General features: G+C 39.0%; 2 protein-coding genes and 3 pseudogenes across 2 annotated transcripts; 1 reads left to right on the top strand and 4 right to left on the bottom strand.

The window, feature by feature from the left end:
• Nucleotides 1-83,825: 83,825 nt before the first annotated feature.
• On the bottom strand, nucleotides 83,826-105,369 carry LOC122128186 (annotated as a pseudogene).
• A 2,830-nt stretch (nucleotides 105,370-108,199) lies between these two features.
• Nucleotides 108,200-138,590, top strand: Srpx (sushi repeat containing protein X-linked). Its single transcript, XM_042702468.1, has 10 exons — nucleotides 108,200-108,287; nucleotides 109,643-109,702; nucleotides 114,209-114,400; nucleotides 116,212-116,388; nucleotides 126,351-126,477; nucleotides 131,394-131,515; nucleotides 132,230-132,409; nucleotides 134,977-135,110; nucleotides 136,682-136,803; nucleotides 138,254-138,590. Exons 1-10 carry the CDS (start codon nucleotides 108,200-108,202, stop codon nucleotides 138,429-138,431), a joined length of 1,380 nt encoding a protein of 459 aa, XP_042558402.1. The 3' UTR covers nucleotides 138,432-138,590.
• A 20,347-nt stretch (nucleotides 138,591-158,937) lies between these two features.
• Nucleotides 158,938-252,199, bottom strand: Sytl5 (synaptotagmin like 5). Its single transcript, XM_042702443.1, has 17 exons — nucleotides 251,724-252,199; nucleotides 226,095-226,304; nucleotides 213,481-213,596; nucleotides 211,644-211,749; nucleotides 206,653-206,787; nucleotides 197,726-197,867; nucleotides 193,221-193,350; nucleotides 191,183-191,289; nucleotides 186,110-186,202; nucleotides 184,178-184,243; nucleotides 180,486-180,664; nucleotides 178,301-178,400; nucleotides 176,167-176,328; nucleotides 167,260-167,368; nucleotides 166,110-166,254; nucleotides 161,261-161,469; nucleotides 158,938-159,436 (listed from the first exon to the last, which is right to left on the bottom strand). The coding sequence occupies exons 1-17, from the start codon at nucleotides 251,840-251,842 to the stop codon at nucleotides 159,294-159,296; spliced, it is 2,271 nt and encodes a 756-aa protein (XP_042558377.1). The 5' UTR covers nucleotides 251,843-252,199; the 3' UTR covers nucleotides 158,938-159,293.
• Nucleotides 173,195-173,807, bottom strand: LOC122128149 (annotated as a pseudogene).
• On the bottom strand, nucleotides 214,548-214,647 carry LOC122128196 (annotated as a pseudogene).
• Nucleotides 252,200-279,652: the final 27,453 nt, after the last annotated feature.

The following is a 279,652-nucleotide window of genomic DNA, read 5'->3' as shown; positions in this document are numbered from 1 at the left end:
TGAGTAGCTAGGATTACAGGCCTGAGCCACCGGTGCCCAGCAAGAGCTAGCCTTTATCAAAATACATAACGGATATCACTTAGAAGTTCAAGCCCCAATATGAATACACACACACACACACACAACATGAAGTAGGAACTAAGTGAAAGTAAAGCTTTCAAATGGTATTAAATTATGCCATTTATAGTGGCTTGAATTCTAAGATGACCTCAAGGATTTCACTTGTTGGTGCCACTTGCCTTGAATAATGCTTTCCCTTTGAGTTTGAGTAAAAGACAAATTGAATTTAAAATTCTTAGCCTTACACTAACGTTTAAAAGATGCTAATCCTAGGTGGCCCTGACCTAATTAGGTAACCCCTTTCAAAGAAGCTCAAGAACTCCTCCATAAAAGAAGTCAGAACACCCATGACCAACAAGGAAGTCAGAACAATTTAGAGCTGCAGAGATGACCTCTCAGAAGAAGCCAATTGGCATATTTATGGAGAGGGTCATGTACCAGGAGTTGGAGGACAGCTTCTACCATTTGAGGACCTCATTCCTACAATTTGAATTCTGCCAGCAACCAATGAGCCTGGGAGAGGAATGCATGCCTTATATTAGACCATAGCCCTGGAGGACATCTTGCTTGCAGCTTTGTGAAACCTTAATTGAGTAGTACTAGACTCCTGATGTATAAAAACAGAAGTAAAATTAACATTAAAATATAGTTTTAACCCACTAACTTTATGGTTGTTTGCTAAGCAGCAGCAATAATATCAGTTGTATTATGGGCAAGAACCTCTATATTGTGGCTTCCTTTCTTCATTAAGGCCAGCCAGGGAGAGAGGAATCCATAGAGTTTGCAAGCAAGACAGAAATTAGTTAGGGGTAACTTAATCATGGAAATGGTATCTTGTCATCTGTGGCATATTGTGTTGGTTATAATTAAGTCCTGGATCACCCACATTGAAGGTAAGGGAATAAACACATGGACAGCGACGATAAGGACAATCTTAGAGGTTACCCACTAACGCAGTCAACTGGATATTCATTCTGGATTTTCATTCAAAAGGGAAAAGACTTGTTAGGGCCAACAAAATCAAATATTTCCAAAGAAAGAATTAAAGCAGAACACTGGAAGAAGTGCATGAGCAACCTTCACTAAACTGAAAACATCTCTTCTTTACTGGAGATCTTAAAATAGCATCTACTTAATAATGTGGGTTTGTTGAGAATTAACACTAAGAGCCAATTTTACTTTATTTTATTTTAGATTTTTTTTATTGAAAAGATACTATACAGAGGGTTACAGTTACATGAGCAAGGCAATGAGTACACTTCCTATTGAGCATTGTTACCCCCTCCATTGTTTTCCCCCTACCATCCTTGCCCTCCCTACCTTCCCCGAGGTTCTTTTTTTTTTAATTGTGATTGATTACCTAATTTCCCAAACTTCACAGTATTGTGGAATAATGATGCTCATTTAAAGTCACAAGTTCATTCTAACTTTCCTGGAGCAAATTGTCTATCACAGTCTATAACATATAATGGTGTACACATATACACCATACATGTGATCAGCAGCATGGGGATATTTAGTAGTGGTTTGACCTCGCTCAACATGATTCCTTCTAGCTCCATCTATTTCCCTGCAAATGCCATTATTTTGTCATTTCTAATGGCTGCATAATATTCCATTGTGTATAGATACCACAATTTTTGGATCCATTCATCTGTGGTGGGGCATCTGGGTTGTTTCCATATCCTAGCTATTGTGAACAGTGCTACAATAAACATGGAGGTGCACGTGTCCTTGTATATTGGTTCCTGTTGTTCAGGGTAGATGCCTAGAAGTGGTATGACTGGGTCGTAAGGGAGGTCAATCTTTAGCTTTCTAAGGACCATCCAGACTGCTTTCCAAAGTTTTTGTATAAGTGTACATTCCCACCAGCAGTGTAATAGGGTTCTTCTTTCTCCACATCCCCTCCAGCATTTGTCATTGGCTGATTTGTGGATGTGGGCCATTCTGACTGGGGTAAGGTGTTATCTCAGGGTTGTCTTTATTTGCATTTCCTTCACCACCAGGGATGATGAACATTTCCTCATGTGTTTCTTTGCCATTTTTATTTCTTCATTTGAGAAGTCCCTCTTTAGTTCCCTTGCCCATTTAGTAATTGGTTTGTTAGGTTTGGGAGGGATTAGTTTCTTGAATTCCCTGTATATACAGGATGTTAACCCCTTGTCTGATATATTGCTGGTAAATATTTTTTCCCAATTAGCTGGTAGTCTTTCTAGCTTGGTTGCAATAGATTTAGCTGTGCAGAAGCTTTTTATTTTAAGGTAGTCCCATTTGTCGAGTCTCTCTCCAATTTGTTGTGACCCTGGGACTCTGTTCAGGAAGTTCCTTCCTGTGCCTATTAGTTCAAGTGTCTCTCCTACTCTGTCCTGCAGTAGTTTCAGAGATTCAGGTTTAATGTTAAGGTCTTTAATCCATTTTGAGTTGATGTTGGTGCATGGTGATAAGCTGGGGTCCACTTCTGCATGTGGCCTCCCAGTTTTCCCAGCACCAGTGGTTGAAGAGGCTGTGTTTCTTCCATTGTATGTATTTAGCTCTTTTGTCGAATATCAGCTGGCTGTAGGCCTGTGGATTTATATCTGGATCTTCTATTCTGTTCCATTGGTCTTCGGGTCTGTTTTTGTGCCAGTACCATGCTGTCTTTGTTATTATAGCTCTGTAGTAGAGTTTGAAGTTCGGCATGGATAGCCTTCCCATATTGTCTTTATCCCCTAGAATTGTTTTGGCTATTGTAGGTCTTTTGTTGTTCCATATGAATTTTTGGACTGTTTTCTGTATTTCAGTGATGTACGTCATTGGGATTTTAATAGGAATTGCATTAATTTGTATATTAATTTTGGAAGTATTACCATCTTTACTATATTAAGTAGGCCTATCCAAGAGCATGGGAGGTCTTTCCATTTCTTAGTGTCTTCTGCAATTTCTTTCTTTAACTTTTTATAGTTTTCATTAAATAGTTCTTTTACATCTTTGGTTAGGTTAATTCCTAAATATTTTATTTTTTGGGAGGTTATTGTGAATGGGGTTGCTCCCTTTATTTCCTTCTCTTCTTGGACATTGTCAGTGTATAGGAAGGCAACTGATTTTTGTGGGTTTATTTTGTATCCTGCTACTTTGCCGAAATGATTTATGATTTCTAAGAGTTTGGGGATGGAATTTTTGGGATCGTGAAGGTATAGTATCATGTCGTCTGCAAAAAGGGATAGTTTAATTTCTTCTTTCCCTATGCAGATCCCTTTAATGTCTTTTTCTTGCCTTATTGCCCTGGCCAAGGGTTCTAGGACTATGTTGAAGAGGAGTGGAGACAGTGGGCATCCTTGCCTTGTTCCTGATTTTAGGAGAATTGGTTGTAGCTTTTCCCCATTAAGTATAATATTGGCTATTGGTCTGTCATAAATGGCTTTTATTGTTTTTAGAAATGTTCCTTCTATTCCTATTTTCTCCAGAGCTTTTAGCATGAATGAATGTTGAATTTTATCAAAGGCCTTTTCTGCATCTGTGGCAATAATCATGTGATTCTTGACCTTGGCTCTGTTGATGTGTTGGATTACATTTATTGACTTACGTATGTTAAACCATCCCTGCATCTCTGGGATGAAGCCTACCTGGTCATAGTGTATGATTTTTTTTAATGTGTTTCTGGATTCTGTTAGCTAGAATCTTGTTAAGGATCTTTGCATCTGTGTTCATCAAGGAAATTGGCCTGTAATTCTCCTTTTTGGTTGGGTCTTTGCCTGGTTTGAGGATGAGTGTGATATTGGCTTTGTAGAATGAGTTTGGGATAGCTCCCTCCTTCTCTGTTTCTCTGAAGAGCTTGAGGAGTATGGATATTAGTTCTTCTTTAAAGGTCTTATAGAATTCTGCTGTGAATCCATCTGGTCCTGGGCTTTTTTTTGTTGGAAGACTTTTGATAGCTTCCTGTATCTCGTTGTAGGATATTGGCTTATTTAATTGGCTTACTTCTTCTTTGCTCAGTTTGGGCAACTTGTATTTCTCTAAAAATGCATCGATTTCTGCCAGGTTTTCTTCCTTTAGAGAGTATAACTTTTGAAAGTAGTCCGTTAGAATTGTTTGGATATCTTGGGTACGTGTTGTGATTTTTCCGTGGCATCCCTAATCCTGTTAATATGGGTTTCCTCTCTTTTTTAAATTAAGCTTGCCAACGGGCCATCAATTTTATTTTTTCAAAGAACCAGCTTTTTGTTTGGTTTATTTTGGCTATAATTTTCTGATTTTCTAATTGGTTAATCTCTGCTCTTAATTTGGTTATCTGGCTTCATCTAGTAACTTTAGGTTCCATTTTTTCTTGTTTTTCTAGCTGTTTTAATTGCAACATGAGATTATTTACTTGGTCAGTCTCCATTCTCTTGATGTGAGCACTGAGGGCAATAAATTTGCCACTCAGGACTGCTTTTGCTGTGTCCCACAAGTTTCTTTGTGAGGTGTTTTCATTTTCATTGAGTTGTAGGAAATGTTTTATTTCTTCTCTGATCTCTTCCGTTACCCAGGCATTGCTAAGGAGTGTGCTGTTCAATTTCCATGTATTAGAGAAATTTCTGTGGTATGCTTTGTTATTGAGAACTAGCTTGATTCCACTGTGGTCAGATAGGATACAGGGGATTATGTCGATCCCTTTGTATTTGCTTAAGTTCCTTGCATGAACTATGTATGATATGGTCTATTTTGGAGAAAGTTCCATGAGCTGCTGAGAAGAATGTGTACTTTTTTTTTAGGGTGAAATACTCAGTAGATGTCAGTTAATTCCGCTTGAAGTATGGCCTCACTTAATTCGGTAGCTTCTTTGCCAATCCTCTGGTTGGTAGACCTGTCCTTTGGTGAGAGTGGCGTGTTAAAGTCTCCTAGTATTATCGTATTGGGATCTATTTTATTCTGTAAGTTTGAGAGCATTTGTTTAACATAACTGGGTGCACCAATATTTGGGGCATATAAGTTGATGATGGTAATATCCTCCTCTTGGATTGTTCCCTGTATTAATATGTAGTGTCCGTCCTTGTCTTTCTGTACTGATTTTAATGAAAAGTTTATTTTGTCAGATATCAGGATAGCTACACCTGCTTTCTTACTGGGGGCATTTGATTGGTAGATCCTTTTCCAACCCTTTACTCTGAATTTGTTTGTATGTTTGGCTGAGAGGTGGGTCTCCTGGAGGCAACAGATGGATGGGTCTTGTTTTCTGATCCAGTCTGCAGTTCTTTTTCTTTTCATTGGCGAATTAAGCCCATTAATATTAAGAGATAGAGAGATGCATTGTTGTCCCTGTCATTCCGTTTTCCTAACTTTTTCTTCTTTCCTTTCCTCCTGTGCTTGCTCAGTTAGACTTTGATTAATGCCTGTCTGGGGCAGGTCCCAGTTCCTGGTTGCTTGATTCAGGTTGTGTTCCCCCTCTTAGAAATCTTTGTAATGCTGGCTTAATGTTTATGTATTCATTTAGTTTTTCTTTGCTATTAAAAATTTTCAGTTCTCCATCGAATGTGAATGCTGGCTTTGCCGAGTATATCAGTCTGGGTTGGGGGTTATTGGCTCTCAGGGCTCATATGGTGCTTTCCCAGGCCTTTCTTGCGTTCATTGTTTGTGTGGAGAGATCTGCAGTGATTCTAATTTTTTTTCCCATTTTAGTATAGCTCCTTCTTCATTTTTGCTGCATGCAAGATTGTTTCCTTATTATTCAGATCTATCATTTCTACTTTAATGTGTGTAGAAGTGTTTCTCCTGGGATCTTGCTTGTTGGGTCTATATGCTTCTGTTATGTAGGTAATATATTCTTTTTTGAGGTGGGGAAAATTTTCACCGATTATCTTGTTGAATAGGTGTTGCATTCCCTTGCTCTGAAATTCCTCACCTTCGTCCACTCCAGTTATACGAAGGTTAAATTTCTTGGCATTATCTGCTTGCTGTTGAATTTCCCTTTGGCTTAATTTGAGTGATTTTTCCATATCTGTCACTTTTTGGTCCAGTTGGTGTACTCTGTCTTCTGTATCTGACACTCTACCTTCCATTTCATTCACTCTGTTGACCGTGGCTTCTATTGTGGTTTGCATGGAGGAAATGGATTCCTTTATGGATTCGATGTTGGTTCTCAAAGTACTGAATTCACCTCTTAATGAGGTATGTATTCCTTCTAATTTGGCATTTATCTCACTTCTTACTGAGGTTTGTGCAGCTTCTATTTTTGCATGCATCTCTTGTTTGATATCCTGTATCTTTTTTGATAGTTCATCCTTGTGCTCTTTCAATTTCTGATCTATTTCTTGCTTTATTTCTTGAGTCATTGCCTCCAGCAACCCTTGGATGTAGCTTTTGTCTTCCATTCCTGCTTTGCTCCCACTGGGGCTCTCCCCTGCGTGGCTGCTGGCTATTGAGGATAGCTTGCTATCCTGTGTGGTGGTAAACCTTGTAATTTTTCGCTGTGAAAATAGAAGCCACTTGAAAATTAGGAACTTAGTGACATTGTTCACATATATTAAAAATCAAATGAGCCTGCAAATTCATGTCAAGATATTAAAAATCAGGCAGACATGGTGGTGTATGCCTGAAATGCCAGCTACTCAGGAGGAAAAAGTAAGGTCCAGGGCTGACCTGGGTAAAAGTATAAGAACCTACATATACAAAAGTTGTAGAGATGTGGCTCAAATGATAGAGAGCATACTTAAGCAAGTGGGAGGCACTGAGTCCAATCCCCAGTACTAACAAAAAACCCAAAATATTAGTATTTATGAGGACCCTCTTAGTTATAAAGAATAAAATATATAGTTCTTAAAAAGTGGCATGTTAGTTTCCCAGGGCTTCTTTAACAAAGTACTAAAATCTGGGTGACTAAAAACAACAGGTTTGTATTGTCTCAGTTTCCCAGAACTGACAACTGATGTCATATGTTAAGACGGGCTGTGCTTCCTCTGAAGGCACCAGAGAAAGATCTGTTCTAGACTTTTTCCTGGTTTCTCACAGCCACTCGTTTGTCTTCACATAACATTCTCCCTATGTGCCTCCATATTTTCTTTTATTATTATTTTTTTGTCAGTCGTGGGGCTTGAACTCTGGGCCTGGGCACTGTCCCTGAGCTCTTCAGCTCAAGGCGAGCGCTCTATCACTTGAGCCATAGCACCACTTCCAGTTTTCTGGTGGTTAATTGGAGATAAGTCTCACGGACTTTCCTGCCCAGACTGGCTTTGAACCACAATCCTCAGATGTAGCCTCTTGAGTAGCTAGGATTACAGGCGTGAGCCACTGGGCCCCAGCCTCCATATTTTCTTCTATGTATGTCTGTTTTCTGATTTCTCTTTTTTATGACCCCAGGCATACTGGATTAGAACCCACTCTAGGGGCTGGGAAGGTGGCTCAGTGGTAGAGCGCTTGCCTTGCATGCCTGAGGCCCTGGGTTCGACTCCTCAGCACCACATAAGCAAAAAGAAAAAAGCCGGAAGTGGCACTGTGGCTCAAGTGGTAGAGTGCTAACCTTGAGCTGAAGAGCTGAGGGACAGTGCCCAGGTCCAGAATTCAGACCCCACGACCGGACCCCCCCCCAAAAAAAAACCCACTCTAATCACCTGATTTTAACTAAATTACCTTTGTAAAGACCCTCTTTCTAAATAAAATTGTTATGCCAAGGTCGCAGGACCCCCGCAAGAAGACCACCGAGAGTCAGACTCCTCAGCTGTTTTATTTAAATGGGCTGCAGCTCGGGCCTCGTCCTACACTCCGACACAGTGGAGCCCAGGAGGAGAGCCCCGAGCTAAGGATTTGCAGGTTTTATAAAGGCACACAATCAACCAGGTGTTTGGATTACCACCACGTGTTGCTCTGCTAGACAGAAACAAGCAACAAGTGGTCACTGCCTCAAACTTTAACCTTTCAAAATCACTTTCTGAGTTATTTCAGCACATTTTGGGAGGGGGAATTCATTTGAGTCCATATCACTGTTTCAGTCTGAGAGCTACAGAAAATTCTAAATAAACTTAGGTTCTCTATAGTGTCTGTTATTTTAACATCTTACTATTTCCTAAAATATACTCTTGCTAAATCCTAGCTCTTTAATGAGATATCCTTAGTGGAGGAGACGCTGTGATATAGAAATGTGAATTTAATGTATCACCAGTAGCATCAGTCAAATCAGGAAATATAGGAAGATCATGCTTATTGAGATCCCACACACAAAGTGTTAAATGTTAAATGATACTAAATGTATGATCACATTTAGAGATGTAGAGTTTGGATATTGCCTCGATACAAATTTGTCCAAGCTGGGTGCCAGTGGTTCATGCCTATAATCCTAGCTACTAAAGAGACTTGAGACTTGTAAGATCATGACTGGAAGCTAGCCCTGGCAGAAAAGTCTGAGAGACTCTATCTGTAATTTACCAGCAAAAATCCAGGCTGGATGCATGATTCAGGAGGTAGAATGCCAGTCATAAGCAAGCAAGCAAGACCAAAGAATAAGACTCAGGGTTCAAGTCCAGATACTGGCACAAAAATGAACAAATTTGTGCACACAAACTTTAGGCTTCCAAAAATCCAGAGAGAATATAATTTTTTTTCCCATGAGCCTGAAAGCATGACACTGTCAAAGTATCCAAAAGGAAAAAGTTTGGCTAACTAGTTTTATAATCATTAGAATTGGCAGGGCACCAGTAGCCCATGCCTGTAATCCTAGCTACTCAAAAGGCTGAGATCTGAGGATCGCAGTTCAAAGCCAGCCTGGGAAGAAAAGTCGATGAGACTCTTATCTACAATAAACTACTCAGAAAAAGTTGGAAGTGGCACTATGGCTCAAGTGGCAGAGTGCTATCCTTGAGGATAAAGAGGCTCAGAGACAGTGCTTAGGCCAGAAAGAAAGAAAGAAAGAAAGAAGGAAAGAAAGAAAGAAAGAAAGAAAGAAAGAAAGAAAGAAAGAAAGAAAGAAAGAAAGAAAGAAAGGAAGAAAGAAAGAAAGAAAGAAAGAAAGAAAGAAAGAAAGAAAGAAAGAAAGAAAGAAAGGAAGGAAGGAAGAAAGAAAGAAAGAAAGAAAGAAAGAGAAAGAAAGAAAGAAAAGAAAGAAAGAAAGAAAAGAAAGAAAAGAAAGAAAGGACGGAAGGAAGGAAGGAAGGAAGGAGAAAGAAAGAAAAAAGAAAAAGTCACTATAAGAAGGAAATGTACTCATTACTTGAATCAAATAATTGCAATCCTTCTGTATATCTCCTTTATAATAACAATAAATTACTTAATTAAAAATTGAAAAAATGGTCTCAAGCTGGGTGCTGGTGGCTCACGGCTGTAATCCTAGCTACTCAGGAGGCTGAGATCTGAGGATCAAGGTTTAAAGCCAGCCCGTGCAGGAAAGTCCGTGAGATTCTTGTCTCCAATAAACCACCGGAAAACTGGAAGTGGCGCTGTAGCTCAAGTGGTAGAGCGCTCACCTTGAGCTGAAGAGCTGAGGGACAGCTCTCAGGCCCAGAGTTCAAGCCCCACGACCGACAAAAAAAAAAAAAATGGTCTAAAAAAAAAACCCATCAGAGTTGGCAGTAGGAGTGTGAAGTGCAAGTTCTTGTCAAAGACCTTTGCCCACAAGAGACCCAAGTGGCAATAGAATTAAAAAGGAGTCTCAGAATAATACTTTTTTAACAGTCAGACTTTATTATGATCATCAACTTCAATTAAAGAGTTTTTCTGTCCACTTTGGTTTTGTAAAGCTATCAAAATTGAAAATATTTCCAGACTTAAATTTTCCTTTTGCCAGGGCACATGGTTGAAAGGTTTTTTTAATGTGATTGCACTTCTTTTTTAAACCCCAACAATATTTTTAGACAGAATTTTAAAATGTGCTTTACTTTAAATAAATCAGCAAGTTGAAAGAGAAAATTTAGAAGTTTGAAAAATCTTCCTCTCTGGAATCAGGTAAATATTTTATTGAATGGAACACAAAGCACATTTAAACCAAGAGTCATCTACTGAATTATTTTTTAGGGACTATGCAGATAAACATGCTGGAATTGCTTCCACTCGAATCCATCTTGGCATTGTTACATTTCCCAATACTTGCCTCAGATTCCCAGAACTCTTGCTGTTTTGGATCCTCTCCTGCCCCTACCCCAGTACTGGCAATTTTGAGTCCAGACCCTCCCTCATGATAGGCCAGAGCTTTACCACCATTGAGATACATCATCAGTCCTTCCCAGCTAGTTTTTAAAAGATGCGGGAAATCTGAGTTTTACATATATTTCCCCTCCAATCTTTCTATAAACTTAAAAAGGGCTGCAATAGAACTAACAGGCTAAATTTGGGCTGCCAATTTGTAGCTTCTGTTTAAGCAAAGTGCATTATTTTTTGGCTAGAGAAATTAGTCTACAAGGGAAACATGGTGAAGAATTATTCCCTGGGTTTGTTTTCATTTATACTCATCCCTAACTTTATCTCAGATTTTCAGCAGGAAATGAGAATTAAGGTTAGAAAACAATCATTTTTAAGATAATTTAAATTGTTGTTGCTTACAAATACGGGGAGTTGGGAGAATACAGCAATAAGGTTAAGAGGCAGCAGACTAACAGGCTTTGTGTGTGCAGGTGTGTATGTGCTTGTGTGTGTGTGTGTGTGTGTGTGTGTGTGTGTGTGTGTGCGCATGTGTGGGGGGAAGGTACTGGGGATTGAACTCAAGGCTTGGATGCTGTCCATTAGTTCTTTTTTTTATTGTAAAAATAGTATACAGAGGGTTACAGTTACATGAGTAAGGTAATGAGTACACTTCCTATTGAGCATTGTTACCCCCTCCATTGTTTTCCCCCTCATTAGTTCTTTTGCTGAAGGCTAGCAACTCTACTACATGTGTACATGAGCAATAGCTCTACTTCTAGCTTTTCAATAGTTAAAAGTCTGTTATCATCAGATCTCAGCCTCCTAAGTAGCTAGGATTACAGATATCAGGCACTGGTGCCCAGCTCAACAAATTTTTGTTGTTGTTGGTCGTGGGGCTTGAACTCTAGGCCTGGGTGCTGTCCCCGAGCTCTTCAGCTCAAGGTGCTCTACCACTTGAGCCACAGCGCCACTTCCAGCCCTTCTGTTTATGTGGTGCTGAGGAATCGAACCCATGGCCTCATGCATGCAAGGAAAGCACTCTACTGCTGAGCCACCTTCCCAGGCCCTCAATAGGCTTTTGACAACCAGTACCTCCGACAGTTGTAACCCATGACTACTTTGACGCAGTGTTGCTAAATAGTACTAATTATGAAACACATCAGGAAACATTTTACTTACTAAAACTAAAGCAATAGAACTTACTTCAAATCATTCTAGTAGTTTCTATCTTCATCTGGTAGGGACAATCTGTTATTACAATAATTCCTTAGTGCAGCAGTGTCGAGAGGTAAGGATTAGTGGGAGCTCTTTAGGTCATGTAGATAACCACCTCTTAAATGCCTTTTTTGTACCAGTCTTGGGCTTGAACTTAGGACTTGGGTACTGTTCCTGAGCTTTGGTGCTCAAGACTAACATTCTACCACTTGAGCCACATCTCCACTTCCAGTTTTTATTTTTTTTATCAGTCCTGGGGCTTGAACTCAGGGCCTGGGAGCTGTCCCTGAGCCTCTTTGAGCTCAAGGCTAGCGTTCTACCACTTAAGCCACAGTGCCACTTCCAGCTTTTTCTGTCCAAGTGGTTTATTGAAAATAAGAGTCTCATGGTCTTTTCTGCCCCGCCTGGCTTTGAAACATGATCCTCTGCTCTCAGCCTCCTGAATAGCTAAGATTACAGGCATGGGCCACTGAGGCCCAGCTTCATACCTTTTTTTTTTTTTTTTTTTTTTGTCGGTTGTGGAGCTTGAACTCTGGGCCTGGGCTCTGATCCTCAACTCTTCAGCTCAAGGCAAGCCCTCTACCACTTGAGCCACAGAACCACTTCTAGTTTTCTGGTTGTTAATTGGAGATGAGAGTCTCATGGACTTCCCTTCCATGGGCTGACTGAACCATGATCCTCAGACTTTAGCCTCCTGATAGCTAGGATTACAGACTTGAGCCACCAGCCCCTGGCTTCATACATATTTTTTAAAATTAAGAGTGAGTTCTTGCTGGCACAAGATTAAATTAAACTGACTAGTATGAGAGTTATAGAGTAAGATTTTCCCCTTATTTACTTCTTTCACATGTTCCTACTTCTACTTTTTCCCACCATGTAATCATGTAACACATGGCCCTCACCAGATATCATTGTCTGGTCTTGGATTTCCATAATCTCCAATACCATAACCCCAAACAAATCTCTTTTCTTTATTAATTAGCCCGTCTCAAGTTTTCTGTTACTGTAACAGAAAATGGGCATATGATTTAAGAAGCACTGAAAGTTAACTGGGAAAAGTAGAAAATTATACTAATTTAATTCATAATAAAGTTGCTGAAAACCTATAACATGGTATGACTATTTTTGATGTTCACTGACAACTTTTTTTTTCGGGGTGGGGGCCCGGGGGCCTGAATTCTGGGCCTGGGTGCTATCCCTCAGCTCTTCAGCTCAAGGCTAGCGCTCTACCACTTGAGCCACAGCGCCACTTCCGGCTTTTTTCTTTTTGCTTATGTGGTGCTGAGGAATTGAACCCAGGGCCTCATGCATGCAAGGCAAGTGCTCTACCACTGAGCCACCTTCCCAGCCCTACTGACAACTTTTTAGTCTACTCTCTTACTCTCCAGCTCCACATCTGGATAAGCTGTTAAGAGAGCCTTGGCCACCAGCTGGAGTTTAAACCACACAAGCCTCAGCCCACATGTAGAATTTATCCAAGCTCACCTCCTACCACCATTAAAATATTATGTCCATCTTTCTTTCCCTATTTTCTCAAGCTATTTTCAGACCTACTTGGGAAGCCAGCTCTGTTCTCGCCAGTAAAGCCTTATTATGCGTATAATTAGCCTTTCCATACCTTCTCATACCTTCTGGGTGTGTCTTTGACAACATAAGTCTTTTCAACAGAAGTAAAACTGGTAGTCGGGTGTATCTATCTCACCTGTATGAGCAGCCACATCATCATCAATGTAAAAAGTTTGATGGGCTGGGAAGGTGGCTCAGTGGTAGAGCACTTGCCTTGCATGCATGAGGCCCTGGGTTCAATTCCTCAGCACCACATAAGCAAAAAGAAAAAAGCCGGAAGTGGCACTGTGGCTCAAGTGGTAGAGCTCTAGCCTTGAGCTGAAGAGCTGAGGGACAGTGCCCAGGCCCCACAACCGGACCTCCCCCCCCCAAAAAAAAGGTTGGAAGCACTCAGGAAAGTGACATATTACCTTAAAGAAGCTTATAACTTATTACCTATCAAGACTTATAACTGATTTCTCAACAAATGTGGAAGTGAGGAGATAGGGTACTTGTTTTGTGCCAGACCTGGGTATTCAACTGAAGAGCTGGGTACTGTCCTTGAGCTTTTGTGTTCAAGGCTAGTGCTCTACCATTTGAGCCACAGCTCTACCTCAGGGTTTTTGGTAGTTAATTAGACATAAAAAATCTCATGGAGTTTTCTGCCTAGGCTGGCTTTGAACCATAATTCTCAGATCTCAGCCTCCTGAGTAGCTAGGATTATAGATGTGAGCCAATGGTGCCCAGAGAAGGTAATTACTTTTTAATGTGTTGGAAAAAAATAAAATCCTGCCAAATCAAATCTATATCCAGAGGAAATTGCTTCAGAAATGTCAAGAAAGGTGGGGGAAGAGGAAGCTACTGACATCTAGTGGGAAAGGCTAGAGATGCAGCAGCACATTCTACAATACACAGTGCCACACCTAACAATTACAGTCTTCCATCCCAAAGTATTCTTATTGTTGGAGTTAAATCTTACTTTAAAGAAAGTAGATCACCACAACAAGTAGGCAAACATTTATGCCAGTACTACTGACAATCCTCAACACCGGGAAAGAACCCAAATATCTTTTAACAGTGAATGGAAAGCAAAGTTTAGTATATACATGGAATTCTTCTCAGCATTAAAAAGGAATAATGGCCTGGCGCCAGTGGCTCACACCTGTAATCTTAGCTACTCCGGAGGCTGAGATCTGAGGATTGCGATTCAAAGCCAGCCCGGGCACGAAACTCCATGAGACTCTTATCTCCATTAAACCACTCAGAAAACTGGAAGTGGTAGAGTGCTCACCTTGAGCTGAAGAGCATGAAGCAGTATTTTAGAGTGTTAGAATTGTTATATATCCTGATCTTGGTGGTAATGTCTGAAGTTATAGATGTACAGAAGTAATAGGATCATAGAACACAAAACAGGACAATTTTATTATATGTTGATTTAAATTTTTTATTATTATAAAGGCGATGCACAGAGGATTTAGAGTCTTTAGTCTTTTTGGACAATGTCACCCCTTCCCTCACACTCTCCCAGTTTTTCCCTCCCAATCACCCACCCACAAGTTGTATAGTTCATTTTCAACATAGTGTCCAATGATTACCACTGCTGCACTTGTTCACCCTTTATCCCTCCATTTCTTACTTTTTTTTTTTTTTTTTGTCAGTCGTGGGGCCTGAACTCTGGGTCTGGGCCCCATCCCTGAGCTCTTCAGCTCAAGGTTAGCGCTCTACCACTTGAGACACAGCACCACTTCCGGCTTTTTCTGCTTATGTGGTGCTGAGGAATTGAACCTCATGCATGCAAGGCAAGCATTCTTACCACTGAGCCACCTTCCCAGCTGCTATCCCTCCATTTCTGTATCCTCCTTTACCCTCCCAAAGATAGATAAATGATCAAACAAGGCAAAAATAAAATGATCCAGGCTCAAGTAGCTCATGTCTGTAATCCTAGCTACTCAGGAGGCTGAGATCTGAGGATCGCAGTTAGAAATCACCCCTGGCAGAAAAGTCCATGAGACTCTTATCTCCAATTAATCACAGAAAAAGCTGGAAGTGGCACTGTGGCTCAAGTGGTAGAGCGCTAGCCTTGAGCAAAAAGGAGCCCAGGGACAACACCCAGATCCAGAGTTCAAGCCCCAGCACCAAAAACAAAAACAAAAACAAAAAAACCCAAAAAACAAAAACACCCAAAACAGCAACAAAGAAAAAAATCCATTGTTTCTATTTCCTGGAGTTCATTTCCATAAATATTATTTTGTATGATCAGAGGCACATAGGCATGGTGCATTTGTGCCTTTGTGTTCCTCTCCTAAGAGTATCCTGCATTAATCTCACTGTGTGTGTGAATACCTAGAATATATTGATCTTTTTTTTTTTTTTTTGGTCGGCCATGCGGCCTGAACTCAAGGCTAGTACTCTACCACTTGAGCCACAGCACCACTTCCGGCTTTTTCTGCTTATGTGGTGCGAGGAATGGAACCCAGGGCCTCATGCATGCAAGGCAAGCACTCTACCACTAAGCCACCTTCCCAGCCCCTATGTTGATCTTTTTAAGTAACATAAAAATATCTCTCAAAATAACTAATTCAGTAAAGTAAATTGCATGGATCCAAAATAGTGAGATCTGACAATACAGCTTGATCTATAGATAAAATTTGGGTTTTCTTAGCATAGTGATTTGTAATGATTCTTAACCAAAAATACATGTAAAAACCAAGGAAGGTTTTTTTTTGGGGGGAGGGGGGGCCCGGTTGTGGGCCTGAACTCTGGGCCTGGGAGCTGTCCCTCAGCTCTTCAGCTCAAGGCTAGCACTCTACCACTTGAGCCACAGCGCCACTTCTGGCTTTTTTCTTTTTGCTTATGTGGTGCTGAGGAATCAAACCCAGGGCCTCATGCATGCAAGGCAAGCACTCTACCACTGAGCCACCTTCCCAGCCCCACAAGGAAGGTTTTGTTATGTAACCAAGACTCTATGTATAAATTGTTCTGACTCACTAAATCACATCTATAACAATATGTCTTCTAGTTGGGCGCCAATGGCTCACACCTGTAATCCTAGGTACTCAGGAAACTGAGATCTGAGGATCCTGGTTTAAAGCCAACCCAGGCAGGAAAATCTGTGAGACTCTTATCTCCAATAAACCAGCAGAAAACCAGAAGTGATGTTGTCGCTCAAGTGGTAGAGTGCTCTCCTTGAGCTAAATTGCTCAGGGACAGCACCCAGGTCCAGAGTTCAAGCCCCATGACTGACCAAAAAAAAAAAAAAAAAAGAATATGTCTTCTACATTAAATTCCTATGCATTTATAACATTATGATAGAAGAATCACTGATTTGAACTTCCAAATTATAGTAAACGTTCAGAGCAACACTATTTCTCTCAAGTAAGATTCTGGTATTCATTAGCAAAAATTTTCATGTTATGCTGCATTAATGTATGTTGTTTAAATGTTGGAAGACTTTCCAGTTTTGAATTTTCTAGCATGTCAAGTGTTTATTTCTTGTTCATGTCATAATCTACTGAGGATGAGTATTTGGTCATTCTCTACAGTCACTCAGGAATTTGGCATCTATCACCTTACCATTTGGCATTCTCACTGAACTTTGGCATTGTTTAGGGCTGAAAGGCACATATATTTCTTTCCACACTCTGTTAGCATTCAATGACATGATCCCAGCATACTCGAAGGGAATTTAGAAAATGTAGGCTAGTTGTGAGCCCAGGAAGACAAAGAAATTACCACAACTGAGTATTCATACTCTGTATGCTAATGAAAAGCAAATTCAAATATATTCTCAATTAATTGGGTGAAGTAGTAAGTAATATTAACGTGTGTGTGTGTGTGTGTGTGTGTGTGTGTGTGTGTGTGTGTGTGTGTGTGTATCTCGGGGTTTGGACTCAGGACCTGGATGCTGTCCCTGAGTTTTTTTGTTTGTTTCAGTTTTTGTTTTTGTGGGGTTTTTTGGTCGTGGGGCTTGAACTCTGCGCTTGGGCACTGTCCTTGAACTCTTCAGCTCAAGGCCAACGCTCTACCGCTTGAGCCACAGCGCCACTTCCGGTTTTCTGTGGTTTTATTGGAGATGAGAATCTCACAGACTTTACTGTCCGGGCTGGCTTTGAACCGAGATCCTCAGATCTCAGCCTCCTGAGTAGCTAGGATTAAAGGCGTGCGCCACTGGCACCCAGCTTCAGTTTTTGTTTTTAACAAGGCTAGCGCTCTTACACTTTAGCCTCAGCTCCACTTCTTGCTTTGTGGTGGTTAATTGGAGGTGAGAATCTCATGGATTTTCTGGCCAGGCTGGTTTTGAACCTTGACCCTCAGATCTCAGACTCCTGAATAGACAGGATTATAGGCATGAACCACTGGCACCCATCCAAGTAAAATTAATTTTTTGTCAGATGTGGGGCTTGAACTCAGGACCTGGGTTGCTGTCTGTGAGCTTTTTTGCTCAGGGCTATCACTATTCCACTTTGAGCCACAGCTCTGGTAGTTAACTGGAGATAAGATTCTCACAGACTTTCCTGCCTGGGCTGGCTTTGAACCAGAATCCCTTCTGAGTATCTAGGATTACAGGCATGAGCTCTGAGCACTGGGCTTAAAACTTTTTTGTGGGGGGGTCAGTTGTAGAGCTCGGGGCTTGAACTCAGGGTCTGGGCTCTGTCCCTAGCTTTTATGCTCAGAGCTACCACTACACCACTTTTGAGCCACAGCTGTACTTCCAGTTTGCTGGTGGCTAACTGGAGATAAAAGTCTTGTGGACTTTCTCCTAACTGGGCTGGCTTTGAACCTGATCCTCAGATCTCTGCCTTCTTAGTAGCTAAGGTTACAGGAACGAGCCACCAGCACTCAGCCAAGTAAAATTAATTTTAAGAGACAGCATAATTAACTTTCCAAAACACTATTGTGTTGTTATGGGTTTCTTTTCTCTCTCTGATTTAACCTTAAGGTCTCTTTAAGAATGGCTGTAGTCTACCCCTGCTTTTGACGTGGGCTTGGGCTGTGGATGCCTAAAATGTGCCTTTCATGTCATACTGCTATATTGTAGCCTACTGCCTAAGTATCCACCCCAGAAGCAGGATGTCTCTTCTCACTGGAAACTTTTTCTACAGGTAGATGCTTTTGTGACTCTGGTCCAAACTCTATCCTTTTTATTCATAACAAGTTAGCCATGCTCTAGGAAAGCCTTAGCTGGAAGAAGACTTTCTGGAAGGAAATCAGACACAGATGTGCACCTAGGTAAAGCACACAGCTTATAATGTAACAGTGTGTGGTCAAGAGGGGCAAGAGAGAATGGGAAGACAGGAAACCTAGAGACCATAGTCTTTATTGAGATCCAGGGCATTACTCTTTTTTTTTTTTTAATTGTGAGAATACCGTACAGAGGAATTACAATTACATGGGCAAGATAACATGTACCTTTCTTATCAAGAATTGCAGGGCATTACTCTTAAACCAAGCAGTTTTCCTGTAATGAACTCTATTGTGTGGATCTGGGGCAAGAATACAGCTACTACAGAGGCCTGCAGTGGCGGAGAGGTGGCAAGTGTGGCGTACCTGCAAAGTTCCTGTGAGGAGGCACTCAGTGTGATGAGTCAAGCAGGTTGCCTCCAGCTGTCTCATAGGGGCATAGTTACCAGGAGGTGGTTATTTAAGGTAGATATCTGGGTCAACTGCCTTGAGGAATTGGCTGAGGTGGAAAACTGGAAATTACTTCTTGGTGAAAACCCTGATTTCAGTATGAGTAAGTCCAACTTAAGTTCAAAATGGTGAATGGTGCTGATGCAACATAAAATGATAGCATTTCACTCTACCTAAGTGGTCCTAAGACTAGGAAAATAGCTGAGCGCTGATGATGGCTTCGGCCTATAATCCTAGTTACTTAGGAGGCTGAGATCTGAGGATCGAGATTCAAAGCCAGACCAGGCAAGAAATTCCCTAAGACTCTTATCTCCAATTAATCACTAAAAAATGGGGAGCTGTGGTTCAAGTGGTAGACCCCTAGTCCTGAGCAAAAAAAAAAAAAAAAAGCTCAGAGACAGTACCAAGACCTTGAGTTCAAGCCCCAGGATGGGCACAAAAACATAAGTAAACAAAAAGAATAGCAAAGTAGTAGCGCTGAAGTGAGTACCCAGCCAATTCCCTTTTGCCCATATACTAGCTTCCAATGGGATGATACAACTTGATAGGGTTTGATCTCTTATCACTCCCAAGTCCCCTGCCTGTGACCTCCAGGAACCCAGGATCTACTCTTCCTGTGTCTCTCAGGTCCGCTATAACATTGCTATAAGTCTCTTTTTGAAATCTTTTGGCCTTCAGAGGCCTTCAACTCTTTTTCTTCTCTAAAATTTATTTTTATTGTAAAGTAGATACACAGAGAGGTTACAGTACATAAGTCAGGCAGTGAGTACATTTCTTTTTGAACAGTGTCACTTCTTCCCTCATTTTCTCCCAGTTCTTCCCTTCCCGACACCCCTCCCCCGCAAGTTGTATAGTCCATTTTCAATGTAGTGTCTAGTGAGTATCACTGCTGAATTAGTTCAGCCTTTGTCCCACTATTTTTGTGCTTCCCCTTCCTCTCCCCAAAACAGATAAACTTACACACAAGACAAGAAGTACAGAAGTCAAAAACAAGGACAAAAGGAGAAAAACAAAACAAAACAAAAAACACACAGAAAGTGAAATAAAAACAGACTCTCGTTTTTATAAACATCATTTTATCTAATCATATGCACATAGCTCAACTCATTATTCCTTCAGCTAACAAAAATCATCCCCGATACTTTTTCCTTATACTTTAGTGACTGTGTTTTTTTGCCCTGTAGGTTTTGTTTGTTAGTGCTTATTCTCCAGAGTATTCGGTGAATATGCAAACAGATGTGTTTCCTCCTTTCCTGCCTCCCACACTGATAGTAATTTGGACTTGAAAAAAGAATCACACTTATTACGTACTCATTACAATATGGAAAACATCTCTATGCACAGCATATATATTGCATGTCTTAGTACATCCAGTTCGTTGGATCACATAGGTACTCCAAGAAGTCACACATGGAATAGCCTTTATTCCCTTCATCACTCGTCACAGAAATGCTTGCAAAATTGATTCTTTGTCTTGTGTGATAGTAGTAGTAATAAGATTTGTGGCGAATATGTGCAGGATGGGGTAGAAAGAGGAAGACACAGAATAGTATCCATGCTCTTCTGAAACACATATTCATCTTAATTTTCTTAGGTAGGCCTAAACATCAAACAAACAGAAAAATCAATACATTTTCCTTCTTCCTTATCTCTAAAACAGATTACATTTGCATTGATTTGAAAGCAAATTTTAGGCTGGCAGAATGACCAAGAAGAAATTAGGTCCAGGTAGAAAAGAGAATGGAAGGAAAGTTTAAAAAAAAAAAAAAAAAAAAGGAAAAAAAAGCTACTATCAAATTCTTTAAACAGCTCTCTCCAATTTTGCATACTGCTTCCACCAAATTCCAGTGGCCACAAATTGACTACATTTCTACATCAAGGTAAGTCAGAAAGTTGTGTCCTTGGGTTTTGAAGGAACACTATCTAAAATTCGAGATATAGTTTTTATTTTTTTAGTACTGGAGATTGAATCCAGGGCCTTGTACTTACAATGAGCCACCCACTCAGCCTCTTAGGACTCTATTATTAGACCAAAGTCATAGTTAAACTGACCCTTCTGTTTGAAAAAAGTTCACATCTGGATTTAGTGGTATATGCCAGTAATCTCAGGCACTTAGGAGACTGAGTCAGAAAGATCAAAAAGTTAGTCTAGCCTGGACAATATGGTAAAACCATATCTCACAAAAAAACACATTGATATTGCTTAAATTGAGCGAGCAGTATAGGCCAGAGAAGGAGGGCACTTAGATAACATTTTTCTTTATAGGATCCACTAATGACAAGTATCTAGTTGAACCCTTTGGTGAACTGTAGCATGGGATCTATGACCATCAGGTGCTACAGAAAAGCCCTACTCACTATCCTAGAGACCTTAGAAAGAACCCAGACATGAGACTTCAATGAGTGCAACTCTCTGATTTTACATGTCATTGAAAACCACTTCTTTTTAAAGAAAAATCAGGAAGGACTAGACATATTAAACTTTCTTGGCCGGTTTGGTTCGGCTCAATTATTGATCCTTAGACCTACCTCTGAAAAGGTAACACATGTTTCAACTAGCAAAATACAAGCAACCAAACCGGCTAGGAAAGTCTACTGAATGCAAACATACACACATGTGTAGATAATCTAGTGAAAATTATCCTGGGGGAGGGGGAGGAAGTGGTGCTGTGGCTTAAGTGGTAGAGCACGAGCCTTAAGCTGAAGAGCTCAGGGACAGTGCCCAAACCCAGAGTTCAAGCACCATGACTGACAAAAAAAAGGTGTGTGTGTGGGGGGGCTTAGTGGTAGAGTGATTGCTTGGCATGCGTGAAGCCCTGGGTTCAATTCCTAAGTACCACATAAACAGAATAAGCTGGCAGTGGTGCTGTGGCTCAAGTGATAGAGTGCTAGCCTTGAGCAAAAGAAGCTCAGGGACAGTGCCCCACCCCTGAGTTCAAGCCTAAGGATTGGCACAAAAAAAAACCAAAAAATTATCCCCAGGTGCACAATTGAGTCTTATAAACCACAGTCACTTTTGCTTGGATATCTTGGTTTTATTTACCAAACAAGAGGGAAGAAGCCAGTAGTGGAGCTGTGACTCAAGTGGTAGAGTACTAGCATTGAGCAAAAAAGTTCAGGGACAGCACCCAGGCCCTGAGTTCAAGCCCTAGGAGCAGCACCAAAACAAAAATTTGCAGGGTACTGGTGGCTCATGCCTATAATCCTAACTATTCAGGAGGCTGAGATCTGAGGATCATGGTTCAATGTCAGCCCTGGCAGAGAGTCTGTGAGACTCTTAGCTTCAATTAACCACCAGAAAACCAGAAGTGATACTGTGGCTCAAAGTGATAGAGTGCTAGCCTTGAGCAAAAGAGCTCAAGGACAGTGCCTAGGCCCTGAGTTCAAGCCCCACAACTGACCAAAAAAGAACCCATTTAATAATATATAGAACAAGCCGGGCACTGGTGGCTCACGCCTGTAATCCTAGCTACTCAGGAGGCTGAGATCTGAGGATCTCGGTTCAAAGCCAGCCCGGGCAGGAGAGACCGTGAGACTCCTATCTCCAATAAACCACCAGAAAACCAGAAGTGGCGCTGTAGCTCAAGTGGTAGAGCGCTTGCCTTGAGCTGAAGAGCTGAGGGACAACGCCCAGGCCCAGAGTTCAAGCCCCACGACCACAAAAAAAAAAAAATAATAATAATATACAGAACAGATTTTTAGATGAGCTTTTTTTCTGAGTGGCTTTTGTTTACTCTCTGGTTATTCAGTAGTGACTATATATCATTTCTCTAGGTCAGAAGTCTCATGTGAATGACACATATAAAATGTGAAAGTTAGTACAGAGCTAGCTGAGCTGGGATCCAGTGTAGGGCTTCTGAGCCCAGCCTCACACCCAGCAGTGCTCTGGTCTGGAGGGAAGCTTTTATCTGCTTGTTGATTTTTCTTTTTTAAGATTTAGAACAAAAATAAAAGTGATAATAAATCACGTTAACGAAGTGGATATTGTATCAGACATCTTTTTCTTTGTAGTACTGGGTTTGAACTCAGGGCCTTGTGCTTGTTGGACAAACATGCTACCACTTGAACCACATTCAAAACCTTTCTGCTTTAGGTTTTATTTTGGTTTTTTGTTCAGAGAATCTCGAATTTTTGCCCAGTCACTTTCTTTAAATGGGAAGCATTTAGCAAGAGAAACTACTTGTTTTTGGCCATTCTGGACACTAGAATGTTACCTACAACCATTAGACAGAGGCCCCTATTCCCATTATCTAGTTACTAGAACATAGGGAAGAAGCATTTCACTCAGAACTTCATGAAGGACTGGTAATCATAAATGTATATCATTTTATTATAAAATGAAAGCTTGATTACATACAACAATTATAGTCACTGAGAAGATTAGTAACAATATTTGCCCTTTTCCTCTTTTAAACCAACTACAAAAAGCAAAAAGGGCTCTGGGGTATGACTCAAAGAAACATCACTTACACAGCTCTACTTTTTTATTTTTGTTAGTCATGGGGCTTGAACTCAGGTCCTAGGCACTGTCCCTGAGCTCTTTTGCTCAAGGCTAGTGCTCTACCACTTTGAACCACGGGGCCACTTTCAATTTTCTGGTGGTTAATTGGAGATAAGAGCATTGGGACTTTCCTGCTGGGGCTGGATCTCAGCCTTCTGAGTATCTAGGATTACAGGTGTGAGTCAGCAGCATCAACCCACTTTCTGCTTTTCTAATTGAACTGATCCCTAACAAACTACTTCATACTATGATGACAAATTGATCTCCAAACCAGTAGCCTACAGAACAAGCTCAGGCTATAAGGCCAGTATGGTTGTACAAGGTAGGCATGGGATTGTTTTTCATTATTTAGAAAATATTTCATTTTATTTTATTTTTTTTTTATCTTTTGTTTTTTGGGTCCGGTCGTGGGGCCTGAACTCTGGGCCTGGGCGCTGTCCGTCAGTTCAAGGCTAGCGCTCTACCACTTGAGCCACAGCGTCACTTCTGGCCTTTTTCTTTTTGCTTATGTGGTGCTGAGGAATCGAACCCAGGGCCTCAGGTATGCAAGGCAAGCACTCTACCACTGAGCCACCTTCCTAGCCCTATTTGTTTATTTTTATTTATTTATTTTTTTGTCGGTCATGGGGCTTTGAACTCTGGGCCTGGGCACTGTCCCTCAGCTCTTCAGCTCAAGGCGAGAGCTCTACCACTTGAGCTACAGCGCCACTTCTGGTTTTCTGGTGGTTTATTGGAGATAGGAGTCTCACGGTCTCTCCTGCCCGGGCTGGCTTTGAACCGCGATCCTCAGATCCTCCTGAGTAGCTAGGATTACAGGCGTGAACCACCAGTGCCCAGCTATTTGTTTATTTTTTGCCAGTCCTGGGGCTTGAACTCAAGAGTTGGGCACTGTTCCTGAACTTCTTTTGCTCAAAGCTAGCACTCTACCACTTGAGCCACAGTGCCACTTCCAGCTTTTCCTTTTTATGTGGTACTAAGGAATCAAACCGAGGGCTTCATATCTACTAGGCATACTGTACTATTCCAGCTTCCCAGGACCGGTGGGACTCGAACCCACAATCAGCAAAAGGAGTCACCAGCATTCAGTCAAACTGGCTGGAAGCCACGTGGTATCTGTCCCCAACTAGCAGAACTGGAGAACAACCCCATTCGCTTTTCATGGAGATTTTTATAGAAAGGGGTTTCACGTAGGTGATGTTTACCAAAGCAAGCAAGCAAGATTACAGAAGCAAAACATAGCCTGAGTCACAAGAGCATAGGCAAAACATAATCTTGACTTGGTCAGCATGATCGATCCTATCAATGCTATTGACATTATTACAAAAAGTCAAAACATATCCTTGGCTTACAGAAGTCAAAACATAACCTTGGGAAGGGATAGTGTATTTTTAAATCTCAAAACATTAGAAACTCGTTCCTATGGTTGGGGGTATACTGAAATTTTCTTCATAGAAATGATTTTTATTATAAGCTCCAGACTAGTACAGCAGCTCAGTACAGCTGGTGATAAGCCTCAAGGTTGTCAGTGGCCTTCAGCAATGTTTGTGGTAAACTGTAAAGCTGCCAGTCTGGGAAGCTGGAGAGAGGGAGAGATGTTTGCTTTTTAGCAAGGATGTTTCTTTTGTTCCCATGGATAACCTTTTTTTTCCAAAGAAAGGGGAGCCCCTGCAGCACACTAGACAATAGAAGGAACTTTCTGCCAGTGAATAGTAACTCAGGGACCTTGAATATTTGGTGGGGATTATCACACAAACACTCTACAACTAAGCCAGATTCCCAGCTGAGAGAATACTTTATTAGTTTCTGTAATCAAACCCATGTAGATAAGACCTTATATATTTAATACAATATGTTTACCTCTATACAAATGGGAAAAAATTAAGTTTCATGTTTCTAGACCAATATCAAGTTTTGTACAATGCCAACTCAACATGGTAAACTGGGATACTTTTTCCAAAGTTGACAGCACAGCTGAAGTTTCCAAAAATTTAAATTATATTTATATACATTTATATTTATATAAAAAGACCAATAACAGCAGTATGTTATGTATCAATAGCAGCAAAAAGGCATTGATTTCTATGCCCTACATTGATGCTCAAAAACACATACTGGTGGAGATGATGGAATCTAGGCACTTGGTATCATGGTTGCTGAACAGGGAAAGAATTAGAGGGCTCTGAAATGCTTTGGTTTGAAAAAAATGACAAATATAACTTCTTTAGGCCTTTGGTCACATGATCTGGTTTATTTATAAAGGGAACTTGGAGCTGGGCATTGCAGCTCATGTTTATAATCCCAGCTACCCAGGAGGCAGAAATTGGGAGGATTATGGTTGAAAGTCAACCTAGGTAAAAAGTTCACAAAAGTCCATCACAAAAACCAAACTGGGTGTGGTGGTATGCTCCTGTGATCTCAGCTACAAATGCATAGCAGTGTGATACTGGCCTCTCACAAAAATGGGAGACCCTATGTCAAAAAACTAAAAAAGCAAAAAGGGCACTGGAATACGAACTCAAGGAGCAAAATGTCTGCCTAGTAAGCAGGAGGTCAGGTCCTGAGTTCACTTTTTTTTTTTTGGTAGTCCTGGGGCTCTACCTCTTTAGCCACGGTGCCACTTCTGGCCTTTTCTGTTTATGTGGTGCTGAGGAATCAAACCCAGAGCTTCATGCATGTTAGGCAAACACTCTACCACTAAGCCATATTCTCAGCCCAGGCCCTGAGTTCAAACCTAACTACCACCAAAAAAAGCATGTTCAGCCCCAGTGGCTCATGCCTGTAATCCTAGCTACTCAGGAGGCTGAGATCTGAAGATCATGGTTAGAAGCTAGCCTTGGCAGGAAAGTCTTTGAGACCCTTATCTCTAATAAACTACTAAGAAAAAAAAGCTGGAAGTGGAGCTGTGGCTCAAGTAGTAAAGCTCTAACCTCGAGCAAAAGAAACAGCACAGAAGCACTAGGTTCAAGCCCCAGGACTGGGACACACACACACACACACACACACACACACACACACACACACACACACACACACACACACGAGGGGCCTTCAAAATGGCGGGGAATCATGACCATTCAGTGAGCAGTAAATATCTCTACCCCAGTCCATACTTGGGTTCAGCAAATATCTCTTTGCATCCTTCTGCCCTGTACCAGACGTGATTGGTGTCCCATATCAAGTCTACCAGTTGCTGTGAATGTGGGGCCATGGCTCACAGCTGGGACCTCTTGAGAATATATACCTGTGGAAACTCTCATAGACAGAAGATGATGCCTTTAGCCCTGGGGGTGGACCTCAGCTGGAGGCTGAACAACAAAGGATTTCAAAGGCCATCTTCTGTTTCAGAGTGGGACGAATTAATTTTCCTGTTCTAGAACGATTCTGCATATCGACCTGCAATTATTCTATAGCTAATGTATTTTTGGTTGGTTTTACCCCCATATTCTACATTCCTTCTTTAAATCCCTTCGTCCAGAGAAAATTTCTGCAACAAATAACTTGAATGAGAAGCCCAGATTTTACTTCTAAGAATCCTGATCTAAAACATTCCCAGACATAAGCCAGGCGTGGTGGCTCACGCCTGTACTCCCAATAACCGGAAGGGTGAGGCAAGAGGAAGCTGAGTTTGAGGCCAATTTAAGCTACAAATGAGACTGACTCAGAAAACAAACAGGTGGGAAGGTGGCAGGAGGTGCACCAGCTGAGTGGTGGCGGTGGCAGCAGCCATAAATCCTCCAGGCTGCTCACAGCACTGTGGAGCTATGTCCCCAGTCTGGCTTGGATCGATGCACCCATACTGCTCCTCTCGGCTGTCCGCGCGCCGGCCCTCCTGGAGCGCGCGGCTGGCCTGGCTGGGGCGGGCCACGCACCGTCCCTCCTACCCCTCCCAGCGCTCGCGCGACGCCCCGCCCCTCCTGCCGGTCCCCAGCCTAGCCAGGACCGTTGAGTCCATCCTGCCCCTCGAGGCTGTCCGCGCGCTGCTCCTCCCCGAGTGCGTGGCCGGCCCCATTGATTGAGCCGCGCGCCGCCCCTTCCCGAGGGCATGGCCCTGCCCAGTAAGCTCGCCTACCTCCCCTCCTGGACCCTAAAGAAGCGGCCCGAGGGGGCGGCTGGCGGACAGGAGGATGGTCATCCTGAACTACTGTGCGGACCCCAACTGCACGCAGAAGAGTGCGCAGTCCGACTTGGTCTTCAGATTCCAGCTGGACCTCGCCAGATGTCAGAAGTGAGTGAGGAATTGTTGAACAGACTTAGAAGATAAAACACCTGATCAACTGGACTATGTGACAAATACTTTGAGACCTCTATGATCCGTAGAACTATCACTTTTGCAGAGGGGTCAGAAAACTTAAGAATGATTAGGTTATTGTATTTCTCGAAATTAATTGAAGCCGATACTTGTGAAGTCATTGGGAGAGTCCTTACTGGGCAGTTTTCTTCTAGATAATGCAATACCAACAGTATTTGATCTTACCAGTCATTTGAACAATCCACATAGCAGATGTAGAAAACGAAGTATTCAGTGAAGATGAAATAAGGACACTGAAAAAGAAAAAAAAATGATGAAAAACTTCTGAACAGGAACAAAACGCACAAAGAAACAACAGCAGCGCTCAGAATTCCAGTGCAGAGGAGGGTGGCCAGCAGGATGAAGACATGACCTTTAACCCTTGAAGAGAAAGAAAAATGCCTAAAGTCTCTATTTGAAATTTGGTTCTTATGAGGAAAACAAAACATTCCTTTGGATGGGCATAATGCTGATGAAATCCTAAATGATCTCTTTACTCCTGATAATTTTTTGTTTTTTGGGTCCAGTCGTGGGGCCCAAACTCTGGGCCTGGGCACTGTCCCTCAGCTCTTCAGCTCAAGGCTAGTGCTCTACCACTTGAGCCACAGTGCCACTTCTGACTTTTTTTCTTTTTGCTTATGTGGTGCTGAGAAATCGAACCCAGGGCCTCAGGCATGCAAGGCAAGCGCTCTACCACTGAGCCACTTTCCCAGCCCGTACTCCTGATCATTTTCAGGCACAGCTTGGCATGTCCAATAAATTCTGATGAGAGCCTAAGAAAGCACTTGCAGACCACAGTTGGAGACCACATTGTTCTGCTCTAAAAGACAGCAGAAACAGATGCTAGAGATCTGTAAGAACTGCATTCAGGAAGAAACCTTCAGGGAAGTCAGACTCCCACTTCTTTTCCATTATCACTGATGATGTGGACATAGCAGAAGACTAGCTATAGGTGTTGGGTTTTGAAGTTTTTTTCTTTGTTTTGCCAGTCATGGGGCTTGAACTCAAGGGCTGGGCACTGTCCCTGAGCTCTTTAGCTCAAGGCTAGTGCTCTACCACTTGAGCCATAGCACTACTTCTGGTTTTCTGAGTGGTTAATTGGAGATAAGAGTCTCACCAATGTTCCTACCCCAGCTGGCTTTGAACTGCGATCCTCAGATCTCAGCCTCCTGAGTAGCTAGTATTATAGGCATGAGCCACCAGCGTCAGGCTCCCTGAACTTCTTTTGCTCAAGGCTAGCCCTCTACCACTTGAGCCATAGTGCCACTTTCCATCTTTTCTGTTTATGTGGTACTGAGGAATCGAACCCAGGGCTTCATGCATGCTACACAAGCACTCTACCACTGAGCCACATTCCCAGCAATGTTGTTGAGTTTTGCTGATGAATTGCATAACCTAAGAGAGGAATTTGAGGATTTTCTGCCTTATGAAGCCAATGTAGAAATTCTGGTGGTGAAATTTCACATTACGATAACTGAGAAGTGGGGGCTAAATATGGAGTATTGTTGTGGCGAGGCTTACATTCCGTCTACTGGATTTTCTTCCAAAATGAAAATTGTTGCTTCTAGACTTATAGAGAACTATCCTCAGGCTATCTACATATGCTGCTCTTTCTGTGACTTAGACCTGTGGTTGGCAAAGTCAGTCCCCATGATGGGGGTAGTCATTGCATTAGAAACAGTTGAGAAAGTTTGTTCTTTTGTCCATCAATCACTACAACTGCTTTTAGAACTTGACAATGTAATTTCTGTTCTTTTTCAGAACAGTGATGAACAGGACAAAGAACTGAAGGAAATTAACCGTTCAGTTAATGTCCACTCAGTGGACAGGCAGGCATGATGCTTCTGAAATTTTAGTGGACCTCCTGCAAGCATTTGTTTTATGTTTGGATGGTATAAATAGCGACACAAATACTAGATGGAACAACTGTATAGCTGGCTGAGCATTTGTTCTCTTCAGTGCAGGGACAGAATTTGATTTCACCGTTACCATTATTAATCTTTAAAATAGCTTTCTCTTGCCAGTCCTGGGGCTTGACTTCAGGGCCTGAGCACTGTCCCTAAGCTTCTTTTGCTCAAGACTAGCTCTCTACCACAGCTTTACTTTCAGCTTTTTCTGTTTATGTGGTACTGAGGAATCGAACCCAGAGTCTCATGAATGCTAGGCAAACACTCTACCACTAAACCACATTCCCAGCCCTAAAATATCTTTTTCTTTTTACAAGAACCTTTGGGAAAAATGTCCAGGGACAAACTTCTGATGTCTGTTTTGCAGCCAGTAGCTTCACTGCAGTGCTGCATTTACCGAATGAAGTGATGGAAAATGTTGAAGTTTATCATGAGTTTTGGCTTGGGAAAGCCACAAATTTGGCAACTAAACTCGCTATTCAAATGAAACTCCCTGGAAATTTCCATAGGGCCCAGCAAGGTAATGTGGAACCTCAGCTAACCTCCAAGAGTTACTATAAAGAAACAGTATTCCAACAGTGGAGCATATTATTTAGGAACTTAAGGATACCTCAAAGCACATAGGTGTTTATCTCTGGTTCCCTCAGTCATGGGCCAGCTCAAATTCAATACATCAGAGAAATACCATGCTGACATGTACAGAAGTGACTTGCCCAACCCCGACTCTCTTTCAACTGAACATCATCATTAGAGAATGAAGTGGAAACACAGAGGGAAAGGTATAGAGCTTCCATCTACCATGTATAAAACACATATGCTTTGCTGAAGGTCCTGTGTCTTCTTCCTTTGATGAAGGGTGAAAGCGAGTGCTATGAAAATGGACAAAAGCATCTCAAAGCATACTTTTTTTTTTTTTTGTCAATTGTAGGGCTTGAACTCTGAGCCTAGGCACTGTCCCTGAGCTCTTCAGCTCAAAGTGAGCACTCTACCGCTTGAACCACAGAGCCACTGGTTTTCTGGTGGCTAATATAAGAGTCTCTTGGATTTCCTGCCCAGACTGGCTTCAAACTGCGATCCTCAGATCTCAGCCTCCTGAGTAGGTAGGATTATAAACGAGCCACCAGCGCCTAGCTCAAAGCATACTTAAGGAATACTTTCACAGACCAAAGGTCAAGTACTTGGCTTTGCTTAACATAAATTTTGGTATAAAATATGATCTGGATCTAATGGTGGACACATATCAAACTTTATACAACTGAATCAGAGCTTCCTACAGATAATTCAGAAACCATTGAAAATACCTGTTAGAAGTTTAAAATAGGCTTTCTCTTATATCTGATATTTGGGAAAAAAGCCATAAGGTACTGTAGACCCCTTAATCACTGAATATTTTTGTCTCTAGGCCTCCAAATATGAATATACTAGCCACTGATAACCTGCTTATACAAGTGGTCCCTGTCTGAATTCTCTTCCTTTGAATACATCTTTTCTCCCAGAAGATGGCATTGGAAGTGTCATTTTTCACTTCTGAGTGAACTCTGACCATGTTACTGTGGAACTGTTTTAGTTAAGTCATTTTAGATACAGCATTATCACTGTGGATCTAGTTGTCAGGTAGTTACCCATTTTTTAAAAATAACCTTTATTTAACACATGTGCTACAGAAAACATATTAGCAAAGTGCAAAATATTACTGCCACAAGCAGTTAGTTGGACATGACTGTCTAGATCCTCCATGTACACACACCAATCCCTTTTTAGTTACCCATTTTTTGATGAAAATTAATTTGAGAAAGTATGGTGAAGGAAGGAATACATTTTATGAAATGTTACAATGAAACCTACCATTAGATTTTGATTGATAGGAATTTTAAGTATAATGTTAAAACTCAGTTTTGGCTGGGCCCCAGGGCCTCACACCTGTAATCTTATCTATTCAAGAGGGCTGCAATCTGAGGATAGCAGTTCAAAGTCAGCCCAGGCAGCAAAGTCGGTGAGACTCTTATCTCAATTAACCACCAGAAAACAGTAAGTGGCATTGTGGCTCAAAGTGGTAGGGTTCTAGCCTTAAGCTCAGGGACAGTGCCTAGGCCCTGAGTTCAATCCCCATGACAGACCAAAAAAAAAAAAAACAAAATAAAACAAACAAAAAAACCACCTCTGTTTCAGCAACATTGGGTAAATGGAGGCAGGAAGATGTCAAGTTCAAGACTAGCCTGGACTACATAATGGGATCCTGTTTCAACAAACCAGGGGCTGGGGATGTAGCTCAGTGGTAGAGCACTTGCCTAGCATGCACAATGCTGTGGGTTCAATACCCAGCATGAATGTAAACAATCTGTAGTGAACAGTTAAAGGAATTACTGGAGAGAGAAATGTGTCAGATCCTCCAATAGTTTTAGTGTAGATTTTGTCTAGCAAAGGAACACAGAGGAATAAGCCACAGTTGAAGTTGGAATGGAAGAGCTTGCCCTTGCTGCTTCACACCTTGTTGTTGCTGTTTACATTCCTTTGTTGGGCCTACATAAGTTTTTCAACAGGCAAATGTTGAATACTTCTGCTTCATGGTCAAGACAGAATCTAAAGTTGGCTTTATAAGGGTGATTGCCTTATCTGTTTGCTGATGTCTCTTTCCATAATAATATCTACTGTCTCATCTTGATTTACAAGACAAACCTACAAAAAGAAATGTTTTGTGGTTTTTCTAAAAAAAAGAAAACAAATACACAATACAAAATACATACGTTCGAACTTATAAAATACTCTATACCATACTGTAAGGGATATCACCCAAAGTCCCAATGATATCAATGAATTTGGCTCATAATTGTGCATCTCTAGGTGATACACAAAATCTTTACATCACAAGTGCTGGTTATTCTTGAACCAAAAGCTTAAAAATAATAGATTATCTGGCTTTGTGATACATTTCAAGTCAAATGTAGTGTGGGGGAATTTGAAGAATGAAATTCATAGACAATGAAGGGAGGAGGATACAATATTGAAGTTTGCTTATTTGGAAAAGAAAGAAAAGCAAAGCTTCTGCAGCAGCAAGGGACCCTAAGAGAGGCTCTCCATTTTCAGTCCTATCTAGGGTTCTTTATGGAACTTTTGGGCCAATCAGGGAGTTAGTTGGTCATTCAATCCAAACAGTTCACACACTTTTCACACTATCCTTGGCTTTTGTGTTGGCTAGGGCTTATCAGCCAGAGGGCTGATTCCATGTGGTTCCTGCAATGAGACTCCTGGTTGGGAAGCTATGAACTTCTGCCACCTTATGATACTACATTACACCAGGGTCTTAACACTCCAACTACCTTCCCTTCCTCTCCAATACTCCCATTTGGAAATGGGAAGAAGGGAGACAACTGTCATTGAACACAGCAATGACAAAACTCTGTTCTGGAGATGAGTGGAGGCCACTATGTTGACAGTGAAAGAAATTCTAAATTGCACCTGATTCTTTTTTTCCTGAGAGATACTTTGTTCTCTACTGATCATTACACTCTCTACATTTGTCCTCTGGGGGTTCTTCCTTTTCTATTTTACTGTTTGCCATACTTAGAGTTGTTTTATTTTATTTTATTTTATTTTTGGTAGTGGGACTGAGGTTTGAGCTTACTGGCTCTCTCTTGCTAGGCAGGTACTCTCACCACTGAGCTATGACTCCAGCCCTGTTTCTTGCTGATTATTTTTTTTTAATTTTATTTATGTATTTATTTTTGTTAGTCATGGGGCTTGAACTCTGGGCATGGGCACTGTCCCTGATCTCTTCAGCTCAAGGCTAGTGCTCTACCACTTGAGCCACAGCGCCACTTCTGGTTTTCTGGTGGTTTATTGGAGATAAGAGTTTCATGGGCTTTCCTGCTCTGGCTGGCTTTGAATCATGATCCTCAGATCTCAGCCTCCTGAGTAGCTAGGATTATAGGTGTGAGCCACCGGTGCTCAGCTTCTTGCTGGTTATTTTTGAGGTAAGGTCTTGCTTCCCATCCAGGTGTGTACCTGAGCTGCAGTCTACCTACTTTTAGGCTTCCTCTCATAACTTAGATCACCAGTGTGTGCTACTGTGTCCATGAACAGTTTCCTTCTGTGGAGATGGAATCTCACAGACATTTCTGCCCAGACTGTCCTGGAACCCTGATTCTCCAAAGCTCAGCCTCCTCTGGCATCTTGGGATGACAAGTTCAACTCAGAAATGGGTTGAGAAAAGGTCTCCTGATCTTTTTTTTGCCTGGGCTGGCCTTGAACCACAGTCTTATTTCACCAAACAACTAGGTGCACAAGGTGAGCCACCCTACAGTATTTATTGAAAGACATTTATGTCGTCCATGAATCTATATAGCTGTCTCTGTTCTCCTTAGATGGACCTATGAGTAGTTTTTAAAATAATTAACACTAATTATATATTATCAAGGTCCATGGTCTTGTATGACACAAATAGTCAAAGATTTGTTTTATTGTTTGGGTTGATTTACCCAGACTTGTACTACTTTTTTTTTTTCTCTCTATTTTTTGCCAATCCTGGGGCTTGAACACTGGACCTGTGCACTGTCCTTGAGCTTCTTTTGCTCAAAGCTAGCATTCTACCACTTGAGACACAGCACCAATCATGACTTTTTCTGAGTAGTTTATAAGAGATACGAGTCTCATGAACTTTCTTTCCAGGGCTGACTTCAAACTGCAATCCTCAGATCTAAGCCTCCTGAGTAGCTAGATTATAGGCATGAGCCACTGGCACCTGGCTTGTACTACCTTCTAGCAGTATAAATCTCTCAAAATTTATTGGTTATATGAATGAATGACTGGATAAAAAGTGGGATATCCATATAATAACATTATTGTTTACTATTAATATTATTATTTGGGGAATGTGTTTATTTTCTTATGATTGGTTTTGGGAACTCATTTATATCCTGCATATGTAACCACAAATATTTCCTCTCCATCAGTGGCTTGTCCTTTATTTCTCCTAACACCATAATTTGAAGAGCAAAAGTTTCTCATTTTGATGAAGTTCACTTTATTATTTTGTTTGTTTTTTGTTTTGTCAGTTGTGCGGCTTGAACTCTGGGCCTGGGCGCTGTCCCTGAGCTCTTCAGCTCAAGGCTAGCGCTCTACCACTTGAGCCATAGCACCACTTCTGGTTTTCTGGTGGTTAATTGGAAATAAGAGTCTCGTGGACTTTCCTGGCCAGGCTGGCTTCAAGCCACAATCCTCAGATCTCAGCCTCCTGAGTAGCTAGGATTACAGGCATGAGCCACCAGCACCTGGCTCTATTATTCCTTTTTATTTTAGAGTTGTGCTTTGGTGTCATCTCTAAGCATCCATAAAAAGGAAGTAATCACACAAGGTATAATATTCTTGGATGAACCTCAAAAATATGCTAAGTGACACAAGCCAAACGCAAAAATTCAAAGATCAGCCTAGCACTGGTGGCTCATAGCTGTAATCCTAGCTACTCAGAAAGCCGAGTTCTGAGGATCATGGTTCACAGCCAGCCTGGGCATGAAAGTCCATGAGACTTTGGTTAATCTCCAATTAACCACCAGAAAACTGGAAGTGGAGCTGTGGCTCAAAGTGGTAGAGTGCTAGTCTTGAGTAAAAGATCTCAGGGACAGAGCTCAGGCCCTGAGTTCAAGTCCCACAACCTACAAAAAGAAATCAAAGATTAAATGGTTCTATTTTTATCCAGAATAGGTAAGTCTGAAAAGGCAGAAAGTAGCTTCATGATGCAGGAAGTGACTGCTAATTGGCATAGTGTTTCCTTTTGAGATGATGAAGGTATTCTGAAAATAGTGGTAGTGACTGTCCAATTTCTTGAACATACCAAATGAAAACCACTGAATTGTAACCTTCAAAAATAAATGTACTGAGTTTAGAGGCATGGCTTAGTTGGTACAGCATTAACTAGTGAGCAAAATTGTCAGGTACTGAGTTTGAAACCCAATCCTGAATCTATAAAAAAGGAAAGAAAAATAAATGTACTAAAAATTATTAGATAGCTTAATATAGGACTACAGTCACTTTGATATAGTGACCATAGTCAACAGTTCCTTTGTAGAGGTCATTAACAGATTTGGCACATTTTTACTCTCTCTCTCTCTCTCTTTCTCTCTCTCCTCTCTGTCTGTCTGTCTCTGTATCACTTGCCATTCCTCTTTATTTAATGGTGAGGAAATATAGACAAGAGCAGAGGAGGCCAGTATCTTAAACACACTTTTCTCAGAGTAATTTCAAACAAGTCACAAGTTTTACTGAGAGTCACACCCTTAATGTGATCTTCACTTTATAGTACTTTTGAAAAGATAGTTTTATTGAGGTGTAGTTGAAACATAATCCACTGTAAGTATTTAAATTATACAGTGTGACAAGTCTTAACATATGTTTATAGCATCGCCATATTAACGTGATGAGCATACCATCACTCCCAAAGTTTACTGGTACCCTGTTTAGCCTTTCTCTTCCATTAAAGGGTTTCTCACTATAGGGTGCATGCCCTAGAATTTATGTAAATGTAGTCACAGTGTATACTGTTTTCTGACTTCACTCACTCAGCAGAATTATTCCTAGTGGAATGGCTAGATCACATGGTTACTATCTAGCCTTTAAAGAAAATGTCTGGGTTGGGCCTCCTGATATTCCTGCCAGCAGGATATAAAATTTTCATTTTTTTCTTTATTTCCCCCAACACTTTGTTTAAATGGCCAGTCTTTAAAGCGTTAGCCAGTCCAAACAGGCACAATGCAATTATGTAGTAACATCTCATTGTATTTTAATTCAGATTTCCCTAACTATGTTCAATGTTGATTCTGCATTTCTTATCTTTTTTTTTGGTGGGGGGGGGGTCCGGTCGTGGGGCCTGAACTCTGGGCCTGGGCGCTGTCCCTCAGCTCTTCAGCTCAAGGCTAGCGCTCTACCACTTGAGCTACAGCGCCACTTCCTGCTTTTTTTTTTTCCTGCTTATGTGGTGCTGAGGAATCGGACCCAGGGCCTCAGGCATGCAAGGCAAGCGCTTTACCACTGAGCCACCTTCCCAGCCCGTGATTCTGCATTTCTTTGCCATCCACATTTATTTTACATTGATGAAATGTCTACTCAAAATTTGAGGGGTTGTTTATGTTCTTAGTATTGATTTGGGAAGTTCTTTTAAAGCCATACCTGAGACGTTTTGCCTGGGACAAGGTCATAAAGATTTTCTCCTCTGTTTCTTTTCTATGAATGGATGTGACTCTTTTCATTATCAGCTATGGGTACTTGATTGTCATAGTATCATTTGTTGAAAGGGCTATCCTTTTTCCACTGCATTTCAGCTTTTTCAGAAATCAATTGATTCTAATTGTGTGGATCTATTTCTAGACTTTGTATTCTTTTTTATTGGTCTCCTGTCTACCATTTCCCAACACTGTCTTCATTAGTGGAGTCTTAATAAACCTTGAAGTCATAGAGCATTATTCTTTGATACTTTTTCTTTTTCAAAGATTTTTATCCTGTTTTGGGTCATTTGCATTTTTATATTTGTTTTAGAATCACTGTTCATTTCCACACAAAAGCCTGTTGAGAGATTCATTTGGATTGAATTGAATGCATAAATGAATTTCGGTCAAAAACATTGTATTACATTTATCTGATTTGGGGAAGGGAAAGGGGATAACAAAATGGTGAAACAAGGACAAAGGGTGAACCAATGCAACAGTGACACAAGACACTATGTTGGAAATGAACTTTATAACTTGGGGCAGTAAAGGGGGGGGATAGTGGGAGAAAAATGAAGGAGTAGGTAACAGTTTTGGCAAGAAATGTACTCATTACTATACTTATATAACTGTAACTCTGTACAGCATCTTTGCAACAAAATAAAATAAAAAGTAAAAAAAAGCTATTGTATTATTTTTAATATATATTTTATACAGTTTTAGCTAGATTGATTCATAAATATTTCATACCTTTGGATGCTTTTATAAAGAGTATTTTGTGTCTTAACTTATATTATTGTTGTATTCACTTATGTGTTTATTTTTTAAAGTTTATGTATATTTTATTTTTAATTTCATTTTCCAATTGTATATATGTTAAAGAGGACTCACTAGTTCTAACCACTTTACAATAGATTTTGCTGGATTTTCTACATAACAATCATACCATCTTTGAACAGTTTTTCTTTTTTTCTTCCTGCCATGAATGTGCATTTAATTTTCTTATCTGATGTCAGTGGTTAGAACTTCCAGTACAATATTACATAGACATGGTAAGATCTTAGAGTAAGAATATTCCATCTTCAACACTAAGTATGCGAATAACTGCAATTCTTTTGAAATAATCCTTACCAGATTGAGGAAGTTGACTTCTAGTCTTTGTTGGTCGTGGGGCCTGAACTCTGGGCCTGGGTACTGTCCCTTAGCTCTTTAGCTCAAGACTAGCCCTCTACCACTTGAGCCACAGCACCACTTCCGGCTTTTTCTTTTTTCTTTTTTTTTCTGCTTATGTGGTGCTGAGGAATCAAACCAGGGCCTCAAGCATGCAAGGCTGAAGCACTCTACCACTGAGCCACCTTCTCAGCCCTGGGTTTTTGTTTTTAACAAAAATAAATGTTGAGGTTTATCAAAAATTTTTTCTGCATCTATTAAGAATATATAGTTTTTTGTTTTGTTTTCTGTTAATGTGGTGAATTATACGGACTAAACTTTGAATGTTAAGATTAGTTTGTAGTCTTAGAATAAACTCCATTTAGCTATAAAGTATTATACTTGTTCTGTTATATATTGCTTGATTCAATTTGTTAAAATTTAAAGAATTTTTACATCTATTTACTTAAAGGAAATTGGCTATAATTTTCTTGCTTTTTTGTAATGTCTGTCTGCTTTTGTTATTGGAATTATGCCTCTTCAGTTTTCTCTAAGCGTACATGAGAATGGGTATGAATTCTTTCTTAAATGTTAGAATTCATGAATAAAGTCAATTGTACCTGGAGCTTTATTTAAGAACAACAACACATGTTGTTCTTAAATGTTTAAGCATTTAGCACAGTCAGAATGAGCCATATAGTTCCACCTGATTGCAAGAAGGCTAGATAGATACTTGGCAGTAAGTCATATTTTTTTTCTGAAAATGTATAGATGTGTACATTAGGAATTATTAAAAATAACTTTAAAGGTCTGTGATGTAGCAAACATATTACAAAGCCTGTCTGTAGCTTCCAGACGCTGCAAAAATTCCACTGATTTTATCATGCAACTCTGGAAAAAAAATCTCATTCTCTATGCTGTGGCTCTGTTCTTTGCTCAGTGGAAACTCAGTTTTCTTCTCTTATGGCTTCGGTCCCACATTTGTAAAAAAGTTTTTTTTTTTTTAATCCAAGTTAGGCTTTGGCAGGAAAAATAATTTCTACATTGGATCCAAGATGAAAATGGTTGCTCAGTCTTATGGAAACATAAATACCATGATTCTTGCTGTCTTCCACTATAAATATTCCAGTGTCTGCAGCAGCTTCTCTTGGCTGCAGAACTGTTTAAATAAAATAGCCACCAAAGTTTGAATTTTATTAATATTTTCAGGTTATTAATATTTGCTTATTAGGTATGGCAAATAGTTTATTGTTGATAAATTTAGAATGTGTTGGAAGTTGTTTTACTTCAAATTTGAAGTGCCAAGATGCTGTAACAGAAACTCACTATTTAGCAGCTGATTAAAAAATCTGTGTCTCGCTCTCAAATCATAGTCCATAAGTGTACAGTACAAGTCTAGCAAAGCCTCCAAGATCCTCAATCTGGAACATGAATTTCATGATTCAAAATGGCTACCCAGTTATCATACCCCATCCAAGATTAAAGGGAAAGGCTCAGGAGGACACACGAACCTTCAATTGAGAGTAGTAACTTGGAAGTAGCATACTTTTGCTTATTTTCAGTGACCAGAATTTAGTCTCATGACCACATCAAATTTCAAAGGACAAGGAAATATGTCCTGAGCTTGTAATCCAAATGCCTAGCTGAAAGGGAGATCGGCTTTTGGTGAAAGGTGAGTGGGATTTCATGAGTGTACAATAGTGACAAGAAACAGGGGGGAAAAGATTAGATGTTAACAAAAAGTAAACAGTTTGGGGGTGGGTGGGGCATGAAACTGGTAAAAACAAAAGCACTAAAGGATCAGCCAGGGTGATGCTATTGGGGTTTAAAAAACATATCCATTTTGTCATTTCTTCCATCACAGATTCTAAATTCAAGGTCCAGATGGCTAAGAAGATGTGTCTGCCTTACATTGTGTTGGGAAAATGAGGAAAAATCAGGATTGCTCCAGAAAATCCATTTCATCTTTCTCCTAACTGGAGAGAAAACCATTTGCTTCCTATACTACCATTTTTTTCACAAAAGGGAGATGTTATTTCACCCAAAAAACTATAGTACAATTGGATTTGGGCTATGCCAAAACGTATATCTACCACATAAATAACTGAAACATTTAAAAATGTTTGTTTACTATTTACTTTTTTTGGCCATTCCAGAAACAAGTAAGGTTGGGATGTTGGGATGAAGATGTCATCACTATATCCCATGTTTCTGGGACCTATTTCACTGATTTTTTTTTTTCTGTGTGTGTGTGTGTGTGTGTGTGTGTGTGTGTGTGTTTTCCCCCAGTAGTGGGGCTTGAACTCTGGGCCTGAGCGCTGACCTTCAGCTCTTCAGCTCAAGGCTAGCGCTCAACCACTTTAGCCACAGCACCACTTTCGGTTTCCTGGGTGGTTTATCGGAGATAAGAGTCTCACGGACTTCCTGCCTAGGCTGGCTTTGAACCACGATCCTCAGGTCTCAGCCTCCTGAGTAGCTAAGATTACAGGCGTGAGCCACTGGTGCCCAGCTCTTTGTGATGTTCTTAACTTGCCTTTTTTCCCCTTACAATTGTTTGTATATTTTCTAGGCCTGATAATCTCAGCTTGGATATTTGGGATGCAAATAGGCAGCATTCCTTCTAAATTGCTACACAGAAGGCTTTTTATTACCACCTATAATGAGGGAGCCCAGGACTTCAGACACAGTGGATATGGCCTCTGTTTCTGTTCTTCTTTACAGTTCTCCTCATTTTTATCTTTTCCTTATGTTAGCTCCAATCTTAGCTTGGTTGGGAAATAGCTGTGGCATTCCAGGCATCACATTCATCCAGATCATCAGTGGACAATTAAGGGATTCCTCTTGTCTATATGGTTCTTTTTTGTTGTTGTTGTTAGTTGTGGGGCTTGAACTCAGGGCCTGGGCACTGTCCCTGAGCTCTTTTGCTCATGGAAAGCACTCTGCTACTTTGAGCCACAGTTCCACTTCCAGTTTTTTTTTTGTATATATTTTTTATTGTAAAAATACTGTACAGAGGGGTTACAGTTACATGAGTAAGGTAATGAGTAAATTTCCTATTGAGTCTTGTTAACTCCTCCTTTGTTTTTTTTTTCCCCTACCATCCAGACCCTTCCCACCTCCCTAACTCCTCCTTCCCCCACCCCACCCAGTTTTTTTTTTTTATTGTTAGTCATGGGGCTTTTAACTCAGGGCCTGGGTGCTGTTGCTGAGCCTCTTTATGCTCAAGCCTAGTACTCTACCACTTGAGCCACAACTCTACTTCTGATTTTTGAGTGGTTAATTAGAGATAGGAGTCTCACGGGAACTTTTCTGCCCAGGCTGGATTTGAACTGTTATCTTCAGATCTCAGCCTACTGAGTAGCTAGGATTACAGGCGTGAGCCACCAGTGCCCAGCTGTATGGTTCTTTTAGTAACATAATGGACACTGAAATGTGTTACCAGTATTCCTCTTTAAAACAGAAGGATGCATTGGCAGTTTGCTGGAATTGTTTGTAGCAGAGGCAGAAGGTTTCAGTCCTTTTGGGAAAGAGATACCTTTTGCTGTAGATTCCTCCTTATCCAGGTTCACATTTTCTTCTTGAGGACAGTCAATATTCAATAAATCTTTACCATAAACATGTAAAATTCCAGTTGTCTTGCCCCAATTCCAGAAAAGATCATGGGATCTTTCTCAGAGTTCTGCATTGAGGTGGCTAAGATCTTCACTGAACTATACCACAGCTGAATTCACCTCCTCCTGCCATGTTTGATTTCCTCTTACTGGTGTCCAAGTTCACTCTTTCATTCATCTTCGGCATGCCTATCACCATCCCTCAGTTTGCTTTACAGGAAATCATATCTGCAATGAAAACTGAAGACACCTTCCCTATGTATCCTCTTATATATCAGTGCAGAGGGGAATTAACAGGGTTTAGGGATGAATTGTTGAATGAAGTATGGTGGAAAGACATACCTGAGCTTAAATTTTAAATTCTGGTACTAAGTACAAAGACACACACACACACACACACACACACACACACACACACACACACACACACACACACACACACACACACACACACACAGAGGACAATTAGGTTTGCAGAAAGAGATTATAAAGTACCCAGAGAGGTTAGAGGTAGGATAATATAGATTACTGGAGGCTAATAATTGTTAGTGTTACTGAAAATGGTAAGAAGTTGTTAGTGGTGAATGCTCCTAGGAGGTATATAAAGATGAAGACTTAACATGTCTATTGGGCCAAAAGAACGCATGGGAAACAGCAAGATTTGTTTCATAGGAGTATGATGATGGAAACGTATCAACAACTGTTTTGAAGGAAAAAAAATCTATATGATTATCATGTAAAAGAATCTAAATAAAATCCAAATCCATGTAAAATATACCAAACATTGGATTTCATAGTTTCATACCAGATCATATAATCAAGAGATACATCACTGTGTGTTCTTTTTTTTTTTTATTGTAAAGCTACTATACAGAGGGTTACAGTTACATGAGTGAGGTTATGAGTACACTTCCTCTTGAACATTGTTACCCCCTCCATTGTTTTCCCCCTACCATCCCTTCCCACCCTGCCTTCCCCGAGGTTCTTTTTTTTTTTTTTGATTGTGATTAAATGATTACATAATTTCAAAGTCACAAGTTCATTCTAACTTCCCTGGAGCAAATTGTCTACCACAGTCTGTAATATATAACACTGTTCACATGTTATATACCATATTTGTGATCAGCAGCATGGGGATATTTAGTAGTGGTTCAACCAGATGAGGGGGAGTTCTTTGTTTCTTAAGTCCTGTTAGTTTTGTCGTATCACCTAACCTTTTGGATTTAGCATCCACTTATCAGGGAGACCATGTACCGTTTGTCTCTTCGTTCTTGGCTTACCTCGCTCAACATGATTCCTTCTAGCTCCATCCATTTCCCTGCAAATGCCATTATTTTGTCATTTCTAATGGCTGCATAATATTCCATTGTGTATAGATACCACAATTTTTGGATCCATTCATCTGTGGTGGGGCACCTAGGTTGTTTCCATATCCTAGCTATTGCGAACAGTGCTACAATAAACATGGAGGTGCACGTGTCCTTGTATATTGGTTCCTGTTGTTCAGGGTAGATGCCTAGAAGTGGTATGACTGGGTCGTAAGGGAGGTCAATCTTTAGCTTTCTAAGGACCCTCCAGACTGCTTTCCAAAGTGGTTGTATAAGTGTACATTCCCACCAGCAGTGTAATAGGGTTCCTCTTTCTCCACATCCCCTCCAGGATTTGTCGTTGGCTGATTTGTGGATGTGGGACATTCTGACTGGGGTAAGGTGGTATCTCAGGGTTGTCTTTATTTGCATTTCCTTCACCACCAGGGATGATGAACATTTCCTCATGTGTTTCTTTGCCATTTTTATTTCTTCATTTGAGAAGTCCCTCTTTAGTTCCCTTGCCCATTTAGTAATTGGTTTGTTAGGTTTGGGAGGGATTAGTTTCTTGAGTTCCCTGTATATACAGGATGTTAACCCCTTGTCTGATATATTGCTGGTAAATATTTTTTCCCAATTAGTTGGTTGTCTTTCTAGCTTAGTTGCGATAGATTTAGCTGTGCAGAAGCTTTTTATTTTAAGGTAGTCCCATTTGTCGAGTCTCTCTCCAACTTGTTGTGACCCTGGGACTCTGTTCAGGAAGTTCCTTCCTGTGCCTATTAGTTCAAGTGTCTCTCCTACTCTGTCCTGCAGTAGTTTCAGAGATTCAGGTTTAATGTTAAGGTCTTTAATCCATTTTGAGTTGATGTTGGTGCATGGTGATAGGCTGGGGTCCACTTTTAGTTTTCTGCATGTGGCTGCCCAGTTTTCCCAGCACCAGCGGTTGAAGAGGCTGTGTTTCTTCCATTGTATGTCTTTGGCTCCTTTGTCGAATATCAGCTGGCTGTAGGCCTGTGGATTTATATCTGGATCTTCTATTCTGTTCCATTGGTCTTCGGGTCTGTTTTTGTGCCAGTACCATGCTGTCTTTGTGATTATAGCTCTGTAGTAGAGTTTGAAGTTTGGCATGGATAGTCCTCCCATATTGTCTTTATCCCCTAGAATTGTTTTGGCTATTCTAGGTCTTTTGTTGTTCCATATAAATTTTTGGACTGTTTTCTGTATTTCAATGATGTACGTCATTGGGATTTTAATAGGAATTGCATTGAATTTGTATATTAGTTTTGGAAGTATCACCATCTTTACTATATTAAGTCGGCCTATCCAGGAGCATGGGAGGTCTTTCCATTTCCTAGTGTCTTCTGCAATTTCTTTCTTTAACTTTTTATAGTTCTCATTAAATAGTTCTTTTACATCTTTGGTTAGGTTAATTCCTAAATATTTTATTTTTTGGGAGGTTATTGTGAATGGGGTTGCTCCCTTTATTTCCCTCTCTTCCTCTGCGTTATCAGTGTATAGGAAGGCAACTGATTTTTGTGGGTTTATTTTGTATCCTGCTATTTTGCCGAAGTGACTTATGATTTCTAAAAGTTTGGGGATGGAGTTTTTGGGATCGTGGAGGTATAGTATCATGTCGTCTGCAAAAAGGGATAGTTTAATTTCTTCTTTCCCTATGCAGATCCCTTTAATGTCTTTTTCTTGCCTTATTGCCCTGGCTAAGGGTTCTAGGACTATGTTGAAGAGGAGTGGAGACAGTGGACATCCTTGCCTTGTTCCTGTTTTTAGGAGGATTGGTTGTAGCTTTTCCCCATTAAGTATAATATTGGCTATTGGTCTGTCATAAATGGCTTTTATTGTTTTTAGAAATGTTCCTTCTATTCCTATTTTCTCCAGAGCTTTTAGCATGAATGAATGTTGAATTTTATCAAAGGCCTTTTCTGCATCTGTGGCGATAATCATGTGATTCTTGACCTTGGCTCTGTTGATATGCTGGATTACATTTATTGACTTACGTATGTTAAACCATCCCTGTGTCTCTGGGATGAAGCCTACCTGATCATAGTGTATTATTTTTTTAATGTGTTTCTGGATTCTGTTAGCTAGAATCTTGTTAAGGATCTTTGCATCTGTGTTCATCAAGGAGATTGGCCTGTAATTCTCCTTTTTGGTTGGGTCTTTGCCTGGTTTGGGGATGAGTGTGATATTGGCTTCGTAGAATGAGTTTGGGATAGCTCCCTCCTTCTCTGTTTCTCTGAAGAGCTTGAGGAGTATGGGTATTAGTTCTTCTTTAAAGGTCTTATAGAATTCTGCTGTGAATCCATCTGGTCCTGGGCTTTTTTTTGTTGGAAGACTTTTGATAGCTTCCTGTATCTCATTATAGGATATTGGCTAATTTAATTGGTTAACTTCTTCTTTGCTCAGTTTGGGTAACTTGTATTTCTCTAAAAATGCATCCATTTCCACCAGATTTTCTTCCTTTAGAGAGTATAGCTTTTGAAAGTAGTCTGTTAGAATTGTTTGGATATCTTGGGTACGTGTTGTGATGTTTCCCGTGGCATCCCTAATCCTATTAATATGGGTTTCCTCTCTTCTTTTTTTAATTAATCTTGCCAACGGGCCATCAATTTTGTTTATTTTTTCAAAGAACCAGCTTTTTGTTTGGTTTATTTTGGTTATGGTTTTCTGATTTTCTAATTGGTTAATCTCTGCTCTCAATTTGGTTATCTGGCTTCGTCTAGTAGCTTTAGGTCCCATTTTTTCTTGTTTTTCTAGCTGTTTTAGTTGCAACATGAGATTATTTACTTGGTCTGTCTCCATTCTCTTGATGTGGGCACTGAGGGCAATAAATTTGCCACTCAGGACTGCTTTTGCTGTGTCCCACAAGTTTCTTTGTGAGGTGTTTTCATTTTCATTGAGTTGTAGGAAATGCTTTATTTCTTCTCTGATCTCTTCTGTTACCCAGGCCTTGTTAAGGAGTGTGCTGTTCAATTTCCATGTATTAGAGAAATTTCTGCGGTATGCTTTGTTATTGAGAGCTAGCTTTATTCCACTGTGGTCAGATAGGATACAGGGGATTATGTCGATCCCTTTGTATTTGCTTAAGTTCCTTGCATGAACTATGATATGGTCTATTTTGGAGAAAGTTCTATGAGCTGCTGAGAAGAATGTGTACTGTGTTGTTTTAGGGTGAAATACTCGGTAGATGTCAGTTAATTCCGCTTGAAGTATGGCCTCACTTAATTCGGTAGCTTCTTTGCCAATCCTCTGGTTGGTAGACCTGTCCTTTGGTGAGAGTGGCGTGTTAAAGTCTCCTAGCATTATCGTATTGGGATCTATTTTATTCTGTAAGTTTGAGAGCATTTGTTTAACATATCTGGGTGCACCGATATTTGGGGCATATAAGTTGATGATGGTTATATCCTCCTCTTGGATTGTTCCCTTTATTAATATGTAGTGTCCGTCCTTGTCTTTCTGTACTGATTTTAATGAAAAGTTTATTTTTTCAGATATCAGAATAGCTACACCTGCTTTCTTATTGGGGGAATTTGATTGGTAGATTCTTTTCCACCCCTTTACTCTGAGTTTGTTTGTATGTTTGGCTGAGAGGTGGGTCTCCTGAAGGCAACAGATGGATGGGTCTTGTTTTCTGATCCAGTCTGCAGTTCTTTTTCTTTTAATTGGCGAATTCAGCCCATTTATATTAAGAGAAAGTATAGAGAGATGCATTGTTGTCCCTGCCATTCCGTTTTCCTAAGTTTTTCTTTCTTTCCTTTCCTCCTGTGCTTGCTCGGTTAGACTTTGAGTAATGCCTGTTTGGGGCAGGTCCCAGTTCCTGGTTGCTTTCTTCAGGTTGTGTCCCCCCTCTTAGAATTCTTTGTAATGCTGGCTTAATGTTTATGTATTCATTTAGTTTTTCTTTGCTATTAAAAGTTTTCAGTTCTCCATCGAATGTGAATGCTAGCTTTGCCGGGTATATCAGTCTGGGTTGGCAGTTATTGGCTCTCAGGGCTCGTATGGTGCTTTCCCAGGCTTTTCTTGCATTCATTGTTTGTGTGGAGAGATCTGCAGTGATTCTAATTTTTTTCCCGTTGTAGTATAGCTCCTTCTTCATTTTTGCTGCATGCAGGATTGTTTCCTTATTATTCAGATCCATCATTTTTACTATAATGTGCCTAGAAGTGTTTCTCCTGGGATCTTGCTTGTTGGGTGTTCGATAAGCTTTTGTGATGTAGTTAAGATGGTCGTTTTTGAGGTGGGGAAAATTTTCATTGACTATCTTGTTAAATAGGTGTTGCATTCCCTTGCTCTGGAATTCCTCACCTTCGTCCACTCCGATTATGCGAAGGTTAAATTTTTTAGCATTATCTGCTTGCTCTTGAATTTCCCTTTGGTTTAATTTGAGTGATTTTTCCATATCTGTCACTTTTTGGTCCAGTTGGTGTATTCTGTCTTCTGTATCTGACACTCTACCTTCCATTTCATTCACTCTGTTGACCGTGGCTTCTATTGTGGTTTGCATGGTGGAAATGGATCCCTTTATGGATTCAATGTTGGTTCTCAGAGTACTGATCTCACCTCTCAATGAGGTGAGATCATTATGCATTACCTCTAATTTGGCGTTTATCTCACTTCTTACTGAGGTTTGTGCAGCTTCTATTTTTGCATCCAACTTTTGTTTGATATCCTGTATATCTTTTGATAGTTCATCCTTGTGCTCTTTCAATTTCTGATCCATTTCTCGCTTTATTTCTTGAGTCATTGCCTCCAGCAACCCTTGGATGTAGTTTTTGTCTTCCATTCCTGCTTTGCTCCCACTGGGGCTCTCCCCTGCGTGGCTGCTGGCTTTTGAGGTGAGCTTGCTGTCCTGGGTAGTGGTAAACCTTGTGATTTTTCTCTGTGATTTTCGCATGGGGGTTCAGGAGACTGCTCTTCAATCTTGTTTTGGTGTGTCTGTCTTTGCTTGGTTGCTGATTCTGTATTGGTAGAGAGAGTCTGTGCCTGATCTGGATTCTGTTGGGAGCCTATTTCCAGCTGCTATTCTGACTTACTTAGGATTCTCAGCTCTCTGCTGTAGCAATTCCCGCCTTTGGAAGGGTTGAGCAGCCTAGACTGCTTGTGTTTGCTCCTGCGGGTGCTCTTGGGAAGATCAGATGCTCTGGATGCACTCTCCCAAATACTGGAGTCTGCTATGGGCTCCTGATGTGTTTTTGTTTGTTTGTTTTGGGCTGGTTGTGGGTTTGAACTCTAGGTTTAGGTGCTGTCCCTCAGCTCTTCAGCTCAAGGCTGGCACCCTACCATTTGAGCCACAGCCCCACTTCTGACCCTTTTTGCTTTGTTCAGGCGCCGGTCCCCGGGCCTGGTTCCGGCCCCAGCCTGGAGCGCGCTCGTTAGGCCTGTGCTAATGTGTATACCACCTAGGTTATGCAGCCTGGAGGACACAGTTCAAATTTCTTCTACTGTTGGTAGTCTTGACCCAGGGGCGCTGTTCCTGGCTTGGGCATTTAAGCTCCCTTCCAGGGGCGCTCTTGCTCTGGCCTGGCCAGCAGAGTGTGCTCCACCGGCTGGTGGAGCTCTCGAACAGTTCCCAGTTTTAGTGGGTCCTGTGGTCCGGGTGTTGGGGTAGGAAGTCTAGGTCAGGGTCTGGGGATTCCCTCCAGCTCTGGTCTCCCTTGATGGATTCACTGTCCCCTGTTGGGTACTCACCCTGTAGGTCGTCAGTTGTTGTTGCAATCCGAGTTCAGTTGGGGTGGTTGCGGGCTGGGTTGGGCGGCCCCCCGCCGGGTAGTTGCGATTGCGATTGGGCGGGTGGTCTGCTGACAGGTCCCTTTGTCGCGCTGCTGGTGCCGCGCGGCTTTGGCGGTATGGAGCCTCTCCGCTCCGGTGGAGAGTGAGGGGTGGGGGTGGGATCCTCGTGGAGACTCCCGGCTGGTAGGTTTCTCTGTTCCTGGCGATCTGCTGTTCTGCAATCCGGTACCTGGTGATCTGCAAGCAGCCCCCTGTGTCTCTGTGGCTCCGGCAGCCCCCGCCGGGCCGGCTGGCCGGCGGCTTGGCGCACTGCCGCGCGGCCAGTAAAGGTTGGGGGAGGGGTCTTCGCTCTTCTCTGTTCTGAATTTCTTCTTTTCCTCTCTTTCTTTTTTTGTTATTTTCCACCTCTGGTTTTTCTCTGAGTGTTCGTCTTTTTGTTGTTGTCGGTCTCTTGGGGAGATTAAGCGTTGGAACTCGAACTCTCTTTTTGGTTGGAGAGAGCTGTGGCGTTTCCCTACTGCCCCGTCGCCATCTTGGTCCCCCCTCACTGTGTGTTCTTTTGTTTATTTATTTATTGGTGGTACTGGTGTTTGAAATCAAATCCTTATGCTTGCTAGGAATCTCTGCCTTTTGAATGAGTGGATGAGATTACAAGTATGAGCCAACATATCTTGCCCATGCTCTCCTTTTAAAAACAGAGCACATGAGACTGTGTCTTATGTTCAATTCAGGCAGAAATTAGACCTACAAGGGAAGGGGGAGAGAGAGAGAGAGAGAGAGAGAGAGAGAGAGAGAGAGAGAGGGAGGGAGAGAGAGACAGAGACAGAGAGAGACAGAGTGGAAGGCAGAGATGGAGAGAGAAGGAGAAGAAAGAGCTAGAGGAATGCAAGCCACAGGCAGCTGTCTAAAAATATTGCTATACAGGGCTGGGAAGGTGGCTCAGTGGTAGAGCGCTTGCCTTGCATGCCTGAGGCCCTGGGTTCGATTCCTCAGCACCACATAAGCAAAAAAGAAAAAAGCCGGAAGTGGTGCTGTGGCTCAAGTGGTAGAGTGCTAGCCTTCAGCTGAAGAGCTGAGGGACAGCACCCAGGCCCAGAGTTCAGGCCCCACAACCGGACACCCCCTCCTCTAAAAAAATATTGTTATAGAATACTAGCATTGATAGTCAGAAGATTTTAGTTAGCTTGGGTGTTTCCAACTGTTTTGGGTCTTTGTACAAGTTTTGTAACCTTTCCATGTATCTACTTTTATTTGAATGTTTACTGGGGTCAGAGAGAGAGATTGATCCTTGGAAAACATCTAGAACAAAAAGTCCAACAGGATTTGGCTAAATAAGGCATCTGATTAGTTATCACTAACAGCATGATGCAAACTCAGGAAGGACTATTAGCTCATTGTCTCTAAACTTGGCTTGGTTTTGGACTTGGCCCCAGCCCTCAGAGCTCTGGCCAAACAGCAGGGTTTTTGAGTGTGCTCTAGTTTCCCCGTGGACCTCCCAACAAGCCAGAAATACTCAACATCCAAGAGATGTTGTAGGAAAATGAGGAGAAAGTTCATGAGCATGACCATAGCAAACAGCAGTCTATATTATATTGTATGCATATACAGGAGAAGCAGAAAGGATGAAGTAAAATGAAAGATGTATGTAGGCTGTTCTTGCTACTAGAGATCCTTCTCTAGCCTTTAGGATGGATTTTGTAGTCTAAGTATTGGCAGTGAAGCTGACGTTTGGGTTTGCTGTGAAAGTAAATGAGAGCTTCCCCTGTCTTCCTTCACATTCTTCTTTACCTTAAAACATGTAATTAGGAGCCAGGCGCTGGTGGCTCATGCCTGTAATCCTAGCTACTCAGGAGGCTGAGATCTGAGGATTGAAGTTCAAACCCAGCCTGGGCAGGAAAGTCCATGAGACTCTTATCTCTAATAAACCACCAGAAAACTGGAAGTGGTGCTGTGGCTCAATTGTAGTGTGCTAGCCTTGAGCTGAAGAGCTGAGGGACAGTACCCAGGCCCAGAGTTCAAGCCCTACAACAGACAAAAAACCCTAAACAAACCCAAAACCAAAAAAAAAAAAAGAAAAAGAAAAAACATGTTATTAGGCCTGTTACCTCCAACAGATGCTTTCTGAGTGAATCAGCATTTCGAAAGACCGAGGCCCCAGGGATATGACAAAGAATCAATAGAATCAGCAAAGATTACAAAGAGAGTGGGGAGAGATGTTTCAATAGAGGCAGCCTTCTGTCCTGGGACAGCTATGCTATCTTCAAAATCGGCAACTTAAGAATCTTGCTGAGAATAAGGGAGGAAAGGATGGGACCTGGAGCAGATCCTACTGAGCCTAGGATTGTGTGTGTATGTGTGTGTGTGTGTGTGTGTGTGTGTGTGTGTGTGTGTGTTCAATATAATAGTCGGGTAGAGGCAGACTTCTGAGGATAGTCTTTATGCAAAAAAAAAAACCACACATCCCAATCCCACTACAGCTGTATTTCTTTTCACATGCATAGCCTTGGGGATGCAATATGATTGCTTCCACATTAATGCAAAATATTCCTGCCTTAGAAGTGTTCTGGTCTCTGCTCTCTGTTGTTTGGCAGGGAGACAGGGATGCCATAAAACCAAATTACAACCTAGGGTGAGTTTTTTTTTAATTCTAATTTTAATTTTTTGATAGTACTAGGGGCTGAACTCAGAGCCTTGGTGCTTGCTAGGCAAACATTTTTACCACTTGAGTCATACCTCTATCCCTATGTTTGTGTTAGTTATTTTTCAGACAGTGTCTCACCTTTTATTCCCCTGATGGTCTTGGTCCACAATTCTCCTACCTGTACTTCCCACAGAGTTAAGATAACAGACATGCACCATCACATCCAGCTTGGGGTGAGGTCCTTTGAATTTATGGGGCTCAATTCTTATAGGAAAAAGATTTAACCATGGAATATATATATATATATATTATATATATATATATATATATATATGATACTTCCTTGTTTTGTTCCATGCATTGATTTCAATCATTGTTGGATCCCCTGTTGGAAAAAGTCCTCCCTTTGAAACTATTACCTCTTAACTATCAGGCACTACATTACAGAGACTACAGGCAACATTTCGGTAATGAGTCACTAACAGTAACCCTTGGCCTCCTGGATCTATGGCTATTGATTGGCTTTGGGGGAAAAAAAAGCACTATATGTTGAACTCTGAGACAAAATGTCTGGATAGGTATTGCCCAGGCATGCAAGGCTTGCCACCTGGCTTGTGACTTCAAAAGGACAATCCACTTCTATCAAACAAACTGGCTCAGAATAACAAGGAATCTGTTAAGACCAGGAAATTCCACGCACATGGGCCTATTTTTGTACTCCAATTGCTGAGAAATGAGTTCCTTATTAGGAAGCAATGCTCTGTGAAGTACTACGAGAGTGGACACAGCATTTGATAGGTGTATGGATGATAGTTTTGTTTTTTTTTGGGTCCGGTCGTGGGGCCTGAACTCTGGGCCTGCGTGCTGTCCCTCAGCTCTTCAGCTCAAGGCTAGCGCTCTACCACTTGAGCCACAGCGCCACTTCCGGCTTTTTTCTTTTTGCTTATGTGGTGCTGAGGAATCGAACCCAGGGCCTCGAGCAGGCAAGGCAAGCGCTCTACCACTGAGCCACCTTCCCAGCCTGGATGATAGTTTTGACCGAGGTACTATAGGCAGAGAAAACAAAACCATATCCCTTGTACGTTGCCATTCAAGTCCTTTCTATTGAGAGGATTTCAATACTGCAATTTTCTATGTTCAGACAGTGCCTTTGCCTCAGGCAAAACTGTCTGTAAGCCAAGCTTGAGGTTTCCTTCTCTTGTCAACTTGTCTGTCAGATTGAGTTTCACACCAGGCCTTTGATGAAGGCTGGAAGGGTGATAACATGGTAGCAGAAGTAGGGCCCATAGGCATTTTGGCACTTCCTCGTACAGTTTCCTTTCACTTTGAGGATCTGCTTAAACTTCATCACATATACAGATACAGCTCTTCCATTCGGTGATAGAGTGATGCTATGCACAATAAACATTATGACTTAGCTAATTAGGCAATATCCAGTTCATGATGCAAAGCTTAGTTTACATAACTTAGTGGCTGATGTTTAAGTATCCAGTGTCTACTAAGGTCCAAAACCAAGCCAAAAGTTGTTCCTGGAAAAGATAGTAGTTATTTGCAGGCAATAGCTTGGTTTTATGCTAAGATTCTTAGGGTCTGGTTTTGTTGCACCTACAGGAGTTTCACATGCTTTCTTTCTTTCTTTCTTTCTTTCTTTCTTTCTTTCTTTCTTTCTTTCTTTCTTTCTTTCTTTCTTCCTTCCTTCCTTGCTTCCTTCCTTCCTTTCCTCCCTCTCCCCCTCCCTCCCTCCCTCCCTCACTCCCTTCTTTCTTTCTTTCTTTCTTTCTTTCTTTCTTTCTTTCTTTCTTTCTTTCTTTCTTTCTTTCTTTCTTTCTTCCTTTCTTTTGTTGGTCATGTGGCTGGGTTGTTGCCTGGGTGTTATCCCTCAGCTCATCAGCTCAAGGCTAGCACTCTATCACTTGAGCCACAGCACCACTTCCGGGTTTTTTCTGGTAGTTAATTGGAGATAAGAGTCTCATGGACCTTCCTGGCTGGGCTGGCTTTGAACTGTGATCCTCAGATTTCAGACTCCTGAGTAGCTAGGATTATAGGCAGGAGCCACCGACGTCCAGGTCTTTCCATGCATTTCAAATGTGTTACCATGTATGATCACCACTTCAAGCACAACTGGGTTTCCTAGGTTGTATGGCCCAAGTGGCAAAGTAGTTTACATAGCAGCACGGCAAAAGCCTTCTCTTATTCAGGGCTCCACAAAGAACTAGCATTTTCTAGGACACATTTATGCAATGCCTGACCAAAGAGGAAAATAAGACAAATTCTCTAAGCAACTTTATATTTTAAAAATCACTTACCAAGTCTCTGATAGCTTGCCCAGGACCTGTGCCCACCTTACAATGATCTGGGAGCAAAATTTTGTATTGACCCAGCCTAATTCATGTAACTACACCTATTACCAGAGTTTGAGGGATATATGGATGGAGTAGTTGTCTAAATGATGTTGTTTTGCAAGGCAAGTCAATGTCAAATTAAGATAAATCAAAAGCCAGGCACTAGTGGCCCATGCCTGTAATCCTAGCCCCACTCAAGAAGTTGAGATCTGAGGATTCCAGTTCAAAGCCAGCCCAGGCAGGAAAGTCCTTGAAAATTTTATCTCCAATAAACTACCAGAAAACGAGAAGTGGAACTATGAGTTAAGTGGTACAGCAATAGTCTTGAGCAAAAAAGTTCAGGGACAGCGCCAAGGTCCTGAGTTCAAGCCCCACAACTGATTTTAAAAAAAGATAAATCAAGAGAATTTTTGTATCTTTAGTCACTTGACCTTCAGGTAGAAATTTCTGGGTGAGCCTAACAGAATCATATGAGGCCTTCAGAAGAAAAGACTTTTCCGATAAATTGTGGAAGAGCAAATCAGGGAGATTCAAAGGTGATGTGGACCTGGTCTAGTGCAGAGTTGGAAAGGTCCACAGGGCAAGGTCCTGGATGGAAGTGGTGTCTACTTACTGGCAGTAGTACCTAACTCCAAACCAGCAGGAAATAAAACTTCAGTCTTCCAATCACTAGGACCTGTGTGGACAGGCTTTGAGATATGTTTATATTTGCTTAATGTAAGCTAAAGCCCTTGGGGCTATAGGCTGTGCATTCTCATATCTCTTTGTGTATCTCTTCTTGATTTTGTCCCCTCCTCAAAGACAGCCCGTGTCTTGCTGCTCTTTTGCCTGAAATCTACAGCCATTCTGTGGAGGCCCTGTTGGTGTGCTGGGAAGATGTAAGAAGGGAAAGTATTCTATAATTTTAAGATTAAACCTTAGCTTTTTAGTACTTCTCTGACCTTGGGCTATGAGCTTCAAAAGAGTTTCTTAGCTTGTAAATAGTTCCTCTCTTGGAAAGTGTTTAAGATGGCCAATGAAGTCAGGGAACTGCTTCCCCTAGATAGAACAAAGTTCTGGTAAAGTCTTTTCCCTGTAGAGTAGTCCTTTTTATGGAGAAGCCTCTGAACACATATCAAATGATTAATCTTCTCTTTCCCTTACTGTGACAGAACACAAAGACTTGTTCTTGGACAGTTATCATGAAAATTTGATAAGATTCTTGAAGGTAGAACTCATAACAATGTGTGGGTCCTTGATATATCTCCAGCCACACCAGTAGCTTCTCATTTTAATTGCCATTTAAGCTTATGGCTCCAGGAAGTGGCACTGTGGGTCAAAGTGGTAGAGTGCTAGCCTTGAGCAAAGTGACTCAGGGATAGTGCCTGAGTTCAAGGCCCACGACCACCACCACCACCAACAAAAAACAAAACAAAGCAAAACAAAAGATGTTCAAGTCTATGGCTCCAGTATGTCTTCTGTTTCAAATCTTGGCTGTGACCCTCTGGACATGCTTGCCTTTTTTTTTGGTCAGTCATGAGGCCTGAACTCTGGGCCTGGGTGCTGTCCCTCGGCTCTTCAGCTCAAGGCTAGTGCTCTACCACTTGAGCCACAGTGCCACTTCTGGCTTTTTCTGCTTATGTGGTACTGAGGAATCAAACCCAGGGCCTCATGCATGCAAGGCAAGAACTCTACCACTGAGCCACCTTCCCAGCCCCCAACATGCCCATCTTTAGTTGGCTCCAAGCATATGACAGCCAGAACTGATAGTTGTTAATTTTGCTTTTAATTTCATTTTTACACTTCCCCATTCTCCTTATGACCTCCTATTCTTATTTATAAAAAACATATTTCTGATTTTTTATTGTAAAGATACTGTACAGAGGGGTTACAGTTACATGAGAAAGGTAATGAGCACATTTCCTATTGAGTATTGTTACTCCCTGCTTTGTTTTTCCCCTACTATCCCTTCCCTCCCCACCTCCCCAACTCCTCCCTCCCTCTCCAAGTTGTAAAGTTCGTTTTTCAACATAGAGTCTTCTACATCTCATTGTTAAAATGGGTCAACCTGTGTCCTTGTTTCAGCATTTTGTTATTTCTCTTCCCCTCCCTAAATAAGAAAAATGTATATACAAGATGCAGGGTACTACAATCAAATACAGTGAAAACAGAGGTTATACCATAGGGGGAAGAACATACAGAAGAAACAAAAAAAATCACATAGTACATTAGAAACAATGGCAACAAAGAAAAAAACCTCTTGTGTCCATATGTTGGGGTTCATTTCATTTGGTATCATCTAATATGGTCATATGTACATAGCTTTTGACCTTTTTCTGCTTGACTGGAAGATAATCCTAGATGTATACTAGTTATTGCAAATAAAGGAAACCATGGGACCTATGTTTCTTTGGGTCTGGCTTATTTCACTTAGTATAAGTATATATATATATTATATATATATAATATATATATATATAAAATGGAATTCTATCAGAAAGAATGACACCGCCCCATTTGTTAGGAAATGGAAAGACTTTTTGAATTTTTATTTTTATTATAAATATCAAATAACTATTTTCCAAAATTGTCTTTCACTTTTTCTTTTTTTTTGGGTCCGGTCGTGGGGCCTGAACTCTGGGCCTGGGCACTGTCCCTCAGCTCTTCAGCTCAAGGCTAGAGCTCTACCACTTGAGCCACAGCGCCACTCCCGGCTTTTTTCTTTTTGCTTATGTGGTGCTGAGGAATCGAACCCAGAGCCTCAGGCATGCAAGGCAAGCGCTCTACCACTGAGCCACCTTCCCAGCCCGTCTTTCACTTTTTCTAGTTTATTTTTGTAACTGATATATTTTCCTTTGACTCATTAGAGTACAAATATCTCTTTCGTTTGTGTTGCAGCATTTTTTCTACTCTTGGAGCTTGTATTGCTTCAATTTGAATATATTTATCCTAAAATGAGAAGAAATCTCTTTAAACAGAAAGATTATAAATAGGTACTATTCTTAGACTGACCTTAGCTTCTTTGAACTTGACTTTGAGCATATGACTTTAACCCTCTGAGAACTAAGTTGTTCCGTCCCCCCTCCCCCACCCTTTGGCCAGTCCTGGGGCTTGAACTCAGGGCCTGGGCTCTGTCCTTGACCTTCTTTTGCTCAACGCTAGCACTCTACCACCTGAGCTACAGTTCAACTTCTGACTTTTTCTGTTTATGTGGTACTGAGGAATCAAACCCAGGACTTCATGCATGCTAGGCAAGCACTCTACCATGAAGCCACATTCCCAGGCTTGAGAGAGAAGTTTTTAAGAGACACCAGTGAGCACAAAGAGCAACCCAGCTCACTCTACTCATCTGCATTCATTCAGCATGATTCTAGTAGACTCACATCAAATAACTTGTCATATTCTTGACTTCTTGGAAAGTCTGATATAGTCTGTACTTTGTATAGGTGCATTGTGTGTAAATTCAGTATCACCGAATTTCTCAAATTGTGATCCTAAGACTGGTTTTACTCTCTGAACTGTTCTGCATTGTTCACAATGAGATAAGTACAGAAATGAAGAGTAAGACTTCAAAACTGTTGTAGCAATTTGATAGAATTATTTGACATTTGTGAAACTAGCACAAAGTCTATGTGAGATAAATTGAATGAATTGTCTGTCTGGTGTATTCAGTTGAAGAATTTGTTCCTAGATATTTACACTGAAATTTACAAATCCCAAAAGTCAAATAGCATATTAGTTAACAGAAAGTTGTTAAGATAAATACAGTAATGGAGAACTGAAAGCATGATGGTCAATCAATTGTGCCACGTAAATTCAGCCAAATATTAGTCCAATATATCATGTAAAACTCTCTTTATGGTCTTTTGATTGACTTCACATTTGTTCCAATAGGACTTGGTATTTGGATTTTGCATGCCAAAGAAGTGACATGAAGCAAAAGATGGGATGGTTGCCTTCAATCTGGGTATGTTAGGAACCAGGAAAAGGCTGAATGTCGTACAAAGTCCATGAACTGGGACAAATGGGAGAGACAAGCTGAATTAGGCAATAAAGTTTGAGCAGCATGGTACTCAATATGTTTTGAATAACCAGTATTCATTCCAATAGCTCACTTATGGGCAGCATCTATGATAAGAAAACCTTATATATCATGAAATGTAGTTTTGTGGCTAAAATAGGACTGATCCATCTATAATTGATTAATTGGTCCACTAAGCTATATGAAGTGTGGTTTAAAGCAATGCTTGCATGCATCCTGACAGCTATCATTCAATTGGAGAATCAGTGGAAGAATTTGACCTATAGGATCAAATTATTTAATTGTTGCTATATGTATTTGATTTGGCTTCCATTTTATTTCTTTCAGGAGTCAAATTCATTGAATATACAAGAATACTGGTCTCTGATGAAGTGGAATTATTTTTTTTGTTTCTGTTTGTGGGGCTTGAACTCTGGACCTGGGGGCTCTACTTGAGCTTTTCAGCTCAAGGCTAGCCCTCTACCACTTTGAGCCACAGTGTCACTTCTGGTTTTCTGGTGGTTAATTGGAGATAAGAGTCTCACAGAGATGGGGGGGGGGAGAGAATGGGAGGGCAAGAATGATAAGGGGAAACAAAGGAGGAGGCAACAATCCTTGGTAAGACATGTACTCATTACCTTGCTCATGTAAGTGTAACCCCCCTTTACGGTATTTTCACAATAAAAAAACTTATTAATAATATTATTTAAAAAGTCTCACAGACTCTCCTGTCTGGGCTGGCTTTGAACTGTGATCCTCAAATCTCAGCCTCTTTTTTTTGGGGGGGGGGGTCTGGTCATGGGGCCTGAACTCTGGTCCTGGGCGCTGTCCCTCAGCAATTCAGCTCAAGGCTAGCGCTCTACCACTTGAGCCACTGCGCCACTTCCGGCTTTTTTCTTTTTTCTTATGTGGTGCTGAAGATTCGAACCCAGGGCCTCATGCATGCAAGGCAAGCGCTCTACCACTGAGCCACCTTCCCAGCCCCAGATCTCAGCCTCTTGAGTAGGTAGGATTACAGGTATGAGATGCCAACGCTCAGCTTTAAAGTGGAAGTTTTTTTTGCATGTGTGCCTACAGGAGGTCTTGAACTCAGGGACTTAAACTTTCTTGGCTTTCTTGCTCTTGGCTGGTGCTCTACCACTTGAGCCATACTTCTAGGCCTAATTTTTACTGATTAATAGGAGACAGAGTCTTGCAGACTTTTCTGTTCAGGCTGGCTTTGAATCATGATTCTCTAACTCTTCATCTCCTGAGTAGCTAGGATGACAGACCTGAACCATCAGCACCTGGTAAGGAAAGGAGAATTTAAAAAATGATAGATGCCTAAATATTTCAACAATACAAAGGATCCCATAATTAAAAAAAACATCCCTTCCTACTCTGCCTTTTTCAATGCCTTGGTATGCTACCACACTTTCCCTATTATCACAATGGTAGCAAATATATTTGTATATATGATCTGTGTATATAATTTTTCTCTTTGTTATTTCACTACACAGGATATTATGGAGATGTTTAATACCAGTATAGATTCCTCTTATTCATTTTTAAATAGCCAAATAACCTTCCATCACATAGATCATATAATTAATAAAATGATTCCCCTATTAATGGATACTTATATGTCAAGAAACATCACTAACCTTTTGATAGTAGGCACTTTGATAAATCAATACCTAAAACATACTTCTTTATACAGATGAGCCTGATGGAATCAGGCTCTACGGAATCAGATTCTAAGGAATCAGATTCTTCACATGATTGATTTTTGAGATCTAACATAGAGTATCATATTTATTCTCTTACTGTTCTTGAGATTTCAAGTCAATACAGCATTTCCGCCTGGAGATGTATTTGAAACCTATTTGTTTTCCTCTTACCTTCATGTTTCATGCTAAAAATAGATTTTTCTAGGTCATTATGGTAGCATCATGAAAGACAGGAATAAGATCATGATTCTATGGCATTCCCTGAGTTGGTTCTCTTTATTTATATTAACCAACCAAACACAAATTATTTGATATATGATGAATCTACTAAGATGGTGTGGATTGAATTGATAACCTCCTTTCTTTTTGTCATCACCTTTCATACCAGAAAGAGGTGGGATAGCAAAAGAAAAAGAGCACTGCTACAATCCAATTACAGCTCCTTAGAAATTAGAGCTGTGGCTCAAGTGGTAGAGACAAAACCTTCAGCAAAAGGCTCAGAGACAGCACTCAGGCCCTGAGTTCAAGCCCTAAGACCTGTACAAAAAAATATGGGGGATAGTAACAAAAGTAATAAAAAATAAACCTCCAACTGGAATTTTCTCAGTGTACAAACGGAGTTATTTTTTAGCATCTGGTAGTATATCTTATAATTCAACCACGCTCAGGTGACAGGAGAGAGCCAGATTTTCATCTTCAGCACAGTAATGGAATACATGCTGATTTTCATAAGAAGACCTTGCCTTAGAGGTGACATAGGGAAGGAAGGCCACTAGACAGGCTAAGCTGGACCTGCTCATGGGCCTCCAAAAAGGGTTCCTAACTGATGACAACTGACAATACCTGGAGACAACTTTGGGTTGTCACATCTGAGGGCTTACTACTGTTATCTGGTATGTAGATGCTGAGGATGCTGCATAGGAAAGGCCCTCCCCAATGAAGAATAAGGTCAGTATTTCTAGATGGAGAAACTCTCATCTTGAATTTATCCTATTCTAAAACTTCTGTCACTGAGCAAGTTTTAGGAAGGAACAAAAATGTGCATCTGGCTAATGTCTAGGTCACACCCTTAAGGATTCTAACTTCATTGGTCTTGGGTAGAGTGAATAGAAGCTTTCTTGGTGGTGCCTCTCTTGTGTGTGGGCAGAATTGAAAACTACTCCCTGAAGAGTCCGGTCTGATAGAGGCCACAGAAGAGCCTGAGTACCCTATTTTTCTTTTTTTTTTGGGTCCGGTTGTGGCGCCTGAACTCTGGGCCTGGGCACTGTCCCTCAGCTCTTCAGTTCAAGGCTAGTACTCTACCACTTGAGCCACACTCGCCACTTCTGGCTTTTTTCTTTTTGCTTATGTGGTGCTAAGGAATCGAACCCAGTGCCTCATGCATGCAAGGCAAGCGCTCTACCACTGAGCCACTTTCCGGCCCCGCCTATTTTTCTTGACACTGGGCAATTACAAAAGGTTGGTTGGCTTCTTGAAGTAGCAGCAGATAGCGCATCCTCAGGAAATGGAAAAAAAATGCCTCTGATTACTGGAGCTAGTAAGATGGAATTTCATGACTAGGTTGTTTGTGAGGACTAGAAAAGGCACTGCTAGACAAACAAGTTCAGAGTCATCTGGGTGAGTGCTGCCAAAGGTCTTAGCCGACAATGTATCTCTTGTCCAAGTACAGAGATGGCTATGAATCCAGAGATGGCTAGATTTCCCCTTCCTCTTCCACTGTCTTCTGCAACAGCCCCAATTGGAATTTGCTAAGATTACCCCACCTCACCCTACCTCTACAGCAGAGGAGCATAAAATTGCCTTCTCGGTTTACTAAAACCAAACCAAAACTATGAGAGGTTTTCTCTAATGCCTGAAAGAAACCAGATCCATTCTAGGGGCAACCTAGAAACCCTATTTCATTGCCAGGATCCAGCTATGCCAGGCCACAGGGTGGGGGCTCTGGGCTGGTCCTCCTGTCCTTGGGGTTGTAGAGAACAAGTGAGGAGATGGTGGGATCTGGCTGCAGAAAACTACAGCTGGATCCCTGAGGCTTTGGGTGAGACAAGGAACTCTGTGTGCTTTGTGCTTTCCCATTAGTGGATCCTGGAATAAGTATCTTAAGGTCCAGCCTCAACCACAGCATATCGCGCATGCGTATGTGTACTCTGCTCAGCTTTCCATTCATTTCTTTGTAAAAGACAAACAAACCCCATGTAGTACAGGCCTTGGTACCTGAGTAATCTCACTTAGAGTTTCCAGTTCCCAGCCTGCCCACAGCAGGGAGAATTTTGTTAGATTTCCACGAATTAGTTTCTAGTTGGTAAAGAAAAACTGAATAAAATAGTGAAGTCGGGGACATGGTCATGAGGGGCAAACTAGAGAGGGTGACTGATGACCCTAATATCTAGCTGCATTGAGTCACTCACAAACACTAGTTTGTGTAACTCACGCAGCTTTTGCTGCAATGATAGCATGGTTCTAGGGACCCAAGATGCACTAGGTGGTAGAACCACTCGTGTATTGTGCATGAGCGGGTCACACAGAGAGAGAGCAAAGAAAACCTTGGATATGTTGGCTTGTTGGAGTACGTCCCTGACGCTTTGTGTCTCTGATGGAATAGTCTCATTTCCAGAAGCTCTGGCTTACAAGGACGCGGTGAGTGGGTGGGTGAGTGGGAACCCCAAACCGCGTGGTGTCGCTCCGGGAAGGCAGGGAGGAAGGAGGGCAGGCCCAGGCTGTAGGGAGGGAAGAAGAGAGGAGAGAGGAGGAGTTTTCCAGCCAATTTTCGCCCGTCGGCCAGCCACAGCGCAGCCCCTCGGTCTCTTCGGTCTCCTCCCGGCAGCTTGGAAGAGCGGCAGCGCTGCTGAGCCCAGGGAAGCGCCAGCTCGTCATGGGGAGCCCAGTTCTCAGGCCCGCGCTGCTGCTACCACCGCCTGCACTGCAGCTGCCGCTGCTGCTACTGCTGCTGCTGCTGCACGTCCCAACTAGCTGCGGCTTCCCAGGTAGGAACCAGAGGAGGAGCTTTCTCCCTACCTAGGAGTTCCCCCACCCTCCCCGCCCCAGCCGCCCAGGAATCTTTTGCTCCTTACTGAAGGAGGTGTGGGGGACGCCCTTTGTTTACTCTGAACTCATCTTTGGCGGTTAAGTCCCTCCCCACCGCTGCACCCCCAGAGTGGGCAACACTCAGGGGGCTCGCACCTGGGCACGTGAAAAGGAGCAGACTGTCCCATCACCAGGCACAGGGCGTTCTCCTGGAGCCTGGAGCCCAAGCACCCTCTGCACCCGGGGTTCCAAGATTCCAATCAAACGCTCCTTGGCACTAGAAACTATGGAGAGAAAAGTTTGGCTGCTTGCGAGTTTGCTACTTTCTCGTCACTCAGCATTTTGATCTCTCTCCGTCGATCAGAGTCAGGATTCTGGACCTGACAGCTTGTCCTAGAGGAGGTCCTGTCCCATCTGAGGTCCCATGACACCACTAGGGCCGCTGGTCCCAGAGCCAAGGTACAGAGACTTTTGTAAATTGGATTGGCAGAGCGTGTCCCCCACCGGTGAACCCCTCCCCCCCCGCCCCCCCCCCCCCCCGGCTGTGGAGTCTGAGAAAGTCAGCTTTTCTACAAGAGGGGTGCCAGCTGAGAGTGGTGACATGTGGCATGCACTTGATTAGCTGCAGGAAAAGAGGGAGAGGTGCACGTGCCATGTTGGGTAAGGGGTATAGAGTTTCCTGTTGTCAGAAGGCGTGGTTTCCAGCTCTAAGGGAACCTTGGTATTTAATGGGGTCTGAGGGTGTGGGCAGAGCTCTCCTTGGAAATATGCTCTTTAGAAAGCTCCAGCAACTCCCTCACACTGAAGTCAGGTTAGTAGAGAACTTCCAAAGAGGAGCAGGGCACGATGCCATGCATCCCCCTATGGCCTTGGTAGGAAAAGGAACACTATGCATAGATTTTCATTTAGTGTCCATGAGAAAGGGGATGACATGCGCTACAGGGCATGCATATATTTATCTTTGCATCCAGTGACACTGTGGGTATTTGAAATCTGAGAATTTTCCAAAATCTCATAGCAGGATGAGGGCCTTATAGATAGAGTGCTTAGGAGATGTGGGGAGGGTTGATGAAATCTTTTGTTCATTTCTGAATGAATGAATGAATGGATCAAAATGTGTAAATTAAAAAATAAGAAATTTGTGTGCTGATGCTTGTGATCTTGAAGCTGTTTTATAGGAAATGATTCAGGGCAAAGTGGCTTTTTTTTTTTGTATGTGTGTGTCAGTTTTGAGGCTTGAACTCAAGGACTAGGACCCTGTCCCTGAACTTCTCTGTGTGCAAGACTAGCATTCTACCACTTGAGCCACATTGCCACCTCTGGCTTTCTCTGTTTATGTGGTACTGAGGAATCGAACCCAGGACTTCATGTATGCTAGGTAATCACTTTACCACTAAGCCACATTCCCTGCCCATGACAAAGTGGAAAGACTTCATCCTCAGTGTCTGGCATAGGAATCGACTATTCCTGTGTTGTGTTAGTAGCCCCACTTCCATATTCTGTGGTAGGAGTCTCATCAAAATGAATGTAATGGAGAAAGTGCCATCAAGGGCTCAAGAAGTAGCTTTAGGGGAGTGAAAGAAGAGCAAAAGTCGATGCCTCAACTTCTAGTTGAGCCATTCTCAGGCAGGAAGACTCTTATTCTTTTGTATCTGATCTTGTTCTCCTCTCTTGCTCTGCACATCCCCCTGGTATTCCTTTCTCCCAACTTCTACCCTTATATAGTACAGTTTGCTGTCAAGGCCCAGACATCCACAGGGTCACAGATTTGCCAGTTTGGGCATTCATTACTCATCTTGTTTTGGGCTCCACTAATGGCTTTTCTGGCTCCATCTAACAGCCTGTAGAGTTATCTCTCCTCTCCTCACCTGGCCAAGCTGGGAGCCACCATGTTTCTCTTCCCATCAAGTGTCCACTGATGTCCAATCCTGCTCCCTCGCACTGTTCAGACCACAGAGAAGCTAAAACCTACAGGAGACACTTGAGAAATAAGTCTTTCAGGCTCTAGGCCCTCTCTTTGCACATTTCAGTAGAACATCCTAAGAAATGAGCTCAATAGAGCTGTCAAATGCACAGGAGGGGATTTCAGTCCAAGCCAGAGATTTTGGAAGACTAGGGAGTAGAAACTTTCTCAACCTGTGGGTCTAGAGGCAAATCACATTAGCTGAGTTTACCCTAAATGTATGATGTTAGATTTTAAATATTGTTTTGGAGGCACTTGCTTATTAAGTGAACATCAAGTCTCCAGTATGGGAGAAAGCAAGACCCTTTGAATGTAGAACTTCCGAAAGAAGGTGGGGACCTAAGGGCTCCATCAGCACTCGGATTATGTAACTATCTGAGCTTTTATAGTGAATCTGTCAGAGCTAGAATAAATCATTTTCATTCCCACCCCGGAAGGTCTCTGGAGTTCTTCCATCTTTGAATTTGATGCAGCTTTTCTGGCCCTCTGATTTATTCTCTGCAGCCTAGCAAAGATGCTGTGTCTACGAAAATGCACAAGAAGTGTATGGAGAGCTCCTAGTAAAGTTGTCTGTGTTTGGTTGTGTTTGTATGCTTATAAGAGATGGGAGTTCTGATTGGTTCCATTTCTAAAAGAACTCTGGAAAGATTCTTTATAATGGAGATTTTTGAAGTTCATTCCACCTCCTATTGCAAAATAAGCTGAATGTTGTGGCCACTAATGAAGGATCTATGATTCTTCTTGGATCTGGAGAGAACTATGGCTTCTCACCAGTCAGGAAAACAAAGTAAGGTTTGCTGAAAGCCAAACCAGAGCACAATGTCCAAAGCAGTGTGTTGAAATGCCACATTGAGCCCTAAATGTTAGGAGTAGAACACCTGGCTCAAGCTATACAATTAAATTCTCATTTTGAGCAAGCTAGAAATTTCAATTTGTGTTTAAAGCATATAATCAACTGACAAAATTACTCTGCAATGAAACAGATATGCCAGGGAATTCTGGCATTGTATTCATTCATAACATTCTCAGTGCAGTATACTACTAGTCATTTCACACCTTTGTGAGCTGAACTAGACACCAGAAACCATCATTAAAGCATGAATATCAGCCTTTCCACTTCCTTACCACCTCATACCACGAAGCCCAGCCCTTCTCATTTAGATTTTTACAATAACATTTTACAATAACATTCTCCTTTCTCTGGCCAAGTGCTGGTCTTTTAAGTACATTATTTTAGCACCATTTTTTTTGGTAGCAGTCCTGAGGCTTGAACTCAGGGCCTGGGCACTGTCCTTGAGCATTGTTTTTCTTTTGCTCAAGGACAGTGATCTACCACTTGCACAGCTCCACTTGCAGCATTTTAGTGGTTCATTGGAGATAAGAGTCTCATGGGCTTTCCTGCCTAGGCTGACTTTGAACTGTGATCCTCAGATCTCATCCTCCTGAGTAGCTAGAATTATAGGAATGAGCCACCAACTCATCAGCATCTTTTTTTTGTGCCAGTCCTGGGGCTTGAACTTAGGGCCTGAACACTGTCCCTGAGCATCTTTTGCCCAAGGCTAGCACTCTACCACTTGAGCCACAGCATCACTTCCAGCTTTTTCTGTTTATGTGGTACTAAGGAATCAAACCCAGGGCTTCATGCATGCTAGGCAAGCACTCTAACACTAAACCATGTTCCCAGAGCATTAACATCTATTTTGATCTCATTACTCTCTCTACTCAGAAACTTGGAGCAGCAGCTTCCTGTAGAAAGTTGTTCTAGGAAGCTATATAGTTTGCTTGTAGCTTAGCTTAGTTTTCAAGTCTCTCTTGTGATTTTCTAAAGTCCACTTCAAATAGATTATCTGTCCTTACAGAACTTCAGTTACATTTTCCTTCTTCCTGACAGGTTCTACTCTCTGCATCTAGAATACCTTCCAGCCATTTGTCTGTCTATAATGTACCCACTGTCTTGTGACACCTCATTTTGTTGAAACCTTTTTTTTTTCTTAAAGCAGTACTGGAGATTGAACTTATGGCCTTGTGCATGCTCCACTGCTGAGCAATACTCCATCCCCTGAAACATTTTCTTGACCCTTGACACAGGAAGGCTTCTGTCTTCTTTTGAACATTCATAACTCTTGGTGGCTTTCTTTATCACACATACCATCCATTGTAAGGATTTATGGGCTCCTCTTCTAGACTCTGAACTCTTCAAAGTAGAGATTGTGTTATATCTTACCCTTGTTTGTATTTCCCACGGTGCCTAGTAGTATACTTGCTTCTGAGTGGGTATTTGTGCTTATTGAATTAACTGCCCTTGCAACTCTGATGATGGGTAATTAGACAGGAAAGGACCTGAAAGAAACACGTGCACAGGTAAACAGGACTTTGTGACATCCTGAATCTACATACATGCATACACATAACGACCAGGGTTTGCTTGCTACAGAGGTTCCTTTAAAATACATGAGCACCCTCTGTTTAAGCAATAAGCTCTGTTGGGGGCTGTAAGATGAGAGACTTGAGTGCAGCCACAAGCTGGAGTTTGCATTTATTATTTTTGTTGGCTACTCTGCTCTGGTCCCTTCCAAAGTAGTTGAACGGTTTCCTTAGTAAACGCAAATATGTATGCTACATCAATTCCCCTTTCAGTGAACACAACTAAAACTGATAATTGAAAGTGGAGAGAGTTGAAACAGAAGAAGGTTTACTTTTGCCAAGCTATAGCATATTATAAAAATTTTAGCAGCCAAGTGATGATTAATATTCAGGTTAAAAATTCACTTCCAAAATAGTAGTATGAATAATCACCTCTGTGATGTTCCAGTTTTAGGAAGAGTCTCAAGTCAGCCCTGTGCTTCTCCATTGTATGCTTTTCTTGACTGCTAGCTTTTATGGGCCATTTCTTTTGGGAGGGGATGGTATTTTAAGCCTGCTCTTACTCTAGGAAATTTGACTTTAGTTCTGAAATAGAGTCTGATTCTGATTTCTCTAATGAAACGTGGACAGAGATTTAAGGTAGCTTTTTTGTTGTTGTTTGTTTTATGCCAGTCCTGGGGCTTGGATTCAAGGCTTGAGTGCTGTCTGCGAGGTTTTTTTTTTTTCCACTCAAGTCTGATGTTCTACCACAGCTCCACTTCTGTTTTTGTTTTTGTTTTCTGTTTAATTGAAGATAAGAGTCTCATAGACTTTTCTGCTCTGATTGCTTTCAAAACCCAATCTTCAGATCTCAGTCTCCTGAGTAGCTAGGATTACAGGTGTGAGGCATGGGGGCCCAGCTGAGACTTAAGTTTTTGTTTTTGTTTTTTTGTTTTTCTTTTTGCTTATGTGGTGCTGAGGAATCGAACCCAGGGCCTCAGGCATGCAAGGCAAGTGCTCTACCACTGAGCCACCTTCCCAGCCCCGAGACTTAAGTTTTTGAAGTGGACATAAATGATGAATGTGCTTATTTGCTTGCAATATAGGTAAGGTTTGGAAATTGGAAACAGAAAGTGGTGTAGATATTCTTCTGTTTCAGAAAGCAGGCCCTATCATAAGTAAAAAAAAAAATCTCTCCTATTAGATATCCTTATGAATTCTGTGAGGACAATCCACAGTTAAAATAAGCAGAAAAATCAAATACAAACTAAAGTGAAATTACCAAAGAAAACTTTGATTGAACCAATGAGTAGGTGGTCTCTGTATTTGTAGCCAGCTGCACACTTTCTCATTTATAAAACAACACTAGATTGGGGGTGAAGCTTTATGTTAAAATGTGTACTTAGCATGTATAAGGCCTTGGGTTCAAACCTTAGCACTCACAAAAAAATAAAATAAAAAATTGAAACACTAAGTAAAACAGATAGAACCAAATTGTGATTGCCTTCAGGTCTAGACTGGTAACTTAGTTTACTCCTATATAGAACAAGGCTTGGGATCTGGGAGAGCATCTTAAATTGGTATTTGTGGATGGATTGATTGTAGTAGTTGTGACAGAGAATCAAATCATTTTATTTCAAAAATCTCTGTAGGTTTAAAGCAGAATAATCTTAAATGATACTTCTCAAGGAAAAAGAATGGGAGATAGCAAAGTGTCAGTGAGAATGTATAGTACCTTGAACAGAAGAGCCAATTGGACAGGCAACAAGTTAGAGCATGGTTAACTGGTAAGACTCTTGGATATCAAATCACTCTAGGACACTCTTCTAAGAGATTTACAAACTCCAGGGAGTCCTTTGGGGTAGGCTTTTCAGATCATGACTGCACAAGAAAAACGTCATTGGTAGCACGGGTAAACTCCCAAGTTTTTCCAGATGATAATTAGTTGCACCTGGATTTTGCAGGCGCATGGCACACTTTGGCCTCAAACTTCTGGAACACTTACTCTTTTTTTTTTTTTCTTTTTTTTTTATTTTTTATTGTAAAGCTACTATACAGAGGGTTACAGTTACATGAGTGAGGTTATGAGTACACTTCCTCTTGAACATTGTTACCCCCTCCATTGTTTTCCCCCTACCATCCCCTCCCTCCCTCCCTTCCCCGAGGTTCTTTTTTTTTTTTTTTTTTTGATTGTGATTAAATGATTACATAATTTCAAAGTCACAAGTTCATTCTAACTTCCCTGGAGCAAATTGTCTACCACAGTCTGTAATATATAACAGTGTTCACATGTTATATACCATATTTGTGATCAGCAGCATGAGGATATTTAGTAGTGGTTCAACCAGATGAGCGGGAGTTCTTTGTTTCTTAAGTCCTGTTAGTTTTGTCGTATCACCTAACCTTTTGGATTTAGCATCCACTTATGAGGGAGACCATGTACCGTTTGTCTCTTCGTTCTTGGCTTACCTCGCTCAACATGATTCCTTCTAGCTCCATCCATTTCCCTGCAAATGCCATTATTTTGTCATTTCTAATGGCTGCATAATATTCCATTGTGTATAGATACCACAATTTTTGGATCCATTCATCTGTGGTGGGGCACCTAGGTTGTTTCCATATCCTAGCTATTGCGAACAGTGCTGCAATAAACATGGAGGTGCACGTTGGAACACTTACTCTTGAGCAGAATGATTCACATATCCATAATCTGTAGCTCATACTGAGAGGCTTTTTATGTCTGGTTTTCCAGGGAGAAGAGAAATAAGATTTGGACATAATAGCTTGGATTATCCCAGAGATTTGGGGTTGTAAATTGCATAGATTGGTTTTAAAACATTTTTATGAGTAATACTCAGGCAGATCCTACCGGAAATTGAGGGCAGATTTCCTGCTTAGTCTTGAAATATCATTGCAGTATTTTTTTCTCTTCTGCTTGTGGGGAGTGACCTATATTGTAATAGATAGCATGTACCATAACTTGTTTTCATTTTTCAGTAGCTATTTTAATGTCCACCCAGTTGTGCTCAATGACAGTTGTACCCCGATATTCTCTGATGGTTGACCCTGGTCTTCTGCATATTTGAGCCTTTTGTTTCCAACCATCCAAAAACATTCAAAAACAGTAGTTAACTTAGGGGCACAGGGAAAGAACCGAGCCAAGGTTTTGTGGGCCCATTGTGGGATAGTGAGGAAGTTGTAGTATAGTCATGTCACTCCCCCACCTCCTGAAAGTCTACTCCCAGAATGGCCACTGTGACAGACATGTTGCCACTGACTCAACATTTGTCAGAGTAAAACTCCAGTGCCTTTCAACATCTAGTGTTGAAATTCTGTTGCCATTTAGATTTTTTTCCCTCAGCTTTTCAGTTGCCAAAAATCACATTGTTTCACCATTGATCTGATGCCTCCAGCCATGTGGGCATGTTGTAGGGCCTTATTCGTTTTTTGTATCTTCATGACCTAGCAAGGAATCTAGCTACTAGAAGGCTCTCAGTAGATAGAGGGGATGGCATCTGCTTGGAAGTGCTTCTGCTCAGGCCTGACCCTCAGGTTAGGTATCTATATAGGTTCCTGCGGGAATTTCTCTCATGTATACCAGGTTCCCCTCTATGGGCTGCCTAATTCAAGGAACTGCAGAATCTTAGACTGTGAAGGTGTCCATGCCAGAGATAGTGAGTCTCCTTGTATTTTAGGGAGGAGCCTCTGAGGCCTGACCAGTTGAAGCCAGTTGTGGGATCACACAGAGAGTTAGGAACAGAACTGGTATTAGAGCTCAGTGAATTCCCTTTACTCCCAGAGTTCTGTATGTGAATTCAAATTGTGAATGGCCATTACACATGAGGCACCTTGCTGAGCCAGGACTAGGCAAGCAAGAACAAATTATACTATGGCATTGAGCATCTGTCTAGGGTGTACAGCTCACCATAGTTATTTAGAGGGACACTTGGCTACACTTTCAAAATCTTATGTCTTTGGTTGCTTAGATGTTTCTCAATGATTCTGAGAAGTTGCTGCCTAAAGGCCAAATCTTTACTCCCTTTGGAAGATCAGAGTTTGAAAAGCTTTGACTTTGCGCTATTTTGCTTTAAGTTCACACCTGATTTGTGATGACATTTTAGCAGTTTTATTGAGATGTAATTCACGTGCTTCGCAATAGTTCAGTGATTTTAGTGTATCCTCTGAGCTATGGATCTATCACCACAATCAATTTAGAACATTTTCATTGCCCCTTAAAGAGACCCCTACAACTTAGCCATCACTGTGCAGTCTTTCACACCCTTGTCCTCAGCAACTACTAGTCTATCTTCTGCCTTCATACATTTGCCTATTCTTTTTTTTTTTTTTTTTGGATCCGGTCGTGGGCCTGAACTCTGGGTCTGGGTGCTGTCCCTCAGCTCTACAGCTCAAGGCTAGTGCTCTACCACTTGAGCCACAGCGCCACTTCCGACTTTTTTTTTTCGGCTTATGTGGTGCTGAGGAATCAAACCCAGAGGCCTCATGCATGCAAGGCAAGTGCTCTACCACTGAGCCACCTTCCCAGCCCCTGCCTATTCTTTTTTTATTGTTTAAAAAAATTTTTTATTGTGAAAATACCATAGAGAGGGGTTACAATTACATGAGCAAAGTAATGAATACATTTCTTATCAAGCATTGTTGCCTCCTCCTTAGTTTTCCCCCTACCATCTCCACAACTATCACTCCACCCCCCCCATATTTGCCTATTCTTGTCATTCCTTATAAATGTAGTCATACAAAATGTCTCCTTTTGTGTCTAGCTTCTTTTATTTAGCAAAATGTTTTCAAGTTTCATCCATATTATAATATGTGGCAGTATTTGATTCTTGTGGTCAAATAATATTCCATTCTACGGATATACAGCACTTTATTTTATTTTGAGGTAGAGTCTCCCTATGCAACTCAGGCTGGCCTTGAACTCATGATCCTTCTACCTCAGCCTTCTGAGTTCTGGGATTATAAATGTGTGCCATTATTCCTGGCTTAGCACATTTTACCTATCCATTTGTTTAGTTAATATGTTTGGATTTCCACTTTAAGTCTCTTGAGAATAATTATATTAGTGAAAAATCTCTGTACACGCTTTTGTATTGAAACATATTTTTACCGAAGAACAGGTAGAAATGGAACCACGGTGCTATAAGGTAACTCTAGGTTGAACCCTTTGAGGAATGACAAAATTGTTTTCCAAAGTGACTGCACCCTTTTACCTGTCCACAGCAATGTATGATGCTACTAATTACCCTACATTCTCCCCAGCCCATCTATTTTTTATTTCATCTTTTTTTGTCGGTCATGGGGCTTGAACTCAGGTCTTAGGCTCTATTCCTGAGCTCTTTCACTCAAGGCTAGTGCTCTACCACTTTGAACCATGGCCCCATTTCTGGTTTTCTAGTGGTTAATTGCAGATAAGAGTCTCATGGATTTTTCTGCTTGGGCTGGCTTTGAACTGTGGTCTTCAGATCTCAGCCTCCTGAGTAGGTAGGATCATCTTTCTTTAAAAATAGTGGTATCATTATATCCCAGCTCCTTAGCAGCTTCTACTCAAGGGGTATGTGATGAAGCAGTATCTTTTCTGCCATTTGCAGGATACTGGCAAGAATCAGCCATTTGGTGTCTATCTGATTTCACAGCTGGCTGCAGGACCACAATGCACCTTGGAGAAAATTAGAAAGGGACACCATGTCTGGAAACATATGGTTCCAAAAGCATGGGACTTGGTCAGGAAGCAGACTTTGGGATATTTAGAAAACAGATAGAGGAGTCCCAGGACTCAAGACTTAGAGAAAGAGAGAGACTGGAGTTGAGAGCTCACTTGCTCTTTTGATGGGTATGATAGTAACTATACATAGTGCTATAGGAAACTCCCCTCACAGCTACGTATGCAGAGTTCAACCCCTAAAGGAACTGAGCTATGGACCCAGGAATTATTTTCCAGCCTGTGACTTTAAAAGGAAACCAAAACAACAAGCCATGAATAGTTGTCAGCAGGATGTTTGTACACTTTGGTCACCTGGAACCAAGTCAGAAAAGTAGAAGCTCAGGCCCCACCCAAGGCCTACAGAATCAGCATCTACACTCTAACAAGGTTTTGCTGATGTTCAGACACTGAAATTTGAGAATGACTAGTTTGATGACCCAGTTGATCCCTTTGCCAAGGTGGAGGGGATGGCCTGTTTATAACTGCCACACAATGGCTTACTTCCCCTCCTCTCCCTTTTCCTGTTGGCTTAGCCTTCATCACTGAATCCGCTGGATTTCCTTTCTGAAGTCCCCGACATTCCTGAGATAAGCATATACAGCCTATGGGTTTCTACTCCCATCCCTAACTCAAAAATAACTCCAAACCTTCCCTCACCCTTGACTTCATCTCCTTCTAAGTTTTCTTGCCTGGAGTGCAGCCCCTGCCTGTCTTAACCTGAGAGCAGCCAAAAAGTATATCTTCACATTGGTAGGGAACAGGGGCCTTGCATATCTTTTCTCAGCAACTATGAGTAATTTCAGCTCATTCGGAAAAGCAGAAGATCAGATCAGAGTTGTGCTTCTCATACAAGATTGTTCAAGAGCTGAAAATCACTGGAATTGATCAGTCCTTAATTACACAAAGATGCCATATATCCTATCAGATGTGGGGTAAGGTAAGAGGTAGCTTCTTGGAAGTTAATTGAGAGGAGTGGGGAGGTCAGGAGACTACACCGAAACTAAGAAAATCAAGAAGATTGAACAAATTGAGAAAATCAGGAAAACTGAACTGTTAACAGCACCTAAAGAAGGACTCTCACGTTTTGAGGGACTTGGAGAAGTATGTTGTTCTGGACTCAGAAATGGTATTTGAGCAGGCTAAATTAGGATTATCTAGGAAGTCTGGTGAAATAAGGCCCTTTCTTTACGCATTTAGTAGATTGGGGTGGAGAATAGTAGTCTAGGGTAGGATCTTCAAACTGGTCCAGACAGGGCAAATTTGGCTTGTTGTCTGTTTTTTGTATGCTCAATTGGATTAACAGTTTTTTACATTTTTTGGGGGGGTCAATCATGGGGCTTGAACTCTGGGCCTGGGTGCTGTCCCTGAGCTCTTCAGCTCAAGGTGAGTTCTCTACCACTTGAGCCACAGCGCCACTTCTGGTTTTCTGGTGGTTAATTTGAGATAAGAGTCTCACAGACTTTCCCTCCTGGGCTGTCTTTGAACTGTGATCCTCAGATCTCAGCCTCCTGAGTAGCAAGAATTATAAGCATGAGCCACCAGGGCCAGGCTACTTTTCAAAAATTTAAGTGATTAAACAAATAAAAAAAGACAAATATTTTGTGCTTTATGAAAATTATGTACACTTCCAATTTCCTTGTCATTGGAACACGGTTGTGTTTGTTACTTGATTATTGTCTGTGGCTACTTGGCGACACAAGAGCAGAATATATGACAGAAATCACATGACCTGTGAAGCAAAAACATTTTTCTTTGCAGAAAAATGTTTGACAACCTCTCATCTAAGGCCTTACTATGGAAAATGTCATTTGAGATCTAGCCTCACTTGTAAGCTTTATAGAAATGCTGAGTTTAGAAACCATTTCAGACCTTTGAAATCAGATCCTAGCTTATAACAGGAGCCTAGTTATTAGTAAATGCTTCTTCCTCACTATGAGACTGAGCTCAGGGCTCTAGTTAGTGATCTAGGCCATCATGCTGTAACTAACTTTGTATACTACATCATTAATTTATCTGACACACAATTGGGTGTCTCCTCTAGATCTGAGGTTCATAACCTGTGGATTTTTTTTGTTTGATCTTTTCGGACAGAACTATCTACATAACTCAGGCTGGACTTAAGGTCACAATGTAGCCCAGGCTTGCCTCAAACTCACAATCCTCCTCTCTTAGATTCCTGAGAACTGGGATTCTATATGTGCACTATTGTCCTGGCTAAGCTCTGGGTATCTTAAGCTCTCTAGAAACTAGGTCATTGTTTCATTCTTGCAAATCCTTGGCTAATGTCTTATCTCAATGTCTTAATCCAAATTGGAAATAGACTGGCTTTTGCTACCTGCTAATAAACTTCCTTGATGCTACCTGGATTTCTGGGCAGCAGGTCCTGGTCTCTCCATCCCTCATGTCCTATTAGGAGCCAGCCACAAGATATAGCCCTCAGCCCTCTATCACATCTTACCTACTTCCTTGAAGGACTTCTTTCCAGAGAGGTTCATAGATGTGTCCCACCAATTCATTGCTTTTAAGTTGAGAAATACTGGGTGGTATGGTTTGAACAGTATTTTTCCCCTCTCAAATTCATGTTAAAATTTGATTGCCCCTGTGGTAGTGTTGTGAAGTAGGGCCTTTAAAAGTTGGTTAGGATACTACGGTAGATTAATGCCTTTTTCATGAGAGTGAGTTCTTGCTTTCACAGGACTGGATTAGTTACTGTGTGAGTGGGTTGTTATAAAGCAAGGCTGTCTCTCTTATTTTGCCTCTTGGCCCATATCAGTTTGCCTTTCTCCTCACCATAACTTGTAGTAGTAGCATGGAACCTTCATCAGGTACAGCCTTTGATCTTGGGCTTTCTAGCCTCCAGAGGCAAGAACCAAAATGACCTCCTGTCTTTATACATTACCTAGTATTGGATGTTTAGTTATAACAACAGAAAATGGGCAAAGACAGGGGTTGAGTGGGTTTCTTTATCACATGACTACTCTGATCATTGATATGCTCATATAACCTGTTACCTCTGAGAGAGGAATGAAATGAATGAGAACCACAGAATCTCAAAGTGTGGTCCCTGTTTACCTAGTACCTACTAACCTATTAGAAAAATAGGCTCCCAGGCCCCCACCTTAAACCTACTGAGTCAGAATTGGGACAGGGGAAGTTGAGCTCAAAAAAGTCTGTATTTTAACACATGCTCTGAGTCATTTTGATCCATTCTCAAGTGTAAAAACCACTGGTATAGACATTTCCAAATTGTTTTCTCAGACCATCTCATTAGACTAAAGTTTCATACTTGATGCTTTTAATGAGAACTGCATTTTTAAAAAAATTTCAGGGTTGGCCATTTCAGAACATGACATTTGAATTTATTGAGGAATTCAGTGGTGACAGTAACCACTGTAGGCACGGAGTTGGGGGCAACCTTAGGTAGACCCATCTGTCTTACATCTGTTCCCTGAAGCAGTTTGTGTGCATACTGGACTAGAGGAAGTTTCCTCAAGTCGAAAGCCAACTCTAAGCTGTTGCAAACATATGTTCTTTAAAGTGTGCTTTTGTGTAATAAAATCTGAATAAAGCTGGGGAACAGCCCTTGGGATGTTTTCCTCTCCTCTTCTGTATGTTTCCTCTTTTCGGAATATTTTCCTCTGAAAATGTTCTCAGCAATATCCCTTATTCATCTTTCCAGGCCAGCACAGTCCAAAGGCTCTTGTTGGTATCCTAGCTTTCAGCAAGTATCCCTTCTTTCCTTGGGAAGACCTCTATAGGCTTTCAGATTAGAAGTTGTGCCTGTCCCCCAGCGTTCCTTGCTTTTCAGAGCTCAGCTCACTCTCTCTCACTTTAGCACTTCTTCACCTTTTTCTTTCAGGGCCAGAGGTGTCAGAGCCTTAGGCCTGTATGTGAACACTTTTCCTTGTTTGCTCTAAGAGAGTCTGTAACTGCTGTTTTGTCACTTAGTTTAAAAAGCCTGGTGACATTGAGTCTTGTGGGTGACGTGGGAAGAACCACTAAGTTAATCTGCTTCCTCTTTGTGTTGGCTGCTGAAGGAAATAGAGGGAAAGGGGGGAGCGCGGGGTGGGGGTGGGGTGAGCAAACTACCCAGACCTTGATTTTCCAGGGAAAGCAAATGAAACAACTGGTAAATTCTACTTTGATATTTTTTTGGGGGAAAGAAAATAGAACTCATATATCATAGCTTACTACTTTTCTTGGCTCTGATACACATCGTAACAATGTTTATAAAAAATATAACAGTAAAACATATTCACTGTGAGCATATTTGCTCAGAGGCATAAAGAGTTAAAAGCACGCTCACCCTCATTTCCCTCCTGACTCCATTTTTTTTTTAAATTTCTAAAGTTGCCACCCTTAATAGTTTGATATAAACATTGAGATTATTTTCCTAAGAATAAGATGGTGGCTCACAACTGTAGCTTAGCTAGAGGATTGTGTTGAAAGCCAGCCTGGGCAAAACTATCTGTGAGACTTCACCCCCAATTAATTGGCAAAATGCCAGATTGTAGATGTGGTTGAAGTAGTATCATGCCATCCATGGGCAAGAAAGCTGAGCAAGAATGGAAGGCCCTGAGTTCAAGCCCTGGTGCAGGTATAAATAAATAAATAAATAAATGAATGAATAAATAAGTAAATAAGAAAAAATTACAAGAGCTAAAAAATAATGTATGTAACAACCAAGATGAATGTATCACTGTAATGCTAAGTGAGAGAAGCCAGGAGCAGAAGACCACATGTGACACCTCTAGTCTCCTGAAGCTCAGCAAATTTAGAAATCAGGAGAGTGAGCCTGGTGCAGGTGCTCATGCTTGTAATCCTAGCTACTCAGGAGGCTGAGATCTGAGGATCATGGTTCAAAGCTAGCCCAAGCAGGAAAGTCCATGAGACTCTTGTCTCCAATTAACCTTTAGAAAACCGGAAGCAGCACTATGGCTTGAGTGGTAGAGCACTCGTCTTGAGCTGAATTGCTGAGGGACAGCACCAAAGCCCAGAGTTCAAGTCTCATGATCCCCCAACACCCCCAAAAAAAGAAAGAAATCAGGTTGTTTCTTGATGGGGGATGAACAACTGGGAGAGGCCACAGAAGAATCTTCTAGGGTACTAGAAGGGGTTGGTATCTTGATCGGCCTGAGTTTTTATTAAAATATATTGAGTTGTTTATACTTAAGATTTATTCACTTAACTGTATATGTTTACTCTGACTATAAGGAAAGTACTCAGTGGTATGTGTGGACAGGATATCAATGAGCTAAAAGAGTTTTGTGATGTACTTTTTTTTTAAACTGAAGAAATGTGATCTTGATTCCATTTCCATGTTATCACTAATTTTCTAGGGGGCATCTGGAAATAGGTAGTGATGACTTTGGAGTCACAATGATAGAGAAAGGGCTCTACTGGTGTTTAATGACCACAGACTATGAGTGATAAACAGCTTTGAATGTGTGGGACAGATCTGCACTCTAAGGAAAATACCTTTAGTGCCATACTGAGAAACACTCTTCAATGGTAGCCGACTCTATTGTGCAGGTGTACCTTGTTTTGCCTTTGTTTCAATGAAGATGATGAGGCCTCAGGATCTAATTTGGATGGGTGAATTCTTGATTTGTGAAGAAGTAGAATCATCTCATTTGCCAGGAAACAGGCAATTGGATGGTCCCGGATGTGGACATGATCCAAGAGAAAGTTCTTCGCCAGCTCAGTGTCTCTCTCATCTTCCTCCATACTCTATAGCTTTTGGAACACACATGGCCTCAACCACTGCCTGGATCTGAGGTCCTGTTGAAGGCCTAGCTGCAGCTTCCCCTTGTTTCTTGGAATTTGAGTGTGTACCAGGTGACCTCTGTGGAGGACAGTTAAGCCACTGGAGAACCATATGCCACATCACAAATTGCTTTCCTTCACACTGTCTGGTTTTACTTAAAGGGTAGTTTTCTTTCTTTCTTTTCTTTTTTTTTTCTGATGGTGTGGAATAGGAACAGTTAGATTCCAGGGCTTTGTAAATAAGTCCTTAGTGAAAATAGGAGTTGGCATTCATGGAAGTCCTCGGTGTTCAATTGACCCTCTCAGATTTAGGTGTCTGTCTTTTTCCTATTTCTCTTCTGCCCCAGCTCCTAGACAATGGGCAGGGAGAAATGTTGGCTCTTCATAGGATTAAACAATAAGAGACTAAATTAGAAAAAATAGTTTCTTTTTGTTAGCTCTGTCAAATATGACCACAATGAAAATTTCACAAGCCACATGCTGTCTTCATCATCTATGCTAATTAAAGGCAGAGTGCCTGGGGATTGTGGGTGCCATTTCCTCTGCCTAGAGTATTCCTTGTGGGCTTTTGGGCAGAAAAAGTTCAATAAAGAATGGCATTGTCTCAGGTGAAGTAGTAATAGAAGCAAGGCTGATTATGGGAGCTTCGGTCCAGCAGGGATCTCTCTCACCAGGCACCCACTTCACTGTCTTTTCTTGTTTTGTAAGAAATCAAGTTAAAGCAGACATTTATGAGTAGTTTTAATGGGGGAACAAAGTTGCATAAAGGTATAAGAGAAAAGAAAAGCACCCTCATTCCAGTAATAGACTCTCCCAGCAATAACCCACCCAGGTTGCCCAATAAACAGTGCACTTGGTATCTTTACTTCCTTCTCTATCTCTCTTCTCAAATCCATCACTTGGTTTGCCTCCAAATATATTCTTTCCCATCTCAGGGACTGCTTTAGTGGGAGTTCAGCCAGACAAGGGCTAAAATGGACCTTAAGCTAGGATCTTGTTTTCCTATCTTCAGTTCTTTCTACTGCTGAATTGATTCCTACTGAATAGAAATGGTAGATAAGTAATTGCAACAGAGGTTTCAGTGATGTAGGCTTAGGGATTGTTTACTTATCATCCTATAAGAAGCCACTCCCCAAACTTCGTGGTTTAAATCAACCAGAACTTCTTATTTGCTGACTATACTGTAGTTTGGGCAGGGCACAATGGAGATTGCTTACTTCGGATCCACATGGTATTAGCTCATCTGGGACTTCAGGATTCAAGATGGCTCCACTCACATGTCTGACACTTCATCCATCTGCAATAACTAGACATCTTGTATGTTAAAGATTGTCTGTTTGCCTCTTTGCAATCTTCTATTGTCTAGGTCTTATATATCCCCCTCACCACGTGGTCTATCTGCCTAGTAAATACTCATCTTTGCATTCAGCTAGCTTTCTGGTAGATGCAAGCCAACAGCTGCCAGGGTGCTTAAGGCCTAAATGCCAAACTTTTGCCACACAATTCTGTTACATTCTATCAGTTAAAGCAAATCAGAAAGTAGTCTCAGACTTAGAGCTTTGGCTAGTGGTGGTAGTAGACAAGTTTTAACTCTTAATGGATTGGAGTAGAACCAGATAGGAAGGATTAATGGCAGGCAATCCACTACAGGTTTGGTTTGGGTCATGCATATTAGACATATGCATTTAACTTTCCAGAAGTTTTCTGGTTACAATGTGATTAAATGCCCCAGATGTGGTTCAGATATGAAATATCAACCCACTCATGTGTTGAGGTCTTCCACCCTGATACAATGTTCAGAGGTTGGGCTTTGTGGATGTGATTGGATCATAAAGGTGCTGACTTCATGGTTGGATTAATCCATCGGTCTATTTGAATTTTTTTGTCAGTCTTGGGGCTTGAACTCAGGGCCTGGGCACTGTCCCTGAGCTTCTTTTGCTCAAAGCTAGCACTCTACCACTTGAGCCACAGCGCCACTCCTGGATTTTTCTGTTTATGTGGTATCGAGGAATCAAACCCAGGGCTTCATGCATGCTAAGCAAGCACTCTACCACTAAGCCACATTCCCAGCCATGTATTCAAAATTTTATGGCATTACTTGGAAGCAATAGAAACTATATAGTGTGGACTAATCGGAAGAAGTGGGTTACTGAGCTTATACCTTGTCCCTGGACTCTTCCTTTCTAATTCTCTGTGCTTCTAATTTCCATGAAGCTCATCTCCACAATGCCCTTCCTGCTATGGTATTCTGTCTACCTTACCACAGAGCCACCATGATGGAGCCAAGGTACCACCTGAAACCATGAGCCACAATAAACCTTTCATCTTTTCAAGTTTGCTTTTCCTCTCAGGTATTTTGTCACAGTGGTGAAAAAATATAGTAGTGACTAGTACACCGGGTGCATTAAGTTATTCAGCTACAAAATACAGTATGTTTGTGTTCACTGAAAGTCTACAGAACTGAGTCAATCTGCAGCCCTAGAAATATACAATATTTATTTTCCAATGCTTGCCAGTACTAGCACCATCTACTTCCATCACTCCCCCAGACATGATAGAAGTGGATAAAAGTCCTTTATCAAATATGTCATTTGAAAACATTTTCTCTCTTCCTTTCATCAAAGGCAGAGACATGTTGGCCAGGTGCTGGGCTTATGCCTACAATCCTTGTTACTCAGGAGGCTGAGATCTGAGGCTCAAAGCCAGCCCAAGCAGGAAAGTCCATTAGACTCTTATCTCCAATTAACCACCAGAAAACCAGCAGTGGAGCTGTGGCTCAAGTGGTAGAGCTCTCACCTTGAGCACTTGCTGAAGAGTACAGAGACGGTGCCCTGGCCCAGAGTTCAAGCCCCACAACCAACAAAAAAGGTAGAGTCGTCTTAACTCAAAACAGATTACAGACCTAAATACAAAAACATAGGTATAAAGCTCTTTTTTTATTTTTATTTTTTGATGCCAGTCCTGGGGCTTGAACTCAGGGCCTGGATGTTATCTGAGTTTTTTTCCCCCCCTGAAGACTAGTGTTCTACCACTGGAGCCACAGCTCTACTTCCAGTTTTGGGGGGATTAATTGGAAGTAAGATTCTCATGAACTTTCCTGCTTGGGCTGGCTTCCAACCACAATCCTCAGACCTCAGCCTCCTGCATAGCTGGGATTACAGTTGTGATTCATTAGTGCCTGGCATAAAATTTCTTGGTGACACATGAGAGAAAGTCTGTTTGAACTTAAGTTTGGCAGGCTTAGATATGATACCCAAAGTGTGGTCTATAAAAGAGGTATGAATAGTAAATTGTACTTCATCCAATTTAAAGCTTGTTCTTCCAGAAAAACTGGTAAAGGGATCAAAAGACAAACCACAAACTGGAGAAAATATGAAATATTTGATATGACAAATATGACTGGAGAAAATATGAAATATTTGATAAAAGACTTTTCTCTAAAATGTGTAAATAACTCCCTAAACTCAGTAAAGAAGAAAAAAAGCAACTCAATTTTTAAAGCAGGATGAATGTTTGAATAGGACTTAAAATTTTAAAACATGATTTATAAAATGTGCTCAACATCATTATGTACCTGCTATTTAGATAAACTTGGCCAACCTAGCTTCTTCTTCCAGCCAAAACTGTAAACAACATCTTCTTAGAGAAGTGATTTGTAGTGTACAATGAAAATACAGGGTATGGTCATCACTTTCCTCAAAAGAACTTGCACACATTTTGGATCTTAGCAGAGGGCTGACTAGCCACTTTCTGTTTCCTTTACTGGACTTTTTGCGACACATCCACAAATTGCTAGCCATGACAGTTCAGTAACCACTGGCCACTAGCAATTTGAGGCAGATCATTTACTGTAAGCTCAAGTATACATAGATATCGGCTATCATGATTTCCCATGCTAGCTGAAGTGTTGGTGCTCCCTAAAACATCTCCATCTGCTTACTTAGTCTGCCCTCAAGTATCTTTTCATTTCAAGGAACTCACATCATTTGGTCCCCATAACAGGGATTTCATGTTCTTTTGTATTATTGATTCATAAGATATTTAGTTTGGCCTTCATTGTTTTTTCTTTGAATACATTTGTAGTGCATGGTCAAGTCTGAAATGTATTATTTTATAGTGTGTTATTTTTTTCTTCTAGGAACTAATGCTAAATTTAGTACTGAACACTTAATGAGACACCAATTATGTGAGGACTAAGAAACAAAGCTTTTTAAAATCTCCTTTATAAATTTAGAAAAAGAAGCTTGAAAAGCTTTAGTGTCTCAAATAATTTTCCATTACCATGAGTTCCAAAGGCCCCTCTTTGTGCATTAGCATTCCTGAAGTTCCTGGAATGAAAAACTATGAGAACACACTGGGGATTTTAAAAACAGCTTTATATTTGATATGTAATAAACTGCTGAGTTGTATTACTAACTTTTTCAAAAATGAATGGACAATTTTGGATAGATCTCTTTCTGGATTCTCTATTTTGACCTTTTAATCTATGTGCCTATCTCTTCACCAATACCAATAATAGCTTGATTATAGTAGCTCTGTATGGAAGTCTTAAAATTGGATAGTGTGATTCCTACAATTTTACTCTTCTTTTTCCAAAAATGTTTTGGTCACAAATTTCATATAAATTTTAGAATCAGTTTATCTACATTTATAAAAAACACTACTTAGATTCTGATTGGATCTATTTTAAATCTATCAATCAGTTTGAGAATTGACATCTTTATTATTTAAATTTTCCAACCAATGACCACAATATAACTCTTAATTAATTTAGATTTTATTTCTTTCAGCATTTTGAAATTTTCAGTGAGTAGGTTTGTCACGTGTTTTATTAAATTCATAACTATTTCATTTTTTGGCAATACTGGAAGTGTGTGTATACATTTGTATGTGCATGAGTGTGGATGTGTGTGTTTAACTTTCTAATGTTTCATTACTATTATTTTGTGTTTTGACTCTACTTTGTGGTACTGCTAATCTTGGATGGTTTTGTACATTCTTTAGGATTTTCTACATAGAAAATTATGACATCTGTAAATAGGGTCTTAACAATATTTCTTCCTTTACAATCTTCATTACTTTGTTTTTCTTGTCTTATCACACTAGCTCAGACTACCAGTGCAATGCTGAATATGAGTAGTAAGAGCAGATCTCATTGTATCCTTCTCAACATTAAGCTTGAAAGACTTTCTGTCTTTGACTATGAACTATAATGTTAATTGCAGGCTTTTTATGGATCTTTTTCATCAGTTTGAGGAAGTTTTTGTTTCTCCTCAGTTTTCTATGTTTTTCTTAACTCACAAATGGATATTAAATTTGGTTATGCTTTTTTCTATATCAGTTCCTATGATTGTGAGGATTTTCTTCTTTAGTCTTAATGTAGTAGATTACATTGGTTTGTTTAAATATTAAGCCTGTCTTATATACTCAGGGCACATAACTGTTGGTGTTGGTATATATCATTCTTTTTATATTGTTGGATTTTAATTGGTAATGTTTTGTAGAGGATTTTTGAATTTGTGTTCATTTATTTTTAATGATATCATTGTGTGGTTAATTCTTGTTTATTTATTTGTTTGTTTTTCCTGTCCTGGGGCTTGAACTTAGGGCCAGGGAGCTGTCTCTGAGCTTCCTTGTGCTCAAGGCTAGGGCTCTATCATTTAAGCAGCAGCACCACTCCTAGCCTTTACTGAGTAGTTTATTGGAGACAAGAGTCTCACAGACTTTCCTGCCTGAGCTGGCTTGGAACTGCGATCCTCAGATCTCAGCCTCCTGAGTAGCTACCATTAAAGATGTGAGCCACCAGTGCCTGGCATGGTTAATTCTTTTTTAAATGTTTAGTGGAATTCTCCAGTGAAGTTATCTGAGCCTGAAGACTTCCTTCCTTCCTTCCTTCTTTCCTTCCTTCCTTCTCCCTCCTTTCCTCCCTTCCTCCCTTCCTCCCTTCCTCCCTTCCTTCCTTCCTCCCTTCCTCCTTCCCTTCCTTCCTTCCTTCCTTCCTTCCTTCCTTCCTTCCTTCCTTCCTTCCTTCCTTCCTTCCTTCCTTCCTTCCTTCCAACTTTTTCTTGGCATCCGAAATATCTTCAATAATGGGGTAAAGTACAGGGTTAGGTTTTGTAGCCTCTGCTGGCCTGAGAGCCTCTGGCACGCTCGAACTTCCTTCTGGCGCTTGGGGCGCACACATGGTTTGATGTGACTTTGTAGGGTTCCCAGAGTCTTGCCAACATGCCGGTTCGCCTATCAGCCCTTGCAAGGACCAGACAGCAGGATTGTGCAGTGGCCTTTAGGGGAATCCATTTCCAGTTCCCAGTCTTGAGGATACGGGTGCCGGCCCGCAGTGAGCACACCTTGAGCTTGGGCTTGGGTACCATCACGGATGCATGATGGTCCCCACCACCACGGCCATCTTGTTCTCCCAACCAGGAAGCTTCATATTCTGGATCATCCGAGACAGAGACAGAGATAGCCTGCTGGTGTGACTCATGAACAACCTCTTCAGCACAACTTGAAGGTAGAGTTAGTTCCTCCGGCCAGAAACCTGTGCAGCTTGATCAACAGCCTTAGGTAGATGTCCTGGCTCTAGGCTTCTTTGCACCGAACCTTGCGGTCCTTGTGGCAGATTGTCTACTCCCAAGATGGCACCTCCTGCTCAGCCAGAAAGGAAGGAAATACCACTATTTTACAGCACATAAAGTTAGCAACAATAAGCAATGAGTTAATCTGGGCACTGGTGGCTCAAACCTGTAATACTAGCTGCTTGGGAGACTGAGATCTGAGGATTGAATTTCAAAGCCAGCCTGGTCAGGAAGTTAGTGAAATTCTTATTTCCAATGAACCAGCTAACAAATAAACCAGAAGTAGGGCTGGGATTCAAGTGATAGAGTGCTAGCCTTGAGCAAAAAGGTTAGGGACAGTGCCCAGAATCTAAGTACAAACTCTGTGAGTGCACACACACACACACACACACACACACACACACACACACACACACACACACACAAATAAATCTTCAGGGGTGAGGATGTAGAGCACTAGTATGTGCAATGTCCTGAATTCCACCCACAGACTGACAAACAAAATAAATAAAATGTGTGGAAAGGTCATTTAAACAAAGTGGGATAACTTCAGTAGTGGACATGGTTGGAAAATTTGGGGAAGAGGAAACAAGTGGCTTATGACCCTAGTCCCTGATTTCTGCTTGAGCCTTACAATTTAGCATTCTTTATATTCTCTATATTATGTAACAAACCATCTTTCTCTTCAGTCTTAAGATTTATTTTCCTCCTAAAGCTCCTTTATTCATTTCTACTAGGTATTTTTCTTTCCTGATGCCTGAATAGTATCTATACCATCAGTGTTTTAGAATCCTATGGCACTTGTAAAGCCTGGAACTGCAGTGGTAACCATACAGTGATTTGGTTCCACCTCAGGGTGCTTGCTTGTTTGATATTCACTGTCATTGCATTTAACAAGCTAGGGCACATCTGTATGTCTGTGCTCTGAGCCTCTAGCAACATATGTGATAGAGTCTGCAGCTCATTTTTTAAAGGACTGCATGGAAACCTCTTGGTTTTTCTCTTTTGGAATTGATTCTGAGCCATCTGAAATTGATATTCTCAGAGGTGCCTCTCTCCTAACTTTCCATTATACCAGGGAAGAGGCAGGAACACAGCATTGTAACCAACAATAGATTGAAAGCCACAGACCTTCCCTCTTCTTCTGGCCTGAGATGATCTTTTTTGCATGCTTATGACTATCTTTTGATTATTTCCTTGCCATTTTGTGTGTATATGTGTGTGGGATGTACTGGGGTTTGAACTTAGGGCATTGCACTTGCCAAGCAGATTCTCTACCACTTGAGTCATACCGAAGCTGTGTGTGTGTGTGTGTGTGTGTGTGTGTGTGTGTGTGTGTGTGTGTGTGTGTGTGTATTTAATTTTGGGTAGGTGCTCACATTTTCCCCCAGGGCTAACTTTGGACCTCAATTTTCGTACGTACTGTGTAGCTGAAATGACAAGCACACTCAACAACAGTTTATCCAGTTTATTTGTTGAGATGGGCCTCAAAGCACAATCCTCTCATTCTCCACCTCATTAGTAGTTGGGATTACAGATGTCAGCTACTGTACCTGGCTCTGTCCAGTTTCTAAGAGGCATTTGCTCCATCTTTCTGCTCACTATTCACTCACCAAAGATTGTGTTAGCAGAACCACAGATTTTTAACCTTGAAAAGTGCTTTAGATCTCCTCTTTGTCCCAAAATGGCCTCTTGCCAGCATCCTCCAGCTTCATGGGAACATTAGCAGGTTCAGTAAGCTTGGATGATATCTCAAAATGGGCTCGGAGCCTTAGAAAATCAGCTCTCCATGACTCTACCATGGTCCTTTTTTACTTTTTAAATTACACAAATTAATTCCCCCGGACTTGAGTTTTCTTTCTCTTATATATAATTTTCTTCAGTCTTACAAATCTATTTTATATATTCAAGATGAACTACTTTGTACTTCAGTATTCAATAAACTTTTTACTTATTTGCTTACTTGTGCATGTGTTAGGAACGTTAGCAATATTGGTCATCTTTTTTTCTGAGACAGTATCTTACTATATTGTATAAACTGTCCCTAATCTCTTGGGCTCACACAATCTTTTTGTGTCAGTCTCCTCAGTAGCTGGGATTACAAGTATTCATCACAATGCCAAGCAACTTCTGCTTTTTGTTTTGTTTTGTTTTGTGTTTTTCCTTTTCTATGAGCTTAGGATCTGTCCCTGTGCCTTTTTGTGGTCAAGGCTAGCACTCTACCACTTGAGCCACAGTGCCACTTCTGGCCTTTTCAGAGTAGTTTATTAGAGATAAGAACCTCATGGACTTTTTTGCCTGGGCTGGCTTCAAACAGAAATCCTCCTAAGTAGCTAGCATTACAGACTTGAGCCACCGGCACGTCGCTTCTTTTTTATAGCATATATGTTAAAATAAGAAAGACTTGAGGTTGATTTTAAGGAAAGATTTTTGGACTGTTCTAAAGAGAAGTATTGACAGCAGCTTGAGAGTAGCCTCAGATGGCTATGTTTCCAAACTGTGAGTTTTCATTGGGACACTCTCAGTGCAAGGCTGGCTCCTGCACTAGATGATCTTGCAAAAGCATTTCCAGATTTAAGACTCTAATTTTATTGGCAAAATATGCCTTTTAGTTGGAGGACCAAATGGTTCTTCTTAAGAACTTCTAGGATAAACAAGGTCTGATAATTGCAAACAAATGAGAAACAAACCTAACAAACAAATTTTACATCAAAGATTATTAATTGCTCTGGTTTGTTTTTTTTTTAAATCAAATATTGAGCAGAACAGAAGAATATTTGTATACTACATATAAGATAAAAAATAACAAACATTACTGTGCCTACCTGACAGTTCAATAATAACATCACCATAAAAGATGATAAGTCATGTGCTAGTGGCTCACGCCTGAAATCCTAGCTACTCAGGAGGCTGAGCTCTGAGGACCATGGTTCAAAGCCAGCCCAGGCAGGAAAGTCCATGAGACTCCCATCTCCAATAAACTACTCAGAAAAAGCCGGAAGTGGTGCCATGGTTAAAGCTGTAGAGCAGTAGCCTTGAGCACAAAGTTGTAGAACAGTAGCCTTGAGCTCAGGGACAGTGCCCAGGCCCTGAGTTCAAGCTCCAGGACAAGCAAAACAACAAAAAAAGGTAAATATTACTGTGTACCTCCTGCTAATCTTCTCCTGGACGCTATGTTTTCCCTTGCTTCCTCAGAGGTAACCAATACCCTAAATTCTCTGCTTACTACTCTTTCAATTTTCTTTATAGTATTGCAGAATGTTTATATTTCTAAAACTATGTTATTTACTTTTGCATGCTTTTGACCTTTGCATTTGTCATCTCATACTGAATATATTCTACAATTTGCTTCTTTTTAACTCAACATAAGATGCTTGGAATCTGTTCATATTGCTGCTTGTGGTTGTGGTTTAAGCAAACCACATTCACATTACTCTAGAGGACCCCACTGTGTACATGTGCCACAGTTTGTTCAAGTTATTCTTGATGTGCATTTGAGTGGTTGCTAGTTGTATGGTCTTACAAAGAGTGTTGTTAGTAGAATACTTGTCCATTCCCTTGGAACAATGTGCAGGAATTTCCCCACAATAAATGCCTAGGAGTGGACTAGTGGGATCATAGTGTATGTTTTTCTTTGACTTAGTTTAGTACTCCCAAGTAGTTTACTAAAGAGGTTATGTTCACTTCAACTTATACTACCAATATATGTTTTCATTACTTACCACTTGACAAAGATTTTTAAAATGTTTTTGAAATGAGTAGGTGTGCAATAATGTAATTATGGCTTTAATGATTGCTAATGAGATTTGAGTGATAATATAATAGCTACAATAATATGGTTATGAATTCCCAGGGGGGAGGGTTATTTTAGCTTCCAGTCAGTGCCAGGGAGCAAGGAAAGAAATTTTCTCTGTAGCTCCCATGCTACAGAGGTGGATTATTTCCAATTCAGTCTACACTGAGAGCATAGGGTATGAACATATCAAATTTATGTGAGAGGAGGTGAGAGATCTTTGGTCCCTGGAGGTTTCCAATCCATGGAAATTAAAGCCCAATTCGGGGGCAGTTGTCTTCAAAATGAGAGATGAACTTCTATATCTACTCACCCTGACCAGGATCCCATTTCCGCAGAGGTTTTGGCTCTGAGCATTCCTTATTTTTTTTATAAGCTCAAAATAAAATTTGAATTCTCTTTAAAAATTTCATCCAGAACTTTTAGTTGCTTTTGATGTGAGTACACCCAGGCCACATGGCTCACTGGACTGTGAAATAGAATCTTAATTGTTTGATTTTTGAAATTAATTCCTTTTTCAGCCTATAGTTACTTTTCAATGCATTTTGTGGAATTGGGCCAAACCAATCTAGCAATTTGATGAATTGAAGGGCAAATGTACCTCCTCAAATTGCCCTTCTCAGATTCACAAACTAGAAAATTCCCAGTGGAGATCATTGTCATTATTTGTTCAAAATTTTACAATGAAACCAAAAGTTACCATTTGCTACTATTTGAGAAATTGTATGTGTGTTCACCAAGGGAAGAGAGAAAAGCCTAGCCCTTAGGAATGGTCTCATTTACTGCCTGCTTTAATTTCTCATTTAAAATTCCCTGCTCAGCATTTCTTTGAAGATAAGGAGTTCTAGGAGACATCGGCATTCCTGGTCTGAAAATGCCTTTTTTTTTTTTTTTAACTTTCTTTAACAATGAAGAAGTTCCTATACCTTATTTGATTGTGTTATGTAAAGTTTGAATAGGACAGGCCTGATATACACTTAGAAAGTGATTCCAAGATCCGTATCAACAAAATAATAACGATTGAAAGAGATGCCAAATAGTGTTTTCATTCCTTCCTTCTTTTTGAATAAGTTTCATGTGAATATACTTATTAAATTAAGTGATTTATATAAATTGCCTGTATTTTTCCTCCTTGCTCTGACAAAATACCCAAGAGAACAATTTAAAAAGGAAGAATTTATTTTAGCTCACAGGGTTCAATCTATGGTCAATTGGCTCCATATATCTGGGCCTGTAGTGGGGGAGCATGTCATGGCAGGAGTATGTGGTAGAGGCTATTCACTTATGGCAGACAGAAAGCAGACAGAGGAAAGGATTAGTAACCATGTAAAACCTTCAAAAATATACCTCAAGTGACCTACTTCCACCAGCTAGGCCCCACTTGATAATGTTTCCACCACCATCCAAAACAGAGCAATCAGCTGGAGCCCAAACATTCAACACAGGAGCCTGCGAAGGACATTTCATATTCAAACCATAACAAAATCCTATATGTGTGATGGCAATTAATTATTCCATTCCATTCATTATAGAGTTCATCCTGAGTTCAGAGAAATTATGGACTATATATGAAATGCACACATGTGTATGCAAATATATATACACACATATGTGTCTGAAACAAAAGTGTCATGAAACAATGTGAATATTGCTTAATATTTAGAAAGTCAATGCATGAGTTTTTATACATATTAATGTTTTTCTAAGTCTAATCTAATGTATTTTATTAAATGGTGGAACCAAAGCTAGGCACCAATGGCTCTTGCCTATAATCCCAGCTATTCAGAAGGCTGAGATCTGAGGATTTCAGTTTGAAACCAGCCACGGCAGAATAGTTTAGGACTCTATCTCCAACTGGCCAACAGGAAATCTGGACTGAAGGTATGACCCAAGTGGTAGGGCACAAGTTTTGAGTAAGAAAGCAGAAAACAAGGCCCGAGTTTAAGCCCAAGTACCAGCATAAAAAAACAAGCTGGTTCCTTAAATTTATGGAGCAGCTTATTAATATGTTTTAAATCTGAGTACAGTGATGTTTTAAAATAGAGAATTGGAGAGGCTGGGAAGGTGGCTCAGTGGTAGAGTGCTTGCCTAGCAAGCATAAAGCCTTGGGTTTCATTCCTCAGCACCACATAAACAGAAAAAGCTGGAAGTGGTGCTGTGCTTCAAATGGTAGAGCACTAGCCTTGAGCTGAAGAGCTGAGGAACAGTGTGCAGGCCCAGAATTCAGGCCCCACAATGAAAGAAAGAAAGAAAGAATTGGAGATAACACAGAAACCAATTTCTTTTCCCAAACCACATGTCATGCCATATGTTTTAGTCATTCATTCAAATATGAATTGAAATTCACTTTGAAAATTTTCATTGGACTGTTAATAGTTTAAGACAAAACTCTTAATGACACATGACAGGAGCCATCTTGAACCAGTTTGGAAGAAAGGAAGATTTCATTGTTTTATGGTAGGATTATACTAATGAGACTGAAGAATACTGGAACTAAGGGTTCAAATACTGTAGGATCACTTTCTCAATTTTCCAGCTTTGTGCTTGCTTTCTCTGATGGGTGCATTTTCTCAGATTAGTAGTATCTTTCAGATTTACCTTTTATCACTGACAATTTGAGGGCTTACATCTGCCTTATTCTACTTCTCAAAGATCTGATTGTCCCTGCTTGGTCCATATGAGCATCTCTGTAGTTAAGGGAAAACTCACCTCCCAATGACATTGGGAATAATTCAGGTCTCCAAGAGAAAATCTTATTTCCAATGGAATGACACCTACAAAGGATAGCACCAGGCATTGTGTGCTAGTGGATCACTTCCCTTGCCTGATGGTACACAAAAGCTACCGATTTATTTATTTATTTATTCATTTATTCATTTATTTGTCAGGCATGAAGCTTGACCTCAGGGCTTAGGCACTGTCCCTGAGCTTTTGTACTCAAGGCTAGTATTCTACCACTTGAGCCACAGCTCCACTTCTAGCTTTTGGAGATAAAAGTCTCATGGACTTTTCTTCCCAGGCTTGCTTTGAATCACAATCCTCAGATCTCAGCCCTCTGAGCAGCTAGGGATTACAGGTATGAGCCACCAGTACCTGGACAAATTATCATTTTAAAAGTCAAAATTACCATCAATTTAGATTCATTTTCCATTTGTTTCCTCCAGAATTTGGGTCTCTGAGTGATGACCATAACTGACAACAGCCAATGTGTGACTATTATTTTGACAGCAGTGAATGGAAATTGGATGCTTTCAAAGGAAAAAAAAAAGCTTCCCAGGATAGGAAAAAAAAAATCTCTACTTCTCATCACAAGCAAAGCTGGCTAAAAACGAAAATCTTCCATGAAAGATTTCAATAAAAAGTTGCAAGTTTTCATTCTTGGGTACTGGTATTCTTAGGTTTTCTGTTGTGAAATCAAAGAATGTTCCAGAAGGAAAAACCCCTTAGGTTTCACTCAACTGAGCAGGCTATAACCTGTCACAGATATTACATGATGTTCATTTCAAAAATATTTTCTGGAAGTGTCTTTCTTCACAGTCTCTTCTTTTTCTCTCTGCCATTTAATCTACTGTATTAAAATATCACTCTTCAGCTAGCAATTAAGGGCTTGCTGCCTACCATTCTCGGCACATACTGTGGTGCTTTGATTTTCTTAGTATTTCTCTTCTCCTCAATCCAGTTATTCTCAGTTTTGTCATAATGTGCCAGAATTTTTGTAAATTATACCACTGGTTGAGTGCCATGAGCTATGTACCCATCACAGCTTTATTTGGGCAGCTTTTTTGAATCTTAAGTATAGTATCTGTTTCCATAAGTACAGCCTTCAAAGTTTTTGATACTAGGAGACAGCCTAGGCAAATGAGTCTTGTGCAGACTTAAGACTCAAAAGAAAGAACCTTTCTAAAGGCTTCTTAGAGAGAAGGGAATAAAGTTTGAAAATATGTGCTGCGTTCTACCACCTCATTTCACCGATAAGTAAACCAAGGCTTCGAAGAGGCTCCTTTAGTCAGGATCATACACTACTTAGTAATGGAATAGAAACTCAATTCCAGGACTCATAGAGTTGCATCTTACTAGAAAAGATGTCAAAAAGTGGTTGAGGATCATCAGTACTTGGCCTAGTATTTCATGTGACATACCATCTATGCCCTGAATAAATCAGAGGAAAACAAAGACTTCTGTCATCAGCCCTCTAAAGCCTTTCTTAGATCCTTAGAATCCTTCATTCGGAGGGAAGAAACGATTACCTAGACAAACCTTATATGTTCCAGAATGCTGTAAATCACTTTCTAGTTGTACTGGTTCTGAAAAGCATCCTACCATGACTTATTTTTTAGGAAGACTATATTATTTATTCTCCAAATAAGGAAAGTTTTGAGTGTGCAAGGGAATGCTATCAATGCATAATCCTGAATGGTAACCATAGAAAATGACGAGAATGTTAATTGTCATGAGTATTTTACAATAAATATATGCACCAAAACATCACCTGGCACACTTTAAATGCATATAATTTTTGTTGATTATAGCTCAATAAAGTTGAAAAAAAGTAATGCTATTGAGACAAAGGCATAAGATGAATCTGTACCATGGAAACTAGTGACTCCAACCATACGTACCTACAGGATGGAAACAGAAAATGCATGAAGTAGTACTTACCTTTTTTTTTTTATCATTAATAAGTTTTTTTTTATTGTGAAAATACCAGTAGTACTTATCTTTACTGTGTACTGGGAACTCTGACACTTTCAATATTATTCTATGTAACTACAAAAATACCAGTCATGTCCCACTAAATTGGGCCAACAGACTGACACATACTGCTCTCTAGTTGATTGTTGGCACTTTTCACAGACTTCAGATGATGTTAAAGAAGAGAGGATAGGCTCTGTAAACTTGTCCCAGTGTAACATTCTGGGGAAATTTCGTCTCTCAAGAAAAAAACATTGGTGGTCAACATGTTCTTCAGTTAATTCTAATGGTTAGGAAAAGGTTTAGGACAATCATTCCAGATGGTTTTGTTCTACTTTGAACAGGTTTAATCCTCCAGCTATTCTCCTCCTTTTTCTCGCCTGTGGGTTTTCATGTTTCTCTGCCACAAATTTTGAAAAGCAAAGCATGCAAGCAAGAGGGCCTCAGTGATAGTTTTGGCATACTGGGCCTGTGTTTTGGGATTAAAGCAGACACTCTGTAAAGCAATGTTTTCTTCTCTGTACCTTCTAACACACACACATATGCATCCACACATGCATACATACATACATACGCACACTTCCATGCTGCTTTGGCATGCCTCACCTCCATAGGGACACTGCCAAGCATTAACAGAGCAGGCCTTATCTACCAGTCAGGCAAGCAGGATTCACTTCTAGAGTTCTTGAAAAGCCTCCCAACATATTACAATTTTCCAACTAAGAACTCCCTTACCCATGGAGACCAAAAGGGTGTCCCTCTGTCTTCCCTCTATCCACACAAGCTTTCTTGGCGTATCTATGATGGTACACTCATGTGTGTTAGCTAGAACCACAAGAATACAAGAGACATGGTGGTCATATTTTTCAGTGGGAAAATCATCTTCGGTGGCTCCCATTTTGTAAAGGAATATAGGTCATGAAAGCATGCAGGGAACTGCAGGGATTTTCCTGTCTCAAAGAATAAGATATTGTCATAAGCCAGAGAATCATTTCTTTCCTAAAGCAAATTTTATCATTTGTATTTATAGACTAAATTTGACAATAACTTATTGAGGAAGATTGGATATGTGACTTTTTCTAGTTGCTATTAAGTTTTATATATATATATATATATATATATATATATAGAGAGAGAGAGAGAGAGAGAGAGAGAGAGAGAGAGAGACTTTAAATCACAAACCATTAGAGATGGTTTAGACAGAGAATTTTATTTTATTTTATTTTATTTTTTTATTTTGGGTCCGGTAGTGGGGCCTGAACTCTGGGCCTGGGCGCTGTCCCTCAGCATTTCAGCTCAAGGCTAGCGCTCTACCACTTGAGCCACAGCGCCACTTCCGGCTTTTTCTTATGTGGTGCTGAGGAATCGAACCCAGAGCCTCGAGCATGCAAGGCAAGTGCTCTACCACTGAGCCACCTTCCCAGCCCTAGACAGAGAATTTTAAAAAATCTTTGGTAGCACTGAGATTCAGGTGCTGTATTTAGTATTTTTAAATTCTGTATTTTAAGAATCTGGCCAGACAATAAACAGTTATCTGCTGCAGAACCTTAAGAATTTTAAGAACCCTTTGGTAGCACTGAGATTCAAGTGTTGAATTTAGTACTTTTACATTCTGTAAAAAACACAAAACAAAACATATACTACCAGATAGGGCTGTCATATACTTATATTTTGACCAGAAGCTCATTTGTATAAATAATAGCTCAAGGTCATGTAGACCTTCAATGTGTACTCATTGATAAAAATAGAAAATGTGATTATGAACCACCAATCTAGAAACATATGAAATAAACCAAAGTTAGTAGTCAGTTATTTTATGTTTAATATACTTTTTTTTTTTTTTGGTCAATCATAGGCTTGAACTCTGGGCTTGGGCGCTGTCCCTCAGCTCTTCAGCTCAAGGCTAGTGCTCTACCACTTGAGCCACAGCACCACTTCGTTTTCTAGTAGCTTATTGGAGATAAGAGTCTCATGGACTTTTCTGCCCCCGGCTGGCTTTGAACCGCGATCCTCAGAACTCAGCCTCCTGAGTAGCTAGGATTACAGGTGTGAGCCACCAGCACCCGGTTTTAATATACTATTTTAAGAAGACATAAAATTATACTCTTCCATTTGTGGCAATTCTGTGAGGCACGACCACTTGGGGTATCTGAAATTTAGGAAGATTAGTCTTCACTTGGTTCTCTTCAGGCAGAGCCTATGATTTGTTGAGGGATTGCCTTCCAGAAAACCTGTAACTGAAGAAAAGAAGCAGAAAAGAGCCAACCCAGGATGGAGGCTCAGGTGAAGTTTAGCACCAGGAGTGCTCAGACTTGTAAAACCTGCAGGCTACAACTCTTACTTTCCTCTCAAACACAAGGAGGCTAATCTTTTATCTCTCCATAGCAACTGAATGTTGGCTTGCCTCCAGCAAAGGGGTGAGTGCTTCTCTCAGTTGAGGACAATTCTTTAGAGAAGGTGGAAACCAGAGAGCCATTAGCCAGCAGAGGCTCCCAACAGCTGGGAAATAGGAACATTAATCTGGGTAACAAGGGAATCTGGCCAGATAATAAACAGTTATCTGCTGCAATACGCTAAGGGAAGGTTATGAAATACACTATGAGAAGTACAATAAAATAATCTAACTTCATGCCAAACATCCTTTCTTCCTTTCTCTGTTTTTACTTTCTCTTTTCTCCCATTTGTTGGAAACAAATATGATTTAATCTATCAGAATTTTATAAATCAACATCTGGCCATAGCTTTGCTGGCTCAAGGACTCTCATAGGGTTACAATCAAGTTATTGGCATGGACTACAGTTTTATTGGAAGGATTGGCTTTTGTGTGTGGTGCTGGGGGAAGGGGACGATCTTCTTTTAATTGTTTTTCTACAATTGTTGGAAAGCTCTGGTCCCATACCACATAGGCCTCTCCACAGAGCTCTCTCATGATTTGGCAGCTGGCTTGACCCAGCATAAGTGATCCAAGAGAAAGAGTGAGATATATTATTCAAGATGGAAGCAATGACAGTATAACAGATACTGAAAATGGAATCCAATGCTTCATCTCCCTCTTATATACAAAGTTCCTAAGTATTTTCATTCTGTTACACCATCAGCTTCAAGTCCAGGATGTTATCATCTAAGGTCCATGTGGATGACCCTCCTCAGGTAATTTCTTATCTGTAACTCTTCAAATACACTTCTTCTCTAGCTTTAGATCCATAAGACTCAACAGGTAAGTTAACTTCTCCACTCACATCTATCCTATGATGGTGGGGTAGGAAGGTAGTATAACTTTTTATAGAGATTCATGCTTTAAAAGGGATTAAATAGTTGAGCATGAATAGCATATGCCCATAATCCTAGCCCTTGAGGACAGCAAGTTTGAGGTCAGCTTGGGTTACATAGTGAAACCCTATCTCAAAAAGAGATATGAGAAGCAACGTGCTGATTTAAGAGGCTGAGGATTGCAGTTTGAAGCCAGCCTGAGCAGATAAGTCTGAGAGACTTTATGTCCAATTAGCCAGCAAGAAAACTAGAAGTGGATTTATGGCTCAAGTGACAGAGCACCAGCCTTGAGCAAAAAGTCAAGCAAGAAGTGCAAGGCCCTGGGTTCAAGACCCAGTTCAGGCACAAAAAAAGGAGGCACAAAAGAGTTACCAGTCAATAGAAATTCTGCATTTCATTTGTCTACATTCTGGTAGTTCTTTGTTCTTTCTTATAGTCTGGAAAGAATTCTCTCTGACTTCCTACTCTGCTCTCTGAGCAATCCTTCCCAGCCCATGAAAAGTAGCACGTATTTACTGCTAGGCTACTGTAAACCTCCTGACAGTAAAAATCTGCAATCACATTCTGTCATGTCACCATTTCCCTCAGTCAAGCTGGTGATATTTCTGTACATACAGTTCTTTAAAGAGCAAAGTTGATCTCCTGTGAAACTTCCTAGAGTTCATTCTATTGGATAGAAAATGTATCCACAGATCCCATAGACATAATCTCTTCTCCTTTTTTGGAGAGGATTTTAAGCTATATGCTTAACTTATTTTTATTATGCTTTAAGTAGATGTACAAAAGAGGTACCATTTAACAGTTTATGAATACAATGCCTCTTGATCAGTGTCATCCTCTTCAACATTCTCACCCCCCTTCAGCCCACCCTTTCTCTTATTCTTTGTTTTCTTTTTTTTTTTTTTTTAAATTTTATTTTATTTTATTTGAGAACATACTGTACAGAGGGGTTACAATTACATGGGCAGGATAATGCATACATTTCTTACCAAGCATTGCATCCTCCTCCTTTGTTTACCCTTCACCTCCCTTCCCAGCCTCCCCCCTCCCTCCCACCCAATCATACCCCCCCTCCCCCCCCCCCCTCACCGACATTGTAAAGCTGGTTTTGACATGACATTTTGTACTTCTCATTGTTGCAACAGGTCCACCTAAATCCTTAAACGACTTGTTTGTCCCCGTCTCCTCCACATGTTATACTGACATCAAATATAGTGAAAGCAGGGGTTACACTGTGGGGGAGGGACATACAAAGCAACAAAGAAATAATCTTATAAATGCATTAGAAACACATGCATGAAAGAAACAAAAACATTAAAATACATATTTGAGGTTTTGTTTTCCTAACATCACATTATCTGACTTTTTCCGCTTGACTCATACCTATACTAGATATTGCAAATAAGGGAAACCATGGGACCTATGTTTCTTTGGGCCTGGCTTACTTCACTTAATATAATTTTTTCCAAGCCTTTCCATTTCCTAACAAATGGGGCAATGTCATTCTTTCTGATGGAGGCATAGAATTCCACATCTTCTTGATCCATTCATCTACTGAGGGGCATCTGGGTTGGTTCCATGTCTTAGCTATGGTAAATAATGCTGCAATAAACATAGTTGTGCTGGTAGCTTTAGTGTGGCCTTGTTTGTGATCATTTGGGTAAATGCCCAAAAGTGGGATTGCTGGGTCGTTGGGGAGCTCTATGTGGAGTCTTTTGAGGAACCTCCATACTGCTTTCCAAAGTGGTTGAACAAGTTTACATTCCCACCAACAATGAAGTAAGGTTCCTTTCTGTCCACATCCCCTCCAGCATCTGTTGTTGTTAGAGTTCTTGATTTTTGCTGTTCTAACTGGAGTGAGGTGATATCTCAATGTTGTTTTGATTTGCATTTCTTTTATGGCTAGGGATGTTGAACATTTCTTCATGTGTCTATTGGCCATCCTTCTTTCTTCTTCAGAGAAGCTTCTCTTTAAGTCTTTCGCCCACTTACTTATTGGGCAGTTGTTTCTTTGAGGATTTGTTGTTGGGTGGTTTAATTTTTTGAGTTCCAAGTATATTTTAGATATGAGACCCTTGTCCGTTGTATGGCTAGTAAAGATCTTCTCCCAGTCCGTGGGCTTTCTATTGATCTTGCTAGCTATGTCATTTGCCCTGCAGAAGCTCTGCAACCTTATACAATCCCATTTGTCCAGCCTTTCTTTGATTTGTTGTGTTTCCGGGTCTCTATTCAGAAAATTTCGGCCTGAGCCAAGGAGACCCAGGGTTTCTCCTATTCCATCCTGTAATGTTTTCAGAGTGTCTGCTTTGAGTTCAAGGTCTTTGATCCATTTGGAGTTGATTCTGGTGCAGGGTGATATAGAAGGATCTAGCTTTAGTTTTCTACATGTAGTTAACCAGTTTTGCCAGCACCATTTACTGAAGAGGCTGTCTGTCTTCCATTCTATTGTTTTAGCTCCCTTATCGAAGATTAGATGGCCATAGGTCTGTAGGTTCATTTCTGGGTTTTCAATTCTATTCCATTGGTCCTGAGGTCTGTTCTTATGCCAATACCAAGCTGTTTTGATTACTATGGCTTTATAGTAGAGTTATTCTTTGTTTTCTTACAGCTTTAAAGATTTCTTCTTCTTTTTTTTTTTTTTTGTCAGTCGTGGGTCTTGAACTCTGGGCCTGGGCACTGTCTCTCAGCACTTCAGCTCAAGGCCAGCACTCTACCACTTGAGCCACAGCACCACTTCTGGCTTTTTCTGTTTATGTAGAGCTAGGAATTGAACCCAGGGCTTAATGCATGTGAGGCAAGCACTCTACCACTGAGCCACCTTCCCAGCCCCTCTCTTATTTTTCTTAATTTTGTGGTATATACCATGAATTCTTGACTGCATTCTCTCCTCCTTTACCCCTTCATTTGTCTACCTCTTTCCCCTTGGCCCCAACCCCTCTTGTATATACTGATTTTCTAGTGCTTATTTTATTGGGCTTTGATCTAATCTTTTTAAAAAACATAATACTTGAGCTCTCCATAGAGTCTATTTTAGTTCAATTAATTCATTCATAACCACTTGCTATCTTTAACTTCTTTAAAGGAACTTTTATATGAATGAAGGTATTCAGGCAGCAGATAGACTTAACAAAGGATTCTTCAGCTTAGTCTTTAGATCATGTTTTCCTAGCAGTGTCCTGAAGTTGATCTTTGTTCAGAAGCTACTAAAATATATACATTTTCTTCATTGCAGAAAGTTCTACTGAACATCACTAGTTAAGAAGAAGCCAACATATTCAAAAGACCATAAATGATCGTCTTTCCCCTTGTTTTAAGTGTATCTGCCTCTCTGACTCCATATTAAAAAGAGACAAATATCAAGGAAATACATGGTTTTTAAATTATATTTTATTATCTTTATGCAGTTGTATAAATGATTTACTGTTCAACAAATCAGTTTATGAATACAATGCAGCTTGATTGATTTCCTCTTCTTCATCCTTCTCCTTCATCCCTCCTAACCCAACTCCTCACCTCAATTCTTAATTCCATAGGATATACTTTGAATATTATGACTGCATTTTTCTCCCTTTCTCCCTTCACTTCCCTTCTCCCTCCCTTTGACTTCCCCTCACATCATTCTAGTACCGGTTTCCTAGTATTCATTTTGTTGGACTGTGAGTTCATTTTTCTAAAGAATTACACTGTCTGAATTCTCCTCTATAAATACCATCCTTCAGGAAGTATATTTGTGTACAGTGGCATACAACCCTGCACGTGTTTACACTTTTTGAATTCTCCCTTGAAAATACCACTTTTCAAATGATACATTTATGTACCCTTGCATACAACCCCGTATGCATTTACTTTTACACTTATAGATTAGTTATAGCTTCCACCTATGAGAGAAAACATCCATCCTTTGTTTCTCTGGATCTGACTTACTTCATATAATGTAATTTTTTTCCAAGTCTATACATTTCTTGGTGAATGTGTAATATTCTTTCTAATGGATGATGCCACATGTTTCTAAAGCAAATGTTCTAGCAGGTGTCATAATAAAGAATGCCCTCAAGCTACAACCCTTATGTCCCAAACCCTGATTACTGAAAGCTGTCAGTTTCCCTTAAGAAAGTGTATTTATGTACCAAACACATGTTCAATGGCAACAGGTTTATGGGCCCTTCAAAGTACTTGCATTGATTTCTATAGCAGACCGTGGTACTCAGGTTAAGAATCCCTGCTGCAGACACAAGGCCCTGAATTCAAACTCCAGTACTACCAAAGAATCAGTGTTGCAAAACAAATTTTAGTTTCTCATCGGCTTTTTTTTTGTCTGTCGGTCATGGAGCTTGTACTCTGGGTGTGGACACTGTCCCTCAGCTCTTCAGCTCAAGGAGAGCACTCTACCACTTGAGCCACAGAGCCACTTCCATCTCATCGGCTTTTATATAAAGCTGATGGTGCATTTTATCATTAAATTTGTTGTTTTTGATGATGTTAAATTGTATTTAGAGTAATAATGATGGGAGGAAAAATAGAACTTTGTGACTGAATAGTTCAAATGCAGAACTGTCTTCAAAATAACTAAAACATAAACCTTTAGCAAAATCCATAAAACAGATCCCTCAATTTGCCATTTTGGGTTATGTGTCATCATCAATATCATGTAGCTAAAAGCTGTTTTCTATTAGTTTCAAATATCTCCCCTTCCACATCTTCCAGTGAGAAACCATGTGGAATGATAAAAGAAATATCCTAATAGCCTTCCCAAACCTCGATTCTCGATTGAGGTACAATACGTATAAGAGATATAATTTATGAGTAGTTGGGTGCTGGTGGCTGAAACCTGTAATTCTAGCTACTCAAGAGGCTGAGATCTGAGAATCACAGTTTGAAGTCAGCTCAAGCAAAAAAGTCTACAAGACTCCATCTCAAAAACAACCAGCAAGGGGCTTGGAAGGTGGCTCAGTGGTAAAGTGCTTGCCTTGCATGCATGAGGTCCTGGGTTTGAATCCTCAGCACCACATAAGCAGAAAAAGCCAGAAATGGCGCTGTGGCTCAAGTGTTAGAGTGCTAGCCTTGAGCTGAAGAGCTGAGGGACAGTGCCCAGGCCCAGAGTTCAGGCCCCATGACCCACCAAAAAAAAAACCCAAGCCCAGCAAAATAACAGATTGGAGGCATGGCTCAAGTGATGGAGTACCAACTATGAGAGGGAAAAGCAAGCTGAAGGAGGGTGCAAGGACCTGAGTTCAAGGCCCATACAGTACTGACACACACAAAATTTATTTATTTTTTGGTCGGTTGTGAGGCTTGAACTCTGGGCTTGGGCGCTGTCCCTCAGCTCTTCAGCTCAAGGAGAACGCTCTACCGATTGAGCCACAGCAGCACTTCTGGTTTTCTAGTGGTTTATTGGAGATAAGAATCTCACAGACTTTCCTTCCCAGGCTGGCTTTGAACTGAGATCCTCAGATATCAGCCTCCTGAGTAGCTAAGATTACAGGTGTGAGCCACCAGCACCCGACTACAAAATGTATTTTTTATAAGTGACTTTGGTGCCTCAGTGATTTTATCCACTTGGACATTCAGACTGAAAGGGTGAGCTTCAGTAGCTCAGAAAGATCCTTGTTTGAACTTGGAGAAAATATTTTTTTTTTACCATGAACAATTTATTTATCACTTGTAATAGGAACATGAACTTCTAAAGCAGTATTACAATTCCTTAAATAAAATTTTGAAGCCAGTTGTTCATGAAATATGTTTAAAATCTGGTACATTTCAATGTTGATATATTTGAGGATTTTTTTAAAGTATGTAGTTCTAGGGATAAAATCCAGAGCTTTATGAATACTATGCAAGTGCTCGACCCTTGCTTGTTAAAGAGAAGACCTTGGGTCAGGCACCAGTGGATCACACCTATAATCCTAGCTACTCAGGAGGCTGAGATCTGAGGATCACGGTTCAAAGCCAGCCTGGGCAGGAAAGTCTGTGAGACTCTTATCTCTTGGCACTGTGGCTCAAGCAGCAGAGTACTGGCCTTGAGCTGAAGAGCACAGTGACAGCACCCAGGCCTAGAGTTCAAGCCCCACAACCGACAAAAGAGAGAAAGGAGAGAGAGAGAGAGAGAGAGAGAGAGAGAGAGAGAGAGAGAGAGAGAGAGAGAGAGAGAGAGAGAAGCATTGGCTAAGGATCCCAGACTGGTCATAAACACATGATATTCTTGCCTATATGTATCTGTGCCAGGATTCCAGGCATACATGTCTGGTTATTGTTTGGGATGATGAGTGACTTTGGTTTACTATCATGAAGCATGTCCATTTGATGGGAGAAGTTAAGATAAAATAATTTATGCCTAGGAAAACATTAACAATAATAGGATAAAAAAGATTCTAGACACCACTCTGATGACCAATTGGTTATGAGCAGTGGAAGTCAAGAAAAAAAATATATATATATATTTTAAAAAAACCTCTGTTGAATTAGAATAAGTTTTTGCAATCAGAGCAGAATTATAAATGGAGTTGGCTCCAGGTATGACCAAAGGACATAGTCCTACACAGCTTTGAGTTTCTGACTTTGGAGCCAATGTAGGATTTGTAGTTGTGTGGAAGAAACACTGAAACATTCTTTCTGAAGAGTGGTAATCCAGACCATGTGCAGACTGATTAATGGCTATGTCATAATAAAACCTCAATTAACAGAACTCTAAAAGGATGGGGTTTTTTTGTATATAAAGCTTACTAGGAAGTCTGTCTTGCTTCTTCCTCCCTATTTGTCTATTTTTCTTGTCCTTTCTTTTAAAATTTTAATCCTGTGGAAAATTATTCCCTAATATATATGAATATCCTTTGCTTTACTAAGCTCAATCTACTGAACAACATCATGAGTGTGTCTTTCTTTTTCTTTTTCATTTGCACCAGTCCTAGGGGCTTGAACTCTGGGCCTGGGCTTTTGGCTTAAGGCTAGCACTCTACCACTCGACCCACAGCTCCACTACTGGCATTTTGGTGGTTAACTGGAGATAAAAGTCATACAAACTTTCCTGCTCAAGCTGGCTTTAAACAATAATCCTCAGATCTCAGCTTCCTGAGTAGCTAGAATTACAGGCATGAGGCAAATGTGTCTTTTATGTATTTTAGGATGCTGAGTTTCTAGACTGGTATTATGTTTGTGCTGGCCCTGGGGCTTGCTCAGGGCCTGGGCACTGTGCCTGAGCTTTTCTTTTTTGTTTGTTTTGCTTAAGGCTAGCACTCTACCACTTGAGCTACAGCTTTATTTCTGACTTTTTGGAAGTTCATTGGATCTAAGAATCTCTCAGACTCTGCTTGGGCTGATTTCGAACTGCAGTCCTCAAATTGCAGCTCCTGACTAGCATGAGCCACTGGTGTGTGGCACCATCATCATATTTTAAGAGACATTGATTTCTACCTTACAAAAATGGTGAGGAGACAGTGAGCATGACAGCCCACTTCTGCCAAGGCATCCACTAATGGATACGTCATGCATACACAGCTATAGAAAATAATAATGTCTTCCCTTTGATCTTCCAAATCTCTCAAAAGCAGATTGGTCCATAGTCTAAGGATCAGAGAAACTAGAGACTATGCTTTGCAACCTTTTACTCTCTGAAATACGGAGAAATGTGGATTCAGAGGTGCTGGGAATGGGAACCAATAGATAATGTGTAGCATAGCTCAAATTGAAATGTTAGTACAGCAGGGTCCCAATATCTCCTGGCAAGTTTCTCTACTATTCACATTTTACACTAACATGGCATGTTTGTCATGATTAGTGCACCAATATTGGTGACTTAGTATTAACTAGATTCCATACTTATGTGATTTCCTTTTTTTTGTTGCAAGATCTCATCCAGAATACCATATGACCTTTAGTGATCAAGTATCCTTATGCTCCTTTTGGTTGTGCTGGATGTTCTTGCCTTCTTTGTATTTGAGGAACTTAATTATTTTCTCGAAATTGAGTCTTGATATTTAGATCATGCTGGCCTGGAATTTCAAACTGATCTCAAATTGAAATCTCCCTGATTCAGTCTCCCCAGTGTTGGGATGATAGGCCTGTGCAACCACACCTGGTGGCATTTTTTTTCTTTTAATTTTAATAAGCTTGAATGTTTGGGATAAAGGAAAGCATCATGGCAACGACATTTGGAAGAAGGATTTTGATAAGAGGAGGTGAAAGGTCATTCTGAGGGGAGATTGTGGTACAGTAGCCCAGTAACTCTGAAAGTCTTGGAGTATTTGAAGAGTAAGCCAGGCTGCGGGGGGGGGGGGGGGGTGGTAGATTAAGTGTTCCTTTAGATTTGCTGTGTGCCAGTGGCTCATGTCTGTAATCCTAGCTATTCAGGAGGCTGAGATCTGAAGATTGAGGTTTGAAGACAGGCTGTGCAGAAAAGTCCCTGTGATACTTTTTTTTTTAAATATGTTTTTATTGTAAAAATACTGTGGAAAGGGGTTACAGTTACATGAGTAAGGTAATGACTACATTTCCTACTGAGAATTGTTACCTCCTCCTTTGTTTTTCTCCTACCATCCCTTCCCTCCCAATTAATGACTCAAAAAACCAGAAGTGGAGCTATGGCTCAAATGATAGAGCTCTAGCCTTGAGCACAAAGAGGCCAGGAGCAGTGCCCAGGCCCTGAGTTCAAGCCCCACAACCGACCAAAAAACTCTTTAGATTCTACTCTATGGACATAGGTAAACATGAAGGATGTTCATATAGGTAAATAACATGATTGGTTTTGTCTTAAAAACTAACCTTAAAGGTAATTTCAAAGACATTTTCTTTTTGCCTAATGGTAATTTCCAATTCCCCTCATTTACTTCTGCCTTTGTAAATTGGGATTATTTGGTAAGAAATAACAGTTCTTCCCCATTTTTATGGGTATGAAAACTTACAGAAGTAAAAACTCATGGACATGTAGCTTTATCCTGTAGGCTATGATGTAATCCTGTGGTTATTTTTTTTTCACATTGTTCTGGCTTTGGCCATTAGAAGCTGCTTCAAGTTTGCTCCGGTGTAATTGACTAGCCCCTTCACCCCATCTTTTCTTCAACACTCCCCTACTTTCTGGTATCATAAGGTGTTGAAGGATCTTTTTCTCCATCCTGGAATTAACCAAGGAGTGCTGGTTCTTTCTATTTGGAGAATAGCTTATTAGAAGCAAAACATGGGTACCAAGTGGGAATACTGGGCCTCTGTTGTTCCTTGGTCTGGCAGGGGCTTAGTCATGCTCTGGATTGCAGTGTCTTGATCCATGATAAGCTGCATATGAGGCAGACTGTGGTCACATGAGATGATATCAGTTTGTGATGTTGCAGCCATCTGAGCTGTGTGCGTTCACTCTGTGAGGTTTGCACCACAAGGAAATTGTCTAACAAAGTATTTCTCAGGACATACCATTTTGAAGGACTTTGTGGAGGCAGTGGTCTGGGGAGTGACTGAATCAGGGCTACTGAAAAGGTCTTCTCAAGGCTATTGACCTGCTGTGGGCATTAAGCTACAGTTAGATGCAGGAATAAGTTCCAGTGTTCTTCTAAAAATATAGTGTAATTTTATTTATTTTCTGAATTTCAAAACACTGTACAAGGAGGTTACCATGTAACATGTCTATCTAATTGTCCAGCACCTCTTGATTGGTCATTTGTTCCATCATTCTCCCTTCTCCCATCTGTTCTTTCCCCCCATTTCACATTTTTACTTCTTTAATCACATAATGACATTGAGTATTCTTGCTGTATTTGTCCCCATTCACCCACCCCTCCCATTAGCACCCTCCACTACAATCTCATGTCAGATTACTTTTCTTTAAACTGTTAATTGTTCAAAAGACTTAATCCATGGAGTTTCACTCCTGTACATACTATACTTTAGTCAAGTAAATCATATATATATCATATATATGACTCATAAGTCATATATATGCATATGCCTCTGTGTATGCTTACATGGGAGGTTGTATTTGGGGTTTGCAATCCACATATGAAAAAACATGTCCTCTTAGTCTTTCTGAGCATAGCCTTAGTGTTCAATTACACAGCCAGGTGGCTACAGTGAAGAATAATCTATATTTCAAAATAGCAACAAGATTTTGAATGTTTTCTCTACAAAGAAATGATGAACATTGAAGGATTATATTAATTATCTTATTTGATCATTACACCATGTGTGCATGTATCAAAAGAACATGTTGTATTCCATAAATATGTACATTTATTGTGTCAATTAAAAATAAAACTTGGGGCTGGGAAGTTGGCTCAGTGGTAGAGTGTTTGCCTCGCATGCATGAGACCCTGGGTTTGATTCCTCAGCACCACAAAAGCAGAAAAAAACCCAGAAGTGGCGCTGTAGCTCAAGTGTAGAGTGCTAGCCTTGAGCTGAAGAGCTGAAGGACAGCGCCCATGCCCAGAGTTCAGCCCCCATGACTGACAAAAAAATAAAACTTTAAAAAAGAGAAAGAAACCTATTTGCCCAACCTAGCGCACAATGTCTTTTGAAATGGAGAATTAGAGAAGAGTGTGAGAATCATTTCCGGAATAGATTCAAAAGTGAAGGTTAGAAGCAGAATGTGGTAGATGAAGAAGAGTGTAGAATAAAATGCTAAGTTTTTTCCATGTGACAGACTAGCTGGAAGGTGGTGTTATTGGAAATGCTGAAAGAAATGCTGAAGGATGTGCTGATTTGGTGATGAGAAAAGGAATAGGTTTTGAATTATTCAAAATTCTAGCCTGGTTGGAATTAAAGGAGAAAATAATGGATTACATGGGGGTTAGTTTGAGTCAAGTACATGAATGTAACAGTCCAGGGGAAAAATTCCAAAGGTATATAAAGGACCCAAGCTGGGTGCCAGTGGCTCACACCTATAATCACAGTTACTCAGGAGGCTGAGATCTGAGGATTGCAGTTCGAAGACAGCCTGGACAAGAAAAGTCCCCATGAGACCTTTTTTTTTTTTTTTTTCCGCCAGTCATGAGGCTTGAACTCTAGGCCTGGGCGCTGTCCCTCAGCTCTTCAGCTCAAGGCTAGCGCTCTGCCACTGGAGCCACAGTGCCACTTCCGGCTTTTTCTGCTTATGTGGTACTGAGGAATCGAACTCAGGGCCTCATGCATGCAAGGCAAGCACTCTACCACTGAGCCACCTTCCCAGCTCCCATGAGACTCTTATCACCAGTTAACCACTCAAAAGCCAGAAGTAGCACTGTGGCTCAAGTGATAGAGTGCTATCCTTGAACACAAAAAGGTTCAGGGACAGTACCCAGGCCCTGAGTTCAAGTCTCACAACTGATGAAAAAAAAAAAAAAGGACCCAAACTGGACCCTTGAGAAACACATGCCCAAATGGCAAACTGATAGAAAGGCTTTGCCCAGACAATGTCCAAAGAGGAGTATGAAAGGTCTCAGGATGTAGCACAAGTACTTGATCACTTACATAATAAGCAAGAAGCCCTGAGTTCAAGGCTCAGTACTGTAAAAAAAAAAAAAAAAAAAGGAGGAAAAGAATCAGGAAGGCCTTGTAATTTACAAGGCAGAAAAAAGCTTGATGGAATGTACAGTAAGTGCTCTGGACAAGCTAATCCAGGATGGCGTCTGAAGGCATAATATATGTGCGTGCGTGTGTGTGTGTGTGTGTGTGTGTGTGTGTGTGTGTGCATGTGTGTGTTTTTTTCACTGGAACTTGAACTCATGGTGTTGTCCTCTCATTTGGCTTTTTCCTCCACCACATGAGCCACACCACTACTGGTTTTTTGCTGGTTAATTGGAAAGCCTTACAGACTTTAATGCCCAGGCTGGCTTCAAACTGCAATGCTCAAACATCAGCCTGCTGAGTAAGGGAGCATTCTTGGGATAGATTTTCATGCTCACAATGGATCCGGCAAAATGAGCAGGATGGTTTACTTCATGTTTCTAAGTTGCATAGCTGGTTTCATGTTCAGTTTGTGATGTGAAACAATAAAAAGTTCAGAATTGGGTACAGGCCAGGGTGGCTGGAAATCAGATGAGGAACAGTAGCAACACAGGACACAGAAATGGGCTACATTGGCACAGGAACCTATACCAAGTGGACATAAGCCAGTCAACTACCCCCCCCCATACACACACACTCTCAGTTTCCATACTTTTTATGCCTCATTCAGACCACCAAGTGAAATAGGACCATGACTCATATGTTCATCCTGTGTAGGGATTTTAATAGCCTCCTAGGAGAGGGTCTTTCTCTAGTAGTACAGTGGCAGGTACCTGGAGGTACATGTGTGCTCAAGATGGTACCAACATCAGTAATTAGACTGTGATGTGTAGAGGGCAGTTGCCTAGATTTAAGGTGACTATATTGAAGCTTGAGACCTTCTACGGCTTCAAGTTTGAAATATTCACCATTCACTGGAATTTAATGTTCAATATGCTAACACTGTTTCAACTTCCAAACAAGTTGTTTTAAGATAATGCAGAGTCAATCCAGATGCTGGCAGCTGGAATCCTAGCTACTCAGGAGGCAAAGATCTGAAGATTGAGGTTTGAAGCCAGCCTGGAAAGCAAAGTCCATGAGACTTTTTTTTTTGTCAGTTGTGGGACTTGAACTCTGGGCCTGGGCGCTGTCCCTCAGCTCCTCAGCTCAAGGTGAGTGCTCTACCCCTTGAGCCACAGTGCCACTTGTGGTTTTCTGGTGGTTTTTGGAGATAAGAGTCTCACAGACTTTCTTGCCTGGGCTGGCTTTGAACTGCAATCCTCAAATCTCAGCCTCCTGAGTAGCTACAAGTGTGAGCCACTGGCACCTGGCTCATGAGACTCTTATCTCCACTAAACTATCAAAAAAGCCTGAAGTAGAGCTGTGGTTCCAGTAGAAGAGTGCTAGCCTTAAGCAAAAGAAGCTCACGGACAGCACCCAAGCCCTGAGTTCAAGCCCCAGGAGTGCCACCAAAAACAACGAAACAAATAGCTAAACAAACAAAAATCCAACACAGCATTCTTTCACTCATAGACTGGGGGCTGTTTAAGATAGTAAGACTCATTAAAAAAATTTCCTTCAGCCCAAGGGGTTCTGAGTAAACATCCAGGTCATTTGTTTCAGCCCTCTTTCCCTATACATATACCCAAACAGCTTTGCATATCTTTTGTTATTAAGGTAAGACATTTTCCATTTTTATCTACTATCCCAAATTCATCTCACAAGAAGAGCTGTTTTTCAGGTATCATAAGCATTCGGTTCTGAGTTTTCTTGGTTTGCTAGAGACACTGAGGGTTGAGTCTGAGTCACACACATTTTATTGCATCGCCCCTGGCATGAGATCCCATATACATTGGCATCTTCTCAGAGTGAAGTTGACTCTCTCCCTCTTTCCCTGTTCCAGAATTTCCATTGGCATGTGGTGATTCCAAAACCTTTTGAGGCTCATTTGGATTGGCTCTGCCTATCTCATCCAAGCCAAGTTCACTCTGAGAGGTCCCCTGTCCTTTCGTGAATGGCCACAGAGGCTTTTGCTCTAGGCTCTGCACTCTAATAGCATCTCTTGCATGGACTATGCCAAGGCAGTGCTTTGAAATATGCGTCCATACTGGGTGGCTTTTCTTGCTGCCGTTTCTGTTCTTTTTTTGTATTGTAGGATCGGGAGACTCACCGCTAGAAGACCATGAAGTCGATTATTCTCACGCTAGATATGAAGGTGACTGCTTTGCTTCTGTGCTAATGAGGACCTGCTGATGCCAGGAGAACTTGCCTTTTTGCCTTGCAGAGCAAACTGTAATGAAGTGGCCAGACAGCACATTGAAATTTGAATTACCTATCCAGGACCAAGGTTTAGAAATAAATGCATATGTCCTCCTATTTAAGCACAAAACAAAAACAACCCAAAAAGCAAAACACTAGGAAATCAGTGAAGTGCTGTCCTTCAGCACCCCCATGGTCATTTCTTTCTCCTGTTTCTTTTCTGCCCTCACTTCTGCAAAGGCAAGCTCAAGCTAGTGAAAGTGAAAATCAAGGGCATAGTTCTGCCTGATTCATACATTACAGCCAGAATCATCCAGAGTAAACCATCCAAGGTCACTTCTGGACCAAGCGCTGCTAATGTACTGCACTGAATGGGGAATGAGAAAACTTGATTTTCACAAGCTTGGCTTATTGTGCTCTTTCTGAGCCCAGCATGGCTCCTAAAAAAATGATAAGTAAAGTGTGTTGCTCAAATGAAGCTTAACTTAAGGAGAAAGAACTCCAGGCCTATATATTTCCAACAATCTATCACCAGCAGGTATAAAAAAGCCTAATCAAGAAACTTCTGTGCAGGCTCAGGTAAGTATGCCCACAAATATTTCGACTGCTGAAGTTTAGGGATCCCTGGGGGCAAAATAAGTAAAGGTAAATTTAAATGTTTTCTTTTTTCAAATTACTTTCTCTTCTAGTGGAGGAAGGATTGGAGGGAAATTGGTTAATCAAGTTCTATTGTGCCCAGGAAAGTGGTCTGGGTTTTGGCAAGAGGAGTCTGACCAAATCTTCTGTGATATGTCTGAGTTATAGGAGCTTTGGGTCAGCCTTTGGCTAAAAAGTAACCCTTACTTGTTTTCTGAGGAAGTGGACAATCTTTCTAAAGAATAGCTTGAGTTCAGTGCCTATGCCCGGGCATGTTGCCTGCTATATACTGTATTTGTTTTGACTTATTGATGAAAAAAAAATTCTTCCCTGCAGTGCTTATCTTCAAACCCTAGGAGTTAGCCACTCAAGCCAAGCACGAGTTTGTTAATCATATGTTTCAAGTAAAGAGGTGCTCTAATTCATTAACCTTTTTAATTAATTTAAAAACTTTTAAAGCTCTTTGTAGTTGTATGCTGGTGGCTCATGCCTATAGTCCTAGCTACTCAGGAGGCTGAGATCTGAGGATCACAGTTTGAAGCCAACCCAGACAAGAGAATCTATATGAGGCTGTTATCTCTAGTTACCCATCTAAAAGTCAGAAATGGATGTGTGGCTCAAATTGTAGAGTGCCAGCCTTCAGTGAAGAAGCTAAGCGTCAGTGCCTAGGTACCGAGTTCAAGTCCCAGTACCAGCATAGGCACACACAGAAAAGCTCTTTGCATTCTAAATTCCTTGTAGAAAAAAGTCTCCCTAAAGCACATGCATGCACTAGGCCTCCTCATATACACTGTTTGAGTTGCCCAGTGCTCTCAGGCCAGTGTTCACCCTCACTGCCTAGGTAGAAGGTAGACCAGATGGAGAAATGATGTACTTCTCTTTTTTAGAACCTTCTCTGAATGTTTCAAATAAAATTTTCCTAGGAGATCATTTCTATTTTCAGTTAAATTACTTATTATTAGTAATAATTTTACCACATATGTGCATATCAAAACATTCCATACACATTAAATTTATACAAAAAACATTTTTAAAGTATTGTCTTATGTTACAATGGAGACTTCATCTAGGGACTCTTGCATGCTAGACAAGTGATCAATCCCTGAGTTACATTCCAGTCCTTAAGTTTTTTAATTTGAAAAGTTGGAAGTGAACTTTTATTAGCCAAGAATTTAACTCTACAATCTCAAGCCCCAGAACAGAGTACAATAGCTTAATAAATGGTTTCAGCCGGGTGCCGGTGGCTCACGCCTGTAATCCTAGCTACTCAGGAGGCTGAGATCTGAGGATCTCTGTTCAAAGCCAGCCCTGTCAGGAAAGACTGTGAGACTCCTATTTCCAATAAGCCACCAGAAAACAGGAAGTGGCGCTGTAGCTCAAGTGGTAGAGCACTAGCCTTGAGCTGAAGAGCTAAGGTGACAGCGCCCAGGCCCAGAGTTCAGGCCCCACAACTGACCAAAAAAAAAAAAAAAAAGGTTTTGAATTAAGTGAAATTAAATTAAAAAGAATAACAAACAAAAATGTGCTTAATATTCACTGTATTCTCAGGACATAGCAAGTGAGCACTACTTTGGTTCTTTTCCTTGAATACCATTATATTCAGACTAATTGAAGGGAGGGGGAAAACATGTAGAGCTATGTCAGTATCATCCCGGGTTTACAGAGGATGGAACCAAGGATAGGTGATGTGCTCTGAGGCACACAGCTGGCTCACATTGCACTTGAGTCTAAACAGGTGTTTTGGCTTGTATCCAGACTTCATGAGCAGCTCATTAGTCTGTTCCACTATGCTGTTTACCTTATGATCTCCATTTAATTAGAATGCTTACCACATTGGCTCAGGGGGATGAAAAGCTTTCCTCAATAATCAATCTAGATCTCTACTTAGGAAACCTTGTCTTAAATGAAGCAGCACAGGCACTTCCTTTTTCTAAATCTCAATGTTAAACATTTTGTTAATTTACTTTAACTCACATGCTCATGCACACTTTGCATTCAGATCATTCATTAACATTTAAATTATTATCGAATTATTATTGAAATGTCTAGGGCTGTTAAACTGCCAAAATATCTTCAATAGCTTTCTTGGGATGTTATCCAAAAGAAAGAAATTCCGTTCACAAATAAATGAAAACAAGATTTATTTCACCACATGTTGACAACAGCACTGATTTCTTTGGATGTGGAACTAGAACTATTAGAATTTGAAGCCTGAGAATAAGGCATCAAATCTGCTAGTTCCATGTTGCATTGACATATGTGGTCTTTGTATACATATATCATACCTAAGACTACATGTAGTCATAGGTATAGGTAGTACATAGAGACTATAAGTACACAATCTGAGAAAGGAAATATAATTCAAGGAAAGCCTGTATACCTTGTGTGAGCTTCTACAAGTCTTCAAGTTTATTCCATTCTAGGGAATGTCCTTCAAGATAAAACTTTTACCCAGAAAGTCCAGGAATAGTTACTTGAGTTTAGGATCCACTTGCAGCTGTTTGAGAAAAACAATATGATAATAATATAGAAGTAGTGAAAGCCCCAAGTTTTTTTTTAAAAAAACAGTGGGGGGTGGGGCACATTATGTACAAGATCTGAACAAGACAGCTGTTTTTTTGGGGGGGGTCTGGTCATGGGCCTGAACTCTGGGCCTGGGCGCTGTCCCTCAGCTTTTCAGCTCAAGGCTAGCACTCTACCACTTGAGCAACAGGCACTGGCTTTTTTTTCTGCTTATGTGGTGGTGAGGAATTGAACCCAGGGCTTCATGCGTGCAAGGCAAGCGCTCTACCATTGAGCCACCTTCTCAGCCCAAGACAGCTGTTTTTCAGAGCTGAAAAGCTATCAAAAGCAGATCCTCAAAATTCCTAGGAAGGTGCTATTCTCCATTGTGGCCACATGATGGCCTACTCACCCCATTCACCGTTAGTCTAACTGTCATTGGGGACTCATGAGACCTGCAGTGTAGGGAAGCAGCTCTTCTACATCACATTGAAAGAATTTCACTGGTGCCCACGGATTGTGAGAAATTGATGCAATGGCTACTATGAGAACTTTCCCATCAAAGAAACACAGAAACACATTGCCCTTAAGTTTTATGGCCTTTCTTCCCCCCTCTCCGCCCCCCCCCCGCCACAAATATATACACACAGAATAGGTTAAGACTGATTATTTCACTTTAGCTATACTCTAATTGTGAGAACAAAATCAAACACCCTATCATTTAGTCCTCTGGGGAAGGTGTTTCTCTCTAACGTAAATGAGGCATAATGAGGACATCTGAAAAGTGGGGGTGGGGCTGTTTCCCTGTGGGGAGCAATTGTTGTAACTGTTAACCAAAAGGATACCCTGTTGCAAAAGCCTAGAAAAAAAGCAGCCTAGTGCAAAATAGTAAACAACAGTATTGTGATTTACAAAGAACGTGTATAGCTGGAAGAAGTCGAAATTAATGAATTATTGACGCATCCCCCTCCCAACTATGTATAGATGGCTAGGGTTTGAGTTCACAATATTGATTACCCTTAAGAGAGTCATATCTAGTTACAGGTAATACTAGAAAACACCAAGCATTTCTTGAACAGCATCATTGACTCAGAAGTGGAGTAACTTTCCCAAGATCTCACAGCTAGTTACAGAGGAACTTGAGCTCCTCTTTAGCCATGCTTGACACTTAGTCCCCCATTCATAATCTCCGTATCCAGAGACACAGCAAACATGGGGCACTACTGGAAATCTGTACTGCAGCAGGCCTGGGAGCATAGAGTGAGGGAATAGAATTTCTCAAGATGTCTCGTTCTATCTTCCCCCTTTGTTTTTGCTATTTTAGACACCCCATGGTGCTCCCCCATCAAGGTGAGGTATGGGGATGTGTACTGCAGGGCCCCTCTTGGAGGATACTACAGAACAGCCCTGGGAGCCAGGTGTGACATTCGCTGCCAGAAAGGCTACGAACTTCAAGGCTCTTCTCAGGTGACCTGCCAGCCAAATAAGCGCTGGTCAGACAAGGCCATCTGCAAACGTGAGTAGCCCAGTCCTGTGTCAGGTCTTCAGGGCCAATCAAATTCAGACTTCCTTTGGGAGGGAAGGAGGGTGGAAGGAAGGAAGGGTACATGAAATAAAACAATAAAAAAAAGTATTCTTCAAAAGTGTGGAGTTTAGAAAAGCAGGAATCATTGAAGAAGTGATTCTTGGTCCATAGAAGGAAATGGGCCTGGGAGAGAAGGTGGGGCTTCAAGGACTTTTAGTTTCAGGAAAAGTTCTCTCTCATTTTGAATGATGCACGTGGTGCTGTACTGTTGAAGCCCATTTTATTTTACTTATTAAATGTTTTTTGTCTTGTAAAGGTGATGTACAGAAGGGTTAACAGTTACCTAAGTCAGTATGAGTATTGTTCTTTTTGAACAGCGTCATTCCTCCCTCACTTTCTCCCAATTTTTTCCTCCCTTTCCCCAAGTCGTAGGGTTCATTTCCAACATAGGGTCTAGTGAGTATCACTGCTGAATTAGTTCACCTTTTGTCCCACCATTTGGGTGGGAAGCCCATTGTAGACACCTTTTGTTATTCAAAACAGCCACCACCTCTGGAGTATCTATAGGTTGCCAAGCAGGTCACACACATTCAAGTTTTGCAGCTATAGTCCATATGGGTGCTTTTATTTTCATAGCATTGTTCAGGATACTGAGGCTCAAGTCTGCAATCTTGTGATCAAGACATAGAGACTATGCAGCTCGTGGCACTGGTAGACACTTAGCAATGTTAATTAACTCAGTTTATCTGGTGGCCTTTTAGCAGTTTGGAATATGTCTCCCACAGCTTCTAAGTGACTTGCTCAGAAGACAAAAGAAATCTTCAACCTTCCTGGAAGAAAAGGAAGGTGATTTTTCAGAGGTCTTGTAAGAAACTGCTATCTCTCTCTCTCTTTCTCTCTCTCTCTCTCCCTTTTGCAGTTCTACTTGTCATTTTTAAAATATATATTTTATTATCTTTAAGTAGTTCTGCAAAGGAGTTGCCATTCCACAAAGTCGTTTATGAATAATACAATGCGTCTTGCACCCTTTTAAACATGTTTCTCTATTCCTCTCAACTCTACCTCATAACCCCAGTTTTCTTAATTTTGTAAGCTATGCATTGAAAAAGAAGCTTCCTCCTGACTGAATGAAAAGGGCTGAGAAAAGCCAGCTTCCTTGCCTAGAGGCAGATACATTGGGAGCTGCCTCAAGAAGCTCTCCTGCAGGAGCAGGCAGTGGTTGACAGGGCTTGACTGCCTCTTCTTCCTGGTCCTACTTCCTTTCTCCCTAGGAGCACTTCCTGTCTTAGCCATTTCTACATAATCTCTTACCTCAGGCTCCCCTTCTGGGAAAGTCAGTCTAAGACAGTCTTGGATAGAGGCCAACCTATGCCTGTCTGGCCTGAAGCTTTGTGTCTCTTCCGTGTGATGCAGAAGCAATCATGCACTTCTCTTATTCCATCTGCTTCTTTTTTTCCTGGGGGAGGGAGGAAGGGGACAGTTCTGGGGCTTGAACTCTGGATGTGGGCACTGTCCGAGAACTTCCTTTGAAAAGGCTAGCACTCTACCACTTGAGCCACAGCACCATTTCCAGCGTTTTCTTAGTAGTTTATTGGAGATAAGAGTCTCAGACTTTCTTGCCCTGGCTGGCTTCAAGCCACAATCCTCAGATCTCAACTTCCTGAGTAGCTAGGATTACAGGTGTGAGCCACTGGTGCCTGGCTTCCATCATCATTTTAGTGTGTGCTTTCAGAGTTTCTGGATTCTGAATCTATGAACATAAACTAAGAAATAATATAAGTATCCAATTTTCTTTCTTGCAGAAAAGCGATGTCCTACCCTTGCCATGCCAGTCAACGGAGGGTTTAAATGTGTAGATGGTGCTTACTTTAATTCACGGTGTGAGTACTATTGCTCTCCAGGGTACACATTGAGAGGGGAGCACAGGGTCACATGTATGGACAACAAGGCCTGGAGCAGCTCACCAGCCTCCTGTACAGGTAAGAAAGTGTCACAGTCCTCTTGAGGCGCATGCGTTCAGGAGGAGCAGAGGGTGTTCATCCAGTGTATCTGAAAAGTAGAATTGCTATTCTGCATATAAAACAAAAGCAGCCAATTTTGCATTCAGGTGTTCTCTTCATCAGCTATTTATTTTCCTATTTGAAGCTATGTAGTCAATGTGCTGTAGATAAGAGACTGGCCGGAAAATATGATTAATAACCTTCCAAACTAAAGTTGCAACCTGAACCCTAACTTGAATCCATGTGACAAGGGTAATAGGTCCACATAAGTACTCAGATAATTGGATCAAATATTTTTTCTAGGCTTTTCTTCTTGTAGTAGTGATGTAGGCATCTGTATTGGGCAGTAACCAGGGCCATAGAAAACACTTTAGGTATTTCAAACAGAAGGAAATTTAATATACACACTTGATGACATGAAAGTGTAGTAAGAAGTCAGGCACTGGTGGCCCTCACCTGTAATCCTAGCTACTCAAGAGCCTGAGATCTGAGCAACAAGGTTTGAAGCAAGCCCCAGACAGAAAAGTACCGGAGACTTTATCTGCAAAAAACCAGCAAAGAGCTGGATTGGTGGTGTGGTTCAAGTGGTACAGCATAGTTATGAACAAGTACTCATTGAAGCTGTTACCAATGACTTCTGCTGCCTCTGCTTTCTCATTTCATGGGAGTGCCTCCAATTGGCAGATCTAACTGGCACCCAGCAGGCAAAAAGAATCTGTGCAAATGTCATTCTGAGACTTTTAATGCTGTCAGTAGGCCTGGGTGCTGTCCTGAGCTCTTCAGCTCAAGGCTAGTGTTCTACCACTTTGAGCCACAACACCATTTCTGGTTATCTAGTGGTTAATTGGAGGTAAGAGTTTCACAGACTTTCCTGCCTGGGATGGCTTTGAACAGTGATCCTTAGATCTCAGCTTCCTGAGTAACTAGGATTACAGGCGTGAGCCACCAGCATCTCTTGAATCTTAAAGTGTCCAATGAAAAGAAGATTGCTTCATAGACCTGCTTAATGGCTGCAGGTGGAAGATGCCAAGGGGGTGAATTAGGAGGTGACCTAAAGCCCAATTGTTGATATGAGAGGGGAACTCACAGATGTTGCTTTCAGTATTTCTGTGGGTTTGGGTATGTGCAAGCTAGCTCTAGAAAACACACCAAAGGGGAAAATTTGAATCTCTAGTCTGTCATATTGGGAGGGGCAGAGGTGATGAGGATGGGGGAGAAACTCACCACCCTGTCTGTTAAGCAAGTTTTGGCAGAGCACGGTAGAGATCATACTGTTCAGATTTCCAGATTGTGCACAACAATGGAAAAAAAATGCTGATTGTTCCCGAAAAGCAACAAGCATATCTAAAGCCAGACCAGCTAGCCCTGGAACCTTCCCAAGGAGAGAGAAAAAACATTAAGAAATAAATCCCAAGTTTAGGGGATTTCACTTGCAGTTTGCTATGACAAGGTTCATGCATATTAGGGGGAAGGGAAAATGTGCATGGAGTAGCTAAAAGGGGTACAGCTAGCCACAAGAGAGCTTAGGGCTTCCAGGAAAAGAGAGGGACAGACAAAACAAGCAGGCAGTACTTTCTTTGAGTGTGGTGACAGACACGCTGGAATTTGTCCCGGGTGAATTGCATTCCAAAGCTATCATTTACTCTTTGGGCTTTAAATATATTAAAATCATTTAATAAGTTTGTGTGTTGGCAGAGTTGGAGGACCTTGAGCCTCATTCAGAGCCTCCGCTTATTTTAGGAGCTGGGTAAGGTCCCAAGTTTCCACACAAGCTTGAAAAGACTCATCCTGGTCAGAGCTGTGCTGAGTGCTGAGAAAGCAGACCCAGTTCTCTTCCAAACTGGGAGGGAAGAGGGAATACTGGGCTTTCTTTTGACTCCAAGGTGGTCAACTCTGTGGTCTGGCTAATTTGTCTGTGCCACGAGTTAAAGTTAATTCTCTTATTCATACTGGGCTCTGGTGATGGATTCAAATTTATAGTTCATCAAAATATTTTCCTGGGCCAAAACAGGAAGAAAAATGTAGTTTTTTTTAAACGTGTAAAAAAATGGGATTTGGATTCAAGACCCTAAGCTTGCTAGGTTGGTGCTGTTACCCCTTGAGTCACAGTTCCAGGTCTGCCTTTTGCTAGTTAGTTTGGAGACAGACTCTCACAGATTTTTTCTGCCCAGTTGGCTTCAAACAGTGATCCTCCAGATCTCAGTCTCCTGAGTAGCTAGGATTACATACATACATAAGCCAACAGGCACCTGGCTGACACATGTCTTTTTATATGCAGAGAGTACCCTTTACTTGCTTTACAAATGTCAGTATACAAACCAAATTGTTTGAATTGATCTCTTCTTATTTTGTGTTTCCTACAAAGTTTTTGTAACACAAATGAAATTCTGGAATTAAAAAAATTCTCTGAGAGTTAAGATATGCAAATTGTGGCATACGTTTTGTTTTCTTCCCAACTGTTTGACAGATGGGTATACCCGATGACCCCCATAGGAATGGTTACAGGGCTGCGCTGTAGTTTAGGCTTGATAATACAACTGTCAGTAGAGCTAGGAATAAATATGTCTGTGTTTTGTTATGGATATCTTAAATTAGGTTAATGTTTTTGGCTTGTCAGATGTATATTCTTTTTACTAACTTGAAAATTTGAGTTAAAATTTTTTTTTTGTTTTACAACAATTAGATTAGTTGAGATTTTGACTCAATTCCCATCTTACATAATTCACCAGTGCAAACTAAACAGGTAAACTTTTTAGCAGAAATTTCAGTAAATTTTCAGTTGTGTGACTTTCAGATGAGGATGGTGACTTTTAGTTTTGCAGTTCATTGCTTTCTTGCTTGTTTCTTTTGTCACTTCTAGAAAGTTCTCTGAAACCAAAGAAATGAAGCACTTCCCAGAGCCACCGCAAAGATTGCACTCTGGCTGAGGGGAACAAACATTTAGAGGAGTCTTCATGGCCAAGTTTGCTCTGTCTTGTCCAGTCACTCAATTCCTAGGCCCCTGGGAAATGAAATGAATTCCTCCTGCCTCCATCACCAACCTCAGACTCTTTTACATTTACCTTAGCAAATTGCTGTGCAGCAGACCACCTAAAATTTAGGAGTTTCAGTTGAATGGGGGCACATATAGGCATATATATATCTATGTATATATATATATATATATATATATATATATACATAGATATATATATGCACTCATATAAGCACCTCAGTTGGAGTAAGCTGTACTGACTGGATGGAGTCTCTGTTGAATTGGTCTCTCTCTCCCACCTATGCTGTGTAGCCACTTTTAGTCAAATGCACTGCTTTATATGGCAGCTGGCTTCCAAGGAAGTAAGAGCAGAGGTTGCTAGATTCTTGAATGGTCTAGATCTATAACTAGTTTAGTTTTACTTCCCTTGCATTTTATTGTTCATTGTCCACCAAGATCTTGTCCTCTTGAATCTCTTACTGATTTTTATCACCTAACCAGTCAGCCATGTTAAGGATTCCCAAGGAAACAGTTCAACTGCCATTGTTGATACAAAGCAATATATTGGTTTCTTAAACTTGCTATACAAGTAGGAAAATTGGAGCACAGAGAAGAGAGGTGGTTTGTCAGATGTCTCCAGTGAATGGGGCAGAGAGGCGAGGCCAGGATTTTCATTGATGTTTCAAGGTTTCCACACAATAACTAGCTCTACAAACCTCCTGAACCCATCAGGGAAGAACAATTATGTTTCTATAGTAACTTTGTTTATTTCATTCATGGAAACGTATCATAACTTATAAAAAGCTTGGGGGATCATGGCTGGATGATGAATAATAAGCTTAGGTCTCTGGAGCATTGGCTATGGGCAGGCCAGCTGGTCTCATCAGCTGAGAGAACAGCTGCTTGAGGATGCATTCGAATGAACCCTGCTGTTCTTCAAGGTTTTATGGGGAAGCTGTGGCAGGCAATCCCCAAAGAATATATGTGTACAAGTTGGAAGAAAGTACTAGGTCAAAACCAAGCAGGCACACGAAAGCATTCAGCTTACTCAAATGCATTTACAGTTGTAATAGTGTTTTAAAATTTCAGACTACAAGGGAATTCTGAAAGAGAGAAAATGCTTCCTGGTCTATAAATGGGGATGCTACTAATGAGTATTTGTGAACATGCAATGAAATAATGTAGGGATAATGGAAGTATAATCTTTCACATGGAGGGGGTGGTCACATAGAAAGTGGTTAGAAAATATTCCCTATTATTTGTAATGACTCATTCGTTCTTGTTTCTGGTTTTGGAAGAGCTATACTTCTGAAAAATAGGCCAGTTTTGATTGGCCATTGTTAGCCAGACACAACTAGACTCTGAGACCCTTGTCCCATTTTACTATATATTAATTGTATATATGTATTAGTTATACATATATTATTGAGTACATATATTGTATTATATATAATGTATTAGCTGTTCATATTTGTTACATATCAATATAATATATTATATATTGCATATTATATACATGTTATACATTATATATAATATTATATATGTATATATAAATATTAGTTGTACAATGGGGTTCCATTGTGATGTTTCCATATGTGCATACCTCATTCAAACCCCTTCCCAATCACTCCTCCTCACTCTCTCTCTCCCTGTTTGGAACAAATTCAGTAGTTTTCATTGCTGTTTTCATGTATGTGTATAGAAGATTTCAACCATATCCACCATCCATAACTTCTCCTTTCACCCTTCCTAGCCCACTTGTTCCCATCCTCGCATTTCCTCACATTGTCAGTACATTAAGTTGATACAGAATCAAAACAAAATAAGTGTATCATCCAAATGTTTAGCTTGGTTTAGCTAGCAAAGAGTGGTTGCTCCCATGATATCTATCCAAGGAAATCGGGTAGCACGATGTAACTTTACCTGGAAATCTATACCTTCTTCTTGGTCTCCTGTGCAATTGCTTTAAAGAGTTCATCAATACATTTTCTCCAAAACAAATTGCATGCCCTATCTGACCAGCAGGTGGCAGGCATTGTATATTTTTCCTTTCAGTTCATGCAAAGCTGTGGATTTTCATCTGAATTGTGAAATTATGTCATCTATCATGTATCATACTAGAAAAGAGAATTATTTACAAAACAACTGAAAATAGATACTTCAGATGCACAAATAATCTTCCATTTTATAGCACAGTATGTTTGTTTGAGAAAATGTCACTGTCACATTTTTTCACATTTTAATGTATCTGAAATTGACTCTTATCTCACAATTGGTAGGGACTTAGATTCAATAAGATATGGTAGTTATTTAATTTAGCATTAGTGTAATAAGGTTGGAAATTCACACTGCTTTGAAGCATGGCATAGAATTAGAATGAATTTGAATAGCTAGAGGTAAAACTGTTCAGCAAATTGCTCCCAAGTTCTTGCCTTAGATAAAATGAGAAAGTATCAGGGGGCTGGGAAGGTGGCTCAGTGGTAGAGCGCTTGTCTTGCATGCATGAGGCCCTGGGTTCGATTCCTCAGCACCACATAAGCAAAAAGAAAAAACCGGAAGTGGCGCTGTGGCTCAAGTGGTAGAGCGCTAGCCTTGAGCTGAAGAGCTGAGGGACAGCGCCCAGGCCCTGAGTTCAGGCCCCACAACCGGACCCTCCAAAAAAAGAAAGTATCAGTCAAGACACAGGAGAAAGTGTATGAAGAATTTTTCTTAATATATTCCGTCACTCAAAAATGTTTATGTTGAGGGAAGATGGGGGAGGGAAAGAGGGAGAAAAATGAGGGAGGAAGTAACAGGTTCAAAAAGAAATGTACTCATTACCTTACTTATGTAACTGTAGCCTCTCTGCACATCACTTTGGCAATAAAATTAAAATTAAAAAAAAGTTTACGTTTCAAGTAGATACTGGTGGTTCAGGCCTGTAATTCTAGCTATGCAGGAAGCTGAGATCTGAGGATAAATCGAAGTTTGAAGCCATTCCAGACAGAAAAATCCCCAAGACTCTTATATCTAATTAACCATCAAAAAGCCAAAAGTAAGCTGGGTGTTGGTGGCTCATGCCTGTAATCCTAGCTATTCAGGAGGCTGAGATCTGAGGATCAAAGTTCAAAGCTAGCCTCAGCAAGAAAGTCTGTGAGACTCTTATCTCTAATAAACTACTAAAAATTATCTAGAAGTGGACCTGTGGCTTAAGTAGTAGATGACTAGCATTCTCTCTCTCTCTCTCTCTCTCTCTTTCACACACACACACACACACACACACACACACACACACACACACGCACGCACGCACGTGCAATGTTTGTGATTCAGAATTAAAAGCACATTTAATTTTCATTCAGGTGTAATAGTATTTAGATAGTTATTAGTTCGACAAAACAGTATAAAACTGAATACCCCATGTTCTTTCACAGCCATTCTCTACCTGCTCAGGATCAAGTAGAATTTGTAAAATTTTGAACTTCTTGTGATTCCACTTCAACTAGGATGTGATGAAATACAACCTAGTGCAGAATGGCACCTCATTTTTTCTGACTCTCCTTGTTATCACATCTTGATGTGAAGGGGCAGAACTACTTACTGCTAGGTAGAGAAACTTAGTCCTTTGGAGGGCCAGAGTCAAGGTAAAACTGGGAACACAAAGTACAAAACCTCAAGTGGGGTCCAGTGGCAGTTAGAGGGAAGAATGAACCTCATTTCCCTCTTTAAGATACTAAGCATTTACCAGCACAACTATGTTTATTTTTTTTTTAATTTTATTTTATTTTATTTGAGAGCATACTGTACAGAGGGGTTACAATTACATGGGCAGGATAATGCATACATTTCTTACCAAGCATTGCAGCCTCCTCCTTTGTTTACCCTTCACCTCCCTTCCCAGCCTCCCCCCTCCCCCCCACCCAATCCTCCCCCCCCCCACACCGACATTGTAAAGCTCGTTTTTGACATGACATTTTGTACTTCTCATTGTTGCAACAGGTCCACCTGAATCCTTAAACGACTTGTTTGTCCCCATCTCCTCCACAAGTTATACTGACATCAAATATAGGGAAAGCGGGGGTTACACTGTGGGGGAGGGACATACAAAACAACAAAGAAATAATCTTATAAATGCGTTAGAAACACATGCATGAAAGAAAAAAAACATTAAAATACATATTTAAGGGATCATATTCCTAACATCACATTATCTGACCTTTTCCGCTTGACTCATACACATACTAGATATTGCATATAAGGGAAACCATGGGACCTATGTTTCTTTGGGCCTGGCTTACTTCACTTCATATAATTTTTTCCAAGCCTTTCCATTTCCTAACAAATGGGGAAATGTCATTCTTTCTGATGGAGGCACAGAATTCCATTGTGTATATATACCACATTTTCTTGATCCATTCATCTACTGAGGGGCATCTGGGTTGGTCCCATATCTTAGCTATGGTAAATAATGCTGCAATAAACATAGTTGTGCTGGTAGCTTTAGTGTGGTCTTGTTTGTAAACATTTGGGTAAATGCCCAAAAGTGGGATTGCTGGGTCATAGGGGAGTTCTATGTGTAGTCTTTTGAGGAACCTCCATACTGCTTTCCAAAGTGGTTGAACAAGTTTACATTCCCACCAACAATGAAGTAAGGTTCCTTTCTGTCCACATCCCCTCCAGCATCTGTTGTTGTTAGAGTTCTTGATTTTTGCCGTTCTAACTGGAGTGAGGTGATATCTCAATGTTGTTTTGATTTGCATTTCTTTTATGGCTAGGGATGTTGAACATTTTTTCATGTGTCTATTGGCCATCCTTCTTTCTTCTTCAGAGAAGTTTCTCTTTAAGTCTTTCGCCCACTTATTTATTGGGCAGTTGTTTCTTTGAGGATTTGTTGTTGGGGGGTTTAATTTTTTGAGTTCCAAGTATATTTTAGATATGAGACCCTTGTCCGTTGTATGGCTAGTAAAGATCTTCTCCCAATCCGTGGGCTTTCTATTGATCTTGCTAGCTATGTCATTTGCCCTGCAGAAGCTCTGCAACTTTATGCAATCCCATTTGTCCAACCTTTCTTTGATTTGTTGTGTTTCCGGGTCTCTATTCAGAAAATTTCGGCCTGAGCCAAGGAGACCTAGGGTTTCTCCTATTCCATCCTGTAATGTTTTCAGAGTGTCTGCTTTGACTTCAAGGTCTTTGATCCATTTGAAGTTGATTCTGGTGCAGGGTGATATATAAGGATCTAGCTTTAACAACTATGTTTATTGCAGCATTATTTACCATAGCTAAGATATGGAACCAACCCAGATGCCCCTCAGTAGATGAATGGGTCAAGAAAATGTGGTATATATACACAATGGAATTCTATGCCTCCATCAGAAAGAATGACATTGCCCCATTTGTTAGGAAATGGAAAGACTTGGAAAAAATTATATGAAGTGAAGTAAGCCAGGCCCAAAGAAACATAGGTCCCATGGTTTCCTTTATTTGCAATTACTAGTATATAGCCGAGATAAGAAGAAATGGTCAGATAAGCTGATGTTAGGCGAAATGAACCCCAAGATAAGGATTCAAATGTTTTTTCTTCTATACGATTGTTTCTAACACATTTATAAGATGATTTCTTTGTTGCTTTGTATGTCCTTCCCCCACGATATAACTTGTTTTCACTGTATTTGATGTTGGTCTACTTTGTGGAGGGGAAGGGAAAAAACAAATTGTTTAAACAGGGATACAGGTGGACCCATTGCAACAATGAGATGTACAAGACGTTATGTCGAAAAACGAACTTTACAACTTTGGCTGGTGATGGGAGGGTCAGTGGGTGGGGAAGGGGGAAGCAGGGGGGGGAAGGGAAGATGGGAAGGGTTGGTAAGAGGAAACAAAGGAGGAGGCAACAATGCTTGACAAGAAATGTACTCATTACCTTGCCCATGTAATTGTAACCCCTCTGTACGATATTTTCACAATAAAAAAAGGTGAAAAAAAAAAGATACTCAGCATTACTTGGGGACTAGACATAACAGGAAGAGAAGGATATTGCTCAAATTATAAGTGCTCTGTCTTGGGTTATAATGTATACTGCCACCATTGATACACATGCTTTGAACTGAATTGCCCATGCTTTCTGAACCTTAGTTTGCACATCTGTAAAATGAGAGTTGAGTACTTCCCTTACACTTATACAACATTCAAGTTCACCATGCCCAGGTCCCTGCCATTTCCTACCTTGTTGTGTTATATGCCAGCGCATATGTGGTGACATCATCTCCTTAATCTACTGTAAATTCTGACAAGTCGGTAGCAGCTGACTCTTGAATCCCCAACCCCCCGACTTCTGCCACCCCCCGCCCCCCATTAGAATGAAGCAGGCACTTGTGAAAGATTTGTTGCCTTGAATTGAAACAAATTAGATAATAACTAGGGTACCATTCTCTAGTATTCTATGATTTTGACCTTAAAGCAGGAGGGATGAGGTAAAGCTGAATGACTTGTAGCTTCAGTTGAATGACTGTAGTGTCAGCAAGTCTATGGGCAGAGTTTGGAACTGTGGGGAGCTGTAGCTAATGCATTAACATGGGATAGTTAGCCAGGCTAGAAGATTATACATCTCATCCTGTGCAGGTAAGTACTCATACACTCTTCAAAACTCAAAAAAAGCTGAGAAGGTGGCTCAGTGGTAGAGTGCTTGCCTTGCATGCATGAGGCCCTGGGTTTGATTCCTCAGCACCACATAAGCAGAAAAAGCTGGAAGTGGTGCTGTGGCTCAAGTGGTAGAATGCTAGCCTTGAGCTGAAGAACTGAGGAACAGGGCCTAGGACTGGAGTTCAGGCCTCACGACACACAAAAAACAAAACAAAACAAAACCCCCAACTCAATAGGAGAGAGAGAAAGATGAAATGAGGGGGAAAATGTGCCTATGTTAGAGATAAACCCCAATTTGACCAAGTGTTTCTTGATGATGGTGAGGATGTTTTGGTTATGTTTTTAGATATTGATCCTCCTACAATAAAGTGCCCAAGTGTGAAGGAACGTATTGCTGAACCCAATAAGCTAACAGTCCGAGTGTCCTGGGACACCCCAGAAGGAAGAGATACAGCAGATGGCATTCTTACTGAGTAAGCAAAACTTTGGCAGTGGCAATGATATGCACTCTCTTGCTCTGTCTTTGTTTCTTTCTGTCTTTCTCTCTCTCTTTGTCTGTATCAGTGCCTCTGTCTGTCTGTCTGTCTCTCTTACACACACACACACACACACACACACACACACACACACACTGCTGAGGATGGAGCCCAGGGCTTTGTGAATGTTAGGCAAGGGCTGTACCACTAAGTTACACTCCAGGCCTGTGTTGTCTCTTTTGTGAGAAGTTTTACCCAGAGTAGAGGAATGTACCAATGCTGGTTGCTATCTCACATCCTATACATTTTACTTATGTATTTGTTTATTGCCTGTCACCATTACAATACACTTGTTGTCATGTCCCTAGAGGCCAGAACTATGACTGACACACAGTTAACATTCAGTAAATATTTATTGAAGAAAGGAAAGGAAGTAAGAAGGAATGTAGAGAAGAAGAGGAGGAACAAACAGAAGGTACCTGGTTAATCTAAGATAAAAGATCCCCTGTTGGCTGAGTGCCGATGGCTCACGGCAATAATCCTAGCTACTCAGGAGGCTGAGATCTGAGGATTACAGTTCGAAGCAAGCCCAGGCAGGAAAGTCCACAAGACTCTGATCTCCAATAAACTATTCAGAAAATGCTGAAAGTGGAGCTGTGGCTCAAGTGGTAGAGCTTTAGCCTTGAGCACAGAGAGGTTCAAGGCAGTACCAAGGCCCTGAGTTAAAGCCCCAGGATCAGCAAAAACACAAAAAAGATTCTCCCATTGTCTACCAAGAGGGTTCTTTCTCATGCCCCAGCCCTTAATAAACTATCAGCTTCCCTGGAAAAATGTCTGTGTCCCCCAAAAGGAGCCAGGCACTGGTGCCCTGTGTCCTCTCTGGATATGATTTAGTACAAAACTCAACCACTCCTTTTTTATTTTTTGGCTGTACCTATTTCTTTCAAAACTGTTGAGTTTTTATTTGGTTTTGGGTTTTGACCACATCCAACACTTTCAGAAGTTTATGATCAAAGTACAAGTGTCCTTTGCTTTCTTCCTGGTCTCATCCTTATTTCCAAGGGTCCATTGAATTCATAGTTCTCCTTTAAGATATTAAAGATGGGTGGCTCTTTTTGATGAATTTCAGCTACATGTTCAAATCTGTTATATGGGCTTGTACCCTGGAAACTTGCTCCCTGGAGGCCACTATTTCATGTCAGCATGCTTACATCTGTGTCTCGTTTCTTTAATTAATTAATTAATTAATTTAAAGGTGATGTGCAAAGGGGCTACAATTACATAAGTCAGGAAATGAGAACGTTTCTTTTTCAACAATGTTACCTCTTCTCTCATTTTTTCCCAGTTTTTTCCCTGCCCCTTCCCCTCAAGTTGTAGAGTTCATTTTTAACATAATGTGTAGGGAGTATCACTGCTGCATTTGTTCATGCTTGGTCCCACCATTTCTGTGCTCCCACATACCTTCCCTCAAACAGATAAACTTACATACAACAAGCAAGGTGGGAGGATGGGAAGGGATGGGAAGGGGAAACAAAGGAGGAGGCTGCAATGCTTGAAAAGAAATGTACTCATTATCTTGCCCATGTAATTGTAACCCCTCTGTACAGTATTTTCACGATAAAAAAATAAATTAAAAAAAGAAACAACCAAAAAAACCACTAAAGGTACAGAAATAAAAAATAGTGACAAAGGAGGGATAAAACAAAAATTTAAAAAAAATCTTTTGTTTCCCTTTCTTGGAGTTCATTTCAATAAACATCATTTTATATGACCACATGCACATAGCTATCAAGCCTTTGTGATCCTCTTCTGAGAATATCTTCCTTTGGCCTTACTGTGTGAATGTTAGAAGCCTGTTTAATTTATCATATCCAAGTGTAATTTTTGTCTTTTACCATCTGTTGTGTTTACTTGTAGATTTATAGGCACATTCTAATTACTACCAATGAGAGAAAACATGCAACCTACGTTTCATTGGAGCTAGCTTACTTCACTTAATATAATTTTTTTCCAAGAATTTCCATTTCCTTAAGAATGATAGAATATAATTCTTTCTGATTGATGCACAGAATTCCATTGTGTCCATTCATCCACTGAGGAGCTTCTGGGTTGATTCCATATCTTTGCTATGGCAAACAATGCTGCAATAAACATGGTTGTGCTGGCAGCTTTAGTGTGATCTTGTTTGTAGTATTGGATAAATGCCCCAGAGTGGAATTTCTGTGTCATAGGGAAGCTCTATGTTTAGTATTTGTGTTGTTTTGATTTGCATTTCTTTCATGGCCAGATGTTGAACATTTCTTCATGTGTTGATTCTTACTTCTTCTGAGAAGTCCCTAAGTCATTAGCCCATTTATTAATTGGGTGGTTGTTTCTTTGAGGAGATTTAATTTTTTGAGCTCTAAGTATATTTCAGATATGAGATCCTTGTCTGATGTGTAGCTAGTAAAGATCTCCCATTATGTGGGCTTTCTATTTATCTTACTATCTATGTCCTTTGCCATGTAGAAACTCTTCAGTTTGATGCAATCCCAGTGATCTAGTCTTTGATTTGTTGTGATTCTGGATCTTACAAAGTTTCAACCTGGGCCAAGAAGCCCGAGTGTTTCTGTCACCCCTTCCTGTAATATTTTCATGGTATCTGGCCTTACATTGAGGTCTTTGATCCATTTGAAGTTGATTCTGTGCAGGGTGATGTATGAGGATCTAGCACATGTATAGCCAATTCTGCCAGTACCATTTGTTGAAGAGGCTTTCTTCCATTTTGTGTTTTGGCTTCCTTATCAAAGACTAGGTGGCTATAAGTCTGTGGGTTCATTTCCGGGTCTTTTGTTCTATTTACTTCTTTCCCTATTTGGATACCCTTTATTGTCCCTTGCGTTACTGCTTGTTAGGATTTCCAGTAATATATGGAAGAGGAGTGGAGAGGGTGGACATCCTTGTCTCACTACTGATTTTAGAGGAAATTGTTTTAACTGCTCACCATTAAATATAATGCTGGATGTAGGTTTATCATATACAGTCTCTGTTTTGATGAATGCTCCATGGATTCCTAGCTTCTCCAGAACTTTTATCATAAAAGGATTTTGAATCTTGTCAAATGCTTTTTCTGTCTGTATTGAGATGATTATGTGGTATGTGCCTTAAATTTCATGGTCCAGTTATATCTCCTCACAGAGCTTTCATCTGTGGACAGTAGCATGCCCCCAACTTATCATCTGGTGAACTATAAAGCAGGGGAAGACTTTCCAGAGTCCTATCAACTCAGAAAATGCAAGATAATATGAGTCTACATAGTTATTAGTGATAGCAGAGTATCTGCTAGTTAGAAGAGACTGAGTCTCCTACCCCCAGCAGAGAATTTTGTTACTACATCCTGATAATCTTTCCCCAGTGCATCACTTAAAGAACAGTATTGGGCTGATATGTGGCTCAGTGGTAAAGTACTTGCCTAGTACAAGTGCATCGTCCTGAGTTTGATAACCAGTACCAAAAGAGAAAAGACAAAAAAAAGAATAGTACTAGCTGAGTTTATCATTGTAATTCTCAAAGAAAAAGTTTAGACATTAAAAATTTACTTTCTATCATACATACACAGATATATCACAAACACCTTAGGAAAAACTTTAGGTGAGGTATATACACACATATATTAATATATATATACACATATGTACACACATAGAAAGAAAGTATTTTAATAACCATGCCACAGTTGACATATTAAGTATTGGGTTTTATTTACTTCTTTTAAAAAAGGTTTTAGCAAGCATTTATTTTAGTATAATAAAGTAAAAGTAGGGAGAAATAGAAAAGAGAGAAAAACATTTCCTGCTTCCCATTCAGGAAAGAGGAGTTTAAAATTCCTGGGTTTCATTTATCACTCTTTAGGGTCTAGTATATTTGGCCCAGCTCCTGGCACATAGTAGGTTCTCAGCCCTTTGCAGGTGATTGCTTTGGAAATTCTAGGAAGTAGGAGCATGCCTTTGAGGGTACCTGGGCTCCATAGTGAAACCCTGCCTTACCCTTACCTCCTACTAGAAAAGGAAAATGTTCATAGATAATAAACACAAAGCATTAAGTCATCAGATGACCCTTGTTGTCTTAAAGCTTTGTAAAAATCTTCACCTTGGCATTTTTGTGGGTGAAATGTATGATAGGGTTTAAAATGTGATATTTGAAGAAGGCGTTTTCAGAGCCTCTTGTCCCTCTGTTCAGCACAGGTTCTTGCTTTCAGAATTCTGTAGTTGAGTCAGAGCCCACTCAGGCCAGGAGCAGGTGATGTGGGGAAGGAAGCTGCACCAGTATGAGAAGCTTACAGAAGACTCTTCTATCCCCTTTCCAGTTCTTGCTTGGGCTCCATGCCTCTCTGGCCTTTCTCCTGTGGGCCTCCCTTTCACCCTCCATGTCTTCTCCAAGCTGCTGCTGCTTCTTCTTCTTCTTCTTATTATTATATTTTAGGATAGCCAAGGAATCACAACGAATTTACCTTTACTGTCAGAGAGAAGGAGTAGAGAAAATCCTAACACCTTTTGCAAGCCTGAATTGCCAGTGAAGGTGTGGGTCATATCCTTAAATGGTCTCCTTCACAAGCATTCCCTTGTCCTCCAGATAATGTTATTCAGATCTACCTTGGAACAAGAGTGAGATTGGAGGAAGACTTGGGCCTCCATCCTCTGTTATATCCTTCAACAATACACAATAATCAGAAGTTCACAGTAGTTAGGAGCTTCCATTTTGGGATCTCAAATTGCTCTTCTGAAATAGAGGAAAGCTCAAGAGATTCTACTCTTCTAAGTATCTTTGTTCTGTTCCAACTGACCCAGTAGCTTCCCTTCAATATTCCCATAACTTGGTCAATATCTGTCCATAAGAATCATCTTTGATGTTTCTGTTTTGTTTTTCTCTATAAGTGTTATTCTAAAAGGCCTCCCTCCAGGCTCACATTTTCCAGAAGGAGACCACAAGATCGAGTACACAGTCTATGACAGAGCAGAGAACAAGGGCACTTGCAAATTTCGAGTTAAAGTGAAAGGTAAGAGTACTGACCATGTGTTTCCTCCAGCTAGAAAAGCAAAGGAAACAGGTCCTCAAACAATAGATATTAGAGTGCTCCCTACTAGAAGGATCTTTGTTAACTTTGAATTAGGCTCTGATGAGGCTGGAGAAAATGTCTCATCTTCATGCCTGGATTTTTTGATGGGATTCAGGGCTGGTAGATTATGTAAGACATTTTACAGGACTAATCTCACACTAGTCCACAGTTGAATGAACTAGAAAAAAATTACTTGATAACATTTCATTGCTGAGTTTGAGCAATCAGTTAAACTCTGCAAGTCCTTCGATAACTGACATGGTTAGCAGCCCCTAAGCTGGGGTTGCCAGAAGACCATGCTCTTGGGTCTGAAAGAGCAGACCTGTGGTCTGCCTAAAAATTGTTTTCGAGGTTTGCTTTGTGCCTCATGATTTAGACAGCTAATTACTAATTATTCTTTACTCTCCTGGGCTCAACTTCCTTATCTGTAACACGGGAGCTAGAGTAGTTAATCTCAGGAGTCTCACTGGCATAGATGGTGACCCTTTCACGGCCCACCCACTGACTAAATAGCACCCATGCTCCCTTGATCATTCCATGGTTTAATGTAGAAGCTTCATGGAAAATCTGGAGCTTCTGGGTCCCTTGCCTTCCTAAGTTACTCTGTAGGAGGAATCTCCACACTGAGACCCTTTCGGGGTTGTGTCTCTACAGTGAAACGCTGTGGCAAACTCAATGCCCCAGATAATGGCTACATGAAGTGTTCCAGTGATGGCGACAATTACGGAGCCACCTGTGAATTCTCCTGCCTTGGTGGCTATGAGCTCCAAGGTAGCCCTGCCCGAGTATGTCAGTCCAACGTGGCTTGGTCTGGTGTAGAGCCCGTCTGTGCAGGTATGTGTGCAGCCCTCTATTCAGCCAGTAGCAGCACCTGAAGATCCCGTGGTTTTAGATTGCAGAACAGAAGCAGCTTCCTTTCATATACTTCATAAAATTCATTTGCGCTGTTCCTTATCTGAATGGGTGAGCAAAGTCCCTTAGTTCTTACTGTAACATCTCTCAGCTGCCTTCCTCTTTTGCCTCTGCTTGTCCTCTGATTTCCCTGTCATGTCTTCTAAGGAAGAAATTGGAAGTCAGGGTCCAGGGCCAGCCTGTGATGAGTGACATTATAAATCAACCATTTTGCTCTAGTTCCTCTAGTTCTTAGGATGGTGCTTACAAAGCCAGTATACTGCTGGATCCGGACAATATAATGCCTGTGTAGCAGCCCTGGCTTTCAAGTCATATAGACCTTGGGCATTTGGCATCATTCCTTCTGTGAATAATGAGGAAAAGAATACCTTATTCACTTTGTGAGTTGTAATAATGAGATGAGGTCATCCACTGCACAGTAGAATAGAGCAGTACCTTCCACAAGGTAAGTACCTAGCACACACCCACTGTCTTCTTCCTTTTAACATTTTCATCTTTATCCTTTCCTAGCCATTCAGCATAAGTGGTGTATACACACACACACACACACACACACACACACACACACACACATTGTTTCACAAACAAACTAAAATAACATAAATATCTCCAGTTTCATACAGATTGCATATTGAAATGTTTTGGAAATATTAGGTTAGGGAAAATACAGTTTTCACTCTTTTATTTTTGTGCCAATACTGAGGCTTGAATTCCAGTACTTTGAGCTCTTACTTGGCTTTTTCTCTCACAGTAGTGCTATAATGTTTGAGCCATGCTCCTAGTCCAGGTTTTTTCTGCTTCATTGGAGATGGAGTCTCACAAAACTTTTTTGACCAGTTTGGCACTGATCTGTGATCTTCCTGGTCTCAACCTAGCAGGAACTACCAGCAGCTGCTGTCCCCCATTTCTTTGTATTTTTAAAATTGGGCTACTAAAACATTTAAAATCACATAATTGCTTCTATTGAGCAATGCGGTCCTATATTCTGAGCCCATGAGGCAATGAGAGGGATGAGAACTCCATATCACTTGGGAAAATATCACAGTGTCTGTCTTAGAGGCCAGTGAAGAGCAGGCACTCAGTGTTTGCTGGCTAAATGATAGAGTGTTAAGATGAACACACACTTCATTGCAAGTCTAGATAGAGTTTAAAATATGAGCACCAATGATATAAACCATAGGTGGAGTTTGCTCATCCCTTTGGAGAATTGGAACCATTTCAAAGCCACCCTGCTGGTAGCCTATTCTCCCATCCTCCTGTTTCTCTATACCTCCTCTGGCAGACCCTGGAATGCTTCATCCATTTGTCTTTGACATCCTTATCTATGTTCAAGAGGCTACTTACTTCAGTTACCTGGGTATCTTTTGTCTAAGGGCTTTTCCTTGTCTCTGAAGGCATAATCTACACATGTACAAAGGCCGGCTGGAAGTGACTGAGAATGACTATCCCCTGAAGTAGCCATCAACTGGTGATGGAGCATTAATGCTCGAGTTACCTCATTCCTCCAGTAGGATAGCTGTTATGTATGTAACATATCATCTCCTAGAGTTCTTCAGTGGGACTGAGGTCCAGATGCCTACAGCAATAACTTGCTTGACAAGCCACTCTATACCGCTCTCTTTCTTTCCCTGTTTCACTTCTTAAGATAGGAAGAATAATGCCAGTCCCCAATGTCCACATATGAATCCCCCAAACTTGAGACTATACTACAGTATATGGCAAAAGGAACTCTGCAGAACAATGTGACTAAATTAAGGCGATATCCTGGATTATCCAATGGGCTCAACATAATCACAAGAGTCCTTATATAAGGCAGCCAGGACTACTAAAAGATACAGAAAGAGGTAATAGAAGAAAAGTACATACAGAAGACAGATTTTAAGAGCCCACGGGCCAAGGAATGAAGGTGACCTCTACATGCTGAAAAGACAAGGAAACAAATTCAGAATCTCCCCTAGACCACAGCCTACTGATACCCTGATTTAGCTCAGTTTTGAATTTCTATGACTGAAGAAAATCCGTTTATATTATGTTAAGTCTTGAAGGTAAAGGTGATTTTTAAATACACTTTCCCACTCTTACTAGTGCTTCTTCTTTTTTTGGTGCTAGTACTGATGGTTGAACTCAGGTCTGGTCATTATCCCTTAGCTTTTTTGCTCAAAGCTGGTGCTGTACCACTGGAGCCACAGCTCCACTTCTGGTTTTTGGTAGTTAACTGGAGATTAAGAGTCTCCTAGACTTTCCTGCCCAGGCTAGCTTCAAACTGCAATCCTCAGATCTCAGCCTCCTGAGTAGCTAGGATTATAGGCATGAGCCACTAGAACCTGGCTCTTCTGGTGCTCTTGACCCACTTCCCAAATAAACTGCTGAATCTCATTTCCCATGGCAGAGTCTGTTTCTCACAGTTATGACTCTGTGTGTCATCATTTGTTATATCAAGCTGGAGCATGCAGAAGGTTTCTGACCCATGTGACCATTTCTCATTACAGAGATGAATGTTGATGTGAATGTCAGAACAGCAGCTGCATTTCTAGATCAGTTTTATGAGAAAAGGAGACTCCTAATCGTGTCCACACCCACAGCTCGGAACCTCCTTTATCGAATGCAGTTGGAAATGCTGCAGGTGAGTCCTGGAGGCAGGGCCGTGGTGAGAGTGAAACCTGTAACCAGAAGGGCCCAGGCATTTCACTAAGAGGAGAGGCCACATTCAGTGCTTAATCCCCTTAGAGTGAATTGCAGAGCCCAGCACTTTAGAGCTACCCATTCATCTAGGGTACTGGAGCATAACCTGATTAGCATTGACTCCCTGGAGCTAACCCACATCATTTCCCAACTAAGGAGGTTTGTCTGTCTTTACTAATAATCCTAATTGACATGCTATCTAGCAGCCAAAGAATAATTGTCTTTGTTGAACCCATCCAGGATATGCCTGGACTGGAGGTGATCAATTAGTTGTCTGCCCAAAAGTCTGGGCCAGGAGATGAAGGGAGTCCTTTGCTACGGAATTGGGACCCCCCTCCCCCACTCATGGAACTCTTCAGAGAATGACAGCTGTCTCTCAGGATAGGCATTCTCAAATTGTGATCTGAAGAACAACAGTATTAGCATTGCAATCAGGAGTTCTAGGACCTAGCCCCAACTCCAGGGATTGAACATGTTAGGTTGAACCATTTGCTCCAATACACCAGTCTAGCAAGTCTGTCAAATTCATATAGAGATACCTCAGTGGAATTGGTGATAAAAGTTATTTAGTGTCCTTTTTTCATTCTTTCTTTTCTTTTTTCTTTCTTCTTTCTTGCCTGCCTGCCTGCCTGCCTGCTTGCTTGCTTTCTTTCTTTTTCTTTCTTTCTTTCTTTCTTTCTTTCTTTCTTTCTTTCTTTCTTTCTTTCTTTCTTTCTTTCTTTCTTTCTTTCTTTCTTTTTTTCTTTCTTTCTTTCTTTCTTTCTTTCTTTCTTTCTTTCTTTCTTTCTTCACAATCATGCTATATAGTTCAGAATGGGTTCAAACTTGTTTCTCCTGTCTCCATCTCTAGATTGCTATGATTGCAGGTGAGTGTTACCACACACAGTCTATTTGGTGTTCTAATCATTTAAGATTTAAAAATTCCATTTAGCCAGATTCATCTTATTTATCTTCAGTTAGTTTTTCTCCCTTATTGCTACTCACTCCTCCTGGTAAGACCTCCTGCCATATGGTTGACTGAACTACATTCCTGAGGTTTTTTATCAAGAGCCAATTCAGAGTACTGGAACCTTCTATCTTTATTTTGGGTAGGCAAGGATATTAGACTGAAGGATGTGGAGGGTGGAAACAAGGGCAAAGAAAGGGGTTCTAGAAAATATTCCCCTCTCCCTACAAAGACAAAATTAGAGTCCTCTGAGGTGGTCTTGGACATTTTGTAGGAAATTTGACTCACACAAGGTCTCGCCCCATCTGGAAATACCACTGACTGCCATTTTGCTTAGGTTTTCAAACTGTTATTACCAATAAATTTATAAATATTTATCTAGGAAGGTATTTAGGTTTATAGCCACTAATTTAACTCTAGTTTCTTGACTGTCTTCAGAATAGCTTGGCGTGAGCAAAGAAATGTCCATAAACAGACGATTGTTGCTTCTGACAGTCTGTAAGTTGAAATGGAGGTCTCTTTGCTTAGCCAAATTAATACCTATCCTGTTGGTTCTCTTCCTGCAGCAAGAACGGTGTGGCTTGGATCTTCGACACATCACAGTGGTGGAGCTGGTGGGTGTGTTCCCCAAACTCGTTGGCAGGATAAAATCAAAGATGATGCCTCCAGCCCTAGCTATGCAGCTCAGGTAGGAAAACCTAGGAAAGTTCTCTCCTTAAATTTGATCCCCTGTGAAGGTACAAGGATCTGATCAGGTTCTCTGATTTCTGTATTAGATTCAGGCAACCTTTAATGTTCGAGTGGTTTTGTGTTGGGAGTATTATAACTGCACTAATTGGCATACGGCCACTTGTCCAAGTAAATTATGTAGTGAATAATTACCAGAGTTCTCTTCTTCCATCTTCAAATAAGTGTTTTTCTTTGCATTCTCTCTCTCTCCCTTTCCCTCTCTCACTCTCTCCCTCCCTCTTCCTTTCCTTCTTCCTCTCCCTCTCCCTCCCTTCGTCCCTTCCCCTCCTCTCTCTCCAAATAAAGTACCTAAGCAAATTCCATTAGAACAGTTTTACTATTTCCAGAGGTTAACTGTAGCCTTTGAGAGCATATGTAGAGTTACTAATACCTCTAATTGAAGCCTGAAAAGGTCGATTGTATTTCTATCTAAAAATTTATAGTGAATATTCTCAAAGTAGGCTATATAGAATGACTTGCTTATACCCCATGTCAATGAATTTTTAAAAACTTATTACAGAATTTGCTAAATGGTCTTTGGATAACACCCCTTCTCATATATATATATATACACACACACATATATACACATATATAATATATAAACACATGCATACATAAATGTATATTTATATATGTTCTGTACTGTATATGTATATCACCACAGACCTGCTTACTTTACCATTCCTGTATTTTTCTGGACACCCCCACACAACCATTGTAGAAATTCCCTCCAGAAAGTTACTCCTCCTCCTCTTAAAGATACAGAGAAATTTAGTTCTCTATTGCCACCTTGTTTACCTCCTCCTTGCATACATACGTGGCCTACATTCATGTGTTCCAACTCATTAGTGCTAAGTCACCTATTCCTGATCTCATCATTGTGATGACTGAAACTATGCCCATAAATGGCCAAATGACTGCTGGGGATTAAAATCACCACTGCTGATAAACATTGATATAGTATTAGTGTGTGTATGGTTATGTGAAACTAGTCTACCAACTTGGATTGACCCCAGATCAGTGACCCTCAAATCTGTTACCCTTATACATGCTATATAGCAACTACTTGTGCATATAGCACCATTGCAAGCCTAAAATCCCCTTGACCACAATCTAAAGCAGAGTTTTCCATCCTTTGATATATAAGCTAATAGTTCCAGTATCTTGCTAATAACAGATTTTAATTTGTTAGGTTTGGAGTGAAATGTAAGATTTTCCTTTCCGAATCATGTGATGCTGCTAGTCCAAAGATTACACTTTGAGTAGCACAGGCCTAAAAGATGATTCAGTCCTTCATAGTATCACGCCTTTCTCTGCATACAGTGTCACTGTGGGCCTCTGGTTGGCTCAGCAGAACTCATGGAAGTTGGAGTTTGACATAGCCTTCTCTTCTTTGTCCGTTCCAGGCTGTTGCTACGAATCCCACTCTATTCCTACAGCATGGTGCTAGTGGATAAACAGGGCACAGACAAAGAACGCTACATCTCCCTGGTGACACCCAAGGCCCTCTTCAACCTGATTGACACTCTTGCTTTGAGAAAAGAGGAGATGGTCCTGCAAGCCCAAATGGGCCAGAGCTGTTAACAACTGATGTGTTGATGTTCTTTTCTCTGTGGTTCCTCTTCTCTTTTCTATATAGTGCTGTGCACATGGGAAGGCCTTCAAAATATCCTTGATGTACAGATTTTTATTTGTAATTTTTAAAGTCTATTTTATTATGCACTTTCTTTGCCCTTAAAAATTGGCAGCAACAATGCTCACTAAGAAATGTACTCATTACCTTGCTCATGTAACTGTAACCTTTCTGTACAGCATTTTTATAATAAAAATGTACAAAAATTGGCATTTTTTTACTTTGAAACATTTCAAAAATTTATATGAATATATTACTGTTTTTTATTCTCTCTTTTCTCCATTGTGGCTGATTAACTTTGTAGAGAAATTAGAAACCAGACTTACACACTACTTTGAACCTGTTACTCAATGTGACACATAACTTTCTTTGCTCTTGTTGTTAATATGCAAACTTTTGTTAATAAAATATTTTGGAGCAAATTGATTAAAATACACTTTGTTTATTAAGCACCAGTCAGTCCTAACCAGTGTATTCAGTGGCTTTAGGACTATGACTCTTCATCATGTTTTAGAAACAGACAAATGAGGTCTTGTTAGGAGCTCAGCTGAGCTCTGTGAGTTCTTAGTCCTCATGTGGCAGAGTAACCAGTTAATAAAAGCCAAAATAAAAAATGAAGGGTTTAAGCCTTTAATCACGTAAGCAATGGTTTAAGCAAGAGTCTAAACCTAAAGAAAATGTTGACTCTTCCTGTTCAGTTTTCTACCCCCTGTATTAGTACACTGGCTGAGAGCCAGAAGCAACATTCATGCAGAGGGCTAGGACTGAAATAGTACTGAGTATTGAGTTAGACTCAGAGAAAGTGACTTCTAAGTCCTTTCCACTATTTCCAGAAAGAGAAGTCAGAAAGCATACCTGAAGACTCCTGACTACGCCTCAGATTTAAAAGCCAAGAAATGGCTGGGCACCAGTGACTATAATTTTAGCTACAAGGAGGCTAAGATCTAGAGGATCGTTTCAAAGCTAGTCCAAGCAGAAAAGTCCTTAAGACTCCATCTCTAATTAATCAGCTAAAAGCAGGGCTACAAGTATAACTCAAATGGTAGAGTATCAGCTGAGTAAACAAGGTGAGTGAATGTGAGATGGTAAATTCAAAGCATAATACCACTACCACCAAAAAAAAAACAAAAACAAACCTCAAAAACCCAAGTGCTGGCCACTAGTGGCTCACACCTTCATCCTAGCTACTCAGGAGTCTAAGATTTGAGTTCAAAGCCAGCCCAAGCAGGAAAGTCCATGAGACTTTTATTCCTAATTAAACACCAGAAAACTGGAAGTGGCATTGTGGCTCAAAGTGCTAGAGTGCTACCCTTTAATGAAAAAGCTCAAGGATAGCTCGCAGGCCCTGAGTTCAAGCCCCATGACTGACACAAAAAGCCAAGAAATGAAGGCAACAGAGGGAGATATTTATTTTATATTTATATATTTTTATATTTATATTACATTTACCTTGTATGAGATACCATATGCCATGTAAAGATGATTTAAATACATACATAAGAGGATGTGCATAAGTGATAGACAACTGTATTCCATTCTATATATAAAGAAGTTGAGTGCCTACAGAATTATGTATCTTTGGGGTTCCTGGACCCAATCATTCATGGAGTTTGTACATGAAAGGAAAGATTTGATTGGACAGAGGATTTCTGACTCTTCAACTGCAATTCCTCACAGAGACTTCAATGCTGTGTACCATGTATTATTGTGAGGAGGGCAGCTTACTTTATGATGTCTGCCTCTATCTGATAGTTGCAAGTCTAAAAAAAAGATGTATGTTGGTTTTAGATTTTTTTTTAAACTCTGTATGTCAGAACTGAGATTTGGGCTTGCTAGGCTGGTGCTTTACCACTTGAGCCATGCCTCCAGCCCTGTTTTTCACTGGCTACTTCTGAGATAAGGTCTTACTTTCCACACTGATGGGCACCTGAGCTACAATTCTCCTACTTAAGGCTTTCCATCATTGTTGAGATAATAAGCCAGGGCACTGCATCCAATTTCTCTCCATGGTGATGGAGTTTCTTTGACTTTTTCTCCTGGGCTGGCCTGGAACTATGATTCTCCCAATCTCAGCCTCCTGTGCAGCTTTGGATAGCAGATATACAAGAGGTAGGAAATGAGAAGGGGTTGCCATATGCCCCCACTGGAGTCAAACTGTGATCCTTCTGATTTCAAGCCTCCTAAGTAGCTTGGATTGTAGGTGAAAGCCACTGACACTTGGCTAACACAATGTGTTTTTAACTGGGAGTTAGAATAACTCTGTCAGGCAAATATTTCCTCCATTTTCAGAACACCATTTTGAGTCACAATCTACCTTCAGAATAAATAAAATAATGAAATTAATGGTGGAAAGCTCAAATTTAAACATACAGAAAGGTTTAAAACAGGAAGAATAATTAATTGACAGTAGTTTGAAGATTAAGCAGAGCATTTGCTGAACTATGACTAGGTTTACACATAGCTTATTCTCCAGTCATACTAGAAGCCATTGTTTGACTTGTGTCTCCTTCAAATATGTCAGACAGAGGGTAGTGACATGAGTGGGCGGAAATGTCTTATAGTAACTAGCCTGACAAACTAGCCAATTTCCTTTGCCCTGCAGCCTGTTTTCTTTAAATCAGTCTTCCAGATTAATTTGGAATACCACAGACATTTTGCCCAATAAAATACATAGATTATTTGAAGATTATATGAATGAATTACCTGTAGTATTGAAAAAACATGTATCACAATTTTGGGGAAAATTCTAAAGATTTATTTAACAAGGTGCTAATGTAGTTTTCACAATATTTTTTTTGCTGCCAGTCCTGGGGCTTGAACTCAGGGCCTAAGAGCTGTACCTGACCTTTTTTTTTTTCTCTCAAGGCTAGCATTATATCACTTGAATCACAGCTCTGCTTTCAGCTGTTTGGTGGTTAATTGGTGATGTCTTGATGGAATTTCCTACCCAAGCTAGCTTTGGATCTCAGTCTCCTGAGTAGCTAGGATTACAGGCATGTGCCACTGACCCCCCGCTTCACAGGATTTATTATACCAGTCCTGGGGCTTGACTTCCGGGCCTAGGCACTGTCCCTGAGCTTCTTTTGCTCAAGGCTAGCACTCTACCACTTGAGCCACAGTGAAATTTACAGCTTTTTCTGTTTATGTAGTACTGAGGAATCAAACCCAAGGCTAGGCAAGCACTCTACCACTAAGCCACATTCCCAGCCCCACAGGATTTTAAAATATGTTTTTGGACCATATAGTCTCTAAACTGGATGCTGGTGGTTTATGCCTATAATCCTAGTTACTCATGAAGCTGAGACCTGAGAATTGAGATTTTAAGTCATCCTGGGCAGGAAACCCCATGAGACTTACCTCCAATTAACTACCAAAACCGTGGAAGTACAGCTGTAGCCCAAGTGTAGTGTGCTAGTCTTGAGCACAAATGCTCAAAAACAGTACCCAGTACCAGGCTCATGTGTACACACACACACACACACACACACACACACACACACACACACACACACACACACACACACACACACACACACAGCTCCTTGTTCAGGCACACACATAAGGAAGGGATAGGCAGTTAAATAGGTTAACTCAGAATACAGCCTCTCCTTCAGTAGATGGCAGCTGAAGTCTTAGTCATTTTTATGGTTTTTTTTTTTTTTTTTTTTTTAGATTGCTTGTAGTCTGCTCCCACTTTCAGTCTGCACGTGTGTTTCAACAATCAGTCAGAAATTTAGGAAGTTTGTATATAGAACCAGAGGAAACCTCGGACACAGGTTCCTCCTGCCCCGAGATTTTCCTCCTCAATTTTCAGTTTCTATTGTTGTTCTTACTCTCTTTTGGGTTTTCAAAGTAATAAGACTATAGATTTCCTATCTTAATTTAAATCTCCGTCTAGCATACTGCCCTTTGTTAAGCTTCCCTTAAACTACTGACTCATCAAGATTATTTGTTGTCTTCCAAATAATGATTGTCTCAAGTATTTTCCTGCTTTTTTGGTTGCTATTCAATTGTTTCGGGTAGTGTTCTTTTTTTTTAATTTTAATTTTAATTTTTTGTGAACATACTGTACAGAGGGGTTACAATTACATGGGCAAGATAATGAGTACATTTCTTATCAAGCATTGCAGCCTCCTCCTTTGTTTACCCTTCACATCCCTTCCCAGCCCCCCCACCCAATCCTCTCCCCCCCCACCAAAGTTGTAAAGTTCGTTTTCGACATACAACTTGTACTTCTCGTTGTTGCAACAGGTCCACCTGTATCCTTAAACGACTGTATTTTAATGTTTTTTTCTTTAATGCATTTGTTTCTAACGCATTTATAAGATTATTTCTTTGTTGCTTTGTATGTCCCTCCCCAAGTCGGGTAGTGTTCTTTGGTTGTTGTTGTTTTGCCTGTCTTGGGGCTTGAACTTTAGGCCTGGGCACTGTCCCTGAGTATCTTTGCTCAAAGTGAGTGCTCTACCACTTAAGTCACAGTACCACTCTCAGCCTTTTTTGAGTAGTTTATTGTAGATAAGAGCCTCACAAAGTTTCCTGCCCAGGCTGCTTCGAACTGTGACCCTCAGATCTCAACCTCCTGAATAGCTAGGATTAAAGGTGAGAGCCACTGGTACCCAGCTGGTAGTGTTTTTTATATGGTATCATGATGATTAAATCAACTTGATTGGATTAACCATTCTTCTAGGTGTTTTTATGAGGCTATGTTCAGTGACAATTAGGTCATGAGGTCTCTGACCTAAGGAATCCCTTGATTGATTCCAAATATAATGGCATCATTGGGAGGTAGTAAGGTAGGAAATGAGGTCGTTTGAGAAAATAGGTTATTGGGGACATGTCTTTGGGGGTCTATATCGTGTACTGGTCTCTTTATGTATTCCTCATTTTCTCTGCTTCCTTTTTCAACAAGATGTGAGCTGCTCTGCCATGCATAATCCGCCATGCCTTCTGGAACATCTAAGTTGTTTGCATCATGTATTTTATCACAGTGAAGCATAAGTAAATGATATATTTTATCCAGATACATTTATTGTGTGTGGAAGATTGGTCCAATAGGAGCTTCTTGACATTTATCAGAAACTTAGTGAAGAATTGACCACGAGGTAAAGGGTCTAGGCCATACACCCACAGAATGTCAAACGACTTCCAGAAGCCTAAAACTCTTGAGTTTGAGTTTAGAAAATTGGGACCAGTGATAAAGGAAAAGAAAGGTACATTTTTTAAAAGCACATTGAAGAGAAGTATCTAGATGTCGATACCTAAATTAGTTATTTATTCTAGAAATAAAATAGCCCTAAAATTTAATTGCACAACCTCCCCCATAGTATAACCCTTGTTATCACTGTATTTGATGTCGTATAATTTGTGGAGGGGAAGGGAAAAAACAAATCGTTTAAATAGGGATACATGTGGACCCATTGCAACAATGAGATGTACAAGACGTTATGTCAAAAAACGAACTTTACAACTTTGGCGCAAGATGGGGGGTGGGGGGATGGGAAGGGATGGAAAGGGGAAACAAAAGAGGAGGCAACAATGCTTGATAAGAAACGTACTCATTACCTTGCCCATGTAATTGTAACCCCTCTGTCTGGTATTTTCACAATAAAAAAACAATGTTAGAAGTTTTATTATCACCATGATTTCTATGAGTCATGGAAAGAATAATTTCCTCTAAAAAAGTGATAGCAGGAAAAAAACAGTATTCAGGAATGTTTTGAAGAGATACTGAAGGCATAGGAAGGCTACTTTACTATGAAATGCCCATGTTGTAGGAGTCCAGATGCATCACAAAATGTCTTTGAGAGAGTTCAGCTGGAGAACAGAGCAGAATGAAAACAAAAACAAAAAAGCCAGGAGATCATTGAGGGGAATACTTAACAGCTCATGCCAACAGCTGGAGTATTATAGACACAAGAAACATGAAGGAATTTAGCCACCTGGAAGTTTCCATTTTCAGAATGCAATTGCTTGGTTACCAGAACTAACATTGCTAGTGGTTTCTGTAATCTGTCCTAGGCTATAAGGCAGGAAGAGCATGACCACACATGACCTCAACTAGGTGGCTGGGCCTGGCTCTTCTTGACTCGGTATTCAGTACAAGTTAAACAGTAATCATGAATTCAACAGAAGGAGATAGGATTTATTAAGCAGTAGTTAGTTCTATGTATAGAGCAGCAATTTTCAAAAGAGCCCTGAGACATGTTACTATTAGAAGGCAAGAATGCTTTCATAGGAACAGCCAATATTTCAGAAAGGAAAAATAACTGTTGAACATTTAGGTTGATTCCATATCTTGGCTATTGCAAATAATTCTGTAAAATATATGGGAGTCCAGATATCTCTGTGAAATGACAATTTCATTTCCATAAATAACTCCTAGTAGAGTCAAAATAATAAAATATAATAAAGTCTAATAAAATATAAATGGCAAAAATTGTATAGAAGACTTAATCAGATATTTCACCAAGAAGATATATGAGCCAAGTGCCAGTGGATTAAGCCTATTATTCTGGTTGCTTGGGAGGTTGAGAATGGGAGGATTGAAGTTCCAGGAAAGTCCAGAGCAAAAGGTTTGAAAGATTTTATTTTAACAAAAAAAGTTGGGCATGGTGACACATTCCTATTAGCCCAGCTATGAGGAGCTAAAACAGGACTGAGGCTCAGGCTGGCTTGGGGAGAGAAAGTATGACTTTAGCTTCAAAATAACCAGAGCATGAGGGACAGAAGACATGCTTCAAATGGTAGTGTTTACCTACCAAAAGTAAAGCCCTGAGTTCAAACACCATTACCACGAAAGTTAAAAAAATAAAATATATGAATGGCCTAAGCACTTGTTCAACACCTGTCCTCAACAGGGAAATGAAAGTGAAAACTACAATAAAATACCATTAAATGATTAAAATTAGAATGATTGAAATGTATAAAAAGATTGTTAAAATGATTAAAATTAATACTAAGTATTGGTAGGAGATAGCAATATTAGTACTTGTATACATTCTGGCATGATGGAGTACTTTCTCAGAAACAAAAATGAAAAAATGTCTGTTGGGGAGAGTGTAGTTGTGGAGGTGGGAGAGAAGGGATGGTAGGAGAAAAACAAAGGAGGAGGCAACAATGCTTGATAAGAAATGTACTCATTACCTTGCTCATATAACTGTAACCCCTCTATACAGTATTTTTTTAACAATAAAAACATATAAAAATGTCTGATATGAGCAATGTAGATGAAGTTCAAAATCATTTCTCTGAATGAAGACGTCAGAGTTAAAAGAGTACTTATTATATGATTTCATTTAAATGAAATCTGAGAACCAGTCAATGTAGCCTATAGTGACAGAAATCAGTACAATGGTATATCTGTGGTAGAAGGATAAATTGAAAAGGATCATAGAGGAAACATTATGGGTCATTAAGATGTTCTCTATCTTTATAGAAATGTGTGCTTCATGGCTCTCTCTTTCTTTCTTTCTCTCTCTCTCTATATATATACACACATATATACTTCAAAATTGCTTCAACTGTACCCTCTAAATGAGTACACTTTATTGTAAGGGAATTATACGTTATTATTTATTTATTTATTTTTGTTGGTTGTGGGGCTTGAACTCTGGGTCTGGGCGCTGTCCTTGAGTTCTTCAGTTCAAGGTGAGTGCTCTACCACTTGAGCCACAGCTCCACTTCTGGTTTTCTGAGTGGTTTATTGGACATAAGAGTTTCACAGACTTTCCTGCCTGGGCTGGGTTTGAACCTTGATCCTCAGATCTCAGCCTCCTTAGTAGTTAGGATTACAGGCGTGAGCTATAGGCACCCAGCGGAAATTATGCTTTAATACAAGAGTGTAAAATATTTTAAAGAATAAATATGTAAGCTTAAGATAAAGCTAATAAAAATCCAAGTTATGATCATTTGAGTACCAACATTATAACTGATATCAACTAGAGCCCAATGATGTAATGTGGTTTAAAAAAAGTACACTAGTGAGAGGCAATGATGTGACTCAATCACAAAATGTAAATGTGGATTCAAGATTCTGGCTAGATGGGGCTGGGAAGGTGGCTCAGTGGTAGCGTGCTTGACTTGCATGCATGAGGCCCTGGGTTCAATTCCTCAGCACCACATAAGCAGAAAAAGCCGGAAGTGGGGCAGACACTCAAGTGGTAGAGTGCTAGCCTTCAGCTGAAGAGCTGAGGGACAGCACCCAGGCCCAGAGTTCAGGCCCCACGACTGACCAAAAAAAAAAAAAAAAAAAAAAAGATTCTGGCTAGAAATAATTAGTATATGTCTAAGATAATCTTAGCAGATGAGTAGAATATCTCAATAGCAGCTATGTACATATGACCATATAAGATGAGGCTAAATGAAATTAACTCCAAGGCATGAACACAAGTTTTTTTTTGTTGTTGTTTTTAATATACCATGTGATTTTTTTGTCTTTTTTGTATGTTCTTCCCCCTATGGTATATCGTCTGTTGTCACTGTATTTGATTTTGTTACCCTGGTATTGTATATACGTTCATTTGAATTAGGGAAGGGAAGGGGAACAACAGAATGGTGAGACAAAGGACAAGGGGGAATGAATTCAACAGTGATATTCACAAGACAATATGTTGGAAATGATCTGTACAATTTGGGAGGGATTAGGGGGAGAGAAAGTAGGAAAAAATGAGGGAAAGGGTAACAAGTTTGACAAGAAATGTACTTACTACCTTACTTATGTAAAGGTAAACCCTCCATACATCATCTTGACAATAAAAAAAGATCCTGGCTAGAAACCACCTACCAAATGGCCAGGAAGAGTCTGTAAGACAATGGATGTCCATAATGGCCTTAGGCCCCACATCAAAATCACCCAGGAAACTGAGGGTATAGCTCAGTGGATAAGTATGTGCCTAGCATGTTCAATCCACAGCATCTCAGACAAACAAGGAAACACTCAGGTAAGAGGACATGCAATCTGATTCTCTGGGTGAACTCTAGGGAAACAAGAATTTATAGAATACTGCACAGTTAGGGATATTCTATGGTATAGTGACCTAGTATTGGCTCTGCAGTTTCTGCAAAGATAAGGACATAGCCTTGCTAATCTTAGCTCAAAAACGGAAGAGAATGGTTTAGTACCTCTTATCATTATAACCCTTCTGCTGGTAACAATCATATATCTAGATGAAATATAGAAAAATAGATTGCATGAACTCTGGAGCTCAACCAAAAGCAGGAAGAAAATGAGAGCTCTGATTCTGAAAGACTAGAAGCACACTGGGTGAAATCTAGTTAGTTATATTTTTACCCTAAGACTAAACTATTTGCTTGGTGTTCTAGACTTCAATTTTTTTTTTACTTGAAATTTAAGAAGAAGGCTTTGATTTTACTAGGCTGAGAATTCAAAGGATAGAAGTCAGGGTTGCTTAAATTGTCTAAGTATTTTCTCTGTCTAGAACTCTGTTTGAACTCAGAATGTAGCACTTGCTTGGCTCTCTTGATCACACCTGATACTCCACCTCTTGAGTCACCTGGGAATTTTGCTGGTTAATTGGAGATAGAGTTTTAAGGACTTTTCTGTCCAGGCTGGCTTCAAACCATGATCCTCTAGATCTCAACTTCTTGAGTAGCTAGGATTGCACCCAGTGGAAAGGAATTTTTAAAAAACCTGGGAATGGATGAAGTAGAAGAAATATATTGATTTAATTCATGCTACAGTGTGGCACTTTTTGCAAAATGCAAAGAGCTAAAACGGAAGTTTTTGACCGTAGCAATTCTGTAGAAAAGTTACCAGATTCCTAGGGATCTGAATACTATTGTGCTGCCATAATCTGATGCACCAGTGACAAGTAATATACTTCTGTAATGGCAATGGAGCCTTGAGTATAAAGGAATAGAAGAAAATAAAAGTTTGACTTACTTTCTTTCCCTCAACTCTTATCTCAAGATGTGTGAAGACTGTGGTAGCTATATGCCTTATAAATGCCCCTAAATTTGCCGAAGCTGCTCTAGTTCTCTGCAGGAAATTTTGTATCTTAGGCAGCAGTGCTCTGAGACTAAGGGATTAATTTCAAATAGAACTGAAAACCTGTCATCTCTCTGTACACCAATCAAATCTTATTTTTTTTCTCTCTTGAGTATTTTCTAGTGCCTCTCTTAATTTCTTGGCATAACATTTGACCCTTGGCCAAGCTGTAAAATGGGTTTGTGATCCCTCTGCAATTTAGCATGGACTCCCAGGCTTGAAGAGAGGATTTACATTTTTTTTTGCCTATTTTATTTTTATTATAAACCAGAAAAGGGAAAATGCTCTTATTTCTCAAGAAGCAAGAGCAAAGAAGAGATTGAGATCCAAGACTCTCTAGAATAATGTTTCTCAATCCTCCTACTGATCACTGGCCCATGGATCATTTGTTGCTGGTCACAGGAGATAAGGAGCTTGCCACAGAGTGTGTATTAGCAAGATGAATTAATGTATTATTTAATTAAGCTGACAGTTTTGTTAGCATAAACTGATTATACACAGGGTCTTGTGCTACTTGCATCCGTGCATAGAATGTGCTTTGATGAAATTCCCTGTCTCCATCTACTACTGTTTTTCACCCCACCCCCACCCCCAATCCACCTCATAGCCTTTTTAACAGTTTTAAAGTGGGTTTACTACTTGACAGTAAAACTTTCTCGAGAAGAAAACAACACATTGATTTGCATTTGGATAGATCTTTTTCTTATCTGAGTAACCTTGAGGACCAGGGGTCAGGCACTTTAATCCTTTGTCTTCATAAGGACCATTTAGATTAGAAATCACGAGAGAAAATACATTAGACTTTTTCCAAATGTTTGGAGGCTGTTACTTAGGCCTCATTCATCACTAGATTTCTGAAACAAACGAAGTAAGAGGAAAGGGATGACCTTGATCATATGCACTGTACTCATAAATTGTTATGCTGAATTGAAACTGTATAACTATTTAAAGGTAATACATTTTTAAAAAAGGAAGTAAGGAAGATCATTTCTGTTAAAACAGGCTTGGCCATTAGGGTGGGGGAGGGGAGGTGGGAGGGGAATAACTGGGAAAGAATGAGGGAGGGGGTGACACTATTCAAAAGGAAATATACTTATTACCTGACTTATGTAATTGTAACCCTCTGTACATCACCTTTATAATAAAATTTAAAAAAAATAAAGTCTTATTTGGTATTGCAAAAAAACCCCCAAAACCTAATGATATCCTTCTTGGTCAAAGTCTTAGTAAGATAGAAAGAGAAAAATATATATACTGAAAGCTTTCAGCCTCTACTCTTTTTTTCTCTCTTAACTGAATAAAGAAAATCTCATTCCTCAGTACAAAGATTACAGATTTTCCCAATTATCTACTCCAGAATTCAGAAGAAAATAGTTGATAGTCTAACCATCTGTTTTTGCTAATAAGTTTTAAGTGGGACACGGCCACACACATTCTTTTATGTTTTGTTTATGGCTGCTTTTGTATTACAGCAGCAGAGATGAGTAGTTATGACGAAGAGCGCATGGCCTATAAAGCCTGGATTATTATCTAGCCCTTTAAAAAAATGTTTTGATCAGTTTTATTCTACTCCCATATTAAATCTAAAACTTTCTTACTACTATTAATTTTCATGTACAATAAGCTGAGGAATAATGAAGTTGAAAGAAAACATAAAGCATAAATATTTTAGTCCCATTTCTGTACCTCGTCATGGGATCTAAGTTGAGAATCATCAGCACTTCAGCCAAATAGATTTCTTAAACTGAGGATATTGAGCAAAACTTTCCTTTCTTTAGTGTATGATCCTATAGTAGCCCACTTTTATTGGTCACTTAACAGTTTTCCACTGGTCAGGATTATTGATCAAATGGCAAATATGAAATACTTCAACAAATACCCAGCTCTCCTTCTTGACCTAGTTCTTCTTGAAACCACTGTGTCAGAGCAGTTTAAATGCTTCTTAATAATAATCCCTCAAAATGTAAAGGCCTCAGTTAAGACAAACTCCTTTTCCTCCATGTTCTTAGCAATTCAAGTCTGGTCCAAACCTGTGTGCCCCATTCAACAAAATAAAAGATCTTTAACCAGATCTGTCCTTAGAAGTTAATTTATGAATCATGAATTGCTCTTCAGACAAGATCTTTACTTTAGCTATTTACCCAAGTTGATATTATTCATTCCTAGTAATATCATAATTTCATTGAGAACAGTTAACTACCTCATTAAATTTCCAGGGGTGTTTTGCACTATGGGAAGTTGCCAAGGTAGCTCACTTCTTCACTTGCATAGAATCATTCAGATAACTTGCAAGCAAATAACTCTTAGCTGTGTTCAGATGTGATAGGAAACAATTAAAGATGACTAATAATATTTTTATAAGTGTATGTATAAAAAAAACTTTAAGGAGGATCTTTTAAGGCTCTGGAATATACTTCAGCCAGAAGGAAACCAAAAAGTCAGGAAAAATCTAGATAACCTCATATCATTGGAAAGTTGGTAATCTCTCTTAACATGTGCATTCATGAATAATGAAGGCTAGGAAAAGAAAATATATTCACAACCCTCTTTCTATCAACCTCACTACAGTTCAACCATGAGCGATTGACGTGACTCCCTTCCTTAGTTGTTTCCAAATGGGAAAGATTTAAAATAAATATTATTTGGGGGACTTATCAATACTCATGGGTTTTCACAAACAACTTTCAACTTTCTGAAGACAAAAACAACCATTAGCTAAGAAGAAAAAAATGTGTGGAAAGTGCAGATTTAAACACTAGAAAGGAAAATGTGATCTACTACCCTAGATGAGTGTTTTGCCATTCAGAGGTAACACTAACTATAAAGTTGATTTGTCTTTTCTAAATATGAAAGGATCCTTTCCTAGAATAGCTTGATAAATTCCAATAAGGTAAATTAATGCAAATGATAATCTTTGAAATGCTGTGCATTACTCATAGTGACAACATTAGTTTTTGGTTCAATGAAATTTGTTTTGACATAATGGTAACATTGTGTCTGCAGATAAAAAGTGTGAATTTGAACAACATTCCTAAGTAAAGCAGATTTCATCTCCATGACATGTGAGACATAGAAAGATGGTTATTACTCTGAAAGAGGGTTTAAGGCAAGGGGAGGAAAGATTGCTTGTAAGTATGACAACTTGCTTATAAAACAATGAGCACAGATTTTCTCTCTAGTAACTATATTTCTGTGATACAAGTTCATTAAATGAAGTATGAAATTCTAGCCTAAAATTAAATCATTATCACTTGTATTAGCTTTCCATTACTGTTAACAAATACTTGAGACAAACCAATGTAAAAAGAGAGATTTGTTTAAGCATACAGATTTGGATGTTTCAGTACATTGTTAGTGGGTTCCATTGCTTTTTGGCCTCTCATGGAGAGACAACACATCATGGCAGGAGAATGTGGCACAAGCATTTATCTTACGGCCTGGATAGGAAAGAGAAAGACAGGAAGGGGCCAGGACCCCAATATCCACTTTAAGAGCATGTATCCAATGCTCTGAAGACCTTATAATAGGACTTTCCCCTTAAAGTCTCCATCACCTTGCATCAGAACAAATTTGAGGCTAACCCTTTAACACATGAACCTTTGAGAAACATTTAAGATCCAAGATATAGCATCACCTACCCACATGGATAAGTTTATTTTTATGTGCTTTTTTTTTTTTGTCTGTCGTGGGTCTTGAACTCTGGGCCTGGGCACTGTCCCTAAGCTCTTTAACTAGCACTCTACCACTTGAGCCACAGCGCCACTTCTGATTTTCTGGTGGTTAATTGAAGGTAAGAGCCTCATGGCCTTTCCTGCCTGGGCTGGCTTTGAACTGCGATCCTCAGCTCTCAGCCTTCTGATTAGTTAGGATTACAGGTGTGAGCCACGAGCGCCTGGCTTATTTTTATGTTTGTTTGTTATATACTGGAGACCATTTCTGTGTCTATAGAATCCTTAAGACCTCTAATTTAACATCTAGGAAAAAAGATTTCCTAGAGAGATTATAAATCAAAGATACCTGTAAGTCACTTTTCTTTTAACCATGAACTAAAATTTACAGACTATGTTTACATAAATTAGGTTACACGGTTTCTTCAATTTGTTCAAGGTAGCTCAATTTTTACTATTTTATATTCACAAAAATCTAATTGTAGACTGGATAATTGAGTTCACACAGGTAGTAAATAGTCAAGACTTGAACTATGGTCCTCTGAGATCAAGGTTCACTTTTTCCAACACATCATGACTGCCTAACAATTAATACTATTTTGGTTATTCTAAAGAGACAATTTCAAGGCCAAATCCAAGAAGCCTTCATGACACAGATGGCCCAAATAATGGAGTGGAGGTCATTAGTCCTTAACAAAGTGTTTCCTAAACTAACCTATTTAAATTAGAATTGCCCAAGAATTTTGATAATAATTATGGGAATTTCTAGAAATTTGGTGTACTATGTTTGGAGCTCTGGAATCAATTGTTAAATTTTGTATTCCAGACAATGCTTTGGAGTCCTGATGAGGCACAATTTTCCTGGCTCCTTTTCAAAATTTGCCAGATCCATTTTTTAAAAAAATATCAGGAAGTGGAGCTGTGGCTGTAAATTGTTGAGCACTAGCCTTGAGCAGAAAAGCTCAAGGACATCACCCAGGCCCTGAGTTCAAGTCCTACAACTGACAAAAAATAAACAGAAAACAAAATAAAAACTCTTATATGGTACCAATACACAATGGCATTTTATATAGCCATTAGAAAGAATACTACGACATTTGCAGGGAAATGAATGAACCTAGAAAAAATCATGTTATGTGAGGTAAGCCAAGTTCAGAGAGACAAACAGTGCATCTTTTCTCTCATATGCAGAAGCTAGATCTAGGATATACTAGGACATAATAACTTTATACAGGTCTCTAGGCATCCACACACAGTGAGACTCCTTGGAGAGGTACAGAAATGCACAATGCCCATGTGTATTTGATCATACAAAATAGTATTTATTGAAATCAACTCCAAGAAATGGAAACAAGACTTTTTTTCTTTTCTTTTTTTTGTTCTGCTTGCTTGTTTATATGTCTTTAGGGGTGTAAGGGGAGGCACAGAGATGGAGGGACAAAGGGTGAAAAATGCAGCAATGATACTCACTGGCCATGTTGAACATGAACTAAATACCTCATGGGAGGGGGGGCTGAGAGAGAAAAAACTGGGAGAAAATGAGGGAAGAGGTGACACTTCAAAAAGAAATGTTCTCAGTACCTGACTTATATGACTGTAACTCCTCTGTACATCATCTTTATAATAATGATAAAAAATTTTAAATTAAAAAATCTGTTAGTTTAATATGAAAAAGTATGACCCTTTTTCACATTATTTCTCCTCTTATTTCAAAGGCCACATTGACACTCTCTTAGGAGGAAAGTGTTGCCAGTTTGTAGAGAAAATGTTGAGTTTTATGTGACTGTACATGGAGGAAAAATCCCCAGCATTGATCACAATCCTAAGTGCTATAGGTTTTCACTCTCAGTGGCTTATGGGACTTGACAATTATACACAGTATGCCTCTAAAAGTAGGATTCATCTTGTTTCTTCCATATCTTTCTCCTTTCCAACCAAATTCAAACCTCAAAATAATAAGTGGTGATGAGACTAATATCATGAGTCAGATGGGCTCAATTAACTTATTAGATTCTTAAGAATGTAATAATTATTAGTCATATACTTGTGAACATTTATTAAGGGAAAGGAAGTATATGATGTTCTATGAAAATGTCTTTGTTTTCATGACCTAAATAAACTACAGCCTGATGAGTAAGTCCAATGATAATAACAACATGTGAAGTGAGACCTGATTAACCAAATCCTCCTGTCCTGGCAATGCTATTCATGTACTGGATAAAATCAGGATTCTCAACCTATTTCTTTACAATTTATTTCATTGGAGGGAGAAATGAGTATTGGGATCTTCAAGTGAGAGTTGGAATGTTCTAGGTAACGCCATGGTCCCCTCTTGTGAGAAATCAGTGCGGTGGGTCCAACCTTGTAGGTTTGTAACTACAGAATTGCAGGAAGATTGCTTTTATTGTCAATTGAAAAGATAATAAATATGTACATTTAGAAGGGTACAACGTGGTGTTTTGATGTTTGTACACATTGTGGAGTGATCAGATCAGACTATTTAGTATATTTATTATTTAGTATATTTATCATTTACTTGTAATGAGAACATAAAAATCTGTTTTGAACTACATATTATTATTAACTTAGTTATTCTAAAAACCAATCAGTAAACACATTCAAAAATTTCTGTGGGCCCCAGTCTCCTTTTCTGTTAACTGAAAATTAGAAATGTTGAATTTCAAAGACAACTGTTGGTCTAATGTTCAATGAAATTAGGTTTTATTTACTTTTGAATTGTTTCACAAATATTTTTATTGTGTATTCTAAGCTCAGAACTAGGGGTATGGTTGTAAAAAAAACTATTGTCTGTGCTCTTATGAATCTTACATGATAGGAGGGACCATAACAGACATTCAAGGACTAGTTAGATAAATAAGTTATTGTAATTGTGATACGTGCCATGAAGGGGAAATAGAGGCAGGCTGCTGTGACCTAGTTTAGTATAGGATCAGGGGAAGTTTTCCTGAGGATTTAAGACATTTAAAAATTATATTAAGTGAAGTAAGCCAGGCCCAAAGAAACATAGGTCCCATGGTTTCCCTTATTTGCAATATCTAGTATATGTCTGAGTCAAGCAGAAAAGGTCAGATAAGGTGATGTTAGGGAAATGAACGCTAAGATATGTATTCAAATGGTTTTTTTTCTTTCATGCGATTGTTTCTAACATATTTATAAGATGATGTCTTTGTTGCTTTGTATGTCCCTCCCCAACAGTATAACCCCTGCTTTCACTGTATTTGATGTCGGTATAATTTGTGGAGGGGGAAGGGGAAAAACAAATCGTTTAAATAGGGATACAGGTGGACCCATTGCAACAATGAGATGTACAAGTTGTTATGTCGAAAACGAACTTTACAAGTTTGGTGCAGGGCGGGTGGGGGGGAGTGAGGATTGGGTGGGAGGGCGGGGGGGAGGATGGGATGGGATGGGGAAACAAAGGAGGAGGCTACAATGCTTGATAAGAAATGTACTCATTATCTTGCCCATGTAATTGTAACCCCTCTGTACAGTATTTTCACACACACAAGAAAAGACATTTAAGACATGGATGATTAATTGAAATCAGGTGGGTGAGCAGGGCTGAAAGGATTTTTAACAAAGACTATGTGGCAGGATAAAATCTGGCACAACTGAAAAGTAGAAATATGCACCGTATGGCTGAGAGAAAGAGAGGGGAGCCACAACGTGGAACAAACTCAAGAGGGACAGTTGCCTTCTTTTGAAGCGTCATAAACAACTGAAAGTCATGGAGGGGGGTCAGAGATCAATCTGGGCATGGACAGATAGATGTATAATGATTGGAAAGTACAGTCAGGAGCTCATAGTGGATGATGAATTTAGGTGGTGAATGGAAGTGTGTCCACTATAAAGTTTCTTCAATGTTTCTGGAAGTTTGAGTGTGTATTTAGAGGAAGCATCAATAGGATTTCCTTATTAATTTTGCCTCAGGGCAAATAAAGTCATGAGAGTACGGTACGTGTAGTCATATCTGGGAGGCTGCATACAGTCAGAAGAAAAGAAACACTAAGCACTGAAGAATTCCATTTTTAATAGTTGTGCAAAAAAAATGAGCAAAGAGAGAAGAGGAGCAACAAGTGACGAGAAACAAAAAGATCAGGGGTACGAGATGTTACAGAAGGATTCTTAGCTTGTTTTCAATCTCTTGCAATAAATATACCTTTGTGTACTCATTTTTCACATATGCACCTATCTCTGGAAGAGAAATACTCAGAAGTACAATGGCTAAGTAAAATATATTCTGAATAGTTTGAATTTATAAAAGCTTGCCTAAACACAGATTGATAAGTTAACCATGTTCCATGGGGCATTCTGATGTATGACTGGTTAAATTTGAAATATTCCTATAATATCATGGGGAAAAAGTGAGGCTGTCAATGCATTCTTCTATGGATCAGGAAGGAGAAGGATTCTTCTCAATCTTGAACTATTTAAATTTTGTGCTATTCACAAGTATCACCTACATTTCCTTTTATTTTTATTCATGTCTATTTATTTACCTAGCCTTTTGAGACAAGGTCTCACAACATATCCAAGGCTTGTCTGGACCTCCCTATGTAGCCCAGCTGACCTCAAGCTCATGATGCTTCTACCTCTGCCTCTGAAATGCTGGGTTGTAGGTGCATACCACCAGCCTGGGCTTACATTTTAAATTATTATTCTGTACCTCCACTTAGTAAAAGAGAGTGATTTAAAGATCAATTTAGCTTTTATTCCCAAGAACAACTCCAAAAGAGTACAGTTTGCATGTCTAGGTTTTTACCTTACAGAAATACTCAGTTTGCTGTTGGATTTTATGAAACTATGATGCACAGAATTGCATTAAATGTGACAAAGTTCTAAACATGGACAGTTCATGCTCTTGAGCTCAAGTTGTACATTTGGGAATTTGTTTTGCCACATTTTTATTAGTGAACAAATCCATGTTATCATACCTACTTCAGTATCTTCATACTTCACCATCACCACTTTCTCACTTTATCTAAAAATGACACAGAATGAGTCACAGTAACTCTGAGGAAAATTTGTTTTTCCGAAGTGAGAAGTAGCGATGATCATATATTTTTCATTTTCTGCTTTTAAGAGGGGTATTGTAAGGATATGAGTGTGAGTTTTTCAAAAGGACTATACTTACTAAGCTACACTAGATTAACAACTTCAAGTTTCTAAAATTAGAGGGTTTATTTTTACTAATGTTGACAATTGATTATTCCTTTACTAAGAATAATATTAACATATTCAAAAATCACTTTTCAAAATTCAAGAAGAAATCTAAAAATATGGAACAACTATCTATAATAATCCTGAATATACACAGGATGACCCATTGCAACAATGACACCCACAAGACAGTATATTAGAAATGAACTTTACAACTTCAGGGTGGGGAGGAGTGAGGGAGGTGAGGGAGGGAAGGGATAGTGGGAGAACAACAAAGGAGGGAATAACAATGCTCGACAAGAAATGGACCATTACCTTACTCATGTAACTGTAACCTCTCTGTACAGCATCTTTACAATAAAATAAAATTAAAAAAAAATCCTGAATATGATTATAGTTCTCCTATTACAGAAACTCAGGTTCCATACTTTTAAGGGTTTTCTAGGTACTCAATTGAGGAAATGAGCTGAAGGGTAGAATATTTCTTGGGAACATTCCTGGGCCATATATGTTAATGCTCAAACAATCAGATTCTTGTCTATCTTCTTTAACATATGCCTTACTATCTACCTTAATAAGCTTATAGGATCAAGTCAAGGATGGCAGGGGAAGTAAAAATAATTTAGGAGTTAGTCATAGTCTCTATTGGACTTGGGGCAAATCATCTAAGCTAAGGGCTTAAGGTGCCTTCTAGCTTTAACTGCCTTTGCATCTAAGTTTGAAGGCTCAACCATCTGAAATTCTAGGTAACAAAGATATAGTACAATAAAATACTGGCTCCAATCCATCCCTTCCTATATCCTCACTTTTGTCATGACTTCAGTGTGGGCAGAACATATCTCCTTGCTGCTTGATTTTGGGCTTACCATATGGGTTTTTGACCAATGGCCCAAATACATTTATGCATTTCATCAACTCTGTCATCATTATGATGTGGCTGTAACTGAGACACAAGCATCTGACTTAGACTATATAGAGGAAACACAGCTGCCCTAGCAACCTTTACAGACAAAGCAAAAAGATTATCATTTTAAGACACTGACGTTTGTGGTTGTTTGTTATTCAGCATTACTATGGAAATAGCTAACCACCACAAAAGCAGATAACAAGAACTCATGGAAAGAGATAATGAAAGGGAATGAGAAAATAGTGTTCCCAACTCTCTCCTATAACAGGGTAGAAGAGGGCCCAAAGTGAAAGTGTAGGAACATTACCTTCCTTTTCACTTATTACATTTGACTCATCAATGAACAAAATGCATTGATTGACCATTAGTTCTCAATCTCTTCTAGTTAATGGCTTAGAACTTTTTTTCAAGCAAATAATGTAAGTCATCATTAAGACCAATTAAATCCTGGTTTACATCTATTTTTCTGGGGAAATCATTTAGCTTTCTTCAGTCTACAATGAGTTAGATGATACATTCTATAGTCACATCGCCTGGCTAGTATACAAAGTTGTCAGCATAGCAGGATCATCTCTTATCCAGCAATCATCCCTATCATGCCTTCTTCAGATCACAGGGATAATTAGAGTGAATGAAGAATGGCATCGAGCTATTTGGCTGTCCCCAATTCTTATCAAAGTATTTATGGAAAAATAACTCACAATTAGAGAAAGATTGGGGATTCCCAATCTCATTCACAATTTCAAATAACCTTGTGCTATTTCTATTATAGTTATAAAGGCTATGAACCATTGAACAATTAGCTTGTTGAGAGGACAGGGTGGGACATTTTTTATTGCCCAATCAGAAAGTCCCATAGGCATATAGAAGCATATGAGTTTTAGGCACTCAGCAAGATACTAAATGTTCATAACATTCACATCTCTCCCCTCATGTCCTAACACCCTAGGTAGGAAATGACAGGGCAGCAGAAACTACTGTCCCATCTTGCTATCAAAAGGAAACTGTAACCACAGGCTTCATAGGCTTCATTCTTAGAGAATTGTTTCCTTCAGGGCCTGCACTTCCCCATGCTGGAACGGAGCATGAGTACCCCCTCTACGGGCATCCCAGGGTTGGCAGCCATCTTCTGCCAAAGACGTTGCTCTTCCCCTTGAGAGTCCATCCAGTCCACATTCTTCCCATTGCTCACACCTGAAGAACAGAAAGAGAAGCATTATATTTCACAACTAAGATGTTCTGATCTTCTGGAAGGTGTCTATTGATCACTAAAGGGTGGGGGGGGGCGGGTGTGCAGATTTTAACCAGAAAGCCTTTCACTGGCCTGTTCTCACTTCCCATATCTTGTAAATGGTGTTAGAATGAGTCATTCTTTTATAGTCTGCACAACTTTCTTCTGCCTAGACAATGTAACACAAATCAGACTAGCTCTGCTGTGTCATTTCCTCTCTACTTTGGTGCTTCAGCTGAGAGCTGGTTCATGTAGACTGGCATTGGACTATTTGGTAGGCTGGCCTCAGCTCTTTCTCATAGTCAATTCTCTGACCTGCGAAGTTTTGGTTTTAGTGACACAGATATGCTTAGCTCTTGTTAATTTCTATAAATAAAGCATTATAGGGTGGGCATCTGAGAGATAATAAGATTTGAGTGAATCACATGTGCTCTCCCAGTGCTAATTTGTTCATCTATATTACCCTTCCTCTGTCCATTTCTTCTTCTTTTTTTTTGTCGGTCGTGGGGCTTGAACTCTGGGCTTGGGCGCTGTCCCTGCGCTCTTCAGCTCAAGGCGAGCGCTCTACCGCTTGAGCCACTGTGCCACTTCCGGTTTTCTAGTGGTTTATTGGAGAGAAGAGTCTCACGGACTTTCCTGCCCGGGCTGGCTTTGAACTGAGATCCTCAGATCTCAGCCTCCTGAATAGCTAGGATTACAGGCGTGAGCCACTGGTGCCCGGCTCCCTCTGTCCATTTCATCTTGCATTAGTTGTGCATTGTGGCAGCAGTGGTATATTTGTACAACTTGACTGAACAATGGATGAAGACTTTTTGTTTTTAGAGAAAATATTGATTTCCTTCCCATTCAACTAGTGTGAATGAAAAATGTGCATATTGGACATTATTAAGACAAGGATAAAGTTGGCCTCAGAAGATCTTCCTTTCCCTCTCAGAAGCCTGTTGCTGTCTTGGTGGTCCTTCTCTGAGAAAAACTTGAAGGACCAAGAAAGTGCTTACAATTCACTGAAAGTATAAGTTTTTCTATGAAAGAACTGAATGTAATGTACTTCCCAAACGTCTAGCTTCAAAATACAAAGTCATAGTTGGTAGTATTAGTATGTATGTATGTATATATATATATATATATGTATATATATATATATACATATATATATATATATACACATATATATATAGTTTTTGGGTCTGGTCATGGGGCTTGAACTCTGGGCCTGGGCGCTGTCCCTCAGCTCTTCAGCTCAAGGCTAGCGCTCTACCACTTGAGCCACAGCACCACTCCCAGCTTTTTTCTGTTTGCTTATGTGGTGCTGAGGAATCGAACCCATGGCCTCATGCATGCAAGGCAAGCACTCTACCACTGAGCCACCTTCCCAACCCCTTAGTATGTATATTTAACAATGAGCAGATTTTTTTTTTTTTTGCTGTTCCTGGGGCTGTCTCAGGTGCTGCCCCTGAGACTTTTTGCACTCAAGGTTGGCACTCTAACACTTGAGTCACAGCACCACTTCTGGGTTTTTCAGAGTAGTTTATTAGAGATAAGAGTCTCACAGACTTTTCTGCCTGGGCTGGCTTTGAACTGCGATCCATAGATCTCAGCCTCCTGAGTAGCTAGGATTATAGAAGTGAGCCACCGGTGCCCAGCTAATGAACAGATTTTTAGCTAGAGGATCATTTCAGGAGTCAGTTATGACTGACTACATAATTATGTAACTACATAAATATCTAGTACACATTACATGAAGGAAGCATGCCTGATTACAGACCTGAGGTCTCCAAGTTTCTTACCACTTCCAGAATTCAGACGAACTCCTCCAAGAAAGATGTTGCTAGAAAAGGCTTCCTTGTCCCAGACAGTAAGTTCTAGGCAAACATTCTTTATATCCTGAGGATACAGGCCACTGAACATGAATGTATAGTTCCATTGAGGGTTAACACTCTTTTTTATGACCATAGTTTTATGCTTGGTGGCTTTGTTATCATCAGGGAGCAGGTAACTGTAGGAGAAAATGCAATCAAATCATCATTGAGACAGTAGGCAAAAATGCCGTCTTGGAATAGTCATGTGAATTTCCCATACTTTCTGATGTGTGTGTCTGTGTACATGAATGTGACCAAGTGTGATATGGGTATTTGGTTCACCTATCATTATTACTATTTAGCAGTTTTCATGATGACATATTCATACATACATATAGTGTGCTTTGAGCATATTTATTCATCTCCCAGGTTCTTTTCTAAAACTTTTTTTGGAGGCTGTCCTGTGGCTTGAACTCAGGACCTGGGCACTGTCCCAGGACAGAGTGCTCAAGGATAGCACTCAACAACTTTGAGCCACAGTGCCATTTCCAGCTTTTGGTAGCTAAGGGAGATAAGTCTCTCACAGGCTTTCCTGCCCAGACTGGCTTTGAACCACGATCCTCATATCTCAACCTCCTGAGTAGCTAGGATTATAGGTATGAGACACCAATGCTGGCAAATCTCCCAGATTCTTATATGCTTAAATTTGGATTTATTTTGTGGAATGGCTTCTTTTAGGTGGCACAATAGTAACATGCATTTTATCTCCTTTCTAATTTTATTTCAGTCCATCTTCCCCAGTCTTGTAAAGAAAATGCCTTCTGTGGTAGTAGGTAGTAGGTATTATTGGATGTTCTAGTTTGTATCTTTATGGACCAATTCTGAACTGACTGGCAGCCAGAGTGAATAGTTCCCAGCAGGCTTTCCACTGTGTCTTAACTCCTTCAATAAAAGACTATTTCTGGTTATGAGTAAGTTAATGTGGGGAGAACCCTGGAATTACGGGGGATTTAATGGATTGAAGGGCAACTCTTCAAGCAGAGTTTTGGAAATTGGTGGATGAATCCTTCACTCTCTCTGTCACTTGAAGGGACAATCCTAAGAAATACTGCACAATATCTCATTGCTTCCCCAGTAGAATTGAGTGCCAGCCTTCTATCACAGTAACATATTGATAAACATATATGTTTTTGCCAGTGCTGGGTCCTGAACTCAGGCCCTGGTTGCTGTCCCTGAGGGTTTTTTTTCTTCTCTCTCTCTTTTTTTTATTGTGAAAATACTGTACAGAGGGGTTACAATTACATGGGCAAGATAATGAGTACATTTCTTATCAAGCATTGTAGCCTCTTCCTTTGTTTCCCCTTCCCATCCTATCCTCCCCCCCACCCAACCCTCCTCCCCCGCCTACCAAAGTTGTAAAGTTCGTTTTCGACATAACGACTTGTACGTCTCATTGTTGCAATGGGTCCTGAGGTTTTTTTGCTCAAGGTTAGCACTCTATGGCTTGAGCTATAGGTCTACTTCCAGCTTTTTTGGTGGTTAATTGGAGATAAGGGTCTTGTGGACTTTCCTACCCAGGCTGGCTTCAAATCATGATTTTCAGATCTCATCCTCCTGAGTAGCTAGGATTACAGGCATGAGCCACCAATACCTAGGATAGCCATACCTTACACCAGCTTCTCTCCCTCTTCTCAAACAAAACAATGGATCCATGGACCTGTACTGTTGTCAAAACACTGTATTGGGCTCAAAGTATATGGTGAATGCTACCTTGTCCCTGACCAGGGAACATGTTTTAGAGAAGTAGACAGATTTGCTTATGGAATCATTATATTAGACAGCAATACCAATGCCACAAGCAAAGGATCTTACTGTAAAGAAGCTAATTATATCGAGTGAGATTTCATTTCAGGTTTCAAGTAGAGAATGCATGCTATTTCCCAATATTCCTTCTATCTGTTCTTTTTTTTTTAAAACCTGCTGACATTTTTTTTTGGGGGGGTCCGGTCGTGGGGCCTGAACTCTGGGCCTGGGTGCTGTCCCTGAGCTCTTCAGCTCAAGGCTAGCGCTCTACCACTTGAGCCACAGCGCCACTTCCCCTTTTTTTCTTTTTGCTTATGTGGTGCTGAGGAATTGAACCCAGGGCCTCATGCATGCAAGGCAAGTGCTCTACACTGAGCCACCTTCCCAGCCCCTGTTCCTTTTTTTTTTTTTTTTTAAATAAGAATCCTCATTTTAAAATTAGGCACAACATAATAGAAATGCAAATCAAAACAATAATGAGATTTTACCTCACCCCAGTTAGATGGCCATTATCAAAAAAACTAATGATAACAGATGCTGGCAAGGATGTGGCCAAAAGGGAATGCTACTGCACTGTTGGTGGGAATGTAGACTTGCTCAATCACTTTGGGAAGCAGTATGTAGGTTCTTCAAAAGACTATACATAGAGCTTTCCTATGACCCAGCAATCCCACTCCTGGGCATTTATCCAAATGAGCACAAAGGGCATTTATCCAAATGACCACAAACAAGATCATACTAAAGCCAACAGCACAACCACACGACTATGTCCATTGCAGCATTATTTACCATACATAGCTAAGATATGGAATCAACCCAGAAGCCCCTCAGTGGATGAATGAATCAAGAAAATGTAGTAAATACACAAATGGAATTCTATATATACTTCATCGGAAAGAATGATGTTGCCCATTTCATAAGGAAATAGAAAGAGTTGGAAAAATTATATTAAGTGAAGCAAAGTAAGTGAGAGCCAAAGAAACATAGGATGCATGATTTCCCTCATTTGTAATAACTAGAATATGTCTGTAAATCTACAAGTTGATCCAATGGATAGTAAAAGACAAATAATCACACTTGGACATGATTAGGAAACAGCACTCTAAGCTTTCATACAATGAGAACAAAGGAGGTTATACATAGTAAGAACAAAGAAGATTATTCTTAGGAGATGATCACAATAGCTCAATAGCCATGTACATATGACCATATAAAATAATGCTTATAGAAATGAACTCCAAGAAATGGAAACAAGAGGGTTTTTTATGGCATTGTTAGCTGTTATTTCTTTTTTCTTTCTTTTCTACCTTTGGTATATTCCCTTTTGTCACTGTTTTTGATTTCTGTACCCTTTGTCTTATATATAAGTTTATCTGATTTGTGGAGAGGAAGGGGAATCAGAAATGATGGGAAAAAAGGGTGAGCCAATTCAACAGTAATACTCACTAAATACTATGTTAGAAATGAACTTTACAACTTGGGGGGCAGGGGGGTCAGGAGGGGAAAAATTGGGAAAAGATGAAGGAGAGGGCAACACTGTTCAAAAAATTACTCATTAACTGAATTGTATATCTTTATCCCCTCTGTACACCAGCTTTACAATAAAATTAAAATAAAAAGTATAACTAGACATAAGATTTCTTAGAATGTAGACTGTATTCCTGCACCCAGCATCCTTTGTGTCCAGTGTAGCCATGTGACTAAATTCTGGCAAATGGGATGTAAGAAGTAGCTCTATGAAACTTATGGGAACTAACCTACTAGATGGAATAGGGATGGGAAAGCTAAAATCTAAGAGTTACTATGACCCATGAAGCAAATATCATGAGACAGAGAGAGAGAGAGAGAGAGAGAGAGAGAGAGAGAGAGAGAGAGAGTAACCAACAAACAATCTATGCCTCTGATAATCATGATACTTCTATACCCTTCTTGGATACATTACCTTCAGTCTTTATTTACATGTAAGAGGGGAAATAAAAGGTACAACTCATTTTCCTCTCATCCTTGCTTTCTCTCCCTCTCCTTACTTCCTTACAACCCTCCCTTATATGTGCTCTCTCTCTCTCTCTCTCTCTCTCTCTCTCTCTCTCTCTCTCTCTCTTTCTCTCTCTTGCCAATGCTGGGCCTTGGACTCTGGGCCTTGGCACTGTCCCTAAGCAACTTTTGCTCAAGGCTAACACTTTACCACGTGATCTACCACACCACTTCCCCTGCCTCAGTTTCCTAAGAAGGCTTAAGGAGAGGCAAAAACTGTTGTCTGACTTAAAGAATTCTCCTTGTGGGCTTCACATCCTCCATGAAGTCAGCTATAATGGCTCATTTACTTTGGAAAAGTGCAGTACTTTGGTGGTTCATACATGTGCAATTGTGTGTTTGAATGAATGGATACTATCCTTCTAGTCCCAGTTCGTATAAGTTCAGGAGAATAATATCCAGTAGCACAAGAGAGATTTGCTGGTGAGTAATTTAGAGTGAATAACAATATCCATTAAAGAGTACTATTCCCTCAAGAAACTGCTCTCTGCTCCACAAAGTGGAAACAAATGTGCAATTGGCAGTCTAAAGCTCTCTCCAAAGCACTTCCTAGTGGATACCTCCAGGAATAATGCTCTGATGACCACATTTTTTACAATTTTCCCCAAGAGAGCAAAACAGCAAGTATGAGTATTTCAGTAGTTGTTGAATATTACCAGCACCAAACAATAACAAAGTATAATCAAAGTACACTAAACATACAAATTCCTACTTTCTCTTTTGAGAAATGAATCTTAGAAAATTTGTTGGTCTTAAGGGCGAGAATGATAGGAATTCCTCAGATCTGCTGGAAACCATGTAAGCTAAGAATTAGCAATTCCCTCTACACTCATATTGCTTTACATGTATGAGATAAATTGTTTCAGATGTAAACATAGCTCTTTCCCAGTATATTTCCTATAAGAAGAACATGGAGGCTCACAGTGATCACTGTCTCACGATCACAGACTCTTTCATCTACCAATAAGTATCATCTGAAATGAGGATGAAACAAAATTACCCCTTCACAAAGCTGTCAGAAGTGCCTCCTGATTTCACTGCTGTTAAGTTCTTTGCTTCTTTGACGAACACTTCAAGTATTCCTCCAGAGATTACAGGTGACTCTTTCTTCTTCCCCTTTTTAAAGGATTTCTTTCCTGTATCAGCTGAGGAGGGGGGTGGAAGGGTGGGGGAGGAGAGAAAGAGAGAGAAAAAGAGAAATTCTACTTCAAAATTTAAAAAGACCATCTGCAAAGATTTATTTGTTGACTGAATCAGGCCTTTACCTAATTGAATATTTGTGTTAGAGTAAGTGTTTTTGTCCCATTGGATTCTTTCTGGATAGCTTTTCTTATTTATATTTGTTGAAAAACATTGAATAAATTCAAAACTTCAACCACTCCTGTACAGAGCACAGCTTTTTAACAAGGTGTTATAAAGGAAAGGAATGGAGAAGATCCTGAGAGCTGCCTGGGCCACTGTGAGTTCAGGCCCCATGACCAACCAAAAAAATACATTTTTAGGTGAGAAGAAACTCCTTCCTACCTGTCATTGTTATTTATTTAGTACCGTTTGAAGCATCTTACATGTACGTGCCCGTTTAATCCTAACAATGTCCCATCTTATATGTACGTGCCTGTTTAGTCTTAACTATGTCCCTTTGTGAGAAAGTGAGAAATGAGAAAACGGGGTCAGGAAACAGAATTACTTGTCAGGGTGATCATGACACTGAAGAGTGTAATTATGAAGGGGAGGAGACTGCCGGAGGAGTTGATGGAAGAAGAAGGGCAGGAGAGTTTGCTTTCATCTGAAGTTTTCTTTTTCTTCCATGTTCTACGGTAAATCTTCCTCAAGACTAACTGGGTAACTATGAATTACAGAAATCCAGACAAGCAGCCTCTCAACTCTAAGGAGCGTTCTATATTTCTGAGATGGACAGGAAATGACTCTTACTACTTATGCTGGTCACTCAGTGTGAGCTTTGTCTTTTCCTTGTAAGATTTCCACACCCTTTGCCATAGGTAGTATGCTTATCACAACTCTCTTTAAAAGACAATGACAATCTTTTTCATTTCATTCATGCAGTGTGAAATTAGCATAGTCCAACAAATCTCTGGTTCCCAGTCACACTTGTAAAAATAGGATGATCAAATGTAGTGATTTTTCTCTACCTTGAAGTTGTCTTAGTGGAAACATCACGTTCTCCTCTGGAGGAATGTACCGTAAAACAACTGTCAGTTCTCCTTTGTACTGAAGGCCAACATCAGGAGCAAACTCTCCCTGGCCAAGGATAGATAGACGTAAAAGAGAGTAAGAACATTTGTCTTAGTATTTTGCTACCCATGCTTCAATATAAAATATTTATTTGATGGCTTAAATGTGATAATTCCTACTTAACTATGTTAGTTCTTACTGAAAGAAGACATGACTTAAGCATGAGAAAAGAAAGGCTGTAAAACCCTGTCAAGACATTAACATATGACTTTTTTGTGTGCCACTCCTGGGGCTTGAATGCTGTCCCTGAGATATTGTGCTCAAGACTAGGTTCTAACATTTGAGTCATACCCCCACTACTGGCTTTTTTGGTACTTAATTGGAAATAAGAGTCTCATGGACTTTGTGCTTGGGCTGGCTTCGAATTGTAATCCTTGGATCTTAGCCTCCTGAGTAGCTAGGATTACAGGCACAAGCCACTGGCACCAGGCTTGTGTAAGACTTTTAAAATAAAAGGCATTTAAAAGGAGATACATAACATGTATTAATGGATATTGAGTTTTTGTGACATTGAATACTGACCTATCACTGAACATTATACATATAGTATGGAGTATGGGGCAGGAATAAAGATGCACTGAAAATAGTCTCAGAAGTTACATCTCCCTCTCTATAATGTAATTTCTTAAGCAATCAAGAAGGGAAAAGTACTAGGCTGCTAGTCACTGGTTATTGAAAGCAATTTTGGTATTTACATAATCAAAATTCATTGTGGACAAGTGGTTCTCTTAAACATTGCAGGTAGGTATGTAAAATGGTGGAGACAATCTGGAAAGCAGTTTAGTGTGTATGATTAAATATGCAACTACTATACAAACCAGAATTTTCACCCCTCGGCATTCATTCAAAGTATTTTCACCACAAAAAGGTATGTGAAGTGATATATATGCTAATTATCTCAATTTAGCTATTTTACAGTGTATACATCTTTCAAAACAACATCTACTACATGGAAAATACATATAAGCTTTTTTATTTCGTCGGATGTGGGGCTTGAACTCTGGGTCTGGGCATTGTCCCTCAGCTCTTCATCTCAAGGTGAGAGCTCTACCACTTGAACCACAGTGCCACTTCCAGTTTTCTGGTGGCTAACTGGAGTTAAGTCTCATGGGCTTTCCTGTCTGGGCTGGCTTTGAATTGAGATCCTCAGATGTCAGCCTCCTGAGTAGCTAGGATTACAGGCATGAGCCACCAATGCCCAGCTATACATAAGCTTTATTTGCCAACTAAAAATTAATTAGTATTAAGCAATTAAAATATTAAAAAATGAGCCGAGGATCAGTAATACGAACCTATAATCCTACCTGCTTAGGAACTGAGATCTGAGAATAGAGGTTCACAATTAGTCCTTGATGAAAACTCTTTGAAACTCTTATCTCCAATTAACCAGCAAAAGCTGGAAGTGGAGACATGGCTCAAGTGGTAGAGTGCTACCTGCTATAGAAGAGACTGGAGAGCTTGAAGCCTGGAGGAGTTCAAGCCCCAGTAGTGGCAAAAAAATGTATTAGAGTGTGTTTGCATGTACATGATATCTCTGATTTTATTGACTTATGATTGGTCCAGTTTGCATCTATTCCAAACACACACACACAGACACACAGACACATACACACACACATCAGTGTTACACAAGGTGACAGTTGATCTAACACAACTACAAAGAAGCTACTGTGAAAAGACAGAGATTATCCCCAACTGGAATAAGTATGTGGCCCTTGCCTGGTCCTTAAAAAATGGGCGAAAGGATGACAGATGAAGTTGGTATGACAGAAAGATTAGTTTGGGTTGAGAAAGCAATAAGAGCAAAAGAAGAGAGAGACTACCTAGAATGTGTTTAGGGACTGGTAGGAAGCCAGATGTAATTAGGAGTGTGTGGCCCTGGAGGCAGTAGCTACTAACATGGAAATAAAATATCTCTTCTGGGTTTCCCAGGAGACTCTAAAACATGAATTTATGTTAAAACATTTCACAAGAGACAATGGAAAAGTGAGATTGAATAGAATTGATATTGTCTAATAGGGACAACTTTTGCTTAGCCCCATGGAGAGCCCTGATTATATGTCACAACTGTCCTAAGCAGAAGCAGAGAGGTGGAAATGGTATGCTTCTTCACCTATTAGTCATTGATCAAGGGCTCTGTGCTCACCCCTCTCCCCGAAGACTTATATTCCTAGATTTATATTTCTGGATTTCCACAGGCCATGGAAGTGTAAAGTCCAGAAAAGGGCTCCCCTTTCCTACAAAGACTGGGAGTTACTGGCTGGTGGGCGCAGAGCCATATTTTTCTGAGCAGAACACAACATCCTGGGGTGCAATCGAAGGCTGGACCCCCACCACAAAAGTATTGTGAGTGCCAGAGTGGGCACGAGTTTCCATCAAAACATCTTTCAAAGCAGCAGGAAACTGTTAAGATAATCTGATGAGGCTGGAGTTGAAGCTCAAATAGTAGAGTGCCTGTTCAGCAGGTGCGAGGCCTTGAGTTCAAATCCCAGTACTGCAAAAAAAAAGGGACCTAAGCAGAGGGGTGAAATAATCAGTATTTTCTGTTGTCTGCAAAGAGAGATCTAGTTGTCATTGGCGCAAAAGCCAGTCACTTCCCAATGCATTTACAAGTGTAAGATAGGGTAATAAATCATAGACAATGATGCCCAAGCTGCCAAGTAAAGAGAGGAATTTAGGTAGGTAATAATTCCACAGGAACTTACATTTATTCTCTGCTTGAAGGCAGAATAAGACACTGTTTCCTTGGAAAACCACTTAAGCTTGCTGTTAGATTTTCAGAGGTCCTTGGTTGTTTCTTTTAAAATAATAGCACCCCCTGGGAAGGCTTGAAAGGCAATTCATACTAACAAACACTTCTCATCTACCTCCCATGCCTTTCAGAAGGATGATGAGTTATAGCTAATAAACAGTCCAGTGCCAGGCAGTGAAATACAAGTTATACTGTGAAAGTACTTTACAGTACTCAAATTTGACATCTTGAATTCTTTCTCTGTCTGCACCTGCCTCCTTACTGGCTTCTGCTGTGATATCTAACACAAACAAAACTAGATACTAAAGGACTTTTGAGTAAGTCAATAGCAGTATGGCTTATACCTCCTGCAAACAGATGCCAGCATTTCTGAATTTTAAGGACTATTAATCCAAATCCCTTATTACTAGAGAAACCAGTCCCTGTAGTTCACACTTCATCTCTTCAGCTGGATAATGTACCAGCAACATCAAATTTCCTGGACTGCTTATACTATATCAGCAGCTGATGGAGTGCCTATTGCACTGAAATGACTGAGACAGGAGACTGAAAATGAAGCAACACTCCACATAGTTGGCTGACAACCAACCATCAAGAGCTCAGCTGCTATGATTTGGATCTGGAATACTTCCCCAAAACTCATGTATTAAAGCCTTGCTCCCCAACCGGTGGTGCTACTGAAAAACAGTAGAAACTTTTAAGAGATGAAGCCTAGTGGGAGGAAGTTAGGTCTTTAGGTGTGCACCGCTGGACATGATATTGAGATGCTGGCCCTTTGTGTCTCTTCGTTTTGCTTCCTGAACACTGTGTGGTTGAAAGGTTTCTTTTACTTTGTGATCCTGACATGATATATTGCCTCTTCATAGATCCAAAAGCAATAGGGTCAATGGGCCACAGACTAAATCCTTTGAAACCGTGAGCCCAAACAAACCTTTCTCTTTTAAGTTCATTATCTCAGATACTTTTGTCATTGTGACAGAAAGCAGATTATGGCAGCAGCTCAGCAAAGCATGCCCTAGCATCAGCCCTCTCTAGTTCTGAAGGGCATGATATCTAAGCAAGTCTGAGTCTTCTTTTACTCTATATTTGTTACAGCAAGCTTCACAGAGGATGGTGACAAAGATGAGAGACATTAACGTCTGTTTCACAGTCTGTGTTCACCAGACTCTTGGAGAGGATTCCTAAGGAAATTATTTATTAGGAAAGCACTTTCAGGGAGACAACTGAAAAGGGTGAGAGAAGAAAGATAGGGAAGAGCATGACCTTGGATAAGTTTCCATAGGAGGCAGCTTCAGTCTGATCTGGCAAGGGTGCTCAGAGGATTTTTTTAAATTTTTTAAAAACTTTTTTCTCTCTTTCTCAATAAAAGAGGCGAGCTTGCGTAATCCTCTGTTATTGACTAAGGATTGTCTTGTGACTCTTGGGGTACAAAGACTTCCAGGGTTTTATGGCTGTATGTCCACGTGGGCAAGTAGCTTAAGGTAGGCTTCTAAAGAGAATCTTAGTTGGAAGCTGTTGAGGAAAACCCAGAAGGGTTAGGAATCTAAAATGTTCAGGCAGAGAGAACTGTGGTGTTCCATACAGTAAGCACAAGACAACTTTTGTCGTTAGCAGATTCATAGAGGCCCAGAGCTACTTCCTCCTTGTGAGAAGAAAGAGAAGCCACTCTGTGGCAATGTGGAGAGAATTATCACGGGAAAAAACCCTACTGGTCCCTAAGCACAAAGGATGCTTTGGAAAGACTTTAGATAGCATCCCAGAGAAGTCTTTCAATCATTTACAGAAAATTGACAGGAAGTATGATTTTCCTTCCAAACTGACTGTTCAAAGAGTCTGTTTCTTTAACATTAACTTCATGACAAATTAATTTTATATACTACTAAGATGCATGCTAATTGTCTTTCATGTGTGTCATCCATCAGCTGATGTCTGGGGAATTTTCTAGCAATGATGCTCATTTTTAATTTATTTTTTTTCATTTTTAAAATTTTATTGTAAAGGTAATGCACAGAGGGGGTACAGTTACATAAGTAAAGAAATGAGTACAATTCTTGTGGAACATTGTTACCCAGTCCCTGATTTGCCCCTCAGTGTAGATGAATAGATCAAGAAAATATGGTATATATACGCAATGGAATTTTATGCTTTCATCAGAAAGAATGACATTGCCCCATTCGTAAGGAAATGGAAAGACTTAGAAAAAAATCATATTAAGTGAAGTAAGCCGGACTCAAAGAAACATAAGCTCCATGGTTTCCCTTATTTTTAATAATTAGTATATGTCTAAGATAGTCCTAGCAGAGGATCAAAATAGTCCAATAACTATGCACCACATAAAGTGATGCTAATCTAAAGGAACTCCAAGATATGGAAAAAAGAGGTGTTTTATTTCAGAGTACTGTTTACAGTTATTTCTTTTTCTTTCATTTTTTTTCTTTGGTTTATCCCCTGCTGTCACTGTTTTTTTATTTTGGTAGCCTTTGTCTAGTATATAAGTTTATCTCATTTGGTGATGGGGAGGGGAATCACAAAGGACAGAGGGTGAATCAATGCACTAGTTATACAAGGCACTATGTTGGAAATGAACTTTACAACCTGGGGGGAAGGGGATGCGGGGGTGGGGGAGGGAAAGTGGGAAATGATGCTCATTTTTAAAATGCAAAGCATGAAACTGATACAAAACGACTACTCTGCTAATCACCTAACTGTTATCTTTTGTTGTTTTTGTTTGGGAGAGTTGAACTCAGAGCCTCAGTCCTCCTTTAGCTTTCTGGCTCAAGGCAGGTGATCTGCCACTTGAGCCACGCTTTATTTTTTAGGGGGAATGTTTTCTTTCAATTCCAAGAGACTTAATGGTGAATGAAAAAAATATTTAGTATATTTGGTGTCAGTGAGTACAATGTTGTGCTATTGTGGACTCCTCTGCTGTTAAAAAATACACTTTACTGGGCCAAGCACTAGTGGCTCACACCTGTAATCCTAGCTACTCAGGAAGCTGCAAACTAAGGACTGTAGTTTGAAGCCAGCAACAGTACATTTCTCTTTTTTTCAACGTGTCAAAAAGAAACTTTATTTCTTATTAACAGCCTCTTAAGCTTTCTTGCTGAGTGCTTTAGGAGTGGCCGACTTTGGGGCTGGAGTTTTCTGACCCTTCTGAGCTTTAGGAGGCTACACTACTTTCTGGCAGGTGGTTTTCTAGGCTGTGGCCTTTTGGCCCAGAGGTTTCTTGGCCTCATGAGCAGTAGCATCCTTTTTGGCTCAACCTTTACCTTTAGTAGCCACTGCCGCCATTGCCAAAGATGCAGTGGCAGCCTTGGCAACAGGGACGTTTTTGGGAGAAGCTTTCAAGAGTCACTCTCTGACATTTCTTCACTTCATTCTTGATGAGACTATTCCTCATTTTCTTAGCCTTCATGACTTTGCAGCGATCAAAGTATGTCATCTTGACTTTCCTTTTTCTGGCTCCAATCTTTTTGGCACATCTGATGGCTGACCATTTTGTATTGATATCTGCCATCTTCCAGGCTTTGCATTTGAAAGGCATGGCCTGTTCTCCTTACTCCAGTGCATGATCCGTCAACCAATGCCCTGTTCTGATCAATAACGTCTACAATTGTCACCAGCTTTCTGGCATTGAGGCCTGAAGGAGACATAGGCCACCAGGCCAATCTTCATGAAACGCTTGAACACCATGCTGGCAGCACAGGGCAAGAAGTTACATTTCTTTTTGAACAATGTTGCCCCTTCTTGTCATTTTTAACATATAGCTCATATGTACTTTCTAAAGATTTTCTGTGAGTTACTTACATCAAATCTCATGTCAACAACCACAACCCCACCAGTAAATTATATTTTTAGTTTGCTCATCTATAAAATGGGATGGGAATAATGATTGTTAGTTAACTCACAGGTTTGTTATAACCCTGAATGAGAACATTTGGTGCTATTGATGATGCCACAGAGAGCATCACTTGTTTTTTTGCTATTCACTATCCCTTAGTTTTCTCTTTAGTAGTTCAGGACCTGGATTTTTTGAGGAAGTCTAATTTAAAGATAAGATTTTAAACCAGCCAATGCCTTATTTCTCTCTAGCCAGTCATTAGCCAAAGATAGGCAAATCATTAGGAGAACCAGGCTCAAAGCATGACTTTACTGTTGCTGCTACTTCTTTTTTTTGCTACTTCTTCTCTCCCTCCCTCCCTCCCTCCCTCCGTTCTTGCCTGCCTGCCTTCCTTCCTTCCCTCCCTCCCTCCTTCCTTCCTTCCTTCTCCTTCCTATCCTCCTCCTACTTATATTCCTCCTCCTTGTCCCCATCTTTTTCCTCCTTTCCCTTCTTCTTTCCTCTTGTGCTGGTACTGGGCTTGAACTCAGGACCTGGGAGCTGTGCCTCAGTTTTATTTGCTCAAGGCTGGTACTCTATCACTAGAGTAGCAAAGAGAAAGGATGGGCAAATGAAGTCATAATATTCTACGCACATATGTGCAAATAGAACTGGGTAATCTGAGGAGATAGGTGGAATTGGGAGAGATGGGGAAGAATGATGAAAGAGATGATATTCATTGAGCTGCATTGTACTCATAAATTGATATATTGAATCATCATCCCTTTATGAACTACTTAAAGATTTAAAAAATAAAAAAGAAACAAAAACAAACAAAAAAGCATAGCTTTGAATGTTGGATGAGAAACTTTATTCTTTTCTGAACAGTGAGGTGCAAAGATGAGAGGCTTGGAGTCAGTGTAGTTGTTAGTGCTATAGAGAACAATGAGAAAACTGAAAATAAAGCCAACAAATAGAAGAGAGCCAAGAGATTCCAAAGCCTTGATAAGATTTGAGAATCTGGATTAAGCTGCTGGCTAACAGCACTGTGCTTGACAGAATATTGACAAACCTACATAAAAATGTATATTCAACCCTTACATAAGATACATATGATGAGAATATTACAAATGAGCACATCACAGCTTAGAAAATTAAGTTAATCTGATCAATGTCATATAGGCAGTTATAAAGCCAAGATTGAGCCAAGAAAGTTATTAGAGTCTATTATGTTGATTATAATTTTTTTTGGTTCTCTGTACATAAAGAACAGTCTCTTCTGACTGCAAATTTTGACTTCCAAAAAGTATTGTAAATATAAAAGTAGATGTAGCTGTTTAGAGTGAATCAAAGGCATTGTTAGTCTATGGTAAAATATCACATTACAGTGACATTTAATTTATAAAACAAACTCTAAGCTTGTTTTTCTAAGGCCTGGCCTGGGAATCTCAAAAGCAGGAATGTCAAGACCAGATACTTTGGCTACAGGTCACTTCCTCAAGTGACCCTACTCCTCCTGTTTATGGGTCAAATTGTAGAGAATAAGAAACAGAGATAATGTTTTGAGGTTGGTTATAGATTTGATTTAGTTATATGAAAAGGAAGACTTTTTATTGGTTTTCTTGATGGTACTGGGATTGAACAGAAATGTTGTACAATTTGAATCATACTCCTAGTCCTTTTACTTTTAGTGTTTTTCAAATAAGATCCTGAACTTTCACATAAGCCATTCTCGGTCCTTGATCCTCCTACCTCTGCCTCTGAGTAGTTAGAATTACAGGTATATACCATCATGTTTGGATTGTTTCTGAGACAGAGTTTCACTAACTTTTGCCCAGGTTGTCTTCAAATACTGATTCTCCTATTTCCACCTCCCAAGTATATGCGATTATAGATATGTACTATCATAGCTGGCTAAGAGTTTCTTATTTAAATAGGGTCTATATAATGTTTCTTTTTGGTTATCTATGGGGACCCTCACATAGGAAATATATTAAATAATAAAATTAATAAAATGTGTGATTGTATAGCTTGTGCTGTACAGTCTTTATTGATAAGAGCTTTCCTAAATCATGAATTCATAACATTCATAAAGTATTACTCCAAATGTTGCTCTACTAATCTTTGTAGATTATCACTTTAACTTTATAAGCTTTCAGATCTTCACGCTTATCACATCAATTTTGCTCAAACTTACCTAATTGCATAAACAACTATGGGAGTATCTCCTACCTTGGGTTGAAGCACAAACCATTCATCGCTTGGATTTTCGAAGTTCCATGAATCAAAAGGAATCTCCACCTCTCCGAGGAAGCAATTACGTCCAAAACGATCATAGTGCCAGACTGAGAGCTGCAGAGTTCTTGTTTCCAGCTGGGTGTGGCTGATGGTATACTGAAAATAAAGTTTACAAAATTACACACCACAAAGAAGGCTCTCTCCAAATCCAGGCACTTAGAGATGATCTATATCAGTAAGAACAAAACGAACTCAAAGAAAAGATTTTCCTTATTTCTGCTATAATAGAAGTTCTGTTTCATAAAGTAATTCTATATCAGACTTAGTGATGGAAGATGTATAAATAAACTATTTGAGAGTGAGGGCAATAAACTCCAGATAGAATATAAAAGATGATGAAATTTTTCCTCTTTCCATTTTACTTCATTTGCCTACATTTTTCATACCTACTTTTTAGTTCAAGACTTATTATAACAAATGTCTAACTTCTCTGTCATCCCTTGTTCTTCTAACTCATCTCTTGCTCATCTTCCTCCTCTTTCTGTTGTTCCTTCTACTATACAAACAGTATCTGGCTATACTTCAGACTGATATCTTTTTCTTTCTTTTTGCTATGTCCAGGGGCTTAAACTTGGGGTATTGCATTCACTCACCCTTCCTTGCCTATGACTGGCATTCTACTACTTTTTGAGCCATGCCTTTAGCCAGATTCTTGCTAATTATTTTCGAGATTAGTCTCTGGAACTTTGCTGCCTGAGCTTGCATCAAATCATGACCTCTGCTGTCAGCATTCTAAGTATCTAAAACTACAAATGTGAGCTGCAAGCTTTAGATCAGATGAACTGATTTCTGATCTCGGATTTATTTGTGTCTATTCCTGTCCTTTCTATCACTATTGTGATTAACTCTGGCTCTCTGCTCCCTAGATTTATCCCACCCTTGGCTTTATCTGTTCTGCTTGGGCTCATCTTTGCTAATCTGTTATAATCACTGCCTTCATCCTCTGACTGTATTTATTTATCTTAATATTAGCTCCAGTTTGCTTCCACTTATGCATGTAGGCTTGTGCCTTTTTGCCATCATCAACCTCCCCTCTATGGTGACTTTGAATCCATAATTTTAGGCACAAACCTATACATTTTCCTTTGATTGGAATATATTCCATTCTCCCTAGATCTTTCTTATCAGGGAAGATTTGTTCATGGTAAGGAAAGGGATTGTTGCATGAAAGGAAAACCATTAGAAATATAAAATTTTGCCAGGCACTGGCTCACGCCTATAACCCTACCTACTCAGGAGGCTAAGATCTAAGGATCACAGTTTGAAGCCAGCCTGAGCAGGAAAAATCTGTGAGAATTTTATCTCCAATTAATCACACAAAAAGCTGGAAGTGGTGCAATGGTTCAAGTGGTAGATTGTCCTTGAGCAAAAGTAGTTCAGGTACAGTGCCTAGGCCCAGAGTTCAAGTCCCAGGACTGGCAAACAAAAGACATAAAATTTAGGACTGAGGTCTGGGTTGTATTTTATGTAGAATATTTTCACTGCAATTTATTAGGTCTGATCCTGCATCTCCACTGTTCATTAACTGCACCCTTAAATTTATCCAAATTCTGAAAACCTAATACGAAGCCCGATAGACCCATGCTGTACTAGTAAAGCAATAGATGTGTACAACGTGACCTACAATGTTAAAGTAAAAGTTGTGGGAAGCTTAATTTAAGGGGTTGTTGGAGAAAGCAATGTCCCTAAAAGGTGAAATATGCTGGAACAAGATGTACTAGCTCAGATGCAATTTTGCTGAATCATTTCTACTTAAGGGGCAATGTGAGAAGCAGCAGAAAAGTAAGTGTAGCTTCCATTTTTAAAAAGAAATCTTTTCCAAAAATTTTTAAGAAAGGGCTAGGGGCATATCTCAGTGCTTTTCTAACATGCATAAAGCCCTATGTTCAGTCCCTAGCAAAAAACAAAACAAAACAAAACCTGCTAGGAAAGCCAGTAACATTCAAATTCCAATTTTCTAAAATACATATAATCATTGACATGCAAATAAATGATTCACTGTAGTTAATTTTAAACCAATGAGATTATGATCAATATTATATGAATTATTATGCAACTACATATTTACCTTCAGTGTTTCATTGAATTCTGGATTGGTGCCTGATCTGATTTTGGTCTTGCGCTTATTGTTTCGAGACTTGTCTGGAAGAAGGTATGATTTGACATAACTGTTGGTAATAAAGAATAAAAGTAATTACTTGGATGCACACACTTTTCAAGAAATATTCAAAGATTTCAATGGAGAAAAAAGCAAATGGATCAATGAGTAAAAGCGAGGAGACCAAAGTGAATGATGTCTAAGTTTGGGTCTTCCACAAGAGAGAAACAGTATAATGTTACAGTGTGCTGATGCTAGAGTCAAGGCAATTTGTTTTGGATCACCCCATGCCTCTGGTTTTGATGAGCTCAATAATTTCACTTTTCCATGCTATATGTAAAACTGATATAACCTCTGCATCTGACTCATGGCACTGTGTGGATTAAATTAATTGACATATACAAGAAGCTGACATCCTATGCTTCTCCATAAATATGGTCTAATACATTGTCAATGAGCTCATAAACTTTTCTGGTTCAATGCCTTTCTTTATATATATTATATTATATGTAATATAATATATATTATATATTACTGTAAAAATACTGTACAGAGGGGTTACAGTTATATGAGGTAATGAGTACATTTTGTAGCAAGCATTGTTACCTCTTCCTTTGTTTTCCCCCTATGGGTCAATGCTTTTCTATTCCTAGTCAGTCCTTCTGATGTCAGGGAGTGGAGTGCAATCATAATGAGTAGGAAAAAAAGAAAATTGTAAAGAAAAAGAAGAAATAGAAAATGACAACTTGAAGTCATAGCAGTAATTCTGTCCAATGTCGTGGCTTGAACTCTCTCAGCAGCCTCTTTCAGCAGTAGCATCATAGCTAACTCAGAAATTTATAGGATTGAAGCTGGGTACTGGTGGCTCATGCTTGTAATCCTAGCTCCTCAGGAAGCTGAGATCTCAGGATTGTGGTTTGAAGCCAGCCTGGGCAGGAACGTCCATGAGACTCTTATCTCCAATTAATCACAGAAAAAGTCAGAAGTGGTGCTATAGCTCAAGTATTAGAGCGCTAGCCTTGAGAAAAAAAGCCCAAAGACAGCACTCAGGCCCAGGGTTCGAGGCCAAGGACCAGCAAAAATAAATGAAATTTTCGGACTGAAATAGACAAGATGCTTCTAGAGTTCTGAAACACATCTGCTGTTTTTTTTAGCTATCTCTTTTCATGCTGGTCAAAATAATTATATCTGTCTTGGGGAATCTCTGAAATTAGGTTGAGGAGACGAGTATAGCTGTAGTTAGAATCTATTCATTGTTCTTGGACATAGGTCCTCTATTGTGCAGAAAAAGTTAACATAGAAAGACTGAGGTTGCCATTCTTTAGTCAATCTTGTTAGCAATGGCTTACCAATCTCAGAACTGAAAAAAGTAGTACATTGTGTCTATACTGTTCATACAAAACAATACAGCTTATGCTAAACATGTGTTTTCCTTCAGGGAGCCTGAAAATTTGGCATATAATCATGTGTGTCTCCAATAAAGTCCTCTTGTAGATAACATTTCATAGGAATTAAGTACATCCTGTGTAGCTCTATTGGGAGAGGACCCTGGAAAGCTTGAATCTATTTCTTCAGCACTTTATCCCATGTGTCTCTTCCATTCTTTGATGATAGCTGAAGGCAGAATCCTGTGAGTCTTTCTAGTGAACCATTGAAGCTGGCAGTTATAGCTCCCACCCAACATGCTATAGTCCATACTTGCACTCCCAAGCTGATGCCTAGAATCTCCAGAGCTTCATAACCACCTTTTTGAATTATTCAATTGGAAAACAACTTGGCAATTTAATCTGGAAGATTTCCCAGAACAGAAATCATCATGATACTCTTGTATATCCTTGATGTGCCAACATGGCAGCCCAATACTTCAAGACCCTGCATCTGTGTGAACTACAGCTTTGTGAGTTGGGAATCATGTTGAGTAATGGTCTTTTACAAATCAGGTAACCAAGGATACAACCATTGTAAAAGTACAATGGTTGTACTTGTATATAGCAAAGAATATCAGAGAACATTTACAAATGTGGTATAGGAGGAAAGTGACAGTCAATTCCTGATGTTCCAAATTGAGTGGGATGCTATGGCTCTTCTGAAAAAGAAATGCACACACAAAGCAGACAGTGCTTGAAATAGTCTGAGGAACATGCTTCATGCTTACGCATCTGTCCTCTGTTTCTTTTCATCTCCTATGGCCAGATTTCTGCAATTCTTGACAAAAATGTAGAGCCCGCCAGTTTTGTAGCAGTAGCTGATGTGGAGAAGGATTTCACCACTGACCTTCACGTTACCATAGTCTCCTGTTTCACTGTAAACACTCATCATGCTGTTAAGGCTGGTCTGAAATAAACAAGGTAAAAAGAAGGTTTCCAGTGTTATTCTAAGGTTTCTTTTTCTCCATAGAATCCATCACCTTGGTTCAGTTATAATTCCTGTTCTTTATAACGAGCAGGAATATCTAAGGTGAAGAAAAAGTATGTGACCTGTTTTGTTGGTGGCAAATAAAACTTGAGCCAATCCAGTATTATTAGTAAAGAAGGCAGGAAACTTGTTGATAGAAAAAGCTTTATCTTATTGGGTTTGTAAAACCCTTTGTTTATTCATTTCTTTTAATGAATAATCATGAAAGGTTTCTTTTTTTTTGGTCAGTAGTGGGGCCTGAACTCTGGGCCTGGGCGCGGTCCCTCAGCTCTTCAGCTCAAGGCTAGCGCTCTACCACTTGAGCTACAGCGCCACTTCCAGCTTTTTTCTTTTTGCTTATGTGGTGCTGAGGAATGGAACCCAGGGCCTCAGGCATATAAGGCAAGCGCTCTACCACTGAGCCACCTTCCCAGCCCCTCATGAAAGGTTTCTAATACCACTTCTCTCCATCCCTGCCACTTTCTACTTTTATATTAGTTCAATCTACTTCAAAGTCTAAAATACAATGGTCAAGACCAAGAAAAACTCATCTCGTATTCTGCACTAGCAAAAGCCTCCTGGCTTCTTTCCATGACTCCCACAAGGAACCATAGCTGTAGTTTTAACAAAGGCAAGAAAAAGAACATCATATCCCACAGCTGCTTTGATACCCAAACTAAGTAACTGTGTGGCTACATAGACCATGGCTTTGAAATCCTTTGAAATATTGATCCATAAAATGTAACCCTAAATAATAAAGACATACTCCCTCGAATCAATGAAATAAAAAATTCCAAAGTTTTAAATGTGCCAGAACAAATTAAGCTTTTGTCAAGACACTAATAACATTGGTTCTCAATACTGGGATTTGAACTTAGTCTCACAGCTGATAAGAAGGCACTCTATCCAAGCCTCCAACCCCATTTTCTGTTACTTTTTTTTGAGACATGGTCCTGCTTTTTGTACAGGTGCATATCTGTACCACAATGCCTATTTTAGGCTTCATGTTATTGCTGGGATTACAGATGTGTGCCATCACATCCAATTGCCCACACGCTTGAGATAGAGTTTTTGTGGACTTTTTTTCTTGGGCTGACTTAAAATCACAGTCCTCCTAATCCCTGCTTCCCATGTAGCTTAGGAAGATAAAGGTGAGCCACCAGGCCCAGCTTAGGGTTGAGAAGGTGTATTGCAAACATTTTTGTCTATTCTGGCCTCGAACCATGGATGGTCCTTCCACTTTCAGCCTTCCAAGTAGCAAGGTTTATAGGTATAAGTCACTGGAATTCAGTATATGGGATATATTTTTAATTAAATTAATTATAAGAAAATTATTCTGTAGCACTAGAAACAAAAATTCTCTGTCTTACTAACATGGCTTTCACAAAAGACCACTTCAGGGGTTGAGTGCTCTCTCTGAGCATTTTTGCTCAAGGCTAGTGCACTACCATTTTGAGCCACAGCTCCACTTTCAGCTTTCTGGTGGTTAATTGGGGCTAAGAGTTTCACAGACTTTCCTGCCTGGGCTGGCTTTAAACCATGATCCTCAGATCTCAACACCCTGAGTAGCTAGGATTACAAGCTTGAGCCACCAGCACCTGGCTAAGACCACTGATATTTGTAAAGATCATGGGAAGATTTCACTAGTGATATAGTAGTTTCATTAGTCTTAAAGAAGACTATGTATGAGTGTGTATGAGTGTGTGTGTGTGTGTGTTTATGTGCGTGTGAAAACAATGCATAACATTTTTGGCAAAAGGCATTTCCCCCCTCACATTGCTTAAAATAGAGGTTGTTCAACAAATAGGAGGTGGGTGACATGGCTCATATCTTTTGAAGCTTAAGGCATAAGCAAGAGCAAACTAAGGATTCCAAAATGAATTGGAAATTTCGTTCAAAGGGAGCCAGTAAGTAACCTAATTGGTGTTACTTATTCCTAAAATAAAGCAACACAATTTTCATGTTTAGTAGGTGGCTTTTAACAATGTTTTTCCACACTTGAATTGCACATAAATTACCTGGGGATCATTTAAAAATGAAGTTTCTGATTGATGAGTAACTCTAGGGAAGGGTCTGAGATTTTGTTTTTTCAATCAATACCTAGATCCAAAGTTTCCAAATAGCATGACCAGAGCTCCACAGAAAATTTATAGAAGCACCACAGAATATTTTAAGTTTAAAGGGAAACACAAACACAGCAACGTCTATCAAATATCATGCAAAAGCTAAGTAGGAGTTATTTTAATGGTCAAAATGTCCTCATTAAATAATATTTTGTTCTTTTGTTAATGAATTTCTATTTGTGTGAATTGGAGCTTTTGGCAGTTTCTGCAACAAATAAAAAGAACATAAAGCAAATATTCCATAAAAATCAATGTAAAGGCTGGGTGTGCTGGTATAAACTATAAACCCAGCACTTGAGCAACTGAGGCAGGAGGGTTTTGAGTTCCAGGTCACCTGGGCTACACAGTGATAACCTGTCTCAAAAGAAAGTCAATATACAACAGAGAATGAAAGTGATGATATCCAACTAGGTTCTAAGATTTGAGAAACTATATTATTCAATAGCATATATGTCCTATTAGTAAGTAATCGAGGCTATTAAAGAATTCAATGCATTTTTTTCAATCTACCTGCATTCTTTTTCAAATGGCTATATTAAGTGATTAGGATACAAATAGTTATTATTATTATGTTGTTTACACCTAATGGCTTAATAATTGACTAGTCAATTGTTATTTTGGGCCTTAGAACACCATGAAAGAATTACAGAGACTCAAGGGGCTCTGTACCCTGAGAAAAGTTTGAAATCTCTATCTCAGGTGGTCTATGAACGAAGCTTTGAGTACTAAGAACCAACCCCTTACAATACACCAAAGAAAACTCTGGCTTATAGAAATCATTGGGAATGTCTAGACATAAGTTGTTAGTCCCAGGTTTCTAGTTAGAAGCCCTCCTAATCACATCTCACTACCTCATTAAGTGACTAAGTCGTGTCTTCACTACATTCTTTTGTAGCTACATCATTGAGTAGGCCCTCTATAAGCAAGGGGACCCCAAGGATAGAAGAATATATAAGAACCCACAGAAAAATGAGGCTTTGGAAAATTGAAGGCAGCTATGGAAAGTTTACTATTAACCAAACATTTTGCTCTTAACCAAGCCAAGTCTGTGACTCACAATGGAGATGTTTATGCAAAAGGTTTTTGTTGATAGGTAATCCTTTTGGATCATGTGTTTCCTGACTAGCACTCTGATTTCCATGTGTAGTGAGCTGAAATACTTGACTTCTAACAAACTCATTAACCTTTTCAAAAGAGAACTTCTGGCTAGCTATACAGCATTCAGAAACAGATGAATGGTAGATGCAATGCCTACCTAAATCATATGTCCATATCTGCAAGATTTGTGAAGTATAGTAGAAAAGTGGAAAAAGAAAGGCTGAAAACTCACAGTGTCTGAATCAGCATCAGGCACATTTAGGTATGTCCACTTCCTGTCAGAGCCTGCTTGAGAATTCTTTAAGGAAATCACCCAAAGACCAAAAGGAAAAAGGGAATTAGAGCAATAGATGTTAGAGAAGCAAAGCAACAGACATATAGACACAGATAAATACGAGTACACAGGGCTCCTAGAGCCTTCCTCTCAAAGAAAACCTTGAACATTAAAGCAAGAAATCTCTTTCAAAGTTTTCCTGTAGCAGTTTCACAGTTTCAGGTATTATATTAAGGTCTTTGATCTGTTTTGATTTTTGTACAGGCTTAGAGGGTAAGAGGTGGTGGTCTTGTTTCAGCCTCCTGCATGTATAGACCCAGTTTTTCCAGCAGTGTTTGTTGAAGAGGCTGGCTTTTCTCCAGTGTATGTTTTTGGTACCTTTGTCAAAGCCCATCTTGTAGAATCAGCCAAGGTGCTCCAAAACTGATGGATGAACATGGAAACTATTTTATACATATACTATGGAGTATTACTCCATCATAAAGAAAAATATAATTATGTCATTTGCAGGGAAATGGATGGAAGTAGAGATCATCATGAGTGAGAGAACTCAAAAGGCCAAATATTGAATGTTCTCATTCATTTGTGGAGTACAGACCTAAAATGATGACAACAACAGTCAAGATAATGGGGCATGAATGTAAAGGGGGACTGTCTAAAAGGGACCAGGAAGAGAAGGGAGGAACAAATGAGGGAATACTGAGGAGTGAAGAGGATTGAAGGATGTTCACACACACACACACACACACACACACACACACACACACACACACACACACACATACACACATCTATAAATGTGTATATATATATATGTATGGGTACACATATATATGTATACCCATACATATGTGTATGTGTATATTGTATGCATACATAGAATATGGAAGCTCAACAAGTACCGAATGAATAAGGGGGAAAGAGTAACAGGAACATGGTGAAGAGAGTAAATTTGTTAAAAGTATACTGTTCAAAGCATAACAGGAAATATCACAATGAAAAACCCTTCATATTTTACATATGTAGTAATTCAAAAAGAAAGCTGTTAATTGTGTAGGCAGTGAGAGCTGTGGGTAATTTCTGAATAGAAGAAAAACCTCAGTGGGGATAAGTTTTAGGAAAATGACTGGCAGCAGTGTGGAAAGCAGTTAGAGTTGTGAGAATGCTGTCAGGAAAAGTTATGTGCAGAGAACTTAATTATAGGCTTGAGCTTACTGGGACCAAACTAGGAAAGGAAGTATATGTACGTATGTATGTATCTATCTATGTATGTGCCAGTCCTGGGGCTTGCACGCAGGGCCTGGGTGCTGCCTCTGAGCTTTTATGCTCAAGGCTAGTGTGCTCTCACTTCAGCTACATCTCACTTCAGCTACTTCTGTCTTCTTGGTGGTTAGCTGGAGATCAAGTCTTACAGACTTTCCTGCCTAGACTGGTTTTGAACCACAATCCTCAGATCTCAACCTCCTGAGTTACAGGAGGATTACAAGTGTGAGCCACTGGCACCCAACCAGGAAGATATATTTTTAAAAATCACACAATTGTACATATTTCTGGGCATATAATTTGATAATTCAATACATATATACAACATGTAATCATCAATAATATGAGGACAATTTGCATTTTATTATTTTATGATGTTGGGAATCTTCAAACTCTTCTCTTCTGCTTCTTTATAAAATGAAAAGGAGGAGATGGGAAAATCTGGGTGAGAACCATGGAAAAGAAAGGAATCAGAGCCTTAGAAAGAGGCACAGGGTAATCAGGAACCTACAGGTGCTGTGTACTCATCACATATTTCCCCAAGAATGCTCATATCTCCTATGGAAATGCACAGAAAATAGACATTAGAAAGAAGATCATTTCTGTTTGTGTCAGACAGCTGCTTACAGTTGATAGGCCACTTGCCAGACTGTGGGTGTTTGTAGAAAACTGGGACGATGCTCTGTCATCAACACCTTCTTCAATCTCTTCGAAGGAGTTCTAAGAAAATAGGAAAAATCAGATGTTTGGTTTATTTCTTACCTATAAGTTTTTTTTTAACCTGGAAGACCAATTTCTTTAATGCATATGTAAAAATCAGCTAAGATCTTTCTCTAGATCGTTCTCTTTTTCCCTCTAATTAATCTGAATTGTACCATTAAGGGAGTAGATAGGGGCTGGGGAGGAAGATTGAGACTCTTTCCTAACAGTACTTGCTTTATAGAAAGAACATGAAATTTGGACTCACACATACCTAGGTTCTTTTTCTTCCCCCAGATTTCCAAGGTACTTACATTGGGAAATGTGCTTAAGATTTTTCAACAATATTTTGACCGCTGTGTGTATAAAAGACTAGATTTAAAATAATTTTCCTTCAATACTTTGAGAGTATTTTCTCCTTCATCTTCTTGTACACTGTTACCATAGAAAGCTGATAAATGGGATGCTTGTTTATTTGTATGACATATAATTTGTCTCTAGAAAGTTTTAGAATTTGCTCTTGTGCTTAACAGTCTTTGATTTTACTATGTTTCTAGATGTGAGATGTTACTTTGACACTTTGAAACAAGATAAATGTTTCAATTCTGAGAAATGGAACTTATTGTTTCAGTCTATTTTTGATATTTTTATATTTTGCTCTTTCTGAATATGTTATTTACCCAGCATACTAGTAGTCTTTATAAATCTTTATTTTTTTTGCCAGTCCTGGGACTGAATTCTGGGTCTGGGTGATGTCCTTGAGCTCCTTCAGCTTACAGCTTAAGGCTAGCACTCTACCACTTGAGCCACAGCTTCACTACCAGCTTTTTGGTGGCTAATTGGAGAAAAAAGTCACACAGACTTCCTGTTTAGATTGGCTTCAAACAGCAATCCTCAGATCTCAGCCTTCTGAACAGCAAGGATTACAGGGTGAGCCACTGGTGCCTGACTTATACACTGTCTTTTAATAAATGGGACACAAAATTATGAACATAGAAGGAATTATCATACTAATCTCTTATTATGGATCATTCACTTTAAAAAATTATTAATAAATGTTAGTTATTTCCCTTGTCACATACTTCTCCCCCACACCAATTTGAGATATAACGTAAAGATAAAAATAAATATATATAAGTATAAATATTAATATACTCAAGAGAATGGTTACTCACTCCTATAATCCTAGCTCCCCAGGTGGCTGAGATCAAGAAGATGGTGATTTGAAGCCAATCCAGGCAAAAAGTTTGTGAGATCTCATTCTACCAATACAATCTGGGTGCAATGGTAGGTGCTTGCTAGCATAAAAGTAGGAGGATGATGGTTCAGATTGACCCCCATATAAATAAATGAGAGATTTTTAAAAAAAATAATGAGAGCAAGAATGACTGGGGATATGGCTCAAGTGCCAGAACTCCTGCCTGGCAATTGCAAGGTCCTCACTTCAGACAAATTCCAGAAACTCCTATATCCAATTAGCCAGGAAAAATCCAGAAATGGAGGTATTATATCCTTGATGGTTTTGGAGACAAGAATCTGATGGACTTTTCTGCCTGGGCTAGCTCTGAATCACAACTTTCTGGATCTAAGCTTCCTGAGTAGCTAGGATTACAAGTATGAGCCACTGGTATGTAGCCAGTTAATGTTAAATCAAACTTGTATCCCTGCCATACACTCTACTTGGTTTGAGTGTTGCTGGACTTGTGTTGTTGTTGTTTTTACTGGACTTGGTTTATAAAATGAAATGGTAAATACTTCCTTCTCAATTTTCTGACCATGGTATAAATTTTTAGTATTTATTTTTCTTCAACTGCTTGATGGAATTCATTGGTGAAGGTATCTGTATCTTGACTTTTCCATAGATGGGTGTAAAGTTTGGCCTAAAGCTATTTCCACACATATTTTTAAGTATTCTAAAGGTTTCTTCATATCTAGTGAACTACAACATAACTTGATGGATAACAGACCTATCTTTAAACAAGTAGCCGAGTCTCAGCTAATCTCAGGCAGCCACTGGTGTTCAAATCACATTCAAATAAGACAGACTCAAGTTGGAACCATTGAGGCTTCCTCATTTCCAGTTTCTGTGGTACTTCTTGCCTGTGAATATTATTCTATGTGGCAAGGTGAGGCTTTTTGAACCATTTTGGTCCACATTTTGGATGATTCTTCAATCACATATAATGCGAATAAAATCTGTAAAACTAGATTTGTGATGTGAATGTGTGTGTGTGTGTGTGTGTGTGTGTGTGTGTGTGTGCGCACGCGCACATGTACGTGCCACTACTGGGGCATGAACTCAGTGCCTTATGCTCTTGCTTTGCTTTTTCTCTCAATGTTGGCGCTTTGAATTGAACTATACCTCCACTTCCAGATTTTTTTTCTGGTTAGTTGGAGAATTTCTTGGATTTGTCTGCCTGGGCTGGCTTGAAAGCAAGATTCTCAGATTTCAGCTTCTTGAGTAACTGAGATTACATGAGTCACAGGTGTCCCCACTGATTTGTTATTTTTTTCTAAACAGGGAAGATTTAAATAAGATTTTAAGTTTATTCATTATAGAGCTATTCAGACTGGGTTTAATTTTTGAGTCAGTTTTGGTAATTTGTGTTTATTTTATCTAAGTTGCCAACTGTGAGTGCATATAGTTGTTCATAGAATCACCTTAAAGCCATTTCATTTTTTTTATATTGGTAATGGCACTCCTTTACGTATTCCTAGTTCTGATAATTTATATCACTTTATATTTATCTTGAATAGGGGTGATTTATATTTATCTTGACTAGGAGTGGTTTTATCTTCCAAGGTTACCTGGAGATATTTTTGAAGGTCATGACTGGCTAAGAATTAGTGAAAAAAGGCTGGCCTTAGCCTTAGTTACTTCCAAGTATCCTGTAGTATACGGGATAGACACCCTTGCCACAACAACAAATTATATGGCTCAAAGTGTCAAAAGTGTCAAGGTTGAGAAATTCTGAGTAGCTGAAGATTTGTCAATATTATTGATCTCACAAAACCAATATTTGTCCTCATATATTACAGCAGTTCCAAATTCTGATTATTTTTTCTCTGAAGGTCACTATTGTTGCTTTTTTTTGTATGCTTCTTTGTGTGTGTGTGTGGGGGGGCGAGGTTGAAATCAAGGTTTGGACACTGTTTCTGAACCTTTTTGTTCAAGGCTAGTATTCTATCACTTGAACCACAGTCCACTTTAGGCTTTTTAGTAGTTAAAGGGTCTCATGGACTTTCCTGCCAGAGCTGGGTTTGAACAGTAATCCTCAAATCTCAGTCTCCTGAGTAGCTAGATTTATAGGCATGAGCCATCAGCATGAAGCTACATGCTTCTCTTTAAAAAATTAATTTACTTACTGTTATTACAAAGGTGATATACAGAGGAATTACAATTACATGAGTCTGGTAATGAGTCCATTCCTTTTCGTCCAGTACTTCTCTTCAAGCTTTATTTGTTTAGCAAATGTGTATGGATGCTTAGGTCTCTACTTAGTTTTTAGTTGTTTTTAACCTTTTTGTTAATAAACCACATTTCTGCATGAAGTTTTTGTTTGTTTATTTATTTTTGCCAGTCCTGGGGACAGAACTCAGGTCCTGGACACTGTCGCTGAGCTCCTCTTTTTTTTAAAATTTAATTTTATTGTCAAGGTGATGTACAGAGAGGTTACAGTTACATACATAAGGTAGTGAGTACATTACTTGTTAAACATTGTTACCCCCTCCCTAGTTTTTCTCCCTCTCTTCCTCCCCTGAAGTGCTCCTAAGTTGTAAAGTTCGTTTTCAACATTGTCTTGTGAGTATCGTTGTTGGTTCACCCTTCATCCTCTGTCTCACCATTTTTATTGTTCCCCTTCCTTTCCCTAATTCAGATAAATGTATATACAATATAGGGTGCCAAAATCAAATACAGTGGCAACAAGGGATAAAACATAGGAAAAATACAAGAATGAAAGTAAAAACAAATAACTTCACACAGTACATTCAAAACAACAACCACAACAAAGAAAAACCTCTTGTGTCCATATCTGGGAGTTCGGTTTGCTTAACATCATCTTATATGGTCATATGTATATAGCTATTGAGATATTGTGATCTCTTGAGCTTCTCTTGCTCAAAGCTAGCACTCTACCATTTGAGCCACAGCACCACTTTTTCTGTTTATGTGGTACTGAGGAACTGCCAGGTCTTCATGCATGCTAGGCAAGCACTCTACTACTAAGCTATATTCCCAGCCACGAAGAGTTTTATAGTCAGTTCATAACTATGAAAGATTGTGCTTAAACAAACCTCTAGCTAGTGAATATTCAATCCTATTTCAATGGAGCTGTGTGTTAAATTTATTTATTTATTTGCTATTTTCTTACATTTTTTAAAATTAAGTAATTATTTTCTTATATTTTTGCTGATCCTGAGGCTTGAACTCAGGACCTGGGAGCTGTGCCTGTGCTTTTTTGCTCAAGACTAGTGCTATACCACTTGAGCTACAGCTGTACTTACAACTTTTTGGTGATTAATTTGAGATATAAGTGTAATGGACTTTCCTGCCCAATGTAGCTTTGAACAGTGATCCTTAGATCTCAGCCTCCTGAGTAGCTAGGATTGCCACTGCCTGCCTCTATCTATCTATCTTTCTATCTATCTATCTATCTATCTATCTATCTATCTATCTATCCTGGTAGTACTGGGGCTTCAATTCAGGGCCTTCTGAATGATCTCAGTGATCCTACTGCCTCTGCCTCTTGAGTAGTTAGAACTATAGGTGCATTTAATGGGCCTGGCTCTGATTGTTGTTTTCTTAGAAATGATTTACTTTTTCTAAGTAATTCTTTCATTCACTTGTATATGCTGACTTTGAATACTACCAAGAATAGATATTGTACATTCTTACTTTCCTCTCAACTCATCATCATCTAAAAGTGGAACTGCTTGGAGCAGTTCCTGACCATGGGACTTTCTTCCTGACCATGGGACTCCCTTCCAGATCAAACTTACCAAATCATTGTCTAAAGTTCCAGGGACAGATCTGCTTCTTACACTTTCTGTATCTTCTAAGTCTTCTGTAAAAGACCCACTCAAATCTAACTCAGATCGACTCTGGTCTGGAGGGAGGAAAAGCAAAAGATAAATGTGAATCAGCTTATCTTGTTAGAAGTTCCCATTTCTCTTTCTCCTTGCAAATGTTTCATTTTTATGCCAGTTTTGTTTAGGGATAGAGTACAGATAGTGTCATAGAAGTGACAGCGAGGGCCAATAACTTCATACTGTTTATGTTAACTTCCTTTTTTATAGCATTTTTGAAACTGCCTTGGATTAAGCACTAACATTTGATCACAGGAGTTTAAGTGCTCTACTATAAAATGCTAAGCCTTAATCTTTAAGGCTTCTGCTTTATGTCTAGACTTAAAAAAAAACCTCTTATAGATTCAGTCTTCAATTCATTGCTTTCACATCTGACATAAAATGCAAGTTAAACAATTCTAAAATTCAACTTTTAAACGGTAGAGCACGTTCCTTTCACGTAAAATGGGAGTAAAGAGTTGAGAGGAAGCTTCTTTAGGCACTAGAACATTCTTTCATGAATAAAACATCTTGCTTTTGGTTTTAAAATTATCAGTTAAAGAATACTGCATTTCTCAGTAGTACTGTGGACAGCTCATCAAGTCAGGATAATTTTCACAGAATATTTCCTAACCAAAATCATGCTGTGGTACATAGAGTGGTTTTATAGATGAGAAAAATGGGAGAAGGTGATCAAATGGTTAAGTTTAAAATGAAAAATAAAATAATATAGAAATGCTTAGCATAGTTCCAGAGAGAGTATGTACTCCAGAGATAGGATCTGTCTAAGCTAGCTTGCAACTTTTCACTTTTCTAGGCTAACTTACAATTTTAATTTTTAGTTGTCTTGATAAAAGTGATCACACAGATTTAGAAGACTGGTACACAGAACCTCACATATGCACACTTGTGCATGTGCATGTGCATGCACACACATACTTCTCCCTCTCCTCTCCTTCTCTCTCTCTCCTTCTCTCTCCCTCTCTCTCTCTCTTACACACTCACACACACACACACACATACACACACACGCACACAACCATTTTGGATCTGTCTGAGAGAGATTTCCTAACTTTACCTAAGCTATAACCTGGAATCTAGCCCTAGGCTTTATGAATATATGATCACTAAGAAACAGTAAAATTTTAATGTTGAGAATTTCATGAATTTAGTTCTACATATGGGATACAAACTTGATAATTATGAGCATTCCTCTAAATAGTTTCCTTATTCATAGGTAATGATATTGTTACATAAATATTTGGCTCACGAGATTGTTGTGATAACAAAATAAAATATATGAATGTGTCGTATGTTAAATGGAAAAGGTTATGATTAATACCTCAATGTTATTTGTGAATAACTCATTTAAACCATGAAATAACTTTGCCATGTGGACAGAGAGACCTTCTGGCCATCAAATCAGTTGAACTATTTTTCTCAAACTCTGGTCAAGTAATTTTATCTATCGTATCAAACATATCCTAGAGCCATTTAAATTCCTTACAGAGCCCTAAAAATTGTCAATGATGCCTGGCAAGAGTATACACTCAGTAAATGGATATTTCGTGAATGCAATAGCATGAATTAAGCAAGAAAGCTCAGTATTCACAGGTCTCTGACCTCAAACCTTGATACCCCCCCTTAAAAAAATAAAAATAATTGATCCAGACTCTGTTGGCTCACAACTATAGTTATAGCCACTCCAGAGGTGTGGAGTGGAAGGACTGAAGTTTGAGGCCATCTCAGATAGACTCTATTTCCAAAATAACCAATAAAAATCAAGGCTGAAGGCATGTTTCAAGTGGCAAGTGTCAGCCTAACAAGTATGTGGACCTGAGTTCAAATCCAATGCTACAAAAAGTGGATGATTATTCTTTTGAGGCATATAACAATAATACCATAGAGAATAGTCAATTCCATCTGATTCCATCATTTATGACAACAGAGCAGTCATGCTGTAAATGATCACCTGAGCAAACAGAGGCCCCAGACACTGCTATGGAAGGTGTGCCCGAAGTATTTCTGCGGTGGCTCTTTGTGAGGTTTTCAGAGGTGCTTTCAAACGCAGCCAAACCCATGGAATTTTCAAAACCATGTTCCTTCACCGAGAGTACAAAAGAAGAAAGGAAGATTATATTGATGAATTTACCTTAAAATCCTTCCATATAAATCTACTCAGTATACATAAACTGATGTGTATTACTTTTTAGGAGGAATGAACTGCTATTTAAAGGAACCTCATCAGCAGCCCATAGAACTCCAAAACTTACTATCAATACAGTTATTCCAAAATGTTTTCTATTTTGCACAAAGGCACTTGAATATGTTTTTCATTTGCAAAATTAGCATTGTAATATATAGTTAGCAAGAAGGGACCAGGGGGAGAGGGAATGAAATAATAGGGATTATTGAGGAGTAAAGAAGATTGAAGGATGCTGCGTGTGTGTGTGTGTGTGTGTGTGTGTGTGTGTGTGTGTGTGTGATTTCACAATAGCATAATGAAATCTACCAAATGCTGTTTGAAAAGGTGGAAACAAGAGGAGGATTGGGACAGGGTGGAAGTGATAAATGTGTTTAAGTACACTCACTATGTGTATGAATGGAAATACCACAACGAAACCCTCCTATATTAAAAAATGTACACTAATTCAAAAGTAGAAAAAGAAATGGTACAGGTATCTCCAGTCTTGGAAGACACACTATGTTTAAGTAATCTGGTGAGCTTTACACTGTTTGATTAGCATGTGGCCTTACAAATCTGGTCTTACATTTCGTCTCTGAATATCTACTTTGCTACCCTGCTACTTGCTCTGTAATGTTCCCCAAAGACCCATATATTAGACGCTTGGTCTTCAATTTGGTGCCATTAGAAACCTTTATTTTCTTGCTTTCATATCTTGGAGTTCATTTGGATTAGCATCATTTTGTATGGTCATATGTACATAGCTATTGAGCTATTGTGATCCTCTGCTAGGACTATCCTAATTATTGCAAATAAGGGAAACCATGGAGCCTATGTTTCTTTGGATCTGGCTTATTTAATTTAATATGATATCTCCATGTCTTTCCACTTCTAGAGTAAGGACTTTGTCAGCTTACAGAAGTAGCTGATGGGGGTGGGAGAGGTTGCCTGCTTCAAAATAAGTGCTGTCTGTAGCAGAATTCAGTCTGAGTCTAGTTTTCATTGTAACCTATGATAAAGCAAAATGGTCCCAACCATTGCCAGGTCTATGGGGATTTGACTGCTGCATCAATACGCAACTTGCTTTAATATTTTAAAAATGTGGACTATTTGAGAAATAGGCTGAAGTTCAATGTCTATGTAGATCCCATCATGGCATGACAATGATCAAACCTGAAATAGACCTTATAAATAGTCCAAAATGTGCCCTTCAAAGTCCTACAGTGTGGAATGCCTTCCTTGTTGCCTTCACCTTACACATTCAAGTATACTTTAATAAACTCATTCCAGAGAGCTGTGGCTCTGACTTGCTTAGCATGCTAATCAGTTTAGTTTCAGCAGCTTGTTTTTACTTCTTCATTACTTTCCAACACATAAGACCTTGTAGCAGAAGTTATATAGCTCCCAAGTCTTCTACTTGCCATGGGTTTATCAACAGAATATGACAGAGGTTAAATGGCTAAATGAGTTTAGGTCAGTTTTTAGCAGTTCTTCAAAAATTTCTTCATACATGGCATCCTCTAATGAAGCAAAACCAACTTCTTATTGGCAATTATGATGATGGTAAATTTTCACACAGGTGATCTAGCGCTACTGTTAATATAGAATAAGAGTAGAACAATTGATATTGTAGAGTCATTAACATGGAATGCATGCCATTGAGCTTCTATATATGAAGCCTAAAATGAGCAAGTTACATCACAGTAGAGGACAGGTGAGAGGCATTCTTGTCCTGAAAGTTTATGAAGTTGAAAAATATTCCTAAAGCAGAAAAGAATATTGAAGCAAAGATATGCCAAGAAATTGGAGAAAAGGAGAAATTGTGACTTCGACTATTAACTGTAGGTCCTCATTCTCTTTGTTATGAAGGAGCAAATGTGTTTTGTAAACCACTGTGCAGTCTTATTTTTAACATAAGATGTTTCTTTTCCTCTTTCCTTAGAAAAATTACCTTAGTCTAACCCATAAGGAAAACATGAGATCAACATTGGCAGTATTTATAGGCAATGTACCCAACTTCGTTGAAGGCAGTTTCTGTTGACAAGGTGATTTTTCTCCCCTATCCTCTCAGACAGTACCTGAAAAATAATCCTTGCTTTGAGGACAATCCTTGCTTTGAACAATTTTTTGGGTTATTTGAGAGAGTCAGCTGTTCTTCCTTGACATAGTGTTTTTATGGACTTTTATATCTGTTGATAAACTGAACTACCCAGCCCGTCTTTCCTTCCTCATTGGATGGGAGCCTCCACTCAATCTGCATAACTGAATAGCATAGAAGGGTTCTCAATATACTGCCTATCCTTGTGCCAGTATCGGTTCTGATTGCTCTGTGCCCCTTCCTTACACACTGCTAAATATGTTGAATATCATTTCTTGTTAGGTTGCCAAAAAAGTGAGCATAACCATCAACTGTCTATGTGCTTTTCTGACTACTGAACACAGTCTGCTTGCTGAGCTTAGCATACGTATTTGCGACATTTAAAAATATGCCTTTTAGCTTAGCAATTACGTTCTAGACTAAGTGTTTGAATAAATATCATATTAACATTAGATCTGTTGGAATGTCTTTTTTCCCTTAAAATATCTACAGAAGGGCTGGGAAGTTGGCTTAGTGGTAGAGTGCTTGCCTTGCAAGCATGAGGCCCTGGGTTCGGTTCCTCAGCACCACATAATCAGGAAAAGCCAGAAGTGGCGCTGTGGCTCAAGTGGTAGAGCTCTAGTCTTGAGCTGAAGGGCTGAGGGACAGCGCCCAGGCCCAGAGTTCAAGCCCCATGACTGACAATATGCACACACACAACACACAAACACACACACATACATACACACATATATGTATCTACAGAATCTAACTGCTTACTACCTTCACTGCCATCTCCCTGTTCTAACGCCCAGTCTTTTGCTTGGCATATGGAACTTTTGCCCCTTTAAAGACAATTTAAATGTAAATTGGACCTGTTTGGTTTGGCTATTGTATAATGGACTAAAAAGCTATATTATTACAAATGATCATTTGTGGCTGATTTTATTCTATACGGGTCATGTACAATTTTCATGGCAGAGACAAGTGCTGTTCTAGGGGACATGTCTCTGGGACATTTTAAAACCAGAACCAAATGTCTTTTCAGTTTCAAATACAGGTTAAAAGATTTAGGAAATGTTTTAGAAACTGGCTGAATAGGACACTGACTTTTCAAGTTAGAGGTTGTCTATTTGTGGAATCAGTATCATAGAGATGATACTTTGCCCCAGACATCTGCATGGGCAATTCTTTCATTTTCTTGAAGTATTTGCTTGGTCTAGACCTCAACAAATACTAGTAGGACCTCAACAAATACTGATTGAATTGAAGAACTGTGGTTGATACATAAAGATTTTAAAAAATTATCTTCAAGTAATTATGCAAGGGACTTTTAACTTAACATGTATGAACCTGTCATGTATACAATGTATCTTGATCATAGTCACCCTTTTCACCATTGTCCCCTTCCTAGTTCCTAAATATAGATCCTAGAAACATAGTTACTTTATTGATTAATAAAGAATCTGCAAATGAACTATATAATTTGTGGGTGGGATGGGAGGGGAAAAACTGGAAGAAAGCGAAGGAAAGATTGACATTATCCAAGAATAAATGTACTCATTACCTGATTTATGTAACTGTAACCCCTGGGTATATCATCTTTGTAATAACAATAAAAAATAAAAAAATTTTAAAAATCTAGTAGAGGCTAATTCAATCTAACAACTTCCAAAAGAGTATTTAACAAAAATGAAGTATTTCTGCCAAATGTTTTTTTTCCACCTTCTCCTTTAAAAATATAATTTATTAGATTTAATATGCAATTTAAACTTTCATTTATACATTGATATACTATTTTAACAAATGTACAGAAAAGTCTAAAGAGTTTGTTATATTCTACTTTCCCAGATTCACAACACCTTGGAAAAATTTTAGTATGGTTAATGTATGAATATGTTTTCTGAGAAGTAACATGGAAGTTCGCATTCAGAACCTCCTATAAATTCCTTATATTGGTTTAAAGCATATAGCCATTTAAGTCCCTCTCATACAATGCCAACTGTAAGCCTTGTCTTTTCTGTTTCTTTTCACTTTGGATTTGTGGCTTAAAGATAGAGATGCAGGAGACTTGGTTTAATGAAGAAGATTTTTATCACTGAACAGCATAAACAGTATGCTCTGAAATGCTCTGAACTCAAACCCAGTCTTGGTTTGGGGGATGAAGTCATGTTACAGAGGCTGGCTGGATGTCTCTTTACATCTGTCAACTTACTCTACTGCTGACTGAAGAAGTGCTGCGTGTACTTGGGGCTGGTGATCTCTGAGTGACCAAGACTACACCATTGCTCCGGAAGCTTTTTGGGATCCCAGGTCCAGTCTCCTGATCAATGAGATCTGATGAAGCAGTGCTTCCCCTAAAGGAAAAGAACATTAATTCAGGCTTTAATAAGGAAACAGAGTGACAAAGACACAGGCAGAGAAATTCTGACTTGAAAATGGTGAGGACATGTTAATAACACTAAGTTAACAAGAGTCACTCTGGAACTATTCAGAATAACGTCACACTCTTCAAAGACTTTCAGGCCTTGTTAGGTTTACTCCATTTGCCAGACTCTAGGGTACTTGGCAATGAACTTCACCCTACCTTTCCAACTTTATTTCCCAATCCTCAAAGCATACTCTCAGTGCTGGGAAGGTGGCTCAGTGGTAGAGTGCTTGCATTGCATGTATGAAGCCCTGGATTCAATTCCTCAGCACCACGTAAGTTGAAAAAGCCGGAAGTGGTGCTATGGCTCAAGTGGTAGAGCGCTAGCCTTGAGCTGAAGAGCTGAGGGACAGCACCCAGGCCCAGAGTTCAGGCCCCATGACTGACCAAAAGGCAAAACAAAGCAAAATAAAAAACCATACTCTCAGCCATTCCACGGCCCTGCTTATTCTCTCAGTTCATTTCCTCTTGCCACCTCTGTTCTACCTAGTTCTCATTTGCTTACTATCTGGCCAAGCCATTCTATAGTATTTGACAATAGAATGTCTCATTTGGTGTTCGAATGTACAGTCCTTGGTATCTTTCAACTTTGAACTGCCTGGGAACAGACTATGTGTCATATTTACCAGGATATCTCCAATATATTCCTCAAGAAGTAATTTAGCATATGCTTAATCAAAGATTGGAAATTACATTTTATTTCTTTGTGGTTTTAGTTTATGACTCATAGTGCATACTTAATAAATGTGCTGTGAAAATAATGACATTTGGTAAATTGGCTTGAATAACATTCATATTTGCTAAAAGGATTCATTTCTATTTAATAATGCTAGAAGGAAAAGAGTAATTCCTGCCTTTCACGTGATCACAATTTTCTCATTAGGTGCAGCTTCCTAAGCCAATGTAAAGTTTTGACAAACTAAAATTTAAGAGAAGAGTTTGACACACTTTGTTGTCACACAGTATGTGTGTGACAAAAATTCAGAATAAAAACAGACTTGTCTATCCAACCAAAGGTCGTGCCTATTCTAGTCTCCCACAAAGCTCATTCATTATTTCACTAAGATCAAGTTCTTTTAAACAAGAATTTATTATCAGAATGAGTTAGCAAGAGGAAGATAAAGGAGCAGAGAGCAGGAAATGCAGTTTTGGGGATTTGATTAAGAGAATTTTGAATTTTTTTCTGGGCAGCATGCTTATGATGGTCTATGACCCCCTCTTTATAGAACTAGCTCTCCAATTTACAGTGCTATGAACTCAGTTCAGGAGGAGCTTATGATTTTATTTGTTGATTCTGACAACAACCCAATTTTCTGATTAAGGAGATTGATATAATTTAGAATTCTAAATGTCTGATCCCTCCTATCAAATGACACATTTCAACAGTTGAAAAAAGTTAGGGATTACTTTTTAAAGACAGAGTCTATCTCTGTAGCCAAGGCTGGCATAGAATTTGTCATCCTCCTGCTTCTGTCACGATAGTAGCTGGGTAGTTAGCCAAATTCACACTTTTCCAAGTGTTTCTGTTCACTGCAGTGTTTTACTTAGAAGGAACTTAGAGATGTGCTCAGTGATACTATGTTCTGACCATACACTTTCTACTTTCAGAACAATCGTCTTCAAAAAGCTCTCTCTAAGAGAGGTGCTGGCGGCTTATGCCTATATTCTTATTCCTCAGAAGACTGACATTCAGAGGACCACCATTGAAAGCCAGACCAGGAAGAAAAATCCATGAGGTCTTATCTCCAAAAATAACCAGCAAAAAAGCAAGTATGGCTCAAGTGGTAGAATGCCAGGGAAGCAAGTAAGCTGAGCAAGTGCAAGGCTTTGAGTTCAAGCATTGCATAAAAAAGAAAAACAAAACAGAACTCTCCTCATTGTTTGAAGCTAAATAAATAAATAGATAGATAAATAAATAGTCTCCATTAAAAATAGAAAGGTTAAGGGTAAATCTTGTGGAAAGAGTCAAGAGTCCTAACCAAAGGGATTCATGAGGACAATTTTTCTTGTGTCAGAGCTAAAGATCTTCCCAGATCTAGGTGGTTTTGACCAAGTTCCTATCATGGATTAGCCTTATTGAAACTAAAAGCACTATATATGGAAGCTTTGGTAGAAAGTGATTAATTGTGGTGATAAATTCAAGAGGCTATCCTGTAATAAGGAAATAATTTTTGTGATCCTACGTCAAAGTCAGCTACTGGAAAATATTGCTGCCAGCCACATTATCTCAAAGATGACATACACTTTCCCATTTGTCCCTGACATTTACTGTGAGCTCTTCAAAAAACATTTTCCTTTCAGTTGATTAGACTAAGAAAACATTTAGTCTAATGAGGCAGAGAACCATAAATATTTGAGTCCCAACTCTTTTAGATGTTATATGAAATATGACATAAAACACATGAGCTTTTGCCACTTAAATAGGAAGCTGAAACAAAAGGTTTCTCGTCTAAATTAAAGTAGAAACGTTTAAGGCTAATTAAGAAAGAGCTATTTTTTAATTCAAATATGTTGCTGTGATTTAAATAAGAAGTGTTAGAAATCAGAGCCAATAAACCTGTAAGCTAAAGTGTAGGCAAGGAAAACTGGCAAGATGGAGACACATTTACCTCATCTTAATAGGAGCCAAGTGTAGTGATATGTCATTGTTAGGGGCACTTGGCTATTCTAGGTTACTGAAAAACACATTTTCTAAGTTAGTTAGGAAATATATCTCATTTACTTTAGCTCATGAAATATACTTTCCAAAGCCTTCTGTTTTGTTGCCTGTAATCCCATGCTACTCCCAAATCTTGATGATGGCTTCTCAGATGTATCTATTTCCTACATAGAGGATCCAAGGATAGATAACAGGGTGGAGAATATAATTTAATGAGCTGCCTTTCTGGTTTACACAATGGCCTCCAAGGTGTCATAGTGAGGAAATAATTTTCCAGGATGAAGCATTTCCAAAGTGGTTGACAATGTTGAGCCTATGCTGCTGGTTAAATGAGCACTCTCAAAAGGCAATATTAACATGGGAAACACTAACACCCACTAACACCAACACAGATCCAATATTGTGTAACATAGACTCAATATTTCTTCTGAAGTATATGAAATTTTCTAACTTTAGTTATTTGTATTCTAATATTAGTAGGTAGGAAAGAATGTCAGATGAGAATGCTAAATGGGAAATAAATACCAAGGATGAGAAAGAAAAGGGGAAAACATTGAATGTAGCTGTAATTCCTGGTCTTTGGTGATTCCAGATGCTGCCTTTGTCAACTGCCGTATGTGAGATGAGTGGTCCTCAACTTTGGCTGCACATTAGAGACACCTACAAAGCCGTCAAAAATCCCCATAGCCAAACCATACCCTACACTAATCACACTGAATTGTGAGCATGGGATCTAGGCATCAGCACGTCTTAAAACTCGCCAGGTTATTCCAATATGTACCTAAGGTTAGAAAACATTGGATTAACTGTGCTACAAGGTCATTGATTTCAGACATCTGTCCACCTGCACTGTCCCCTTCCTTTGTCCCATGATGTTTTTCATTCAGCCTAGTGCTCACATGAAGACAGCTGAGCTGTTCTCATGGTTCACACTGTGATAAATGGAAAGATACTTTCTGTATAGGGAGTAAATACGTTGTATGGGTTAGCAAACTATGGCTTATGGAATAAATTTGGCCACCAAATATTTCTGTATGGCTAGTAAGTTAGAGTAGTTTTGGATTTTTTAATAATTGAAAAAAGAATAATGTTCTGTAATATGAACATTAGATGTAATCCAAATTTCAATGTATAGAAATAAAACATTTTTGGAACATAGGAATGCTTATTCATTTATGTATTCTTCCAATTTCATGCTCCAACACGACAACTGAGAAAGAAAGCATGTGGACAATTTTTAAAGTCTGGTAAGAAGTTTTCTATGAGCATTACAGTACTTTATCTAATAATCAAGACAAAGCAGAGTTAACTTTGAGGATCTGGTCAAGCTTGAATATTCCCACCTCGTTCTCTTCCCATGGCCACTGAGAGGATGCTGCAAAGATGGCAGTGGAAATTGCATTCAGGACAAAATTAATTTTACTTTGCATGAAACAAAACAGATGCATCATTTAATAACTCACTTTCCACAAATAATATATATGAGGAAAGGTATAAAAATACCATATTTCCAGGAGAGAACGACAGCTCTGCATGGTTTCTAATGGTTCCTTGTCACTTCCAGCAATTCATCCTCTGGCCAGGGAGATAGAGGTGTACATATGACTTGGATTTTGTTTAACCTTTCACTCATATTGTAGAGTAGTTAACTAAAACACAGAACTCCTTGCTAAATTTGAATTTTAGATAATCAAAAAATTTTAAAGGGGCTGGGAAAGTGGCTCAGTGATAGAGTGCTTGCCTTGCATGCATGAGGCCCTGGGTTCAATTCCTCAGCACCACATAAGCAAAAAGAAAAAAGCCGGAAGTGGCACTGTGGCTCAAGTGGTAGAGTGCTAGCCTTGATCTGAAGAGCTGAGGGACAGCACCTAGGCCCAGAGTTCAGGCCCCACAACTGGACCTCTCCCCCAAAATGTTAAGAATTAGGATGTTCCAAATAGATGAAAAAAATATATTTAAAAGTTGTGGAAGTGGTGCTGTGGCTCAAGTGGTAGAGCGCTCACCTTGAGCTGAAGAGCACAGGGACAGCACCCAGGCCCAGAGTTTAAGCCCCACGACCGACAAAAAAAAACAATCTTAAAAATTGTATATTTCAAATTCAAATTTACCTGGGTATTCCGTATCTTATTAAGTTTAGAAATCCCACCTGAGGTTATCTATAGTCAATGTCTATCTGGTATGAGTTTGCAATGGCTCAGCTCCATCAAATGGACAAAGCTCGGGGACATAGTTCAAGCTCCAGAGTCCTTTGTGAGATTAGGCTAGATCCTTAGACTCAGATTGCACTTGAGATACTACCATTACTTAGATCCATTACTCAGATACTCTTCTCTATTCTACCAATCCTAGGACCTTATGTTTTTCTCCTGAAGTAATTTCATTAATAAATGACTTGCTTTTGAATCTTGGTCTGATAGAGAACTCACAAATCATAGTACAGCAACTACTCAGCACAACTTAGAAGGGATTCAGAATCACTCCCTTGAATAGCATTGTGTTTATTAACCATAGTCTACATTACAATCTTAAAAAAAAAACTCTTCAGTCTAATTTGTTTAGTTCCTAGCAACCAGTGAGTGAATAGCCCTTTGCCATTCAGTTTTCAGAGCTGAAGAGACTGCTAAGCGTTCCCTAACCCTGCTTTCAAATTACTGGAAAAAGATGAATCAATTAGACATCTAATAAATTATCGTTTCCACTTTGATATGATATGAATTTTTAAAAGAAATGGCTAAGCCTAGATGCTTAGCCATTAACAGACCAAAGAGGAGGATATCACTATCTCTTTGGATGATAGGAGTTAAGAAAAGGTAGGAGCTACACTTTAATGGCTCAAGTCTGTAATCCTACCTACTTAGGAGGCTGAGACTTGAAGATCAAGGTTCAAAACCAGCCCAGGCAGGAAAGCCCATGAGACTCTTATCTCCAGTTAAACACCAAAAAAGCCAGAAGTAGAACTATGGTTCAAATGGTACAGCACTAGCCTTGAGCACAAAAGCTCAGGGACAGAGCCCAGGCCCAGAGTTCAAACCCCAGGACTAGTAAAAAAAAAATAAAAAAGATAAAAACATAGGCCCTGAGTTCAAGTCCCAGAACTGGAACCAAAAAAAAAAAAAGAATAAAAAAAAGACAAGCAGCTTTCTGTCCCAACTTTCTAAGGAATCTTTTAGGAATAATGGAACATATCTAGTCATTATCATTGTGATTAAACACATGTCCCGGTAATGTACTATGTGATTTTTTTGTTTCTTTTATATGTTCTTCCCCCATGGTATAACTCCTGTCATCACTATATTTGATTCCAGTGCCCTGAATCTTGTATATACATTTTTCTAATTTGGGGAGGGGAAAGGAAATAACGAAGTGCTGAAACAATAAACTTGACAGCTTCCCCGGGGGTGGGAGGTGGGAAGGAGTTGGAGAGGTGGGGAGAGAAGGGGTAGTAGGGGAAAACAAAGGAGGGGTAAAAATGCTCCATAGAAAATGTACTCATTACCTTACTCATGTAGCTGTAGCCCCTTTTTCTGTACAGTATCTTTACAATAAAAATATTAAAAAAATATGTCCCGGGAAAGGGACACTTTGCTCTACTTATCTCCTGAGTATCTTTAGTGTTGGTCTCAAGGGGAAAACACTGTTCTTGACAGGCTAAAGCCAAGGCAAACTGATCACTATCCCATTTCAGGGATTCACAATTCAAACAATAAACAATTTCAGGACTTTCTCCCAGTTCACAGTAAGAACGAGAAAGCTCTGTGTCAAAACATCAGTGTTTGGAGAAACTACATATACATATGAATTTACAGCTTTCAGGTTATTTATGTAATACAGTTGGCAAGGCACAGGGAGTACATCCAATTAGACAAATTCTAGAATAACAGTACAAGTACTACGATATTGGCACTATGTCTCTGGTTCTTACTGAATAACTGTTAGACAAATAACTTAAAGGGCATGATCTAATTTTGTTAAATAGGCTTGGAGTCTTTGCTTCTTTGTTAAACAACTCTATTTCCTCTTTTCTAAATTGTCCCTCTTAAATGCCAGCCAAGATGGCTCAGAGTCCCCAAGAGCAACACAAACTGAGCTATGTATCACTTCTAAATAATTTTTTTTATCAATGTTATCTTAGAGTCAGGGGTCTAACAATTAAAAATGAGATTTTTAAAGAAAGTGTTCTGGGATATAACACAGAAGAGAAGCAAACCAAGATCAGTTCAAGGACAGACAACCATTATATGATTTTTTATTGTGAAATTTTTATCAGTAGTCTTGGAACTTGGGGAAATATTCATACATTCCTTGATAGTGGATAATAACTGATTTCTTTTTAAATTTATTTTTTCTGAATAGTTTTACAAAAAGTAATAGTGGCTTGCAGGAGTGATGTACAAAATAAAAAAGTAGGTATGGAGAATCACCATGGGGGAAAATAACTCAATAGTTAAAAGAGTGAACCTTCTGGGGAAGTGTTCTGGTCATTAGTCTAAAATATATTATAATGTGTGGGTTCAATCTCCAGCATCATGGGAGAAAAAGGATTAGAAAGATCACAAGATTACAAGGAGAATTCAATTCTGCTTGTAGAACCTAAGGAAAAAAGAAAAAGAAAAAAAGTCTGGCAGATTTAGTGCCTGAACTAGTATATTACTGCAGCTCCAAGCAAACAAAGGAGTTAACGTTTGGACACACCAACGAACCATGAGCGTAGATCTTTTAGGTCTCATCTCTAGCTTTGATACATGAATCATGAAAATAAGCTTTGACTTTAAGAAAATGAAATCTGATCAGAAGTGACTATGCTCCTAGATTTCATTGCTATTTGTCCTCACTTTTCTGACAAGAGATAGCTTTGTGCATAGGATATTTTCACTTGTTCCCTCTGAGAATAAGTTAGAGGAGGTAGAACTAGAAGAAAATGGAACTTATGGAAAATACTATGTCAACTCAAGTGATGCAATTATTAATGTTTTTGAAAGCTGCAAAAATTAATATGAAACCTAGAGGCTTATTTTTCAGATGCTGTAATAGAGGAAGATCATATCCATAGTCATGCATATATAAGTACATGTATTTGCATAGATATGTATATATGCACACATACAGAACATGATACTATTTGAGGGAACAACAGGGAGGTAGGATAGGGAAAGAGAAAATGGAGGGTGAATAGTGAAGAAATATATTGTGCCTATGTATAAAAAAATAGGACAGAGGGGATGGGGAAAGAGAACACGAGATATATCCATATTCATAATACTATGGTGAAAACCTCTGGTAAAATTAAAATACACTAAAAATAAATGAATGAGATAAAAGTAAAACAGGCTCTGTTGGGGAAGGGCAAGTACCAGTTGTAAGGAAAAGGGTGAAAGAAGAACTATGAGTTGAGCACCAGTGGTTTAAACCTATAATCCTAACTACTCAGGAGGCTGAGATCTGAGGATCATGGTTCAAAGCCAGCCTATGCAGGAAAGTCTGTGAGACTCTTATCTCCAATTAGCCACCACAAACTTGGGAGTGGAGCTGTGGCTTGTGTGGTAGAATGTTAGTCTTGAGCAAAAGAACTCAGGGATAGTGTTCCAGCCTCAAGTTCAAGCCCCAGGATTGGTACAAAAAGTAGAACAATAAAAACTGTTGAAATTGTTCTAAGAAGAGTGGGAGATGGAAAAAGAAGTGATGGGGAAATGTTTGATTCGGGTGCATTATATGGACGCATGCAACTGCCTCAACAAAATCCTCCGTGTACAATGCTAATAAAATATTCTTAGTAACACAAGAAATTAATGAAGGAATATATCTGACCATTGAACTACATCCTTTAGTCCCCAAACACAAATCTGCATCCCTGCAGGCGACACAATGGTTCCAATAGATATAATCTAGAAGGAAGGTAAGTGCTTTCCATTTCAACTAAAAATTATCTTCCTGTCTTTTGGTATTATGTGTTAGGTCTACAAGCAGCAATTCTTTACAGACACTTAGAAGCCCTACTTGGATATTTACAAACCGAATCCTCTGGTGGTTCCCATTGTCCGTTCTGTGTTTCTCTTACCTGTCTGAACCGGGGGCTGACTTTGATCCCCGAAAAGTTTGACTGTCTAAATCCAAGCTGTAACTCCGACCACTTTCAGTTTTTGGAGTTGTGATTTCTCCTCTAGTTGCTGATCGGAACTTGCTAAGAAGAAATCTGAAAGCATATTAACATTTAAAGGTAAGATACAAAGAAAGCATGGAAATACCACTTTAAGGACACAATTCTAGAGCTGGCCATAAGTGGCTCATGCCTATAATCCTAGCTACTTAGGAGGCTGAGATCTGAGAACTGAGGTTAACAGCCAGCTGGAGCAGGAAAATCTCTAATCTAAAATCTTCAATTAACCATAGAAACAAAGCCAGAAGTAGAACAGTGGCTCAAGTAGTATAGCATCTGCCTTGAAGGAAGAAAGCTAATAAATAGCATCTAGGCCTTGAGTTCAAGCTCTGGTACCAGCATACACACACACACACACACACACACACACACACACACACACACACACACACACACACAACCAAAATCCACAATTTGAAACTACTACTACTACTACTACTACTACTACACACACACACACACACACACACACACACACACACACCCAAAATCCACAATTTGAAACTACTACAAGATGGAGTAGGAGAAATATTAGAACTTATCAGCATAGGTGGGAACTTTCAGAAGAGAGTCCCAGGGGCACAGCAAATAGGAAACTTAACAAATAGGATTACATCAAACTAAAACGTTTATGAACAGCAAAGGACATAGTTACTAAACTAGAAAGACAACAAACAGATTGGGAGAATATCTTTACCAGATATACATCTGACAAGGAACTCAAGAGACTACCACATCAATTAATATCCTGATCAATAAATGGGCAAAGAAGCTAAGTAGAGACATCTCAGAAGAAGAACGATCAATAAAAATATGAGGAACAGTTCCACATCCCTAGCCATAAGGGAAATGTAAATCAAACAACACTGAGATTCCATCTGAACCCAGTTAGACTGGCCAACATCAAGAATTTGAACAACAACAAATGCTAGAGGGAATGTTGGGGGCGGGTGGGGAAAGAAATCCTATTTTTTTGGTAGGAATGTAAATTAGTACAACCACTCTGGAAGGCAGTTTGGAGATTCCTAACAAAACTAAACATAGACCGACTCTATGATCTAGCCATACCACTCTTGGGCATTTACCTAGAGCACTACAAGTCAGGATATGGTAAAGACACTTGCACATCCATGTTCATTGCTACACTATTCACAATAGCTAAGTTATGGAAACATCCCAGATATATTACAATGAATGCGTGGATCAAGAAAATGTGGTACATACACACAATGGAATTTTACTCATCCATTACAAAGAATAACATTATGTCATTTGCAGGGAAATGGATGGACTTAGAACAAATCATGTTAAGTGAAGTAAGCCAGGCTCAGAGAGACAAACAGCACGTTTTATTCTTATATTTGGAAGCTAGATCTAAACTACAACTGTCCATCATAACATATACAAGGCAAAATGCAATTGCACACAAACAAATTGACTAGAGGAGGGTATATTTAGTGGGAAAATTCAAAAGCTTAATTCTTCTGAACAACTAATGTACTGTTTATCAAAACACAGAAAGTGGAAACATGTTTTTTGGGGGGTGGACAAAGGAAAGGAATAGAAATGGAAGGAGGAAGGATGATCAGATATAGTCATTATATTCAAAGTACATTATCTAAACAATGAACTATGCAACTTGAGGATAGGGATGGGAGGGGAAAATGGGGGAGAATGAAGGAAAGGTTGTCATTGACCAAGAAGCATTATATTTATAACTTATGGGATTATAATCCCTTTGTACAACTACTTAATAATAATAATAGCCTCTCACAATTTTAATGACATTCTAACTCACTGATAGAGAGCATGTTTAGCACTCACAATGCCTTAATGTTTGATCCCTGGCACTGGAACTCAATGAAGAAGTTCAATTTTTAGTATTTACAGAAAGAAATGATTCTTTGACTCAGGAGCACTGGGATTGAGGGGTTCTGGGTAGTTCTCAGTGACAGTGTCAAGGGTGGTAATGGGGGAGGTTACAAAATTTCCCAGGGCTATGTGACTTTCTGGTAAGCAAGGTCTGTGTCCTTGCTTAGCAAAGACCACCTACTTTGGGAACTCACCACTTCTACCTGAGGAAGAAGAAGTATCTCTTGGGCTGGGTGTATTTGAAGGGATGCTGTGAATGGGGAGCTTGCACTTATCTTGCTCAGCGAGGGAATAATGCTCTGGGATGAACTGAGTAGCAGCTTGTTATAGTGTAGCTCTATGTAAACAGAAATTGTCTTTCTCATTCACTACCACTTTCTGGGTCCTAGAATAATATACCAGAACCCAATTAATTCTTGTGGAATGAATGACTGAACTTTTATAATGAAAATCCTTTCTATATCTTCCATGACATTTCTCACTGTGGTAATGAAGCAGAGTGCCTTGTGTCAGATGAAATCTAATTACATTCCCATCTCCTAACTTATTAGTGTGTTTTAACTGTTTTTTTAAACAGTCTCTTTATGTATCCTAGGCTGGCTTAGAACTCTCTAATAAAGCCCTGATCTCATGATAGTTGTATACTGGTCTCCAAAGTGCTGGGATTATAGGCCTGCATCTCCACATCCATTTCACTATATTTTTTTTAACTTAAACAATAGGACATGTTTTAAAACTATTTTAATATTTTGGTAATTATCTGTAAGTAGCTGTACAAATGGGACTCAAACAACAGCTTCTAAGGAATCTAAATTCAAGGATACTGAGTCACCCAAGCAAGGCTGTTTCCAAGTACACTTTAATAATAATACAACCTCAAAGCTGTATTCTTTTGGGGATAACATTGGAAGAGACCAGTTCATTTGTTTTGTGGGCAGCCAATTTTCTAGACAAAAAAATATAAAAGCTAGATTCCAAAGGTACTGGGAGAATCTTAATAGAATCTGTTAAGTTGTATTTACTTCAAAGAAGAATGTCATTGCCAAAGTGTCAGAAGCTTCATTCTACTGGAAAATTACATTTTTGGTGAGAATGGCACTTAACATAATGTCAGCCTGTGCTGCACTGAGAACCTCGTGTCCTCATCCCTGCATTTCCACTTAAGGTAACTCCTCTTCAGGGAGACAACTCTTTCTCTCTTTAGACATCCTGAATCCCATCAACCTCCTCGTGCCCTACTTACCTTCTGATGGTGTTCTTGCTGATTCCTATCACCCCAAACATTTATCAGCTAGCTATTCATTTAATATTTAGTTATTTGTTACCTCATGACATCTCTTGTGATAAACACCCTGCCATATTTACAGAAGCTTTCCATAGCTATATCCCTTGAAGACTGAAAACTATAAATGCCAGTTTTAGGTTCCAGGATGGCTTAGCTCAGTTCTATGATGGTTTGAAGGGTTCAGAATTTGTACAATGCATTGCATTTGTTATTAGTTATTGTCTTCTAACTCCATGGTTTCCTTAGCCCAGTAGCCTACTCTATGATACCTGGGTTGGTCTCTGCAAATGATAGATCCTATTTGCATTTGTGGGCTCTGAGATACTTATTAAGCTACTACTTATCAGTCAGCTACTTATCAAGAGCCATGGATTTTTTTAAAAGAGTTGTTTTAAAGTCATCAATTGCACTATAACTGATGCTGTTAACACAAAAGTAAATGAGCCACCAGTCTAACACTGAAAGAACTCACAATTAAATATGTGTATTAGTTAGAGGGAAAGGGAGGTCAGAGTCTAAAATGATGAGAGATTCACAAACACAAGATGATATTGTGAGGATTCTGAGGAAAAATCAATGGATTTCAAGTGATAGGAAGATTAATATCTAGGATAAGATACTTAGGAGTCTCTAACTCATCCTTCATTCATATCTGTTAATTAATGAAGAAGTTGTTAGTCATAAGAGCTTGAGTTACATGACATTTAGAGTTCATTCCCACCCACAGTTCAGGATTCTAAAAAAAAGTCCAGACTTCTTTCAGAGCCTAGTTAAGGCACAGGCGTTGTCAGAATTTCATGTAGGCTTCTGCTGAGAGAATGACACACTACTTTGAAAAAGGCATAATATGAACTGGTACCTATTAGAATCTTACTGCCTTGGCCACAAAACTTGGCCAAGAGCTGTATCAGTAACAGAGTGCAAAGTCTCTGAAGTGCTGTGAAGAAGCAATTTGTGTTTTGAATCTTCTCTGCATTTTGGGGAATACTCTTCTGCCTTGATGGGACATTCTTGCCCTCAGTTTCTAGTGATTCTTTCCATCTTGGTCTCCTTTATATCATGTTCCATTACTATGCTTAGTACGTTATACATATATTTGCTTTCTGAATTAAGTTGAGGTGGTCAAATGTGATTATTTTTTCCTGGGTTTTAGATAGGTGATATAACACTTAAGCTTAAGAGTACATGGATGAAGCCCAGTGCCAGTGGCGTATGCCTGTAATCCTAACTAATCCAGAGGCTGGGATTTAAGAATCAAGGTTTGGCTGGATGCTGGTTGCTCACACCTGTAATCCTACTCAGAAGGCTGAGATCCAAGGATTGCAACTGAAAGCAGCCTAGGCAGAAAAGTCTGTGAGACTCTTATTGCCAATAAACTACTTCAAAAAAGCTGGAAGTAGCAGTGTGGCTCAAGTGGTAGAGCACTGGACTCGAGCAAAAGAAGCTCAGGGACAGTTTGCAGGCCCTGAGTTGAAGCCCTAGGTCTAGCATGTGCACATGTGTACATGTGTGCATGCACACACACAAACACACATACACACACACACACACATAAACACAGACACACACAATCATGGTTTGAAAACATCCTGGGCAGTAAACTCTGTTAGACTCTTATTTCCAAGTAACCACCAAAAAGTTGGAAGTGACACCAGACTTTAAATACCAAGGAATATTTATTTCAGAGGTTTCTGGAATAAAGATTAATAATTCCCCTGCACAAAATGTGTCTTACCCCTTTCTCTTTGGCCCATCATGGCTGGCCTTCTGTCCAATAGATGAAGTGTCAGACTTTTCTGCATTCTGTCGGGCTTGCTCTTGGCTTTGTATTTCCTCTGCTCCTCATTAAAATAGAAGACAAATTTTCATACAAATCAATCAGAAACAAAGCAATTTTCTATTTTGTCTTCATTTTCCTGGATTACAATGATAATTAGCAATGATATTCCCATCCCATCTATTTCAGGTACTGTTATATCTAATTTGTTGAATGTTCTCCAAATAATTAAAGAAGATCAGTGTAATTTCCAGGTGAGACTGCAATAGAGGAACAAATATATCATCCCTCTACATATTCCATGTTTTAGAGAACTCCAAATCTCTAAAGACTGAGATTAAATGTAAGATTATTGTTCTTCTGATTTGAGGTTTTGAGACAAACTCTCACAATGTAGCTCTGGCTGATAGAAAAGCAATGTACAAGACTAACATTGCCTTTGAACATTAGATCCTTCTGCCTCGATCTCCTGTATGATAAGATTGCAGATGTGTATCACTATGTGCAGCATGAGATTATAGAAATGATAACGTTGATTTCTGAGTACATAAACCAGACTTCTTGGGAGAATAAGCATTTGTGCACATATCTTGTGATTTGAGGGACAGTTCACACTGGAGAGTACTGAAGTTTGGGTGGAGGAAGTGGCCACCACTGACTGTATTATTATAACTCTATTCTTCCATCTGGGGCATCAGATTTGATGTTACCCATCTGCAAAGAGCCTTACTTGTGAGTACTACATCTAGAAGCAGAATGAGAATCAGTTTTAAGACTCTCAGATCTACTTGCCAGATTCTGAGAAACAAGGCCACTGATTGGTCTATGAAAGACAGAATAGTCTAGACACAGGCCAAATGATGTCTCCTCTGTCTTTCTTACATTCTGCATAAGAAAGTTACTCCCAAACACAAGTTTCATTCCACATTGACCAATTAAATTGCACTTTATGTTCACTGAAAAGCATTCTTAAGCTGGATGTTATATTTGGTGCCAGAATAATCCTTCATTGACCAATGTTGTCCTATGAATTTTAGGTGATTAAGCATTTCTGACATGGAATCAACCTAGTCATTGAATTTCCAAAACTCCTAATTCACAGATAGGGATGCATTTGCACAATGCCAATGCTTGGTTGAGAAACAAAGATAAGAAAAAGTGACACTTAAAAGAACTTTGAAATAAAACATCTTGAAAACTCAAGAACTGCTTGTATATTAATTGTACAAAGGAGTTTGTGACATCTTTGTATACGCATACAAGATACAAGATATCACTATCAAATTCTCCCCTCTATTACTCTCCCTTATCCTACTTCCTCTTTTTGAAACAACTTCAACAAGGTATACTGTTCTATTGTCATATGTGTGCAGAGTACTTCAATTATAGTACCTCTTCTACAACATCTCCTTTCATCCTCCCCTCTTCTAGAGGTGCCTACCCCCCAAAGAGAACTACTTTACATTCCTTTCACTCATTTTAAGGACTTGATTCTGCTTATTTAGTAAAATATTAGAAATAAATTCAGGAAAAGACTTATCTGTGATGAAGATAAATGATTTCTTTGAAAATCTCAGTGTCAGATATATGAAAAATGAATACGACAATTTTTACTGACCAGTCTTAATTTGTGTGAAGTACGGATTTAGATATCATGCTACTGAATTGTGGGAAGATATAAAGGGATTAGAAAGTCCAACTGTGCTCATTTGGTAAAAAAAAAATACATCAGGAAGTTATTTATCCCACTAAAGTGAAGATGAAAGTTTTGAACCCAAATAATTATAGCAGTTACCTGGGCTTCTTCTTAAGATGGACTGTCGGACAACATCAGTGCCCAGAACATTGACTTGCTTGAAACGCTTTGCCTTTTCTTCAAAAAACCATTCTCCAGTTATAATTCTTAGCTGCCTACTCATGGGAAAAGGAGGCCATATTAAAATTCAGTTATGTGTATAATTAACAAGAAATAACCAATTGTTTAAAGAATTGACCTCAAGCTCTGGAGAGCATTTTATGATCATAGTGGCCACTACTGTATTAATTAAACCCACTATGTAATATCTCTATATACTTGGAAATTACTCTTCATACTTTATTTTTACCAAGATAACCACCTTAATAAAAATCATTATCCCATTTTAGAGACGAGGAAATTGAGCATGTAAGAAAATGTCTCATATCACACAGCTGGTAAGTAGTAAAGTCAGAATCCCATCTTTAATAGTTGAACCTAAGGCTTGTTTTTAACCACTATCTTTGTGGTCAAAAGATCAGTCAGAACAATGAAATGAGATTTCTGAATATCACAGAGGCCATAATTGGACTCTATTTTAGAAAGATTCCTTGATGTGATATGAGCACTGGACTAGTGGAGAATGGGGCAAAGAGATACCCTGGCCATTACAATGTTCCAGAAGAAAGGAAATACTAGGGCAATAATAATACTAATACAGAGAAGGAGACAAATTCAAACTGCAGGTGATAGAAGTACCTGACCTGGATTTTGTAATTGAATATTAAAGAAGGGAAAGGATCCTCGCCGTCTTTTAACCACAGCCTGCAATCATTATATTAAATCATATCCTATTCCCTTTCTGAAATCTCTATAATTACTCTTCTTTATTTGCACTTCTATGACCTATAACAATTTTAACTTTATTTTAGAGTTACTTCTGGCCAGATTTTCTCATGTGTACTGGGCTATAAGTTCCCTGAGAGCTGTTCTCTATCTTATTCATTTTTCTCCAAGAACCTATGAGTCTCTTGTGCTTTCAGATAAGTTTAAATTTTTTAATTATAATTTTAACATGTATTAATTATATAATTGGTGTATTCACAGTAGCATTTTCTTTTTATTGTGAAAATACTGTACAAAAGGGTTACAATTACATGGGCAAGGGCCATGCTAATCTTCTCTGTATCGTTCCAATTTTAGTATATGTGCTGCTGAAGCAAACACTCACAGTATTATTTTCATGCATGTATATATAATGCATTGATTGTGTCAGTCCATTCTTCAAGTAATCTTTTTAAATGAATGATTACTCCTACATTAGTTAAGTTATCCTTCTTTTCATATCTTGACAATCTTGTTACTATCACGAACATGAGGGCAGGGACTTTACTGTGTTGTTTGCCATCTGTAGGAATAGTACTTATCACTATACTCAGCAAATATTTGTGGAACAACTTAGGGTACCTGGAGTTTAACCTGGAGTTAGTTGCTTGCTGCTTAGCTTGCAGGTTTACCACGAAGATGTTAACAACAATGAAAGTCATTCAGTAGTTGAAACATACTTCTAACTAAATAGCATTTCAATGGTGAATAGGTCTGTGTAACTGTGGTAAAGAGTTAATGTTAGACTGTAGTGGGAAATGAGATTGGAAGATTGGATTGGGTTATGTAATGAAAATCTTTGAATGCCATTCTCAGGAAGTGAAAAGTCATTTTGGAGGCAACAGAGAACTTACTCTAAAGTTCTGATTGGATGATATAATCTTTGGAGGAATATATGGAAAAGGTAAAAGCAGGAACAAGAAGTCCAATTAAGATGTTACTGAAGTAGAAAGGATAGGAAATGATGAAGAGATAAATCAGGTTTTCACTGTGATGAGGGATTAAAAAAAGTTACTGCTACTTGAGTCACTAAGTATCAGGAATAGCAAGGACTTTTACTAAGTTTGTAATGGTGTCTGAAGAAAAGCAATTAAAAATCAAATAAAAGATTTCTAGTATTTCCAGAGTATTATATCCACAAGATTTTGGCAACTGATTATTCTAATAAATTAACAAGTGGTTCTTCAAAATAAAAAATTACAACAGAAAAGTATGTCAACCTTGTTTCAAACGGTAATTGAAAGTTTGTTTCTTAATATAATAGACAAAAGCAAGTGATATATGAAACACAGTTTCAACTAATGGGAAAGAGAATAAAAAAACTAACCTTTGAGAAAGCATAAAGAAAGATAAGGGCTAGCTATGTCATTTGCCGGATTGGGAGAAGATCTTTACTAGCCATACAACGGACAAGGGTCTCATATCTAAAATATACTTGGAACTCAAAAAATTAAACCACCCAACAACAAATCCTCAAAGAAACAACTGCCCAATAAGTAAGTGGGCAAAAGACTTAAAGAGAAGCTTGTCTGAAGAAGAAAGAAGGATGACCAATAGACACATGAAGAAATGTTCAACATCCCTAGCCATAAAAGAAATGCAAATCAAAACAACATTGAGATATCACCTCACTCCAGTTAGAACGGCAAAAATCAAGAACTCTAACAACAACAGATGCTGGAGGGGATGTGGACAGAAAGGAACCTTACTTCATTGTTGGTGGGAATGTAACTTGTTCAACCACTTTGGAAAGCAGTATGGAGGTTCCTCAAAAGACTTCATATAGAACTCCCCTATGACCCAGCAATCCCACTTTTGGGCATTTACCCTAATGTTTACAAAAAAGACCACACTAAAGCTACCAGCACAACTATGTTTATTGCAGCATTATTTACCATAGCTAAGATATGGAACCAACCCAGATGCCCCTCAATAGATGAATGGATCAAGAAAATGTGGTATATATACACAATGGAATTCTATGCCTCCATCAGAAAGAATGACATTGCCCCATTTGTTAGGAAATGGAAAGGCTTGGAAAAAATTATATTAAGTGAAGTAAGCCAGGCCCAAAGAAACATAGGTCCCATGGTTTCCCTTATTTGCAATATCTAGTATAGGTATGAGTCAAGCGGAAAAAGTCAGAGAATGTGATGTTAGGAAAACGAACCCTCAAATATGTATTTTAATGTTTTTGTTTCTTTCATGCATGTGTTTCTAACGCATTTATAAGATTATTTCTTGGTTGCTTTGTATGTCCCTCCCCCACAGTGTAACCCCCGCTTTCACTATATTTGATGTCAGTATAACATGTGGAGGAGATGGGGACAAACAAGTCGTTTAAGGATTCAGGTGGACCTGTTGCAACAATGAGAAGTACAAAATGTCATGTCAAAACCAGCTTTACAATGTAGGGAGGGGGAGGGGGGTATGATTGGGTGGGGGGGAAGGGGGAGGCTGGGAAGGGAGGTGAAGGGTAAACAAAGGAGGAGGCTGCAATGCTTGGTAAGAAATGTATGCATTATTCTGCCCATGTAATTGTAACCCCTCTGTACAGTATGTTCTCAAATAAAATAAAATAAAATTAAAAAAAAAAAGAAAGATAAGGGCATAGTACATACATCCCAGATTCACTCCCAAGTGACCAGATCACCTATTGAGAAGCATAGATGTTGGCTTTGCTCCATAACCACATAAATTATGTTATAGTATGTTCCATATCTATGATTTAACCTACCACACAAAAAGCTTGAATAGATTAAATTATTTTTGAGTACACATCCAGTAATCTATAGACTTCCAAGTCACCGTTTATGTTGGAAATGCAAGCGATAATTGTGGTAATCTAATTTCTAAAGATGCTCTCACAAAATTACTATCAATCAAACACAGATCTAGACACAGATATAATCAGATTGAACAGATAGAATTAAGGTACTAATTATCTGACATTAAAGCAGCAAGTTTATCCTGCCTTATTCAAATGGGTCCAAAGTAATCACATGAGCCTTTAAAAACAGAGGAAAGAAGGGTGAGACTAGACACTGCAGAAAATGAAGTCAGATTTCAAAAACATACTTGATATGCTCAGAAGGCTCTGAGATGTAGAGATCTAGAGACAAGGAGCAGAGTCAGAAGTTTCTACAAGTTAAAGGCAACTCTAAATTAAAACTAACAAGAAAGTGGAGACCTCATTTCTACATACATAAAGAACTGGATCATGTCTACAAGAATGAGTTTGGAAGTCAATTCTTTCCAACTCAAACAGCCAACACCTTGCTTTCAGCTTTGAAGAACCTGGAGTAGAGAAAAAAGTAAGCCAATCCAGATCTCTAAGCTATGGAATTATGAGATAATAATCTTGCATTGTTTTAAGTTGATAACTTTCAATAACTTGTTAAGATGACAATAGAAAATAAATATGATTAAACACAGAAGTGTGTTGGTCAACCAGAAAAGACTTCTGCGTGTTGTAAGAAGATAAATAAAGGAGATTTAGAAGTACAAGGAGGCACAGGTAGGAACATGCTCTATGGGCCAAAATCACTCCATTGTTATTTTGTACAACTCATATATTATTAATTCACCATTTAAAGTGATTTTAAAATGTCAAAATAGTATTTTATGACATATGAAAAATCACATGATGTTCAAACTTCAGTGTTCACAAGTGAAATTTTATTGGAAGATAGTCATGCTCCGTTGCTATTTGTTGTGTGTTGCAACCTATGTGTTGCAACCTCAAAGTTGAGCAGTTGGAACAGTAGACTACATGGCCAACAAAACCTAAAATATTCAGTATGGTATCTTATTTGTAAAGAAAGTTTGTTGACTTCTGCAATACAGAAGAGTTTACACAGAATAATACAAGATCAAGAGAAATAATAGAGCTCAGTGGCTAAAAGTCACCCGAAGTGGCATGCGTAGGTCTACATTATCATTATCATCATCACCATCATCACCATCATCATCATCATCATCATCATCATCATCATCATCATCATCATCATCATATGGGATGAGGTACATTTCAAGTCCACATGCCACAGAGAAATAGGCCTCGGTATCCCCTTACCTCAAGCACCTAGAACTGCCAACACTTAAGATTTTCCTAGAACTGTTAGAACGTGTGTGTGTGTGTGTGTGTGTGTGTGTGTGTGTGTGTGCAGTGTGTGCGCATGCACACCAGTCCTGGGGCTTGAACTCAGGGGCTATGCACTATCCATGAGCTTTTTCACTCAAGGCTAACACTCAACCACTTGAGCTGCAGCTCCACTTCTGGCTTTTTGGTGATTAATTGGAGGTAAGAGTCTCATGGACTTTCCGGCCCAGGCTGGCTTTGGACTGTGATCATCAGATCTCAACCTTCTGAATAGCTAGGATTACAGGCATGAACCACTAGCGCATGGCCATATTTCAGTTATCTTTTATCTATTTCAATAGTCATTACAATTCACCAAAAATATCAGGATCTTCCCACCTTAAAAGGACAAAGATAGCTATATGGACACAGCAGTTTGTGGTATCTTAATGTGACTAGAATTTGTAAGATCAGCTCCTTAATATCACATGAGATGTAATTTATGTTTTTCTCTCATGTCTCTTTTATCTTTGGGCTCAATTGGGTGTTAATTAAGAAAAGCAATCATTATAACTGTTTTTTCCAACTATCTCATCAAACATAATCCTCTGGAATTTTATTGATCTTATTAAGATAGCAAACTGAATTAACTGGCTGTGTCAAGGTTTGTTTCATTTTGTTTCTATAGAATTAGTTTTAAGCCTGAACATATAGAAGCAGCCAACTGGTTGCAATGTGAAGGTTTGAGAAAATGTCAGGGAGAGCTCAGCTCATTTTAACAGGTAGCCTCTCTTCCTCCACCAGGCTTTGTTGTAATCATTTCAGTGCTTCAGAAACAAAATCTCTTTACTTCTACCCAGTCCAAGGTAAATGACAGTAAAGGTTGTTCTTCCAACTGATTAGAGAATGAGTCACTTTCTGACTCATCTCATCTCTTTAGAGGTCAGGGTGGGAATTTCAATTTTATGGTCTATTAAACATGGAGACGGCCCAGTTGGGCTGTAACATTCTCTCATAACAAACAAAGGGCGTTTGCTGCCAATAAAATATCATTCATGCTTCCTTTTTGAGAAACATTCCATGAATAACAAGCAGGATATTTTCAATACTAACAGTTTCAGTCTCTGAAAGCATATACTCTAGCAGCTGTAGTATTAGAGAAATAATGCTCTCTGATTTTCAGCTTAAAAAATGAGCATGGATTTAAATATTAAATACTTATTGCAGTTGTTGAGGAAGGATATAACTATAGATAAATTGGTATTGTCATAGAGGATCACATAATGAAAGCTGATTCCCTAAAGGGTTGGGAGCTTTGTTTCAATGGTAGAACACCTTCCTAACAATCCCAAGGCTTTGACTTTAAATCCCAGAATCATAAAACTCCAAAAGAATAAAGCTCTTTTCTCCTTCAGATATTTCATTGTATTGAAACAGAATTTCTTTTATGAATGAAACAATAATTAACTCATCTTCCTTAGACTAGGAAAGAATTGAAAACAGTCCATGTTTTATTCAACTTTGTATCTTTAGTCCCTTGAATATCAATAGGTTATCAACAAATATGTAGGAGGGATGGATGAACTGGTTAATGGATATATCAGTTAGATAGCTGAATGGTTTGGTTTATTGAATTATTGTTTTATCAATAAAATAAATATAATTGATTCCAAAGTTCTACATTAATTCACTATCATGTTCCAAGAAAAGTATGTAATTTCCATGACTTATTATTAATTCTTATAACTTCTGACAGTAATTGGTCTTGAGTATTTTTCTGTGATGGCTAAAAATTCGCTTTGTGGGCAAATCCATTTGGAATGTCTCATTTTCTAAAGTTTCAAGTATCAGAGAGAAGAAAATTACAAATCTGTTCCACATTTGTTTCATTAATTCAAGCCTGAAATACTTTAACTAGGAGCCACTTAGTCACATCATTTTGTTTTGTTAATCCATTGATCCATCTATTCATTGAATATATATTCATTGGGTACCTTCTTTTAGGTACTTTTCGTATTCTATCAGTGAACAACACAGACAAAACTCCTGCCTTCATAGACATGAAGCTTATATTCCAGTAAAGAAGATAATAAATAAGACAACTACTTTATACATATGTTATATATCTTTTATATTTTGTATATCATATATTAGTATGTAATATATAATATGTATTATATATTATATATGGAATGTAAGCATATATAGTATATAAAATCAAAGAAAAAACACAGGAAGGGCTTGTATTAGTTTAGGTTAGGTAGCTTCTATAAACCATTTCCAAATCCCACTTAGCACATTAAAAGCTAGTTTCTCATTAGTATAAACTTCAGGGACTCTGAGAAGATTTAGGAAGGGCTCAGTGAAGTAGAGCTTCAGTTACCATCCATACTCACCGGCAAATAAAGTGGTGGCAAAAACCATGAGCCCCTGGGGTCTTGTGTTAAAAAGTATACTTTAGCAGTCACAAATAGCATTTACAACTTAAAGACAAAATTCTTCTCATATTGGAGTGTAGACTCCTTTGAACTTAAACTTACTGGCTTTTGGTTCATAGTCCCTAGCTACTGTTGTGTCAAAGTGAATGAGGTTCCAAGGTATAAAGAAGAGAACAGAACCAAATAAAAATAGAAAAGAATGAATAGTAAGCATCAAATAAAATAGTATTGCACAAAATTGGATAAATAGTTATTTGGATATCTCCTATCAGACCTGAGACTATGCAAATGGAACATCAGTTGTTTCTTTTCACTTCCTTCTTATCCTAAAACATCAAATATAAACTTGACATAGTCTTGTGGAAAAAAGCTGAAGAAAACAAACTTTGATATTGCATCTTGCATGGTAGTACACACCTACAATTTAATTACTTAGGAGGAACATGAGTTTGAGGCCAGTGTGCTCAATATAGAAAGACTCTTTTCCAAAATTACCAAGGACTACAGATGTAGCTCAGGGGTAGAGCACTTGCCTAGCATGTTCAAGCCTTAGGTTTGACCTTTAGCAATACACACAAAAGGTAGATACAACCCCAGCTCTATGAATATACATTCACCTACTGTTTTTATTTCCACTATCTATATAATGGAAAACCAGTTGTCTTCCTTACCTGATAAGTATGCTATGAGACCCTAAAGGACTATTGCCTAGGAATAAATGTTATGCAGAAACAGATCAACTCTTGTGGGGATTGAGACCCCCGTTTTGAAATTTGTTCAGTTTCTGACTTGATTAATGTAATTATGAATACATTCACCATAGATAAATGTTTTAACGTATAACTGATATTTATTATTTTTATAAGTTTTGACAGTCAGTCAAAACTATCAGGATTATGGGGAGAAAGCATGAGCAAAAACAAGAGAAATAACTAAAAATCCAAGCAGTTTGAAAGGGACTCAAATAACGAACCAAAATTCCTCTATTTAAGAATAATTGTAAATAATTTAGTGAGGAAAATGTAAGAAAAGGATGAGGAGAACATCAGCAGAGATGCAGCATAACATGGAAATTCCAAAACTGCAAACCAAACAACTGAATTTAAGGATTAAATTGATGGATTTAACAGCAAATTGGACATATCCAACGACAGATTCATGGACTTGAAGATAGGCAAAAATGTTTATGCAAATTGAAGTTAAACATATAAAAAGATAGAAAATATAGAACAGAGAACAAGAGATACACAAAAGATATTGAATATGACTAACATATATTTGGGATAGCTGAGTAAAGGAGATAATAGAGGAGAAGAAATGAAGAGCTACTTTGTAAGAAATTGTCACATAGGACAAAAGACATTAAGGCACATATATAAGATGTTTTAGGAACATCAAGATGGAGAAATACAAAGAAAACCAGATTGAGGCATGCTATAGAAACTGTTAAAAAAAAAACCAGTAGAAAATGGTGAAATAGTAAAAACAACAACAACAAAAAACCCATTGAAGAAGTAACACTGCACTGCTATCTGCTAGCATAACAGAAATATTAGGAAGCAGAAGCAAATGGAATCTGCAACCTACTGAAAGTTAATAACTTTCCACCTAGTATCATCAGTGAAATTTGTGTAAAAGAATACAGAGGTTCTCCATAATATTCAAAATAGAACTACCACATGATCTAGAAATCCCCCTACCAGGCATGTATCCAAAGGAGATGAAATCAGCATATCAAAGAGATCTCTGAACTCATTGCAGCACATTCACATGTTCATTACAGCACATCCATAACAGCCAATAAATGGAATCTACCTAAGTATACACAAGTTAGTGAGTACAGAAAGTGTGGGTCCCTATACATAATGGAATACTATTTAGATATAAAGAGAATGAAATACTGTCATTCACAACATAGAAGAAACTGGAGATCATAATGTAAAATAAGTCAGTCACAGAAAGACAGGTACTGCATGATTTGTCTTATGTGGTATTGAAAAAAGGCTAGAGTCACAGTTGAGAGTGGAATGGTAGTTATAGAGATTGGGGAGAGTACTGAGGAGGAGGGAGGGGGAAAATTTGATCAATGACAGTTGATAAGCCAGGTGCTGGTGGCTCATGCCTGTAATCTTAGCTACCCAGGAGGCTGAGATCTGAAGATCACAGTTCAAAGCCATCCCAGACAGGAAAGCCCATGAGATTCTTATCTCCAATTAGCCACCAGTAAACCGGAAGTGGTGCTGTGGCTCAAAGTGGTAGAGTGCTAGTCTTGAGGGAAAAAGCTCAGGAATAGTGCCCCAGATCCTGAGTTCAAAGTCATGATGGACGTGTTCCCCCACCCCCTGCAAAAAAGAAGTCAGTTGATTAGTAACAGTTTGGTAGGAACAAGAAGCTCTGGGGAATTTTTTTTATAGTTTATTTTTTATGCTTGGGAGGCAGAGAGAGAGAGAAAGACAGAGAGAGACAGAGAGAGAGGGAGGGAGGAAGAGGGAGAGGAAGGGGGAGGGGGAGGGAGGGGGAGGGAGAGGGAGGGAGAGGGAGAGAGAGGGAGGGAGAGGGAGAGAAAGGAGAGAGGGAGAGAGGGAGAGGAGAGAGACAGAGAGAGATGAGAGAGAGGGAGAGAGAGGGAGAGAGGGAAAAACAGAGAGAGAGGGAGAGAGAGGGAGAGAGGGAAAGAGGGAAAGAGGGAGGGAGAGGGAGAGAGAGGGGCTAGGGAATTGTTATACAGTATAGACAACAATAATGTACTATACATTTTTCAATGTTACAGGATTTTGAGGGTTTTTACTATAAGGAACTAATAAGTGTTTGAGGAAGTAGATAGGTTTAAAATTATTTAAACATTATACAATAAATATATACCTTGAAACATTTACATAGTACCCCATCTATTATGATTTTAGATATCATTTAAAACAAATTTAAGTTTTAAAATGCTGAATACAATAACCTATGAAAATGTTTAAAAACTAAGAACAAAATATAACTGTATTAAGAAAAAAACTTTATTTATTTATTTTTGGTTGGTCATGGGGCTTGAACTCTGGGCCTGGGTGCTGTCCTTCAGCTCTTCAGCTCAAAGCAAGCGCTCTACCACTTAGCCACAGCGCCACTTCTGGTTTTCTCGTGGTTTATTGGAGATAAGAGTCTCACAGCCTTTCCTGCCCGGGCTGGCTTTGAACCGTGATCCTCAAATCTCAGCCTCCTGAGTAGCTAGGATTACAGGCGTGAGCCACTGGCATCTGGCTGAGAAAAAAACTTTATAGAGTATTCATCACTAGTAGAACTATACCTAAGCAAATACTATCAAGATGAATTTTATACATAAACTATTCTGTTAAATGGCAAAAAAGCATTGCATAACCTAAAAATTAAGAAAAGTGAGGGAAGGGATAGGTTAGAAGGGACCCTTGAGTATTGAAATGGGTGACTGATCAACACACATTGTTTTCATAAGCTGCTTTGTTGGATGGCAACTCCTTTCTACAACTACTTAAAGATAATAAAAATATTAAAAAAAATGCTAAAGGGTACTCTTGAGAGTGGAAGAAAAAATATCCAAATTGAAACATACAGGTATAGCAAAGTATACAGAGCATAAAAAGGATGGCTATGTAGTAAATCTAAATATATGGGCAAAAGTAATCAGAATTGAATGGATAAATTAAAAGTCCAGTTATTTTTGATAGAATTTAGCATATCTCTCAATATCTGAGTGAATATTTAATTTAAAAAATGAACAAAAAGATAAAACCGTTGAACAACATAATTAACCAAAAACAGTAGCTACTAAAACAACTACTGCATAACTTGCATTTAAAACACATAAATCAGTTCCTATACAGAAGTCAATTTGAGGTGGATTATAAATGTAAAGTTAAATAGTACAAGTGCAGATTGCATAGGAGATTATTTTATGATTTAAGTGTCACACTGTTCTTAACAGTATAAAGGAAAAATTCCATTAATGATATAGGAAATATAAATAAATTAAACTACTGAAAGAGATTTCTGTTCACCAAATGACACCATTAAAAGAGAAAAAGCCAAGTCAGAAGGTTAGAGAAGATACTTGCAACATAAGTAACCAACACGACTTGTATTTCAAATAAATAAAAAACTTTCAAATCAGTAAAAGGTTATGATGAACCTCATATGTCAATGATTTTGTCACCATTCAAGGATGTTTGCAAATGGGGCTGAGGGAGATACTAAAATGAAATTCGTTTATGTGGACCAAGAATTGAAGATAATCACTTACGTAAATCAAAGTGATATAGCCAAAGTAAGTAATAAAATAAATAAATAGGGATGGCAGGGGAAAAACAAAGGAGGAGTAACAATGCTCAATAGTAAGTGTACTCATTGCCTTACTTATGTAACTGTAACCCCTTTATACAGTATCTTTACAATAAAAAATATATATTAAAATAAATAAATAAATAAAATCCATTTATTCTGAACTGCTAATTCAATCCAGTGTTGAAACATAGTATGAATTGTCCTGTTCATGGTCACCTTTATGAAACAATACAGGAAAATTATCTGGTTAAGTAATGCAATCACAAAATACAGACGCCTTCAACAGAACAGTGTTCTTCATTCACATAAATCAGAAAAGGAAGGTCAATCCTACTATCACACTATTCAGTTTTCTTCCCAAGATAACCTTTTAAACACCAACAAAAGGAAGACAGTGAAGGGAAAAGAGATACCAAACAAACTTGATTTCAACACCCTCCACTTCAACCACAGGAAAAGATCAATGTCAAGCTCCCCTGAGAAGAGGAAACTGGGATGTCTGGAGGAGAATGACATGCTAGACAATATGCTTAGAAAACAATGATTGTGATCTATACCCAAGTTACTAGAATGAAATCCATGCCCCACTTCTCCCCCACCTGCGTCCCCCCTTACACCCCTGCCCCGCTTCAGCTAAGGCTCCCTCCCTTGGCCCTTTCTCAGAGACAGGTAGGTTTGAAGGAAATTCAGGAAATATTTTAGCTTTCTTCTTTCTTCTCTCTCTCTCTCTCTCTCTCTCTCTCTCTCTCTCTCTCTCTCTCTCTCTCTCTCTCTCTCTCTCCCCTCTCCCTGTCACACACACAAGACCCAAGCCTATAGTTAGATTATACTTTTAACTTTACTCTCTATCCTTACATTTTAAATATTACAAAAAATTAAATATTTCTTACAAATTCTTTCCTGTTTCCCCCATTCCAATCCCTTCAATCATCCAATTACAATTTTCCAGGAAAAAGGGCGAAACTCACGCGACTTTGGCACAGACAGTGCACTTCCAGCTGCCATCCAGTCCCACTACCCGACACTCATTGCACACCCTAAGGGAGCAGGACTGACATGGGTCTCCCCGGTCAAAGATTAGGCCCAGGTTTCTTTGACAGTGAACACAGACTCTGCTGGTTTCCTGCTGAGTCTTTCCACTTCTACGTTTTGCTTCTAAGAGCTCATTTTTCAGCTTCCTGGAATGAGAAAAAAATCACTTTATGAATAGGAGCAGAGCTATCTATATTTATGAAATGTTTTTTTTTTCATTTTGAAAGAATATTTGAATCAAGGAATCACTGCCAAATATATTTCTTTCTTTCTTTTTTGGAAATACAATTTCTCTCAACACCATCAACAATCCTTTGGTATGACCAATGAAAAAATAAGTTCGTGTTTTACTTTTGACATCCTCCACCAGCACTGTAACCCTGGAGCACTGGTGCAGTATGGAGGCATACAAAGGACCATGTTCTCTGTCTTCCTAGATATAATACTATATGAAATAACAGGGTCTGGAAGCACTGGAGTTTTTTTTTTTTTTTTGCAGATGAGCAGTAGATTTTATTTCTTTTTTTTTTTTAATTTAATTTAATTTTATTTGTGAACATACTGTACAGAGGAGTTACAGTTACATGGGCAGGATAATGTGTACATTTCTTACCAAGCATTGCAGCCTCCTCCTTTGTTTACCCTTCACATCCCTTCCCAGCCTCCCCCCTCCTCCCCTAATCCCAATCCTTCTCCTTCCTCTCCCCCCCAGCCCCCCCCCCCCCCCCCCCCCCCCCCCCGGCACCAACGTTGTAAAGCTCGTTTTGGACATGACAACTTGTACTTCTCATTGTTGCAACAGGTCCACCTGTATCCTTAAAGAACTGGTTTTTCCCCATCTCCTCCACAAGTTATACTGACATCAAATATAGTGAAAGCAAGGGTTATACTGTGGGGGAGGGACATACAAAGCAACAAAGAGATAATCTTATAAATGTGTTAGAAACACATGCATGAAAGAAAAAAACATTAAAATACACATCTAAGGGTTCATTTTCCTGACATCACATTATCTGACCTTTTCCGCTTGACTCATACATATACTAGATATTACAAATAAGGGAAACCACGGGACCTACGTTTCTTTGGGCCTGGCTTACTTCACTTAATATAATTTTTTCCAAGTTTTTCCATTTCCTAACAAATGGGGCAATGTCATTCTTTCTGATGGAGGCATAGAATTCCATTGGAAGCACTGGAGTTTTCCTTAAGCGATTCCATGAAGTTTGCCCCTACAAATATATTGCTTAGCATTTCAGAAAATGTAAACACTTTTGCTTTGCAGTTGATAATTGCCAGAAATTTCAATTCACCTATTAGTTCTGCTGTCAGACATGGTTATGTTTCAGTCCAGGTGTTAACACTTGAGCCATACCTGCAGCCTGGCTTTTTGCTGGTTATATTTGGAGATGGAGTGTCTCAGACTTTTTTCTCGGCTGGGCTGAGTTGGAATCTCAATCCCCTCATTTCAGCCTCTTGAGTAGCTAGGGTTTCAGGCATTAGCTACCAGTGTCTGACTTCTATGGTTGTGTGATAAGATTAAATGAGATATGAGATAATGTGTGCTCAATAAATGCCACGTCTAATGTCTACTTTTACTGTGTGATATGGAACCTACTTACTACTTTTAATGACTTGCTGCTCCATGTACACCCCCTGTTGCCACAACATCAGCACCCTATGGAAACTTGTTAGGATGCAGAATTTCTGGCCCTACCTCATACCCACTTGATCAGAATCTGTTTTTTAAAAATCTGATTTGAGTTTGAGAAGCACAGCTTTGGCATATTTCTTCTCGAGTTATACATTCTAAAGCTATATGTTGCAATGATCAGGGAAGATTTAAAAATGACCAATTCCCAGGTCTCATGCCCAAAGAATCCAGTATCATTGGTTTGGGATGTGGCTAAAGCAATGGTATTTTTAAAGCTTCTCTGTTTATTCTAATACAGTGCTGGATTTGGGAAACACTGTTCTAAAAGTTAAGTTTATTCCTATTTAAATACTTTAGATATGCTATTGATTGCCATTCCCTTCTTCAACACAAATGGCTCTATTATAGTAAAGAAGATTCCAGAATCACTTCACATATTTCATATCATGTCCTTTCTACATTTGTGATAGTAACTTTCTGTCCTACGCAACCAGATTAGCATGTTCCCAAGGGCAGAAATGATATTGTACATACTACTAAGGAAACAATTCCAGCTTTGGTCAGAAAGTCTGTTTGCCTCTCTGTCTGTCTGTCTTTGCATTTCTGTCATTCTGTTTGCCTATTAGTCTTACTATTTATATATCAATCACTCTGCCTTTCTATCTTTGTAGATTTTTTGTCAGCTTTTCTGTATGTCTTTGTATGTCTTTCTTTCCCTCTCTTTTCTTTTAGACTTCTGTCTGTCTCTCTTGTCCATCTGTCCTTCTCTCTGCCTTGTCTTTCTTCCTTTGTCTGCTTTTCTCTTTCTTCTTTTCTTTCTGTATTTTTTTTTTTTTTTTGGAGTTAGGTTGTGGGCCTGAACTCTGGGCCTGGGCGCTGTCCCTCAGCTCTTCACCTCAAGGCTAGCTGCTCTACCACTTGAGCCACAGCGCCACTTCCGGCTTTTTTTCTGCTTATGTGGTGCTGAGGAATCGAACCCAGGGCCTCATGCATGCAAGGCAAGTGCTCTACCACTAAGCCACCTTCCCACTGTCTGTCTTCCTGTATGTCTGTCATCCTGTCTGTCTGTCTTTACATTTGCCTATTTTTCTGCTAGTTTTTTTTCTATCCCTCTCTTTTCTTCCATACTTCCATCTCTGAACTTTGGTCCTTCTCTTTGCCTTTCTCTGTCTCTCTTCCTTTTTCTTTTCTTTCCTTCCTTCCTTCCTTCCTTTTCTTTTTCTTTCTTTCCTTCTCATTCTGTCTTTCCTTTCTTTCTTTCCTCCCTCCTTCCCATTTGTCCTTCCTTCCTTCCTTCCTTCCATCATTGTCTTTCTGTTAATCAGACAGAAAGGCTGATAGGACAGAAAGACAGAAAAAGAAAGGAAAGAGGAAGAGAACAAAAGAGAGAAAGGAACAAAAAAAGAAAGAAAAAGAAAAAGGACTGACACAAAGACCATAAAACAGAAAGGTAGTACTTGCTCTTTTCTCTCACAGACATACCATCCATATAAGCTAGAAATGTCTCTAGTTTGAAGTAACAGGCTTAACAACTGGATTTCTTTTTTTCTTTGATTCCACACAACAATAAACTCTAAGTTACAAACTAACATCAATAAGGACTCAGTGTCCTTTCATCCTAATGCATCCCTAAACTCAAAGTGTGGTTATCATTCCTATGCAAAAGGACTAGGCAGTTCCAGCACAGCTTCTTTTATTTAAGGAAGGAAGAATGAAGTGTGCGTGTGTGGGATGGGGTGAGGAGGGCATAAGCTGCATCTGTGCAGCTCTTCTGTCTGTAAGCTGGAAAACATAAGCTGACCTAGAAGTCCTCTCATCAGAATTCTTCTTAGGTTTCCTTGGCTAGACAAGGTCACATCATTGTCACCTTCTGTAAAAGAGACTGAGAAGGCGATACTCCACTCTCTCTAATAGAAAGAGACAAAAAGAGGATTGAGGAATGACTCATTTTTGAGGTATAATAATAATAATAGTTATTATTAGTAGTATTATTATTGTCAGTTTTGGGGCTTGAACTCTGGGCCTGGGTGCTGTCCTTCGGCTCTTTAGCTTAAGGCTAGCGCTCTACCACTTAGAACGTCACTTCTGGTTTTCTGGTGTTTTTTTTTCAAGATAAGAGTCTCACAGACTTTTTGGCCCAGGCTAGCTTTGAACCTTGATCCTCAGATTTCAGCCTCTTGAGTAGCTAGGATTACAGGTGTGAGCCACCAGCACTTTGCTGGGATTAGATTTACATCACATAAATTCTCCATTAAGCTGCAGTCCCTCCTTTCAGGCAATCTTATTTCATGGTTCACTTGAGGCTACAATGCTTGATAAGAAATGTAGTCATTATCTTGCCCAAGTAATTGTAACCCCTCTGTACAGTATTTTCACAATTAAAAAAAACCATATTCCCACTTGCTGTCTCCTCCTCTTTCTCCTTTTCCTGTTTCTCCTCTTCTTCCTTTTTACTTCTCCTTTTCCATTACTGGAACTTGGACTCCGGGTCTCATGCTTTCATTTGGCTTTCTTGGAGATAGATGGCTGCAACCCTCCACTGAGCCATACCACTAATCCAGCATGTTGCTGAGAATAGTTTTACAGGATTTTCTGACCAGGCTGGATTAGCACCCCAAACTTCCAGGTTGTAACCTTCTGAGTAGCTAGAATGATAGGTATGAACCCCTACTTCCCAGCTCCACTCCTTCTTAAGGGTCACAATCTACCACTCTCTTAGTAACTTTTCCTCATCTTTTGAATATTTTCACACAATTTATTCCCTTTGTAGTAGGCTGAATAATGGTCAGCCAAAGACACGGAGCTTGAAAATGTCAGTGTGCAGATATAGTAGTTAAAATCTGGTAGGCCAGATTTTATCCAGGTGGGCCAACCTACCATAAGTGTAGGTTAAGGATGAGATAGAGGAAGATTTGATATAGACAGAAGAGGAGAAGGTATGCAGAGGAGAAAGCAATGTGAGTATAGAAGCAGAAACTGGGGTGATGTGTTCCCAGTCCAAGAGTGCCAGGAACCACCAAGAGTTAGAAAGTCAAAGATCAGATTCTTATTTAGAACCTCTGGAGAGAGTGTGTTCCTCCAGGTATTATTGATATTTATTTTAGGCTTCTGATCTCTCGAAGTGTGAATATTTGCCTTGCCTTAAGCTACTTTGTTTGTGGTAATTTGATACAAGCACAGAAAACATTCTCTTCTTTTGGCATAAGTTCATGGTAACTATAACATCCTCAGGCAAAACACTCCCTGAGTTGTTTCTTTGGCCTGTTCAGATTGAACTTCTTCATTTCTTTCTATCCATATGCACCATCCAAACTCAAGGGTAAACCTTGGAACTTGTCATCTCTAGAAACTATGTCTTATTCAAAGTCATGAATTCAAGCATTGTACTTTCTGAGAACTAGATCATTTTCTCCTAGCTCTTTTTCTGAAGACCCTCACTGAAATCATTTTCAGTAGCCACCAACTCATCACTTCCTCATATCCATCAGTTTTCTTCTCAGCCTACTTTTCCTTAGAGCCAAGATAGAAGAAAGCTTGAAAATGTGCCTGTTTGGTGTCCTTACATTATTTTAACTTCTAATTAGTTCTCCATAAAATAATTGTGTTAATAGATAATATTTATTTACAAACATTTCCAATAACATGCTGTTCCTTTGCTTAATCTCTTACTTTTGGTGCTTATTTTTGTTCATGCGTTTCTTTTTTGAGATAGGCTATCCCTATATACCTCAGACTGAATTCACTGAGTTCTCCTGACTCAGCTTGCTAGAATGCTGAGATTACAGGCATAAAAATCTGCCTAATGTAGCTCCTTACTGTCTACTGCTTCCTCTGGTCATTTACATGGTTCTATTTTAAGTTTCCTAAATAACCAAGTTCTTCCCCACTACAAGACCTACTTTCATGCTCCTTCCTCAGCTGAGAAGGCCTCTCCCCACTCCATTCACAAGCAATGTAATCATTAGCATTTCTGCTAAATGGTTCCCAGTTCCCAGTTGGGATTGAGCATCCCTTCCCTCTTGAAGCTAGATGTGGTGATGTGACTTGCGCTGATACATGAAATGTGGTGTGCAATTTTACACGGAATTTTTAAGATCAAGTTAATAGTCAATTACACATTCTCTTATTTCTATGGAGAATGCAACAGCTAAAACAGTATCTGTTATTACAAATCTGGTTTGTGGTCTGAGGATGCTCTGAAATATAATCCCCAGCCCATCCTCTCATAGCATGTAGCCTGATTAAGAAACTTTCATTGTTTCTAGCCAATGGTACTCTTGTTGAGGTGTGACTTGGTGACTGATAAGCAAATAATCTAATTCTCAGTTTTGTTGGCTCACACACATCTTTTCTATTTCTGCTTTTCTATTGTTGATTCTTCAGAGAGGCTTCTCTGACCACCAGATCTATAGTTGAGTTGGTTCTCATCTTATTTTCACTTGTTTTCTGTTTCTTTGCATCACTCACTACATTTTTTAGTTGCACATATTTGGCTGCTTGTTGCTGGTTTCCTTTATCTCTCTCATTCCTCTTTAATCTTTGCGTTTATATAGGGGACAGACTACAGGAAGGAAGACTCTAGACATAGGCATAAAGGGAAAATTGATATCCCTTTTGTATAGCTTTATATTTTTTAGCACATGACTCAGTGCCTGAACACAATAGATATGACTGAGTAAAACAAAGTCTAAACAAAATCAAGTGAACAACAGAGAGAAATAGAGAAGCGAGTGGGAAGGTAGAAAAGGAAGGAAGAAAGGAAGGGAGGAAGGAAGGAAGGAAGGAAAGAAGATGTGATTGTGCTGATTACTAGTTATCACTGCACATTCTACTTAACCTCTTTGGGTCCCAGTAACTCTAATTTCAAAATAAAGATAATATCTCCATTCCTGGCTTCTTTCAAGAATGTTTGTGCAACCTGTAAAAAGTCTATTAGTATGTTTTGTGAATTATAGTGGCTTTATAATATGAATTAATTTTTTATTAAAAATGAAGAAGAGAGCCAAGTACCAGGGGCTCATGCTTGAAATCCTATCTACTCAGAAGACTGAGATCTGGGGTATTGTTTTCTGATAGGCATAAAAGTCTATGAGAATCCAACTCCAGTTAACCAACAAAATGCTGGACTAGAGATATTACTCAAGTTGTAGAGAACCAGCCATGTCAAGTGAGGGCTTAATGCCCTTGAAGGGCACAAAAAAAGAGAACAATGTATAATGTTGGCTTTGTTAATAAAATGGCCTAAAATTCAGATCAAACATACTTCAAAAATTATACACTCAAAAATTACAGAATTTTCTCAGTTCCTTTCTAATGGTTTCCATAGCTTTTCTGTCTTCCTTAATTCCATATTCTTTTATTCAGAAAGCAAGAATATTTGGATTCCTCAAAATATTAAAAATTCTAATTATTCCTGTTATTTGTTCTTATCAAAAGAAAAGCAAAGAATATGGGAAGTGGGAGAAAGAATGTAATAGAGATAAAAATAATTTCAATGTTAAAAATCTGGTCAAAGACAGGAAAGGTAAAAATGAAAAAGCAAAACATCTGCTGAAGAAATTTAATTCGTGAATACCCATTCCTTATTTGGACTGATCCAAGGTACTCATGAATTTTCAATTATCAGTTTACTCTCTAATTTTCCTTTTTTCCATACAGATGCATTCATATTAATATATAAATTGATGAACTTTATGTAGTTGAAATCTTAAAGACCAAATAAATAGACTATCTTGACTATGATTTCATGTTGAAATCTTTGCATCTCTATATTATGGTAATACATTGAATTTCTTTTCCTCCTGTACCATCATCAAAACAGCTCAATGTGTTAAAAAGACTTCTGGTTTTATCATCCATTAGACGCATTCCTTTCAGATCAGGAATTGCTTTCATTAAAATTCCAGTCAGATTTATATGCTACTATTTTTCCTTTTGTTGCCTCAACTAGGCCACATTGTACAGAACACTACTTTTCACCAAACAAGCTAGAAATTTATTCTATCCAAGCAATTAGCTGCCTGGAAGAGGAAGTCATGAATAAACAATTTATAAAGCATCCTCTATTCCTTGATGCTTTTAAACAATGTTATGGAGTAGAACACACATCAAGGCCAAAGGGAAATAATGAGCAAGTGAGAATTCTGTAAAAGTCTAGACCACAGAACTGCAGTGGCAGATAGCCTGGGGTCAAATTGTTATACAATTCATTTTTCTGAGATTTTTTTAAAGTTTTTTGAATTGTTAAGGTGATGTACAGTTAAATAAACAAGGTAGTGACTACCTTTCTGGTTGAACTTGTTACCCCCTTCCCTCATTTTTCTCCACTTTCCCTCCTCCCTATTCTACCCCCCCCTCAAGTTGTAAAGTTCATTTCCAACATATTGTCTTGTGAATATCGCTGTTGCATTTGTCCTTTGTCTCATCGTATGTGTGTGTGTGTGTGTGTGTGTGTGTGTGTGTGTGTGTGTGTGTGTCCAATCTTATGGGGAGTTACCTTATCTGTGTCTCAAAATATGCTGTCTATACAGCAACCTCACAGGCTTGTTGTGAGCATTAAACGGGATGATATTTATAAGCATTTAGCATAGCATGATGCATAGTAATCCTAGTATAGACAACTCTGCTTTTTGAAATATCTATTCTCCTTTTTGTCTCTATTAGTGGAATGTTTAGTTCATCACTACTCAAAGTAAAAACTAGATTTGTAAATAATCCTGAATCTCATATGGAAGCAAAAATTCTCTCAAATATTAAAAAAGATCAAACAAAACAAATAAAGCTGGAGGCATCATATTAGCTGATTTCAAGACATAGTATGGAACCAAAGTAACTAATACAGAAGAATACTGGCATAAAAGATGGACACAGAATAGAGATTCCCAGAAGTAAACTACTGCATCTATAATCAACTTACTCTTCACAAAGGTGTGAAAACATATACTGGAGAAAAGACAGTCTCCTATATAAAAGATACTGGAAAAAATGGGTATTCATATGCAAACTATTGAAATATTACCTGTCTTTTATCCTGTATAAAAATCAACTCAAAGTGGGTAAAATACCTGAATATAAGACCTGAAACTGTGAAACTACTAGAATAAACCACGGGAAAGACATTCTTATACACAATGAATTTTTGGTTAAGACCCTCCAAAACCAAGAAACAAAAGCAAAAATAGACAAATGTAGACAAAAGTAGTTCAAATGGGGTGACACTGTTCAAAAGGAAATGTACTCATTACCTGACTTATGTAACTGCAACCCCTCTGTACATCACTTTTACAATAAAGATGAATTAAATATATATACATATTTGAAAATAGTAAAAATAGAAAAATTAAGGAGACAAAATTAAGAAACACCTGTACAACAAAGAAAACAATTAACAGTGAAGATACAATTTTCTGACTAGTATAAAATATTTTCCAATTATTCATCTGACCAAAAAAATGTAGCAAACATACAGGGAACTCAAAAGACTTAACAAAAATAAACTGCCAGATGTGGTGGCATGAGCCTTTAATCCCAACTATATAGGAGGCTGAGTCAGAATGATCACTGGAGCTCAGGAGTTTAAGAATATCCAGGTAACACAGCAAAACCTGACAAGTAATTTATTTAAACGTGGACACATGATCTGCATACTCAATGGTGCATGAAAAATGTGCTCCGTAGTATTACTAATCAGAGAAATGCAAATCAAAACCACAGTGGAATATCACCTCAACTCAGAATGGCTATTATCAAAGACAAAGGTAGCACATGTCTTTAAGGATATGTAGAAAAGGGACCAGGTGCACTGTTGGTAAAGATGTAGATTAGTACAGTTATTATGTCAAATAATAGAAAGGTTCCTCAAAAAATTAAAAATAGATCTATCCACCATATGATCTACCAATCCTATTTCTTGGTATATATCCCAAAGGAACAAAATTTGCAAGCTAAAAGACACCTCATGTACACTCTAAATGTACACACTCAATGTACGTTCATTGTGTACATTATTGTATCACTATTTGCAATAGCTAAGATATGGAATCAACTTAGGTGGCTATCAACTGATATGTATAAGGGAAGCAGAGTCCTGAGTGATAAGAAATAGATACAAGATATTGTGGGGATTCTGAGGAAGAATCACAATAGTTGGATGAATAAAGAAAATATGGACTATAGATACGGTGAAATATTGTCCAGATGTCAAGGATAATGAAATCTTGTTATTTGCAGCAAAATGATAAGTGAAAGAAGATATAGACACACAAACACAAGTATCACATAGTCTCATATGGTGGACTGAAAAAAGGCTGACCTGAATGTAGAATAGTGATTACTAGAGGCTGAGAAGGTAGGGAGAAGGGGAAATAATTGGAGGTTAGATAACAAGTACCCAAATGCAGTAAAGTAGAGGGAACAAATTCTAATGTTTCACAGCATAATGGAGGTGACAAGAGTTCACAATATCTTAGTATATAGTTTATGAAAACTAAAAGAGAGAAACTCAATGTCTCCAAAGGAAATGATAAAGAGAAGAAATGTTAACCTGATTTAGTCAGTTCATGCTGTAGACAGATGTTGAAATATTACACTGTGCCCATTAATATATATATATAGATATTTATAGCATGTTACTCAGAATAAAAATAGCTATGAACATACTAGATTTCCCAGTGTTTATTTCAGTGAGCTTTTGTCAGGAGAGTAAACATTGGCCAATGGACTATGATCAGAAATGACACATACAACATGTAATTCATGTCCCTAAAAGGAAAGAGAAGACTCTTTTCCTCAACCTTTTATCCCAGGGTCTGAGCTGAGAACCTATAGCTGAATCAGTATAGAACAAGTAGGGAACTCTCAAGATGCAGGAGGAATAAGGCAAGGAGACCAGACTCTTGCTTTAAAAGTCAAAACAGCAATGCTGCTAACCAACCCAGATTTTCACATTAGACCGAAATATATTTGGAATGAATATGCAACTTGTTTAAGTCATCATAACATATCTGATATCTACAGCCAAATCTCTTTCCTAACAAATGCAATAAGAAATCAGAAAGGTTTGAGGTGTAGCTTAACTGGTAGAATACTTGCCGAACAAGCATCAGAACCCTAGTGGAATTCCTAGTATCACACAAAAAAGAGCTTAATAAATATTAGCTCCAATATTGTCCCCTTGCTCTGAGGTTTTGCTTCAGGCTCTAGTGCAATACGAATAAACTATATCCTTGTCTAGAGCTAGAATTTCATATTCCATTAGGAGAGCAAAATGACAGGGATTGATGAAATGTTCTGTCAAACCAGAAACAATGAAACAAACATCACTGAAATAATATATGCAGACAGAATAATGTCCCAACAGCTAGATGCTGATGTCTGTACAGCTCCTAACACTCCTATCACTCACACCCAAAAGGCAATGCCATCAAGTCTGGTTCTATTTCACATCTGCTTGAGGATATTTCAGGTCTGACCATATCTTTTTTCAGTATTCTGAATACAAAAATGTTGCCTTTTTAGGATGGGAGTATAACTCACTGGCAGAGCTCTTGCCTAGTATTGCAAGGCCCAGGATTCCATCCCCCAAACTGCAAAACGACATTTGAAAAAAATACATACATTATCTTTTTGTTTTGACTATAGTTTCCATGTGCAGAATCTAATATTGAAGCTTAAAGGTCATACTACAATAATGACATGTGCTCTTATTTACTCATTGTGACCTTAAACTTTGACAACCCATGAAAAAAGGCATTATGATTCCCACTTCAGTTTCAAAAGAAAAGGAGAAAGGAGAGAGATTGAGGAAAGGGTGATGGAGTACATCGAATGCATGTACAAAAATTTAACAATGTATGTTATATAACAATATGTGCAAATAAAAAAGTATGAAAATACCTGAGCAATCGTGATTAATGTTTGTAATTTTAGTTATTCAGGAAGCTGAGATCTGAGGATCATCGTTCAAAGCCATCCTGGGCAGGAAAGTCCATGAGATTCTTAATCTCTAATTAACCACCAAAAAGCCAGAAGTGCAGGTGTGGCTCAAGCGGTACAGCACTAGCCTTAAGCACAAAAGTTCAGTGACAGTGTCTAGGCCCTGAGTTCAAGCACTATGACCAGTACAAAAAAAGGAAGAGCTGAATGCTAGTGACTTATGTAGTATGTAATCCAAGCTATTCTGGAGGTTGAGAGCTAGAAGACTGAGGTTCTATGCTAGTGCAGGTAGAAAGGTTTTAAGTCTTCATATTGAAAATAGCTAGCAAAAATGGGCTAGAATGGCTCAAGCAGTAGAGTACCAGCCTACCAGGCAAGCAGAGCATGAGGCTCTGAATTCAAATCCTAGTATCACCAAAAAAAGAAAAAGAAAGGAGCTCCTCAGAAGCAAGTTGCTGTGGGTTCTAAGGCCACTAGGTGGTGTAGTGATGATTCAGATTCAGAATTTCCTATTTCCAATTTCTCCACTCTTCTGTGAACTATTGATTCTCCATCTATCCAAATGTTTTTTGTTTTGTTTTGTTTTGTTTGCTGAGAAGGGACATTGTAGTTATTAGGGGTTGCTGTGCCCCTTCTAGGTGCACAATGCTTACTGAAAGTTAATCTTTGGTAAACAAGAAAACTTTCTTCTGCTTGCACTACTTCACCTACCATATGGTATCTGCCCATATTGAATCTCATCATGAAGTCTCTCATGACAGACAGTCCCTCCATGGAGCTGCAACTCAACAAGCTCCACTCTGATTCTAATAAACTTCATAAAGACTTTGATTAGTTTTCCAATCAAAGCCTATTAAAAAGCACCAACATCCTCTAAGAATTGGGGAAAGGTTTTGTCTCAATTAAAAAAATGATTTCAGAGAGAGTAACAGAAATCTGATTAAAAGAGCACTTGTCTAGATAAAGAAGTCTTGTGAATTCTGTGAACTTGATGTAAGAAAAGAAAGAATTATGAAGTTCTCATGTTGGTAAATGAATCTAATTGCTTCCTGGCAGGAAATAGCTTGGCTCTTAGAAATGTACTGGTGTAAGGTAAATGGTCCCAGAAGCCACATTTTGAAGTGCCCACCCCTACCTCCAAGGATCTAGGCACGCCCATCACCTCGCAGGTAGGTGATGGGCAGAGGGTTTCTTCTCCCAGCATGAAGAAAAGATGCCAGACCCTAATATTCACCATGTGGCCAGACCTGGCCTCCTTACTTCAGTACCAGGAGCTCTCACCCAAACCATTTGAATAGGTAGTTGACAAGAGCATAAACCAACCAAACACAAAAAGAGCAACACTACTAGAAAAGTAATACACTTGAGGGAGATCATTAAAACCTCAGAAACACAAAAAAAGATCCTCACACATCTCTTACTATCCTTGAGAGAAATCAGAGAATCATTACGAGTGTTTCAGCGACATTGAACATGCTCATACATACTGCAAATGGACAATGACATTCTCACCACTTAGAGGAGATAAGGAAGGCAGAGCAGTAAATATTATCTGCCCCCAGGAAGCTATGCTGAAATTCCCTTTGTTAGACTCTCTCTAACATTTCATCCTTGCTGGACTTCTCCTCCTCCTCAGTCTTGCTTTCGCTACTACTGTAAGACTGGTTGTATTTTTAAAAATACTGCTTAAAAATCCTGAGTGGAGGGTCTCCTTTCAGTGAAGCTGGCCTAAGACAAGGATATAATAGGTCATATGACAGAAACAAGTTATTACAACTGCAAAATAGTGAGGAATCTGTTATTTAACACCATACTGTTTATTAATGATCAGTTTCAATCATATCAGAAATTGATCTTGTATGTGACTAGCAAAGCAAGTTTGCCTTCCGGAAATAACCTAGGACAACCACTATCTCAATATCCTGGCACAAGAAATAAGGAAGTCTTTTTAACAATCAGAAACCCCAAGAATATCCTACCCAACTATCACAAATAGCAGAACATTCTGTGATGTCCTGATTTATCCTATGATAAATTACTCAGAAAATGTGGAGGTAGACACTGAACCAGTATAACAAAAAAGTAGCAAAGCCACATGTCTTTAAGAAACAAGGGTAAAATACGGGGCTTTTAAAGATAATTGCTTTGACAATAAAATTGAGTTGATGGAAAGAAATTGGACATTTAAATACACACAAAAGGTATTTTAAAGAGGATCCATCACTTTTGAAAATGTCTTTAAAACCACTTCTGTTGCTGAATTTAGGCACATATTAGAGGGTTTGGGTTTTAGTTTTTAATAAATACATTGCTGAAGTTATATCTATAGTGTCTCTCAATTGGATCTATATAATGTAGATTATTTTAAGTACTTCAAGGAAGGGGTATATGCTCAGCTATCAGTATTTAATTTTTCCCACTTTGCCTTTTTAGGTGATATTTATGTGGATTTTTGTTTTCATTGATGTTGGTTATTTTAACAAATGCTTGTGGCATCTTTCCTAGTTGCCAATGTCAGTATTTGGCACAAGGAAATTCAAGTCATCATTTATTTGAAATTCATTGTGTATAAATACATACATTTCCTTTTCTGTTGTTTTTTTAATATGCTTCCTTTCAAAACAACATTACTTTTTCTGTGTGTGTGTGTGTGTGTGTGTGTGTGTGTGTGTGTGTGTGTGTGTGTGCGCGTGCGTGCGTGCGTGCGTGCGCGCGCATTTACTCATGCACATGCGCGCTGCTAAAAGGGTTTGAACTCAGGGCCTTGACACTGTCCCTTAGCTTTTTCTAAATGACTTTTAAGCTCCTAACTAAACCCATTTTTAAACATTTTTTTTATTTTATCCTTTTGTTTGTTTCATCAGTCGTGAGACTGGGTGCTACCCTAAGTTCTTTTGCTCAAAGTTAGCACTCTACCACTTCGTGCTGCACAACTCCACTATGGTTTTCTCGTGCTGCTAACTGGAGATATGAGACTCACGCACCTTCTTGACTGGGCTGGCTTTGAACCCTGATCCTCTGATCTTAGCCTTCTAAGAGCTAGGATTATAGACGAGAACCACCAGTGCTTGGCTTTGCTCATTTTATCTATCATATGGGGTCTTATTGTAGTTGCCCAAGCTGGCCTTGAATTCATGATCTTCCTGCCCCAGCTTTCCAAATAGCTGTGGGGGATGATTCTTCTACTATTTTATACCAATAAACACAATCATTAATTTGTCATATGATCATGAAGAATAAGAGCTCTATTTTCCTGTTAAATATACATGCTCTCTTGAAGTTAAATATGACTACGTCACCACATTCTTGCCAAAGTGATATATACACATTTGAACATGAAACTTCCCAGAAACAAACAGAAAAAAATAGAACAGGGCCCTTCTTCCTTGTCTACTGGCCTCACTTGATATACTGGAATGAAGATAAGATGACTCCATCTATAATGGCCACTTTGGACTATGAGATGTGTGTATCAAATGCTCTCACTGACCAAATATTAGACAGATTCCTCTGAAACCTCTTTTCAACTAGACCTTTTCCTGGGGCCCTAAATTAGTCTTGCATAACATAGTTTTAGCAAGAATCCTGCTGAGACAGTGTAGTAAGAATCTCTTTACTTTTAATATCTCCTTTTAATAATTTTCTATCCACTGACTTGTTCATTTGTCTCACTGGCTATAAATTCCCAAGAGTCTTCTGCTTTCCGCTTCATGGGCACCATCATGTGAGCTGCTTTGCTCTGACACAGCCTCCCCACCATAATGGGCTGAAACCTTTGCAACTGTGAGCTAAATAAATCTTTCTTCCCTTTAAGTTTGTTTTCTCAGGTATCTGGTTTCAGGGGCAATAAACAATATAATTCTATATACAATATAGTTCCAATTACATGAAGACTATATGAACACACATAAAACTGCCACAAAGGAATTTAACATAAATAAAAATTATCTGTTTGAAGGAGAATTATACCTGAGATTTTAAGGTTCACATTATATACACTTCGTGATTTTCCATAATAAGCCTGGTAGTTCTAAGAAGAAAAGAGTTATCAGAAGATATTAAATGCTTATTTAATAGAGTTGAGGGGTCAGCATAGTAAAATTACTATAGAGATTTTACAGACATAATAGATCTTTGCTCTTTACAGATTTTAGTGCATTATTGAGTTTTAAGAACTTTCAAATATCCTTGTGTGAATGTTTTATTTCAGTTATCTGCATTAAATGTTCACCAGTTATAGTTAATCATTCTGCAATTATTACAAAAATTATTAAGTGCCTGTTAGCTTAATCTTTTACAGTTTTAAATGGGCTAAGCCACAACTTCTAATTAGTATGGGGAAAAATCCTGGAATATTACCATGGAGATAAGATGGTCATATGCCTAAAATCTAAAACAAAAGGTGACATTGTTAAAAGTGAAAATTTCATTTACTTAGAAATAAAATATTTATTTTTCCCAAGAAAAATTAATACTAAACATGTTCTTATGAATTGACCTATATTAGAGGAAAAGTTATTTCCCAGACTCAGCCCCAACATTCAGTCATATTCTAGATTACATGCACTTTATTGTTCTCTGTCACTGCAATTTACAGTAAAAGGGAATTGTATTTTCTTGGATGTATATAAACTCTACTCCAATTTTTGCTAGAGATATTACACAAAGAAGATTCCCAAATGGAAATATAGGGGAAGAGCAACAATACAGAGATAGAGTCTCTCTTACCTCTCTTGCTCTTTTTCTCGCTTCTCTATCTCTTATATGTATTTATCTTGAAAGATATAAAGTCTATTTTCTCTGTTTCTATATTCTTTTATCTCTGATATAATATGTGACATGTACATAAAAGAACAGATCTTTATAGATACAAGTACATATTTTTATTTGTATGTGTATATATATATTATATAATATATATGTGTGTTTATCTAGATATATATGGATTCTAGACAGGTAACTAACTTATTTGTGACTATTTCAAACAAAATGGTCTGGAAAATATATGTTTACTTACTTGGACAATCTGATATTTTACATGTCTCCAAATATCAGGTATTTATGGCCTTATGCTTATAAATTCTATAATGAGAACTACTTGGAGAAAATGCTACAGAATCAAAATGTCAGTTATTTCCCACTTGCCCTATATTATGCCTTTTTATATGGAAATCAGTAAGATCTTGGTATGAAAGCACCACAAAGTTTTAAATTCATTTAAGGAAGAGCTGGGTCATTCTTCGTTACTCTAACTCACTAAGAGTTTGAGTTCTATTAGGAAACCAGCTTGTTCATGCTGAGAATGTCTGCTAATTCATTAAGAAGCTTTGTGGCAATTTTATTAGGACTGAAACAAAATGTTTACCAAACTAGAAGTCCCATCCACTACCTCTCCTGGTGTTTTATGAAGACAGTGGGCATTCAGGCTTTTGAGAAGGTCAATCTAATTTGTTTCTTATTGGTAGAGTGCTAGGATTTGGAAAAACAAATGGCCTTGAAGATCAAACATTTGTGGAGTATTAAGAAGATCATATTGCTTGGCACTTACTGGTCTCCCTAACTTTCAGGCTAAATAAGTAACTCTTGAAATAACAGCTCATCCCCTCTGAACCAAATATTTAGCTTATGTGTTGGCTTCCAAATAGCCAATCTGACTATACTTTCTCCTTTTATTTCTCTTTCCTTCCCATCCCCCAGGACTGAGCTGAAGGAATATGCTATATAAAGAAAAACCCATAAACAGAATGGCAATTTCCAAGCTGCAGTGTATGGTCTTTTGATATTACTAAGCTCTGGCTTGTTTAGTTGTCCATTTCTGTGGAGCCAGCTATGTAGAACAAAATCTGATACATTTGCACTTTGGCTTTTAGTCAGAATGAAGAAGAGTAGAACCACCTCAAGAACTCTTGTCAGTTTTCATATTTAATACAAATTATAATAACTTTAGATAATGCTATATAGCTTATAGGTCAGACCTGACAGTAAATACCAGGCTAAAGCAATGTTTTCTGTTTTGTTTCATTTTCTATGAAACTTATTAGTAAGGCTGTGGGTAGGGTTTCAACAGGGTCAAGAAGAAGGCATAATAATTATTGCAGAAGCATAGAAGAAAGGATGAAATGAAAGAATTTCAGCTCTATTTATTGGCTGAACAAAAAGATTAATCGCTTTTAAGTTTCACTTGCCATAGCCATCATGCATTATAATACACACTGTTGGAATAACAAGAAGATGGAATGAGGACATATTTGTGAATTGAGCAGTATACTCACTAATGTGAGGTAGACATTAGATAGTTTACTCTCTCTCTCTCTCTCTCGCTCTCTTTTCTTTCTAGTCTGCTGAGAGGTCAGATAAATCATCCAGAAGTTCCAAGTGGCACATGATTGGAGTATGGGCACTGGAGCCAGACTGCAAGGTGGTAAATTTCAGTTCTGCCACTCCTAAAGTTCACTTTACATGCTATTTTCCTTATCTGTTAACTCTAAATAAATCTTACCTCACTTAGAAAATGAATTCGCAATTCTTCCCTTGCAATTTTGCAGACTCTTAGTATTTTCTAGATCTCTTATCATTCTTCTACCACAGGAAATAAGTTATGTAAGCTGCTGCTTACTGATTGGGTAAGGCATAATATGAAGATAAGGTCATCCTATAAAACCATTTGGTCTCACACACAGGAGCACATGCTTGGATAGCTGTTTTTAATCCAACTCTATGGAATGATTCTCTTGAAAAATAGCTGTCCCTGCTTCTCCCTGAGATTGGTATCAAGTCTTTTAGATGTATGTAGCTGTATGGTAAAACTTACAACCAGGGTGTTGGCATCAATACCAAAAGTCACCCTTCTGCTTGCCTTCATAAATAAAATTTTATTAGAATAGAATGATAAAAACTAGGAGAAATTGTTTTAAAAGGACAAGGGAAATAAGGAAGAGTAATAGAGTCAATTTGACCAAATACGGATGTATATACATGTATATACAATGAAACCCCTTTATATGATTAATATACACTGATGAAAAAGAGAAAAAGATTATACTAGAATCCAGGTATATCTATTTGCTTGTATATTATCTATGGTTGTTTTCCTATTACAATGGTAAAGCACTTGGAGCACAAAACTAGAAGATATGGCTTGTGAAGCCTAAAATATTTACTCTCTGGTCCTTTACAGAAAAAGAATGCTTCCCCTGGTCTATACCATGGATTAAGCCTTTTCTATAACTGGTCCTATCTATAATTTTTGTGAATCCAGCAATAAAAATGGCCACTTGGGGTGAGAGTGGCTCAATAGCATAAACATGGCCCTGAGCTTAATCCCCAGAACCTCTATCTACAACTGTAGTTGGTCTATAGAAGGCCAAAAAATATAGAAATGTCCTCAAGAAATGCTCATTCATTCTGGCTCTTGGAAATTATACTATAACTTTTGTTACATATAACATAAAATCTGACTCAAACTATTATAAGCAATTAGAAAATACATTATATTGTTTAAGTAAGAACTTCAGAGTCAGGTTCTAGTACATTAGGATGTTTACCATAATTTTCAGCATTCTTTTGTGTGTGGGATGGGGTGAGTACTGGGGCTTAAAATCAGGACTTGGGCACTGGTCCCTTAGCTTTTTCATTGAAGGTTGGAACTGTATCATTTGAGCCACACCTCTATTTCTGGCATTTTCCTGGTACCTGGGCTAGCTTAGGACCTGATTCTCAGATCTCAGTCTCTTGAGTAGCTAGGATCACAGGTGTGAGCCATTGATGCTTAGCTAATTTTCAGCTATTCTTTTGGCTTAGCTTCATCAATGTGCTGGCCTTTATCCTCCCAAACTAGGAAATCATGATTCATTAGAAATGTCCAGTGGGGGAATAAAACCTTACACAAACTCTAGGCTACATGTCTGAGTGGGCCATTTTTGACTTCATGTCCATCTGCAAACCAATGATAATGTCCTTAAGAATCCTAGTCCTAGAGGTTAATTATTTTAAAAATCTGCTACAACTGAGAAAAGCACATTTATATATGGAGGAAGAAAGGAGAAATGTACACTCTATGGCATCTAATAGGATCTACCATTTAGGTAAGGTGAAGATTAGGTATCAAAGGGAATATCAAAGGCAGCAGCTAATGTTTTCTTGTATGGTAGTCAAATGGAACTGGCATCCCCTCATGAGACTACTGCTGATAAATGAACTGCTGCAGTTCATTTGGAAAACTTTTATTATAGATCAGTATCAAAAGGTAGACATTTGACATAATGTATATATATATATATGCATATAGATATATACATATATACATATACAGGTATATGTATATATATACGCATATAGATATGTACATATATACATATACCTGTATATGTATGTATATATATATATATATATATATATATATATATATATATATATATTCTCTTTCAGACCAAGCAGGAAACATCTAGACACAGATAAGGAAGTAAGAGGAAGTAGCGCTATGGCTCAAGTGGTAGAGTGCTAGCTTTGAGCTGAAGAGCTGAGGGACAGGGCCCTGGCTCAGAGTTCAAGTCCCATGACCAACAACAAAAGAAAAGGAAGTAAGAGAGGTTGAAATGCTCTCTGGGGAGAACAAATCGCTCAGTTTATTGATGGCTCTAATGCAGTGAGGAAAAGGGGAAGAACTGTTGTGAAGGAAATTGAGCTATCAATAGTAATTGCAAGTGGAAAAAATACCGAGTTTGTGACCACAGACAGAACTTATTCTGTATCTTAGATGTTTTTCTAACTTTATCTGTGATTAAGATAAGATATAAATGGGTCAAAATATTAATCTAAAACAGTTCATTAATGAATTCTTACTCCACTCTATCTCCTGCACCTAAAAAATTCTATCAAATGTCAGGTCATTTTTTTCTTTCTTTTTCTTTTTTGTTTGTTTGTTATGGGTCTTGAACTCTGGGCCTGGGAGCTGTCCCTCAGCTCTTCAGCTCAAGGCTAGCAATCTTCCACCTAAGCCATAGCACCACTTCCGGTTTTCTGGTGGTTATTTGGAGATAAGAGCCTCACGGACTCTTCTGCCCTGGCTGGCTTTGTACTACGATCCTCAGATCTCAGCCTCCTGAGATTACAGGCTTGAGCCACAGGCACCCAGCTCAGGTTATTTTCTTTATAATTCTTGTAATTCTTAAAAATTTGAGCTGGGATATAGGTCAGTGGCAAAGTGCTTGTCTAGCAAGTGAAATGTCCTGGGTTCAATCCCCAGTACCAAAAGAGAAAAGAAAAAAGGTACAGTTAAAAATTATTTGGCTTTTATTTTCTTTTGAATCTGATCTAAAAGCAATTTTGTAGCACATCATGAAGAACTGAAACCCAGCTGACCTATATTGAATAATCTTGAAATCCTTTTCTGTTTTCAAAGACAATATAAAAGCATCCCTCAAATTTCTATTTTATTTATAATTATTTCATCCTTTAGACTCTTACAAAATATCAATTTACATCTCTGTATCATACTGATGCTTAGGGGAGGTATTAAAGTAAAAGAACTAAGTTCCCTGTCTGATCTGGCACAAATTGAGTAAGGGATAGCCATAAAGGGTTAGATGCAAAGAGGGAGAGTTAGTTCTACACAAACAGGAATACAAAGACAGCATTAGCTATAAAATTCACAAAATTATGGCACAGGGGCAATAACTAATATAAGTCTCCAAGATAGAGATTACTTAACTGAACCACTGGGTGACAAGAGAAATTAGCTAAATATTGTTTCTGATTGGTTTGGTATCCAGGTTTCTAAATGAGATTAATGTTTGAATCAGTAGACTATATAAAATGGATTGCCTGCCCCACTACAGTTGATCTTTATCTGATCTGTTGAAGATCTGAAAAGAACACAAAAATGACTGAATAATAAAGAATTGTATTTCTCTTATGGCTTGACTGTCTTCAAGTGGAGGCAATCACACTTTTCTCCCTCACTAGACTGTGCATGTTTGTATTAGACACCTTAATGGTTTTAGATCCCATTGCCAATCTGGTGAAGCTTAAGGACCTCCCTCTCAGAATTAGGTTTTGTCTGTATATTATTACATATTATATATGTTTACAAAGAAAATTGGCTGCTCTGAATTATACTTACTAAAATCTTAGAAATGTTATTTACATATTAAATAATAAAAGCCAGTGGCTGATATAAATACCATACTTTTAAAGTACTAATGACCATAAACAATATTTTGAAATTGTGTTACAACATGAATTTGATGTGGTAATTCCTGTAACGTCTCTTGGTGACAAAGCCACAGGTCCATTTAATACTACTGTAGTTTACTGCCTACAGATAACTGGAGTTGTTAAAACATAGTTTAAATCTTAGTTTAACTTTTTATATAAAGATAAAGATATAATGTTTCCTCAATTCATGGTCATAGAATCCTTGAATTCTATACTAGAATACTTGTAGGGTCTTCTTTCATATCTTTCTGTCTTTCTCCTACAGTCCATAATATTAGCTAGTAAAGCAGGTCATCAAAAATATTTGCAAGCCGGGCACTGGTGTCTCACGCCTGTAATCCTAGCTACTCACGAGGCTGAGATCTGAGGATCACGGTTCAAAGCCAGCCCGGGCAGGAGAGACCGTGAGACTCCTATCTCCAATAAACCACCAGAAAACCGGAAGTGGTGCTGTAGTTCAAGTGGTAGAACGCTCGCCTTGAGCTGAAGAGCTGAGGGACAGCACCCAGGCCCAGAGTTCAAGCCCCACGGCCGACAAAAAAAAAAAAAAAAAAAAAAAAAAAAAAAAAAATATATATATATATATATATATATATATATATATATATATATATATATATATATATATATATATGCAGAACTCAGTTATCATGAGGATCTGATGAGTCAGAGTTAAGCTATTCTGAACTGAATTCAAGTTGTATTTAAACTCATAGTTAAAGGAGGGAGAATCAGAAGAGTTTAGATGGTAAAAGGCAACAGAAAATTATACTATCTGACCAATATGGTTAATCTGGGCTGTACTGCCTCACCTATTTCTTTATCTTAAACCTTGATAACTATGATCAAAATTGCTGGGACCATCTTAACTTCTTTTTTTTTAATTTTAATTTTTATTTTTTGTGAACATACTGTACAGAGGGGTTACAATTACATGGGCAAGATAATGAGTACATTTCAATATTGAGTAAATGTTCACTTCTAGACTTAGGATAGTTTTCTCATGAAACAAAATTTGTTCAATAGCAAAAGTTTCAGTAATAAAAAGCTTTACATTGTCTCAAGCTGGACTTTGCAGAATCCAATTCTGAGATGTACACTAGTGTGCAAGTGATTTATCTGAAGTACTCTCGGGGAAAATCTGTAAAGGAGCAAAGGAGGTAGGAAAGGAAAGGGGATGGGCCAAGCAAGGTTATGTTCTTTAGGTCCAGCCTCAGTATGATACCGTAGGATGCTCTGGAGTGAAAGTTGCAATGCAGAAAATGCTGTCTTGGGACAAGTGATTTTTCTGTTAGTCATTGTTTTTGTGCTATCCAGATTAGAGTTTCATTTATCTGTCACTTATGGCTCTCTAATTCTGTGGGAAATTCCTGTGAGATTTTCCCTTAATAAAGTAGAAAGTATAAGTTCTCTAGAAGTATAAGTCCTTTAGAAGTAAAGCATATGAAACTAGGAAATAAGAACACAGATCCAACAAAGGGACCCCAGAGTATCTAAACAAAGCACTGTTAGTGTCTAGTGCACAAGGAAACAGCCAACAACAGGGATCATGATCATAACAAGAGCTTTCCAAGTGCTTATGTTTGTCTTTATAATATAAGCTTTAATCCTGACAACAAGCTTATTTGGTAGCTAATATTATGATTTCTATTTTGTCAAATAAGGAAACTAGGTTCATCTATGAAAACATCTCTCAAGTGTCTCATGGTACATCTAAGATTTGAATTGTGGGTTATGATTCAACAGTTTGTACTCTAAACATCATGCCACCCACGGTGGCATGATTTCTCAAAATACAAAGAGTAACCGGGCCTGAGTCATCTAGCTTGCTCTCTTATCCTGGGGACTCAGGACAAAATGAAACTATACCTAATACATTTATGCTCAGTAAATAATAGCCATGGTGTTATGAAATGAGGGGAAAACCATAGCTTTAAAAATGTGAATTTTCCTATGAAAGGATCTCTTGGATTTTTTTAAGAGTCTTTCTTCTGTTATTCTCAAAAAGAGATCTAAAATCCAAGAAATTATTATTGTTATTGTTTTTAACATCTCTGTTGTTTACTATACAACTTGATTGAATACCATTATAGCAAATAAAAAGACAGAAAAATAGAACAGGAAAGGAAATTGGGAATATAACAGAATATTTCTAAAAAGTTAATGCAAATGACAGAAGCAAATATTCTGAACAAATCCTATTTACTACTTTTCAATGCTTCTTGAGATCTGGTTATTAAATTATTTCTCCCTAAAGAGAGTGCTTTTCAATTTCCCTTAGAATGTCATCAATAAGTAGCTAATATACAATTGCCCTTAAACAATGTAACTTTTTGTGGTGCATTAGAAAATTCAGTAACTTTCATGATTGGACTAGTAATGCAAAATTTTAAAATGATTTTAAAATGATTCTTTAAAATGATTTGTTTGTCGTTACATAAATTCTAGGCACATAAAATACCACAATTTTTTTTTTTTTTTGGTCAGTCGTGGGGCTTGAACTCGGCCTGGATGCTGTCCCTGTGCTCTTCAGTTCAAGGCTAGCGCTCTACCGCTTGAGCCACAGCGCCACTTCCGGTTTTCTGGTGGTTTTTGGAGACAAGAGTTCTCAGACTTTCCTGCCCGGGCTGGCTTTGAACTGCGATCCTCACATCTCAGTCTCCTGAGTAGCTAGGATTACAGGCGTGAGCTACTGGCGCCTGGCTTAAATACCACAATTTTAATACAAATTTTTGTTTCTTCAAAACTTGGCTACATGTGTAGCAAAAGTAGAAATAAAGCCTCTAGGGTATATTTCAATGTAGTTCCAGTTCTAAGGGTCCTAGTTGAGGTGCACTGAGTATTTTTGCAACATGATAAGATAATATTATGACAATGTTTTTCCTCAAGCAAATAGAGGATTCATGGGCTAGTAATATGGCTCAGTAGTAGAGTGCATACTAATTATGTATGAGGCCTAGATATAATTTCCAGACTCCCCTCCCTTCAATTTTTAAAAATTAAAGACTACACATGAGCTTCAGACTATAGTTTGGGAAGTTTTAGAAGACACAAGAGCTTCACATTACACAGTTACAGTGACCAAGGGGGTAACATTCTTTATATTTATTTATGTGTATCCTATCTTTGGGGACAAAATGTAATATACGAATACATTTTAAAACTGAATAGTACAGGCGGTGCAGGCAGCAACCAATATGATGTAATTCAGAGCAGATCATGCAGCCAATCAGCATGGATATTGGCTGAAATATGGGTGAGATCATACCCAAGGAGCCAGATAAATGTAAGTACTGTACAAAGTCAATGTGAATCTCAACTTTGCCCATGACACTCATATTTCTTAAAAATACTACAACCTTCCAATAGTTCCTTAGGCTGTGGAACAAGCCTTTAAAATGGGACTTGGGGGAACAGTCTAGATCTAAACTATAATAATTAACTTTCTCTAAATCACACAGATAATATGTGCCTGGGTTGGGACTCAAACATAGGTAGTCCTCAAGTACTACTTATGATATTGTTAGGAAATGTGTTTTTTTCCCTCAATATCCTATTACTAGTTCAAATCCATCCTCTTAATTGGCTAAATGATATAGTAATAACAATATTTTCTAATACTTACAATACATCTGAAAAGTGATAATAATCCCAGACCAACATCTTGTCTCCAGTGTAGTTGAGTTTATCATATTTCTGATCTAAATTGTTTAAAACAAGCTGAAAGCAGTTAAGGAGGGCTAAAACAATAAAATAATATTACCTTATTCTCTTGTCTTCTACTTTTTTCAAATATTCATCTCTCTTTAGGACTCCCAGGATCATTTCCTTCTCATGATCTAATAAAAATGACAGATTGATGAACTCCGAGTTCGTAGACATGATACTTCAGCAGCAGCTCTGAAGAGCAGTGGTTGAATCTTCCAGAAGATAAATTGATCTGTATAAATGTTAAGGTTTCCAATGCAAACCCCAAGTCACTTAGATGTTATGTTAAAAGTGGTTTTTATAAGGTATTTGTAGAATTGCTGACAATGGCTAGGTATTCTTTCAGGCTAGACAGAAAATAGGCTTTCTTGGGAGTGCATTCCAAGAAAGTCATTATTGTTTTAACTGAAAAAGGTCTTGGAAGTCTTTGCTGTGGTGTACAGTCAAGCAGCAGTTGGGTTTCACTAATGATGCTCAACTTCAATCATTCAAATCTCCAGAGAAGGAATCACATTCCCTGGGAGTGAATGCAGAAAACACTGAAAGGTAGAAAAAGCAAAAGAGAGAAAAAACTAATTAGGCGATTTTTCCCACCTCACTTGTAAAACTACCTAGCTTTTTTTTTTTTAATACTAAAGCACCTAATTTAGAAAAAAAACCCAAAATTTAAATCAGTAAACATGTACTTACTAAGTACTTGTTTTATGTTTTTCTTACTACAAAGTGATACTTACATTGAAGTGAGACCAGATTCTCTGGGTAAATCTCCTCCATTACAATTAAATACAGCTGCCAGCCAGATTCTATCACCTCTCTAGCAATTGAAGGGTCATTATTTTGGAACCCTCTATCTCTCCTTCCCTACAGCATAAATGTAAATGCTAGCGAGTCAATTATGAACTAGCGGCATAGGTATCAACTTACACCCCTAAAAATGCTAAATGCAAAAAGTTACAGAAAAATTCATACAGAATGCCCATAATATATGAAAGATATAACTTGTAAAATATATTTATGAATACATATACTTATTGTATATGTATTGCATAATTCATGGAAGACTTAGGTCATGATTGCCTATAGGGGAACAGAGAGCCATATAATCAGAGAGGAGACCAAAAGGGCTTCATATATGTGGGGTAATAATTTACTCTTAAAAAGGTGTTTATATCCCATGGTTTATGTTGCTGTTTCTGAATTATTTTAGGTATTATAGACAACAGTACCCTGTCACCTGAAGTTTTACTTTGTAGTTTCAGTTACCTACAATCAACTTTGGTCTAAAAATATTAAATAGAAACCCCAGAAAAAAACTTGTAAGTTTTAAATTACTTATCCTTCTAAGTAATGTGATAAAATCTTGTGGCATTCTATTTTATCCTATATGGAACTTCTGCCTCTGTTCAGTGTATCCACACTGTATAGACTACCCACCAATTACTCATTTTATAGCCATCTTATTTGTGCATAGTACTTGTGCATTCAAGCAACCAAATGGCCCCCAAATGCAAAAGTATTGATATATATCATATATTATATATATATATATATATGTCACTAGAACATAAAACATCAGAATATACATAAATTCTGGCAGTGACACTGCAGCACAGTACACATAGGAATATTATAATAGTTTGGTAATATCCAGAGTTTCAGATAGCTATTGAACATTATCCTCCACAGATAAGGCAGGACTACTGTAATGCAAACAGAAATGTTTAAAGTATCCTCTTATCAATATAAGAAACTCATTTGACCTTCTCTCATTCTTATTTTTTGAGCATATTCCATTGGTTTGGTGTCTAGATTCTCTCTCTGTAGAGCCTCTTTTTTTCTGTTGGTTGTGAGACTTGAACTCAGGGCCTGAGCACTGTTCCTGAGCTCTTTTGCTCAAGGCTTGTGCTCTACTGCTTTGAGTCACAGCACCACTTCCAGTTTTCTAATGGTTAACTGGAGATGAGAGTCTCATGGACTTTCCTGTTGGGGCTTGCTTCAAACCCGATCCTGAGGTCTTAGTCTCTTGAGTAACTAGAGTTCCAGGCATGAGCCAGCCACCAGTGCCTGCCTTTCTGTATAGCTTCTTGAGAGCAGTGATTCTTAGGGTGATCTATCACAGCTTTTGTGATTGGGCTTCATACCAAGAAATTTTCCCTTAGCTTCCCTTTAGCAAAATGAATTACAGGCCTAAAGTCAGCCTGATCCCCAAACCCTCAGGAGACCTAAAAGGACAGAATATTATCTACAGCCTCCCTGACTTTCCAAATCCCCTGTGAGTTTGTTCTGTATCATGTGCACCAAATCAGAACTTTACAGAAATAATGAAAAACTGAACTGCTTCCTACAGACTCAGTGGTAGCCCCCTTTAAGGAAAGTGCCCAGGTCACTGTCACTGTAGTCCACCTGGATTCCCTCCAAGTCTTTTCTTCCATCTCTAAAGCCTCATAGGCAGCAGGGATCAGAGGGTTTCAAGGTTAAAATGATCAGGAAGCAATAATGTTTAAAGCAAAAGGAGTACTGCAGACAATTTAATGGTTTGGTTTTGGCATCACTGTCAGTTGCTTCCTCTCCTAAGATAAAAAACACAATTGTTTTTTCCAGCCCTTGCATTGTCTCATCTGGTTTTATAATGAAATGGGAAAAATAATTAAAAACTCAGAGACTGAAGGTGTTATCATTATGAACCAGGTTCACATAAGACCTATGTATAAAATGTGAGATTTAGAATATCTTACAGGATAGTCTACAGATATTCTACAGTATATTCTACAGGATCACATTTAGAAACTACTCAAGGAGTTGAGAGCTATAAAAATATTTGAACCAAAGCCAATGGTTATCCATGTTCTCAGATGTAAATATAGGCCTTTATAAGATCTTTACACTGAGGAGAATAAAGGAAGGGAAGTGACAACACAGGCAGTACATAAAAGTGATAGAGAAGTTGGGAGTGGTGGCCCACACTTGTAATCCAAGCATTCAGGAGGTCAGGGCATAAAGATTGTGAGTTAAAGGCCAGGCTTGGCTATGTAGTAAACAACAACAACAACAACAAAACCCCCTGACTCCAAAAGAATAAGGACTAGGGATGCACTTTGGGTGATCTCAAGCAGCATGGAAAAAAAGGAGAAAGTAAGAAATGGAGGCAGAGAAGGAGACAAGGAAGGAGGGAGGGAAGGAAGGAAGGAAGGAAAGAAGGAAGGAACGAATGAACGAAGGAAGGAAGGAAGGAAGGAACGAAGGAAAGAAGGAACGAAGGAAAGAAGGAAAGAGGAAAGGAAGTTAGGTAAAAAGGAAAGAAGGAGAAAGACAAGATGAGAATCCAAACAAAAGTATAATAATTAAAATTGTACTATGGGAGTTTAACAAATAAGCTCTAAATGGATTTTTTGCTCAACTGTACCTGGGCTAGTATGTAAGTGAGTGGCCAAGAAGATCAGAAATAGCAAAACCTTTTTCAAGAAAATAAGGATGTTTTCTCCAGAAAGCACTATTGAACTGTGATTATAATTTTGTAAGACAGAATTGAATTGATGACAATACAATCCTTCAGGATAAACAGTGGATAGAGGAAAGAAAACTGTGTCTGGAAATAGTTAAGTAGATAAATCACTAGGTACCTATGCAGACTGTGGTCAGAGAAGGAGTACCTAGGCCCTACAAATGAAAACAGCTTAGTTTCCTGGTACACATGTTCCATGTTGAATGATAAAGCTTTCATCTTACAAAATTTCATGTCATTAATCACTAAAATCATACAACTAATTCCTGTTCCAGATTCACTCCAAGAATGAAACTTTTAGTCCTGCCTATAGATCACTTTGTTTGATTTTGAGTACAGCTGTGTTTCAACTATTGCTGATCATATGCCAAACAAATTAAATTACTGAGTCCTTTGCACTGAGGACTGATCTGGATTGCAATTAATCTATCTAAACATGCTCCATCCTTTGATTGCTCTTCAGCTTGTACATTGCACTGCTTGGAGGACCCTTTACCCACTAGACACTTTAATCAAGTGCAAAACAAAATGAGTAGACCTCATTCTCTCAAATGGGCACAGTAAACATTAGTCCAATTAGGAGGAAGAAATCCATTTTTATTTTATTCTTCAACTCCTTGCCATACATATGTGTGCATATATATATATGTATACATGTATATATACACATGAGTATATCTGTATATATACATATACATATACATATACATATACGTATATATGCATACTTTTTTTTTTTGGCACCGGCTTGAACTCAGTTCCTAGGCTCTGTCCTAAGCTTTTATGCTTGTGGTCAAGGCTAGCACTCTAACACTTGAGCCACAGCTTCAGTTCGGCCTTTCTGGTGATTAAGTGGAGTTAAGAGTCTTACAGTCGGGTCTGGGAAGGTGGCTCAGTGGTAGAGTGCTTGCCTTGTATGCATGAGGTCCTGGGTTTGATTCCTCAGCACCACATAAGCAGAAAAAGCTGGAAGTGGTGCTCTGGCTCAAGTGGTAATGTGCTAGCTTTGAGCTGAAGAGTTGAGCGACAGCGCCCAGGCCCAGAGTTCAGGCCCCACAACTGGCAAAAAAAAAAAAAAAAGAGTCTTACAGATTTCCCTGTCCAGGCTGGCTTTGAAAGGTGAAAGGTGATCCTCAGATCTCAACCTCCTAAGTAGCTAGGATTACAGGCATAAACCATGGGTGCCTAGCACTGTATATATTTTGTATGTGAACTCTGACCTCTTTGAGTAGTAGTAGCCTTGCTGAACTGGGCTAAGCTGTTTGCAAAAATGACACAGTTTATATGTTTTTCTGCTGTCTTTGTGCATTATATATGTTCATCATTAAACATAATACAGTAATAAAATATTCTCACAGTATCACACAGAGAAGTAAGATTTAAAATGTATCTGTTTTCAGTAATGCATATTTAAAACAATAGGGCTCAACATTTGAGTCAGAAGAAAGAGTAGATACTAGATACTTGAAATGGAGCTTTATAAATGAAAAGGTTTATGGGAGTGCTCTTCTGAAATGAATACAAATAAAGCTAATCTTTTGTTTGAATGTTAATGTGTGACAAAGGCAGAGTTAGACGGATTTTCAGCATATGTTTAGAATGCAAGGTAAATGGAATGTGCACAGTTCACTTGAGGAGAACTTTCAAATAGATAAGCAGTCATCTTGCAAGGAAGTGGTAATTGGAGTACCACAAGAATCAGCAAGACTCTTAGAAAAGTAAAAACTTCCATTGAAGTGCTGTGGAGAGAGAAAAGAAAAAAGCCACGCTTTTATTATGAAAGACTCAGGGCAAATGGTGCTGTGCCTCAAGTGGTAGAGTACTCGCCTTGAGTTGAAGAGCTCAGGGACAGCGCCCAGGCCCAGAGTTCAAGCCCTACAACTGACAAAAAAAATAATAATAAAAAAGACTTCGGGCAGATGCTATGGAATTTCAGGCATTTAATTTAAATGAATCTATTTCTTTTTTATGTGGGCAACTCTGATACATTATATGTGAGTGAAATAGCTGAGATTAAAAAAAAACAAACTTCACAATGATATTGCTTCTCCAAGCAAAAAGAATGCTAACTACCAGTGTTAATCACCTTTGGATTTGTTTAGTTTGAAACAGGAGGTCACTATATATCCCAAGCAGGCCTCCAATTTGAGATCCTCCTGCTTAACCTTCTGAGTGCCAGGATTGTAGGCATGAGCCATGGTAGCTGGTCCCCTTAATCTTGTATTGATGCTTCAAGAGCAGAATTTTTATTATGTCCCAAAACTAATAACTAATCCTATAACCTCTCATGAAATAAATTCTATCACTTCTGTTTTGTAGATCAGTAAACTAAAGCATATAAAAGCTAAATGATTTTCTCCCCAGGGTAAACCAATTGGCAACCTAGAGTTGTCAGCCTGTAACTATCACATTTGACTGCCCCTCCATGACTCCACAGAATAATCAATAGTATGCCACAAGAGGTTATTACATATTTTATAACACTTTAAAAGTTCTGTATTATAATTAAACATAAGGATGGGGCTGGGAATATACCTCAGTGATATAGAACTTGCCTAGCATGTGCAAGGTTCTGGGCTCAATCTATAGTAAGCAATATTTTTTTTGTTGGTCATAGGGCTTGAACTCTGGGTCTGGGCGCTGTCCCTCAGCTCTTCAGCTCAAGGCAAGTGCCCTACCACTTGAGCCACAGGGCCACTTCTGGCTCAATCTATAGTACTTCATATAGGAAAAAAATAAGTGAAATACACAGGTTCTTATGTAGGCTTTAAAATGTACAAAGAGAAGGTAGCAGAGTTCTAAACTATTAAGAGATACAAATACAAAAGCTATTATTAAACATGAATAAAGAGGTACAAATTAGTGAAAAGGTAGCACAGTTAATAGAAATTCTATGAAACTCACATCAGACATCAAATGCAAAGCCAAAAAGCCATTATTATATACATGATTTTGTTTTGGAATGTACATTTATGGCTCCATTATTAGGTGTGTCTGATGTTCTTTTCCTTGTGGCCTATGGCAGTAATGAGAGTTAAAATTGCACATATTTAAAAGTGTCTGGCCCTGTTGTAAGGTAGAGAGGAATGAGATTGAAGGTGGTCAGATGCTCTTTGACTCCCATGAACATGGTGGGACTAGAAGCTAGGTTGGTGGAAGAGGAATTGATGGTTGAGGTTAGAGGAATGCTGATGGCGTCAATAGACCTGGGAGCCTTGAGTAATGATGAATGGCCTAGAGAATGTAAGACACCTTAACTAAAAGTCATTGAAAGGAAGCCAACAAGTAAGATGTTTGGGAACAAGGTCACAGTCAGTGACATTTTCAGATAACAGCATAGACTGTGTGAGCATGAGAACCAAGGAGAAAGGTAGACATTGAAGAATCAGGTAAAAACATCCCCAGGAATATGCCATAGACCAGTTGGGTGCCGGTGGCTCACGCCTGTAATCCTAGCTAATCCGGAGGCTGAGATCTGAGGATTGCAGTGCAAAGCCAGCCCAGGCAGGAAAGTCCCTGAGACTCATCTCCAACAAACCACCAGAAAACCAGAAGTGGCGCTGTATCTCAAGTGGTAGAGTGCTTGCCTTGAGCTGAAGAGCTGAGGGACAGCGCCCAGGCCCAGAGTTCAAGTCCCACAACCAACAACAACAACAAAAAGATGCCTTAGACATTATATAACTTGATCCACATGATTCTGAGCTAGGAACTCTGGCTTAAATCTAGGAATAAAATATGTTAGCCATGGTATCTTGAAGATATGTCTGGATCTCTTCATACCTTGGTTACAGGGAAAGCACCTGAATCATTCTTAAGAAATGGTAAATACTCAGAAATTGTGAGCAGTTACTATCATTTGTAGCAGTACGGGCCTACCTTTCACATTTGAAGATACAGATCAATATTTTGCCTAGTAGTATCAGTTTTTACTGAATTTAATCTTGTTATTCAGGGACTTACTCTGTGTATCTAAGAGGAATGAACACTGAGTTAAATCTTATTGTGTTTAAGTACAAAGCTAAACATATGATTATTAATCCCAAGAAAAATGGGAGTTAGGCAGGAATTCACTTGAAACAAAATCAGTAGCTGTTTGGTGCTCTTTGTCTAATTTAGCGATAACCTTCTTTGTGTTCAGAGTTCAGTCTCTGTAATAGCCAGTGTAGATTCCGTAGCTGAGAATGGTTTGAAACAAGTTATATTCTTCCTTTCTTACATGGCTAATGAAAACAGAACATCTTAATCTTTTTTTCCATTTCACTGACTAATAAACTACTTTTTAGTTAAGGGTAGTAACTTCCTTTGGTTTGTCTCTCAATTGTGTTAGTCTTTGTGTTAGTCTCTCAGTATACTGAGCTTATGAAATGAAAAATTTAGACATTTGTGGGCACAGAGATCTCTGGATATTCATTGTCTTCTGAAGTTGAATAAATACTTATTTTCACTTGGCTTTTACTACATCATTTGAAAATTCATCCATGATATATCATAACATTTTAATGAGTAGTCACTGATTAGGATTTTTCTCGTGTTAAATATAAAACACAAGAGATCAGAATGAAACAGGTACATGGCTTCTTTTATATTAAAAGGAACAATAACATCATGATTACTTAAAATATTCTGGCATATTTTGAAACCAAATATTAGAATTATGTAATCTAAACTCTTTTTAATAAGATTATAACTCAATCTGTATGTTTTCCTGCATATGATATTGTTTCATTTACTATGGCTCTAAAATATTCTAATACTTACAAGGAATACCTACAAATACTGTATTTAGTAAAAAAAATAGCTTCTGCATTTTATTAAGATCATATTCTAGTATATGATACATTGTATTAAGATTATATTCTAGAATACAGAATATTGTATTTTCATTTAATTTTACACATACTTAGATTTGTGTATGTCATGTTAGAATAGTCCTCACAGTTCAAATTTATCATTCATCATCCATGATATTTTTAACTTTATTTTCCCCTTTACTTAACAAAATTAACTTCAGAGATCTGATCATATACAAACTTCATTGTGATTTCATGCCATGAGATGAAAGCTATTGTCTATACATAGAGCTCTTGGGAGGAAATATTAATGGATTTCAGTATACTCTAAGTTAAAAAGCATATACGTTATCTCTTTTGGTAAACTTGCGTTTACCAAATGAGCTGCTGCTGAACTGTCATTTTTATAATCCAGATAAAATGTATGTTTAGATTTAAAGGTTATTTTTGAGTCCAAGTACATCATCATTATTATTATTTTTTTGCCGGTTGTGGGGCCTGAACTCGGGGCCTGGGCGCTGTCCCTCAGCTCTTCAGCTCAAGGCTAGCGCTCTACGACTTGAGCCACAGTGCCATTTCCGGCTTTTTCTGCTTATGTGGTGTTAAGGAATTGAACCCAGGGCCTCATGCATGCAAGGCAAGCATTCTATCACTGAGCCACCTTCCCAGCCCAAGTACATCATTATTGATGACTGTGTACCAAGTTATTTCTCACAGTCTCACTTATCCTCCTACTCCTGTCTTCTAACTCATCTCAAATCTATTTTCTGGTAAAGTCTACCACTCCCATTAGGAAACATTATCAATAGTAAATAATTTTAAACTGCAGTTTTAGTCTTCAGGATTTTACATGCTTTAAAATGATATGTACCTTTGAGTTGCTTTTATATTCACTTGCATGTTTTCCCCTCTAGTTCTGATACACTTTTGGAAATATTTTCTGACTGCACAACACCAAAATGAAAATGTCTGTGGTCTATTTACATGAACCACCACCCCTTAAATGAATTGAAAGCGTTCTTAATGTAGGAACAGTGTTTCCAGACATTCTGTTAGAAAGATTAAATCAAATTAGCCTGGATAAGTCAACTGTTACAAGGAACGGAAACTGCTAAATTAATCTTTAACAAGAGTTATAAATGGTTGTGTGCCTACTTGGAAATAAGGTTATTAAAGGTTCAGAGGAGATACATTTGATTTTAATATTTATATTCAGTGAGGAAGAAAATGAAGTACAAGCCTATTAATTTTTGTAGCTGATAATACTTAGAGAAAAACTTTAAAAATTTAAAATGAAAGAATGTTTTAATGTTCAAGATCTAATTAAAACAAGATGGATCATATTCCATAAATATGTACTGTCATTATGTCAATTAAAATATAATTTGAAAATGTTTAAAATACTGAAATAAAATAGAAGAAGGAAACAACAACTCCAATCACCAACTTGAGCTTTTCATGTATTTGAGATACTGTCTTGCTATGTTACCCAGGCAAGCTGCATTGTTTTCATTAGCTGACATGATGAGTTGAATCTCCTTTGTACATCTACTTAAATTAAAAAATTCAAACAGAGATCCTCCTGACCTAACCTCTTGAATGCTGAGATTACAGGTTTGTACCACTATGCTAGCCAACCTGAGCTTTTTTTTTTGGCCACGGGCCTGGGCACTGTCCCTCAGCTCTTTAGCTCAAGGCTAGCACTCTACCACTTGAGCCACAGCACCACTTCCAGCTTTTTCTGCTTATGTGGTGCTAAGGAATCAAACCCAGGGCCTCATGCATGCCAGGCAAACACTCTACCACTGAGCCATCTTCCCAGCCCACCTGAGCTTTTTTAAATATTAGAAAAGATAAAGATGGAAATGAACTCATGAAAATATTACCATGACCAGCAATATCAATTAAGCATTAGGCAAAGCATTATACCACATTGCTTTGTCTAAGAAATAAAAAGGATCAGTATTTGAGACATTTGATGCTCAAATATAGAATTATGGACAAGAAAAATTAGACCCTTCTTGCAAAACATTACTTGATATTGATATACTTAGTGCTATATTATTTCAGTAATTTTTATTTATTATGAAAGACTATTAAACACTTAAAGCTATATGCCAAGGGAAACTGAAGGTACAACTTACAAAAGTAACACAGATTCCAGAGCCTGCTTTCTTAACCAGATGCTAGAGCCCAAGGTGCTGAGATGCTCCAAAGGCCCTAGGGCTGGGCTTCCTAGATTTGATCCAATAAACTATTAGGAATAACTTTTATGATCTTCAAAACAAACCCTGGAATAGTCTAAATATGATTTTCCTTTCTTAATATGAAAATTAGAACAAAACAACTTCTTATCCAAACAAACAGCAATGTGTTAGTAAAAATACACACTCTGGGCAATGATCCTATAAATTGAGAATGTCATTTCTTGTACTCCGAAATGCCAGAAACTTATGCAGGTGTGTCTGCTTTCTTTCCTTTTCTTTTCTATTTTTGTCAGTTTTGGGGCTTGAACTCAGGGCTGGGTGCTGTCCCTGAACTTTTTGGCTCGAAGCTAGCACTCTACCACTTTAAGTCACAGCTCTACTTCCAGTTTTAGGTGGTTAATTGGACATAAGAGACTCATGGACTTTACTATCTGGGCTGGCTTTGAATAGTGATCCTCAGAACTCAGCCTCTTGAATAGCTAGGATCACAGGCATGATCATCAGCGCTCAGCCTGTCTGCTTTCTTCTTATTTGTGTATTTTGATTTAATGATATACTGACATAATTCATGATCCCAAAAGGCAAGTTGTTTAATATTCTTTTATCCTTAATCATAAAACAATGTGTCTGAATGAGCCTATCACATCATTGGGCCATCAGTGATTGTTCCAAATGTTCATGCCACCTTAGTGTGTTATCTTGGTTATACCCCAAATGACTAGATCATTATTGATCTAAATGAGAAAGGATTGAGTCAGGTACAGGTGTCCACCCTGTAGTTCTGTATTTCTATTCTTACTGCATTCACTCTCTCCTGCTTCTAATAGCTGTCTCCTATCTGTGCTCACACCAGACTCTCTAGCTCCCACAATCTCTTCCATTGAAGAACATCTACTATACACTAACTTTTAAGGTATTTTATATTTATTAACCCTTAGTCCTATAGTATTCCTATGATTTGAAACTATTATACTTCCAATTGTACACAAAAAGAAACCCAAGAGAAGGGAAGCTAACTAAATTTTCCCACCATTACATAGCTGGGATTCAAATTCAGGCCACTCCACACTATGTTACCTCAGTAATTAAGACTTGAGGCCTTACTCCCAGGCTCCTGAAATATTCTTCTCATTAAAAAATCTTACTTTAATATGTATATTATTTTTCATAGATCAAAACTATTCTTACTTGTTCCTTGTAACGTGTGGAATGAAGATAAACATGAAACTAAGAGAGGGTATAGGAAGCAGTGAGTAGTAGAATAGAATGTAGAGCTTTATCTCACCAGCTGCATAACAAAAATTTCAGGGTTTAGATATGGACTTTCTTTTGCAATCAGGGCCTGGACAAAAGATTGAATGAAAGTAAAAAATAACAGAAAAGGGAGATGGAATGGATGGCTTCTAGATATACTGTAAAGGAAGTAACAAATATAACTTGGTATTTAGAACAAAGGAAAAAGAAGCAAAATTGGCTTGAAATTCTCAAATGTGAGAAAATAAATTACTGTCAATGTCATTATGAGAAATGCAGATAAAAGGGGGATAAGTCTGACACAAAAGGCAATGAATTTGGCTGTAGCCATAATGAATATCAGGTGAGAGATATACAAGCCAGATGATACATGCAGACAAAGACATTGTCTGAAGATGGGAATCCACATAGCGATTATATCTAAAACTATAGATTTATGTCATTGGCAAAAGAAGAAAGGTCATGGGATAAATGCTAAACCAGTAGGAAAACCCACCTGAAACTAAATGGAAACAAAAAGAAAATGGTAGAAAATCAGTTGAATAAATAATATGGATTAATGACCAACAAGGAAGAAGAAAATTCAAGAAGTAGGAACAGATCATAAGCATATAAAGCAAAAAAAGGACAGATGTAATACAAATTTGGAAAATTATTCCTCAGCACTTAACACAAGTAATTACTTCAGTAATTTTATATCTTTCCTAACTAGACTGGAGGTACAGAAAGGTAGACCTAAATGTTCCCTACTCTGTAACTCCAGGGCCTAGAAGTCTCTGGATAGGTACTAGTAAATATCATTACATAGATGAATAAATAAATCCTATTGAACCCCCTAACAGGTGCTATATATAGATAACCTTTGGCAGTACAGTGTCAATAAGTTTGTCAAAATATATTTCATGTCTTCAGAGAATTTAAAAGAAAGTAAAACTTTTTAAAAAAAGAAAGGCAGTAGGGGGTTGATTTTATTAACTACCTCTTACAGAAATGTCACTGCTAAAAAACAGTGAATTTTCTTAGTGTACTATATATATGTCCATTTTGATTCTGTAAAAGTTCTACTTTCTTCTATATTATCTTCCAGAACATTAGGAGGCCACTACAGTTGTCAACTCTACAAGTGATAGAAGCAATGAATGAAATCTACTTGTTTTATTGTTGTCTGCAGTAAAATCAGAAATCTGTGGCAGGGCATGATGGGAAACGTGAAGAAAGTATCATCAGAAGATAGGGAGAAAGAGAGGGCAAAGGAAATGAAAGAATTAGGCACAGAAAGAGATAATCAGGAATGAAATCAGGATAGAGAGAAGTTGAAGAGTTCTGTGAAATCGTGTAAAATGTGTGAATGGGGGTGTGTGGCCAGTGAGACAGAACAAGCAACATATGGGTAGTACAAAAAGATAGTTATGAGCAAATCCAAAATAGAAAGTTTTAAAGATGATTAACTAAATGTTTACATATGCTGGCAGAATAGTCATAACATATGTCATTGTATAATAAAGCTTAGGTTAAACAAACTGCTCATTTCCCATATTTTAGAGCTCTATTTTTTCCTCTCCTTAACATACTAAATACTTGTAAACAGTAGTTTCAACAAAAATACTAAATGTGCTCCAAGACACAGTGAAAAGACACCAACAATTTTGTTCTTGAAACCTATTCGAAAACTGGACGCCAGTGTAATCCTAGCTACTCAGTGATGCTAAGATCTGAAGGATGAAAGATTGTTGTTGTAGTTTTGTTTTGTTTTGGTTATTTTTAGTGCTAGTATTAGGGCTTGAACTCTGGGTCATATGCTCTCTCTTGGCTTTTGCGCTTACGGTTGGTACTCTACCACTTGAGCCACAACTCCACTTCCAGATTTTTTTTTGCCAGTTAATTAGAGATGTTTCACAGACTGTTCTGCCCAGGTTAGCTTCAAACCTTGATCCTCATATCTCAAATTACTGAGTAGCTAGTGGAACAGGTATGAGATATCAGCACCCAACTTAGGATGGGGGTTTGAAACCAGCCTGGGCAGACAAATCCTTGAGACTTCAACTCCAAAATAATCAGGAAAAAGTTGGGTTGAAGTTATGGCTCAAGTGATAGACTGCCAACCAAGCAAGTGCGAGACTCTGAGACAAATTCTGCTGTGAGCCAAAAATAAAAATGAAATGAAACTTTAACATACCTGGATAAATTGAAAGACAATGTAAATAATAGGCAAGAGAGAATTTTAGAAATTCATAAATGTATAGAAAAAAACCCAAGTAAGTTACCAATAAGACATTTTCTCACTTTTTCTGACTCATTTTCCTGGTATTAATTGTCCATATATAAATATATACGGATATGTGGATATATATACTGAGGGATGTAGGGACCTACTTAAGGATTTCACTAAGTTGAATAGAATTACTTCATGAAGTTAAATATGGGTTATGAATTGTAACAGTCATGCATTTAAGGTTTGTTTCTCAGCATACAAACAACTCTTTATAAAATGAAAAGCATTTAATTGTGGTGTTTAAAGACTTTTAAGTGGTATTTGATCATTTATCATTATGTATGAATAATACCTTCTCACTAACTTGAGTATGTTAAACTTGTTAAACTCTTCATATTCTTGTGACTTATATACATATATGTATACATAATACGTATGTAAACACCTATGTATATATATTGAATATGTGTTCACATCTACATGGGACTGAAAACTAAAATAACTCAGTAATGCTAAAGGCAACCTCAGAATTTTCTAATAAATGAAAAAAAAATCAGAGGAAGAGGTCTTTATATCTTATGCATAGGAATGTGAGAAGTTTTTGGCATGACAATATTTCCACTGAAAACTTGATTTCTCTATTTCACTAAAGTATATTTGGTTCTAGAAACACTCCTAATGCTTTAATTTTTAGATTAAAGGAAGTGTTTTGCAACTAGAAAATACTCCCATTTTCTATCTCAATACATCAAACTTATAGAATTATAAAGGCCAAAATGTCCCTTCTGCATATATTCCTTCCTTTCCTCTTTTATGGTAAAATCTAACACAAATGATGGAAGGAATTATTTTCTGCGTGACAAGCAAACTCCACTCCTGGGCCCCTGTCCCTGTGCCACAAGCTCATAGAAAATACAAAACTCCAGAAAGCAGACACCACACTGGAGAGCCTAAATACTTCTTTCAGTCTTACCTTAATCTGAAGGCTAGACAGTTTTGTAGGCTCACTTTTCTTTCAGACACATAGACCAGAATCTTGAACTACTTGACCCTCATGAAGTACTCAGATCAGGAACCTGAAAAACCAGCCTCCCAATGTTCCCACAATCTATTTACACATTAAACACACCCTGTAGCACCCATTAATGTTTATCTGTGGTAGACAGCTATTTCAAGAAGCAGACAGTATCTACAGCACTAGGCTGAGATCAGGAGGGAAAAGGTAATTAATTTCATCCTGTAAAACACTTTCAAGAAGATTTTTGACATGACTTATTTCACCAATTTTTTTTTGGTGAAAATACCATACAGAGGGGTTACAATTACATGGGCAAGGTTCTTATCAAGCATTGTTGCCTCCTCTTCTGTTTCCTCTTCCCATCCCTTCGCATCTCCCCCCATCCCAGCCAAAGTTGTAATGTTTTGAAGGTGATTCATCTTTCAAAATTCCTTTATGTTCCTAAAAACTTATAAGATCTAAGGAAACATGTAATAGTAACAACACATACATATGTTCCAAGCACTTTTGTAAGTGCTTTGCATGTGTCATCTACAATATATTAGCATTATTTATCTATATTACAAATGAACAAAATGAATGCCCATAATCACCCAATTTGTAAATGTAGAGCCAGAAACTAAGCACCACAGTATATGTATGTAATATTTAACTATGACACTACATTGAAAGTGGTCCAATGAGTAAGTTTACCCAGTGTTCAGACTATATTGCATCATGTGTTAAAATGAAAATTCGGAAGACTTTTTCTCCAAGATGATTACTAATTTATACTACCACAGTCAGGTCCCTCTGGAGTGAGTGTGGTCCTACCAACACCTAGGCTTTTGCTTAGCCAAAATGATTTTACACTTCTAAAACCATAATAAATGTAGTTTTTTCTTTCCTTTCTTATCTTTCTTTCCTTTCTTTCTTTCTCTTTCTTTCTCCCTCTTCCTTTTCTCCCTCCCTCTTCCTCCCTACTTCCCTCCCTTTCTCCTTCCTTCCCTCTCTCTTTCCTTCCTTCTTTCTTTGTATCCTTCCTTCCTTTTTTCTTTCTTTCTTTCTTTTCTTTCTTTCTCTTTCTTTCTTTCTTTCCTTTCTTTCTTTTTCTTTCTCTCTCTCCCTCCCTCCCCTTCCCTCCCCTCCCCGTCTCTCCCCTCCCCTCCCTCCCCTTCCCTCCCTCTCTCCCTCCCTCCCTCCCCCCCCTCCCTTCCTTCCTTCCTTCCTTTCTTCCTTCCTTCCTTCTTGGCTTGAGTTTTTTTTTCTTTTGCACAAGGCTAACACTCTATCTCTTGAGCCACAGCTCGCCTTCCAGCTTTTTGGTGTTTGACAGAAGATAAGTCTCATGGACTTACCTTCATAAGCTGGTTTTGAACCACAGTCCTCAGATCTAAGCCTCCTGTGTAGCTAGGAGTACAGGCCTGAGCCATCAGCACCTGGCCAAATGTGTGTTGTTTAAAGTCACCAAGATTAACTTTCTCCAAAATAGACCATATCATAGTTCATTCAAGGAACTTAAGCAAATACAAAGGGATCGACATAATCCCCTGTATCCTATCTGACCACAGTGGAATCAAGCTAGCTCTCAATAACAAAGCATACCGCAGAAATTTCTCTAATACATGGAAATTGAACAGCACACTCCTTAACAAGGCCTGGGTAACAGAAGAGATCAGAGAAGAAATAAAGCATTTCCTACAACTCAATGAAAATGAAAACACCTCACAAAGAAACTTGTGGGACACAGCAAAAGCAGTCCTGAGGGGCAAATTTATTGCCCTCAGTGCCCACATCAAGAGAATGGAGACAGACCAAGTAAATAATCTCATGTTGCAACTAAAACAGCTAGAAAAACAAGAAAAAATGGGACCTAAAGCTACTAGACGAAGCCAGATAACCAAATTGAGAGCAGAGATTAACCAATTAGAAAATCAGAAAACCATAACCAAAATAAACCAAACAAAAAGCTGGTTCTTTGAAAAAATAAACAAAATTGATGGCCCGTTGGCAAGATTAATTAAAAAAAGAAGAGAGGAAACCCATATTAATAGGATTAGGGATGCCACGGGAAACATCACAACACATACCCAAGATATCCAAACAATTCTAACAGACTACTTTCAAAAGCTATACTCTCTAAAGGAAGAAAATCTGGCGGAAATGGATGCATTTTTAGAGAAATACAAGTTACCCAAACTGAGCAAAGAAGAAGTTAACCAATTAAATAAGCCAATATCCTATAATGAGATACAGGAAGCTATCAAAAGTCTTCCAACAAAAAAAAGCCCAGGACCAGATGGATTCACAGCAGAATTCTATAAGACCTTTAAAGAAGAACTAATACCCATACTCCGCAAGCTCTTCAGAGAAACAGAGAAGGAGGGAGCTATCCCAAACTCATTCTACGAAGCCAATATCACACTCATCCCCAAAACAGGCAAAGACCCAACCAAAAAGGAGAATTACAGGCCAATCTCCTTGATGAACACAGATGCAAAGATCCTTAACAAGATTCTAGCTAACAGAATCCAGAAACACATTAAAAAAATAATACACTATGATCAGGTAGGCTTCATCCCAGAGACACAGGGATGGTTTAACATACGTAAGTCAATAAATGTAATCCAGCATATCAACAGAGCCAAGGTCAAGAATCACATGATTATCGCCACAGATGCAGAAAAGGCCTTTGATAAAATTCAACATTCATTCATGCTAAAAGCTCTGGAGAAAATAGGAATAGAAGGAACATTTCTAAAAACAATAAAAGCCATTTATGACAGACCAATAGCCAATATTATACTTAATGGGGAAAAGCTACAACCAATCCTCCTAAAAACAGGAACAAGGCAAGGATGTCCACTGTCTCCACTCCTCTTCAACATAGTCCTAGAACCCTTAGCCAGGGCAATAAGGCAAGAAAAAGACATTAAAGGGATCCGCATAGGGAAAGAAGAAGTGAAACTATCCCTTTTTGCAGACGACATGATACTATACCTCCACGATCCCAAAAACTCCATCCCCAAACTTTTAGAAATCATAAGTCACTTCGGCAAAATAGCAGGATACAAAATAAACCCACAAAAATCAGTTGCCTTCCTATACACTGATAACGCACAGGAAGAGAGGGAAATAAAGGGAGCAACCCCATTCACAATAACCTCCCCAAAAATAAAATATTTAGGAATTAACCTAACCAAAGATGTAAAAGAACTATTTAATGAGAACTATAAAAAGTTAAAGAAAGAAATTGCAGAAGACACTAGGAAATGGAAAGACCTCCCATGCTCCTGGATAGGCCGACTTAATATAGTAAAGATGGTGATACTTCCAAAACTAATATACAAATTCAATGCAATTCCTATTAAAATCCCAATGACGTACATCACTGAAATACAGAAAACAGTCCAAAAATTTATATGGAACTACAAAAGACCTAGAATAGCCAAAACAATTCTAGGGGATAAAGACAATATGGGAGGGCTATCCATGCCGAACTTCAAACTCTACTACAGAGCTATAATCACAAAGACAGCATGGTACTGGCACAAAAACAGACCCGAAGACCAATGGAACAGAATAGAAGATCCAGATATAAATCCACAGGCCTACAGCCAGCTGATATTCGACAAAGGAGCCAAAGACATACAATGGAAGAAACACAGCCTCTTCAACCGCTGGTGCTGGGAAAACTGGGCAGCCACATGCAGAAAACTAAAAGTGGACCCCAGCCTATCACCATGCACCAACATCAACTCAAAATGGATTAAAGACCTTAACATTAAACCTGAATCTCTGAAACTACTGCAGGACAGAGTAGGAGAGACACTTGAACTAATAGGCACAGGAAGGAACTTCCTGAACAGAGTCCCAAGGTCACAACAAGTTGGAGAGAGACTCGACAAATGGGACTACCTTAAAATAAAAAGCTTCTGCACAGCTAAATCTATCGCAACTAAGCTAGAAAGACAACCAACTAATTGGGAAAAAATATTTACCAGCAATATATCAGACAAGGGGTTAACATCCTGTATATACAGGGAACTCAAGAAACTAATCCCTCCCAAACCTAACAAACCAATTACTAAATGGGCAAGGGAACTAAAGAGGGACTTCTCAAATGAAGAAATAAAAATGGCAAAGAAACACATGAGGAAATGTTCATCATCCCTGGTGGTGAAGGAAATGCAAATAAAGACAACCCTGAGATACCACCTTACCCCAGTCAGAATGTCCCACATCCACAAATCAGCCAACGACAAATGCTGGAGGGGATGTGGAGAAAGAGGAACCCTATTACACTGCTGGTGGGAATGTACACTTATACAACCACTTTGGAAAGCAGTCTGGAGGGTCCTTAGAAAGCTAAAGATTGACCTCCCTTACGACCCAGTCATACCACTTCTAGGCATCTACCCTGAACAACAGGAACCAATATACAAGGACACGTGCACCTCCATGTTTATTGCAGCACTGTTCGCAATAGCTAGGATATGGAAACAACCTAGGTGCCCCACCACAGATGAATGGATCCAAAAATTGTGGTATCTATACACAATGGAATATTATGCAGCCATTAGAAATGACAAAATAATGGCATTTGCAGGGAAATGGATGGAGCTAGAAGGAATCATGTTGAGCGAGGTAAGCCAAGAACGAAGAGACAAACGGTACATGGTCTCCCTCATAAGTGGATGCTAAATCCAAAAGGTTAGGTGATACGACAAAACTAACAGGACTTAAGAAACAAAGAACTCCCGCTCATCTGGTTGAACCACTACTAAATATCCTCATGCTGCTGATCACAAATATGGTATATAACATGTGAACACTGTTATATATTACAGACTGTGGTAGACAATTTGCTCCAGGGAAGTTAGAATGAACTTGTGACTTTGAAATTATGTAATCATTTAATCACAATCAAAAAAAAAAAAAAAAAAAAGAACCCTCGGGGAAGGGAGGGAGGGAGGGGATGGTAGGGGGAAAACAATGGAGGGGGTAACAATGTTCAAGAGGAAGTGTACTCATAACCTCACTCATGTAACTGTAACCCTCTGTATAGTAGCTTTACAATAAAAAAAAAAAAAAGAATTTAAAGGGTGTGTTTAAAAAAATAAATAAATAAAAAAAAAATAAAATAAAGTCACCAAGATTGATAATTTCTTACAAAAGGCATTGGAAATTAACATAGTTTCCAAACTACTTTCACCATTTTGAACATTTCTAAGGAAACTTAAACTAAGACATTTGGGGGTTTCTAAAGACAGGACACTGGGAAATTGAAGAGATGAGTCTAGCTTAAAGTACCAAGAGAGTTATCACTTTCTTGTGTCCAGAAAGAGATGTTTATTTGGTTTTATTTTTCTGTCTGCTTTTTACACTGCATAACTCCTACTGATCTGTCTTCCAATTCACTGAGTCTTCAGCCATTTTTGAACTGATGTTAAGCTCATCTAGTGTGATTTTTATTTTGATTATTGTAATTTATTATATTTGGTTATTTTTACAGTCTCCCTTTCTCTGTTAAAATTCAGTATCTGTTCATCAATCAAGGTAAGTTTCTCCAGGTGCACTGAGCTCTGATTTCTGCCTTCTCGGCTCAGCAGGACCACTGAGTACTGCCTGAAATTCAGCACATTGTTTTCCCTACATGATGCTTTTCAATGATTTAGGTTCTCGTGTATGTTTCCTTTTTCTTTAGAATTACTTCATTTTTTCTGCTTTCTAGTCATTTACACCAGACGGGCTAGTCCTGTACCAGTTATTCCATCTCAGAGTGTCATAAAAGCTCCAGCCTTGCCCTGCCCAGCCTTGCACAGACTTTTACAATTTAAATACCTTTAAGAGCATAACCGAAGTTTCATGTGACATGTAGTATTAACCAACTCAGGGATTAAAGCTTAAATATGTTTGGGATCATTATCTATTTTAGGGAAGTCCACGCTTTGGCCTCCCTGAAATTAATGTCAATCCCATGTACAAAATACATTCAGCCAATTCTACTAATCCCAAAAACCTCAATCAATTTTAGTACTGACTCAAAGTCCAAACTCTCATCATTTAATTAGGTCTGGGTGAGACTATCAATAGGACACATCTTGTGACAAAGTTCTTCATTTGTGGACCTGTTAAACTAGAATATAAGTCACCTACACTGAGGTAGAACTAGAGTCAATGGGCCCAAGATATTCTGCAATGACAACTAGTAACTTCTATTAATTAGCTTTTAATTCCTGAAAAGTATTCTCTACATCTATGGCTTAAAATTCTACCATCTGAGTCTATGCTTCAACCCTTTGGAATAGAGGCTCTACTCTAGGGCTTATTGCTCTGTCCTCTGGGCATAATCCAATTTAACTGATTAATATTCTTGTTTCTTCTTTGGCTTCACCTTTAAAATGGTTATAGCCTCATGAACAACAACAACAAACCCTCTTAATGTGCTCATTTCATGTCTATTTGAGTGTCATGATTTAAACGTGTTCTAAAAACGTTTTAATATATTTAGAGGTCAAACCAAATTGCTCAAATACATTCAGCAACAGACAAATACATTTTGTGCATGATTAAGTCCAGGTATATCCTTTCTAGGCTCTCCCAAGGGACTCTGAGTTACCTGCAAAATGATGTTAACTGTTTTCCTAGTTTTAATTTTCTGCACTACTAACTTCATGTTTGTTTTATTTTAGATATAAATTAATGTGCCATGTTTGCAGGGTTGGGCAGGATTTTGATTTTAGAGTCTGATGACTTCATGATCTCTCCAAACGGATTCATGATTTAAGAAGATCTACCCTCTGTTAGGTGAGAGAGAAAAGATGTTATGGTTTGTCAGTCTTTGTGCTTGTATGTTTCTGAGCTCAAATCAATGAAAACATTCACAGGGAAGAGAATAAATTTCTTCCAAAATATCTGGGCCTGTGTTTTCTGTTTCCATGTTTACTGTTGACTATGTCTGTGGCTATTTTTGCTTTTGTAATTCAAAAATGCTTGCACCTATGATTGTATGGCTAAGGCTTTTCTAGCTCTGGATTATATTAATAGTTAGTTCATAATATTGCTGAATAAAAGACTTCTGTTCAGATTCACCTAACATAAACGGTTTAAAGATTTAAACTCACACAAAAAATTTAAACACAATTTATGCAAATATTTGGCAAACTATTATTTTGCAGATTTTGATTGTTGTTTTTGTTGTCGGCTTGAGTAGACTAAGAGATCCCCTGACAGTAAACTATTATAACTGAGAGGTTATTTCTGGAAGAAACCAAATTTTAATTGGTAGACTGAGTTATGAGGATCACCCTTCACCCAGTTCCTTGAGGGCCTAAAAAGAACAAAAAGGTGGAAAATGGATAAATTTACTCTCTCTGAGCTAGTACATTGTCTTCTGCCTTTACATGTCAGCATTTCTGATTCTTGGATTCACAGATTCAGACTGGGGCTTATGCCATCTCTCTCTCTCTCTCTCTCTCTCTCTTTCTCTCTCTCTCTCTCTCTCTCTCTCTCTCTCCCTCCTCTCTCTCACACACTCACACATACACTTCCAGACTGAATTATACCTCCAGATTTCTTGTATATTAAGGCAAGCCACAGATTGTAAGACATTTTTGGCCTCCATGATTGAGGGAACTAATTCCAATAATAAGTCTTTACTTCTGCTTCTTTGGATAATTCTAATACATGTTTTATGGAAATGATTATGTCTTTAATTTATCAGTGTTAAATATCAAGTCATCATTCATTTTTATGCTTTTTCCATGCATTTTCCCTAAACTTAACCAATTATACTGACCAAATTATCTAGTATTATTTGGACTAGAAGTTAAAAATGCAAAAATGGTCAATTTGTTTGACAAACTAGTTACTTTCCTGACTAATTTGTATTTTACAGATATAAAGTTATGTCAAGTTGGTAATGTGTCTAAAATATTTAGAAAACTGAAAATCTGGTATGATTTTACAGTTAATGGACATTCAATAGATGGCTCCATGAGTTATAAGTGAGGTAAAATATTAATATATTGATTACTAAGGACTGCTTTATTTTCTATACTTTTGTTTCCTTTTTTTTTTTTTTGAGATAAGGTGTTGCTATGTAGCCCAGACTGGCCTCAAATTTGCAATCATTCCTCAACTTCTGATTCCTGAGATTACAGGTTGATGCCACTATGACCAGCTTTACCTTTGCTCATTAATTGTACATCTTGCCAAGAAGTTAATTCTTTTTTTTTTTGTTTTTTGTTTTTTGTCGGTTGTGGGGCTTGAACTCTGGGCTTGGGCACTGTCCCTGCAGTTTTCAGCTCAAGGCGAGCGCTCTACCACTTGAGCCACAGTGCCACTTCTGGTTTTCTAGTGGTTATTGGAGATAAGAGTCTCATGGACTTTCCTGCCCAGGCTGGCTTTGAACCGCGATCCTCAGATCTCAGCCTCCTGAGTAGCTAGGATTACAGACATGAGCCACCAGCGCTCGGCAAGAAGCTAATTCTTTAGCTCAATAAATGAATATGCCTATCTTTACACAAATGAGATGCTGTATAAGAGATGTGTGCAGCTGGATAAAGCTGAGCTAGCTACATCTGGAAGCTAATCTGATGAAATAGCAATGAACAATTGGTCACAGTGACATAATTGGAGGCTGAAGCCAGAGGACTGCAAGCTTGAGGCAAGCTACATAGTGAGACCTTGTCTCAAAACAAATTCACAAATAGTATACAATTAGCCAACCCCAAGTTTTCCTGGTAAAATAGAAGTGATTTTGCTTAAAAGGTACACTTTATACGAGTGAATGAAACTCTACTAGAGGTCTCAAAATAAGGCATTGTTCTGTTGATTTTTAAGAGAAAAAAAGAGATTACTTCTATTCAGAAAGAAAAAAAAAATCTTATTCCAGAATAGGAAGGAAAGTGATAAAAGACAAAGCTAAGCCGGGCACCGGTGGTTCACGCCTGTAATCCTAGCTACTCAGGAGGCTGAGATCTGAGGATCGAGGTTCAAAGCCAGTCTGGGCAGGAAAGTCCATGAGTCCCTTATCTCCAATGAACCACTTGAAAATTGGAAGTGGCGCTGTGGCTCAAGCGGTAGAGTGCTCACCTTGAGCTGAAGAGCACAGGGACAGCACCCAGGCCCAGAGTTCAAGCTCCACAACCGACCAAAAAAAAGACAAAGCTAAACAGGTACAGAAAACTTTGAAATGTCCATGGATATAGATTTCAATAGCTCTGGTTTTAACAAGACAGTGCAAATTGTCATTCTTCATAAGCATTCACTTCCCATGGTGCCAAAACATGTTGATAAAAATTGGGTGGCATAAACACATACACATTTATGGGCTTACAGGTCTGGATGCTGAGCAGTAGTCTTCCTGGCCCTAATATAGATAATATATGTATCATCAGACTAACTCTCGACCAATTAGTCTCATTTCATCATGCTCTGGATTAGTCTTTTTAAGATAAAAAGGAATATAACATTATATTTTCATTTTTAATCACTTGTTATATTGTCATTTTGTATATCAGGTAGCCAAGCTACAATCAATCATTCGTCTTTTGAGACTTCCATAATTCTATGTAAAGTGCTCCAATACCTGACAATTTTAATTTTACTTTTACCAAATAGAATATGAAATGTACAGTGAAGTTGTAATTTGACATATAGAGTCATAAGGTATAATTTTAGTTATTATTTCTAAACGTTTGGTTACAATCTATTTTAGTTAGCATGTAGCATCTTTTTAAGTCAGAGCTTTTCAATTAGACATGTATATCAAATTTATTTCTGGAGATTTATTAAAATAGATCCTTAGTCCCTATCCTTCAATAAAAATTAGCTAAATCCTTAGACATATATTTTCACAAAAGCTCTTCTTGTAACTTTATAATCTTCCTTTATACAACATAGAAAATGATTTAACCTTCAGTTACATTATACATGTTATGTTATCCCATAAGATTTTTATTTGTAAAAATTATATATTAATTTACTTGGGGTGAGTGAACTACAAGTATTATAAATTTCTGCCATTTTCAGATGTTTTTGGTATATACTGATAGTTCTACTGTCAGCTACAAAACAGCAGTTTTGCCTTCAATCAAATAGGACTGTCTGGGGCCCCTGTGAAGAAGCACATGACCTCAGGTACTTCAGAGGAGAGGTCCTTGAGCACAGATTGTTCATGTTCTTATGTAACCACAGTTGATACCTCAGTGGCAAGTCCAGAACAGCTGAATCCAGAAGCTGTACACAACATCCAGAAAAATAAGACTTTAAGTTACAAAGTTCAACTTAGTCCTTTTCCCTAATCTGTCTGGCTGGCTCAAAATAAAACACAAGTGAAAGCTCTTGAGAAGAAGTTAAATGTGTTGTTCAGAAATATTAGAGGCCTTCACACTTTTGTATTGACGAATTTCATTTTCCAAGGGGAGAAGATCAAACAATTTCTATCTCACAACTCCTTTTCAAGACAGGGTGAAAAGCTTCAAAAATTAGGAGGGCCAAGCTCTTATTCATGTTCTGCTACCCACTCAGGATTAGAACTTAAATAAGTTGATTTCCAATTGTGGGTCTCTGTGTCCTCATCTGTCAAGTGAAAATTTTTTCAAAAGAATCCTATTTGGGGGCTGGGAAGATGGCTCAGTGGTAGAGCGCTTGCCTTGCATGCCTGAGGCCCTGGGTTCGATTCCTCAGCACCACATAAGCAAAAAGAAAAAAGCCGGAAGTGGCGTTGTGGCTCAAGTGGTAGAGCGCTAGCCTTGAGCTGAAGAGCTGAGGGACAGCGCCCAGGCCCAGAGTTCAGGCCCCACGACCAGACCCCCCCCCCCAAAAAAAAGAATCCTATTTGGGCAAGTACAGTAGCTCATGCCTAAAATCCCAGCTACCAAGGGGGCAGATGGAAGGAGAATCTCAGTTACAGGCTAACCTGGGTAATAACTTAGTGAGACTATTCCCCCAATCTCAATCAATAAACCAGGTAGAGTGATATATGCCTGTGCTCCCTGCTACACAGAGGCTATGGGTAGAAGAATCATGGTCTGAGGCCATGGACAAAAACAGAAGATCTTACTGAGTTGTGTATAGGGCTGTGAAACTCACAAGCACAACCTAGGGTACAAAAAGAGACAATGTCCCTGTTAACCCCTGCAAGATCCTTCACTCTGAAGAAGACTCACCAGCAGGGGCTCATTTAAGTTCAAATTCTAAACTTCACCTCAGACACCAAACAGAGGCTGAAGAAGCCTAGGTAAAGCTGACTCCCTGTAGGACTCACAGTGGTTGTTGATGTTACTAGTGCATGGAGAATAAAGAGGTCACCTTACCACATAGAACTGCCTGCCCTACAAGGCAACCCATCTATTATGGCTCTCACCCTGAGTCAACGTCTCTGCCATGCTGTTCTGTGAAGTACCCAGGAGGCTATGTTTTAACCTACAAAAAGTCACAGACATAAGCCAAGAAACAACTTTGAAATATGAGTTATTTAACCAGCACGTGAGGGTCTGGGTATAATTCTCTCACTAATTGCCTGGCATTACCCATCATAGAGGCACTCTTATTTTACTGAAGGATATTGGAAAGGCAAAACACAAGCCCTGAACACTGGGACATAGTGATCTTGGTTAAGGTGTGTTTAATGGCTCTAGAAGGAATCACAGATATGTTGGATGGAAAGTATTGGCAATGAGGTTTCTATAACTACAAGGGTCAGTGGGCATTATATGGCAAGAAAGGTTTGAATTTCTACAGACGCATCTTCTAAAGAGCTGTAAACACAATCCTCATCCTATTCCTTCCAGTCTCAGGATATACCTGTGATTACTTATAGGCCAGTCAGGTTCTTCTTCTTACATAGAGGAAGGAGAATGGGTGAAGTCAACAAGCAGAAGGAATAGAGAAGAGATCAGAGAGGCCAACCACCCTGTCTGGTGTGTACTTCTCCCACAGGCTAATTGTAATAGCCTCTGTGATGACAGCAATTCTGGGGGGGGGGGGGGGAAGGTTGCAGTCCTGGCTGTAGCATGGGGAAGCACACCTAAGTGCGTGGGAATAGGGAAGGAAGCAAATGCCGGGTGCTGTGTGAAGAAGTTTAGAAGCACAAGTAGACTTACATTTGAGAGCACATTACATTGAGATATAGAGACTCCTCTTTCCTTGTCTTAAAGAAACACTGCTGAAGGGAAACAGATGAAATGTCCAAGATCAGAAAATAGTGCATGGGATGTGAAATTAGGTCTTTTGAGTCTGTTGAGAAAGCGGATTTGACATCCTCTGAGCTTCCCTCTGTGAAAGGCCAGCAGACAGCAGGAAAAGACCCTTGAGGACCTCAAACGTGAACCCTCACAAGCACGGGGACAGCTTACTATGACTCCATTTTTTATTTTTTGGTTGGTCCTGGGGCTTGAACTAAGGGCCTGGGCGCTGTCCCTGAGCAGCTCAAGGCTAGTACTCTACCACTTTGAGCCACAGTGCCACTTCCGGTTTTCTGGTGGTTAATTGGAGATAAGTCTCACAGACTTTCCTGGCTGGGCTGGCTTTGAACTGCGGTCCTCAGATCTCAGCCTCCCGAGTAGCTAGGATTGCAGGCGTGAGTCATGGGAACCTGGCTTTGCCATGCCTCTTGATGTGACTCCTAAACCACACCACACAGGATTTTTTTTTTTTTTTGGGTCCGGTCGTGGGCCTGAACTCTGGGCCTGGGCACTGTCCCTCAGCTCTTCAGCTCAAGGCTAGCGCTCTACCACTTGAGCCACAGTGCCACTTCTGGCTTTTTTCTTTTTGCTTATGTGGTGCTGAGGAATCGAACCAGGGCCTCATGCATGCAAGTGAAGCGCTCTACCCCTAAGCTACCTTCCCAGCCCGACACATGATTCTTATAAGCACCCTGTGTGCTGGTTTAAGAATCACGTGTACTTGATTTTTGTATTTGTAGTTTCACCATCACTCGAGTCTTCATGCCCATAGTGTGCCACCTTCTCCCCCAACACCCACGTCCATTTTCATTAAGTCTTCTCCACCCC

The sequence above is a fragment of the Dipodomys spectabilis genome, unplaced genomic scaffold (genome assembly GCF_019054845.1).
Source record: "Dipodomys spectabilis isolate Male_0828 unplaced genomic scaffold, ASM1905484v1 ptg000324l, whole genome shotgun sequence".
NCBI classification, from domain to species: Eukaryota; Metazoa; Chordata; class Mammalia; order Rodentia; family Heteromyidae; genus Dipodomys; species Dipodomys spectabilis.
This window is presented reverse-complemented; position numbering and strand designations above follow the sequence as displayed.

Coding starts and splice junctions, on each gene's coding strand:
- Sytl5 (XM_042702443.1), bottom strand. CDS start 251,842: ATGTCTACGAACTCGGAGTTCATCAATCTGTCATTTTTATTAGATCAT. Junction 191,290..193,220: donor TGGGGCCTCTGTTTGCTCAG/GTGATCATTTAC, acceptor TCCTCCCTCCAG/ACCAGAGTCGATCTGAGTTA. Junction 186,203..191,182: donor GAACTTTAGACAATGATTTG/GTAAGTTTGATC, acceptor CTATTTTCTTAG/AACTCCTTCGAAGAGATTGA.
- Srpx (XM_042702468.1), top strand. CDS start 108,200: ATGACTCATATGTTCATCCTGTGTAGGGATTTTAATAGCCTCCTAGGA. Junction 109,703..114,208: donor TTCTCACGCTAGATATGAAG/GTGACTGCTTTG, acceptor TTGCTATTTTAG/ACACCCCATGGTGCTCCCCC. Junction 135,111..136,681: donor TGCAGTTGGAAATGCTGCAG/GTGAGTCCTGGA, acceptor CTCTTCCTGCAG/CAAGAACGGTGTGGCTTGGA.